A 288,358-nucleotide genomic window follows, 5' to 3' on the forward strand; every position below is an offset into this window, starting at 1 on the left:
TCAGGTTTAACATCTTCTCCATCTGTGCATTAGCAGCATCGAGCCAGTCCACTGAGCATAAACATGCTTTGATTATTTTAAAAATAAAAGAGGGGCTAATTAGTGCAGTAGCTTACTGAATAAGCCTTTCACTTCTGGAAAACCTGCGTTCAGATCTTACCTGTGTAACAAGCCATATGAATTCAAACTTCTCTCTAGCGGATGTATTTATCTGGTGCACAATTTGTAGTCCCTCATCAGAAGACTCCAAAGGACTGCAATAGCAGCAGTCGAGTTTAATCAGCAGAACTATTTATTTACTTTTGCCTGGTTGTGCAACTGATTTCTGTGAACTCCAAACTCAGTTGAAGAAGAACTCAACAAGAAAGCATTAGAAATTTTCATACATCAACAAAAGCTGGATTTACAGTTCTGTTTGGAAATATGAATGACACAGTAATCAGATCCACTTTTATTAGAAAAAGTCGCAATAAAATTTCTTAGTATTCACAATCTTAACTTTTATAGCTGCAATATTTAACTAGTACATAACAGAGTCTCACATATTTACATTCTTACCCTCTCACAAAAATAGCCAGGTGGTACTACTGAATAATGTTTCCAAATATCAGCCTTAACATTTCAGCATTTCCCCCAACTGAGCCACTGTCTATGCTCTTAAGCATTTACAGTATATACTAAAGCAAAATAAAAGTTTGTGCCTCTTGATTTCAGGCAAATCCCTTTAAAGATGATAGTTCTCTGACTCCCGTATTTTTCAAGAGATATAAAGTGCATTAAAGGGGGAGATGTATGCATAATAAAATAACTGCAAAGACTTAACTAACAATTGAAATACATTTGCAATACTGTACAGAAAATAAAGCTTAGACAAATGTCTTGCTTCACAAGCCACTACTGCATTGTATAGGCAGACAATTCACAGCTAGCAAAGAATGCTTAATTAAAAATTGTCTATGCAAATACCACCACGTAATTCCTTCATGGTTTTGCGTTCGATGTTTCACATATCAAAGTGAGGTTGTTTGGATGATAGAAAATTTTCTTAATGCAGAGGTGAAGGGTTAACTTCCATTACAGCAAACATTGTAGGCTCTGCAGAAACAGATTGTAAAGCCAGCTAAGGAGGCTCACTGCAAAATACACCTTAATCATAGCAGGTCTTCAGCAAAACAAAAGATAAGTTTTGCGTGTAGGAACAACAGACCCTGCTTCAGCTTTTAGGAAGGTATGAGAAGCAGGATTATGCTCTAATTTTTAATATTTCACTATTATAATACAGTTTTCTAACTGGAAATCATTTCAGTAAGATATGCAGGTCTTTCTCTGAAACACAAAATAAAATACACCAAGGAGTTAAATATTTTAGTTTTTCCTTTTTATTTTTTTTTATTGGCATTTGCTGGTACTGGTCTGCTGGAATATACATCACAAGAGAAACCTGTGGAGCCATTGCCGGAGACCGGAATATTTTTGCTCTGCTCATGAACCACATGCTAAGTGGATGCCACATTTATTTTTTGTTTTTGTTTAAAAACTATTTTAAATAAAAATAATTATTTTCTGGAAATGGATGGAATGTATATTTTGACAAGTACAAAATCATTTTCAATGTTCACTAAATATAAGGAACATCTTGCTAAAAAAGTAACAACCCCTCCCAACCCCTGTCCCCTCTTTATATTTCTAATTATAAAATGGTACAGCCATTTCAGGTAACTAACATAAAGCAGGAAGTAAGGATGGGAGTATGTAGACATACAGAACACTGATATTTCACAACCGTAATAACCTTTTACATTCATAGCAAAGAAGTATGTTGATTTTGATGCCTTTTTAAAAATCATAAGCAACAACGTTCTTTCTTCCTTTTTTTCTGCATTCACTCCACCGAATCACAAAGAACATATTTGAGAAATACTGAGTTTTTTTCAGGTGAAAAGTTCTTTCATTGGCTTTTCAATGAAACTTCACGGCATCCTTAATGCACCTTCCGCTTTTACGTTGTTTTTTAAAATATGGACCACATTTTCAGTTGCTGAAGAACCAGTATTTTTATTGGCAACAAAAATTCCCAGTTGCTGAAGAATTAGTATTGGTTGTAATGAGTAAGTCCTTTGAAAACTCTAGCTGGCAGATTAGAAACTTGCTGCAGAGGGCGCTCCTCTCCCTAACTATCCACTTCATCAATCAATAAGTACCATCTGGTACATGAACAAATTCCAGACTAAAGTCCATCCGGTGTTCTTTTTTTCAACTGCAAAACTATCAATTAGTTCAGGCAACAATGTGCTAAAATAGAAGAACTAGTTGTGTTGGATCAACTGCTGCTATTAGAAAAAAGTTCACTAAAGTAACAGTTTTCAGAGTAACAGCCATGTTAGTCTGTATTCGCAAAAAGAAAAGGAGTACTTGTGGCACCTTAGAGACTAACCAATTTATTTGAGCATGAGCTTTCGTGAGCTGCAGCTCACTTCAAGTGAGCTGTAGCTCACGAAAGCTCATGCTCAAATAAATTGGTTAGTCTCTAAGGTGCCACAAGTACTCCTTTTCTTTTTGTAAAGTAACAGTGTCACCCTGTCCTTCCTATCTCTTATAAAATATTTCATTATTTAAATTATTACTCTAAGCAAACCAATTAAATTCTTTGACACTAATTGACCAATATATGCTTAAATTCTTTGGCTCTCTAAAATAAATTAGTCAATGCTCAGTTTTCCTTAACAATCACGGTGTTAGACTGTTGGCCTCATTAGTGTTGATATGAGTGGTTACGTTATCCTGAAACCCTCAGACAACAAGGGCACTATCTTTTACTAAGCATTTAAACTGCATTATGTTGTAGACAAAGAAGACTCCCTCATTCTTGTTTACATTGAGGTCTCTTTGCACTGCCAGAGTGGTGTAAAGCAGCCTTAGTGTGAATTAAAAATCAGGCCCTATATGTTGTACAGGCCAGATCTAGGGCTGTGGGTAAACTTCAAATCAGGGGTGCACAAATCAGGGGTGCTATACAAAGTTGGCAAAGAGCTCACATTTCCACTCTCATGAGTTTGTTGCTATTCTGGGAAGATTAGGGCTCTTGTGATGAGTTAGAGCAACCTAATGGCTGCTCTAAGTTAGGTTGGCAACATCTGCCTGGGCAAAAAATGCAGCTGAGGATTGGTGTTATCCTGGCCTTGCCACCGTCCCTCTGCAACACAGAAAGCAGAGAGAGGGGTGGGCTAAGAGCTGCTATATCGTCTGTGTGACTCTGGAAGATCACTCTTACACTGGAGTGATTCACTGTGGGCAGGTTAAGGTACTGTAGGGCCAAAATACACTTGGGGTATGGTGCAAAGTGGATGCATCACACCAGTAAATCTGGTGCTAAAATATCAGTTTGTAAAGTCAGATCAACTTGGATACAACATATATTCATGATGACATGGCATCCTTATTGTATTGCTATCAGATTTGCAACCTTCTCTTTTTTAGACATCTGCAGAAACATCCCTATCAGGGGAACAAACCCATTACTAATAAAAGAGAAATAAAAATCAGTAAGTGATCATTTGCCAGTGCCGACCTTTATATGCCCAGACCACATGGTCATATCCTTATTGCTCATTCTGACCTATTTGCTTAGCCCGAAACTTTCCTAGGGACAGTTACTGGTTAGGAACAAGCCACCTATAAATAAAATCTCAGCAATTCATAGCTGCTCAGCTGAAATGCATTTGCCTGGGCTGTACATAACATGCATTGTCATTGCAACACTGACCAATCGTCAAGACCAGGATTTGCATCCTGTGTTATAGAAAAGCTTGTGCTCTGATCATTGCCTTTTAATCACAAATTTTCCTGGCAGAAGTAATGCAACGTACATTAAACAGAGAAAATTCATAGGGTTGCGTGTCTGAAAAGCTATACGAACAAATTACTGCACTCTAACGTTTCTACACTGAACAGAAACTGCAAATAAAATCCATATTCTGGAAAATCAGTAGTTGAGGTTTGCTAATTAAGGCCACATGCAGGTGTAAAGCAGTCTGCAAATGCTTCTCAGGGCAAGTCAGATCTGTTTGAATAATTGAAGAATTCATAATTAGACAAGATGGTTTTGATTCAGAAGAGGAGGAGGGTGAATAAAACAACAGAAACCCGAGATGGGCCTAAACCAAATCTTGGTTCCTGACACACACAAACTTTGGGATAGTTCAAATTCCAGTCTGGATCTCAAGTCTGTTACTTGGGCCTACCTCTAGCAGAAATGAGAATATATCACTAACTATTCATATAGCAAGTGACAAGTTTCTATTAAAATACTAACCTCTTACAACTGCTTCCTGTGGGCTGGATCCACAGCTCACTGAAGTCCGTGGAAAACCTCCTATGGAGATCCTAGGTCCACTTCCTAATAACACTATCACCTTGGTGATAGGAACCAAGCCCTCCTCCTTGCTTGCCCCACATACGAATTCAGTAGTTTTCAATTAAACTATTAAACAATTTAAAAGCTATTAAATTAGCTTTTTTGTGTCACTATCTCTAACTCAAAAACTGACTAAATGTCTATCTCCCTCTGTTTTCATTACAATTAATTCTTAAAAATCGTATCATTCTGTCTGTGCACATACACATGAGAATTCAATACAGTAGAGACCAGGAAGATGAATATCAATTTATTCTGTCTACAAATTATTGACCTATGATCATCCCAGTCCCTCCCCGCCACGTTCTAAAACTACTGTAAATCAGAAAAAAAGTAATATTTCATGCCAATTTTTCAGCCCCTTGCAGAATGGGTGAGTCAGGAAAAATTGATGCACAGCTGGCACATGCCCCATATTTGTGTTCACAAACTAGCATTAGCATGTGTAAATTGGGTAACCCGTGAGTGCATATTTTTTCCCCAAGTGCAGGGTTTTGTCCATGCACGTTTTATATGGTTCATGCACTCAACTGGTCTTTTGGAATGTAGCTTAATTAAACCCACAAAAACCATGAGAAATTCACAGTGTGGGCTCTGTCTGCCCAAATTCACATCTTCAACGGAAGAGTCTTCAGCTTTCCTAAGTTACACAGCTGCAGCACCTGCTGCTTATCCAAAGGACAAACTACCCCTCAGTAATAATCTCTGCATTACATGGCTGCCCAAGCTTGGCCCTTCCCCAGACGTGAAGTCACAGTCTCTGATCAGCTCGATGGCTTTTGGGAATGGTGCTGCAGAATACTGAACAAGCTCAGCAACTGTAAGACATTTTAAAGGGTTGCGTTGAAGGTATTCTTTGGTATGAAACTCATCCAGGGGGAAGCCGAAGATTTCTCACCATTCACCCACATTGTGAATGGGAAATCAGAGGAACACTCACGTGGATGAAAAGAACAGCAAGAGAGGGGAGAAGCAAGAGGATTCTCTTCCCAAAATAGGGATTTTCTTTACTTTGGCTTGGTCTACACCTAAAATTTGCGTTGACCTAGATATGCTGCTCAGCAGTGTGAACAGTTCATGCTCCTGAGAGATGCAGGTAAGCTGACCTAAGTCTCAGCGTAGACAGCACTAGGTCAGTGGAAGAATTATTTCGTCGACCTAGCTACCGCCTCTCGGGGAGGTGAATTAACTACAGTAATGGAAGAACCCTTTCTATTGCTGTAGTGAGTGTCTACACTACAGCTCAACAGTGATACAGTTGCAACGCTGCAGCTGTAGCATTTCTATTGTAGACACCTTTAAAGCATTGATCTGTCTCCCCAGCCAGTGACACTGTGCAGGAAGTTACTCTAGTCCTAGGAGTAGCTAGTAAATCCCATGGGCTTTGCAGCACCAGCAGGTATGGCAGTGGTGAAGAGAAACAGACAGTAGATTGAGCGTTACAATCTGAGGGAGGAGGATTATTTCCATGAACACTCCACTTCCTTAGGGCAGACTGACTTGTTTTCTGGATAGGAGGTAGGCTGGCTGTACAGTCAGCATCTGAGGCCCAGAAGTCAATGGATATTCAGTGCTGGAGTGAGCCTTTAATACTGAACCCCAATATTAAACATAACAGTATGCAGGAATTACAGGGAGGTCCAAGCAGGGGGTAATCTTGCATAATATTCCCTAATCTTTCAAATTCTTACATACATGCTTAATTTTACTCATGTGCGTAGCCTCATTGAAGTCAATGGGCTATTCCCATGAGTAAAGTTAATTATCCCTATAAATATTTGTAGGATTGCGGCCTATATGTATTACAGTATACCTCCGCACAGAACGATGAGTTATACAGAGTCAATCTTAACACTAACTTCAATGATTTTGTGGGTTTAATAAAGCAATGTAATAATTTTTCAGCCTAAGATTCTCAAGGTGCTTGACAAATTTTAAATACAAAGAACACTTTATCAATCAGGTCCTGATTTAGGAAAGCATCCCCATTCACGACATGGACTTAGCTTTAAACAAACCAAATCAAGGGGATTTGAATACATTCCTAAACTTCAACATGTGCTTAAGTGCTTTCTTGAATAGGGAAGAATTTAAGCATATGCTTAAAGGCCGACCTGAACTGTGGCCCCAATGAAGTGTAACTGCTCTGGCAGGCTTAGAACAGTGCACAGAACAACAGCAGGTGGAATTGGGGAATTAAAAACTGCAATTTGGCCAGGACACTACAATACTTGTGAAAATGACCAGAAGGAGGCCAGGCTTCAGTTTTATATCTGACCAGAAAGACGGCACATCCTTGAGCATAGCTACTTCTAACGCTATTGCTGGGTCAGTGATTTAGCACTGACTAAAAGGTTAATTTCCTGCTCCAGTGTGGGTTTTCTTTCATCTCTCACTGAAGTACTGACCTCACCTGCCTTACTGTTGGGAACATCCCAATATCAGATGGCTAGAGATAACTGGTAATGCTCACCCTTGATATTAGTTTAACAAAAGTTTTGTAATACAATAAATGCTTTGAGACAGCTCCACTGCAATCCACGCTCTGGTGTTAAGGATGATTCTAATTGTTCTGTCTATTTGTAGTCTGCAAATATTTTGATGTTAAAGGGTCACAGTCAACTTAAACATCATGTTTCTTTCTGAACATTTTTTAACTTATTCTTGATCCAAGTAACACCTTAGACGACTATAACTGGGAGAGATTAGTGAATTTTTTCTCTCTCTACTTCATCAGCTTGTTTTCTTTGTGTATTGAGAGCTCTTTGTGTATAATCAGTTTCCTTATTTCCCCTGAATAGCCAATTTAGGTGAATTTCATCCCTGTGCAGAAGGCCTATGCATCAGTTACATTCCATTTCAGCATTATTTCTAGAGCTTAAGTGGGGGTTATGTGCTGCCTTGTGCCCAGGGATAGTACTGCACTCTCAGTCAGTCACATTCCCCTGAGGTTAGTGTTGATCTTTCACAGAGAAACAGCGAACAGAAAAAGTTCAAAAAATCTGATTATAAAACCACAAATATGGTGGCAATGGTGACCCAAAGCAGCTGAAGAGTCCGACGCAATCTTTAGCTTGCTTTTCAAACTGACTAGATTTCCAATTGACTATGTCCCTTTAGTAAAACAAAAAGATATATTTTAAAAACTGTAACGGTGTGTGCACCGGCCACACTTTTGAATTGTTATTAGCTTGAGTTATTTTGCCGAAAGCTCCTAGTTCACTTGTGTGGACTAAGAATACTCAAAATTTCATCTACAAAAGGAATTGTTTGAGTCATAACTGGACAAAAAGAGTCCAGCAAACTCTCTCTCTCCCTCCTCTCAGCCCCATCCTATAATTTAAGAAAGAATCAACCAGCTTTTAAAAAAAATATTGTGAAACAAATTTCTCCTAGTGTAAGACCTCATGTGCCATGTTTCAACAGGGAGTAAACTTTTATAGTTAAAGTATAAATGCCTGAAAAGAGGAGATTAAAATGGCAATGCTGAAAGAACATAGTGGCATTTTGAGATTCTGCTATAATACAAATAAGTGAAAATAATTTTCCTTTCTTTGCAATTTGTATCTGAGCTGTGTGCTGTTGATTCTACTGACCTGCCCAAGAGGGGGTAATGTGATTTAAATCTTTTGACTGTCAAAAGAAAATGTTCCCTCTCTTAGAAACAACAAGCTGAAAGACCTCCTTTGCACTTGACTATTTTGATTGAATCATAAAATTGCCACCTGAATAATTAGCAATAAGTAGCACCTTTCTGTAAGTTATAGTTAAAGACAGGCTAGTAATAGTTAAAGACTTCGGTTTTGGCATTCATATGACGACTTAATTTTTAATGTATCGGCCAGAAAAAAAACCTGAATTCTTCCATTGACATTTTTTTCAGGTTCAAATATACCAGTAATTCATCTCACTCATTGTATTGCCACATTCAGAGGTCTCTAGAAAGCAGTGAACTGAAGATTCACCTAATCCTTGTGTTTGCTAACAATGATGTGCAAAAATTGCACTTAAAAATATGAAGGTAAACAATTTGTCCAGCTGCTCTTGGGTTTAACTATTTATTTTGGAAATTGACATTGTAGTCCTCTTTGCAGTTCAGACCTTTTCTAAAATTATTTCCATCAGCCACAAATACCCACATGAAGATTACCAAGCGCTCTCTTGAAACTGCTCACTCATTGGTCTGCTAATTTTTGTTTTTAAATTTAAGGAAGTACCTGATTTTAAACTAGATCTTGTTTTCCAGCTACTGAATAAGGAAGTCACAAGGAAGGCCATTAATACCAGAGGCTGTTAATGGCAGAAAATATAGCAAGGACAGGAAGAAGTTTAGTGCCATTGATTTTTCTCTCTTACACGTTATTGTCTGTGCATGTAATCGAGCTCTGTAAGTGGAAGCCAACATAATGCAGTTTCAAACAACAAGACATCAATGTCAATTCATTGAGGGCTTCAACTCACATGGGTAAAGGCTTCTTGAAGATATAATCTCCAAGACTCACTTTAAAGGTTTTAAAATCTTAAAGAAAATAGGCTTCATATTAATACAGAGTGCTGAAGCACTGTTTCTTTTCAAAGCCATGCATACTTCATGCAGAAATGTCAAGGCAATAATAAATCCTGGAGACAGATCATGAAATGATCAAAGAAGAGGAATTCAAACTTTCAGACTGAACTCTTGGAAAAGCTGGGGTCAGTCAGTGAAAAAAAAACAGTATCCATCAATATTCAACTATAAATAAACATCATCTTCTTTTAAAAAAAAAACAATGAACAAGAGTAGAAAACACTCAAGCTGTCATTTCAGTTGTACACTTACGAGCCACTGAAGAGGTACAGGATTGCTTTTAAGCATGTGGGAAAACAATAAGCTTTCATCTTCCACGTGAACAAAATAGACACATGTAGATGATAAAACTGCATCCAGGTAGACACAGCTGTTGCTATTGCTTTTTCGTGATCATCTCAGAATGGAGTACACTGGATTGATAGTGTTCTAGAGGGTGTGTGTGTGTGAGAGTGTGTGAGAGTGTGAGTGTGTGTGAGAGTGTGTGTGTGCAACTGGTCCAAATTCTAGAAAGCTTACTCTGTCCCTGCCCCTCATGCCTACCCTTTAGTTTAGTAGGGTTTTCTGCTTGTTCTTCAGGATTTCACCTCTTCGCAGTCTTGGTCAGTAGAAAGCTCCACATCAGACAGTCCCACCTCCATCGCCATAATCAATGATATATCAGAATCACTGCTGATTGCTGGCTCATGTTCACCTGGAAGAAGACAAGAAAAGGGACTAATGTTCAAGTCTTTATTTCAGTTTACACAGATATTTAAATCCAGAGATAAGCCCACAATCTAGATCCAAGCTTTCCCAGTGTTTGGATCCTGGAGTCTCATTCTATTCAATCTCTAAGATATTTTAAAAATCAACAAACTCCGGCCAAGAGTGAAGTACGGCTAAAAAGGGCCTTGATCACAAAAACTTCTGCCGGACTCTTCCACTTCTGAAAAGGTTCCTGTAGAGCTGCTAGTCTCCATGACCTTCTTGCTATTCTACTGACACTTCCTCCCAATATATATCCGCTACCCCCATTTCTCTCCTGCTCAGTCTTCCAGGTGTACTCTGGCAGCTCCAGACCCATCAGTCCCAGGGTTTCTACCTTAACTCACCTTGATCCCAACTAAATTTAGAAGCAGATCAATTAACCTTCACCTGATCACCTTATGCTGTATGTTTAGGAAGTTCACCACTTTTTTGGTATGATCCTGCAGCTCTTACTGTATGTGTATTACAACACTGATGAAGCCAATGGGAGATCTGCACACCAAAAGACTGCAGGATCAAGCTAATATTATTTTGAGGACAAATAAGAAAACCATCATGTCCTGGTCTTGGGGGGAAAAGAGGGAGGGGAGACTTCCAGAGGCAAAAGGTCACTTGGGTGGCCAACGCCAATCAACAGTATGGATCTTTTGCAAGAAGGCTGCTGTTTCATAATTGTCATTGTAAACAAACAGATTTGACAGTGTTTCACTGTTACGATACAGTGTAGTTAAAGTTGTGGTAGTTCTTCCTTTCTAAACTTCATTTCTAGAGCTGATGACTGAACCACAGAATCTGAGCTAGACTGAAATTTAAAACAAAAAGTCTAAAGGTGGATGTGAGATTGTCATGAGGTCATGAAATGATACCTCAATCAAAAGCAAAAAGTACAGTATGATTTACCCTAAAGTAAATGAGTACGATCTTTTTTCATCCTCCTCCCAACAACTGCAAGATTCTAACTGTGATTATTAAAGAAAAGGTATGTCTATTGTTGTTTGTACTACTATCAGACTTGATATTTTGGCAAGAAAAATTAAGAACAGCTGGGTTAGTGCACAGTCAAACAGTTACTGAGTGCCATTTCCTCCCTGCAACTTTTCACTTTCAATTTTTATACACTTTGTAATTGTAAAACAAATAATCCGACACACAAGTATATCTGTCCGTATAAACTCACCTCCATCAATACCGTATCACGGTAGCCAAAAGTTTAAGACCATTGCCTTGGCTATAAATATTACCACTGGAGGGAAAAGGAGTACTTACTGAATGAATAATCTAGGATGCAAACATTAATGGACTTTAATTACATTAGATTGTTGGATTATTTGTTAGATCAGTGAAAAAGTATAAATGTTTATTTCACTGAGACCTCAAACATCATCTTTATTAATAAAAACTGCCTATGCCTGAAAGAAACTTTCCAGACTACCGGTATATTAATGTATGTTTCATAGTTTAGGATTTTTAAAAAATAAAATGATAATCAAAACAAACTGACATAATATGTTACATTTTACATTTCACTGACAATATATTCCATTGTTCATATGGTTGAATCACATTAAAAGTCAGCTGGAGGATTTTCAAGACAAAAGTAATTTTAACCTGAACTAGATGTGAGGTAGAGATGAACTAGTTGATTTACACCACCCTATACACAGGTATTCTGAACAACCATGCTGACCCTTCCATACAGATGTTACATCATCATCTAATAAGTACTTCTAGTGCCGTTTTTTCCAGGGAGAGATGGCAAGACCGTGGCAGTGTCCAGAGCAGGAAGACAGAGCAGTGATGATGATAGCACTATGACTCACCTACAGACTTCCTAACATCCCCATGTTCAGAGGTGCGAGAAATCTTTTCAAACCTGTTCACTTCTATTCGGTAATAAAAGGCTTATTTTCCTTTGGCAAAAAAAAAATCACAGTAGGAATTATGAAATACACTGGGTAAAATTAATCTTTGTTTAAAAAACAATAAGCTGCTGCCCAAGTACAGTCATTTTACAATGACCTTCCTTGCTACAGAAATAGAATCCAATCAGACTCATGACGCAAGGGGTCATAACAATTAACACTTGGACAATGCTTCAAAGATGGAAAGTGCTACGTAAGTGCTGAGTAGCATTAATTTTTCATTTTTCATTTTTTCAGGGGATTAGCTCATCTGCGATCAAAGCAGAAGTTAAAAAACTTAAAGCTGCAGCCACCCATTTCAATACAGTGAGAAGAAGGTGGCAAGAAAGAAATTAAGGTTGTGGACAACCAGGATTTTTGTCCAGTTTCTTGATAGTGACACGGCCACTTAATGGGCTCAGCACTGAACTTCCTTTGACAGGTGAGAACAATGCAAAAGAGCAGATGTATCTCTATGCATTTAGTGCCTGATTCTGGTCCACTAAAGCAAAGAGGGTTTCAACCATTGACTGCAAGAGGCATTGGCTCAAACCCTATAAAATCAGCGTAAGATACATCCTAGCCCTTATGGTAGCAGAGAAAAGCTTGAAAATTTGAATGCTAAAGGCTCAAACACAGAAGGAAAATAAAAAGTACCCCAATTTATTCCTGACCCCCTCGTGTAGTAGCTATTCATGGAGTATGGCTGGAGCATTCCACACAAGTAATCCTGGATCACTGAAATAAGCCTTAAGGGATCCTTCTAACCAGTGAAAGTTAGGACAGCCCACAGGCTGCTCCTACATATACCTGGGGCCAAGCCATCCCCAGCAGCCCCTAACTTCGGTGGGGTAGAAAGGTAGCAGAACCTGAGTGTTGGACCCAGTGGGAGCATGCACATTTTTGCTATTATGACCAGTGGGTCCACACTGGAAAAATGGCCCCAAATATCATATACCAGAAAACTTAACTACTATAGGTTGTTCTCTATGCTAAAGGGTAGATAGACAAATCTTAAGATCTTTGCCATTTTCCCTTCTCCAGGCTTTCAGGTAGCACTCTGTTATTATACCCTCTCTTAAGGAAGCAGGGGAAGTATTGTTTATTACACTTTAAATGAAAGTTGTCACCAAGGGTATAATTCAGCTGCCAAAGAGTAACTCAAGCCAAAATTCTCTTTTTCTTGTGGATTAAAAACTTGGGCCACAGCAGTAAACTATTCAGTGGAAAGTTGATCTCTATTCTCTTATATTTTAGTAATGGTCCATGAACTAATTCAGCTTACTAAGGAGTCCAATCTTTCATGAACACAATTAAGCTGATGGTACAAAACCTACTGGGGGTTAATAATTTTATCTTATGACAGTCACATGAATTAGGAAGTAAGAAAAAACTTGCAGGGGGCAACACTTCTAAAATTATGTGCAGACAATGCTGCCTACCCTAAAATGTAGGCTTTTATTTGTGCTAAATACACTTTTCTTGGGTTGCCCCCTGATGTTTTAATTAACGTTGCAATTCCTGACAGAGGATAATAAATGTTTGACTTTGAAGGCATATATATAAATATAAACACATTGATTTCATCATCCAGTCAGACATTTTACAACTACAGAGTTTGTTACATTATTTAGGCCAGCTGGTATACATTGATCATGGAAGTCAATGGAGCCCTTCATCTAAAAATCTAAATATCCAGTCAAAATACACTGTATTTGACAGGATCTCATAATGCCATTTCATGAAACTCATCCAGTTTCAAAACTGTTTATTTTATATAGGGGTGGAATTAAGCCTGCACTCAGACACACTCAAACTATGGGGAAGTTTGGATCCAGAGCTAGATAGAGATCCCACCTTCGCAGTTTCTGCCCATTTCTAATTTGGGGCTCAAATTTAGCTTTAAGGCATTACCTCAGGTTAGGTGATATATGGAAGCACCCTGCCCCAAAGGGAAATTGGAGATAGAATTGCCTCCTGGAGCCCTGGGGGGCAGAAAATATGGCTGCTACACCAACCTTTGTCCACTGTTCTTCGAGTCTGGCCAGTTTCTCTGGCTGGTGTAGGGAAGAGTGGATGTTGACCTGCCTCCTTTCCAGAGGTTAGTTCCAACAGTATTGCTAACTCTGCAGCGCCCTTGGACTCACTGAGCCACATTCTGCTCAGTATAAATCCACATTAACTCTGCTGATGTCAGTGGTATTATTCTGGTGAAAATCTGAGTAATCTTGATGAGAATCTGATCTATTGTGTCTGGCCACCAAGCAGAGAGGTAGGACTGGGAAAGGAAAAAAATACTCCTCAAGCCCTCTCCCTCCTTTTCATACCCAGAGAGGGGCCAGGCCCAAACTAGTCCTTTATGTATTACTGTCACTGTCACCCCTCTGCTGAGCAGGTGTACATATTAGGGCCTTGCATGTTGGTTTCCTGTTGCAGAAGACTGTCAGTCCCATGGTGTTATGGTATTTTCTTAGTGTACACTATACACTCTTGCACTATATACTTCAGTCCTGCAACAGAGGTGGTCACAAATGGCACACAAGCAAGCCCATCTTTCAGAAATCTTAACCAAGGCAGAAATGCCCAGTTCCTAGGAAGAAATTATGTCTCAAGAACTGATTTTTGTTAGTGAGATTAAAATGAGAGTTTACTGTTCACCACTCTCAATGCAACTGCATCAAAAAACTAACAACTATACCAGACTGTACCCTGCACACATACTAAGAAAAATAAATTGTAAGAGTATGCCATCTGGTGACTCCCTGCACAACAGTAGCAATAATGAATTTCATAAAACTGCAGGCTAATGAGCTGTTGGAAAAGGGCTCAGTTACAAACTTGCCCTGGGGTATGTGTGAGGGGGGAAGGATTATAAAACTTCTATTAACATGTTTCTCTACACTGGAGCTAACAATGTTGATGGAAGCATTTAAATGTCTATAAAAGGAGAGCAAAGGAGTGGGGGAAATGCTTCAGAATCCAAGATACTGAAGAAAATGCTGAAGCCGCTATACAACCTCTGAGATAGGGGATATCAAAAGAACCTTTTTGATGGTAGGGAAAATATCAGGAAAATTAGCAAGAGATATGGAGGTGGAGACTAGAATCTTTCCTGAATGAGACTGAGATCAAATTGAACGTAACTACCCACAACAAGGCTCTGAAGGATAAAATGACCTGTATAAAAAGAAAAGGAGTACTTGTGGCACCTTAGAGACTAACCAATTTATTTGAGCATAAGTTTTCGTGAGCTACAGCTCACTTCATCGGATGCATACTGTGGAAAGTGAGCTGAAAAAGATCTTCTGTACTTTCCACAGTATGCATCTGATGAAGTGAGCTGTAGCTCACGAAAGCTTATGCTCAAATAAATTGGTTAGTCTCTAAGGTGCCACAAGTACTCCTTTTCTTTTTGTGAATACAGACTAACACGGCTGTTACTCTGTGGCCTGTATAGATGACTTTGAAAACAGAGGGTCCAAAAAATAAAATATAAAATTGTGGGCATTCCTGAAAGAATGGAACATAATGACCTGAAATAATTCATACAGCTATGATTCCCGCATAAAGTACATTCTGCACTATCAAAAAAGCAATATATTGATGCCAGACACCACATCTCTTTCCTGTTGTCCAACCAGAATTTGTGACTGAAAATGTACCCATATTGTCTTTTTTTATGTTCAGTTTTACACCTAAGGTGAAATCCTGGTTCAATGAAGTCAATGGTAAAACGCCTACTGATTTCACCCTTAGTTTTTATTTACTAATAACATGATGATGATGCAATAACACTCCTTCCCCTGCAATAAACTATGTTCAACCTGCAGAATTGGAGGTGAGTGAACCCACAGAACTTCACTTCTACTTTTCTCCACAAAGATACATAATCCTGACCAGGAATTCATCCCGTAGCTATTCTATCTGAAAGGGCTGGTGGAGCACAGGCATATTTTCTTCTGGCTGGCCACACGGAGAGATGGCTGTCTTCTTCCCCCTGTCCACACTCCAGCAACGGGCTCCCAGAATGCGGGGTACTGTGATGTGGAGACGATGATGCCTGTGCTGTGACAAAAGTGTCTATCTGAAATTCAATGTTGGGTTCATTTTGAGGGATGTAAATACAGATTATTTGGACAGATTCATGTTTATGCCCTAATCATTCACCCAGTCCTGGTAACACTACGGGACAATCTTATCAAATGATGGTGCTACGTCTAGAAGAATGGTACTGAGGAAGGGTAGGTGGAATAGGGGGAAGCCAGCACTGTTCCCCAACCCATCTTCCCTGTATTCCACCTGCCCTTTCTCAATACCATTCTTCTATGATTCATTAAATCCTGCACACCGTAGCCAAAATTTTCAAATCTAAAGTTAGGTTCCTAAATCCATATTTAGGCTTCTAAACAACAATGGCCTGGTTTTTATCTGTGGCTCCCAAAGGGATATGTGGGTGCTTAGCATTCCTGAAACTAAGGTACTTATATTTAGGACCCTAACTTTAGACTTCAAACTATTAAGCCATGTGTTACATTGACTCTACCCCATTGCCCACCCAGATTGATATATTCTGCACAAATTTAGTGCCCTACCATGAATATTTAAATAAGTGAATGTATTTTCTTCCATAAGAAATGTCTAACAGTACAAAAGGATAATCTTTTACACAGATGCTTAATAACTCAGGCAAACATATTTCTAGGTCAGTTGCCAGAACAGTCCTGATGTACTACTATGTGCTGCCATCTCAAACAATAAATGTCAGCATTACTGGTCCTATTTTAAGACTCTCTCAACAGTGAAATACTTTTTGTTATTATTTTCAGCTATGGCTGAAAGATAGTGTCAAAACTGGATCCCTTACTCAAGGAAATAGTCACATCTGATAACCATGGGACCTCTCAAGTGTGTAAAGGAAGCAGGCTTTAGTTTAAAATCCACCCCTTCCTCAGGAAAAAGAAGTTCTGCAAAAGTCCTATTGAGACAGAAGTCAGGTGTAACACTGGGAAAAGTTACATACATTTGTTCCCCATGTTGTCCACAAAAGACTTCAAGAATAATTGCATGGGAACGCATTCTATTGTGGAGAGAGGATCAGTCTTTATACTACCTCAGTTCGGCCCTTCCTGAGCATACCAAATTATGGAATATCTTTGACATCGACTATCACCTACCAGCAGCTAAAGGGTATGGTACAGATCTCTTTCATGTATGCTTTCTTCTCCCTCAGCCAACTCAATGCCTTCTCCCATGCTGTGTCCTATGCCTGGAATGTCTTCTCTGATCATTTATGCCACATTATTCTCTTCCCTCTTTTCTTGTTCAAGTTGTGCTTCAAACTTGCTTCCTTCCAAAAATTAGTCAGTCACTTTCCCACCTTCCTAAGACATTCCCCTTTCTCATATATATCATGGGAAAACAAACAGCTGAACAGTTTGGGCTGAAATTTTAAAAAAAATTCAGCCTGAGGAGGACACCTGGCATGTAACATTTCATCCCAAATGGCTGAAGTTTGGCAAAGTTGTAAGCAACTGTAAACTGGGTCGTATAATAGGAAGTGTTGGGCAATCTTAAAAATAGGAGGTGCTACCAGCCCCACATTTACAATCAGGAACATACATAATGTGCAACATGTGATACAAGAAAACCTGCTTTCTTTATTTTGTGCATATTTCCCTCCTTCCCTTCCCTTTGACAAATGTAATTTTTCCCTGTGGCATGGTAACATCCCAGATCCTGAAAACACTTTCCATATCTTTGTAACGCTGCTGAGACACATAGTCCTATTGAAGTTAACGGGATTACTCATGTGCATTAAATTATCCATGTGCTTAAGTGTTTGCAGGACTGAGGCCTTAGAGCAGGATTGTGCCTAATCTCTCTATACAGTACACCCAGGTACACCCATTGTATGGCCGTATATAGAAATATCAAATGTTAATGGTTACAGGTGGGCATGAACACCAACCATTCTGTCAAGGAAGACTTGTGCCTTATTTTCCATTTTTTTAAATGAAAGGCAGGATCAGCTAGGTGGCTCTTCTGAACACAGAGTGCATGTCCGGAAATGCCATCTTGGAAACAGAGCACAGCTGATCCACTTCGCAAGCTGACAGGCTGCCGTAATGGTTTATCCCTAAATACTATATAATTCACTTCCAGCTACTGCAATGGTGTAAAAACCTTGGCGGCATGGACCTATTTAGGCTTATCTAAATATTGCTGTGTCATGTCCTGACAGTTCATAGATAGCTTTGTCGAGGGCAATTTCAGTACATTTTATACATATTATATACATGCACGCACACCACCAACCCCATGGAGAGAAGCAAACAGATGCTATTGAAATCAGACCATTTTAATACATAATACTTTGCAGTTACCTAAGAAAGGTGAGGGATGGGGATCCGAAGTCCCAAGAGGGAGGGACTTCTCAGTGAGTGAGTCGTAAGAAGCAGCTGCTGAGTTACACCCATAAGCTGGGGTGTGGGAAGTGAACTCCCATGGGTGAGAGGATCCGGCAGGAGCAACAGCAGGGAAAGAAAGGAGCACCTTGTATCCCCCCCCTCTCTTTTTCTGCTGCCCCTTCCTGGTCCCCTCCCACACTCTTATCAGCTCTACTGTAGCTCAACTCTCTCCTCCTCCTTCATTCAACACAGTGATCAGCTCAAGCAGCTCTTCCAGTGGGTTGGTGCCCAGCTCCACAGCCTTGTGGAGAGGCAGTGCCCCAGAGCTGAGTGTTGGGTCAGCAGAAGGACAGAAAGGAGAAGCTCCAACACCAACATACCTGGCAGCTTGGCCCAGCGCCCCACCCAGAAAGAGCCTCCAGCAACAGCCAAACAAGTCACAGCCATCTAGCTCATTCTCTTAGCCCACCGCTTGGACCACGTCACCCTTCTCCTTGCATCCCTCCACTGGCTCCCCCTTCTCTGTTGCATTGAATATAAGCTGCTTGTCTTCACTTTCACATTGCCTATCTGACCTCACCTATCATCTCTCATTCCCTGTAGAGAGGTCAACTCCTGCCTCCAGTTGGACCAAGATGGCAGCCTCCATTGATGGCTTAAATGTTAAACAAGCACCTTTGTGCTTTCTCCCAGGCTGCAGTAGTAATACTACTACTAATACTTGGGAGGAGCGCCTCAAACATCCACAACACTACCTCATTATCCTCCATAACACTCTCCTTTGCTAGGATAACCATTGTCAAGGTGGTTGTGGGTATGTCACTGGTGTGCCTGCACCACGGCGCTGACCAATACGGTCTCATTGTTTCCTAGTATTCCCTTCTCAGTCTATTTATATATCTGTCGTCTCAGGTCTTGTGCTTAGATGGTAAGCTCTTTTGGGCAGGGACCATCTTTTTGTTCTGTGTTTGGGTGACACCTAGCACAACGGGATCCTGGGCCAACATTAGTGCTTCTAGGGGTTATGGCAATACAAATTAAAATAATAATAAACCTATCTGTAGGGGTTGGTCATAGATTATGAAGCATTTATTACTATATCACAAACAGTGCAAGGATTTCTACAATAACTAAGTTAAGAAATGAGTACATGTGTATGCTCTGTAGAAAGGGAGTAGAAATCTTTAATTGTGATGCATGCCACTTGAAATATATCAGTGATAAGAAGAGTGAAATAAAGGTAGTGACTAATATACATATTCCCATATGTAGTACTAGTATATAATATATGCTACATAATCTACAGTCTACTGCTAGACTATTATAGAAAAGAGGGTTTTTTAAATCCAAAAGTATAAGATTCCAATCACAATTTAATATGTGTATCCCCAGGTCAGAAAGATGAATGAATGCTAATGGCTACTAGAAAAGGAGTACTTGTGGCACCTTAGAGACTAACCAATTTATTTGAGCATGAGCTTTCGTGAGCTACAGCTCACTTCATCGGATGCAAGCTGTAGCTCACGAAAGCTTATGCTCAAATAAATTGGTTAGTCTCTAAGGTGCCACAAGTACTCCTTTTCTTTTTGCGAATACAGACTAACACGGCTGTTACTCTGAAAAATGGCTACTATGTCTATTTTATTTTATTTATCCTTCTGCAAACACAAGGGGAGAAGGTTCCTGATCAAACAAGTTTATGGTCTTGTTCAGACACAGCATACATTGGCTATAGATTGAGTTTGAGGTGGCAAAGGAAACATGTTTTTAAAGGCTTCATGAAAGAAGCGCTTTTAAAGGAGGCGTTGGGAGAACGAGAGAAGTGGCGCTGGGTGCACAGGTAGGTGGACACCAAGCACACAGATGAGACAAAAGGAAGGATACAAACAGGGCTGGAAGGAAGGAAGGAAGCTTGGGTGAGCAACAGTAAAAGGGTGAAAGTAATGTGATACATCTGTGAAAATGTGATGGAAATGTCTCTTGCATTACATTCCGGCTATGGATCACAAATGGTATCTTTTTTCAGAAAGAGGGGCACCACCAGCAATAGTCTATAGCATGTCAATTTTAATTTAAAAATTAAAATTTGACTACGTTATAGTTCATGTACAGTGAGAAGTCATTTTTATCATGTGAACTTTAAGATTGCTGTGGCAAGCAAAAACAGAGCCCTTTTATTTAACCTCTGCAATTTGTCACCCTCCAACCCCCCAGAAGATGAATAGCTTGTTTTGAAGGCAATTCTTGTTAATTCTTAAACTATGAATGACTTTTAGAGCTGTTGTTAAATCTGGTCATGTATGCTTCTCTTGGAAATGTGCCACTGATTTTCAAATCTGCCTCAGTGGGTATATTTTACTGCATAAACTCTCAACAGCTAAGGTCACTAGCAAAGTATTGCCCAGGAAAATAATGTACCAGCTTTCCAAGAGCAAGTACAGAGAAGGTCTCATGCACAAATACATAATGGAAGCATGTGGATCATGGGATTTAGTGTGGTAATATGCACAAGTAGAGAATAATATTACTACTACCCACGGGTGGTGGTGGTGCTGCTGAATTGTTCCTGATTCAAGCAAACAGAATGGAAAGAAAAAAATAATTTATGAGGAAATATATGTATGTTGTCTGAAACATAGCATGAGTCATCTTGTTCCCAGTATTGATCCCACATGCCATCTCCTGTATCACTAACAAGAAAATAAGGTAATTCCAATATATATTAACGTAGGGGCAAATCCTGCCGCTTTCTTTTCAGTGTAAAAGGCCTCACATGCAATGGGACTGACCAGGTCCTGCTGTACAGTGTGTGTATAAAAAATGGAAGGAGCGATGGGGATGTGGAACATCTGCAAGGTGAGCAGTCAAGAGCCATGGGAGCACCCAGGGTAGCTGTGCTTGGGAAGGCGAGGCAGGCTGGATATGTGGTCAGGGGGGATCCGTCTGTACCCAGATTTACCAGCTATTTATTACCCATGCAGTGCATGGTTCAGGCACAACAGAGATTTACTGCAGCCTGAAAGTTGTAGTAACAGCTCTGCCGCTGAGCTGTGGCCTCCTTTTCTCCCCACCTCCACTGTGATAACCATCACACAGCCCTCTGTGGTCTACGGGTTGATTTGCAAGCTTCGGCCCTGGATGTAGAACACATATATGATTCACCACATTTGACCATTTCAACTCTCTGTCTTGTAAAAATGTCACTCATTAAATGCGCTTAACCTATTATACAATGGGCAGGCATAACAAAAAGAAACTGGAGTCGTTTGACTAAAGTTCAGTATTTAGATTAAAGATCAAGAATCACAAGTCCATAGAAAAAGAAAACATACAAGAGAAATCTTAATGGTAGATGAAAAATCTAAAATGAACAATAATCAACATTCAATTTGCCACAAAATTGTTTCAGCCATCAATATGTGAATTAGCAATGAACAAAAATGGTTTAACTCTCAGGTCTTTCATCTCTTATAGAAAAGTAGATTTTAATGGGGATAAAATTAACAGAGTACAGAAATTACTTTGAAAATCTATAGTATTTCATAAAGAAATACTACAGATTTTCAAAGTAATTTCTGTACTCTGTTAATTTCTGTACTCTTCCTATTCTTTTTTTATTTCTATGGAATGTCTATAATTTGCTTTTAAAGGCTTTAGGATGATTCAAAAATTCTATAGAATGGTTATTATATATAAAGGAAACCTCAATTTGAAAATTATCCATGCTGGGTTTCTTGTGTACTATTTTCAAAGCGTATAATTCCTTTGCTGCATGTGCACAGCCCACGCACTCACACCTGGAACTACAGTCTTGGCTCATGATTACAGATAGGAAAGTGAAAGAACTCCAGATTGACACATCTAAAGCTAGGACATTGCCTCTATTGTTCGTTAGCAAACACTGAAAGTGATACACCACCAGGCAGTGCTGAAAGTACAGTAAACACATCCCTGACAGTAAGTAACCTGAAGTTGCTCTGTCATTTTCATTTTCTCCAGGTTCCAAACAATTTTTTTAAACAAAGGAAAACTCAACTATATTTCAAAAGTAGCTTAGAAGTTGAACAAGATTTTTAAGCTATGAAGTATTTTTCCTTTCTTAAGGAGAAAAATATGGATATCTGGCAGCAACTAAAATCATCCTGTTTATACCCAGTTTAGAAAAAAAATTAACTTATGTCGTCCATCCTTCTGCCGGTGCAGACTGACAGCTGGATGAGCTACAAGAGCTGGTTCACAAAAGCTACAAGAGCTGGTTCACAAAAAAGAAAGAAGAAGAAAAGGAGTTTTGGCATTCTAGAGATGACTAATCAACCACATCTCTCTTCTGCCTTGGTGTCATTCACAATCTTTCACACCATGCAATAAGTTCTACATTCCAGCTCATTTATATAGATGTTGAACAGAAATGGTCCTAATTCTGAACACACTAGTAACCCACTTGATTACCTAAAGATTTAGCCACACATATCCTGCCTGCCAACCAACTTTTACCTGCTACCAGTAGTTGTTCTAGCACTGAAACTTATGTTTTTAGTTTGCTTCTCACTAAAGGTGAAGTTTACCCCTTTGCTGATGGCCCATACATCACTTAAGGCCTATATCCTCTTTTGAGGTCATAAGTGGGACATAAATGGAGTATAGGCTTTGTGTTGGCCTTCTGCACAGTGTGAATTTCACAGTAAGGTTCCTGTTTGTTGGTGTCCTTTCAGTTTTGAATACCTCTCCTAACAATACATGTAGATTAGAGTTACTCAAGCTCACTTTAGGGTTTCTATTTTTGTTTTGATGGTGGCAGGGGAATGCAGTACATTAAGCTGTGGCCAACACATAGACTAACAGATTAGACTTTATACTGGCAGCCATGGTCTATCCATGAATCTGGTACAAGCAGGATGGGTAAAGTAGGAGCAGCAGGAAGGGTAAAGTAAATCAGCACAGCTAGCAACACCCTTTCTTAAGTATGAACATTTACTCGAGAATTTTGTAAATACTGTATATGTAACCAAGACCAAAGAGCACATAAATCATCATCATTACATAAAGTCCCAGGTCAAAGGACACTTAGCAATCCTGAGGAGCTATAAAGTTTGCAGGCCACAGGAGTAAAAGATTTAATCCATGTGGCAAAGAGCTGTTTTTATTATGACCAGGCTTCCTTTCTTTAGGCCAGAAAAAGAGACACTATCAAAACCTTTCAGTTTTGGACAAAACAGAATCATGGAATATCAGGGTTGGAAGGGACCTCAGGAGGTCACATAATCCAACCCCCTGCTCAAAGCAGGACCAATCCCCAATTTTTGCCCCAGATCCCTAAATGGCCTCCTCAAAGATTGAACTCACAATCCTGGGTTTAGCAGGCTAATACTCAAACCACTGAGCTATCCCTCCCGCTAAATAAAGCACATTCAATGTCTTCTGGGTCTTCTTTGTGGATCTTTTACTGTCTAGATAAAAGCATGTGGAAATATTTCTTGATTTAAGCAAAACACAGAGTTAACTTTATATAGGAAAACCAGGCAATTTTAAAAGTAATTATGTCCAGATGAAACTGCAAATAGAATAGGAGTTAGACAAGAGTAGAATGATGTCTAATTGGATCAGAATTCTTCAAGATTTTATCATCTCTTGCAGCAGTGCTCATGTTAGTGGACAAAATTCTAACAAATGAGAGTGTGCATACATACATGCATGACTATTAAACAGCAGCCTAGAAAAGTACCTCCTGTAAATCAAGCACTTTCTCCCATGTCTTGTCCAAATAAAACCTTTAAAATCATTTAAAGTACATCTCTTTTTAAATGGGACATTGTGACGCTCTGTACTTCGGGGGAATGCCCTACACTCCCATCTTTACAAAATGATGATGTGGTATCCAATGCAAAGTTTGTCATGTTGGGTGTCTTCGGAAGGCTCATGATGCACTGAGCATGGTTGTTATAGTGATGTTATAGTAATTTTACAGTAATGGTATAGTAAGGTTATAGGTTATAATTTCATGTATATAATTATGAGGCTGAAAATGTATCCTCATGGCTTAAAATAAGAACAGGCAAAAACTCTCCAAGAGCAGAGAGGCAGTTCACACCTCATCAGGGCAGGTATGGGACAAACCCAGCCCAGCCTCACAGGAGCAAAGGATGCTGGCCTAGGCAACAACAAAGGATCTGTTAGACTCTTGAGGGAGTTACCCCCCTTCCTTTGGTCAGTTTGGAACTGCGATGAGGTAATGCTCACCTGACTCTCAAGGGGGTGGGGGACAGCAAAGCCAAGAGGGAAGAAAGGATATGATAAAAGGGAGAAACATTTGCCATGCTCTCTCTCTCACTCTTCCACCTACATCTACAGACACTGCACCAAGTGACTGAAGCGCTGATCAAAGGGGAGAGCCTGGCTGAAGAGCTACCAGCCAGCTTGTGGTGAGAAGCATCTAAGTTTATAAGGGCACTGAAATTGTTAAGGTCAGCTTAGAATGTGTTTTGCTTTTATTTCATTTGACCGTTTTTATTTCATTTGACCAAATCTGACTCCCCTTGGGATAACAAGCCTGGTATATAAGCTTGCAGTGTCTAGCAGACATAACTGGACTCTTCAAGACGGAGGTTCCTAGGGGTATTGGCTAGTGTCATTCAGTTGCACAATCAAAGAAGCAGCTTACATGCCAGAGGCTGTGCGTGAACAGCCCAGGAGTGGGGGCTCTCACAGCAGAGCAGGGTAAGGCTGGCTCCCAGAGTCAAGGATTGGAGTGACCTAGCAGATCACTGGTCTGGATAACACCAGAAGGGAATGTCGCAGACATGTTCCTTAATAATGCTGAAATGGTGAAATCAAACTTACTGAATTATTAAAAAAACAGCCTTTGCCTTCTAGACCATGTCTCTTGGAGTCAAAAGCTTATTTAAAAGAGTGCCTGTAAAGTTTACTTACAGAAAGAAAAATAAAGGCAGCCCTTCTGTTTGATCTGAAATCGAGGTAACAAGAGCATTGCATATAAAACATTTTTCAGATGATTCAACTTGAAGGTAAAGTTAAGTTTTTAAAAGTTGAAAAAAATCTATTAAGTCATTTAACTTGACCTGATCTGACGAAATGTCAGGCCAGGTTCTTTATTTTACCATCTTTAAACAAGTGATTTTTTTTTTTTGCTTCTTTAATGAGCTTCTTTCACTTTCTTTCCCCTCTATTAACAAAAATAATACAATGGAAGAAGAAAAAAATTCCATTTGCCAGATCTAAAGCTGCTAAGGAGATGTGACAATTACAAACCAAAGGGAGGACACAGCCACAAAAAGCAGCAGAGCTAGTGCAGTGGAGGTAGTTTCAGGTCACTGATCCAAACCCATCCCATCCCAGTAGTGATGGAAAGCTGTTACCACTTGACAACTGTTTGGCAGCCTACTTAAAATAAGTGTACCATCTCAGTCCAGTCCCAAGTGGACAAGGTTTCACATAACAAAAAAATCCATTATACTTGACGCTAACTAGTATCCTGGTTGGAGGGCTCCTTAGAAAGGCCAAGGGTTGAGGCACTGATAGACTGCTGTGCCTGTGTGGAACCTCTGTGAAGTCAATGAGGCTCTGTACGGGTGCAGTGCTCTGCTTGCGTGCAAGAGGTTGCAACACCCAGGGGTGGAATTTACCCCTGTGCAGAAGACCAGCAAAAGGCCTATGCATGATCTGAGTCCTCAAAATAGGGGGTTAGTGGGACTGAAGTGATGCATAGGCCTTGTGCATAAAGAAAAAATCACAGCCATAGTGAACAAGGAGATTTTACTGACTCTGTGAGGAGGCCAGCTCAAGATCAGCTTTAAGGCTCATTGGCCAGGCAGAATGCGGAAACCTATGTTACTTCTATTCTATTGAGAGAGGATTTCAGTTTGCAGATTTTTTTTATAAGCAGTATAACAAAACAAACAAAACCACTGGAAAGGTGAACAAATCCTTTAAAAATGTGAGGAAGATATTCCTAGAAAACTAGATCACCTGGTCACCAAAGGTGTGCCATTCACATGGCCACCTTGCTGCTCTGCTGCACACAAACCTTCTAACAGAAGCAGCTGTATTAAGTCTACTGAAGTGTTACTATCCAATTTACACCAAGACAAAAACTCATTTCTGAACACTTTACTTGAATTGAAAAGCTTCTGCCTCTATTCCATTCATTTCAATACATCGTTAGTTATGGAAAAGTTTTTTTTCCCTAGATTTTTAAAGAAACACCTCTGTTCCCAATTTATCTTTCCAGTTTTTAAAACCATTTTTAAGTTCTGAACCTTCACACACATTCTTTGGGAAAAAAGAATGAAGGTGACCTGTTAGCCTACCCACTGAAGGGAAGCTAAGATAGCTTTGTTATTTTATCTTTCAACCAGGAAAGTTACTTGTGAAACCTCTAAATAAATGAAGCTACCTTTGCACCACTAATTTTAAATCTGTGTTAGTATTTCCATCATTAACACTGCTATAAAAATAGTGTAGCCATTTTTCAGATATAAAATTAAAAAATAAACTGTTAAAAATATTTTAGTGGAGCTCCAATGGCCTAAAAAAGGCTCTGTTTTTAAACTGACAGTTTCCTTATGGAAAAAGAATGCCTTTTGGGGATCTGCAAAAAAATTAAAAAGTTAAAATATGGCCCAATTATTTCATTTAGAAATAATATGAACCTTCTGAATCAAAATAAACATCCTTTACATGCACAGAATTCCACCGGGAAGGCAGACTTACGTGTAAGCATTAGTCCTATCCTTACTAATGAGAGATAACCTGAAGTGTTTATTTGCCACATCTATTTAGCATGATAGAGAAAGAAAGAATTCCTTCAAACAAACCCAAATGCATCCAGCTAGTGAGTGGAAAGTAAAGTAATTAGTAGTAGTCCAGGCTGATCAGTCCAAAAGATGATCTCTCCATTCCAGCATTTCCTCGCACCTTTTCCTTTAAAATGTGTTCTCAGAATGGAAAAAGCTATCAACCTCTGAACAGCTGGGAGAGCAGGCATCAGAAATTCCAGAGCAGGATTTGTTTAGGGTTGTGTTTTCTAAGAACTCTAATGATAAGAGTATTGAAGCCCTAATGATTGCTGGCTTTTCACATATTAGAAAGACATTTTTAAAGGTATCACTAATATTTTGCAAGAGACTTCTAGATCGATATTTAGGACCTTGAGTGTCTCTTTAAGCAGAATTGACACGTTTAGCATAGTTCTTAAGTCAATGCCTCAGCCTTGTTAAAAATACCATGCATGTTGGACAAAATGCACCTCAAGTGCCACCTTACATGTTTGATATGTTACTTTGAAAGGGCCATGTTCCAGGGGAATATTCAAAAAATGCTGTCTCATTTTATAACTGTATCAGGAGAAATTTTTATTTTTTAAATTTTTTTAATCAACTTTGCATTTTGTTCTTGAGATAATGCTATTAAAGAAAGAAATCTATTATAAAAGCATGTTCATTGTCATCTGATATTCCAGGGGTGGCCAACCTGAGCCAGAATTTACCCATGTACATTGCCAAACAGCCACAGTAATACGTCAACAGCTCCCCCATCCCGCTCCCAGTGCCTCCCGCCCACCGGCAGCCCCGCCGATCAGCGTCTCCCCCTTCCTTCCTGCACCTCCCAATCGGCTGTTTTCTGGCGTGCAAGAAGCTCTCGGAGGGAGGGGGAGGAATGAGGGCACGGCAGGGGGTGGGAAGGGTGGAGTTGGGGGCAGGGCCCGTGGCAGAGCCAGGGGGTTGAGCAGTGAGCACCCCCCGGCACATTGGAAAGTTGACGCCTGTAGCTCCAGCCACGGAGTCGGTGCCTATACAAGGAGTCGCATATTAACTTCTGAAGAGCCGCACGTTGGCCACCCCTGTGATATGCTGTCCTCTCTTCACTAGTAGACTTCCGGACATTTTGGTACACGAGTGCTGACTTTTGTTTTTGCTGGCGGGTGCTTTTGAAGAGGTGTGTCTGTTTGGGGTGGGGATGGATGGGGGGGCTCTCTGCCAGTTTTGGGGGGAGGCTATTTTTAGCATATTTATCCACTTCTTTCATATTCTAGTTATTGAATATGTGTCTATATTGATATCTTAATTTAATCATTATTAAACTACATAATTACATTATCATGAATTACAGTATATTAAAATCATTGCACTCACCTACAAGCTGTCTTCATGAATGGCCCAGTTTAAAGACATTATGTCTCACTGTAGCTTTCTGGATGAAACTATCACCAACACAGTGGCGCATAGGTGCTCAGTATCGGATTTACAATGGCATCAATGTGTCGGGCACACATGCAGAAAGGGCCCCAGTGTATGGTCTGCCCCCACACTCTGCCCCCACTCGGCCTCTTCCCCCTGAGGCCACACCCGCCGCTCACTCCTCTCTGCCCCTACCCCCTCTCCTCCTGCTCGCTCCCCACCCTGTGCAAGCAGCAGGCAGGGACTCAGGGTGGGGGGAAAGGCTGAGTGGAGGGTAGGACCGGGCCCTGGGGCAGAGCAGCGGGCGGGGTCTTGGGGGAAGAGGCTGATCAGGGGCAGGAAGAAACAGAGGGCGGGGCCACCGTCTGGGTGCCAGGGCCCACAAAAGATTAATCCAGAGCACCCCCTATTTTTTTCGGTGGGCGCTTCAGCTCCAGAGCACCCATGGAGTCGGTGCCTATGTTTTGGTATCTTGTTCTGCATCTTTTCCATACATTTTCTCTGCTTGCAGTCCTTTTCTTTGTTGTCATGCAGCACCATGCTAATCAGAATGTGGCAAACAGAAGAAAAACACTTCCACCACACACATTTCCAAATATGTTTCTGTACTTGGTACAACGTGCCATAACATAGAGTCTAATTACTGTCACAACAGAGCATATGCTCTTGCCCTCTCTCCAAAGAGAAGTGCCTCAGGCACATTATCTAAGTGAAAATGAAGAGAACGTTGAAGAAGCCTGTTGGTGCTATTAAAAACGATAAAGGCCAAAGTTGTGTGTATATTTCACAAATGTCTTTCTGGGCACTTTGGAGGTTGAGTGTGTTTCACGTGCAGGGCTGGAATAAGACAATCCAGAGCCCTGAGCACAACGGACTACAGGTCCCCCCCTGTAGCCCCATCATTGTGCTATGGTGGTGGCAGGGGTGCCCCTTGCCTCCCAAATAGGTAAATAGCACGGGGTTCCCTTTTCCTGCAGGAGATGCCATTCTCCCCTTTACAGAGACTTGGTGGCAGCAAAGTATTTCCGCCCCCCACGCCCTCCAAGTACTTATCCCAGCAGCTGGAGTGTGCCTGGGTGGGTGGTGTGTTGGCCTGCTGCACTCTTCAACCCTTGCCACACACAGAGTCCTCCACTGAGATGCATGGGGCAGTATCCCCTCACAGAGCTGTAGTTTCAGGCTGGCTGCAAATTCAGGCAGATGTCACTGCATCGAACTTCCTCACACTGAGGAAACTAGTTCAGTTAAAATAAGCACTGACAAAAACCCTCAACCAAAACTTGAATTCAACCATTTTGAGATTCTAAAACGTGTTACATTGGGGGGAAAAAAGGTCTCTTTGCATGTCCTGATTTTGGCTGGAACACAAAGTGCCACGATAACTAGGGAAAAGCTGTTTTAACAGTATGCTGCAAAGTACAATATGATCTTGTGATGAGAAGGTATTACCATGAAAAGATAAACATTACCACTTTTTTGCTGACCAGGGTGAAACCAGTAAGTATTGAAAATTTTACAGGAAAACCTGAATTCATGAGCCCAAAGTAATCTGGAAAAAGCTTTTTTTAAGCGCATTGTGACAGGTATGATGAACACAGGCCTATCTGGAGACTGTCTTTAGCATTATGAAATTTTATCTGTATGTTAGAGCCAGACCTTGAAAGCATGAAAACTTCAAAGACCATTATACCAAGATTAGACAGATGATAACGAGCCCATGGAATATTCATAGACCTTTGTATGAATACATGTTATATATGTTTGTGTGTTCCTAGCTCACAAAGCATGCGGGGAGACATCCTGTGGAATCTGAATTCACTAGGGTATGATTAATGAAGAATCTCAAGGCTGGCTATGCAGCTATCCAGTCCTTTTAGCCCCATTGGGGGTGGAGGGGGCAGGAGAAAGAGGACAGTGATTGGCTTTTACCTGTTTTCAGGAGGCTGGGAGACAAAGGCTATTGGGGATACAGGCTGACTTTAAAGAGACTTTCTGGGATCTTGTTTTTGATTCAACAAATGGATATGACCTTTTGTCCAAGGGGGCACCCCACTATGCTGAAAGGTTGAAAGAACTGAAACTTGTCAGGGTCCCCATAAGGCTGATGGATGACTTCTGGTACGTTTAGTAGATGTTTAGACCTTTATATATTTTTTCTGTATGTTTCTGTTCTTAAATAAAGAAATCTGGTTTGAAAGAGCGGGGAAATCACTGTCCTTGTGGAGAGAAACTAAAAGAGCAAAGGTCTAAATGTTTGTCAGACGTGCTTAGGGAGAATCACAAGGAGACTGCAGTGTAAAACCCCTGTTCAGAAAGGAGTGGATGAGAGTCTTTGCCCAGAGAGATGACAGTTAAGGTATATATCTACATTGCAATTAAATGCCCACAGCTGGCCCATGTCAGCTGACATTGGCTCAGACTACTGGGCTGTTTAATTGCGGTGTAGCTAAAGCCATTGAGATTTTGCCCAGATTTGTTGTTCATGAGGAATTATCCACCTTTTTTACAATGGTTACTAACCTGGGAAAGCTGAGGGAAATCTCTCACTTTTGAAAGAATGCAGCTAGCAAAATTTCCTGTAAACGGAATCAAATTTAGTATGTTGTTGTAACATGTATTTGCTATAGGGGGCTGAAGAGTACCTTGCTTTATAATAGCCCTATAACTTGAAGAAAATAGAGAACATTCAGTTCACCTATGCTGGTCCTATATCTTGTCCTCATGAACTTGTTTTGCCTTAGGTTATTCTGTTGTTGCTGTCTGCATTAGACCTCCCTTCCCCATTGCCTGTTAGATTTATTTTTATGTTACATCTCGCCTTGCCTGCAAATTTTTCAGGGAAGGATCCATCTAGTGCTATGTATACATACAGGGCCTAGCACATTGGCATCCAGACCCCGATGGGGCCTGTGATGTTCAGTGATCACTTAATGCTTAAGGAGCTTGTCAGTGGTCTCTTTTATTCTGTGTCCAATTCCAAATGACTGTGCATAACAAGAGCTTCACAGAGCATCACCATGGCACCTAATATATCAATTTAAACCAATTCACAGTCCTCCCTCACCTCCTTCCTTGGTATTCCAGCCCTCTTTTCCCACACGGCTCCTTTGACTGGCTGAGGGGCTGACATGAGATCCAGAAGAGGTGGACAGGTCTCAGAGGTGGCTGAGCCCTTCTGTGCAGGAAAAGAGAGATCCATGCATCAAGGGTCCCCTCCAGGCCTGGAGCTGAAGGGCCTGACCTATGCCATCGCTAAAAGTTTTCCCTAATGTTGCCAGAGATGGCAGATTTGAGACAAATACTTGTCTCAATCTTTCCAATTTGTCTACTTTGTGCATTTGATAGCACTTTCTGTACAATCAGTTTCACTGTCTGCCATAGAGAGACAACTTGTGTTTTGTGGGTTACACACACCAACATGACAAGAAGAAAAAAAATTTAAAATAGGAAAATGTCGTTGTGAAATCACAAACGTTGGCAGAGGGTCAAGGGCAGGTGTAGCAACCAACTATTTTAACTCATTTTATGAAACTGATGATTTCACACTGGTGGTATTCCTGTAAGAAAGTCATCAGCCTTTCAGACCAGCAGTGCTATGTTGGCACTGGTGCAAGTCTTAGGCTTGTCGACACCATACAATTAGTGCTCATCACCTTGAGTGTAAATTTTAGTCTGGACTAGCATATCACGCACAAAGGGACTGCATGGACCCTGCTGCCACACACTAAAAGTTCTTTTGCGTGCATTATCTTAGGACTGTCTGAAACAAGACTACATCAATGACACAAAGGAATGTTTAGCATGTAGCAGAGGGGTCTGCCACACTAGATATTGCGTCGCACATTGCTGTGGACCAGAATTTACACCTCACCTGTTGCACACTAACACACTGTGTAGACAAGCCCTTAAAATAACAAATCCAGGACCTCAGACCACTGTAATTTTCAGTACCCGCTAATTGTCTAGTTTAGCATCACTTTGGAGCTTTAACAGGGCATTAACACACATCGTATCGAAGGCACTTGGGACCCAATCCTCTCACTTTTTGAGTAAGTGGATCCCATGAGTATTCCATCTCCAGGATACAAATTTGGTGTTTCGATGCTTTCACCGTTAGCTTGTGCAGTTGTCACATGCTTTTCTCTCCTCAAATTACTCCTCAGAACAAACTACTAATAACACAGAAGAATGGCAAAGTGACTACCAGCAGATAAGATAAAGAAACTACCCAACTAACGTGAAAGCGTCCTGACAATCTACATCTTTGGAGCTTATCCCCAAAACAACAAAACCCAGGAAAAGAAATTTACTGCCATACCTATCTGAAAGACTTCACAATTGAACTGAGGGTGAAATTGGTCATCTGAAACTCTTTTGGTGAAAAATGCTGATTTGGTGACACCAAAACATTTTGAGAATTTGTGTTGGTTTCACCAAATTGTTGTGTGTAAAAAAAAAAAAAAACTGAAGAAGTTGGAATGTTTCATTTTGACATTTTTGAATAACTTTCCACTGAGAAATTTCCTTTAATTCTATCAAAACCCTTTAAAATGGTTGAATTGAATGAAATGTTTTGTTGCAAAGGAACTGTTTTGTTTGACTTGTAGCAATTTTTTCTTCTACTTTTTTGGAATTGCCAATGAACCAGAAAACACATTCACATAGCTCTGCTTCACAACTTCAGGTCCACATAAAATCTGTGGACCTCCCCGGCTACCCAGCCATCTTCAAACTGAGCACAGTGGTTACTCCAACTCAGGACCCTCTCTCTTTCTGGTGTTGCCTTGGGAGTTTCCAGAGTTGGGGCGAGGGGAAGTTGAATTTAGTGGGCCCTCTGCAGCATGCCAATCATTTTCTTGAACAGGTGGAGTCAGTACATGTGTCCCTTTGGGGCTTGTAGAGCTTGAAAGGCCAGAGGTATTTATACGCCTGACCAAGAAATAAAATATGAACAGTGAATGAAGCCTGAAAATGCATACAAACTAACTCTTACCAAAAATAGCGAACACCATGTGAACTGGGAAATTTCCATATGATCACAGATGAAACAAAAGTACATGAATGCTTTATTTGTCTCCAAATGCCAGATTTCTAACAACTATATATATATATATATAGTGACAAAGCTCTGTCCTTGCCTCTGTGGGTCCCATGTTTCCTGGCGGATTTCGCTAGCCTCAGAGGCTCACTGTGACCCTGCACGTAACCCCTCTCTCTAGAGACAAGGGTCACAGTCTACTGAGCCATTTTCATCATAAGCCAGCGAGGGAGGTGAGGAGAAGTTATCCTTCCTTGCACAGTCTCTGTTGTCTCCCAGTCTCAGTGATTAATCAGGGGGCAAAGGTGTGGGGGGGGGGGCCCGGGCCCACCCTCTACTCCGGGCTCCAGCCCGGGGACCCTAATGGTATCAGCTATGGTAGCTGACCTTTTAGAAACATTACATGTACAATTCCCTGGGCTACTTCCCCCACAGCAGCCCTCACTTCCTCAAGCTCCACTTCACCCTTACCTAAGGGCCTCCTTCCTTGTGCCTGATATGGTGTGTACTACTCAGCCTCTCCCAAAGCTCCTGACATGCACACCCACCTGACTAACTGGGAGGCTTTTAACTAGTTTCAGCCAGCCCTTGATTGGCTTCAGGTGTCCCAATCAACCTAGCCTTCTCCCTGCCTTCTGGAAAGTTCTTAATTGGCCCCAGGTGTCTCAATTGCAACATCAATAGATTCATGCTGTATAGTTATCCTGTGCTGATTTTTTCATTAATAAGGGTTAAGGAACTGACTCCCTAATATGAGAACCACAGAATCTAGATTTGGGAGTTTTGGTGGATAATCAGCTGAACATGAAGTCCCAATGTGATATTATGGCCAAAAGAGCTAATGTGATCCTTGGATGTATAAACAGGGGTACCTTGAGTAGAGTAGAGAGGTTATTTTTACCTCTGTTCTTGGCACAAGTGTGACTGTTGCTGCACAATTCAAGAAGGGTATTGAAAAATTGAAGAGGATTCAGAGAAGAGCCATGAGAATGATTAAAGGATTAGAAAACATGCCGAATAGTGACAGACACATGGAGCACAATCTATTTAGCTAAACAAAGAGAAGGTTAAAGGGCGACTTAATTGCAGTCTACATGCACCTACATGAGAAATAAATATTCAAAAATGGGTTCTCCAATCTAACAGAGAAAAGTATAATAGATTTCAAAGGCTGGAAGTTGAAGCTAGACAAAATCAGAATGGAAATAAGGCGTAGATTTTATAACAATGAGGTAATTAACCATTGGAACAATTTACCAAGGGTTGTGGTGAATTCTCCATCTCTGGCAATTCTAATATCAAGATTGGATGCTTTTCTAAAAAATATGCTCTAGCAATTATTTTGGGGAAGTTCTCTGGACTGTTTTATACAGGAGGTCAGACTAGATGATCACAATAGTCTCTTCTGGCCTTGAAATCTGTGAATCTATTTTATGTTATTGAAGCAAGAGTGAAATTCTGCATGTATAAGAAAAAATAGTACATCGAAGCAAGGCAGACCAGGGGATAAGGAGTAGCCCAACTTGGCAGACAAGGGCATCCAACAAATGAATTTAACAAAGGAGCTGGGTTATAGGTGTAGATTATCAAGGAAGGCCTTTGGTAAAAGGATTCAGTCAAACAACATGTAAAGATGTCTATAACTTTAGTCTACTTTGTGTTAACAGAAAAGGCCTATTTCTACTTAGTCTAGAGTATTCTTCCATACATTTCACTTTGCTATTCTATCAGATTCAATCCATTTATTTGCACATTGGGTTCAGAGTATGTGTGATACAGTAATGCTCCATGATAATTCAAAGGTGCCATTTTAAGCCAAGTTATTTATCCTCTAGATTTCAGTGAAATTTAAGTAGTGAAAACAATATTCCAAGCCCCACGCCTCTATACATTTCTTTGTGATTCAGGTTTCTGCATACTATTGTCAGGGCAAACTCTGCCAGAAGGAGAAACTTACTACTTGTTGTGAAGTTACCCTCCCCAACCTGGGGAAGAGGATCTGCATCCTGGATGACTTGTAGTACTCCCACAGTCCGGACAGGAGGATCCAGAGCTACAGAGCTTTCATTCACAGTTATATCACTAGCTCCTGTAATCTGATTAGTTGGTGGTCCTCCTATGGAAGCTTCAAAATCTGGAGGTATATCATCTATGCAATCCGCATTTGGCTAATGGAAACAAAAAGAAAAGTCTTTGAGCTTTTATTCTACAGAGAAAATACTAAGGACTACAGTTAAGAAAGAAGGCCAGTATTCCATCTTCTGACAGTGGCCAATGCCAGGTGCCCCACAGGGAATGAACAGAACAGGTAATCATCAAGTGATCCACTCCCTGTTGCCCATTCCCAGCTTCTGGCAAACAGAGGTTAGGAACACCATCCCTGTCCATCCTGGCTAATAGCCATAGATGGACCTATCCTCCATGAATTTATCTAGTTCTTTGTTGAAACCTGTTATAGTTTTGGCCTTCACAACATCCTCTCACAAGGAGTTCACAGGTTGACAGTGCATTGTGTGAAAAAAATACTTCCTTTTGTTTGTTTTAAATCTGTGGCCTATTAATTTCATTGGGTGAGCCCTAGTTCTTGTGTTATGAGAAGGAGTAAATAACTCCACGAGTCATGATTTTATAAACCTCTATCTTCTCCCCCCCTTAGTTGTCTGTTTTCCAAGGTGAAAAGTCCCAGTCTTATTAACCTTTCCTCAGATGGCAGCCGTTACGTACCCCTAATAATTTTTGTTGCCCTTTTCTGAACCTTTTCCAATTCCCATATATATTTTTTGAGATGGGGCAACCACATCTGCACCAGTATTCAAGATGTGGGCATACCATGGATTTATATAGAGGCAATATGATATTTTCTGTCTTATTATCTATCCCTTTCTTAATGATTCCCAACATTCTGTTCAGTTTTTTGACTGTCATTGCACACTGAGTGGATGTTTTCATTCTCTGAAAACAATGACTCCAAGATCTCTTTCTTGAGTGGTAACAGCTAATTTAGACCCCATCATTTTATACGTATAGTTGGAATTATGTTTTCCAATGTCCATTACTCTGCATTTATCAACATTGAATTTCATCTGCCGTTTTGTTGTCCAGTCACCCAGTTTTGAGAGATCTTTTGGAGTTCTTCACTGTCTCCCTGGGACTTAACTATCTTGAGTAGTTTTGTATCATCTGCAAATTTGTCACCTCACTATTTGCCCTTTTTTTCAGATCGTTTATGAATATGTTGAATAGGACTGGCCCAGTACCCCTGGGGGACACCACTATTTACTTCTCTCCATTCTGAAAATGGACCATTTATTCCTACCCTTTGTTTCCTATCTTTTAACCAGTCTTAAAGGAAATAACTGCTCTAGATTTTCTTCCTGAATTTATACATAAGTGGTTGTAGTTAAACAAACATTAATTTAGATTTTTTTCCTCTCGCCCATTCCTTTTAGGGCCCTATCCTGCAATCACTTACTATTATGTCTTGTGCTTATTACTGTTGCCTCACTGATTTAAATGGGACTATGATAAATATTGCAATTTTGGGCCCTTAAATGGTAATATCCAATAAACACATAGTTTATTTGCTTTCTACATACCTGGATCCTCTTAATACTATTTGTAGGAAGACTATCTTGCAGTATGCAGAGGAAATGTTTAGTATGAAAAAGTCTTGCCCAGAATATTGATGTTTGCTTCCTCACAGAAAAAAAAAAAAGTTTGGGGGAGTGTGTCATGGAGTAAATGAGCACATATATTGATATAATCTGCCTGAGGTAGGCACACTGCTGAGTCAGATTATTAACATAAACACAGGCACTAACTGCAAGGGATTTTGTACCTTTTAAGTCACTGCTTTCTTGAAATACACATACTATAGAGCTGATATCAGAGACTTAAGTGAAAGCGAGGAACTGATAAGAACTGCATGTGTGCACATTTGTACGAGGGGTGGAAAAGGGGTGTATATAGCTATTGCTAAGAGAAGGAAAAATGTTTTCAATATTAAAAGACTTACATTTTGCCTATACTGTACTTCATTTCTTATAGCTGAAAATAATGAGAAAGAATAAAGAATTCATTGTAATGGGAATTTCAGGAGTCTTTCCTGTATTGTGGTCCCAGAGAAACCAAGTGAATTAAAAAACAAAAAAACTGTTTAGCTCAGAATTAAAACTCATGCCTATAAATGCACATATCCCAGTAAATTCAGGGCTAATGGAAAAGTGATTCAGATGCATTTAAAGCAGATGGTTACAGAGCTTGTGTGTTTTGGTGCCAAGACCTCTGTTAATATCCTCTAGACAGCAACTCACTGGTCAAGCTGAGATGACCAATTGCAGTAGAATTTACTGATCTTTCAAGCATTTCTGTATTGGTTTATTTCCTGACTGTCAGACTGATGATTTCTGGAGAGTTCCCCTCTGAACACTAATGGCAAATTGTGTAAGTCAATTCCCTTTGCCGTACATGAGAATGCAGACTCCCCTAAGCCTTTCAGCAAAGGTGTCAGGTCTGCTCTCTCCATAGCAGGGAGAGGTTGAGCTTGCACACCCACTTCAGATATAATGCCTTAAGGTTATGCCATAAAATAATAAAAACAAGGAAAATTCAAAGATTAGGGTACTGTGTGCAATGTGTTCAATATCACCTGTAAGCATAAAGGGGCATGTTCAGATAGAACTGCAGTTACACAAATATCCTGTTAGGCCTAAAAAAGTTAGCAGACACTACAGGGTAGATTTTCAAATGTATTTAGTGCCTAATCTATTTAGGCACTTTTGAAAATTCCACTTGCTGAGCATCTGCATCTATAGTCGCCTAAATACTTTTGAAAATCTGATTCAGCGGCCCTGATCTAGCAAAGCATTTAAACATTGTTGATCTCAAGCATCTGAGTAGTCCCACTGAAGAAAATGAGACAGCTTATGTTTTTTCAGCTAAACCTGTGCCCAAGTGCTTTACTTGATCAGTCCTTTAGCCTATTTCACCCTTTCCTGTGAATTTCCTGACTGTTGTTTCATGCCAGGATAATGGACTTAAAAAAAAGTGCAGCATGTCTGTTCTCTGAGTTTATTAAGTCCCATGATAAAAAGTCTAAGGGGAAAATATTCATGAAAGCTGGCAGTTTCTCAAAACGACACTATTAAAAGCACAGCAGCAAGCTATCCCGATACAAAAGAAAGTAAGAGTAGCAGTAAGAAGCCAACATGGCTCAATCAGGAGCTCTTTCATGGCCTGAAATAAATCAAAAAAGGAACCTACAAAAAGTGGAAACATGGATAAATTGCTAAGGATGAATAGCAAAGAACAGCACAAGCACATAGGGACAAAATCAGAAAGGCACAAAATGTATTACTCCTAATAAGGGATATAAAATGCAATAAGAAGAACTTCTATAAATACATTAGGAGAAAGAAAAAGATGCAGTGTATAGGTCCACTACTTAGTGGGAAGGAGAGCTAATAACAGATGACATCAAGCAGGCTGTAGTGTTTAATGCCTATTTTGCTTCAGTCTTCACTAAAAAGATTAATTGTGACCAGATGCTTTACACAATTAATATTAACAATGGGAAAAACACAAGCCAGAATAGAGAAAGAGCAGGCTAATGAATATTTAGATAAGTTAGATATATTCAAGCCAGCAGGCCCTGATGAACTTCACTCTTAAGGTACTTAAAAGAACTACCTGCAGCAATCTCAGAACCATTAGCAATTATTTTTGAGTACTCATGGAGGATGGGTGAGGTCCTAGAGCAGGGGAGGGCAAACTTTTTGTCCCGAGGGCCACATCAGGGTGCAAAACTGTACGGAAGGCTGGGTAGGGAAGGCTGTGCCACCTAAGCAGCCTGGCCCCTGCCCCCTATTCACCTCCTCCCACTTCCCGCCCCCTGACTGTCCCCCTCAGAATCCCCAACCCATCCAACCCCCCTTACTCCTTGTCTCCTGACTGCCCCCTCCTGGAACCCCCAGCCCCAAACCGCCCCCCCTGGGATCCCACCCCTTATTCAACTCCCCCTGCTCCCTGTCCCCTGACTGCCCTGCCCCCTATCCACACCCCCGCCCCGCCCCGAGGGACTCCCACACCCTATCCAACCCCCCTTGTTCCCTGCCCCCTGACCGCCCCAGAACCCGCACTCCTAACTGTCCCCTGGGATCCCCTACCCAACCCCCCCGCCGCCCCCTTACCATGCTGCTCAGAGCGGCAGGAACTCACAGGGCAGAGTAACTGCAGGGGAGAGGGAACAGCGGGGGAGGGGCCAGGGACTAGGCTCCTGGGCCAGGAGCTCGGGGGCTGGGTAGGACAGTCCCGTGCGCCAGATGTGGCCCACGAGCCGTAGTTTGCCCACCTCTGTCCTAGAGGATGGGAAAAGGGCAAACCTATCTTTAAAAAGAGGAACAAAAAGGACCCAGGGAATTATAGACCCGTCAGCCGAACTTTGATACCTGCAAAGATACTAGAACAAGTTATTAAACAATCAATTTGTATTGCCCAATTAGTGGATAATAGAGTAATAGATAATAACCAACATGGATTTGTCAAGAACAAGGGGGAAACAGTAGAAGTGATACATCATGATTTTAGTAAGGCTTTTGACAAAGTCCCATGTTACATTCTCATAAGCAAACCAGGGAAACGTGGTCTAGATGAAGTTTTTATAAAGTGGGTGCATATCTGGCTGAAAGATCATACTCAAAGAGTAGTTATCAATAGTTTGCTATCAAACTAGGAAGATGTATCTAGTGTGGTCCCACAGGGTCTGCCCTGGATCCATTTTCATCAATGATTTTGATAATGGAGTGGAGACTAAGCTTATAAAATCTGTAGATGATGCTAAGGTGGGAGGGTTTGCAAGCTCTTTGGAGGGTAGGATTATAATTTAAAATGACTGTGACAAATTAGAGAATTGGTCTGATATCAACAAGATGAAATTCAATAAAGACAAATGTAAAGTTCTGCGCTTAGAAGGAAAAGTCAAATGTACAAATACAAAATGGGGAATAACTGCGAGGCTGTAGTACTGCTGAGTAGGATCTGGAGGCTATAGTGGATCACAAATTGAACATGAACCAACAATGTGAAACCGTTGCCAAATAAATAAATAAAGAGCACTAATATTCTAGGGCATATTAACAGGTTTCATATATAAAACATCGGAGGTAATTGTTCCACTCGGCACTAGTGAGGCCTCAGCTGGAGTATTGTGTCCAGTTTGGGGCACCATGTTTTAGGAAAAAAGTGGACAAACTGGAAACAGTTCAGAGGAGACTACAACAATGGTCACCTAACCTATGAGGAAAGGTTAAAAAACGGGGCATTTTAGTCTTGAGAAGAGACAACTTAGAAGGGTCTGACAGTCTTCAAATATGTTAAAGGCTGTTATAATGAAGATGGTGATCAATTGTTCTCCATATCCCCTGAAGATAGGACAAGAAGGAATCAGCTTAATCTGCAGCAAGAGAGATTTAGGTTGGATATTAGCAAAAGCTTGCTAAATATAAGGATAATTAAGGATTGGATTAAGCTTCGAAGGGAGGTTGTGGAATCCGTGTCACTGGAGGCTTTTAAAAACAGGTTAGACAAACACTGCCAGGCATGGTCTAAGCATACTTGGTCCTGCCTCAGTGGAGGGGGCTGGACTAGATCACTTCTCGAGGTTCTTTCCAGCCTTACATTTTTATGATTCTATGTTACAAACTTAGCATTGTCATATGATTTTCTGTTCACAGACTAAAGTATAGAATGTAGTCAGACAACAAAAAACCTAAACCACAGTTTGGGGGTTTCGCGTTGGGGAAGAGACTAAATAACAGTTGGCGTGAAGACAAAGTGCATCTGCAAGCATACAAAATTCTAAGCAACTTTGAGCAAAGAACAGGCTTTATCCTGCAAAGACATGAGTCCCACTGAACTAGGAGTATTCATGTGTGTAAAGCTATGCATTATGTTTACTTGCAGGACCAGGGACAAAAATTGCTGGGCACAAACATCCACATTTTTTCCCATTAGATTTCTTTTCAAACAGTTGTTGGAAGCCTTTGAAAGTTCATTTTAAAATCAAATTTGGTTTTGAGGATTATACAATTTAAACAAATAGTCTAAATATATATACACACACACACACGTGGATATATATGTGTACATATATATTTTAGCACTATAACTAAGCAAATGCATAAATGTTTTTTCCCCCCAGTTATCCATTTGCTCTTCTCTTCCCTTGTGTTCGCAGTTTTTGCTAGAATGAGCTTTTATGACCAATTTTTAAACCCTTAAAAATAGGAGAGAATGGAAAGCCTGACAAATACTAACTAAAGCGGCACAAATGTCATGGTTCAATTTAATTGATCCCATTTTACATGCAGGTTTAATATAATTTTACTTGGAAAAAAACTAAACAGTAGACTTTAATCCTAACGATAACAAATATTGCTTTTTTAAAATTACTATTTATACCTTTGACTGTCAGAGTGACACAGATATATTTTGATACATTTTGTTAGTTATATTAGTTTCTCTAGTTCTCTGTACATATGTGCTTTTAGGGCCTGACTTTAAAAATGGGAGTCTTTCCACTGACTTGAATGGCCTTTGCATCAGGTTCTCAATAAAAGGCTCCAACTCAACCAATCTGGTAAAAAAAGTGCAGTTGTTTTCCTGTTCAGATCATGTTTCTGGGGAAGGAGTCAGAACTGAAGGGAGATTATTTTACTTGATATGATCATCCCAACAATGATGTAGCTCTTTGAAATTGAAAGAAAAAAAAGTTTCCCCTTTAGACACCAAGACCAGAAGAAGCTCAGCTTTGTGAGCTGAATTCACCATCAGCATGCCAGTGAAAGGACTGAGGCCAGACATTTGCTTCTGTAAATGGTGGCAGAATTCATTAAGGGTGGAATGCCTCCAGGGGACCAGGCTGCCTCAGCAGAAAGGAGATACATCTTAATGGGAGCTTCTGGGCACTCACCAGTTTTGAAAATCAGGCTAGTTATTTACATGTCTAAATAGGCTTTAGTTTTAGGCAGCCATTTAAAAAAATCTTGGCTATGAAGTAAACTCTGTGATGAAATTGGCATGCAGTGACTTAAAAATTTAGATCTAGCTTTTTTAGAACAATATCAGTTAGAAACTATTATACATTCCTCTTAAAATGGAAATGTAATGCCACATTCATACTCACACAAATCAATTTTCAAATGTACATCACTAAGGTAAGCATACAACTGGCATGAAGACATTCTATTATAAATGGAGCCAGTAGCACTGCCTATAAGCCAAGGTTTCCCGACACTTTCCATTATAAGACTGTTTTCAGTCGTTTATAACTTTGCCAAACTGCAACCATTTGGGTTGAAGTTTTCCAAGACAGGTGTTTGCCTCAGATTTTTTTTAAGGGTAGTGGAGGTAGTTTTGGTTACAACAGTTCAGCAAGAATTGAGAATGAGGTTAGGGAGGGAAAATATGTTTTGCCCATGTTAACCAAATTTGTACAACTGTTTAATTGAGAAGCTGTAGGGCTTCATGCTTTGGAACAGGACTTGAAATTGGGAAGGAGGGTGACCTTTTTGTCACAGATGTGCTTTTTCCAGTACCTATGAAATTCCACTCAAATTTGGCCAAGTTTGAGCCTCTGAAAATATCAGTTCACACATGCTCAGTAGAGACCTGTTAAAAGTTAGGCAGCTACATTCTCTGAAGATTCCATCAGTACCAAGCATGATCCAGCTCAGCGGACGCAGGAGCTGAGCAGCACTTTCCTGCAATTGTTCCCCCTGGCAGCCAAGGACTGCTGCGGCATAGGAAGCCATAACTGAGAGGAGGGAGACTGTCTCTCCTGTGCTCTTTTTATGCTCCTCCTGCTGGGGCCCAGGCAGCAAGGAGGAATCAGCCTGACTTGAATGCAGAGGGGTGAAGAGCAGTGGGAGGGGTGATAGGATTATGGGGAACAGGGACAGGAATTTAAGGGGAAAGAGGATAAAGGGGCTGGATCTTGGGGGGGCAGGGAGTTAGGAGTAAGGAAGCAAAGGGGACAGAGACAGGCTAAGGGCAAAAGAGCACACTCCCCTCCAGAACCTGGAACTGAATGCAGGAGTTCTGAGTGGTTTCTTTTCTGTCAGCAATAGCTGTGAAACCCACTGGCAAAGTGTGCGTCTCATCCCCCGCTAATGGCTGGTCTGCATGCTGCATAACAGCCTACTACTGCTGCAAGTTACTTAGAGATCTGTGGTAAGGGTGGATCTTAAGGTCCTAACCCTGCTGATGACCCACGTGGAAGTCAGTGGAAAAAATAGTATGTGATGATGGAATTAAACAGTAATGCATACTAGGGAGCTGAATGAAGGTTGAACATGCAGCCTTAACACTGGCATTTCCTAATTTCTGAGTGTTTGACTTTGCAACTTTAACAATCTTGCATTGTAGTTTTTTCTGTATGTAACACACACACACACACACACAAAATCAAGAAGCCTAATTATAATGTATCATTAGAATTATATTATTTGCCTTCTTTTGGCTTTATAATTGTACTAAGTTAATGGACACACCTGCATGATTATTTTATTATTGCGCTATTTCCTAGAATAATAATTTCAGCACTTGTATCAGACTTTTTTCATTTCAGTAATCTGTTTGGATTATATGTCCCCATGTCATTTCACTGCTGCTCTTGGGGGTAACTACATTAGCTGTCCTCATTTGTTCATCTGTTGGCCTTTGTCTCATTTCTTTTGTGTAGTGCTCAGATATGTAATGCTGGCATGCTGCTACCTCAGCTTGGGGACAGTGTATTTACAGCAGCTGTTGGCATACCAACCACCACTGGTTCAGTGTTCAACTTGACAGTCAGGAGATACTTTTTCACATAGCATAAACCTTGATTAATTTCTTGGTGGAGAAGACACTGAACTGTGAGATACCTGTAAATTTAGGGAAATTAATTGCTGGCAGAACATGTACTAAATATATTTGACAATAGAATCCAAAGAGTTAATTGGCAAGTTTTGGCAGGTTTCTAAACAGATCTGAATTTACCAAGTGACTAACAATCTAACATTTTCTTATACTGTAATTACATGAATCTCATATGTTTAATAACATTTCCTCCAAATGATGTTTCATAACTAGAATTCTGAGCGCAAGGCCTGCTGATATGCAAGGATGCCTTAAGAGAGGAAACGGAACCAGACAGAAAAGGCAATGACTTTTGCAATCAGAATCAGAGGCAAACTGCCTTAGAACGATACATCGGGAGAGTTTTTATTTGTACACCCTTTGCTTTGAGACAACAAGGAGGAATGTAGTTAAAAAAATCCAGCCCTGATGTAAAGGAGTAAATAGAAAAGGTTTGTATGTGAATGTACAACCCTGCCACAATTACTTAAAACAATCCAACCCCTCAACAAACCAACCAAGCAACACAGACACACATGCACACCCTCCCAGCCAAAGGGCATGGGGGGGGGAGAGGGGAGAAGAGAAAAATAGATGTCTGCTTGTGTTCCTGTTAATAAATCAGTGTACCATGGTGATGAATGTGGTATGAGAACCTAAATAACACACAGATGGGCATGTATACAGGATGGAGGTGTTCTCACTCTATTTTGACTAGCCTGTTGCATGACATGCTTACCGGAATCCCTAGAGCTTTTAGAATGTTCATTTTACACATAGGGCAGGTGCGATGATCTAGCAGCCACGGGTCTACGCAAGATTTATGAAAAAGATGCCTGCAATAAAAAGCAAGATATTTTAATTCAAATCCATCCGAGTGTAGCTTAGAGCTGTTCAGTCATTACCAAGAGTTGCTTCTGAATGTAGTATAATAGGGAGTTTTGAAAGTGTAGTTTTTTGGTATACGATAAGGATTATAAAAGTGCATAGACAGGAGTATAAAATCACTGTACTAAATCTTATTCAGATAAGCACACCGATCCCTGCCTGTTAGAGTTCACTGACAAGGTACAGAAAGTTAGATGTACAAAATTAGACACCAACAATCAGAGAGCCAAATGTACGTGTAGCAGCAAAGCCAACTTTCTTAAAATGCTATAGACTGCCAGCTGTAACACAGATAAATGAAACTCAGCTTTTGGTAAAGGTCAGATCATGTATATATCTACTGTTGGTTCCATAACACAAAACTGACCCCACCACAGTGACCCAGAACTTTAAATAGCTGTAACATGAAGCCATTTTGCATCTGTTATTATTTTGCAGGATCATGACAGTGTGTAGGCAGAAACCCCCCCGCCCTTTTTTTTTTTTTTTTTTTGAGAGAGAGAGAGTGTGTGGCCTTTTGGGCGAGGCTCCTCCCCTCCCACCTATTTTCCTGCCCCTCAAAAGCCACCCATGAGAATGAGCATCTCTAGACAAACATTTCTCCCTCTGGAGCCGGTTGATACTATCCCTTCAGCCAATGTGAAGTGATCATTAGCAAGACAGTGAAGCCATTCTGCCTACATATTTATCCAGTTATGGGAAATACAGTTTCTTAGCCACAAGTGTCAGTTGTCTAAAGTTGCTTGAACAAACTGGAGGTTGCATACTCAAACATGTAATTTATGCACCTCATTCATTCTTGAGAAGATGTTCTGTTATGTTGCATTTGACAGGATAAGCACCTCAGCAGACTCAGAGTACAGAGAAAAGTCCTGCAGTTCTGCTGGGTGAAGAATTTAAGAAATGCTGGGAGAAGAAATTAAGAGAATTTCTCATGGGACTCAGATACGAGACAGGGAAGTTGTTTGCTGTCTTTGTGCCTCAGCTGGAGCATCCCTACAGAAAACAGCTCCCAATTTCTTTTAATCACTATAGTATACAGAGAATTATAGCCAGATTTTTTTAGTTATTTGTGAGTACTTCAACTGAGGAGAGGGGATATACCAGGTGCATAGATTGCTGTGAGGAAGAACATTCCGGAACCCTGACTGCAGCTGAATGGAGGAGTATTGTTGGCACAGTGAGTTGGTCTCCAGTGAGACACTGGAGCAGAGATTTCCTCTCCTGTATCCCATAGATTTTTGTGAAAGCTTGTGGTTTTTCATTATTCATCTGTGGATTTTTATTAGAATAATTGTTGGTTTGTTTCCTGTTAACAAACAGTCAATTTTGCAACATCTTGGACTTTTAATTCATTTAGCCAAGTGTAAGAGTCATTGACTTATCTCACACATATGTTTGCTGTCTCCTTGAACATGCCATGTGGCTCTATCTGCTCTGTAACATTTTGTACCTACACCTTTGGTCCAGTTATACTGTTTCTGAAAAACAGGTACAAAGTTTTCTTATGTAACCATAGCCTCAACACCTAAATCTTTGTGTAGCAGTCTGAAAATACACTCACCCACCTAAAAGTCTGATTTACATATAGAAGACTTAAGCAGAAATCAGGAGGACGCTTTTATTCTGAAATAAGAGTGTCCATACTTAGATTTGCATCAAAATAACAAAAGCTGTGAATTAAACATATTTCGGTTATTTCAATGCAAATTTATGTGTAGAGCAGTCCTAAATACCTTTTCTCTAGCAATTAACAGATGTGCAACATTGTGCATGTCGAAAAAAGAAAAGGAGTACTTGTGGCACCTTAGAGACTAACCAATTTATTTGAGCATAAGCTTTCGTGAGCTACAGCTCACTTCATCGGATGCATACTGTGGAAAGTGTAGAAGATCTTTTTATATACACATAAAGCATGAAAAAATACCTCCTCCCACCCCACTCTCCTGCTGCTAATAGCTTATCTAAAGTGATCACTCTCCTTACAATGTGTATGATAATCAAGGTGGGCCATTTCCAGCACAAATCCAGGTTTTCTCACCCTCCCAACCCCCCCCCCCCCACAGGAGGTAATGTTGTCATCATGAATAGGTCGGAATATGAACAAGAGGCTGCTCGGCAGCTCTCCAACACCACTTTCTACAAGCCATTACCCTCTGATCCCACTGAGAGTTACCAAAAGAAACTACAGCATTTGCTCAAGAAACTCCCTGAAAAAGCACAAAATCAAATCCGCACAGACACACCCCTGGAACCCTGACCTGGGATATTCTATCTACTACCCAAGATCCATAAACCTGGAAATCCTGGGCGCCCCATCATCTCAGGCATTGGCACCCTGACAGCAGGATTGTCTGGCTATGTAGACTCCCTCCTCAGACCCTACGCTACAAGCACTCCCAGCTACCTTCGAGACACCACTGACTTCCTGAGGAAACTACAATCCATCGGTGATCTTCCTGATAACACCATCCTGGCCACTATGGATGTAGAAGCCCTCTACACCAACATTCCACACAAAGATGGACTACAAGCCATCAAGAACACTATCCCCGATAATGTCACGGCTAACTAGTGGCTGAACTTTGTGACTTTGTCCTTACCCATAACTATTTTACATTTGGGGACAATGTATACCTTCAGATCAGCGGCACTGCTATGGGTACCCGCATGGCCCCACAGTATGCCAACATTTTTATGGCTGACTTAGAACAACGCTTCCTCAGCTCTCGTCCCCTAACGCCCCTACTCTACTTGCGCTATATTGATGACATCTTCGTCATCTGGACCCATGGAAAAGAAGCCCTTGAGGAATTCCACCATGATTTCAACAATTTCCATCCCACCATCAACCTCAGCCTGGTCCAGTCCACACAAGAGATCCACTTCCTGGACACTACAGTGCTAATAAACAATGGTCACATAAACACCACCCTATACCGGAAACCTACTGACCGCTATTCCTACCTACATGCCTCCAGCTTTCACCCTGACCACACCACACGATCCATCGTCTACAGCCAAGCTCTGCGATACAACCGCATTTGCTCCAACCCCTCAGACAGAGACAAACACCTACAAGAGCTCTATCAAGCATTCTTACAACTACAATACCCACCTGCGGAAGTGAAGAAACAGATTGATAGAGCCAGAAGAGTTCCCAGAAGTCTCCTACTACAGGACAGGCCTAACAAAGAAAATAACAGAACGCCACTAGCCGTCACCTTCAGCCCCCAACTAAAACCCCTCCAACGCATTATTAAGGATCTACAACCTATCCTGAAGGATGACCCAACACTCTCACAAATCTTGGAGACAGGCCAGTCCTTGCCTGCAGACAGACCCCCAACCTGAAGCAAATACTCACCAACAACCACATACCACACAACAGAACCACTAACCCAGGAACCTATCCTTGCAACAAAGCCCGTTGCCAACTGTGCCCACATATCTATTCAGGAGACACCATCACAGGGCCCAATAACATCAGCCACACTATCAGAGGCTCGTTCACCTGCACATCCACCAATGTGATATATGCCATCATGTGCCAGCAAGGCCCCTCTGCCATGTACATTGGTCAAACTGGACAGTCTCTAAGTAAAAGAATAAATGGACACAAATCAGATGTCAAGAATTATAACATTCATAAACCAGTCAGAGAACACTTCAATCTCTCTGGTCACGCTATTACAGACATGAAAGTTGTGATATTACACCAAAAAAAACTTCAAATCCAGACTCCAGCGAGAAACTGTTGAATTGGAATGAATTCATTTGCAAATTTGATACAATTAACTTAGGCTTGAATAGAGACTGGGAGTGGCTAAGTCATTATGCAAGGTAACCTATTTCCCCTTGTTTTTTCCTACCCCCCCCCCCCGACGTTCTTGTTAAACCCTGGATTTGTGCTGGAAATGGCCCACCTTGATTATCATACACATTGTAAGGAGAGTGGTCACTTTAGATAAGCTATTAGCAGCAGGAGAGTGGGGTGGGAGGAGGTATTTTTTCATGCTTTGTGTGTATATAAAAAGATCTTCTACACTTTCCACAGTATGCATCTGATGAAGTGAGCTGTAGCTCACGAAAGCTTATGCTCAAATAAATTGGTTAGTCTCTAAGGTGCCCCAAGTACTCCTTTTCTTTTTGCGAATACAGACTAACACGGCTGTTACTCTGAAACCTGTCATTGTGCATGTCAAATTTCAGCTCAACGTTGACAGCTGAGGTATTATAAAAAAGCCCTGCCAACTGGAGTGTTGATAAGTCTTTTTACTCTATATTTCCCTGTGCATGCACTAGCCCTTCCCCATTTGCAGTTCCTCTATATGAATGCATACAAAGCCACCAACTAACAGCGGTAGGGCAGGTTTACAAACTGTCTTAATGCTAGGTACTAAGCTAGTAGATCAATAGTATAAATTCTCTCTTCACAGCAGGTATTATCTCTGTGAGAAATGCAGAATCACCTTGCATACCCAAATAGTCATGTTTAAATTAAGAACACTGCATGCAAAGTAATAATTTTGCTTTGCTATTCCATCCCAATATTTAAAAAACAGCATCCCACACATAAAGATGTATCCATCCTTCCAGTTAGTTGGAAGAGAGACAGAGGTACATTCTCATCAGTGTTAATTTTTAACATCTGTTCCGTTGAACGGTCTTTGTAAGTGGCATCATCCCATTCTCGAGCTGGATTTAACACTAAACAGTATGAAAAATACAAATCTAAAAATGCATGAAATTTCATCAGACTCTATTACTCACTTCACTTGGCTCCCTTTCCTACTACTTCAACAGGAAATTGATCGCTTGGGAATAAGAGTTACAAGGAAATTACAGTATTCCATTTTAAACTGACACTGACTTCGCACAGCTGTGGCACAGAAAATCTGTTCTTGGAATCTGAAACTAGTCTAATTATATCACTTGGCTGTAATACCGAAGTTTGTCAGACCTCATCCGATACCGTATGTCAACATGATTAATGTAAATGAAGCATCATGATACTTAAAGTTAAAACCACCACTTTACTAACGTTACAAAGGTTCACAACTCCACTTCCAAAACAACATTCACCATGTTGGGTAGAGAACCAAATGCATCAAATTTCCATCTCTGCACTATATTAACCTCCTTCCTTCCCCTTCTCCCAAGAGATATGTATTCAGCATATAATCGCCAGACAAACATTTTGAGTGAGCAGGCGATATAAAAATTACATATAATCCCCAAGTAGCTACTTTGTGAAACAATGAATAAGAAATGTTTTACAATTAAAATGTGTAAATAAAATATCTTGAATGTGTTGATTTATGCAGAATACTGAACTGAAAGTCAATGTCTTACTTTTCAGCTATTTGAAGGAGCAATTTCAAATATTCTTATAGTGTTGATTTTTTTTTAACAGTGTGTCCATGTTCATAGGCTAGTATATGTTTAACTGCCAATCTTGATTTGGGCCAAAATAATCAGTGCAAGCTTTCAAAAAGCTCAGATATTCGCTATGCTCTTGAAAAATGGACAAAAAAAATCTGTTTCTGATCAAGAATATATAACCTGAGTGATGTGTAAAATCAGATCAAGTCATTCAGGCATAGATGAGAAAGGCCCCCTTTGTGTTCAAGTTCAAGCTTTGCAAGCCTTAATCAGGCTGCAGATCACATTGCAACATTTCATAATGTTTGTTAGTCAGATAGTGTGTGGAATTTTCATGCTTTACAGACATTTACCTCAAGTTTGGCTGTTCCTAAAAATTAATTGGTTTGAAAGAAAATTATTCTAAAAGGAATGCTATCAATGTTGAGAGATTTAAATCCATAACCATGACAGGTTAAGTCTCCTTGCACTTTAAAATACTATATTACAAGTGTACTATGGTTCTAATTTTAATTTTTGACTTGGTATGTATTAGTTAGATTGAAGGATCTTTTTTATAAAATAGAAAACCACAGAAGAATGAATGCCAAAATTAGATAATCTAAGGACTAAAATTATCTGTTTGTGGGTATGCACATATTTTGATGGAGCATGTGATAAATCCATTTTTGCCAATTTGGATTTGAAGGTCTGTTTTATTTGCTGTTATTTATATAGCACCATAACATGCATGGTGCTTTATAAGAATTAACCAGGAATCCCCGCTCTGAAGCATTTACAATCTAAGTCAAGACAAGAACAGGAGGACAAGATGACAAAGAGTGTGGCAGGAGAACAACAACAGGATCATGCAGTTACTTGGGAAAAAGATGTAGATGTCTTTAGAATTAAAAAAAAATCATCTACACTTCAGTTTATATACCTCCATGGGGAACTGAGTTTTTAAAAGGGATTCAAAGCAGGAAAAAATGAAGGCGCTGAGGGGGAGTTCAGAAGCATGGGGGCAGTGAGAAGGAAGGCACACAGATGGTCTTAGAAGAAGGATATGAAGACTTAAGTGTGAAGAGAAGTTTGAGCTAAGAGAAGAGGACAGGTGAGGGCAAAGGAGACAAGAGCAGACAGAGAGGTAGATTGTAGATGGCCTCACTATAAGAACACACTGCTTGAATTTGATGATAGAGACAATAAGAAGCTAGTGAGTAGATTTTAAGAGGGGGTCAACAGAGTTACAGCACTTAGCAAGGTGCTTTTTTCTTTTTTGAAGAAGTCTAGATAGGAGGAGAAGGAGGGCAGACTTGCAGGAGGCAGTCAAAGGCAAAGAAGAGTTGTCGAGAGTTGTAGTAATGACACTCAGAGGGGAGGAGTACAGTTGCTTTTCAAGGAAGACTGCTATACTGAATAAAGAGGATGGACCTGTAGTAAATCTGTTAGGATTGTTTTTCCTCCAGAGCCATTCATCAGCCCTGGAGTCAGTACAGAAAAACTGAATGCAGGAAAGAAGCCAAACATCAAAAAGGATGGGCACAGAGAAGTGATGGAGATGATGGTTTCCTCATGGGAGGCTAACACAAGGAAAGGAAGGAGGGGTTGGAGAGCATCAGTGAAGTCAGAGTTGTTAATAGACTGGAGATTATGGAAGGAATGCGATACTGGGAGGGGTAACAGAGCACGTACAGACAAAGTTGAGAGAATGACCCTGATAATGAGTCTGGAAGGTGACACAGAACAGGAGGATGAATGGAGAAGTTAGTAAGAGGAAGACAAAGCTAGCAATATCAGCAGTCTAGGAGGAGAAAACAAGACAGATGAGGGGTTGTAGAGTAAGGATTTGAAGATGGAGATTTGAAGTTGAAAGTGGGAGGAGGACAGGTGAAAACACTCTGGGAACACTGGAACATGGTTACATTCAATCTTGTGTCAATGCCCTAGAAACTAATTGTAATTATATTTGCTATTGTCAACTTTTAAACCTGGATATAAAACTAAGACTTATTTCCGTCAAGAGAAAAATCAGCACAACATGCAGCATCAAAAGGCACATAAGAAAATAAGAATGGCCATACTGGGTCAGACCAAAGGTCCATCCAGCCCAGTATCCTGTCTACCAACAGTGGCCAATGCCAGGTGCCCCAGAGGGAGTGAACCTAACAGGTAATGATCAAGTGATCTCTCTCCTGCCATCCATCTCCACCCTCTGACAAACAGAGGCTAGGGACCATTCCTTAGCCATCCTGGCTAATAGCCATTAATGGACTTAGCCTCCATGAATTTATCCAGTTCTCTTTTAAACCCTGTTATAGTCCTAGCCTTCACAACCTCCTCAGACAAGGAGTTCCACAGGTTGACTGTGCACTGAGTGAAGAACTTCCTTTTATTTGTTTTAAACCTGCTACCCATTAGTTTCATTTGGTGGCCCCTAGTTCTTATATTATGGGAACAAGCAAATAACTTTTCCTTATTCACTTTCTCCACACCACTCAAGATTTTATATACCTATCATATCCCCCCCTTAGTCTCCTATTTTCCAAGTCTCTTTAATCTCTACTTTATACTTCACACACTACTTTATACCTCAACCTGATCATTTAAATTCTGAGCTTTTCAGAATGAAATTTAAAAACATAGGCAGATGTAGGAGGACGGGAAAAAAAAGTATATATGAAATTGATCTCCCCTCCAAAATAGCCAGTGGTATCCCTTCATTGACTCTCTGCCACACTTAAAGAGAATGCTCTGAGGGAATGACACAGTGAAAGGACCCGAAGAGCTAATAAGAAGCTGTTTATGTGGCTTTGAAATTCATCCACTACTGAAATACTGACTAGTGGATTTTCACTACAAATTTTTGTATAGACGAGGACAACAGAAAGCCTCAAGATAGCTACTAGCTGCATCTGGAAACTTCCTGGTTTAGGGCTGGCTGTGGGAGAGCTGCTGATACACTTGCTTATTTAGATTTGCTCAATATATACATTATAATGTCTATCCAGGGCTCTAAGCATCTTTCACATATATTAAAAATGAAATCATATTAGTTCAAACAAAAATAAACTCAACAGCATCCTCTAAACCAGGAAGGAAAACAAAAATGACCCTAATCCCAAATACTAGGCCTTGGCACACAGCCCAGAACTTGATGCAAATTCTCTCCCCAAAAGCCTGGGAAAAGAGATGGACTTTGCAGTGTGCCTAAAAGTCAGATTTGGGTAATTTTGGATCACTGGTGAAGAGTCCCATGAAGAACATCCTGCCAGCAGCTCCTCCTTTTTTCAACTAAGGAGGCTATTGACTGGGTGCCTCCACTGATCAAAGCTGTGGCAATATCATGTGGAGAGGGAGAGGCAGTTTCTCAGATATGCTGACCCTAAGGCATACATGGCTTTACAGGTCAAAAGAAACATCTTAAACTTCACCTGCATACCAAAAGGCAACCAGTTCAGATCACCCAGCACTGGTGTCATGATGATACTGGCTTTTCGACAACTGAGAAATTGGAAGTTTCAATAAGGTTTGGTGGGAAGCCAATGTCTTCCCTGAACTGCAGGCTGCTATGCCAATGCCCTGCATATACAAGGTATATACAGTGAGCATACACTGGGGATGACAAAGAACGAAATATGTATTTGCAGGTCTGTGTCTTCCTTTTGCTAATCACCAGTGCAAAGAGTGCTCTTCCACCTTATACGATTTCCCTATTGACTTGAAACTGATTTATCATCAATATTCTTTATTTCCTCTCAGCTGCCCAGTGCATCCTATCTTGTTGGTGTTTCTTTATAGATTGTAGACTCTCATTGGCGGGAACTATCTTTATTTTTGTTTCTTGTATAGCATTTGGCAAACTGTTGGCATTTCACCAACAATAATAGTAATAATAAACACCAACACCTATGGTGGTGTACAAAAGCTTACAAATCTGTAAAATGTTACCTTTCCTAACTTGTACAGTAGGGAAGATAGTTTCAATAAAGTAGCTACTTGGGAGGGAACTCCTCATCTCTCATAATTCAACAGTGCCAAAGTTCAAAATGACAGGTTTCAGAGTAGCAGCCGTGTTAGTCTGTATTCGCAAAAAGAAAAGGAGTACTTGTGGCACCTTAGAGATCAATAAATTTATTTGAGCATAAGCTTTCGTGAGCTACAGCTCACTTCATCGGATGCATGTGCATTTTACAAGACAGATCTGCTGCTAATCTTTAGCTGGAGCCATTTCCAAGTAACTTTTTAAGTCAACCAAGAGCTAAACATCACCTGCTAACTATGTGTTTCTGATTCAGTAGGCCTTATTTAATACTACGCACTCTCATTTAACCTCGTGAACAACATTAAGGATGACTCTGTGCTGGGTCATTTGTGAGAATGATACAAGTGAAAGATGGGGTTTAGATGTATGTGTTCCATATAATTTCCTCAAAGAAATACCTGTACCTTAAGCACAAAATTTCCAAACTTTATCTAGGGCCCCACAGGAACATACTAGGAATTAAGCCCACTTCGAAACTGTATATATGTCCCATTTTCTAAACTCTTAGCTGAGGAAGCATTGTGCTTGTGTCTGACAAGAGTACATGTGCTGTGTGTCAGAGATGGGGGTTCTAGAGCTGGCCCAATTTATGGCAGTAAGCATACACATCCAATGACTCACAAGAATGATCACAGGTAGTAAGCACTTAACATTTAAAATATCTACCATGGAAGCCTATTATTTATAACATAGCCAAAAAGGAACAAATATTTCAGTTCTTCATGTCAAACAGAAGATGGGCTCCATAGAAAATGACACTTTACATGTACATGCTTTTGGTATTCCTGTTTCCAAGGAAAGCAAGTTGAGAAATGGAGTATCTAGCTGTCTTTGATGGAAGCCATCCCAGATATGATTTGTGTAAGGTTTCCTTCCCACTTTATTTACACAGCAATTAAAAAGAAATTAAAGTGAAGTTAAAGCTCATGAAAGCTGCTGAATTTCAGATAGCTGTTCTGTGGACAACTAACAATATAGGAAATGGCAATGCAAGTGTCCCTACACTATCCTGCCAATGAACTGCAACCTTGACCTAGAATCAATATTTCTATTCCTCATACTGCTTTAAATCAGGAGTAACTCCTCTAAAATCAATGGAGTTAAACTGGTGGAAGAGACAGCAGGATCAGTCCCCCCCACACACTTTTTCCCCCTTTTTACTGAAGACTTTGTAATATTTCCAAATTCCACAGACTTAGCACCTGGGCTCTTACAAAAAATATTACCCTCCAACACTCTGCCTCTCTGCCCAAACCTTCTGAACACTAGGCTACCTTAACACATAGCCTAAATCTCACAACCATTCTCGTTACTAGAAAATATCGTCAGCCGAACTGCTCTTTCCCAGTCAGGCCAATATTAATGGTTAACCAAAAAGCCTGACCAAATAAGATCCCCATATACCATGCCAAGCACGAACATAGTTAGACTCAAGCTCTGATGTTAAATGGCTCGTCACTCACTGCAGTTATTATTTTAACTTCAAACACATCAGAGTAACATGTCAAATCTTTATGGAATACTTTTTGAGTACAGAAAAAAAAATCCAAAAACTTGAAGTTCTCAGATAATCTCATTTTAAGAATTTGACAATTCCAATTTTGCAGTTTTACACTAAAGGACAGAGACTTTAAAACCAAGAACACATTAGTAAATGCCTCCATACACTGTATTAACTTACCTGCATGGTAAGATCCTGACAACATCATTTGGTTTGTAACCTTCAATACAAACTGCACAGTTATCAAAATCTGGCTCAGTTTCCTACAGTAAAGAGAACATTACATTAGATTTTTTTTTTTGGGTTAATCACTTCAAACAAGAACCTAAGCAGCAGAGCAAAGTTCAAATGGTTATTGATGTGTTTAAGCATGACAATGTATCTTAAGGAAAGTCTGAGAGGCATTCATTAGGGATCCAGACCTGCAAGGGTCTGTGCACATGCGGCGTAGATCTACACTTGGAACTGGGGTTGTGAATCCCAGCTCACAGAGACACACTTTAGCACACTAGCTCAAAACAGAATGTAGCAGCAGCAGTACAAGTGGCAGGAAGGGCTAGCTGCCTCATATACATGCCTAGGGTCTCTGATGGGCACGTATTCGGGTCAGCTAGCCTGTCCCACTACTGCAGCTACATTAGTGCTCTAGCTTGACGAGAGCTAGTACAAGTATGTCTCTTTGAACTGGGAATTACTCTATGTACAGTAGTACTCCCACTACGGTCAGTGAGAGTTTTGCCTGAATGAGGGCTGCAGAATTTGGCCACAAAATTTGGTTTGCAAACTGTAACAGCAGCTACTTTAACAGTCAGACTAAAATAACTTTACTGTATCTTTATTTAAAATTTCCCTTCCCTTCCCTCCCTGTTCCATTCCATCCTTAAGTTGCTTACCAGCACCTTGCCCCTGGCTGTGGGATATTTACTAGTATAAAAAGCAACTGCCACTCCTCTCCTATTTCCCTCTCCTTGGCAGTCTGAGAGGATCCTCGCTGCACAGTTCTAGTCTGAAAGGAAAAAATTACCTTGTCACCTTTCCTGATTGTTCTGACCTGCAGCTTGCTGATTGCTTTCTTTGCAGCATCTCCAAGACGGCGCTGAAAATGCAAAGTTGTCCGTTAGTAAAGAATATATCTTTAGGCAGAAGCCATCACCTTATTTTTCTATAGGTGGTTAATAATCTGAAGCAGTTTTACATGAAACAGTAAGGTTCTGTGTAAATGTAAACTGACAGGGCCAGGCAGGTTGCTGTGGGAAATAGCATGACATCCCTTTTAAAAACAAAAATGCTGCATGGATTAAAGGCTCCTCAGTTATCTAAATTTCATTAGGCAAAGCAGCTATAATGCTAATCCAGTGAAGAATTGACACTGGCCTATGACAACACTAAACTATTGCATTATGGGCATTACATGAAAATAGAAACAGATATGTATTAAGTAACGATTCACTATTTTGGGAGCCTATTTTTTTACATTAGTCCCATTGACTTCAGTGAAGTTGCAGGCAGGCACGGCAGTCTGCCCGTATGCTCTCAATTGTAGGATCAGCGTCCAACTTTGCAGTTATATGTCATGAACAGCAGACGAGCCCTACAGTCATGGCTTGGCCATCTACTTTCATTTGCGTTTTTCTTGTTCCTTGTCACCTTTCCCTCCACATTACATACTGAATTTCTTTCCAAGTGAAATTTCATAGTGTTTTTCTATTTTTTCGTAACAAAGCATCATCTTCTGATACCTAGTGCCCATTTCTGATCTCACTTACACTTGTTTTACAATAGTTTATTGATTTCAATTACGTTTATTGATCTCATTCCTGATTTACACCACCGTAAATGAATTCAGCCTCTGTATATGCACACATGACAGCTACTTCCAGAAACAGCGCAGTTTAGGAATGGGGATTTAAGAACGGTGGTGACTGTGAGGACATTGCATTTTTAAGGTCAAATGTTGTGTGTGAGAGAGTTCAGAGACATGCCAGTGTGGAAGCAAATTCCAGCTGGAGTTGGTTAGAAAATGAACCCCAAAATGACGTGAGGTTGTATGTAGCTTGTAAATAGGGACCCACTCATGAAGCAAACTCGATCAATATGTTTCCTCTTTTCCCTTGTTGTTATTCTGATCTATGGCACATTTTTCTCATAGCTTGCCTTGAACAAAAGAATCAAACAAGAGTTGAAAACGTTACTTGCAAACTATTTGTTTCTTTAATATAAATCAAAGGCAGACAGCTAATGTAAAATAAAAAAAAAAGACATTATGTAGTGCTTCTGGAATTTTTTTTTATTTATGTTAATGAAATGTCTTGTTTTTTTCGTATATTCTTCAAGAGAAGAGGACAAGATTAAAGATTGGTTTAAAACTTTGATCTGTTTGTTTTCATGTTTACCTTTTCTTATCTGACATCGTTTATGGCTTTCAATGAAAATGTGATCAGTTTTTTTTTGTTTTTTTAAGGAATACTGTTTCATTAGTATATGCTGGAGAAAAAAAACATACTTTCGAAGAATCTTTGAAGTGAAATGCATGCTATCAGTAACCAAACACTGCCCCCAAAGATAAGAATGGCTAACATTACAGTGTTTAAATGTTTGAAGTGGAGCTTCGGGATTTATGGTTATAAATCTCATAATCTAATTAACACTAGGACATTCAGTCCTGAGCTAGTCAGAGTTACCACTCCTTTGGTGTGGGCAGTGATGAGCTGCCAAAAACTTAACAACGGGTGCCGTCCTCACCCCACGAGGGGGTCGTTGCCCACCCCCGCTCCCCAGGACTCCTGCCCCATCCAACTCCCCCCACGTTCCTTGACGCCCCCCGCAGGACCCCTCCCCTATCCACCCCCCTCCCCTGTCCCCTGACTGCCCCCAGAACCGGGCAGGAGGGTCTCGTGGGCCACTGTAGTGGGTGCCCACCCCACCCCTAAGAGCCAGAGGCACCTGCCGGGGGAGCGAGGTGGGGAGTCCTGGCAGTGCTTAGCTGGGGCAGCTCCCAGGAAGCATCCGGCAGGTCCCTCTGGCTCCTAGGGGTGGGGGAGCGTAGCTGGGGGGGGGAGTAGGGGAAGCTGCTGCTCCCCCCCCAATCACATCAAAAGCGGCGCCTTAGGCGCCGACTTCCTGGGTGCTCTGGTGCTGGAGCACCCACAGGGAAAATTTGGTGGGTGCATAGCCCCCACCAGCAGCTCCCTGCCCCACGCCCGGCCCCAGCTCACCTCACCTCTGCCTCCTCCCCTGAACGGCACCATCCCGCTCTGCTTCTCTGTGCCTCCCCCCGCCCCCCCCCCCCGGCTTCCCGCGAATCAGCTGTTCGGCGGGAAGCCGGGGAGGACTGAGAAGCAGGCCGTGGCCTCCCGCTCAGGCCGAGGATGGCGGAGGTGAGCTGGGGTGAGGAGTGGTTCCTCTGCACCCCCCCCCCCCCGGGTTACCTGCTGCGGTGCAGGCGGACCTCCTTGCACCCTCCCCCCACCCCGGCTCACCTCTGCCTCCCTGAGCTTGCTTCTCAGCACGCGAACAGCTGATTCGCGGGAAGCCTGGGGGGGTGGAGAAGCAGAGCAGGGCGGCGCGTTCAGCGGAGGAGGCGGAGTGGAGGTGAGCTGGGGCCGGGGGTGGGGCGGGGAGCTGCCGGTGGGTGCTCTGTACCCACCAAATTTCCCCCTTGGGTGCTCCAGGGCTGGAGCACCCATGGAGTCGGCGCCTAAGGGGCCACTTTTGGCCAGTTAAATTTAGAAGCCCTTTTAGAACCAGTTGTCCCTCACGGCATAACCGGCTCTAAAAGGGCTTCTAAATTTAACAACCGGTTCTAGCGAACCAGTGCAAACTGGCTCCAGCTCACCAGTGGGTGTGGGGGTCCCGCCAGTAAGGGAGGTCGATGGTGGTTAAACAGAAGGAGGGGCACTGTGGCAAAGAGCCTTCCTTGTGCCAGTCCTGGAGCGGGAGTGCTAGCTGATGGTCAGTGAGAGGGGTAAAGGGACACCTGTTCTCTCTCGAATTTATTTCCTCCCAGATTTCCTGTTTTCTCCATGTTTGTCTTTTAGATTCTCTTTTAGCTTCTCAGGGCAGGGATTGTCTTGATCTCTGTGCCTTGCACAGCACTGAGCATATCATTAGTGCTGAACAAGTTATTTGTGAGTTCAAAGACCAGACTGGGGCGCATACTTTGCCATACTTACCGTTTCCCAGACAAGCGAAGAGAAACGCCATCTGACATGGTGACAAAGTTCACAAAGCTCATTGTCTTGGGAGACTACCACAGCTGCAAAGAGGATACCTTTCATGCGATGACCCAAAGCTTTGTATTCAGGCTCTCTGCTGTAGGTCTCTCACAGGTAACATACAGACACACAGCATACTGGACTGGATCCTCATACTGAATGTGGACACAGGAAATAGAAATTCTCCTCATTTGTGAACAGAGCAGTCCCTACTGCAGGCAGAAGTCAGAACTCGCTCCAGCGTCTCCTTGCCTGATGATATCTCATCATGGTCCAGCCATTCCCCAAAATATCATGGAGCCCACAAAGTTTCAAAACTTACTTACAGCCAACTCCTCCCTAACAAGAAAGCAGGGAGAAGAGGAATGAGTAATGGACAACTCCTGCCATATACTGCTATCAGCCGTCTGGCACTGAAGCACCCTCTCCTATCCCAGGGTTCCCACATGACACAGAGCAAACTCCAGAGGTGCTAGTGGAAAATGTAGTTTGACAGACTGACACAGGAATTTTTATTAACCTATGTCACTGCTGTGAAGGAGGCAAAGAGAGCTGCAGCAGAAGTAACTCTGCAGAATATTTCCAGAACACAGTTTTCTAATCCCAAATTGTTTCTGCTCAGCCCTACAACCTGAGGTCTCTTGATGCAAACAATTCTCACTGCTTTTCATAGAGAAGATCTCTTGCATACAGGATGTCCATTCACGACAACAAGCTGAGCAAAGAACCAAAAGCTACAATGACTTCCTTCTAAGAATTCAGTTCATTTGCACAAGCAGCAGCACGGAAGTACAAACAGGTATCAGAACAGCCACCTGGTTCCTGCCCTGGCTGGCTGATAAAGAGTAGAGCTTGGGCACTTCACCAGAAAGACTATCAAACCTATCTTTTACCCTAAACCATGCCACAGTCCAACCAGTACCAGGGACAACAGTTAAACCTGTTCTTTTCTTCTGGGGTAAGGATGACTTTACATTTTGGAAGCCTGAAATTTAAACTAGAGGCCCAAATTTTCAAACGGATTTATGAAAATGTGATTGCAAATGCGGCTGGCACACATAGTTGTATGCGCGAAAGCCCACACTGGCAGACGTTTACATGCACACATGGATAACTGCCTGGCTAACTGCCAACCTGCATACACAGTTACCCGTTGGTAAATGCACAAAATAGCAATGTGCACATATTTTGTGGGCACATGTAAGAAACTGTAAATTTCAACCAGAAAAGTAATTCACAACATGGAGGCCATGAGGGAAGAGCCCTCCATTTTTCTGACTGCTGATCATGATGTGGACTTGTTGCTCTCCAGATGGATCACAGTCAGTTCCTTCTCGAATCTGAGCTCAATCCCATTAGGGCAGAGCTACTAACTACCCTGCATGTAGGAAAGGAGGTGGGCCTGGGAAAGAAGGTCACAATGAAAGGAAAGGGTAGACTCTTGAGAAGTAGACAGGAGGTGGAGCACATTTGTCAGGGAGTGAAGACCTAGTGCAATGGGAAGAGGACTTAGTCCAGGTGGATCTGTGGGGAAGGTAAGGCACAGGGGGAGGGGACCAACTGGGATAGTGTGTCGGTGCAATCAAGAGAAGCAATTCAGAAACGCTCTCTTCCTACAACAATATCACAACCTTCAGGTTAAATATCACATCCTTCAGCTTATGGTCTGTTGCTTCATCCCATTCCTTCTATGCAGTGCCTGAATTGCCAATTATAAAGTCTCCGTCTACAGAGAGGTGGCGTGAGCTGCTCTGGATAGCCTAGCTAGTGAGTTAGCAGATAACCCTAGAAACAGCAAATATGAATGATCTCAGCATGGATAGTTGGCCTCAGTGGGTCTAGGATCTTCTCTGACACAGAAAACGTTTGTGGATATTAACCCTTCTTTCCCAAGCCCCTGGTTTAAATGCACTGGATTTTAAAGACTTCAAATCTGTTTAATCAAACCCTAGTTAAATGAATCTCAGTCACAGATCTTGGCATTTTCAGAGATAGCCAGCCAGTCTGTAAAGCCAGCCTTTATTGTAACTCTGGAGTGGGGACTGGGAATACTGCCTTTTCTAAACTGGACAACCGGTTGGCTCCCCCTTAATTTGAAACTCTATTTATCCAAAAGGTTATGGCTGTGACCCTAGCTCTTTGGATAAATGGGGCTGTACTTTATTGGACTAAATGAAATACAAACTGAAGACGCATACTTCTCAAACCTGGCTGATGATGCATGTGCTACAGCACGTACAGGACTTTCTACAAGTAAGCACAGTATCTTTGTGCAAAGACAAAAGACACGGACACACACAATGATTATAATGGGAAAAGCCTTTGAGCACCATGACAAAAGGAGTCAGATTTCAACTCTACCCAAGGAAAGAAATACAAGCTGCTGCTCTATCATACACGCAAGAAGACACAGTATCTCAGGACAGGAGTGTTGCTAGCCTATCCCTGTACCATAAACAAAAATGTCAAAGATAAGAAAAATAGAACATTAGGAAAACTCAGATAACCCTCACAGAAAGGACAAGTCTGAGTTGTGCTCTTTTGTCAGCTCCTTACATTAATGATCGCAGGAGGCATGAAAGAGAAAAACAATGAAGCAGGCATGTTGCTATGGTTTCCTCTGTCCAAGTGCCAATGATGTAAAACTTTTCTCTCTCTCCCCATCTGTGCTCTTCTTCCCTATCTTCCTGAGGATTTTCCACATTTTTGAAAATCTGCAGCCTCTATCTATCTCAGCTGACCAACATCTCACTTGCTACAGGCACTGCTTTGGCTGCCTCCTGCATGCATGGACTCCCCTTTTTAGCTACAGAGTGTGACATTATTCCATGTCAAAATCCCCAGCCGCAGGAGGAGAAAGAAATTGGAGGAGGAGAGGCAAAATAGTCAGAGAGTAAAATAGAGATGAGAGAGTAAGAGATCAGTTGCCTGAGGAAACTTTGCTTCTGAACCTCAACCGAACACACTAACATGCCCTGTTTATGTTATACCTTAATGAGATATTGACTTATAAATTAAAAAACACTCACTTTATATGATCTGCCTAGGATTAAATAGCAATCAGACCAATTTGAGGCTTTTGAGGGTGGAGGCATGCTACACTCTTCTGCACCGGCAGACCCTCTACTGTGTTGAATCAATATTCATAGTGGTTGCTGACAAGAAATCAACCTATATGCCACTCTCCAAGTAGCAACATTAGCACTTCTCTTTACTTCAAAACCTTTTTGGTGTACTGCTATCATCATCATAGCATACTGGCTGGTACTGCTTGCCTGAAACATCCATCCCTATTAGCAGTATTTGATTGTTGGGAAAGGGTTAAATGGGTTCTACTGACTTATTACCCCACTTGGATAAAAGGGAGACAGGCCTGTCCCTGTCCAGAGGGAATAGTCCTTCAATTGGAACATTAGAAGCAGTCAAGCCTGGAAAGTAGTTTTGAGCCAAGCTTTGATATCTTATTGTTAATTTCTATGCTAATCAAACAAAAGCTCAGTAAGTGGGTGAGTTTGGACTCTCCATAGTGTGTAGGCTATGGGGAGGGATATTTCACGTACCTCTGACATGAAGCCCCCTGAGATGGAACATGGCAGTTATCTTACAAACAATACACAATGGTTTACAGCAGAAAATGAAGAATACTGTATCCTATTAAAATTGCAGGGAGAATTTATTTAGGCAGAGGGTAATTATTTCAGTTGGCACTAGGCCACAGCTCCAAGGATAATCAGCTCCTTATCGTACAAACAAAATGCCATGGGATCTTTAATTACCACAAATCGACAGACTTGGTTTTACTTCTCTTATGAAAGATGGTAGCAGTAACTAAGAACCAGTAAAGGGATATAGCATATGTCCAGCATAATATGGTAAAGCAAGCTCTTAGAAACAAATTCCCTGACAATAGGAAATAGATGGATCTTGTCTTTGGTTCTCCCATATCCTAGGTGAGGGCCCTAACAACCCAGAGACAGAGTCATGCTCACTCTTTCCTTGGCCCAATGACTATCCATCGTCATCATGAATGACTATGACTTGTCACTATGAATAACGACAAACAGCCAACGGGCCAAGGAAAGAGTGAGCATAACTTTAAGACTTGGTGGTTAGGGCACTCATGGAGGATGTGGGAGACCCAAGGTCGAGTCCCTGCTTCTGTGACTATTTAATTATTTATACACAGTGGAACAGCTTCAAGAGGAGAGACAGAGAGCATTTTGACTTGAAATATGCTGTTTTGATAATGTCAAAATGTTTTGATTTGAAGCTTTTCCAATATTTCCATTCACTGAAAATTTTCAAAAAATGCCATTTTAGGTTTGACCCAAAAATGAAAATTTGTTTTAACTTTTCACAACTTCCAGCAAAGCAAAAAATCCACTATTTGCCCAGCTCTAGACAAGAGCTGTTTGTAATACCTCAAATGGTTGGTTCCCAAGAATGGTGACAGTTTTAGTAGATCAAATTCATAAAATGAATTTTTAGTTTGTGCATAGCAACCTCCCCAAACCGTTGAAAAGTACTTATTGAAATGAAAATCCGCTTTAAAGTATGTTATAGTTCAAAATTGATAGGTTTGTGGGATGGAGAGTAGCTTCTACTTAGAAATGTAAAGAATAAATTCTCCACTGAAAATACAGCATGGAATTTTGTGCAGCAAGAATGTAATCATCTCCGCTGGAATTTAGACAGCGCACCAAAGACGATGGGTTCAATATGGGCGTAACATGTCTAGTTTTCAGAAGTTTGGGGATACTAATGAATATGTTCCTAGTTTCTGCATGTGGGTACCATAACTGTGCATGCAATCAAGTAATTACACCTGGAATCCCATTCATTTCCATACCATACCTGCAGACAATGATTTACTAATAACCAACATTACTTCATATACATGTTCAGCAGTCAGTGTCAACGGCCTGAGAGGAGAATAGATGTTTTTATGCAAAGACCCTTATAGAGAGGTTTTAGTATTTGTGAATAAAATGTTTTAAAATTAAAACACTTTTCCATTCTTTTTCCCCTCTTCAGTTGTGGCACACCCCTTTTTTGTACACCAACTTACGGTTCTGCAGTCACCTTTGACTAGGTCTTAGATTCATTTATATGCATTTCTAGGTCAGTTAGATAAATGTACTTTAGGGAATCTTTCCCCTTAGATATAGTATTATCTTTCTGATTATTTCTTATACTATTGTGTGTGTGTGTAAATGCCAAATGTACACAAATATTTAATTCTCTTTTCATTATTTATCAGTTGTAGTGATGGTGAGAAGAAAGGAAAACTCATGTCCTTTAAACACCTTGCTTCCTATCCTACTGTCTATGCAAAGAACATATTTATATAGGTTTCTCTTCCTTGAGTCCTGTCTACCCTTCTGGAAGTCTTTTGATTTCCCAAAGATGTTAGCACCTCTCTAACACAACTCATTTCCCTTTTCGTCAATTGCTACCTCATATTAGTGCTTCCCCCAAGAGAAAATTTTTATTTAAACTTTAAAATCACATGGTGATGCTCTTGGGAGGATAAATGGTCATTTTAAGCAATGCAGGACATATCCCAAAGCCCATTCACATGTTCCTCACCTGGTTTCTGTCTCTGGCATTTGCATATCGGAATCTCTGGATATAATAGAAGACCAGCCATGCCAGGGAGATGATCATCAACACGATGAAGGAGATGGAGACAAACACCACTGAGGTACGGCTGACGTATTTCTGCAAGTTGCGTGTTCCAATTGTTATATACATCATCACAGTAACATTCCTCTCCAGCAGACTCACTATCTCTTTTCCTTTAGGCTCAGGAATCATTATTGCTACTACATCTTCTACACCTGTCAGATAGGAGAGGGAGGGGGAGAAACAATAAGAAAAAACAGGAACAGCAGCAGCCACAAAAGAAGATGAGTCAGCCGTGGCACATTAAAAAGAGCTCAAAAGTCACAAAATAAAACCTTCCCCTCATTCTGCTGCATGCTGTTTTTTATTGCGAGGTAAGCCAGACAAAATCCAGCAGAAAACTTTGGTTTCAGCTGTAACCAGTTAAACAATCTGGTCCAGCATACTGAGCCTCAAGGGTGGTTGTGTGACTAAGGGAAGTTTCATGAGTTGGCACAAACACAGTTTTCCACTGCTACTGAGGCTTATATAGAAGATATAGCCATGGCATAAATACAAATAGGAGTAGTTGTGTGCTACAAGCACAAATAGATGTATCGTGCTCTACTTGCATGCTGCACACTTCATGGGTCTGTAAAAGGAAACAACTATAATGTTTTCCCTCTACATCCAAGTACTCAAACAGGAATTCTTAAAACATACGATTAGATCCTGGGATCTGATCTTGCTGCATCTGGTGTAGTTCAGGATGGCATGATGTGTGTGAGAAAAAAGTACGCAGAAGAAAACTGTCTAAGTGACCAAGGGAGCAAAATCTGCTCTTACACTAGTTTAAAATTTAGATTAACTCTACTGAATGGAGTTACTCTGGATTTCCACTGAATTAACTGAGACCTAATGTTGTCCAAAGGCATCTAATGCTTTTGGAGAAAGCAAAACAGTATTGTCTGGATGATAGCCAGGTTACGTTAAATGTTCCACATTCATTCGCAGCAACGTTTCCAGCATACAGTCAATATAGAGCTCAAAAATGAGTGAGTGATTAGGAGGATAAAAGACAAAGGAAATAAACATGATAAGATTCATTACAGGTCCCTTTTACCAGGTGACTTAAAGATGGATCCAATTACATCTTTTCTTTCAAAAATATTACAGGTTAGTAAATGTAACCATCAACTTTACTCCCTTTCCATCTGAAATACATTTTTGTTTTATTACTCTACTTTAGTTAAGGGTGTCAGACCGCTGGTCTGCTTGATGTATTAATCCAGTACCCATGATAGATTCTAGCAAATAAATAAATAAATAAATAACCTAAAATAAAAAATATCTAGCCCTTGTGGTTGCAATGATAACCTTCTGAATGTGATCTGTTGTGGCGTAGGCAGCCCGAAACAGCAGCTCAGGGGGTGTGAACTGACTTCATTCATCTTAATGGGAGTTTATCTAATAAGTGGCATAACTGAAAGTGTAATTTGGCCCTTCCCACAGAATGAATTTGACATGTTTGCTCAAAGGGCTCGTTGAAATAAAAGGGACACTGTGTAAAGGTTTGTAAGAAAGGAAAAAAAAAAAAAAGAACCATTATTAACTTTTGCCTTAACTCTCCGAATGGCAGCTTCTGGAAAAAGCCAGCAATCAAATGCATTTGGAGGATGGTATATACATCTCATCAAGGGTTCAACTGTTCATAATATATTGCTGATGACTTTCAACTTTGCTGTTCAAATTCGTCTCTTCAAATGTTTCCTGAGCACTTTGGATTCACCAGAGTCAGAGCACTGACCCCACCACAGGAGACTGGGCTCCAGGACCATGCCTTTGACAGAGAACCGAAGCGGCACATGTGGGCACAGCGCTCCCCACCCCACCTCTTATCTCTCAGGGGCTAATGAATTGTTTAGCTCTCTTTGAGATGTAATTTACCTCAGTAAATTATCCCAAGAACCATGTAAAATTTGACAGATTGCAAAAACAGTAAAGCAGCATATTAGGAAACTGAGATTAAACAACAGGTAAAATAGTTCCAAATACTCCTCAGCATGAACTCAGTTTCACCTAAATAGGTGCAAACCTTGGAATTATATCAGGCAAAGACAGAATGAAACGCTCATATCTTTAAAGATCACTGGTTGTGTTGGTCACTCCAGGCTGTTAAATTCTAGATATTTCTCTCTCACCACGAGCTATGTTTCACCCTTTCAGGTCAGCATGCCCACATTTCTGTCAGCCCTTTTTCCCTCCTCAGGCCTCTACTATGAACCCCTTCCATTACTGTACCAGCCATGAAGCGCATGTTGTATTGGCATAAATATAACGTCTGTGCAGATGTCATACCTTAGGAAAAGCAATATTTTCAGTCCCTTTGCTCTCAAGCCCCCTAACATCTCAAAAAACTCTTTTGATCTTCTCCATATACAGGTTTCAGAGTAACAGCCGTGTTAGTCTGTATTCGCAAAAAGAAAAGGAGTACTTGTGGCACCTTAGAGACTAACCAATTTATTTGAGCATGAGCTTTCGTGAGCTACAGCTCACTTCATCGGATGCATACCGTGGAAACTGCAGCAGACTTTATATATACACACAGAATATGAAATAATACCTCCTCCCACCCCACTGTCCTGCTGGTAATAGCTTATCTAAAGTGATCATCAGGTGGGCCACTTTGTGCTGGAAATGGCCCACCTGATGATCACTTTAGATAAGCTATTACCAGCAGGACAGTGGGGTGGGAGGAGGTATTATTTCATATTCTGTGTGTATATATAAAGTCTGCTGCAGTTTCCACGGTATGCATCCGATGAAGTGAGCTGTAGCTCACGAAAGCTCATGCTCAAATAAATTGGTTAGTCTCTAAGGTGCCACAAGTACTCCTTTTCTTTCTCCATATACAGTTATCTGCCTTCTCTGCACAAGTCTTTTCTCCAACTGACAACAGACCATTGATTTAGAAATATTTCTTTCAGATCACATTAGTATTCCCTTTCCTGCAACAAGACATTGGTTCATCTCCTGCTCATACACAGTAATGAGAACCACAAGCAGTACTTACATATTTTCAAATCACCATAGAAACTTTAATTAATCAATACCCACAGTACCCCTAGGTAAGTACTGTCTCCATTGTACTGAAGGGGAAAGTGAGGCATAGAGAAGTTAAATGACTTGGTGTCACAATGTCAGACCTAGCATTAGGTCTTAGGAAATCCTGGTTCCTATGCCTGGACTAAGACCACTAAGTTAGTGGGAAGAGGTGTGATCTAGGTGCCTTAGTCCAGGCATAAGCTAAGACCACTAGATCAACAGCTTCTCTGATCAAACAAAACAAAGCACTAGAATACATAAACCACAAGTAGCTCATTGTGTAAAATGCACGCAGCTCTTAGAAAGGGACAGAGCTGAGATGTACCACTCCTGCAGAAGTTTAGGGCATGTCAGGACTATAAGTGCAACAGTGGCACAGATGCAGCGCTGCAGCTAGGCTGCTGTAGTGTAGACACTTATTTCAGTGACAGAAGGGGTCCTTCTGTCTCTGTAGTAAATCCAGCCCCTCAAGAGAGGGCAACTAGGTCAACATAGCTGCATCTACAGTGAGGAATAGGTCAACTAACTACATCGACACAGGGCATGAAATTTTTCACAGCCCTGAGCAATGTATGCTAAGTTTTAAGTGTAGACCAGGCCTCAGGAATGAACTCTGCCTTGCTGAGGCAGAATGCCTTGTGGAATTTTCCAGAGTGCAGTTGGAGTGCCAATTCTGCTCTATGGAGCAGCACAGAGATATTAGAGGGGAGTCGGGGCAGGGGGAGGAGACAGGAACTGCATTAGAGGAAGAGGCTCTTTATGCTTTCTCCACCTGCGTAAGGTCCTGTTTCCATCTGACCCTAAATTAGCAAAATAAAGGAAGAGCTTTAAAAAAAGCCAAGAAAAGATGGCCATAGAAGGATCAGCCTGAGAAGAAAGGCAGGAACAGAAACACTGTTGGCCATAATGGACTAGATCCTTAGGACCAGCCATTTGGAGACTATGAAAGCTAGCCGATTCCTGGGCCACTGCACCAGTCCTGAAAAGCAACTTACAGCAGTCTCAAGATATATCTTGAGCTCTTTAGAGCAATTTTCAGGCTCTCTGCACAGGTACTATGGCGGAGAATGGTTTGGAAGAGTCATCCGAGGGAAGGGATCAGAAGGAGACCCCATCGACCGGAAGGCATGGGCTATCCTGTCCTAGGGATGAGGGTTCCACGACCACCACTCCCAAGAGGAGGAGACAGGTGGTGGTATTCGGGGACTCCCTCCTAAGGTTTTTGGAGAATGTTGGGGACAACTTCCTGGTGCAAATGCTGGCGGAACCAACTAGGGGCTGTGCTCCTCTTGACCTGCTGCTCACAAACAAGGAAGAATTGGTAGGGGAAGTAGAAGTGGGTGGCAACCTGGGCAGCAGTGATCACGAGATGCTCGACTTCAGGATCCTGACAAAGAGCAGAAAGGAGAGCAGCAGAATATGGACCCTGGACTTCAGAAAAGCAGACTTTGACTCCCTCAGGGAACTGATGGGCCGGATTCCCTGGGAGGTTAATATGAGGGGGAAAGGAGTCCCGGAGAGCTGGCTGTATTTTAAAGAAGACTTATTGAGGGTGCAGGAACAAACCATCCTGAAGTGCAGAAAGAATAGCAAATATGGCAGGCGACCAGCTTGGCTTAACAGAGAAATCTTTGGTGAGCTTAAACACAAAAAGGAAGTTTACAAGAAGTGGAAACTCGGACAGATGACAAGGGAGGAGTATAAAAATATTGCTCAAGTATGCAGGGGTGTAATCAGGAAGGCCAAAGCACAACTGGAGTTGCATCTATCAAGGGAGGTGAGGGGTAACAAGAAGGGTTTCCTTCAGGTATGTTAGCAACAAGAAGGTGGTCAGAGAAAGTGTGGGGCCCTTACTGAATGGGGGAGACAACCTAGCAACAGATGATGTGAAAAAGCTGAAGTACTCAATGTTTTTTTTGCCTCGGTCTTCACAGACAAGGTCAGCTCTCAGACTGCTGCACTGGGCAGCACAGTATGGAGAGGAGCTGAGCAGCCCTCAGTGGTGTAAGAACAGGTTAAGGACTATTTAGAAAATCTGGACATGCACAAGTCTGTGGGGCAGGATATAATGTATCCGAGGGTGCTCAGGGAGTTGGCTGATGTGATTGCAAAGCCATTGGCCATTATATTTGAAAACTCATGGTGATCGGGGAAGATCCCGAATGATTGGAAAAAGGCAAATATAGTGCCCATCTTTAAAAAAGGGAAAAAGGAGAATCTGAGGAACTACAGACCGGTCAGCCTCATCTCAATCCCCAGAAAAATCATGGAGCAGGTCCTCAAAGAATCCATTTTGAAGCACTTAAGAGGAGAGGAAGGTGATCAGGAAGGTGATCAGGAACAGTCAACATGGATTCACCAAGGGCAAGTCATACCTGACCAACCTGATTGCCTTCTATGATGAGATAACTGACTCTGTGGATATGGGGAAAGCGGTGGACATGATATACCTTGACTTTAGCAAAGCTTTTGATATGGTCTCCCACAGTATTCTTGCCAGCAAGTTAAAAAAGTATGGATTGGCTGAATGAACTATAAGGTGGATAGAAAGCTGTCTAGATCGTTGAGCTCAAAGGGTAGTGATCAACGGCTCGATGTCCAGTTGGCAGCTGGTATCAAACGGAGTGCCCCAGGAGTCGGTCTTAGGGCCGGTTTTGTTTAATATCTTTATTAATGATCTGGATGATGGTATGGATTGCACCCTCAGCAAGTTTGCAGATGACACTAATCTGGGAGGGAGAGGAAGATACATTGGAGGGTAGGGATAGGGTCCAGAGTGACCTAGACAAATTGGAGGATTGAGCTAAAAGAAATATGAGGAGGTTCAACAAGGACAAGTGAGGAGACCTACACTTAGGACAGAAGAATCCCATGCACTGCTACGGGCTGGGGACCGACTGGCTAAGCAGCAGTTCTGCAGAAAAGGACCTGGGGATTACAGTGGATGAGAAGCTGGATATGATTCAACAGTGTGCCCTTGTTGCCAAGAAGGCTAAAGGCATATTGGGCTGCATTAGTTGGAGCATTGCCAGCAGATGAAGGGAAGTGATTATTCTCCTCTATTCAGCACTGGTGAGGACATATCTGGAGTATTGCGTCCAGTTTTAGGCCCTCCTCAACAGAAAGGATGTGGACAAATTGGAGAGTCCAGCGGAGGGAAAATGATTAGGGAGCTGGGACACATGATTTATGAGGATAGGCTGAGGGAACTGGGCTTATTTAGTCTGCAGAAGAGAAGAGTGATGGGGGATTTGATAGCAGCCTTCAACTACCTGAAGGAGGGGTTCCAAAGAGGAAGGAGCTCGGCTGTTCTCAGTGGCAGCAGATGATAGAACAAGGAGCAATGGTTTCAAGTTGCAGTGAGGGAGGTTTAGGTTGGATATTAGGAAAAAAACTTTTTCACTAGGTGGGTGGGGAAGCACTGGAATGGGTTACCCAGGGAGGTGGTGGAATCTCCATGTTTGGAGGTTTTTAAGATCCATCTTGACAAAGCCCTGGCTGGGATGATTTAGTTGGGGCTAGAATCATAGATTATCAGGGTTGGAAGGGACCTTAGGAGGTCATCTAGTCCAACCCCCTGCTCAAAGCAGGACCTAGTCCCCAACCAAATCATCCCAGCCAGGGCTTTGTCAAGCCTGACCTTAAAAACCTCCAAACATGGAGATTCCACCACCTCCCTAGGTAACTCAAGTGTTTGGTTGGTCCTGCTTTGAGCAGGGGGTTGGAATAGATGACCTCCTCAGGTCTCTTCCAACCTTAATCTTCTATGATCGTATGATTCAATTGATTAGGAAGGTTTATGGAACACTTGCATGCCCCAGGGCTAAATTCTGCTCTCAAAGATACACAAAGAACACTTAAAATCCATGGGAGCTTTGCACCTATTCCTACAGGCCCCTTACTCCTGAGGGCATTCTGCACCAAAAAATTAAAAATTCTGTGCACAATATTTTAAAATTCTGCTCCAGAAACACCCTAGGGCCCTGCCCCTCTGCACCAAGCACACCAGGTGTGGGGCAGGCAGGCTCAACCAGGCAGGATCCAAGTGTGGAGGTGAGAAGGTTCTGTGGGGGAGAATCTGGCTGCAGGCAGCTCAGTGGGGGTAGGGTGACTATGTGTGTGGGGGGATCTGGATGCAGAGAGGCTCGTTGTGGGGGTTCCAGGTGCAGGGGCAATGGGACTCTGCAGGGGCTTCCAGGTGAAGGTGGCTGGCGCTCAGCAGAGGGGTCTGGGTGTGGGGGTCTGGGTGCTGGGGGAGTGGGGATTGGTGGGATGGAGGTCTGGCTGTGGGGGCTCAGAGTGGTGCAGGGGGTGGGACATTGAGTGTAGGGAGCTCAGGGGGTGGTCTGGAGGCAGTGGGGCTCCAGATTTAGGGGTTGAGGTTCAGTGGGGTGCAGTTCTGGTATGGAAGACTAGGGTCATCCTTTCTGTTGAGGGGGGTTCTGGATGTACCGAGTGAGGCTTGGCGGGGTGTCTGGATATGGGAGGTCTGATGCACAAGGGTTGGGTGTATCGGGGAACAGCTCCCCATACAGTGACTCTCCCCCCAACCCCTGCAGCTGAGGAGTGATGGGGGCAGGAAGCAGAGGAGCATGACACCCTTCCTGCAGCTGGGGGAAGGTTTTGGGGGTGGCCCCAGCCATTCCTTGCAGGGGAAGAGAAAGCCCCATCCTCTCCTTCCAGCCCAGCCAGGACTAGCAGCTGATCCTGGCTTAGGGTAGGAGCCAATGGCTGGGGTGTCCCCAGCCCCGCAGCAATTTACCTCTCTGCCGGCTGCTCCGGGTGTCTGAAATGATGTACCTGCGCTGTTAGGGAATGGTGCATGACTGCTCTTGCAGCTTCCCAGTCAGAAAGTCATTTTTCAGTGGGGAAAGAAGAAATCTGCGGGGGACAAATTCTGCACACGTGCAGTGGCGCAAAATTCCCCAAGGCGTATACAGGCAGAACGGCACTTACAATTTTGTATTCTTTTAAACCAGGGGTATGGAACCTACAGCCCGTGGGCTGGATCTGGCCCGCTGCTTCATTTCAGCCGGCCGGCAGCAAGTCTCTGCACCACGGGCCAGAAGCTCTGAGCCTCAGCACCCCCGCACAGGACTGGAGCCACAAGCCCCAGTGAGCCCCGCTGTGGGGGGAAGCTAGGGTTGCCAAGCTGTTAAAAGTCCTAACGGCTCCTAACAGCTCCCAGAAGTGACCAGCAAGTCCCTGCGGCCCTTAGGATCGGGGCAATCAGGAAAGCTCTGCGTGCTGCCCATGACCACACTGCCAGCTCTGCAGCTCCCCTTGGCTGGGAACCACTGTCAATGGGAGATGTGGGGGTGGTGCCTGCAGGAAGGGCAGCACACACAGTGGAGAGCCCCCTGGCCCCTCCACCTAGGGGCTGGACGTGCCAGCTACTTCTGGGAGCAGCATGGAACCAGGGCTGGCAGGGAGCCTGCCTTTGCCCCACTGACTGGAAGCTGCCTGAGGGGGGAGCCGCCTGGCCGGAGCCCGCACCCCAAACCCTCTACCTCAGGTCAGAACTCCCTTCTGCACCTTAACACCCTCCCAGACCCCAGAGCCCGAGCCCTCTGCCCCAGATCAGAACCCACTCCTGCACCCCAACCCCCTCCCAGACCCTGCACCCTCACCCCAACCCCCTCCCAGAGTCCACACCCCAATCCCCTGCTCCAGCCCTGCCCTGCCCACTCCCAGACTCCAAACCTCTTGGCCCCAGCCCGGAGCCCCCTCTCCTGTACCCCTCATTTGTGGCCCCAACCCAGAACCTAGAGGAATCCCTGAACCTCTGCACTGGCTCACCCCGCTGCAGGGGGAAGCCCCAAGCCTCCGCGCCCCACTGCGGGGCTGTGTGTGGCCTGCAACTGATTTTTTCTGTGGGTCAATGGACCCCGATAGAAAAAAAGGTTCCCCACCCCTGTTTTAATTGACAGCATACTTGTGCGTGAGCACTTCTGTAGTTAATTTAGTCCCCTGAATTTCATATTCAGGGCATTCATGTGCTTTTTGTCCTTGAAGTGGCTTATTTTATAAATGCAATGGACATTTGTGGTCTGACATTTTGTGTGGAATTACAGCTGTTGGGTAAACTACGTGTCATAGATGACATGATTTCCTTTGTGCATTACCTTGAAACAATCAATCACACCTTGATTATGTATTAGTTTCTCTCTCTACACAGTGTGTATTATTCTGATTTTTTCATTTCCTTTACATAATGCTGATTTGTTCTTCTTGTATTATCTGTAACTTGTGTACACAGGCCTAATAATAGGCTTGTCTAATGTATAGGGGCTTTTTAGATAAACTCCCTTCTAAGCAATTTGACTCTATGGTTAAGCTGTATTGCCATTAGCAATTGCTATTAATGTTTTTTAAAAAAGATTTTCTTTCCTACCATCCCCTTACATAGATAATCTTAAGATTTCAGAATGGCATGTTATGCAATGACATGTATCCTGAATTGTCTGAGGCAGGTAAAAAGTAACAAAGCTCAGGTGAATCTGAAAACAGACTATGTAAAAATATTATGTAAAATTAGCATAAACTGAAGTTTAAATGGGTAAAACAAACTCAATGTGTTTAAACTAAAAAAACTTTGATTAGGAAGTTTCAGAGTTTCCAGTCAGGCCACAAATCATTTTTAGTAATGGACCAACATTGTACTGGAATAAGAGCAAGTATCCACAACTAGGGCAGATATGTGTTTTGATCAATTTATTTTAATATGACAAGTTTGCCACCTGGGTTTGGACACTTTTTCCTGGGGTTACTTGGCAACTTCTGGAGGAGTGAGGAGAAGGAGGACTCAATCAAACTCACCATCAAAGCTGCTGGAGATGCTGTCAGATGCTGGGAATGGATCACTTGATAATTATGCCATTCTGTTAATTCTCTCTGAAGCATCTGGCATTAGCTACAGTCAGAAGAGAGGATACTGGGCTTGATGGACTATTGGTCTGACCCAATATGGCCATTCTTACATTCTTATTTATGGATGGAGTATAGATACACACCTAGTGGAATTTTCAAAAGCACCTACACAGGTTAAGCACTTAACTCCCATTGAAATCAAGTAACCGATTTGGCACTTTTGAAGATCCCACTCAGCAGCTAGATACCTTTCAAAATTTGGCACTAAGGGACTTGCCTTCAGGTCACACAGGAAGGCTGTTGCAAAGCAGGGAATTGAACCCAGGGCTCCCATCCTTCCTCTAAAAGGATCTACCATCACATTGATCTTGAAGTGTCCTAACTAAAGCAGGAAAGGAGAGGGAATCACTTGACATCAGTACCTCTATTAGGTCAGGTTCCGGCTGTTACCCTTCCATAGAGTATTGCTTTCTTTCCCCAGCTTAATTCTTCTACTTCTTTCCTATTTTTCCCATTTTGTCTTCTGACTAATAGGAGCCCATCTTAACCAGATAGGACAGGTCTACTCTTGGAGCATTCCTGTGACCTAAGAAAGGTAAACTGAAAAGAATGACCTATCAGTCTCGTCAGTTTGCCAGGATTCAAGGTGGCTAACAAGGGCATGGATCAGGTGCCACACCTGTAATTTTTCAAGCCAACATGCAAGAAAGAAGCTTCACTTTTGTCTTTTTCTGTTCCTTTCTTGCTGTCCTGTGTGCCTTCATTTGGTTTTTATTTAAAAACAAAACAAAAAACCCACCCGTAAGAATGAAGACACCTCCCCTTCAGAACTGCGCTTCAAAAACTACCCCCCAAGAGTTACCATTATAATTAACTCTCATTTCTCCAATAAGGGCATTTAACATAGTCTTTAATAGCACCTGGAACACTATGAGAAATAACTTTTCCTTTTTAAAGTCTTTATAAAACTAACGGGAAAGGAAACAAGACTTTAAAAAGAAAAGCGTATTTAATTTTCTAAGTGTAAATACCTTAACTGAGTCTTATTTTGCTCTGTTATTTATTAAAAAGTTAAAATGTATTTTATGGTGCTTGTACACAATGGAAGTAGGCCAGATATAATGCTACACCACTCCGGAGCACACTTAGGTGTTTTATTCTGCCTTAGGAAAACAAGAGTTCTCCAAAAAGATTCTCTCCCCATTTATAAGTACAATGGGCATTCTATGCTTTGTGTATTCTTAGAACAATAAAATACTTGAAGACAGCACAGAGAACGTCTCCTAATTCAAAATCTCAGTAATTATTTTTTAAAAGGGCAGTTTCAGAAAAATGTGGCTATTTTATTTCTTTATTCTGGGGTGGGGGAGGAGAAACTATTTTCAGGGTCTTGTCCCAACCTACTCCACCTAACTCTGATCTCAGTTCCATGCACTAGCCCTCAACACTTCCAAATTTTATGCCCACTGCTCATCATAGCTGAGCATCACTTTTTCATGTGTGTTGCCTCCACCTGTCGGAAGATGGCACTTGCATTTCCTCCCAACAAGCCACTCTGCAATTTCCCCCTTTCATGTCTTGCTTCAAAACTTCTTGCATCTGATTGCACCTACACGCTTTGTTTCTTCATCCTTGCTTCCTCCCCTTTTTCTCTCTGTGACAGTACATGCTATCACAAACTCTTGCCCTTACAAAGCACTTTGTGATATTTTGCAGCAAAGATGCTACATAAATACACTGCAGGAAAAATATGCTGAACACACCTACACTGTGTAAAAATGGAAAGTCAGAAGACAGCTGTAGCAAAACATGAGCAGAGAGAAAAGGAGTACTTGTGGCACCTTAGAGACTAACCAATTTATTTGAGCATGAGCTTTCGTGAGCTACAGCTCACTTCATCAGATGTATACCGTGGAAACTGCAGCAGACTTTATATACACACACAGAATATGAAACAATACCTCCTCCCACCCCACTGTCCTGCTGGTAATAGCTTATCTAAATTGATCAACAGGTGGGCCATTTCCAGCACAAATCCAGGTTTTCTCACCCTCCACCCCCCCCCACAAATTCACTCTCCTGCTGGTGCTAGCCCATCCAAAGTGACAACTCTTTACATAATCAAGTTGGGCTATTTCCTGCATAGATCCAGGTTTTCTCACATCCCCCCCACCCCCATACACACACAAACTCACTCTCCTGCTGGTAATAGCTCATCTAAACTGACCACTCTCCAAGTTTAAATCCAAGTTAAACCAGAACATCTGGGGGCGGGGGGGTAGGAAAAAACAAGAGGAAACAGGCTACCTTGCATAATGACTTAGCCACTCCCAGTCTCTATTTAAGCCTAAATTAATAGTATCCAATTTGCAAATGAATTCCAATTCAGCAGTTTCTCGCTGGAGTCTGGATTTGAAGTGTTTTTGTTTTAAGATAGCGACCTTCATGTCTGTGATTGCGTGACCAGAGAGATTGAAGTGTTCTCCGACTGGTTTATGAATGTTATAATTCTTGACATCTGATTTGTGTCCATTTATTCTTTTACGTAGAGACTGTCCAGTTTGACCAATGTACATGGCAGAGGGGCATTGCTGGCACATGATGGCATATATCACATTGGTGGATGTGCAGGTGAACGAGCCTCTGATAGTGTGGCTGATGTTATTAGGCCCTGTGATGGTGTCCCCTGAATAGATATGTGGGCACAATTGGCAACGGGCTTTGTTGCAAGGATAAGTTCCTGGGTTAGTGGTTCTGTTGTGTGGTATGTGGTTGTTGGTGAGTATTTGCTTCAGGTTGGGGGGCTGTCTGTAGGCAAGGACTGGCCTGTCTCCCAAGACTTGTGAGAGTGTTGGGTCATCCTTTAGGATAGGTTGTAGATCCTTAATAATGCGTTGGAGGGGTTTTAGTTGGGGGCTGAAGGTGACCGCTAGTGGCGTTCTGTTATTTTCTTTGTTAGGCCTGTCCTGTAGTAGGTAACTTCTGGGAACTCTTCTGGCTCTATCAATCTGTTTCTTTACTTCTGCAGGTGGGTATTGTAGTTGTAAGAAAGCTTGACAGAGATCTTGTAGGTGTTTGTCTCTGTCTGAGGGGTTGGAGCAAATGCGGTTGTATCGCAGAGCTTGGCTGTAGACGATGGATCGTGTGGTGTGGTCAGGGTGAAAGCTGGAGGCATGAGAGAGTTTTCTGAGACAAATAACCTGATACCCTGGCTTTGCATTCAAGCTTTGTTTAAAATTCCACCGAGTGACTGATCAGAGCTCAAAAGGCACAGTAAGGATTGTTGTTCAATTGATTGGATCACTATACCTGGATTTTTATTCTCAAATATCATATTGCAAAGAAGAGAGAAATAACAAGAGCTTTATGTTCGCATTCCCCCCTTCTCTTCTTAGTAAAATATTTGTTTCTTTTAGTTTCATATGAAATTACACATGGCGTGGCCCAGCCTGTGGGAAACCCATTCAAAGCAGAGGAAAGAGAATAGTCACAGCTAATTAATGTAGGTATTGTATTGATATGTTCCAGTGCAGTTTAACCATTACGTTTAAAAGCATATCAGATAATATACAGAGATGTTTCTTTTGAGCATATGCATGCATATGCAACCAAACGTAAAAAGACATCTCTCATTGCCATATCTTTAACAACAATTGCAATGCCCTAATAGCAGTTTATTACCTACGTATTTTTTTCTATTTCTGTCCAACATTAGTGCAGAGTTTGCTATGAATTTTTAAGCAGTTGTCAGGGTGAATCATAGTGAATCATGAATCAAACGATTGCAGGCTGCAATGAATGGATTTTTTTGAGGCGGGGGGGAGGGCTTAGAAAACATTTAACATGTCAATGCTTCCCTCTGTGTGTATCAATCATAAAACAAGTTAGGTAGAACTTGTAGGGCTTTGAGTTGGGTTAAATCATTTTAATTTGCTGAAACACACTTATCTAACCAAACGTGTTTGGGTTGAGTGAATTGTGTGATGTGTGACTAACCTTTCAGCAACTTTTCTGTTTCAAAGCAAACTTGACTTTAGGATTACACACGAGTGCCAATCACATTGTGTCAGTGGGTAACGATGGAACAGGGCATTGTGATTGGACAGTGGCAATACTGAAAAGATGTGTTCTGGCTTAGCCTCAAAAGAGATTCTTTTCTAGTCCGTGGGCCAAATACATCCCTGGTACATCTTCATTAACGTTAATACAGTTACACCAATTGGTAGTGACTCCATTCATTCAGCAGAGTTAACCAGAGATGAATTTGGCCCAAAATATTGAGTAACTCTTTCTTCTCCATTCCAATCTGTAGGAGAAGGGGTCCTTCTCATGCAGAGCTTCTCTTTGCTACTTGGAAAGTGAGCTCAAAGTGCAGCACGTCCTCCTTATGGAGATGCTCTTCATCCAGTCCTGGGTCTGTGTGGAGGAGAGGACAGAGTTGAGGAGGAGGAAGAAAGCCCGGGATACAGTGAGTGGGGTAGACGCAGGGCTCAGGATGAGGGAAGGGTACTCTCCCTCTGGCCTCATGGAAATTAGCTGGAAAAGTTAATACGGCTTTAAGGGCAGGCGGCATAACTTTATTACTATCCAAACCATTTTTCCAAACTGGCCATGAACATACTCCACAGGTACACACAGTGGCGGATTAATGATTTTGCCGCCCCTAGGCCCTGAAATAATTGCCGCCCCAGCCCCATATGAACTTGTTTTAGAATCATAGAATATCAGGGTTGGAAGGGACCTCAAGAGGTCATCTAGTCCAACCCCCTGCTCAAAAGCAGGGCCCATACCCAATTAAATCATCCCAGCCAGGGCTTTGTCAAGCCTGACCTTAAAAACTTCTAAGGAAGGAGATTCCACCACCTCCCTAGGCAACGCATTCCAGTGTTTCACCACCCTCCTAGTGAAAAAGTTTTTCCTAATATCCAACCTAAACCTCCCCCACTGCAACTTGAGACCATTACTTCTTGTCCTGTCCTCTTCCACCACTGAGAATAGTCTAGAACCATCCTCTCTGGAACTACCTCTCAGGTAGTAGAAAGCAGCTATCAAATCCCCCCTGATTCTTCTCTTCTGCAGACTAAACAATCCCAGTTCCCTCAGCCTCTCCTCATAAGTCATGTGTTCCAGACCCCTAATCATTTTTGTTGCCCTTCGCTGGACTCTCTCCAATTTATCCACATCCTTCTTGTAGTGTGGGGCCCAAAACTGGACACAGTACTCCAGATGAGGCCTCAACCAATGTCGAATAGAGGGAAACGATCACGTCCCTCGATCTGCTCGCTATGCCCCTATTTATACATCCCAAAATGCCATTGGTCTTCTTGGCAACAAGGGCACACTGCTGGCTCATATCCAGCTTCTCGCCTCGTTTTAGTTTTTGTACAAATTCGTTGGAACCCACCAGCAGCTGTTTCCTGTGGCAAGCCTGGGAGGGAGAGAGTAGAAGCGGAGTCGCGGCGTGCTTGGGGGAGGAGGCAGTGGAGGAGAGCTGGAGCGGGCAGCAGTTCCTCTGCCCCCCCTCCCGGGTTACTTGCTGCAGCCCTCTCCGCGCCCCCAGCTCACCTCCGCTCTGCCTCCTCCCCTGAGCGTGCCACTGCTCCCCTTCTCCGGCCTCCCAGCGCTTTCGTGCGGCAAGCCTAGGAGGGAGGGAGAAGGAGGGGAAATGCGGCGCGCCCACAGGAGGCAGAGGAGCACGAGCACCCACCAGCGATGGGTAAAGTCGGCGCTTATGGCTATTATAAATTTGCCGCCCCTGTAAATTTGCCGCCCTAGGCCTAGGCCTTTTTGGCCTAGGCGATAATACGCCACTGGGTACACACCAAATTGCAAGTTTCGAAGTCCACCCATTGTTGGGTAATTTGTGTGCATCTGCAGTGAGGAAAATAATAGCTATGGGGACATATGGTATTAATTATATAGTACTGGAAAAGTGAGGGGTTTAGCCCCTCAAATTCAAAAATGGCTGAATAGATTTTGCACTTTCTTTGAGAAGTGAATAAGCATAGAAAACTTTAGACAAAAGGATTTATGGAAGTTTGCCACCTTGACCACAGTGCTGGCTGTCAAACAAATGGCATTATTTATGGATTTTGTTCTTGGAGCTTTACAGGTGCTATTAAATATACTTTATTCCCCTGGTTACTGGTCTGGTAGGGTAACAAAGGCTGCATCTTTAATGCTCTGTCAATTTTTAGGTGAGCATTAAAAGTGTGATGTTTGACACAGTACAGAAAAGATGTAATCCTTGAGGCTGCCAACTGCCCAAGTTTAGTTAAAGGACAAATGATTAATTGAATTATTTGAACAAAATTCAGCAGATTTATGAAGTCTTCTACAAAATCTTCCTAGTAATATGCCAATGAAGGTTTCTCCTACATGAAACACAGAGACAATATGTGGTAAAATAGTTCCTCTTCAAATTTTAACGTGGCTGGTAACCAAACCTCGAACTGTATTCAGGATTTAGGAGTTGCCCTAATGACTTAATGACTCAGATTAATGGTCTATGAAGACGAGTATCCGGTCTGACAGGGGCCAGCAGCAGATCCTTCAGATAAAGGTGCAAGAAACTGTAAAAAATCTTTTTTTTAAACTCCTGCATTAAATAGTTTTATTTTCCATATATGTAGTACTTGAAACAGTAAAGCAAATGAAGATCTCAGCAGGTTCTTATTGTCATTCCCATTATTACTGCAGCAATGGAGTAGAATCTGCAAGTATCCCCTAGAAGTATCTTATGGACATCACAGGTGGTTTGAGCCAGCTCAATGGTTCTAATTCCCAAGTTTAGTGGAGCCAGTTCTGTACACAGTGACTTACTATCTTGCTGATCCTGGGATCTCTTTCTCTCAAATGTACACCTCAGCAGCAACTGTTGAGAGAGTGGGTTTTTATAGTAGGCTTTATCATTTTTACAGTATTTTAAAAACAAAATTATAGTATTTTAAAAATAAATTACTACATTTTGTTTCATGATAGAATCTTCAACACAAAGTCTCTGACCCAGCAAGAAAGTCAGTAACTAGCAGAATAAAAATTAATTGGCATCTTTCACCTGGTATTCTTTAGTTTACTGTTCATAAAGGATGAATCCATCATCATAATCCTCTGGTAAAAAAAAAGTGCTCTCCTTATAACCATGTTGCTGTTCTGTTTCTTTCCTATTAACATTATACTGGAAATTTCCATCTGATTTGCATATATGCATTTTAATATAAAGTTTAACTACTTATAACCTGCTTCTTCACTATAATTTCCACAAATGCATTGAGAAGTACAAACTCATTATGACAACCCAGTAAAAGTTCAACCATGTTCATATTGCTTAACAAAATATTTGCACTAAACTGGGAAATTATAAAAACACCAGATAACCCCTGACTTCTAACAAACATCCTATAAAAATAAACATGGGTTTAAATCACAGCTGCGTGAACTCAACCAAATTTTGAAAGCCCAAATAGTTCAAGAAGTTTACAAAACATTGAACTCTGAGCTTCTGCCATTCCAGAGAAGAACCAATACAGTATCACGTAAACAACTCCTTAGATTTTACCTATATCAGCCATGAAACATTACATTTCATAGATAAATAGTCTGGGAGGTGCAACAGGGGTGCCTAATTAACCTGAGGCCTTAGACACACAATACCTATCAAAGTGCTCAACTGTGCAACTGAAAGTTGAATTTCCCTATGGGCAGATGAAAGATGAGGTCAGATAATCGGCAGAGAAACTTGCAGGAGTCAGTGCAATACTGCAAAAAGGAGCAGGAACTCCTTTCTACGTAGGAAAAGCAAATCAGAAGCAGCAGGGGCTGGAGCAGACTCAGGCTCCTCACTCTCTGGTCTAGGGGTAAGTGCAGAGGAAGAATGGGAGTGGAGAGCATAACTGACAGAGCCTTATAGCCTGTCCCCCATAAGGTGGCTTTACAATATTATGTTATGGGTTTTTCTTGAAAGATGAAGGAAAGGAGACAGTAAAACGTGACATACCAGATCTGTGCGAGACTTAGGGCCTGGCCCACGCTACCAAGTTAGGTTGATGCAAGTCATCTTGCGTCGACCTATTTATGTATGCAACTACACTCAAGTTTGTCTCCCACCGACACAAGTACGCTGTTACAGACACACAATAAAACCACCTGCCTGAACAGCATTGGGCCATAGACAACCTACTGAGTTTGACGCAGTGCGAGTGTACACGCTATGTGACCTACGTCGATCCTAACAGTCATCCAGTAGCTGTCCCACAATGTTGCATTCCCTGAGACAGTGACCACTCTGGTCACAATTTTAAAAGTCCATTGCGCGGGAATCACACAGACCAGAAGCTATCCCCCCCCCCCCTTAACATTCCCCCCAACCCCCGTGTATTTTTAAATAACTTTTCCTGATTGCAGCTCTCCACTGTTGCATACAACGGCCCATGCCAGCTCCACACATGCTAGACGCACTTCTGCCTGAAGTAGACATGAAGTATTGGATCTCCTGGGCCTGTGGGGAGATGAGGCTGTGCAAGCGCAGCTATGGACCAGCCACAGAAATGCGGACATCTATAAATATATTGGATGGGGATGCAGGCAAACGGGTACAGACTGGGATCAGCAGGACGGCTGTGTGAAAGCAAAGGAACTGCAACAGGCTGCCCTGCAGATCTGCTGCTTTTACAACACGCTCTATGCCATGCTTAGCAGAGACCTCACCAGCACCACAAAAGCCACTGTGAACCACTTGGAGACAAGACAGAGATCCCTGCGATGAACGGGGGGGGAAGGGGGGGGAAGAGGTGTGAGACGGAGACGTGGAGGGTGGTTTCAGCCATGCCACGAGCCAGGACCTGTTCAAGATTCTGCCACAGCATAGCCAGCCCTGCCAGCTGAGCATGAACTCCTCCAATGAAGGGGAAGGGACATCAAGTAAGTGTATGCACGTAGTTTTCCTTACAGTGTTTAAGTTGTAAGGGTGTCTGGCCCATTCCCAATTAACACAACACAGATACCGACTTTTGCTTGTTTTACTCATACAAAACGAGATGGAGATACAACAGAGGTTGACCTGGCGTCTGCTTTTTATTCCCCTGTTGGGTTAGGTAGGAGGGCCATGAGGAGCAGTTTATGTACATAGCATTGTTCCTTTTATCCTCCTGAGAGATGTGGATGAAAAACCTCCATGGAAATACTCTGCAATCCTCTCCCAAAGGTTTCTAGAGATGGCTGCCTTATTTCCTCCTCTGCTGTAGAACACTTTTCCATGGTACTCTGCAGTGAGTTTGGCTGACACCATTGCAGTCAACAAGCTACTGGCATTTGGGCCTGGCAGCTTTGAGATAGTAGTAGCAGCTGTGTGCTCTGTGCCTGTGTTAACCTCAGGAGTGAGATATCAGCTAAAACCACCAACGCTTGTGGAAACAGTGCCAATATTCAGTGCCGCTCCCCTATACTTGTACCCATAAATAAGGATAGAAATTATATTGCAAAAGAAAATTCAGGCCCCCACCCCATACTCATTATGGCTGGGGCTGGAAAGAGGTGCTGTGTAGAGGCACTCCAAAGCTAGAGTGTCAATAAACATCTCATATTAAAAATATTTTTGGGAAGAAGGGAAGGAGTTTTGAAATATCTCTCTCCTTTTCCATTGTGACGTGAATCCAGTGGTACCTCTGTCTCTTTTTATCAGCAGCATTTGACATGGCAGCCTCAACGGGTGCCCTCTCCCCACTAGCGGAATGCCTGACCCTGATGAGGAGGAGAAAGAAGAGGAGCAGGGAAGACATGCTCACTGAGATCTTGCAAGGCAGTGCTGCATCCAACTGTGAACAAAAGGCTTGAAGGGCCAATATGACTGATAGCATGAAGAAGGAAAGAGAGGACAGGAACAATGACCAGGAGTCCCAGCAGAACAAGGAGAGAGAAATGCATCAGGACATAATGGGGCTTCAGGCACTAACTCAAATGCTCCAGACCCTGGTTGACCTAAGTCCAAGAATCCCAGACTCTCCACCCTTTGCAGTCCTTGGAGAACTCCCTAGTCATTGCTTCCTACCAGTGTTCCCTCTAGTTTTTCCCACTCATGTGCGGAATGAATTTTGTTATGTGCACCGATATGGAAGTGATGTGTCACACATCACCTTCATATCGGTGCACATAACAAAATTCATGGGGTGGGGCTAAGGCGTTTGGAGTGTGGGAGGGGGTTCAGGGCTGGGGCAGAGGGTTGGGGTGCAGGGGTGACAGGGCTCCATCTGGGGGTGCAGGCTCTGGGGGTGAGGCTGGGGATGAGGGGCTCAGGGCTGGGGCAGAGGATTGGGGTGCAGGGGTGAGGGCTCTGTGGTGGGGCTGGGAATGAAGGGTGTGAGGAGCCAGAGGGTGCTCAGGAGCTACGGTGGGGAAAGAGTATTCCGCTCAGCTCTCTTTCCCTGCAGCAGAAGTACCTGGGATGGGGGCGTGGAGAAGCACCTCTCCACACCGCGGCAGCTCTGGGGTTGGGGCTGCAGGATAGGCGCCCCTCCCCTGAACCCAGCAGGTCCAGACTGCTCCGGCCGTGCCATCCCGGTCACGCCTGGGGCTGTGCTGCTCCAGCAGGTCTGGTCTCTCCAGCCCAACTGCAGCTGGGCCCAATCTGGCTGCAACGCCCCAGCAGGTCTGGGCGACCCGTCTGTTAGGTCCATTCTGTCCGTGCTTGGGGCCACTGGGCCATGCTGCAGCAGAGCTGGGGATGGGAGAGAGGTGCCCCAACAGGTTGGGGGGCCAGGCTAGGTGGGGGCTGGGGGATGGGCACCCCTCCCTTGGTGGTGGCAGGTCCCTGGGAGGGTTCCTTGAGCGCCTGCATGGCCGCGCAGCTTACAGGGAATTTAGCTCCTTATATCCCCCAACATACCACATGGTATCATGGGCTGTATCCTTACCCCTACCACTCCACATTGGGAGACAGCAAGGAAAACCACAGCTTCACACACACTGACCTGTGAGAACTATGGTTGGTGTATTGTGTAGCCACAACAGGCTGCATTTGTGCACTGAAAGGGACAGAAACGTTTGCTGACTTTCCGATTTTAAAGTTCCACTCTGTTAATTTATATGTTAAAAATTTGTATTACGTTATCTGCAGTTCTCTGCAAAATGTATTTCTGCACTGTTTTCCCCACTCAAATTTCTGTTTTTGGAAAATACAATTATCTTTATTAGTTCACAGTATATTGCAGAATGCATTGTGGTACTCAAAGCACACAGTACTTGAAAACTTACAGCAAGCACCGCATAATACATCAATTCAGGAAAATACCAAGTCGGATTATAATTGTCCTGCAAGCACTACACAATTATTCGCAGCATCCAAAGCTCTGGGTCCAGAGCACAGTCCAGCACAGAACAATACTGTGGCTGACCGCTAGAGTGCTCTTTCAAAGTCTCCCTCAACTACATAGCTCCATGTTGGGTCTTGTAACGGAATTGTGTCTGACTGTTCAAAGTCAGAACACAGTCGCTCACCCTCTGACCTCCACCCTAGTGGCAGGTTTTCCTCCCTTGTCTCACAGATATTATGCCAGACACAACAGGCAGCTATAACCATTGGGATATTTTTCTCACTGGGATCCACGAGCATCCCTTCAATCTATCAAAAGCACAATCAGTTGTCATTCTGCATCTGCTGTTCTGGTAGTTGAATCTTTCCCTGGTGCTGCCAAGGTGGCCAGTGTATGGCTTCATCAGCCAGGGGAGCAAGGAGTAGGTTGGGTTCCCCAGAATCACTATGGTTATTTCAATATGGAATAAGCTGATCGGAAAAGTAAGTCCTGGCTTGCAGCTTTCTGAACAGTCTTGTGTTCTTAAAGATTCGAGCATCATTCAATCTTTCCTGATCAGCCCACACTGATGTCAGTGAAGCATCCCTGATGACTCACTAATGCTTGAATAACCATAGAAAGTTAGCCCTTTCTGTTGATGTACTCTGTAGCAAGGTGGGCTGATGCCAAAACAGGGATACATGTGCCATCTATTGCCTCACTGCACTTTGGGAACCCCATTGCTGCAAATCCATCCAGTATGTCCTGCACTTTGTTGAGAGTCACAGTCCTGCATAGCAGGAGGCAATTAATGGCCCTGCACACTTGCAGGACAATGGCCTCCACTGTTGATCTTCCAGCTCCAAAATGATTTCCCATGGACTGGTAGCCTGTTGCTACCTTCCAGAGTGAGACTGCTATTTGCTTCTCCACTGTCAATGCAGCTCTCGTTCTGGTGTCCCTGTGCTGAAGGACCGGGGCAAGCCTTGCACACAGATCCAGGATGTGGCCCTTTCGCATCCAAATGTTCTCTTGTAATCACTCATTGCTTTACAATGCAATCCCAGCAGCTCATTTCTCAGGCCCAGAAGCGGCCCCCCGTCTGGAGCTGCTCTGTGAATACCACAACCAAGTTTGAATTGTTTTTCACTAAGTCCTTTAGCAAATGGTCCTTGAAGAAGTAGTCATGTCCCTCATTGTTGTAGTACTTCTTGAGAGTCTGCCAATACAGGAGAACAGTATACCCTATCTTGGCAATGTTCATGAGGTTAGTACAGAGCTCTGCAGGCTCCATGATTCTCTTAGAGAAGGTGGACACCAAAAAGTGCCACGTGCGTTTGCGGGATTTAAAAAAAATAATGTGAAAAGTTTGGGATATAGAGGACATTATGGGATGGAGAAAGTTGAATGCTGGGAACTTGACTCCTAGCTCCCCGAGATCCCCTATCCCATAGGAAAAGTTTCCCAAAAGGTATTTTGCTGGACAGTGGTGCTTGGCACACGGGGACACCTGCCTATGGCACACTGTACATTGCATCAACACAAGCACACTGAATGAGTCCACAGAGCATTGACAAGCAGTCAAACATACACGTGCCCGAGTAACGTACAATCTTCGGTGGCTGAATGCAGACTTAACTTGCACTGACCAAAGTCTGTAGTATAGATATGGCCCTAGTGTTATGAGAACAGGAACTTTTTTCTATTTAAATCCACAGCCTTTGCCTTGAAGTGATGGAGGACTTCTCCGTTTAAAATTTTTAGTTTTTTAAAAAACTAAGGAAGAAAAATCCCTTCACTTAATGCTCTCTCCCTCATTCCTCTTTGACCCTCCTTTCAGCTTTTATCTCCTCGGTCCCTTGCCCCTCTTCCAGTGCTTTCTCCTGAAAATGCAGGAGCCACTGCACAGGTGGAGGATACATTCTTAGGAAGTTAGTTCTTTCAGGGGAAAATCTATTGCTTACATTATTAATTTGCTATAGGTTTCGATCCTTTTACCATGAACCACTTTTCACTACAGCAGCATACGTGTTAATTCATATCAATGGAGCTCTGGCTACGATATTAAGCAACTGAAATGACATTTTTCTACTTGGTCATTAAATGAACAATAAAAACCCACAGTGGACCCATTGTTGGCTAATTAGATTTCTTTCAATGTTATGATTAGACAGAGACAAGTTGTGCTGGCAGTGATCTTTCCCATGAGGCACAGTCTCTAAGCCACTGTTTAGAAGGACAAAGACATTTCTGCTTGTGTTGCTTTAATCAATGTCAGTCTTGCCAAAGGCCCGAATAAACTGTGGCAAAACAACAAAACCAAACCAGTGTCCAGTGGAAGAGGTACATTTTCCCTGGACTTTGTTTTCCACAAAGAACTTCAATCCATCAGTTAGTTCAACTAACTGACCATACCAATGAACTGTAATTCTCCTATTTATTTTTATCAGATTACAAATGCCATAAAAGGTGCTGTAAACATCTAAGAGTTAAAGGTTCCATCAGACACCATTAAAGTCTTTCCATAGTTGCTATTATAGCCAGTGAAGTATTTCTATTACATGTGCTAATAGTTTACCCTGATGATCACGCTAGAACTCTCCTTTGTTTTCTAATCTATACACACCTTTAATGGAACAATTTACTGCCACTATAAATTCTTTTTCTATTCTACTCCCAGCTTAAATTCTGAGACTCAAGTTCGACTTTGAGAAAAGTCTTCAGATTGTAATCTATACAGTTTGATTTTGCATTATAGCACCCTTTATAGAGGCTTTAAGACTATGGCATGCTCAACTTAATAGCGAAACACAAAACTGCTAAAAGAATAAGGTATTTACTGTTAAAATATATCTATTTAACATGACGGGTCATAATCAGCTCTAGTCTAAGCAGAAACAACTCCATTTACTTCAGTGTAGCTATGCTGAGGCTGAGGGAAATTTAACTTTACATCTTCGTAGTATAGTAAAAACACACAACATTGCTATACTAGATAAATATTTTTATCCCCATTTCGCAAACAGGGAAACTAGGGCAGAGGGGTTGAGTGACTTGCCCAAGGCCACACAGAGAATAGTGGCACAGCTAGGAATATAATACAGGAATATCCAATTCCAAGGCACGTCTTGGACTCTATGCAGGTCCACGCATGTAGCAAAACATGTGGGGGCAGGAGGTACTGGGTATGGAATGGCTCTGACCAAGAGGCAGAGGTATGCATTCTCATGTGCAGAGAGGAAGCAGAGGGTCATCCCCGAGGAATGGGGGTGCTCAGGACTGAGGCTAGCAGTAGCAGTGCAGCCCAACCCGCCAAAAGGAGATGGTGGAATGCAGGAGAACAGCGCTGATTTTGCTGGTAGGGCAAGAATTGCTAGGAAGAACTGAGTGGAGAAGGAATTGATTAATTCAGTTGATTTTGGTGGGGGGGGGGGATGAGAATGGATTGGGCCAGAGATTATTTATGACAGAGAGTGAACAATTACCAATGTAGTAAATGCGTGGATGTGGGGGTGTGGTTTTGGAAGAGTGACAGTGCAGGCATTTTTCACTTGTGCAAGTGGATGTTGGGGAAGTTATTCAAGTCCTGTTCTTACTCTTACCCAAGACCATATGAGCAATGGACACAACAAGCTGTGCCTCATCAGCAATGGAGAAACCCAACACCTGATCCTGCCAAATCCAATCCAGACAGTTTCGGATTGCTTGCTGGCCCTCATTCCTTGCAGGGACATATGCGGGGGGAGGGGGAGGAGAGAAGTGGTGATATTTGATGTTAAGGTTGTTTCTGGTGACAGTGATAAGGCCTGGATCCTATTCTCTAAGGCCTTATCTACACTGGCAATTTTTGGGGAAATCCCTCATTGCTGCACTACCATGGTGCAGGTCCACCAATGGAAGTAAGATCAAGAGCCCTAACAAAGAGATCTCTGGCATTTTTACATCCAGACCTGCAGATTCCGTGACTTTCTGTGACCTCCATGACTTTTGCAGTGGCCGGTGCTGGCTCACCTGGGCCAGCAGTAGCAATTTGGGTGTGTAGGAGGGGGCTCAGAGCTGGGGCAGGGGGTTGGGGTGCGGTGCTTACCTGGGGTGGGGGAGGCTCCCCAGTTCCCACTGGCATGTCCCTGCAGCTCCTAGGCAGAGGGGCCAGGGGGCTCCGTGCGCTGCTTGTGCCCCCACAGGTGCTGCCCCCGAAGCTCCCACTGGCTGTGGTTCCCAGCCAATGGGAGCTGCGGAGCCGGCGCTTGCGACAGGAGCAGCATGCAGAGCCTCCGGGCCACCCCTTCCGCTAGGAGCTGCAGAGAGACATGGAGCTGGGTAGGGAGCCTGAGAGCCCCGCCAACCCTCCCCCACACCAGCAGGGATCCCATGCCACCCGCTGCCACCCGCCCCCCCCCAGCACCCACTGTTCCCCTGTATTGCCCCCCAGAGCATCCGCAGCCCCCCAGGCCCACATTTTAGTGAGGGGTATATAGTAAAAGACATGGACAGGTCACGGGTCGTGAATTTTTGTGTACTGCCTGTGACCTGTCCATGACTTTTACTAAAAATACCCATGACTAAAACACACCCTTAATCATGAGAGATGGAGTCTGGCCAACAATTCCAGCCCACAGGAGAAAATGGGGGCAGGAGATACCCAAACTACAACTCTGATGGGGCACTGCCGCACCTTAGGCAGATTAAGTTTCATGATGAATTGACTTGGAATTAAATCATTTGTTTTGACTTTTTTTGTAAAATTGAAATTTTCTCACGGAAAATTTTGATTTGTGGAAAGTGTATTTTCCATCAAAAAGTCATTTCAATGGAAAACACCCAACCAGCTCTAACTGACATTCAGTCTTGCTGTAGCACACTTCACTCTTTGGAGTTTTGCTTTCATTGCTATTTTATGGCACTTTTAATACAGATTTTATTTTATTGAAATAAATGCTTGGGAGTACGGAAGATTCCTAAAGATGGAATCCTCACAAAAGGCCTCATGTTAATCAGTTTTCAGAGATAAATGTGTATGGATCTGACAGTAGAATTTTACCATAAAAATAATCCAAACACATTTAATTCTAGAGCTGCATGTCTACTGCATATTCTGATGGTGGTTTGGCCCAAGAGGGCATTTTTAGCCCAGCATCTCACTTGTTCACTTTGTCTTGCCTGACAATCACTTAACTGAAGTCCATGTGATATTTAACATCTAAGGTACGATAAATTGCCCTCCCCATGCTTTTCTAATTAAAGTTATCTGGACACATTTCTCCAGTAAGTGAAAATGTTCAAACGCAAATACCTGCAGCCAGAGTCCTCAAGGAAGTTCTGGAAAATCTTAATCTTAGTCATGCATTTGGCTCTGTATATATGGCTCTATATTCCAGCTCCCATATGCATTGTGCTATGTAATGTGAATCTATACCTGTACGCCTTAGCCAAACACAGAAGCTTCCAAAGATAATAAGTGACTGACCTCATGAATGCAATCAGGTCTTGAGTAAGAATTTTTTTTTTAATATAGATTGTATTGGGAACTGTCAACTAGGATTAGGAAGAAAAAAAAGAGTAAAATTTCCCTTGAAGTATAGATTGCACGTTACTTTGAATACTAGGCTAGCTATTGGTTGAGCACTGACCACGCACCTGCAAATCCCTCCAACCTTCAAATCCACACACTGGAAATATGTATACAATAGGGCTGAATTTGGTAAAAATGCAACCCCGATGAGTGCAACAATCTACTGAAAATTCAGAAGCAAAATCAGTACTGGCAATGTTCAACTTTATTGTTTTTTTGTATTAACAAATCTGCTATACAAAATTATATCTTGTTTATTATGATTAATTTTGTCTTTTTCCATTTGATTTTTATGAAAAAAAATTGACAATAAAAAAACCAAGGAAACAGGAATTAAGAATGAGAAAAATTCAAATATAAAAATGTATCCTTTAGTATGCAAATTAATATAGGCTTTGCAGCTCAATATATAGTCAGAAACAACATATTTTTACTAGGGGGCCACATCCTGTTTACTTTACTCATGTCACTCAGAGGAGATGAAAGACGACACTGAAAGCAGTGGGACCACAAGCATGAGCAAAGCAAATAAGATTTGACCCTTGGGTGCTAAAGTCATTAGGAACTTTCTGAGCAATACAAAGTTGATGCATGTGTAGAAATCTTATTTAAAAATTAAATAATTCAGTTTTAAAACAACATTTTCAATCTGGTTAACACAGGTCAGACTACCACTAAAATCCATGGGGCTGGTTGAATGCGCTCAACTCAGAACACTGATGGGACAATCACCTTTACACGTAGCCTGCCACCAGGATATTGGGGCCAAATTGATTGCTAGCATAAATTAGAGCAACCTCACAGCTACTGTAACTTGTACCAGATGGTAACAACCTCCACGTGGCCATTACGCCAGCTGGAGAGTGCCAGAGAGCAGTAGTGGTCTTGCCCTAATCCCATCCCTATCCCCTCTCCACCACATCAGGCAGAGAGCCCTTGAAAAGCTAAGACAACCTAAACCAGTTCCTGAACAGGTCCTCTGTGGACACACTCAACAAGTGTGCTGCATTGGGTGTAACACTCATGCATTTTCCCCACCATTCACAGAGTCCTACAGCCCTGCTGGAATCTCTTGCATCCAGCAGGGCAGCAGTCAGTCAGCAGGGTTTCCCCCGAAACCTTCTTCCTTCTGGCCACCACGGCTGCAACCTAACTTCTCTCAAGTTCCCCTTTCTTCTTGCTGCTCCACTCCCCCGCTGTATGCCCCTTCCCCTTCCCCTCCCCTTTGTTGCCTACTATGGTGAGAGGAGCCCGTATGGGAGAAGAACACTAATAGCACCAGCAGCTGCCGATGAGGGTTGATTCAAAAAAGTTCTCCCCTGATATTTAGTTTACTTCTGCTGTAAGATCACTCATGTAGACGCTCTATGCCAACGGGAGACAGCTCTCCTGTCAACATAATTAAACCACCTCCAACGAGCGGCGGTAGCTACATTGGTAGGAGAGCATCTCCTGCCAACTTAGTACTGTTGCCACCAGTGTGTCTGTTGGTGTAACTTATGTCACTCAGAGGGGTGTTTTGGTCACATCCCTGAGCAACATAAGTTAGTTAGCTAGCGTAGACATAGCCTAAGGTCTACTAACCAAACTAACACAACAGTACACCCTCTTTTATACAGAGAGCCAGGTCAGAGAGTCTACCCCTCCAGAAAAAAACAGCCACCACCAAAAACAGAATCCTTACATATAAGCCCATGCTGTATGCAATCCAGAAAGTTTAAAAGCTTGAGGTTATGAAAACTGACAAATATCCAAAAATACTAATGAAGATTGCTTGCTAAGGACATGGGAACTTGTGTATGACCTGGACGGTATTTGCTATGTAGAAGAACAAAGGTGATCCAACAGTGAGGAAGCCATTAACAAATTAGAGAACTCATTTAGTCTGGCTGAAAAACACTGCGGTTACTGGTAGATTCTGATCTTCATTTCAAGCCATCCACTACTTAGACAGCCATGCAACAAACTGGTTCACTGCCACAATCCTGGAACATTTATAATTAATTTCTCTAACTCTCTCTGAGAGATGCTTCCTACTTGAGTAGAATTCAAAAGGCTGAGCATCTTAATCACTCAAAATAGGAAGGTTAAACACAAACAGGAACTGTGAATAAATATTGAAAGAAATCTATAGCTAGAGTGAGCTGTTTATAAAGAGATCTTATATAAAAATTGTACTAAAATGGGAAAACAAAAGAAAATGACAAATATGCAAAAGTCAGACATCAGCAGAAGAAAACAGACAATGACATTTCTAACTTCTAAAACAGCAGGGGAAGACAGAGCTCTCTCCTGCAAGTTGCTGAGCATCCTTCACTCCTACTGATTTTGATAAGAATTGAAGGCTCAGAAGCACCACACAAAATTAAGCCCTAATTCAGTAACCTTGGGGTCTAACAATTCCAAATGGGACCTTTGGGAATTCCCAGATGATAAATATTTACCAATGCTATTAGATAACAATTAAAAGTGAGCAAATTTAAGTGAAAGTTATTCCCAAGCTCCCTAACAAGTGGGTTATAATGTTACATACTTTTTCAGTGAGGAGCTGGATTGAGTCAATTCATGGTGGCTTGCCCAGCTGGCCCCTTTTTCCTAGTGGCTGCCATTTTGTGCTCTAAGATGTAAGTGTTCACTTAAAACATGAGTCTAGTTATTGTGGTCACAAAGACATTTTTCAGAATGTGACCAGGATGTAAACTGATGCCATGAGACTGCACTAACTACTTCTGAGGGAATTCTGATTATGGCAGCATGTGGATGGAGCTTTGGTTGTGGACCAATTTCAGAAGAGTACCACTATTCTCCACCTGCTTTTGTGCTTTCCTCAGAAGGAGTATTTATTTTTTATTACAGTTTTAGCATCCATATGCAGAAATATGACTTTATTTGTTGTTAACCAGTTAAAAATTATTCACAAAGCTATCAAGAAATTAAAATGTCCAGATTTCCGATTACTATAACCCATTAAATTCAAATTACTTGTACAAAACTCTAAAAGGTTATATGCACTGATGTGAACATGGAAACAATGAGAAACCGACACACTAGTATTGATAAGCATAGAGGCTGTATTTAGAACTATAACCTAACTGGTGTAACCTCCCCAAACTACCTGGCAGGGATGTTCCAGTGAGGATCTCAGCTGGTAGGGGCACCACTAGCTCCAGTGGACTATAAAACCGAGGGGAGAGTGTGAAGGCTATGCCCCCTCTGCAAAAGTCCCTGACTGGAAGTCAGAGTCCTCAACTGCTCTCTTCTTCCACACTGGAGGGAAGGGACCTGCAACCTCTCATCATGTAATGCTGTGCCCAGGACCAAATGCCCAGACAGCCAACTGGATTATAGGGAAATCAACTGGGTCTTGCCCAATTCACCAGCTGCACCAGAGCCTGCCAAAGCTGCAGGAACAGTAATTTAACACCTCTCCCCCCGCCCCCAAAAACCAAACCCAGACCTCCTGGATGCTGAATGGAAGGTGGAAGTGCCCACACAGCAGTTTGCCAGTTTTACCATGTGGGAAAAATCCCTTCCAGACCTCAGAACTGGTGATCTGCCTAGTTCCAGCATCACTAGAGATCCAGCAACTAGGTTAAGAATGAGAAGGGTAGGACTGAAATAAGTTACTAACAATGCTTACATCACCAGGCAGCAAACTGTATCAACCAGCTTCATGCTCCCCTACCCCCAAACAGGAGCCCCCAGCACCAGGGAAAAGAGAGAAGCAGCAGCCCCCACATGCTGTAGGCAAGGTGAGTGGGAGAGAGGAAAAGAGAAGGGGCACATAGAAACACTGCCTCAGCAGCTCCCAGTTGATTCTCTCCACTGCTTGCTCCCAACAAAGCCACAACCCAGCTAGTCGGGTGAGCAGTTGTGTTATTTGGCTTTTATGCTAGAAAAGCCTGAAAGCTTTGAGTTTATTGGGCATTCTTGAAAAGAACCAACCAACCAGAAAAAGGATTTATTCCGGATTGATTTTATCTTAGAAATATCAGTCTTGCCTTTCCTGTAAGAGTCCTTGGGTTATTCAGATGTGGATAACGGTAACTCTTCTATCCTTATTTGAAAGGGGAGAAGTGCTACATCTTAAACAAAGAGACCTTTTCTCCTAATTAACTAAATAGGTATTAACAAAATAAAGGCTCTGTTCCTCATATGGAAGCTAAAAAAGAGTAAAAGTGTCTTGTACAGTCTGAATAAAATTCATTGTCCCTCTCAGTAGATCAAGTTTTATTTCACTGGTATCACCAACATCATTAGCCTGCTAGTTCTATGGCTGTCCATAGAATCCCCAAGAGCAGACAAAAATTGAATTTCTAATTTAAAAACAGGAAAAGAAAATGGTAGGCCTTGCCTATATTAAAATATGCACAAGTTTAACGAAATTTAGTTTTTAAAATTGATTTAGTTAAACCAATGCAAACTTCCTATTATCAATGCAAACCAGGTTCAAATCAGTTTAAGACAGTCTACATAAGGGTTTGCATAAGGTTACATACACAGATTGAAAGATCAACTTTTGATAGATCAACCTTAGAGGGGGGGCGGGAAAAGCTTTCAGGCCTTTTTAATATAGCATAAAGAAGAAATATCAGGCACAAATCACTCCCACCCCACACTTTTCACATCATCTTTAGTGACATGTTTCTCTGAGGATGAAATTCAGTAACACGTGTTCAGTTTTAATGATTCAGAAACACACCAAGTCACAGAAACTAGAGATACAATTGAGGACAAAGCATTTTAAAGGAGATATGTACAATACCTTGAAGATTTTTTTTTAATGAGGGAGTTAGATTCCTGGATAGTTTTTCCTGGATTTTTTCCAGCTAAGATGCTTTGCTCGTCCTTCTATACATCAGACCAATTGCTTCAGCTGTGGAACTAATTTAATCCTGTCTGCTTCTAGACCAGGGGTGGGCAAACTTTTTGGCCGGGTAGGAAAGGCTGTGCCTCCCCAAATGACCTGGCCCCTGCCTCCTATTCGTCCCCTCCCACTTCCCGCCCCCTGACTGCTCCCCTTAGAACTCCCAACCCATCCAAGCCCCTCCCCCGCTCCTTGTCCCCTGACCACCCCCTCCGAGACCCCCCGGACCCTACCGCCTATCCAACCCCCACCCCGCTGCCTGTTCCCTGACTGTCCCGACCCCATTCACACCCCCGACTGCTCACAGGCCCCCTGGGACTCCCATGCCTATCCAACCCCCCCATTCCCTGTCCCCTGACTGCCCCCAGGAATCCCCTGCCCCTTATCCAAACCTACCCCCGCTGCCCACTCCCTTACCATGCTGCTCAGAGTAGCAGGAACTCGCAGCCCCACTGCCTGGACAGAGCCAGCCACGCCACCCGGCAGGAGCGGCGGGCCAGATCACTGGTGGCGTGCTGAGGCTGCAGGGGAGGGGGGACAGCAGGAGAGGGGCTGGGGGCTAGCCTCCCCAGACAGGAGCTCAGGGGCCTGGCAGGACGGTCCCACGGGCCACCATAGTTTGCCCACCTCTGTTCTAGACAGCATAAGTAATTAACCAACCTGATTCAAAAGTTAAAACAATGCCTGGTAGGAGGAAATATAAGGCAGTTAAAATTATCTATTGATACCACGTCTGCTGAGCCCACTCTGTCCTGGTCTTCTAACAATACACTACTGAGCTGAGCTGGTGGGATTAGCATCGTAGACACAACTTTTCTGTATTGGATTTGTTCTGGAAGTGCTTGGTTCTGATCCCACAGAAAGCTTGTGCTATTCTTTACAATCATAACACTTTGTTCGTCTACAGCAGCTGTAATGAGGTGGGTAAATCTTATTATCCCCTCAGAGAGGCAAAATGACTTGCACGAAGTCACATAGCAAATAAATAGCACAGCCACAAGCAGAACTCTGGTCTCCTGACTCGGTCCCATGCTCTATAATCTCTAGGCCACATTCTCTTAGACTCCGATTCATAGACTAGCACCAGAAGGGACAATCATGATCATCCAGTCTGACCACTTTCACATTGCAGGCCACAGAACCTTGACCACCCATTCCTGTAACAAATTCTTAACCTCTGGCTGAGCTACTGAATTTCACAAATCATGATTTAAAGACTTCAAGTTACAGATTCCACCATTTAGGCTAGTTTAAATCAGCAAGTGACCCATGTCCCATGCTGTAGAGGAAGGCCAAAAGTCCAGGGTTTCTGCTATCTAACTTGGGGGGAAATTCCTTCCCAACCACACATATAGTGATCAGTTAGCTTCTGAGCATGTCAGCATGACTCACCAGACAGACACCTGGGAAAGAGTTCACCATAGTACCTCAGAGCCCTCCCCATCCACTATCCCATCTCTGGGCATTGGGGATATTGCTACTAGCAATCACAGATGGGCTACAATGGCATGTAGCCCATCATACCATCTCATCCATAAACTTATCAAGCTCAGCCTGGAAGTCAGTTAGGTTTTTTACCCCCATTGCTCCCCTTGGGAGGCTGCTCCAGAACTTCAGAACGCCTCTGATGGTTAGAAACCTTCATCTAATTTCAATCCTAAACTTGTTGATGGCCAGTTTATATCCCTTTGTTCTTCTGCCAGCATTGGCCCTTCGTTTTGCTACTACAGCACAGGCCAGAGTAGAGCACACAAGACACTTGTTTTATGTGCACTCCCATTTACTAGTGACTTAAAAGACTGAAAAAGATGTTAGTTCTTACATTCACTTCCTGTAATCTCCCAGAAATATCTAGTTATGTTCCCTGGAAAGATACATACAACAGAAGCTGCATCATATATAAAAATACTAAACTACTGATGATAAAATTTGCAGATGACACACAGATTGGCAAAGCAGTAAATAATGAGGAAGAAAAGGCAGTCATACAGAGTGACCTAGACCTCTTGGGAAACTTGGGAAATTTCAAATAAAATGAAATACAACGAAATGCAAAATTATTAGGGCTTTCAAGCAATTAAAAAAATTAATCTCACGATTAAAAAAATTAATCATGATTAACAGTGTAATTAATCACACTGTTAAACAACAGAATACCATTTATTTAAATATTTTTGGATGTTTTCTACATTTTCAAATATATTGATTTCAATTACACAGAATACAAAGTCTACAGCGCTCACTTTATATTAATTTTTTAAAGTATTTCCACTGTAAAACAAATGAAATATTTTTCAATTCACCTAATACAAGTATTGCAGTGCAATCTCTTTAACATGACAGTTGAATTTACAAATGTAGAATTGTGTAAAACAAAAACAAACACTGCATTCAAAAATGAAACAACGTAAAATTTTAGAGCCTGCAAATCCACTCAGTCTTGCTTCTTGTTCAGCCAATTGCTCAGACAAAATTTGTTTACATTTGCAGGACATAATGCTGCCAGCTTCTAGTTTACAATGTCACCTGAAAGTGAGAACAGGTGTTCTCATGGCACTGTTGTAGCCAGCATCGCAAGATATTTATGTGCCAGATGCACTAAAGATTCATATGTCCCTTCAACCACCATTCCAAGGGACATGTGTCCATGCTGATGACGGGTTCTGCTCGATAACAATCCAAAGCAGTGAGGACTGTCACATGTTCATTTTCATTATTTAAGTCAGATGCCACCAGCAGAAGGTTGATTTTCTTTTTTGGTGGTTCGGATTCTGTAGTGTTGCTCTTTTAAGTCTTCTGAAAGCATGCTCTGCACCTCGTCCCTCTCAGATTTTGGAAGGCACTTCAGATTCTTAAACCTTGGGTTGAGTCTTTAGAAATCTCACATTAGTACCTTCTTTGCGTTTTGTCAAATCTACAGCAAAAGTGTTCTTAAAACGAACAACGTGTGCTCGGTCATCATCCGAGACTGCTATAACACAAAACATATGGCAGAATACGGGTAAAACAGAGCAGGGTAAATACAATTCTCCCCCCCCACAGGAGTTGAGTCACAAATTTAATTAACACTTTTTTTTTTTTAAACGAGTGTCATCAGCATGGAAGCATGTCCTCTGGAATGATGGCCGAAGCATGAAGGGGCATATGAATGTTTAGCACGTCTGGCACGTAAATGCCTTGCAATGCTGGCTACAAAAGTGCCATGCAAGTGCCTGTTCCCACTTTCTGGTGACACTGTAAATAAGAAGAGGGCAGCATTATCTTGTGTAAATGTAAACAAACTTGTTTGTCTTAGTGATTGGCTAAACAAGAAGTAGGACTGAGTGGATTTGTAGGCTCTGAAGTTTTATATTGTTCTGTTTTTGAGTGCAGTTATGTAACAAAAATATCTACATTTGTAAGCTGCACGTTCACGACAAAGACTGCACTACAGTACTTATATGAGGTGAACTGAAAAATACTATTTCTTTTGTTTTTCATTTTTACAGTGTAAATATTTGTAATAAGAAATAATATACACTTTAATTTCAATTACAACCCAGAATACAATATATATGAAAATGTAGAAAAACATCCAAAATATTTAATAAACTTCAATTGGTATTTTATTGTTTAAGTGTGGTTAAAACTGCGATTAATCGCGATTAATTTTTTGAGTTAATCACATGAGTTAATTGTGATTAATTGACAGCCCTAAAAATTATACATATAGGAAGAAAGAATGAAGGCCATATCTACAGAATGGAAGACTATATCCTGAAAAGCAATGACCAAAGTATTTAAGTGGTCATAGTGAACAAAAAACTCAGCATTGCATTGGGAGCTCATGCTGTGCCAAAAAGGGCTAATGCAATCTCTAAATTTTGCCTCTGTATATGACACTGGCGAGACCAATACTGGAATACGGCTCACAGTATGGGCATCCATTTTAGAAAGGATGTTGAGAAACTGGAGATGGTGCAGAAGAAGAGCCACAAAAGTCATCTGAGGGCTGGACACATGCCTTTCAGTGAGGGACAAAGCACTCAGTCTGTTTAGCCTATCCACAAGAAAACTGAGATTACAGTGTACAGTACTTTTATGGGAAGAAAAATGCCAGGTTCTAAAGGGCTCTTTAATCTAGCAGAGAAAAGCATAATAAGAACCAAAGGTTGGATGCTGAAGTGAGACAAATTCAAATTAGAAATAAGGCACTTTTAAAACAAAAGAAAACAAAAAACAGAGTGATAAACCACTGGTACATACTACCAAAGGAAGAGGTGGATTCCCCATCTCTTGGAGCCTTCAAATCAAAACTGGACTCCGTTCTGGAAGATAGGCTTTAGCCTAACACAAGTTACTGGGCCCAGTACAGGGGAAACTCTAAAATGTAATGTCCTGTGATGCACAGGAGGGCAGACTAGATGATCTAATGGTCCCTTCTAGCTTTAAAAATCTTACTTGTCCATGATTCATCAATTTTCACAATGTGCATCCTGACTTTTTAAAAAAAAGAATCTGAAAACTAGAGATGAATTCTTTTTGTCCAATTTCACACCCACTCGCATACAATGGCATTGAAATTTGACTTAAATGTGTAAATTAATCTTTTTTTCCCACCCCTTAGGTGAAAAAAGGAGCAGTGCATATGTAGTGTAGGTAGCAGTACTTTCCACAGCAGCAATAACTTTCAGCTGGGATTCAATTTAACGTAACCCAGATTGGTGATACTTGGAAGATAGCCTGTGAACAACAGCACCAGAGAGAAACAGTTATTATTGTTGGTGTCTAACAGCCTCACCCAAGAACCCCTTTAATATTCATTATCGTACTTTAGCCATAGGGACACGACAAGGAGAGAGAATGACTGTAGTGTAAAACTACAAACCACCTGCAGACAAGCCTCTCACCTCCAGAGCACCTCCAAGTGCTTAGGTGAAATGTTGCAGGATTTTTCTTTTCAGTTTAGCACCCACATTAGCTCTTCTGGTTCCACAGCAATCTGTTTTCTTCTCTGGCCTAGCCCTCCTGCCAGGTCACTACTCAATCCATTCCTCCAGGAAGAACAGAAAAGTTCAAAAATAGGAAACTCTGAATGTAATGGCCTTCAAGCCCATCTCCCAATATCTACCTGGAACCTGGAATTTTTTACTCAACACCCATGCACACCCTCTTGGTCTGGGGAAGAGATAAGGAAACCCAGGCCTGCCCTCTCCTTTGGGTTACAGCCCAGGGACCCTATGGCAGATAAAGAGTGTTCCTTTGATCCCTCTGCCACTTCTGAGCTGCACCTACCTGCATCCTGTCTGTCAATGTCTTCATCAAGGCTCTGGACTCTGCATCTATGGTCCCTCACAGCTTCTCCTTAGAATAGTCAGCTTCAAGACTTCTGCCAGCTCTCTTCATTTGAACATCCTCGCTACTTAACCTTCTAGTGTGGAGGCTTCAGCAGGCCAGCCTTCTCCTGCAAGCAACTGCCCTTGCTCTGAGGGAGAACACAGCCTTTATGCTGGCCTCTTTCTCCCAGTTCATCTCCCAATTGGTTGGGGAAGAAAGGAGCCTTGCACTGAGCACTCTGCCAGGCTCCAGGACCCAGGCCTTTAAAGAAACAGAGTCTACCTTTCTTCCAACCACTATTTCCTCTTGGAACAGCTTCCTCTCTATCCCAATTGCTCCGTAGGTCCTTGTATATCTTTATTTGGCCTTCCAAAATCCTTAAAGGGCCATACCAGGTGGTAGGGTGGGCTGGCCACTAGGCACAACTGCCCTTAAGGGCAGGCCACCCCTTCCCTGACCCTGAAAGGAAAAAAAACTCCACCACAGATTAAAATACAAGGGGAAATGTTGCAGACTTGAACCCAGAAAATAGTTGGCATCGATTACCAAACCTCACACTCCACAATGTACACTCATCCCTAATTACAACTGCCTACCAGGACCAAAATGTTTTTAATACACAATCTTCTCAAGGAAATTAAACATAGGATATGAATAGCTACACCTCTCAGAAAAAACATTTGTACTTCTGTAGAGACAATGTTCATATATTTTAAAAATCACCTTTTTGAATGCTTTTCCGTACTCCACAGAAGAAGAACAAGATTTTGTTCTGGGCTTTCATACTTCTTAAAATTTGTGCAGAGCTTAGATATATCATAGCTATATAAAAACCTACCACGACAGATAAATTGACATGATAGCAAAATAGTAATATTATGCACTACAATGTCCATTTGTAACCATTAAAATTCAAACATACATACAACCCTGGGTTTCTGGGGTTGGAGACCGGTTCTGGGACATGGATTTCTGTTCAGAATTGACAGGATCTCTATGGGTGTGATCCCACTCCCATTGAAATAAACATTAAAACTCCCATTGACTTAAAAGGTGCAGAATCACGCCCAGCTTCTAAGTAAAACTTTCATACCTGGGGGCCTAGAGGTAGGCATCTAAATCCATATTTAAATACATAAAAGCGGCCTAGTTTTCAGAAGTGCTAAGTACCCACATTTTTACATGAAGTCGAAGGGAGGGGAAGACACCTAGCACATAATGAAACCAGGCCACTCTTATTTAGAAGCCTAAGCTTAGATACCAGGTTTTAAAATTTTGGCTTACAGGCCTTCTTCTCTCACCACAGGATATCAGTAATTCCCACTCCTTTGTATGGGAGTTACACACATCCTGTGGCAGAAGAATAGGGCTCCAAATATCCTGGCAGGTGTAAGAGCTAAACATTGTTTTAAAGAATGATTATATGTCCCAGTGTTTTAAGAGATGTAATGGCTAACAAAGCAGAACTATGCACTTCATGGAGCATCTTTTAAAGCTCAGCATCTACATGAACCACTGCTACAAGTATGTGCCGAATGATGCAACTTCACAATCTTAATTCAAAGTTATAATTGTTACCAATGACTTGTTCTGAGGGACCTTTCCCCTCCAGAGAAAGAAAGAAATTCACTCTGCATTTGCAAAGTGCATTTGCCACTGCCAAATATTTATGGGCATGGTATTATGCAGTGGTGGTGTAGCTATGTCAGGCCCAGGATATTAGAGCAACAAGGTGGGTGAGGTAACATCTTTTATTGGTCCAACTTCTGGGCATGGTATTGTAACTCTGGTGTTCCTTTCAAACATAATGTTTCTCTATTTCTTAATAAAGATAGCCTTATTGTTAGATCACTGCCGTAAAAGCCTGTAGAGGTATGAGAGACATTCTGTACCTTGGGGGAGCACCCTGTAACCGCTCATATTCCTCATCTGTATATAATTGTGATATTACATATAAAGCATTCCTTGTAAGGTATCAGGGGAAAGGTTATGATCTGCTGAAAGTCATTTCTCTATCCATTTATGTATATCATTAATGCATGTGAAGTTATGAAAATTGTGTTGAATGGCTGTCACTAAAACATGCTGTAAATTGGAGAATCAGCCAGTTATCTCCCCAGTTATCTTAACAGCAAGGAAAGTAACCAATGCCTGGGCGGGGTGTGAAACAACCCATCAACAGCCATTGTCCAGAAAGGGAGCTACAATGCAATCACTCACCTGCATGAGGCCACACCAGGAGAACTGCTTAACCTTGCTTGGAGAGACTCAACAATGCCCCCCCAGACATGCTTGGACTTGTGTTTTCCAAGCACATGGACTGAGGGTATAAAACAGACAGAGTGGACACATACTGGGCCCTTCTCCTGATCCCAGCTATGCTGCAAGCAATTAAGACACAGAGGAAGACAAGACTCCAACAGAGGAGATTGGCCCAGGTTTAAGGAACAACCCTGTATATTAAGGATTGCAATATCTCGTGGGGTGAGAAAAACTGCTTAATCTAGATGTTGCCCAGTCTAATAGGGTTGAGAGTAACTAATTTCTTTTGGTAACTAACTCTGAGTTTTTGCCTATCACTTAATATCTACCTTTGTTTAATTCAATACATAGTCAATACATTTGTTTAATTGTTTATCTTTACCAATGAGTTGATATGAAGTGTGGGGGCAAATCTGCTCATAGTACAAAGGCTAGGGTACATACACTTTCCATCGTTGAAGTGGTGAACCAATTAATAAATTAGATGGTATATTCCTGAGGTACAGTAGTGGGAGCTGGGGAGGGGGGATTTGCATGGTGCCTTTCTCTGTGTGATTCATGAGTGGTTCTGGGAGCATTCATGCAATATAGCTGGGTGGGGGGCTCCACATGATGATGTGCTGAGTGATCACAGTGCCTGGAAGGGCTTCCTTGCTGCTCACTAGCAAGGCATTGTGAGAGAGCGCCCAGGCTGGAGAGAGTTAAGGGGGCACAGAGATCCCACAGTCCCAGGCTGTACACTGGGGGGGATCCCGTCACAGTATGTTTCATGACTGAGTGGTGCAGAGAATACATTACTTTTCTTTAAGATTATGTACAATGCTTCTAAACCTTTCAGACACTTGGATTGGAAATGCAGATTATAGAAAACACAATCTAACTTGAGTTATTGCTCTTTTTACACTAAGATTTTCAGAATAGCTATACGTGGCTAAGTTTGTGTTAGTATAAAATAATGATAGATTAAGATGTAATGACATCACATAAAAAGAAAGAACAACTATTTATAACCGCATACTACCCAGAATAAACCTCTTTTAGTGCAAATGGCAGGCAAATTAATTTATGTCATTTAAGGCATTTTCAGGCTTCCTTGAAAATGTGTTTTGTATATTTCTCCTAACACTGTCTACATTCAAATGCTCCTGAGGCTATCCTCATTTTTGTTGTTCTTAATGTTCTTAGAGATTTAAATAAAACCAAATTAGAAAAGCCAAACAAACGAAAAAACCACCTTGCTAGACCCTCCCATGAGGAGGTGCCCTAGACTAACAGGCAACTAATACTTGTTACCTATTGATTAGGCCGGTTTCATGAAAACAGTCAGCTGTGTAACTTGGTTCCATTACACGCACTGAAGACATATTCATTATCTGGTATTCGACAGACAGGGGGCTTCTGAAATAAGGTAAATGCTCCCTTCTTTGTCCATTTGGTAAGATAAAATAAAGTCCTGGGGATCACTGTGCAATATCCATGTAACACAGATATATCCCTTAAATACACAAAACACTCTGAGCCTGTCAAACCCTTGAAGTTATTTTTGCTGTTGAAGAGCTAATGCTCAAAAATATGGTGCCAAGATCTTTTATGACATTAATATTATGTTTTTTTCTGTTACCTAAAGCAGAACAAAGAAACTGATCTACTGTCAAAGAGATTGAGGGAGACAAGGACAGGGAAAAACAGAAGAGGTGATGACAGAGAAGAGCACGCCTGCATGTGTTATAGCAGTAATGGATTTCCATTCAAACCCGATCTGCCTGCTCCATATTCTCTCATTGTCCTGGAAGTACATGTGCCAGAGCACTTTATATTTCAGGGTATTCATTGCTCCTGACTAACAAAATGCTATTTGTTTCAAGCCATAGAAGCCTGTTACTGCTTTACTTTGATTCCAAATCGGCAAAGCACAATCATCGAGTATAGGAAGTTTCCAATTAAGTAATAAACTACAACAAAAGTAAATAAATACTTAGTAGTGATTTGTAAACAAGTATTCTGTATAACATCCCTGTGTGGTAAGTATTATTGGGCCAAACCCTCTACTTGTGTAATTCCACTGGCTTCAATGGCCCAAACTCTCTGCTGATGTGACTCAAACTTTAAGGCCAGAAGGAACCATCACAGTCATCAAGTCTGACCTCTCGCACCTTGCAGGCCACAGAACCTCACCCACCCTCTCCGGTAATAGACCCTTAATCTATGGCTGAGTTACTGAAGTCCTCAAATCATGGTTTAAAGACTTCAAGTTACAGAGAATCCACCATTTATACTAGTTTAAACCTGCAAGTGACCCATGCCCCACATTGCAGAGGAAGGAAAAAAAACCCCAAGATCTCTACCAGTCTGACCTGGGGGGAAATTCCTTCCTGACCCCAAAAATGGTAATTAGTTAGACCCTGAGCATGTGGGCAAGACCCACTAGCCACACATGTGGGAAAGAATTCTCTGTAGTAAGGCAGAGCCCTCCTCATATAATGTCCCATCCAGTTCGTTGGAGATATTTGCTGCTAGCAGTCGCAGATGGGCTACATGCCATTGTAGGCAATCTCATCATATCATCCTCTCCATAAAGTTATCAAGCTCAGTCTTGAAGGCAGTTAGGTTTTTTTGCCCCCACTGCTCCCCTTTGACATGAGAGAAAACTGAAATAAAAAGAGGACCAATCCTTCAATTCTGAAGCAAGCAGCAGTTCCTCATCTGAATAGTGCCACTGTCTTTAGTCATTTGTTGTGTGACTAAGGGTTTCCAAGACTGGTCCCAAATAGATGGGTACTGGAATTTTCAAAAGCCTACACAGGTGCAAGAAACCTGCTGCTAACTGCAAACAGGGTTCCATGTACTTTTGGTCATACGGGATTTTCAGAACAGCTTGTTAGTTGTGCTCAAGTCCTTGGAGTAATCTAGGAGTGAGCTTCAATAGGGCAGGTCTGAGAAGTGGCTAAGGGGCCAAAAGGCTGCAATGCTCTCAGCCATCTGCTTCTTTAGTCCTGTGAAGGGCATGACAGTTTGTGCCTGCTGGCTTCAAGTCACCAGCTGTTCATTGGTTAGAGCACTGCACATAGGTGGAAAAACACTACAAGGTGTGAAGAAATGGAATGACTAGGATAGTGAGAGAAGAGCGGAAAGATAACCTTTAGTAGGGGGTTGAGAGTTGGCGCAGGGTTGGAGTGATCTAGGGCAATTACAGGGGACGGGAACCATAGGTGGTCAAAAGGAAGGCTGTTGAGTTTTGGTGTAGAGCAGGGGTGGCCAACCTGAGCCTGAGAAGGAACCAGAATTTACCAATGTACATTGCCAAAGAGCCACAGTAATACATCAGCAGCCCCCCATCAGCTCCCCCCACCCACTCACAGCGCCTCTCACCCACCAATCAGTGCCTCCCCATCCCTTCCTTTACCTCCTGATCAGCTGTTTTGTGGTATGCAGGAGGCTCTGGGGTGGGGGGGAGGAGCGAGGGCACGGCAGATTCAGGGGACGGGGTGGGAACGGGTGGAGTGGGGGCAGGGCCTGTGGCAGGGGCAGGGGTTGAGCAGTGAGCACCCCTTGGCACACTGGAAAATTGACACCTGTAGCTTCAGCCCCAGAGTCAGTGCCTATACAAGGAGCCACATATTAACTTCTGAAGAGCTGCATGTGGCTCCGGAGCCACAGGTTGGCCACTCCTGGTGTAGAGCACGGAGCTGAACCAGTTGTAACTATGTTGCCCTGGAAAAAACGGTTACCTACTTTCTCGTAACTGTTGTTCTTTGAGATGTGTTGTTCACGTCCATTCCACATTAAGTGTGCGCGCGCGCCGCGTGCATGAGCGTTGGAAACTTTTTCCCTTAGCGGCTCCCGTCGGGCCGGCAGGCCCCCCAAGTGGCGCCACTGTGCCGAGCATATATACCCCTGCCGGCCCAACCCCCTCCAGTTCCTTCTTGCCAGTGACTCCAACAGAGGGGTAGGAGGTGGAAGGGATGTGAACACCACATTTCGAAGAACAACAGTTACGAGAAAGTAAGTAACTGTTTTTCCTTCTTCGAGTGCTTGTTCACGTCCATTCCACATTAGGTGAATTACAAGCTTATCTCTGGAGGAGGGTCGGAGTCACAGAACAACTGCTCGGAGGACCGCTCTGCCAACTGCCGCGTCCTCTCTGGCCTGCTGGTTGACCGCATAGTGGTTGTAAAGGTGTGTACCGAGGACCAGGTGACTGCTCTGCAGATCTCTTGGATTGGGACCTGTGACAGGAATGCCGTGGAAGTCACCCGCACCCTGGTCAAGTAGGCCGTGACCGCCGGGGCCGGAATACCTGAGAGCTCATAGCACGCCCGGATGCAGCTTGTAATCAGAGACGAAATCCACTGTGCCGACACTGGGAGGCCTTTAATCCTCTGAGCTACAGCCACAAACAGCTGCGTGGATTTGCGAAAGGCCTTGGTGTGCTCCAAATAGAACGCCAGCACTCGACGCACATCCAGGGTGTGCAAGCTGCGGTGACTCGGGTCCGTATGGGGTTTCGGGAAGAACACCGGCAGATAAATGTCCTGGCCCAGATGGAATTGGGAGACCATGTTATGGAGGAACTTGTGATGTGGCCGGAGCTGCACCTTGTCCTTGTGAAATACTGTGTACGGTGGCTCAGAGGTGAGGGCCCTCAGTTCGGACACCCTTCTGGCCGAGATAACTGCAACCAGAAATGCCACCTTCCAGGAAAGGTGGAGGAGAGAACAGGTAGCGAGGGGCTTGAACGTGGGTCCCATGAGTTTAGAAAGGAGGAGGTTAAGGTTCCATGGAGGGACTGGGGAGCGGGAGTACAGGAACACCCTCTCCAACTCCTTAAGGAACCGAACCACTGGGTGGGAAAACACAGAGCCCCCCAAGAACCCTGGATGGAAAGTGGAGATGGCTGCCAGGTGCACTCTGAGAGAGGACGGGGCTAGCCCTTGCTGCTAGAGGTACAGGAGGTACTCCAGAATGGCCTGGCCCGGCTGCACCTGTTGGGGTTCACACCAACAAGAGAACCTTTTCCACTTGGCCATATAGGCAGCCCTGATAGAGGGCTTTCTACTGCCAAGCAGTAGAGCCCCCCTTGCTGCACAGAAAGGGAGCACTGGCTCTCCAAGGCCTTTAGCCACAGAGCCTCCAGGCCGTCAGGTGCAGCGACTGCAGGTCGGGGTGGACAAGCCGCCCACCATCCTGTGTAATGAGATCCCGATGCAGAGGTAGGACTACTGGGGCCTCCACTGACAGCTCTAGGAGCGATGTGTACCAGTGTTGGTGGGCCCAGGCTGGGGCAATGAGGATCACCACTGTCCTGTCCCTGTGCACCTTGAGCAGGACCTTGTGCACCAAGGGGAGCTGGGGGAAGGCATACATCAAGCCCCCTCTCCACGGGATCGCAAATATGTCCGCGAGGGAGCCTGGGCTGCGGCCCTGGAATGAGCAGAACCACGGGCACTGGGCGTTGGCCCTGGTGGCAAACAGATCTACCCAGGAAAACCCCCACCTGCGGAAGAGCGAAAGCACGATGTCCACCCTGAGCGTCCACTCGTGCATGCGGTACGACCTGCTGAGGGAGTCCGCCAGCTCATTCTACAGCCCTAGGAGATACGACGCCTTGAGGTGAATTGCATGGGCTATGCAAAGGTCCCAGAGGAGGAGAGCCTTGCGAGAGTGGCGAGGAACGAGCCCTGCTCTGCTTGTTCATATAAAACATGGCAGTAGAGTTGTCTGTCAGAACTGACACGCTGTGACCACTCAAAGTGGCGTGAAAGGTCTGGCAGGCGAGACGAACCGTCCTGAGCTCCTTCACGTTGATATGGAGCGACCACTCTGCTTCAGACCACAACCCCTGCATCATGAGGTCCCCCAGACGAGCCCTGCATACGTAGTCAGACGCATCTGTTACCAGCGTCAGGTCCGGAAGTGGGGCAGCAAAGGGGATGCCTTCGCAAACCACAGGCTGGGACTGCCACCACAGCATGGAGTCCAACACATCTCTTGGGGCTGTCACTACCAAGTCCAGGGGGTGCCTGCCTGGGCACTACATCCAAGAGAGCCACGCCTGCAGAGTCCTGAGTCTCAGTCTGGCATGCCTGACCACGTGCGTGCACGCTGCCATGTGGCCTAGCAGCCTGACCACGTGCGTGCACGCTGCCATGTGGCCTAGCAGCCGCAGGCAGCACCTGGTTGTTGTCATTGGAAACTGGCACAGGGAGGCCACTGCTTGTTGGATAGCCCAGAATCGGGATACCGGAAGGCTTACCCTGGCTTGCACCACGTCCAGGACCGCCCCAATGAATTCCACTCTCTGCGTGGGTACGAGCATGGACTTGGGGATGTTGACCAGGAGCCCCACTTCGCGGAACAATCTCAGGGCCACCTCCACACGGCCCCGCACCTCTGCCTCGGATCGGCCCGTCAGGAGCCAGTCGTTGAGGTACGGGTACACCCGGATTCTCTGCCTCCGTAAGAAGGCTGCCACCACCGCCATGCACTTCGTGAACACCCTTGGGACCGCAGCTCGACTGAACGGGAGAACCGCAAACTGGTAATGTTCTCGGCCCACGGTGAAGCATAGGAACCGTCGATGTGCTGGGAAGATGGTGATATGAAAGTACGCGTCCTTCATGTCGAGGGCAGCGTACCAGTCCCCTGGATCCAGGGAAGGGATGATGGTGCCAGAGAGACCATGCGGAACCGGGCCTTGACCTTGTTGAGCCTGCGCAGGTCTAGGATGGGGCGAAGGCCCCCTTTGGCCCTAGGGATGAGGAAGTACCGGGAGTAGAACCCTTTTCCCCTTAGGCCGTGAGGCACCGCCTCTACTGCCCCCGCCTCTAGCAGTGAGTGGACTTCCTCCTCTAGGAGATGCTTGTGAGAGGGGTCCCTGAAGCAGGATGGGGGCGAACTGCAGCGAGTACCCGTTCCGCACCGTGCGTAAGACCCAACAGTTTGACGTAATGGTGGACCACACATGGGAGAAACAGGACAGGTGGTTCAGGAAACAAAGGGACGGATCCAGTGACTGGTCTGGTACGCTATCCTCGAGCGCACCTTCACCTTAGTGCCCGGCTGGGGTTTGTGCTGGCCTTGGTTCTAGCCTGGTGCATTATTGTTATTGCGCCGTTGTTTGTTATCCCTGTCTCGCCTACGGTAAGGCTCATGCCTATGGCGAGGCTGGTACTGGCGTTGAGGGGGAAGCTGCAGCTTAAAGGGCTTCGTCTGGGTCGCCGGGGTGTGGATACCCAGCGACTTGAGCATATCTCACGAGTCCTTGAGGCTATGCAGCCTCGCGTCTGTCTGGTCCAAGAAGAGCCCGGACCCTTCGAAGGGGAGGTCCTGGAGTGTATTCTGGACCTTGGGGGTAGGCCTGACTCCTGGAGCCACACCGAGCGCCTCATGACCACCCGATACAATCGTTCTAGCCACCGCATCTGCCGAATCCAGGGAGGCCTGGAGAGAGGTCTTGGCTACTGGCTTGCCCTTGTCCACCAGAGCCGTGAACTCCTGTTGGGAACCTTGAGGGAGGTTGTCCTTAAACTTCCCCACCGCCACCCAGGAGTTGAATTCTGCTGTTGAGGATGGCTTGCTGGTTAGCAATCCTCAACTGAAGGCTCCCAGATGAGTACACCCTTCTACCAAAAAGGTCCAGGCGTTTCGCCTCCTTGGCCTTAGGGGTTGGGGCCTGCTGACCATGGCGCTCCCTTTCATTGACTGCCGAAACCACTAGGGAGCATGGACTCGGGTGGCAGAACAGGAACTCATAGCCCTTAGATGGGGCAAAGTATTTACGCTCCACTCCTTTAGCCGTTGGAGCGCTGGAAGCCGGGGTCTGTCATATAGTCTTATAGTTAGACTGGATGGTCTTAATGAGTGGGAGCGCTATTCTGGATGGAACTTTGGGGCTCAAAATGTCCACCATGGGGTCCTCCTGCTCAACCATCTCCTCGGCCTGCAACCCCAAATTTTGGGCAACTCTGTGCAGCAGTTCCTGGTGGGCTCTATGGTCTATTGGCGGAGGGCTGGACACCTCTGTACCAGCCGCCGCCTCATCAGGGGAAAACGAGGAGGTTAGCTGCTACTCCACTCCCTCTCGGTGGTCCTCCTGCTCCCCATCTCCCGTGGTAGGGGCCTCCGGTTCAGGCCAGGGCGGAAGTCCATGGGACGGCACCGGGCTCGGTGCCGGACTCTCCGGTCTATGCTGTGGGGGATGCTGGAGGCCTGGATACTGTTGCCTCCAGCACCATCTGGCGCCAGTGCCTGGACCGGGACCGCTGCACTGAGTAACTTGCCCTGGATGGGGCCCCTTGGCGCTCCTGATAGGCCCAGGGGGTCCAAAAGGGTCAATGGCCTGGCGGCCCCCACTGAGATTGCCAGCTCCCTTGAGGGTCCCTGCTTTCCAGACCCCAGTGCGAATAGCTATAGCAGCCGGAGCCAGCACCGGACTGCAGCGACGCCGATCGCGAAGGCCATGGCGGTGCCAACGAGCTGTGCCGGCGGTAGAACGAGCGGCTCCTGGCTGAGTGGGAGCGGGAGCGGTACCTGTATCTTCAGGACCAGGAGTGGTGCCGGCATTCCCTGGACCGGGACCATCTGCAGGAGACCTCTGGCGAGGGCCGTCTCAACTCCTCCCGGTGCCGGTCTCTGGGCGGTGCCGGAAAGCGGTGTGCCCTTTCTGGTGCTTCTTCGCGTCAACCCACTGCCGGTGCCGCAACCTCCTTCTGGGCCGCTAGCAAGTGCAAGTCTGCGGAGTCGGAGCTCGACTGGGACCAACTCCGGGAGCGGTGCCGGGACAGTGTCTTCGAGCAACACACCATTGCCGGCTTACCCCCGATGGCACCTGAGGCATTGGCACCGGAGGGTTCTCCCCATACGGAGAGGGCATGCCGCCAACAGCTCAACGAGGTCCTTTGCAGCCTCAAAGGTACCAGGCGTAGAGGGCTTATCCGTTATGCCCTCCAGCCCATCGTCTGCACTCAGCTCACTTAGGTCTGGGCTCGGTGGGGCTTGTGCTGCCGGGACCGCCTGTATCAGCGCCGGTACCGCGGCCTACCTGCTCTTGTTGGCGCTCGGGGCCTTGGGAGGCGCCTGCCTCCTGTGCGGGGAATGACCAGGCCTTCCTTTAGGCTGTGCCAGGGGCCGCACCGGGGAGGACTATCAGTGCCAGGGCCTAGCCTGGCACTCCGGGGCCAACAGTTTACGGTGCTTCGCCAGTGCCGGGTCTCTCCCGCACCGAGGAAGCCTGAGCCGGCATTGGACGCTCCGGGCCCGGCGGCTGCATCGCAGCCTCCATCAACAGTTGCTTTAGGCAAAAGTCTCTTTCTTTCCTTGTCCTTGGCTTAAATGCCTTGCACATCCTACACCTTTCAGTTTGATGTCCGTCCCCCAGGCAAGGTAGACACGAGTCGTGGGGGTCACTAACTGGCACAGGTTTGCGACACGTGGCGCAAGCCTTGAAGCCGTGGGCCTGTGGCATGGGCCCCGCAGCCGGTGCTGGAGGCCTCCAAGCACCTAATGACTTAAGTGTCCACCATCTGTGTGTAAACTAACTGATAACAGCTACTCTAAATGCTAAGAGACTGCTCTTCTACAAGCGAGGGGGGGGGGGGGGTGTTCCAACGTCGCCACGGACGGACGGTAAGAAGGAACTGGAGGGGGTCGGGCCAGCAGGGGTACATATGCACGAGGCAGTGGCGCCACTCGGGTTTGGAGGAAGGGAGGCAGGGACTGCCATCAATGGCTGTGCTACAAATGCTTTTTTAGGATTTCAAGCCCTCCACATTTTCAAAGGCGTAATGGTTCCTGTGGTGCCCAACAGGCACAGGGAGACGTTATCCCAAGCAGCTGGAGAGAAACACGCAGTTTATGCAACAAAAGTATTCAAATATACAGTGACTGAACAGCATGTCTGTGAGTGGGGTGGGCTGATCAGTTACTGAGGCGGCCCTGGAAAATAGGCCCTTCCTGAAACATGACTACTTATCTGCAGTTCCTGATTCAGGAAAAAAGTCTGCAGCTACCAGCACCCAGGGTTGGGACAGAATTCATGAGGCAATCAACAAGATGCTGTGTTAGTCCCCATGTGACTTACCTGTTATGACTGCATGGAAACACACAGAACCCCAGAGCCTTCCCCCTCCCAACCCTGGCACACTTCTGGACAAAATTTCAAATTGCAGTCATATTTGGGGCACATGGATTCTGTCACCTATGGACTGCCTCTAACTGAAATGGACTGGATTTGTGATGGAACACATTTCCTCAAACAGAGTTCACTGTTTCCAGGCGTCTCAGTAGACCACAGAGTGGTTACAGAGTGGCATACTTACAGGCATGGCAATGTAAGGTTATTATTTTTAAGGAACAGGAATGGCCTTAGCAAAATTTGTGCCTTTCTAGTAAAAAGATACACTTTGAAGGTGTTCTTTATTGTTTGCAGGTCCTGGTCACCTTTTTGAACTCCATGTGGTGGGGCGGGGGGAAGCTATGCTGCTGGAATGCAGTCCACCATTAGCAGATACACACTGCTAACCTGGGCTTCTCATAACTTTTGCATGGGTTCACAGAGTGGAAATCCCTCCCACTACTGTATTATAAACATTCAAATGGTGCCACAAACTTACCGGGCATAGGGGCAGCTTCTGTCCCATCTGGGTCTGCTGAGGCTCCGCAGTGGGGTGTTCCTCAGGGGGTGCATCAGCTCCCCTGCCTATGACCCCAGAATGTGCTGCTGATGCTCCTGCTCCAAAGCCTACTCTGGAACCAGGTTCAGCAACAGAGTTACTTCACTGTTCTCACTCAGGGCCTACTGCTGGCTCCCATCAGTCCCCCTGCTGGATTCTGGGACCAGCAAGGCACCATCCCAGCAATCCCATCATCATGCACCACAGTTGCCACAATGCTGGGCGCAGTGTCCAGCACCCAGTCAAACTCTTCATAAAACAGGCATGATTTGGGCAAGTTGGGCAAGATAAGGTGCCAGTTCTGGTCTCTGTTTTTTCAGTACCCGCTCTTGAGTTGCTTAATCTGCTCCGTGCACTGGTTGCCAGTCTGGTAAATTTGCAAAGCATGTGTGGTCATTCCTGATACTCTTACTAAAGTGCATAGTTTTGCTGCCCTTGCACCAGAGATTAACAAAACCGGCCTGTGCTCCCATGACTATGAAGCAGCATGCTTTGCAAAAGGCTTGTTCTGTTCAGTGTCCATTGCAAACATGGAAGGCTTTCAGATGGTGTGTTTGCAGCTCAGTCATCTGAAAACAATGGAAGGGTTAACGCTAACTTACTGAGCTGCTGCACTACACCAAGGATGGTTACTTCCATTTTCAATAGAAAAGATTGAAAGATTCTTGAGATAAAGAGGACAAAGGAAGTTGGCCCATAAGATTGTGGGATACTTTTTGGAAGACTCCCAGGCCCTGAGTCAAGTGGGGCTGAGGCTGCATCTACACTACAAAGCAATAGGCCTTGAACCCTGGGTCAAGGCTTGACCTGGGCTCAGACCCTGCACCCCCACAGGGTCCTGAGACCCTAGGTTTGAGTCCTGGGAGAGTGCAATTTGTGTGTCAATGGAAGGAGGTTAGGCCTGAGCTTACATTGCAGTGTAGACATACCCTGATAGAAAGCAGAGCACATGCCTTTAGGAAGACTGGCTTGCTGCAGATATCACATTTCAAGGCAAGGACCTGTGCAACCTGAAAATCCAGGTCAGGAGGGAGAGACACAGAGGTCTCCAGCTGGAACAACTCATGGCTGGGAGCCAGAAACCTGAACTGGGTGCCCTGGAGGGACCATGGAGAAGGAATACAGGTGCAGTTACCCTGAAACTGATAGGCCCCCTAGATGCGACTGTAATACAAAATAATAAATACAATGGGGGAGGGGAGACTAACAACATTTAGACCATACAGGTTCACTCAACATCAACTATACCCATCCTTTGAGCCTCCCTTGTCCTCTGTTATTTTGGTAACAAAAGATGGCGACAACAAGCTTGCATTATTCATTCATTGGTATTGACATTCAAACCAACCTGTGCTTTGTGGATGTCATATTGTATCATGATCTACCACTTATTGCAAACAAGTGATAGGAATGGACTTGACTGAAATAAGAGGAAGATAATGCAATGAACAGTGCTAAACGGAAGTTTGGTATTTCCCTTTTATTTGGGATGGATTTGCTTTATGGCCTGAATGTGCACTGTTAGAAGTAATTATTTGTTTTTTTATTTTCTTAAAGCAGGAAGCTAAAAACCACATTTATGAACTCCAGCTCATTTCGGAACTATCTAGTAAGATAAGAGGGAAAACTCATAAAATAGGGATTTTTTTTTTTTTTTTTTTTTTTTTTAAGTCTGACCCTTGTATGTATGACATTACTGAAAAGGTGGTGAGGGGTAATCACGGAACCACAGTTTATCAAAAGCAGCCTACCTAGACTATTTTACAATTCTGTTTTCTTTTCAAAAGGGAATTTGAGGAGAAGAGCTAATGTGATGAATGCATAGCCTATTAATGCCAGGTTCCATAGGCAACCATCTGAAATTTAATCCTACAAATCAGTAAAAGGAAGGCATTTGATTGAAACAGCCTGCTCTCAAAAGTGATTTCCCTCTGTCAGAATCTGTTCCTGAATGAGCTGCTGCAACTCAGCACCCTCCATGAACGCACAACAAACCAGATTAACTGTTAGGTAATCTGATTTAAAAAACAACCTCCCCCACCAGTCATGCTTCACTCTGATAAAAGCACACACCAATAAGAGTCATGAATGGGAAGGCGGAATATTAAGTTCTTCCTGTTGTTTTCAGAACCTGCATACTAAAGCTCTTCTCCAACTCCACCTCCCCACAAAAAATGTAAAAACAGGTTTCATATGCTATCACCATACTTTTCAAAAAGATGCAAAGAGCACACAGAAGAATATGCTGTACCGTAAATTGTGAGATGTTTTTTAAAAAAAATAATAAATCAAAATGGAAGGTACTACTCGAGTTTATTTTAAACAGAACAAAATAGTGTTGGTTGTTTAAGATAATGATACAGACTCCAATATACCTCCAGAATTTTTCATTTGGCTAACTGGAGCAGCTATACATCAGTTAACCTTATTCTCCCCTTTTTTGGTCTTTTAAAGACTTTATTTAATTTCTTGGCATTTAGTCTACATAAATGGCAGCTGTGGACTTAAAAAGATCTTTTCTTTAAAAGCAGCAATTTAAATATAAAGCACCTTCTAGTAAAGAGGCAGGAGACAATGCCTACAGCAGCTGCCCCTTTTCCAGAGCTGCTGGAGAGGGGCATGCTGAAAAAAAACATAGGATTACACTAGCCTTTCAAAAACTAGTTACTAAATTTGCTCCTCCTTAACTTCTCTTCATTAATTTGTAAAGGTATTAAAATCTTTGTTTTATTCAACCTTTAGAAAAAACAGATGGAAAAGATGCTCATGACACTTTCAATATTTTATAACTATATATAAAGTACTCCTAAAGATAATGCTGGCATATCAACTACATTCATGCACGTAAAAAAGGAAGTCAATCCATACAAGAATATTTGGAAGATTTATTATAAAAGTAACATCTTGGACTCCATACTACATTCCAGACCTTATGGAGGACTTAATGATTTAGGCTGGGCATGAGGGGGCACCGCCTCCTCAAATGGCACCAAAGTTCCCTTGTGCATCTAGCCAATTTTTTTTTTTAATTATTTTTGGCAGGAATTATTTGGTGAATTTATGTCAAATTTGCAAACAGTTGCGGTCAACCTGAAAGTGAATTTTTCAGCAAATAAACTATTCATCTGAAAAAAAAATCTGCCCATCTCTTAGTACATCGTGGTATATTGTCAAATAAAAATGTGCAAGCATTTCGGGGACTATGTTAACTAGCACAGAACAGTAAACACAACCAGGCAGTTCCAGATAAGGGTTAGAGAGTTGATTTACAGCATATGTGGGGCCACTAGCCTACTGATTGATACAATGTTGACATCCTGCTGACATCCTGCTCTGTACATCCTGTACACAGCATTGAAAAACAAGGAGTGAAAAATAGACTGCAGGATAAATCATACACTGTACTGGAATCTGTGCAATTGTCCATCAAAACATCACTGATGCAATGTGAAAAATATATATATATAAAAAGACGAACAGGCACACATTTGATATTCATTAGTCAGAATCCTTGATCACTAATTCAGGATATTCATGGCTAAAATGGTGTTCAGTCAGTCATTTAGCCAAATGTTTCTTATAACGCTTTAAGAAAACTGGTGTATGCTTGTCTCATAAAAATATTTGAATGGTTTAGTCAGTCAACCAATGCTACTTGATTTAGCCAACAGATTGTTACTAAAAGACAAAAAGCCAAACAAGCATAACCACCTCACTTATTTGGCAAATTTTGGCCCTTTGCCTCAATTATTAGACAATACTCAGTGAAGTTATACTGTTTCAGAGCTTATACTTAAAGGAGATGTGAATTACACTGTCACAGATACAGCACTGAAAACAGTAATTTTTCTTTATACTGGCAACATACTGCCAAAAGGTATCCCTTTATAAGCAAGCTTTGTCTGGGATTCTGTAAATCATATTCACTGTAAAACCTTTTTGTAGTTTAGAAATGCAGTCTTAGTACTACTAGGATTATTGCAGGCAATAAAATGGTACTTTAAATTTAAACACACTATAACCCCTCTTCCCCCACACCCCATTATCCCAGGTCACCTAACCCCATTTCATATTTTTTTCTAGCCGTGACAACATCTCTCAAGTAAAGAAGGTTGATTTTAAGCAAAGCTCATATACTAATAGAAAACTATCCATTTAATATGCTTTCTTTATCACAAAAATTGTGACATCTTTAACGCAAATATTTATTTCCAAAGTTAGTGGGAAAAGTGGTTCTATATTGCATTGGGCCAGATCTTGCGCCTTTTGGAATAAAATGATGGACTTTGAAGGGAGAAGAATCAGACTCACGGACTACAGTGTTTCTTTCATTACAGAATATTCTTTTGTTGGACAGGTTTGCTCATGGATATAGTCTCTTATACCTGCCTGCTATCCAATGAGTTTGGAACGTGTAACAACTTACGAGTAGATTTAGATATGAACAAAACCTTGTAGCTGAACACTGCTGAACTTTGAAGTTTGATCCATCTCAAATAGAAAGAACAGACTATACTCAATTGGACCAAATGTACAAGAGTGGCCTAAACTAGATTTTACAAGTGAGCTCAAAATAAGGTCATTGTTTTGAAGGTTGGTTTTTTTAAATTTTTTTATTTTGGCTCAAGGTCCTCAAGGTTTACCATGATTGCTCATCTTTAAATATCAGCACGCACACTTCAAAATCTCTCAAATATACTCAAGACAAAGCCTTTTCTTCTTTTTTACCGTGCACAAAAGGTGATTTATAAACCAAGGATACACCAAACATAGGGCAACCCCCCTTGCTCTCCTACTGAATATAACTCTTCACTTCCTACACAGAAATGTGGCTTTTTGTTTACACCGCATTATAAAAATCAGTTAATTGCTAAGGCTCCCAAACTCTTTTTCATTGCAAATAGCCATTAAAATGTCTTTTAATTACTATAAAAGACATGACAAAGAATTGTTATTTTTAACATTGTCTCAAATAAATTTAGAAGTCTGAAAGGTACCAGATTGCCAGCCAAAAAGAATGATGTCCTCTGTTTAGAGACAGAACAGGAACAGCATGGACAGTAGCAGTTTAAGATCAACACTACCCCGACAGTCTGAAGAAATGGCAGTGATAGACAATCTGCAAAATGGAGTACTAAAACTACATATAGTTTAACACACTAAAATATTCAGATTTAAAATATAATTTATGCCCAGCAACAGAGACTCTGTTTTGAGACTCTGACTCATTGCACCAGTTATAAGTGGTACACTGGCACCTAAAAATGTTGAGTGCCACTATCACAGGAAAGGAAAAACAAAATGGTGGGTCTTGCCAGAAAGTGTGTGTGTGCAGGGGGGCGGGGGGAAACCATCCACAAAGTAACAGACTGCTAATCTTAGACAATATTTTCACTGTGAGTGAAGGATTTTATGTTTTACCTTCAGTTGTTACTAGACAAGTTCATAAAAAAAGTAATACAAAAGCCATTTATGATCCAATATTAGATGCAGAGGATACTAAAAACCAGACCACTTGACTTTCCCTCATATTTTACTTCTGGCAACTAGAATGAAGTAGTGTATGGATCATAATCCGGACACCAGTAGCTGGTACAAATTATTTTCCATCTTCTTTCTATGCAACCTGATATGAGTTTTTCATATCCTGTATAATAAATAATGACAGATGGGGTGAGAGAAAACAGTGAGGTGTGCACACAAACTTTGGTTAAGACAATCAATGAAGCTTTGATAATCTCAGATATTAATAGATACCATGGTAATGGAGGCGGGCCATATAAATGGAACACATCTGTTTGGGAAAGAGTTTGAGATACACAAAGTGATGAAAATTCTATCCCATTGTTGTATATTATTTTATATTAAACTTTCTAAAAATGTTACATTTAAAATGATTTTTTTATTTTACTTTTTAAATCCTCTTACAATAAAGTTTGGAGATTTTGATTAAAAGTATGAATCGTTAGATACAAATTCTTTCTAGACTACTAGGAGCCAAAGCACATACCTGGCCAAGAAAGATTACCTTAGATTTATAATAAGATTATGCATTTGATGGATGACCTTGAGGTCATGATAATTTAGTCACTGTCAATATACCTGTTCTTTGAACAGGTTCCTCAACCAGTACCAACATATTTGATGTACCTCTCTACAGTAAGATTGCATTTGAATAGATGGCCTAATTATCTTTTTCAGTAAGAAATGCTATTCGTGTAAAAAACTGATGTAGGATGAAAGATTACCAAATGATTAGTCTCCATTTTAAATTATAAGATTACATCCAGATAGAACATAGATTTCAATTCAAAGCCCAGGCCTGATTCTGCCTCATGTATTCATGCTGAGTAGTCCCTTGCTCTGTGAGCAGGTTTGCAGAGTAAGGTGCTACTCAGCATGAAATGTGGCAGAATCAGGCCTTCCATGACCAGGGTGGATAAAAAAAAATTTTTTTTTTTAAAAAGAATTTTTTTAAAATTTAAATTGGACGTTTTTGATAAAATGCTTTTTGAGGAAAAAACCTAGCTAAAGATAGTTTTAATTCAGATACATTATAGCTCAAAGATATCTCACCATGGAATAGGGATTATAAATTCTAATTCTACAGTGTGAGACAATATATTCATGTAATGTTTAAGAAAAGTTTTGTAAATGAGTTCCAATAGTTCATGGATTAGGGACCCAATCTTATGGGGTTCCAGGGGCTTCTGTATAGATTATTTAGGTTAATCTTTCTATCTACCCAATGAGACTCAGTGCTCAGTCTAGAAGATACCATCAGAGATGCTTAGTTTTGCAGTTCCCAAACTGTGAATTTGTGTCTCCAGAGATAACATGCTTGTTAACAGCAAAAATGTTTTTAAAATAAGAGAGAGAGAGAAAGAGAGAGAAAGAAAGAGGTGAGATATAACATACCTCAATCCTATTGTCCCTCTGAAAATTTATGTACATAGGGTCAATCCCTTACTTCTCCCTAAAAGTGCAAAGTTTCAAAAAGTTAATGAATAGAAGATAGTTGGGGGCAGAATAGATCTGGACAAGGAGAAGTCTGGAGATAAATGTGAGAAGGGAGGGACAGGCAGTAGAAACAAAAGTGAAACTGTTGGAGCAGCATATTCCAGAAGTCTTGAGGTCTTTCTGTGTGTAGCCGTCATTGATTTGAGATCTATCATACCATTCTCTCACTAGAAGGGAAAACCTATAATCACCTATATAAAAAGGCTGTAAAAGAGACCCAGTTTGGGAATATTTTAATGAAGTTCCTCTACCTGTGGGTAAGACAGGCATGCATGCAAAATGCAAACAGTGCAGCAAAGAAATGCAAGGCCTGGTTGCCCCAATGAAACATCATGAGAAGTGATCCTTCTCAGGAGGAAGCTGCGTTGAAGATGAAAGGAACATGTCTGAACATACAGGATCTTCAGGTTGGTAAACTTTTTTTATTTCATATGTCTTTCTTAAGGACTGCCTATCTTCCTTCTGGACTATTACTGAATTCTCATGTTTGAGCAAAAAATATAGTTGTTACTATGGTACTATCATTTTAGATGCAGATATGATAAAAATAATTAGCTAAGACAGGCAGATCTTCCTTTTACAATTTCACCTTTATAGTAGTACTGATTGTCAGTGAATGCAATGAGTAATACTAAATGAGCAGTATGGTAATAATAATTAAAAAACTGCATTGACTTATTTTGTTTAGGAGAATCCATCCTCAACATACAGGATTCTGAAGACTATCCACCTTCAAGATCACCATCATTTTCTATAGTTTCAGAGTTATCTGCCAGTGATAATGTTTCAGTCGTATCATGTATGTCACATAACCACAGTATATCACCTGTAGCAAAAAGAAAAAAACCTCCATCATCCAGGAACAACCATAAATAAATTTGTGATAAGAACCAGCAGATTACAAAAAGAGGTAATTGATGAAAAAATTGCACGGTTTGTTTATGCAACAAACTCTCCTTTCTGTATTTTTGAGAACCCACACTTCATTAACATGATTCAGTCATTAAGACCAGGATACATTCCTCCCAACAGAACAGAGGTCACAGGAAAATTGCTGGATAAAGTGTATGAAAGAGAAATTGAGCAGTGTGCAAATGGTCTAGAGGGTGAAATTGTTAACCTGAGTTTTGGTGGGTGCAGCAATGTCCACAATGATCCTGTTGTATGTGCTTGTGTGACAACAGAAGAAGGGAATGTCTTCCTCACAGAAACAACTGATACATCAGGAAATGCACACACAGCAGAATACTTACAAGAAGTAGCAGTAAAAAGCTATAACAAAGTGTGAAAAAAATTAAAATATCTAATACGCAGCTTGGTCACAGACAATGCTGCAAATATATCCAAGATGAGAAGAAATTATTTAGAAGACAGTTCCAAGCTAACAACATACAGTTGCAGTGCTCATTTGATGCACCTCCTAGGCAAAGACTTCAGTGTTCCAGAAATAAAGGCTAATGTTGTTGAAATTGCAAAATAGTTCCGTAACATCCACTTCGCAGCAGCTGCTCCGAAAAAAGTGGGATGGAACTCAGCAGTGGACTGTGTTGAGCACTAGATCAAGAACTGGCCTATTCTGATGACAGTTTGTGAACAAAATCGTGGAAAAAATAGATGGCACTGTTACAGCCAAAGCTCTCAACACTGGGCTTAAGAGAAATGTTGAACACATGCTGAGTACCCTGAAGCCTATTTCTGTAGCCTTGATCAAAATGCAGGGAAATAGCAGTTTTATTGCTGATGCTGTTGAAATTTGGAAAGAACTGGGTGAGATCTTAAGAGAAATATGCAATGACAGAGTTAAATTATAAGCATTAAAAAAAAACAGGACAAGCACTATTTCCAGCTCATCTTCTTGCAAATATTCTCAATACCTGGTACCAGGTTCCAACTTTAACTGCTGAAGAAGAGGACTTGGCTACGACATGAACATCCAGCAATCATCCCTCCAGAATGCCAACTATAATAAACTTCAGAGCGAAGGGTGATGTTTTACAGAAAGTCACACCAGTGAACTGGTGAAAATCAGTTAAGCACTTGGATTCAGAGACTATTGAAGTGAATCTCACTTTTAACAGCAGTAGCTTCTTCTGCCAGTGTAGAAAAAATATTTTCTTCCATTCGACTAATTCATTCCAAATTGAGAAATCGTTTGGACCTGAAAAAGCAGAAAAGCTTGTTTTTCTTTTCCAGATTATGAACAAACAGGAAAATGAAGGGGAAAATGACTGAGTTAGCTGCAGAAGCCAATATTTTAAGTTTTTCATGTTGACGTGGCTGACGGACAATTTAATTTTTGTTTTTATTTTAAAAAAATATTTCGTTTAACTATTTTAGATAAAAACAATTTTAACAAAAACAAACCTGATTTTAAAAAACTTGAATGTTGAGCATATGAATTTTTGAATTTAGTTTTGTTAAAATATTATATATTTGCTGTTGAAGAAAAAAATCCAGAATACATAATGTTGTTGTTTTAGTTAAATAAAACAATTTAAATGTTTGTCTGGTGATGTTCTCCGCCTAATACAGCATGGCAAGAAAATCCTCCAAATATTAATGATTAACCTGTTGAATTGGAGATAGTTTACCTCCCAATGACTTCATAAATATCTGCTTCAATTGTTTTTGGTAAATGAAATAACCGAACAATCATTCATTTTCTGATATAGCTGTAAAACTAATCTGAAAAGTTTTCATAATAAATCACTTTAAAAACGTATAGTGTGTACCTTCTAAAAATGAAACCTACATCTATCTGAGTTGTGAAGAATATGTATTAAGGTTATTACAAACAAGAATGCACTTTTATGAAGAAATTCATGATTAAATCGAGTCTTCCTGATTTAATTAAATTGATTAAATCGTGGATTTAAATCAAATCCACCCTGTCCGTGACTAATGAGCCAGACATGGTATCACCACTCTGACTGCTCAGTCTATTAGAATATTTTCAGCTGATCAGTTGTTGATAGTACTACACAGATTTATTTTCTTTGGGCTACTATACAGCTGACACAGAACTTGATTCTACTTGAGAGAATTAAAGACAATTAGGACAAGAAAATTTGTGTACATTTGATTTCTTCTGCCTATGCTGCTTTCTTTTTCTAACAAGAGATTCAGTGGGCCAAGTTTCCCACTGGAGCAGGGGACAAACTGAACATTTCTGCCCCTCCTGGCTGACTACATATTGGCCACAGTCCATTAATAAGTCAAGGGTCATTAATAAGTCAAGCGCAGAGTAACAGTATGCTACATCTATAAAGGAAGCTGAGAAAAGTGAAGCACTGGGCAGAGCATCAACAATGTGCTAAAAAAATAAACTAACAAGTGAACCCTTACCTAGCTACTGGTACACATGTAGCTGATTGGGCAAGCATGCAGAATGCACATATGCTTAAGTGTGCACTTGTAGAAATAGGAAATTTTTGTACTGAACATGATTTGCAGTTATCAAAAATTTGTCATGTTGGTAAATTAAAGCCCCCCCCCCCCCCTCGACCAAACAACAGCTTAGTTCTCATTGGTGCCCAGGTACATGACACATTTCAAAGATAAGTAATTTTTCTGTAGCCCTGCTCAGAAGAACGGTTAGAAATTATTATTGTTGGTTTTATGCTGGGAAAAGTACTTTTCAGTTTTCTAAAGAATGGCTAAGAGAGACCTTGTTGAAACTTTCCAAATCAATTAGTTTCTGAACTCAGAGAAAGCCTGGGCAACGTCAGCTCGAAAAGTAACCCCTTTGGAAAGTCATGATCATGTAAACACAGAACTCCAATGGAAACTGTTCTGCAGCCTTTACTAGGATGGCCATTACCTGCAACTGATACAATATGAAATGCATTAAACACACACACGCGCGCGCAAATTGCCAATTTTGGTTGGACATATTCCTGGAGGTCTCATCACATGACAATCCCGGAGGACTGGCAACCCACACACGCACACACACACGCACACACACACACAGAGGGAAGGAGTGAGTGTTACAATGTTTCATTACTTTACGTTCCAGTTGCAGGGAAATAAATATTTGTGTCTGGTGCACTGAGAATATTGAGCAAGCATGAGCCATAAAATCAACGAAAAGAAAGGACAGCTTAGAGTAAGCTCCTCCACCAGTGTATTTGTAAACATCACCGAGCACATAACATGAGTAAGAAATACCCTTCTTCAGCAGGAAAAAACAAAACCCAAAGCAATGTGTATGTAATGGGATACAACCATAACTGGATTGTAGCTTACTTGTATTAGAAATTCCAGCCACTTTTCCTGGAAATTACAATTACTGACCTTAAAAACTGAATGGCTGCATGTGCACTATGAATTTACTTAAGAGAAATAAAAATCCTCAGTGGAATCATCTTCACTTCTGAATTGAGTCACAAAAGCTCAGGATTTGGGGAGATTTGTTCAGGAGAAGACAAGACATCAACACCTTATTTTGGAACCTTGAAGTTAGTTTATACCAGGGTGCACAAAAAGATATCAAAACAAATCTCACATTCTTCTAAAATAATTCTTTAGAGTAATAGAAGCTGGGCTCCTGTCAGGCTTAATACTTGGAAGGGTGTGTGGGCGTGCGTGGGGAGGGGGGGGACGGGACATCTCAATGTTCACTTTTGTCAGGTTTCCAAAATGTTCTTGGTTAAGAAACTAAATTAAAATATCAAAACATCTGCATCAGACAGGCACACAGCCAATACTGTTCCAAAAACTTACCCATCCCACTCCTGTAACTAGGTCCTCTCTTCTGAGAAACTAATACCAGACTGAACAAAACTAGTAGGTCAGTCCCCAAAAGCAGAAAGGAGATTTCAAGTATGCATAATCAGTGGATTTCTCATCAACATTGTTACCTCTCATAATGTGTTCAGATGCAGAAGCCTATTAGTTTCTTTTTTTAAGAAGGGGACAGGCAAAAAAATAAGGCAAATAAAGGAATAGGCGAGGAGAAGAAACAGGTACAGGTTAGTAAAACAAAAGAAAGCAGCTACCCTGCACGGAGCTCAGTCCTTAAATACTACCAAGCACATGTTTCCTGCCATGAGTAGAGCCATTAAAATCAATGGGACTATCATGAAATTATGATTAAGCATGTGTATGAATCTTTCCAGGATCAGGGCCTACATTTGGTAATATCTGTTGCAGGATTGGACATATTTGCAATTTTAGGATCTCTTCTCCAGGGAAAGCAATACAAGAACTAAAGCCATAGACCAGTGGCTCCCAGACTTGTTCCGCCGCTTGCGTAGGGAAAGCCCCTGGCGGGCCGGGCTGGTTTGTTTACCTGCTGTGTCTGCAGGTTCGGCCGATTGCGGCTCCCAGTGGCTGCGGTTCGCTGCTCCAAGCCAATGGGAGCTGCTGGAAGTGACGCGGGCTGAGGGACGTACTGGCCGCAGCTTCCAGCAGCTCCCATTGGCCTGGAGCAGCGAACCGCAGCCACTGGGAGCCGCGATTGGCCGAACCTGTGGATGTGGCAGGTAAACAAACTGGCCCGCCCCGCCAGGGGCTTTCCCTGCACAAGCAGCTGAACAAGTTTGGGAACCACTGCCATAGAACAACCCATGCATCTATTTTTTGTTTGTGTGTTTGATTTCTGAGGCTTTCAGCTGAAAGTTTCTAATCAGTTCTGAAACCATTAAAAAATGCCAAAACTCTTCCTGATGCTGTCTGCTTAGAAAATGGAGTTTCTCTGGTAGATGAGCTCTTAAAGAGGATCACTTCATCTTACAAGGGACCTGTACATTTGTAAAGCCTGCAGGATTTCACTAAATTGTTTGTTGACAAAAAGAGCCCGACCCCCAAGGACAAGAGGCTATTTTCACATTTAATTTGGAAGCTTAGCTTCTTCTTAAATAAAAGATGTGGTTTAGAATAGAAATATTTCAAAGAAACATGAAACAACACAGGGAAAAGGGCAGGTTGAAAACATACTAACATTACATCCCTAGAAATTCAAGTAATGACTTTGAGGATTATGTAACTACCGCAGTTAATCCTCCTGCCTGAGATATTGACAAAGAATAATGAATATAATGAACATAAAAGCATGAAGTATTCTAGGTTTGACTCACTTATAACAGTGGTAAAGATCAAGGAAAACTCTTACAATAAGGAGGTCTCACTACGACTGACCAAACTGATGAAAATCTTTAGCAAAAATTCTTGCAAAATTTTAACTTGGTTTGCAATTTCCCCTTGATTTTGAGAGACTGAACAGTTATTTTTTTTTAAAACAGTGACGTATATGAAAAACACACAAGAAATACCTTTTGCATGAAAAAAAACGTTTACAAAAAAAGCACATTTTCATGAAATTTGAAAGAGGAGAATTAGCTAAGAGTTTGCAAGAACAACAACAAAAATTCAGTAAAAAGGCAATGTCCTTAAAAGGCAGGTGGTCTGGTGAATTATATCAGTGGGCATTCAAAGAATTTACAAGCATTATTACATTTACACACAATTAACATTGACAAGCACTGTAGTAGGGAAATATCACTATCTCCATTTTACAAATGAGAAAATGGAGGTTCAGTGATGTCACTACTTTTTCTGGATGACATTGGGCCTCAGTGTTAGGGCCAGGATTAGACCTCTATATACAGTACTTTAACTTGCACATTGAGCAGCTTGAAAATGTACGGTACACCACTTTTGACTGCAGTAAACATTGGTACAGAGTGGTCTAATTTACACCACTTTATTCAACACCTCTTAATTTGGCCCCCCGTTTGTTTTCTGGGGGTGGCGAGGGTAAACTGGTATTGCCATCTTCACCCCTGGTAGTTTTTTTAAAATTTACACTTGTGAATTTAATCAAAAAACTTTTGCCATGAATGTTTTGCCCCTCTGTAGTCCTTACAATATTAGAAAAACAGGGTGGGTGAAGTAATACCCTTTATTGGGCCAACTTCTGTTGGTCCGAGAGACAAGCTCTCAAGCTTACGCAGAGCTCCTCTTCAGGTCTGGAAAACCTAATAGTTTTCCAGACCCAAAGAAGAGCTCTGTGTAAGCTCGAAAGCTTGTCTCTCTCACCAACAAAAGTTGGTCCACTAAAAAAATATTACTCCACTCTCCTTGTCTCTCTAATATCCGGGGACCAACACAGCTACAAACACCACTCCTCACAATATGGCAGTTTCCCATACCAAGGATATCTCATAAAGGAAAGTGCTTTGGTATACTACTGAAAAGGAAAGCCTGAGAATTAGTGTGAATTGAACAAAAAGGGCTCTTTTTTCAAAAAGTGACCTCAAAGTCTGCACATAAAATCCCCATGTGCAAAGCTCATATTTATCTAAGTGGAAGTTGGGTAGTTAAATGCTCATTTATGTATTCTGCATGCACAAATGCCTATTTACACATTTGCATACAGGTTTTTTGCATCCCCAAATTGCTAGGATGCCTTCCCAAAGATATGTGAATTTAGTTAGTTTTCTCATCACAACTCAGACCAACACTAACAGGATCTCCGTGTATGAATTCTCAAATGCTGGGATGGGAATATGTATCACAAGACATGCTCACCTGACAACAATAATCAGCAGCAAGGAGACAGCTGAACTAACACATTTGCAGTGCTAGACTTCATCCCCAGGCAGCACCTCTTATGGTCTGTAAACAGATCTCAAGGAAGGTACATAAATCTTCAAGTAACATTCATCCATTATTGTAACTTTAGCCAATAAACCAAACTTGAACGTTGCTTCACAGACTATATGGCAGTAGAGCAGCAGCTGCAGCTTGGGAATTCTTCCTGCAGGGCTGGAGCCCCTCTTAAAACCACCTTGGTGAAAACAGGAAGTGAATGTATCAATTTTTTTTTAAATGGACAAAATGAGGACATTCAGATCAGCGAGTACAGATCAGCAATTAGGAAATGCAAACAATTGATTCAGGAAACTAATGGATATCAGTGAAATATCTATGACCAGTAAGGTTAAGGACAATAAGAAGGAATTCTTTAAATATATTAGGAACAAAAAATCCTAACCATATGTCATAAATATAAAGGGAAGGGTAAACCCCTTTAAAATCCCTCCTGGCCAGAGGAAAAATCCTCTCACCTGTAAAGGGTTAAGCTGCTAAAGGTAACCTCGCTGGCACCTGATCAAAATGACCAATGAGTAGACAAGATATTTTCAAAATCTGGGAGGAGGGAGAGAAACAAAGGGTCTGGGTCTGTCGGTATGCTGCTTTTGCTGGGGATGGACCAGGAATGGAGTCTTAGTCTTAGTAAGTAATCTAGGTAGGTATGTTTCAGAGTAACAGCCGTGTTAGTCTGTATTCACAAAAAGAAAAGGAGTACTTGTGGCACCTTAGAGACTAACCAATTTATTTGAGCATAAGCTTTCGTGAGCTACAGCTCACTTCATCGGATGCATACTGTGGAAAGTGTAGAAGATCTTTTTATATACATACAAAGCATGAAAAAATACCTCCTCCCACCCCACTCTCCTGCTGCTAATAGCTTATCTAAAGTGATCACTCTCCTTACAATGTGTATGATAATCAAGTTGGGCCATTTCCAGCACAAATCCAGGGTTTAACAAGAACGTCTTCGGGGGGGGAGGAGGGGAGGACAAAACAAGGGGAAATAGGTTACCTTGCATAATGACTTAGCCACTCCCAGTCTCTATTCAAGCCTAAGTTAATTGTATCCAATTTGCAAATGAATTCCAATTCAACAGTTTCTCGCTGGAGTCTGGATTTGAAGTTTTTTTTGTTGTAATATCACAACTTTCATGTCTGTAATCGCATGACCAGAGAGATTGAAGTGTTCTCCGACTGGTTTATGAACGTTATAATTCTTGACATCTGATTTGTGTCCATTTATTCTTTTACGTAGAGACTGTCCAGTTTGACCAATGTACATGGCAGAGGGGCATTGCTGGCACATGATGGCATATATCACATTGGTGGATGTGCAGGTGAACGAGCCTCTGATAGTGTGGCTGATGTTATTAGGCCCTGTGATGGTGTCCCCTGAATAGATATGTGGGCACAGTTGGCAACGGGCTTTGTTGCAAGGATAGGTTCCTGGGTTAGTGGTTCTGTTGTGTGGTATGTGATTGCTGGTGAGTATTTGCTTCAGGTTGGGGGGCTGTCTGTACGTAAGGACTGGCCTGTCTCCCAAGGTTTGAGAGAGCATCCTTCAGGATAGGTTGTAGATCCTTAATAATGCGTTGGAGGGGTTTTAGTTGGGGGCTGAAGGTGACGGCTAGTGGCGTTCTGTTATTTTCTTTGTTAGGCCTGTCCTGTAGTAGGTGACTTCTGGGAACTCTCCTGGCTCTATCAATCTGTTTCTTCACTTCCGCAGGTGGGTATTGTAGTTGTAAGAATACTTGATAGAGTTCTTGTAGGTGTTTGTCTCTGTCTGAGGGGTTGGAGCAAATGCGGTTGTATCGCAGAGCTTGGCTGTAGACGATGGATCGTGTGGTGTGGTCAAGGTGAAAGCTGGAGGCAGGTAGGTAGGAATAGCGGTCAGTAGGTTTCCAGTATAGGGTGGCGTTTATGTGACCATCGTTTATTAGCACTGTAGTGTCCAGTCCTTACCTACAGACAGCCCCCCAACCTGAAGCAAATACTCACCAGCAACCACATACCACACAACAGAACCACTAACCCAGGAACCTATCCTTGCAACAAAGCCCGTTGCCAACTGTGCCCACATATCTATTCAGGCGACACCATCACAGGGCCTAATAACATCAGCCACACTATCAGAGGCTCGTTCACCTGCACATCCACCAATGTGATATATGCCATCATGTACCAGCAATGCCCCTCTGCCATGTACATTGGTCAAACTGGACAGTCTCTACGTAAAAGAATAAATGGACACAAATCAGATGTCAAGAATTATAACGTTCATAAACCAGTCGGAGAACACTTCAATCTCTCTGGTCACGCGATTACAGACATGAAAGTTGCTATATTACAACAAAAAAACTTCAAATCCAGACTCCAGCGAGAGACTGTTGAATTGGAATTCATTTGCAAATTGGATACAATTAACTTAGGCTTGAATAGAGACTGGGAGTGGCTAAGTCATTATGCAAGGTAACCTATTTCCCCTTGTTTTTTCCTACCCCCCCCCCCGACGTTCTTGTTAAACCCTGGATTTGTGCTGGAAATGGCCCAACCTGATTATCATACACATTGTAAGGAGAGTGGTCACTTTAGATAAGCTATTAGCAGCAGGAGAGTGGGGTGGGAGGAGGTATTTTTTCATGCTTTGTGTGTATATAAAAAGATCTTCTACACTTTCCACAGCATGCATCTGATGAAGTGAGCTGTAGTTCACGAAAGCTTATGTTCAAATAAATTGGTTAGTTGCTAAGGTGCCACAAGTACTCCTTTTCTTTTTAGGTAGGTATGTGTTAGATTATGATTTCTTTAAATGGCTGAGAAAAGAACTGTGCTGAATAGAATGACTATTCCTGTCTGTGTGTCTTTTTTGTAACTTAAGGTTTTGCTTAGAGGGATTCTCTATGTTTTGAATCTAATTACCCTGTAAGGTATCTACCATCCTGATTTTACAGAGGTGATTCCTTTACTTCTATTTCTATTAAAAGTCTTCTTGTAAGAAAACTGAATGCTTTTTCATTGTTCTCAGATCCAAGGGTTTGGGTCTGTGGTCACCTATACAAATTTGTGAGAATTTTTACCAAACCTTTCCCAGGAAGTGGGGTGCAAGGGTTGGGAGGATTTTGGGGGAATCTGCAGACTATGTCTAAGATTTCCAAAGGGTTCAGCACCTCCATTTGAAATTTTTTAGGGGTCCACAAATGAAAAAGGTTGAAAACCACTGCTTTACAGCAGTAAGGAAATACTGTCTATTTCATCAGTAATTAGGGAGGATGTTAAAACTGCAACTATTAAACTTTTTTAAAGCCAGCAGGACTGGATAACTTGAACCGAAGAGTATTAAAAGAACTGATTGAGGACCTCTCTGAACCACTAATGTTTGTTTTCAGCAAATCTTGGAGGGGAAGTTCCAGGGCACGGGGGGAAAAAAGGCAATGTTGTGCCACTATTTAAATAGGGTAAGAGGATGACTTTAGAAACTAGAGATCGGTTGAATGGTAGCATAATTAATACCCATCAGCATGGTTTGATGGAAAATAGGTCTTGTGAAACAAACTGGACATTGGTTTGTTTGTTTTTTGTTCTTTTGTTTTGAATAGCATTACAAGGTTGGTTAATAAAGGTAGCTGTGTGGACATAATATACCGAGCCTTCTGGAAGTCATTTGACTTAGTCCTGCATAACGTTCAGATTTTAAAAAACACTCAAAATTGAAGTAGTTCTCAGCCAGGGCTACATATCCCCCTGGGGGTATGCAGAGGTCTTCCAAGGGGTACATCAACTCATCTCGGTATTTTTCCAGTTTTACAACAGGCTACATCAAAAGCACTAGCAAAGTCAGTATAAACTAAAGTTTCATACAGACAAAATGAGAAAGTAAGCAATTTTTCAGTAACTGTGCTATGTGAAGTGAAACTTGGGGTTCACAAGACAAAATCAGACTCCTGAAAGGGGTTCAGTAGCTTGGAAAGGTTGAGAACCACTGAGTTAAAAACTGGTTAACTGGAGTCAGACTGCCCTCAGAATGCCCAGAAGGCTTGGTTCTTGGTCACATGCTTCCAGTCACAGACTCTTGTATTCATTCCCTCCACCTGGGGAGGTGGGCTAAGGCAGACAGGGCCAGCTAATCTATTCCCTATAGTAAGTAATCTTTCCTTTTAACTTTAAAGTCAGACTCTCCCTTCTTAAATTTTACATAACACTATAATTAGAAGTGTGACGAGATGAGGAAGAAAGAATCTTTTGTCTTGTGCTGAAGGAAGAGGAAACATGACAACACTATAAATCCAGCTGTCTTATCCAGTAAAAAGGGTTCAACACACTGTGACCCAGATGGAGTAGCAGCAGCTATTTCAGCTGTTCATGCCACAGATAAAACAATCTGCAGTTTTGTTCCTGTGATCTATTCAATGTGCTGTAACAAATCAGAAATTGTGCTGACATATACCTCAGTGGATACCAATCGGATCTAAGATTTGATGTGCTAATTAGCTAATCTGCTTAATTGCAAGAGTTTTAATCAACCACACTTCCCTTCCTGGCAAAGGCTTACCAATCACTATACAGACATGACATCTTGCTTATGTAAACACTGGCACTTCACAAAACTCCTTTCAATGTGTTAGTATCCTATGCATCTATCTTATTTAGATATACGAAATGAAAGACTCCATGGCCGGACATCCAAAAGGATTCTGCACAAACAGACAAATGTATTAATATATTAATAAAAGTTGTCAAAGAGGATGGTGACAGAGAGAGTTGAACTACTGAAAGGGAAGAGTATGCATGGAATAAATAAATGACACAGGGAAGAACACCCAATAAGAGAGAAAGGAACTTGCAATTCCATTCACATGCCTCAAGTACACATCTAGGGCATGGCACATACTATTTTTCAGAAAGAACACATGGGCCCAATCCTGCTCTTACTGTAGTCAACGGTAAAACTACCACTGACTTCACTAGTGCAAAATCAGGCCCACTGGAGGATTAAAAGTCACCAATTAGCTGGATCTAGTTGCTAACCAACAAGCTTGCTGAAGCCCCTTCCTCACTTCAGCAGCATCTCTAATAAGTTATTAAGTTTCCTGCTTATAGCCCACAGGCAAGCCACACTGAAATATGGATGTTTCTTATTTCTCCCTCTTCTCTCCCACTCCAACCTTCTGTTTCCATATTTGCATCAATCATGCATCCCTTTGCATTCATATATCCATTGTTCTAGGTTTTCAGTGGCCAATATGGAACCTTCCCTGGCTGCTTCTGCCACTAATTCTGATAGCATTCCTCCTTTCGGGGGGCAAAGCGGAAGGGCGCATCAAAAGTCTCACATTACTAGCCTGGAGAATGAACACATAAAATCACCTCAGAAATATGCTCAGCCTGAGATACTGAGTGCAATCCAGAAATATGTCTACTTTATAAAGGCAGCACAATGTGCTTTTCATTAGCCTTGTCACCTTCAATCTCTCATAGATATATCTGTCTTATCAAAGCTAAAAGTAATGTATTTCCAGAATGAGCTTTAAATGTCATCTTTCAGATAGATGTTAGAAGTGCTGAAGACAGCTGTGAACATATGCTGTTGAGACTATGTTAAAAGCTCCTTAAACTTTCCAGATTTGTATCAGGAGGATTTACTCTGTGCATGTTCCAATAGCTAAATCTAAAGGACAAAAGGACAGGTATGGGTTATTTACTAAACTAGCCATAGAAATAAGAAATACCCATTGTCAAAATTCCACATAAAAGTCCTGTATGACATCACTCAAAATTTCACAAATCCTCTAGAATGCCTACAATATTTTGGGATCAAATCTGGTTCTTTAAGTACAACAGTCAGCCAGTAGAGGTCAGATTTTCAGTTATTTGGGAATCTAGTGGGAGTCACAAGAGTGCCAAGGCACCTAACTCCCATTTAAAAATCAAAGGGAGTTAGGCAGTTAGGTGCCTTTGTAAATCTTAGGAGACGTCTATCTGCATCTTTAGGTGCCTAGAAACCTTTATAAATCTGGCTCTAGGTGTCTCTTAGCTTAAGTTTTAGGTAATAATTTTGGTTCAAATATCTGTCCCCCCAAAACTTGTACATGGTTTTCTGTCCTATCCATTGTTCCCAATTTCATCTAAATGATCCTCTGCAATATATTATAAAACCAATGTTCTCTTTACAGAGTCTTTCAGTGAGGAAAGGGTACTTGGCATATGCTCTAAGCATAATAATTTCAAACATTTCACAGTGTGGTGTGTTTCGCTCTTTAGACAATAATATTAAGAACCAGGGATGGCTGGTTTCCACATAATCATGTTTTATTAAGTCTATATAGACATTCCAGGCTTCACTATGTAGTACAGGTGTGTCTGATTTCTAAAACATGGAACTCAGTGAGTACCACTACAGGACTCACAACAATTTAAAGGAATGATATCCTATTGCTATACGCTACTCATGTCAGAATTAATCACTGAAGAGGAGTTAGAAGATAGCAGTTCTATGTCAGAAGATGGTGCTGTTAAGAGGTTGACTAGGCCTGAAAAATCTGGTTGGTGACTTTACTTTTGTTTGTGGGCCTTTATTGGGCCACACAAATTATGATGGTGTCTTCAAAAGTAAATACTGAGGAAAAACCATCTTTGAGACGATGATCAATATAGTTGTGGATTTTAAGGTGAAGCTGTAGGGACTCAGAAAAGCATGTCGTCTTAGTTCAGTGCCCAAATGCAGTTCCCAATGGTTTCACTTTTATATTTGTGTGCTATATTGCACCAGCTCTCCTCGTACGTGTAAATAGCTATGAGATATATGTCCCAGACCACTTGGAGGTTTTTTTTTCTGTAACTTTAGAACTAATCTTGCATATCCTTCTCTGACATGTGACAACTGCATTATATTTTTGTTACTTCAATGACTTACAATAAAGTAGTGTTCTCAAATCTGAATCCTGTTGACTCCTTACTGTCAGAGTACATAACAGTAAGTTGGAAAACAAATATGCAGTGAGTTGACGGATACAATATGTGGAAATTAGGTCAGATTAGAGTCCTGTTAATTTATTGTAACTGTCTTAAGAACTTCATATAGTTTTTTGATGAGGTTTTTCTTTCTGAAGGACCAGGGACCATTGTGGGGGTGCCACACTTCGCTCAAGTGGGCAACTCTTTGGAGGGCCAACTCCCCCAAACAGTTGTTTTGTGCTGATTGCCCCTGAGGTAACTGTGATTGTGACCACTTATTCTGAGTCAAGAGCTAGGGGTTCTATCATACGGGACACTCAAGGATGGGAATGAGGAAAAAAAGTTTAGGAATGGGGGAAGGGAAAGGAACAGACTCTTTAAAAGGATTCCTTCCTTCCCCACTTCAAAATAAAATGTCTGAATACCGGAATTTTCAAAAAAACATTCTATTTTCTTTTCCTATATGAAGAGTGAACGAGGGTGAAGCAAAAAAAGTCACAATATTTACCAGGGAAATGAAGAAGACATGAAAGTAAAAGTAGGAGGTCAATGATTAATTGGAGGGGGGGGGAGAACAAAGATGTCTGATTTAAACTTTAGATTAAATAAAATAGTAAAAGTGATTTTCTGCCAGTGCCAATGGACAGAGATGACATATTTCAACTTAGGGTGCTTCAAAGCATCAACTCTTTGGCACAGAATAGCAGCTAGAGGGCCTGCACAGACTATGGCCCTGATCCTGCATACTAATCTGAGTAGAAAGATCGCTGAACCTGCACATAACCGGACTGATTTTAGTGGAGCTCTATGCAGGTACGGCAATCTGCCTGTAGGATCAGGGCCCATTTTAGCACACGATGAAGGGTATAATCAATTTACTAAAGCACAGCAGTGACAGATCAGTTAAAGAAATAGGCAGGAAAACATACATCATCATATCTGTTTACATTCACCTGAAATGGGTTAGAGAATCTCCATATTTTCAGCACATTTCACTTTCTCGATTTATATTAGTCACCTTTACCCAGTGCCATCCTTCTATTTTGAGGAGAGACGGATCTGAGGCCCAAAGTCAATAAAAAAAGGGGCCGGATGGAGGTGGGGGGGGGCGGCGGAAAGATTCAGAATTGTTATACTTCATTTCCAGCAGGCTACAGATGTGTTCCTTAAAAAACTGTCTGAAGCATAAGTATGGAACAGAAGCTTCAAATCCATATCATTAGGATCCACACAGGAATCCTCATTAGCAAATCTATTAAAGAGTAGCAAAAGCAGCCCTAATACACATACATGTCAATTATACAATTATCCCACTGTCAGTCTCCTTTATTTTCACATATTTATTTCCAGTTCACTTAAATATTTCCTTTGTATGTATCTGTGCATCTTTTAAGTATAATCATTCCTCGAGCCTCATGCGGTAGCTTTTGCTTTCTCTTGCCCCCAATATTTCTGTGTTTAAAAATAATTATATTTATTTCAAAACTATTTACAGAATACTTAAAGAAAAAACATCTATTTATAGCCAGGAAGAAATTACCATACATGCCAAACACAGTGCAGTAACATAAAAGAGAAAAATTACCAGTATTCCTACTTGCTTTTAACTTTTGTCTATCTAGTGAGAAGGACAACTATAATGTAAGAGATATTCTAATAACGACATCCAGTTACAAACAACGGTAACCACCTTTCCAATGAGTTAAGGGTCTTAAATATAACAAGAATTAAACAGATTTTTCCATATCTGCTGATTTTCCCCTGGTCTAATTGGATCAAGATGGACCATAGATTTCCCCTTCTCAAAGTCCAAACAGATAAGCTACTGGAAGATTTCTCATTTCCTTTGGCCACTCTCCTCCTTTTCATTTCCTCCTCCTCCTTTCACCTCAGGAGGGCTTCCATAGCTTAAAAGAAATATAGCCCATTTTCTCTAGCTTGATTGGATCTTTCTGCCCTCAAAACTGGCCTGATGTCCCCTGCTGGAGATTCCCCCATTGTGTGGGAGATCACAGTGTGCGCAGCCGGCTTCTATCCTATCCTCTTCCTCTATTTGTGTATGGCCTACAGGGGCAGGGAGGCATGTCTGAAAGGCACTGTGCTTAGCAATCCCTGACTGGCAGATAGCCCTTTGGAAGCATTGGCCAGCTTGAATCAATTAGAGCCCCTTCCAAAGTGTTCTAATTTATGCTCGGATAACATAGAACTGGCTCCCCTGTACTCCCCCTTCCCCATTATGCTGCACCCAATGAATTCAGTAGAGAACCTAACCTTAATAGTCTATTTTATTCAGTCTGTAGCAGTGTCTCCATGTTCTCTCTTTGTAACACCACTTCTGGTAGATACTGATGCTGGTTCACCCACTCTACAGCACATTAGCAGATAAGCAAAAAGTGGACTGTATTTGGCTAGGAACTGGATACAGACGAGGGCTACTGCTTGGGGAAGAGGAAAGAAGGTAGTTTGGAAAACTGTAATATAGGTTCTGGTAAGCTATGTTATTGTCATATTTGGGTCAACAATATTTTTTATTTTCAAAACAAGCTAGAATCTCTCTCTCTCTCTCACACACACACACTTTGTTTACACAGTCCACCGTCTCATTACATAGACTGAGACTACAGCTCATCTTACACAAGACTGAGCAAGTCACCTTTTATATTGCGTTCATCCAGTTTGGCTTAAAAAATAAAAAAAGACCCAAAGAAAGTGAATGATATTGTGCTTTTTTATACAAACAATCCACCTTTGTTCTTAAAATTGTGTTAAATGGGCCCTGCTTCCATAGATCACCTAAAACAAAAATATGCATCTTGTAAGGAACACATTTATGACAAAGATTCAGCATAGATCTTCCTTGACCAAATAGTCTTCTTCAGTTAAATTAACTAACCACAACTTGGGAAGATGAAATACTTTGGGTGGAGAATAAAAACCAGATTTTTTTAAAAAGTCTGTTACAGAGACCTTCCAGTAACCATCCTATTTTACTACTGGGGTAGATAATTTATTTAAATGATCCCATGTTGCATTGCTAATAACATTCTACCTTTGTGATTGACAAGGTTAGGTCTAAACTATTATTAAATGCAGACTATTTTAGCTGTAATAGGAACCCTGTGTGTGACAGGTAATTATGTTTGGTTGGTGCCAGAGTTGATATAATCAGTGTGATGTAGCTATTAGCTCCTTTATAGTCAGGCCTGAAACAAAATGGACACACAGATAATAAAAGTATCACATAATCTATTCACACAAGCAAACTCACCTGCATATAAATCACATGACTATGAAGAGAACTGAAATCACAAGTAACACTGTTGTTCTCTTATACCAGCATTAAAGACGTTACATCCAGAGTAGTCCACACTTTTCTAGACATAGAAGCAGCCTTTGAATTACCCCCAGAATATAGAATCAGCTTCTTGCTGCACTTAACAAAATTGCTTCTAGTTCATGTGTAACGCTTTTAAACTTGAAAATTACTGTCATAAAATTTATGTGCTTACTTGATTTATAAACTCTGAAAATGACCGATTCAGAATGGCTACCACCTGATAGCATCGTAGAAATGAATGAGTCCTATCAGATTGATTGCCTCACGTTGCATCATCATCATGACATACCGCGGTTTTAAATTGCTACCTTTTAATAATTTAATGTATTTCTGGGAGGGGTATTTTCATTGGCTTTTATATACTGTATTTATTTCTGTTTGGGGTTTTTTGGGAGGGTGGCAACAGATTTTAAATGGACTCTTTGGAATGAATCCCCACCCCACCCGGTGGCACTAGTAGGCTTTGGGGGTCGGGGTCAGGATGACCGAAATGTAGACTGGAGACAGAATCCTCCCCTAAGCTGAAGCCAAGGGACAGAGAAGTCACAGAGCCATTCCATGGACAGTATTACCTCTGGATCTGCTAGTGCAAGACCCTGCCTTCATGAGGAGTTCCACTGAGATCTGACTCTCCACACAGGAGCAGGAATCCATACTAGCAGATGCCAATGTGGGAATGGGTCCTAAACTGGATTTTTGAGCAGTGAATCAGTGAGACCCACGTGCCATAGGCCTTTCCCCAATAACTTTGCTGCCATGAAATAAGCAGGAAGCAGAGTCCCTCTGTAGCTCCTAAATGTAGCCTGTTTCCCCACAACACATGTAATGAAATGACTTCTTTAGCTCAAGTGGTAGAGACCTTTTGCTGCTTATGGTCCCACACTCAGTTACCACTGATGATCCATGGAGGAGTTTGTTACATTGTCACTGCAGATGGGAAAGTGTAGAGCATAGTAAAACAAGACAAAACACAAATGAACAGAAAACAGTGTCTAAACTATTTTGTAATAACCCATTTAAAAGCCAGGAATTCTAACTCCCTTGAACGCAATATTAGTTCTTGTTCCCTGGGTAAGTGTTTGTGACATGTAGGCTATTACTCACAGTTTACTATTGATGCAATACTACCCCTTGTCTTGTGGTCAAAACATCAATGTGTAAAATGGCTGCTCGAAGTGCCATCACCACCACAACGTAGGGACAAACTATCCACCAGCAAAGCCTCCTGATGGGTTTCTGTCCTATGGACTTTTTGGACAAGAGGTAAATGGCAAGATGGATGGAACCACACTTCTGAAGGACAATGAAGCCATCAATTCTCACTGGAAAGAGCAATTTGAAGATCTCCTTAACCGTAATTCTGTGGTTGCAGATGAAGTCCTTGAGCAAATCCCTCAAAGACCATTTAGGGATGAGCTCGGAGACCCTCCTAATTTGTCTGAGGTACACAATGCCACCAAGCAGAGGTGGAACAGCAAGGCAGCAGGTCTAGATGGGATCCCCGCTGAAATCTTTAAAGACGGTGAACCAGAGCTAATTTGGCAGCTTTACCTGCTTATCCTTAAAATCTGAATAAAGGAGGAGATACCCAGTGAAATGAGGGATGCCCTGATTGTCACCCTCTTCAAGAAAGGGGGTGAAGCAGATTGTGGAAATTATCGTGGTATCTCCCTCCTAGCCATTGCAGGCAAAGTTCTGGCACAGATCCTTGCAACTCGCCTTCTGCCCCTGTCAGAATAAGTTTTACTGGAGTCACAGAGTGGTTTCCAACCATGTTGTGGAACTGTGGATACAATCTTCATGGCATGGTAGCTGCAAAAATAGTGTCGGGGGCAAAACCAACCACTGTACATGGCTTTTATTGATTTAACTAAAGCCTTTGATTCAGTGAATCACCATTCCCTCTGGATCGTACTCTCTAAGACTGGATGTCCTGATAAATACATCAATGTCCTAAAATGACAACATGAAAGCGACTGTTTGAGCAGCACTGGCTCCCAGAGCGAACCTTTCAATGTACAAACAGGAGTAAAACAAAAGCTGTATCATCGCTCCAACCATGTTTGTGGTTTTTATCACGGTCAATCTTTACCTAGTTGCTGGGAAGTTTACAGCCGACGTTGAAATCACTTACACAATGGACAGAAAGCTGTTCAGGCTTAGCAGGCTGAAAGTCAAGAGTAAGATCTCCACAACATCTATTGTGGAACTTCAGTATGTTGACGACAACGCAATCTTTGCCCACTCTGAGAAAGATCTTCAAACTATCTTGCATGTTTGCGCCGATGCTTACGCATGTCTTGGTCTCACTCTTAATATCAGACTAAAGTGCTCTATCAGCCCTCTCCAAATGAGGTATTACATGCCGCATCTATCAAAATCAATGGAGTGGCACTGGAGAATGTCGATCATTTCCTCTACCTTGGAAGTCATCTTTCATCCAAGGCAGATATTGATGCAGAAATTCAACATCGCCTGAGCTGTGCCAGTGTAGCTTTCTCTCATTTACAGCACAGGGTTTTTGAAGATCACGACATTCGGACAGACACCAAGCTTCTTGTTTATCAAGCCGTTATTCTCCCAACACTATTGTATGGGTCCGAAACTTGGACAACCTATAGACACCACTTGAAAGTCCTTGAGAGGCACCACCAACGCTGCCTTCGTAGGATTCTGAGGATCAAATGGGAAGACAGGCGCACTAATATTAGTGTCCTGGAAGAGGCAAAGACCACCAGTATCGAGGCAATGGTTATCTGTCAACAATTCCGCTGGACTGGTCACATTGTCCAGATGCCAGACCATTGCCTCGCAAAACAGGTCCTGTTCTCTCAGCTGAAAGAAGGGTACCGTAACATGGGTGGACAACGGAAGCGATATAAGGACTTACTGAAGGACAACCTAAAAAACTAATATTGACATTGACAATTGGGAGACACTTGCCCAGGATCGCTTAAAATGTAGTGAAGTCCTATGTGATGGTCCCCTGTATTTTGAACTTATTCACCAACAAGCTGAAGAGGACAAGAGGCGCAGAAGGAAGGAGAGACTGACTTCCAGTCACAGTCAACAGCCTCCTGCTGAGCCTGAAAACATCTGCCCTCATTGCAATAGAACTTGTGGTTCAAGGATTGGCCTTATTAGCCACCTGAGGATCCATAACTCCCATGGAAGTTGGTAACGAGTGATCGCCCATCAGCATCAACATCATCAAATGGCAAGATACTTTTTTCCTCTCTTCTACCTATTTCTCTGTTCACTAAGTCCCTTTAAAAGGTCACTTAAGTATTTATCAATGAAACCCAGGATAGTATTCCTGGATTCTCATAAGCTTTTGTACATCTTGGGCTATTTCTGGTCTCTTGCTTTAAATATTAAATGGCATCACATCCTAAGGATCATCCTGATATCCTTCACTTGATATTAGCTTCCCAAATTATGGGTTTTTTGTTTTTTAAAGAAATGAGGTCAAATCTGTGGAGTTTTAATTTTATTTTAGTTCCACAGTCTTGCAGTTAAGCACTTCCTTTATATTTTCCATATGCTAGTCAAATCCTTGCTATGCAACAGGATGTTGCTTAAACATGGGATACACACGTAACCCAGGAGACTCCTCAGACCCTAGTCTAGAGGTGGGCAAACTATGCCCATGGGCCACATCCGGCCTGGCCCCTGAACGCCTGGCCTGGGAGGCTCGCCCCTGGCCCCTCCCCCGCTGTTCCCCCTCCCCCGCAGCCTCAGCTCACTGCGCTACCAGCACAATGCTCTGGGCAGCGCAGCTGCACAGCCCGGCCTGACCCGGTGCTCTCAGCTGCGCGGTGGCATGGCTGGCTCCAGCTGGGTAGCTCAGTTGTAGCGCCGCCAGCCACTGGTGTTCCAGGCAGCGCGGTAAGGGGGCAGGGAGTGGGGGGTGCAGTTGGATAGAGGGCAGGGGAGTTCAGGGGGAGTGGTTAGGGGGCGGGGGTGTGGATAAGGGTTGGGGAACAAGGGGGTTGAATGGAGGCAGGAGTCCCGGGAGGGGAGGGGGGCAGTCAGGAATGAGAGGAGGGGTTGGATGGGGCGGCAGGTCTGGGGGCGGTCAGGGGACAGGAAGCGGTGGATGGGGCAGGAGTCCCGGGGGGTGGGGAGGCATCAGGGGACAGGGGGTTGGATAGGGATCAGGCCATACCTGGCTGTTTGGGGAGGCACAGCCTCCCCTAACCGGCCCGCCATACAATTTTGGAAACCCAATGCGGCCCTCAGGCCAAAAAATTTGCCCGCCCCTGCCCTAGTCAACATAACACTGGAAAGCTGTTGGCGCATGCTGCATCCTGAGAGGAATGCAGATCAATGCACACAATCATCATGTTATAAATCTGGTCTGTTTCTGAACATCCACACTTATGAACCCATCTCATCCATAAATCTCACCTCTGCAAAGCACACAGAGGGAAAAAGAACAGGTTGGTAGTGGCAACACTGCCCAGGGAAGTTCCATCTGTATTAAACAACAACAGCGCGACAGTCCAGAAAATATGGTATAGTTAGGGCCATATATGAACAAGTGTAATTGCGGACATTCTTCCAACAAGAATATAAAAACATTTATTTTCTACTTTTCTTTCATAGTAAATCTGTCTCCTTTTAATTGCACGCCTTTTATTTTCTGTGGAGCAGACTCTGAGTAATTTAAAGAAAAACTGTTCCTACCACAATCCTTTGTCTGCATATCCTCCAGTCCACTTGGACCTTTTGGTTTTAAACTCCTCTGCACTGTTCGATGAAAAGAGTTAATTTGCTTATTCACAGTAATGGTGGCCTTTTCTGAGTAGCTCAGGTGAAAATTATTCTATCGTGGTAATACACCATTATTTCACCAATGTCACCAAGCACATTCATAATTAATTAATAGCATTAAGGAAAATGTGCTTTGGGAGAGCAGGGAGGCCGGAGAGAGTTCATTCCAACTGGTGTTGAGAGCTTCCTAGAAAGAATTCCATTTTAAAAGTTTTTATTGTTTAATATGATACTATTAAACTTCAAATTGGAGCGAGAGAAATTCGTTGGGTAGAAAGGCCAGCCTGGTGGAGCTTCCACTCTTTGCAGAAAAATCATGTACATTTAAAAACAAACTGTAAGCTCTCCATTGTAAACTGGAGTGCTTACGCTTACATACTCAAGCTTTTATTTTTTGTTAATTTGAAATGCTGTCAAGAAATGGACTTTTAAAAATCATGTAGCTAATTTACAGTACATTGGCGGTCTCATTTTCTGAGGTGCTGGGCATGCACTTTCCATTAATGTCAATGGAAATTGCGAAAATAGGCCATTAATGTACAGACAATTCAACTATTAAAGGATTTTACTGTCAAATATCTGCAACATTTCATGCCAAATTAAACAGATTACACATAAGACTGTAAATTCTTCAAATGAAAACCATCTGAAGTAATTATGTTTAAAAGGACATGTAACAACTTACAAATGACTCAGAGTAGCTAAAGAAAAATAAATGAAGACTTATACCCACTCTAAAGCCATAATTATGATATAACAAATTTCTTGCAATTACACTAAATACATCTAAAAAATTCAATATATAAATGTTATTAATACTTTGTGTGTTCTAAAAAGGAAATTCAAAAAAACAAACTAAATTAAAATAAATTTACGCGTATGCAGAACTAAAGAAGTGAAGAAATGTGCAGTTAAGCATTAAAGACCTGACATCATTTTAGGCAGAAAAAAAAAACACTTAATGGTATCTTACTAGGACTATGCACTATTGGGGCTTGCCTCAACCACTTTAAGAACAAAAGCCACACTCCATCAAAAATTTTTAAAAGCACTGATGGCATCTGAATTTGCAGTAAAATTATACACTAATTTAATAGGATTTGTGTGAAGGACCTGGTATTTTTAAAGGCTGCATGAGTGTTTCAGGGATCCCTTAAAGATACAGTAATTCAGCTGAATTTAGTCTAATTTTGTGGCACATTCATTTTTCTTTAGGTCATCACGGAGAGCAAGTCTCTAGCCCTATAGTTTTGGCTCTTAGACGAGACTAGATCAAAACTAAATAAAAACAAAAATCAAAAAAAGATTCTTGTTACTACATCTTTCTGATGTTGTTTCAGAGAACAAAGCTATTGAAGAAAAAAAGATAAGCACTCCTGTTTACTCAATTCAAACTAACAGATAAACACTGAATAGAAATGGTACCCATAACCAGCATAAACTGGTTAAACCCTAGAAATGTTGCAATTTGACTTCAGTACATACAGGCTGTGCCACATGCATGCTACAGTGATTTTGCCTTTCCCCATCTTCAGTTATCCCTGAAGAAGACTGTAGCAACCACTGCAGAAAGCATGCTTCATCTGGCCTTCCCCAGTTGGAGCCAGATCAGCTTCAACAGCGTTTCCTGCCTCAGTGGAGAAGATGAGGAACAGCATGCATAACACACAAAGGAGGATAATTAGAAAGAAACCCCCCCCACCAAAACTACATTATATAAACAAAAATACTACTGCATGTGAACCTTTTAACCAAAGATCTGTGAATCTAGCACAGCTTTTATTTCCTGAAGCTACCCAGGCTGAAAGTTCCCTATGATTAGCTGTTCCACATAGGGAGCTTCAGCTCCCCCAACTTACTGTTCTTGGCACATTCAATTTCATTCAGCTTTTTTCTCAGTATTGTTTTTTATACCACCCAAGTGCATCAATCCCTTAACTCAAGAGACCCCGCTGTGGAGGAACAAATCACCATGAGCGTCCTCTTGGAGCTAACCTTCCATTCTTCATGACAACTTCAGCATGGACTTGAAACAAAGTTGAGTGAAACATTCAATTACTGGAGGACAAACTAAGTATTCATCTACTGAATCACCCCGCTTTCAAGCATATTCCTCTATTAAAATAAAGAATGATCTTGTTACACAATTAAAAGAATGCCCTGTGCACCCATTTTTAATGTATTAAAATTGGAATTAAATTTATCACAAGCTCATATCTGCATATACTATAAACTCAGATTGCTTTATCTCTCTCTCTCTTCTGGCAATCAACTAAAGTGAAGAGATAGGCAGGATCTTTTTATGGCGAGGAAGTGAGTGCATTGGCATTCAGACAGCACATGCTTAATCTGGAATTAAAGCCTGCGTGTGTCCCTTAAATGCCACTTCCTCTTAGGTTAGGATATTTTTTCTAAAGCTTTTTTCTCTGAAGCAAATATAACAGGCTTTGACAATCTATCAGTAACAAGAAATTACAGTGCTCAGAGCTGAACTACTTTGTTTCAGGCCATTTTTTTGTTCTTCAAATATGCTCTAAACACTGAAGCTAAATAGATAAACTACCTAAAATAGCAGCGGTCATAGCAACTGGAATATCTTACAAGCGCAGAATGCGGTCTTTGCAATAAGTTCCTGTTGTAAAACATTTCTGATTGAAACAGACTCCAAAGAATTTATGGCTTGATTTGGCGCTACAGGTGCTCAGCACACCTGAAAAATAAGACTATTTAAACATAAAACAAAGAATGAAAAGATGATCCCACTCATTTAATTTCTAGGATTAAAATAATTTTTTTAAAATTTACTGAGGCTATTCATAGAGCCTTAAGTTCTTTATCAGCATCTCTCTCTCTCAGTATTTTCAAAAGGTATAGATGCGGATTATTTGTTCAGGTCAAAATTTGAGAAAAACCTCTGATTAAAGTATGTAAGATCAAAACAGCCGCAATATTATAGTTACTATACGCACATATCTCATAAGTGCTGTATCTCAGTATATCTCATATCTGCTGTATCTCATATCTCATAAGTGCTGCATCTCAGAAGATGACCAGGACTGTAGTACACAATATTTAAGTGTTTTTAACTCTGACATTTTTGTGTTTAAAAAAAAAAGTTTACAAAGAGAGTTGTCTTCATCAAGGGGGTTGGACTAGATGACCTCCTGAGGTCCCTTCCAACCCTGATATTCTATGATCTCCCCTCAGTGGTCTGGCAAGGTCACTGACACAGGCTTCTGGATCTCCAGCCATTGCTTCTTTTGGGTGGAAACCCATGTCTCTCTCCCTTCTGACTGGAGTATTTCCAGGCAGAACTGTCTCCTGCGATATACCCCCAGCAAAAGATAGTCTGCCTAAGCAGCCCTGCATCACTTCTCTCCTCAGAGATGGTATAGGATGCAATTGTAATTGTGGTTATAAGCTACCACACAGCTCTTTCTAAGCAAGTATTTTTTTTTATTCTGAAGGTAAAAGCACTAAAGAGAAAACATATTAAAAATAATTGAAGAATCTACACATGTGCTCACAAGTTTACCGGAGCTCAACCCCTCCAATATGGACTTTGGCAGGAGCAGGGCTTCAAAACCTCACCAAGGGGTTTCCCTATGGTTTCAAGTTCATCACACATGCTGCTCAGAACGTTAACCCCCAACCCATGACTGAGCCCTGGTTTACACTATGGGTTTAGGTCGAATTTAGCTGTGTTAGGTCCATTTTAAAATGAATGCATCTACACAACCAACCCCGTTCCATCGTCCTAAAGGGCTCTTGAAATTGACTTCTGTACTCCTCCCCGGCGAGGGGAGTAGTGCTAAAATCAACCTTGCTGGGTCGAATTTGGGGTAGTGTAGACGCAATTCGATGGTATTGGCCTCCGGGAGCTATCCCAGAGTGCTCCAATGTGACCGCTCTAGAAAGCGCTTTGAACTCCGATGCGCTAGCTAGGTACACAGGAAAAGCCCCAGGAAATTTTGAATTTCATTTCCTGTTTGGTCAGCATGGCGAGCTCAGCAGCACAGGTGACCATGCAGTCCCCCCAGAATCGCAAACGAGCTCCAGCATGGACCAAAAGGGAGACTCAGGATCTGATTGCTGTATGGGGAGAAGAATCTGTGCAGGCCGAACTCCGATCAAAAAGAAATAATGCGGATATATATGCCAAAATAGCACAGGGCATGGTGGAGAGAGGCTACAAAACGGACACACATCAGTGTCTCGTGAAAGTTAACGAGCTCAGGTAAGCCTACCAAAAGACAAAGGAGGCAAACGGTCGCTCCAGGTCAGAGCCCCATACATGCCGCTTCTATGATCAGCTGCCTGGCATTCTGGGGGGGGGGGCTACCACTACCCCACCACTGTACATGGACACCTGCAAGGGGGGAGTCTCACGCAACAGGGAGGAGAATTTTGTGGATGAGGAAGAGGAGAATGCGCAGCAGGAAAGCAGTGAATCTGTTCTTCCTGGCAGCCAGAACCTTTTCTTCATCACCCTGGAGCCAATCAATACCCTCCCAAGGCAGGATCCCTGACCCTGAAGCCGGAGAAGGCACCTCCGGTGAGTGCATATTTGTAACTACAGTACAGGGTTTAAAAGCAATAGTGTTTAATGTTTGATTTGCCCTGAAGAATTGGGATGAATTTACAGCCAGTACAGCTACTGGAAAAGTCTGTTAACATGTCTGGGGATGGAGCGGGAATCCTCCAGGGACATCTCCATGAAGCTCTCCTGGAGGTACTCTGAAAGTCTTTGCAGAAGGTTTCTGGGGAGGACTGCCTTATTTCGTCCTCCATGGTAGGACACTTTATCACGCCAAGCCAGTAGCAAGTAGTCTGGAATCATTGCAGCACAAAGCATGGCAGCGAATGGTCCTGGGTTTTGGTCGCATTCAAGCAACATTCGGTCTTTATCTTTCTGTGTTAGCCTCAGGAGAGAGATATCATTCATGGTCACCTGGCTGAAATAGGGGAATTTTTGTAAGGGAACAGTAAAAGGTCCCCATTCATTCTGGGTTGTTTGCGCTTGGCTAAAAGGGACCACCCTAGAGAAAAGCCACGCAGCGGGGGATGGGAGGTGTGTGCTGCACATCCACCCGAAAACCACAACCCCTCCTTTTAAATGTGAAACCCAGCCAGCATTGCTTGCTATGGGAAAGGATGGCGCTGCAGTTTGAAACCATTCCCACATGTTATGAAGGCTTAAGAAGCTAACCCCGCGTACCCTTTGGGTTACCGTGGCTGTCTGGAAACCGAATTCTGTTGCCTAGCAGTTTGTGATGTGTTACCATCCCGGCAGGCACTCAATATAAAAGGCAAAATGCAACCGGGTACCTAAAGCACATGTGCTGTCTACTGTGAATTGCTTGATTCACTGTGAAAGAGTTTCCCTTTTGTCCTCAGAAATGTATCATCTTAAATTTTACTCTCCCTTTTTATCTTCCCCCCAGGTGCAAATGTTTTTATGCTCTCCCTATCATCTCCGTCCCTGAGGTTATCGAAGATTAGAAGGCAAAAAGACCCCGCACTCGTGATTACGTTTCCAAGCTCATGCAGTCCTCCCACACTGTTAGGGCACAGCTTAATGCACGGAGGCATTCAGTGGCAGAAGTGCCAGGAACACATTAAGTGAGCACGAAGAGCAGAGACAGGAGGCGATGCTGAGGCTAATGGGGGGAGCAAACGGAAATGATGAAGAATCTGTTGGAGCTGCAGGAAAGCCAACAAGAGCACAGACCCCCGCTGCATCCATTGTATAACCGCCTGCCCTCTTCCCCAAGTTCCATATCCTCTTCACCCAGACGCCCAAGAACGCCCGGGGGGAGAGGGGGGCGGGAAGGCTCCAGGCACCCAGCCACTCCACTCCAGAGGATGGCCTAAGCAACAGAAGGCTGTCATTCAAACAAGCAGTTTTGATTTGTAGTGTAGCTACAATAAGTAATGTGGCCTCGTCCTTCCCTCCTCCCACACCCCACCCCACCCAGGCTACCTTGTCAGTTATCTCACTTTTTTTTTTTTTTTTTAATTAAGAAAGAAAGAATGCATGGTTTCAAAACAATAGTTACTTTATTTCCTTTGCCAGCTGTGATCGAAGGGGGGAGGGTGGTTGGTTTACAGGGAATTAAAATCAACAAAGGGGGCGGGTTTGCATCAAGGAGAAACACACACAACTGTCACACAGTAGCCTGGCCAGTCATGAAACTGGTTTTCAAAGCCTCTCTGATGTGCAGCACGTCTAGCTGTGCTCTTCTAATCGCCCTGGTGTCTGGCTGCTCAAAAATTGGCCGCCAGGCAATTTGCCTCAACCTCCCAACCTGCCATAAACATCTCCCCCTTACTCTCACAGATATTATAAAGCACATTGCAAGCAGCAATAACAATGGGAATGTTGGTTGCACTGAGGTCTTACCTAGTCAGCAAACAGCACCAGCGAGCTTTTTAATGTCCAAAGGCACATTCTACCACCATTCTGCACTTGCTCAGCCTATAGTTGAGCAGCTCCTTACTACTGTCCAGGCTGCCTGTGTACAGCTTCATGAGCCATGGGAGCAATGGGTAGGCTGAGTCCCCAAGGATAACTATTGGCATTTCAACATCCCCAACGGTAATTTTCTGGTCTGGGAAGTAAGTCCCTTCTTGCAACTGCTCGAACAGCCCTGAGTTCCTAAAGATGAGAGCGTCATACACCTTTCCCGGCCATCCCACGTTGTCGTCAGTGAAATGTCCCTCGTGATCCACCAGTGCTTGCCGCACCATTGAGAAGTACCCCTCAAGTACCTATTGAGAAGTACTGGCAAGGTGATCCAGTGCCAAGATAGGGATATGTGTTCCATCTATCACCCCACCACAGTTGGGGAACCCCATTGCAGCAAAGCCATCCAGTATGACCTGCACATTTCCCAGAGTCACTACCCTTGACAGCAGAATGTCAGTGATTGCATTGGCTAATTGGATCACGACAGTCCCCACGGTAGATTTGCCCACTCCAAATTGATTCCCGACTGACCGGCAGCAGTCAGGCGTTGCAAGCTTCCACAGAGCTATCGCCACTTGCTTCTCAACTATCAGGACAGTCCTCATCTTGATATTCAGACGCTTCAGGGCAGGGGAAAGCAACACAAAGTTCAAGAAAAGTGGCCTTATGCATGTGAAAGTTTTGCAGCCACTGTGAATCATCCCATACCTACAACACTATGCAGTCCCACCAGTCTGTGCTTGTTTGCCTGGCCCAGAATCAGCGTTCCACTGTATCAACCAGCCGCACTGCCGCCATGATGTCCCAATTGCCACAACCCGCGCTTTCAGGAACGTCTGTGTCCATATCCTCATCACAATCGTCCTCGTGCTGGTGTCTTTTAGCCCGGTTCTGCACATACTGCAGTATAATGTGCGAGGTGTTTACAATGCTCACAACAGCAGCGGTGAGCTGAGCAGGCTCCATGCTTGCTGTGGTATGGCGTCTGCACGGGTAACCCAGGAGAAAAGGTGCAAAACGATTGTCTGCCATTGCTTTCATGGAGGGATGGGTGACTGACGACATGTACCCAAAACCACCCGCAACAATGCTTTTGCCCCATCAGGCATTGGGAGCTTAACCCAGTATTCCAATGGGCAGCAGAGACTATGGGAACTGTGAGATAGCTACCCACAGTGCACCACTCCGTAAGTTGATGCTAGCCACGGTAGTGAGGACGCACTCTGCCGACTTAATGCGCTTAGTGGGGACATACACAATCGACTGTGTAAAATAGATTTCTAAAAATAGACTTCTATAAAATCGACCTAATTTCACAGTGTAGACATACCCTGAGAGTCACTCATTTATCCAATTTGGTTCTTTGAAGAAACTGTGAATAGGTAATCAGTCAGACAGTGGGTCTCTGCTCAAAGTGCAGCTTCAAAAAGATGGATCTGAGGCAGGTTATTTGCATTTCCTTCACCCCCCATCCCCCAAAAATGTATTTTCCAATAAATCTACTCCCCATGTATTGTCCCCAAAAGTCCTTTGAAGTTTCTAACATCTCCTAGAGATTGCATTAGCCATGCCCTCCTCCCAAAGAAGTTCCACACAATCCCACAAATATCTACATTTTCAATAAAACGGACTCCCAAAATACCAAAACTCAGCTCAGTAAGATTTAGCCTAATTCCATAAGGTTTGTCCAGGCTGTTGCAAGATATTGTCATATCCATCACAGTAATAATAGCCTGTGAGTATTTTTAAGGTGCAGTTCTGTTCTGAAAACAGATGTTAGAAAAATGGTGTGGTGGGGTTCCAATGTTTTGTGTTTCTCAATACTTTCCATATTAAATTTACAACTTGCAAGTAAAAAAATTGTTTTTCCAACTAGTACTGATGCAAATGTAGCCTCAGAGTCAGTCTTGGTTCGTGTGTTCTCTCTCTCATTATTACCAGAGGTCAAATTATGTACTCAGTTATATCTGCACAACCCGATTGTCTTCACATTAGGCTCTTAATGACCTATAAAACCCCATGGGTTTGTATAGGTTACACTGATTAGATTAACAAATTTGTTAATGATGCATAATGTGAAAAAAATCTGTCTCTCAATACTATTTTGGGTATTCAAGGCCAACAGGAGTAAAAATTCAGTAGAAAGCTTATTTCTCTCACTCAGGTGAGCAGATGTGACTTTGAATACACACGAGTAACTGATTTGTGGAGTGAAAAAGTGCCATGTTTACAGTCACTTTTCAGAGTAGACAGTAACGCAGTGCATAGGGAAAAATGGCACTCTTTTTCTTCAGCCTAACAGTATAGGCTCCAGTCCTGCAAACAATTTTATGCAAGTGTATAAATGTTTCCAGGACTGGGTCTGCTTTCACAAGATAAGGAGAACTGGTCACCAAGAATAAATGGAGAAATATAGCTTTTTAAAAATTAACTAGAGTTGGCATTTCTGAGACCATTACTGAAGATATCCATCTTCCTAAAAAAATATGGTTTGTGGGGTTTTGTTTGTTTGTTTTATTTTTCACAGTTAGCATGGGAGTACCAGAGAAGTGACTGGAAACTAAAGTTTCCAATCAGCTTTAATCATGGTTCAAAACAAGCTTAAAAAATTCTAAATTTTAAAAGTTTAATTTTAAAAGCTGTAATAATTTATAATATGTAAATCATGATTATATATGTGAGGTGAGCCATGTAGCCAGACCCCTCTGCCTAGACAGAGCCTATTAATTTCAATGGAAATATGTACAGGCCTGAGCATTCACCTCCACTGGGATCAATCTGAAGAACAAAAGGCAAGGTAGAAGGTTGTTTATAGCATCTTGCAGCGGACTCTGTGTCACAAATGACATCACTTTTCAGCAAAACAATTACCTCCAGAACTAGGATCAAAAATGCCAACTGAAATTGAAAACTTATGTATTTCACAGTTAATTCATGGTGATGAGGGCTTTATGTCTTGCAAACTCCAAGACTGTTGGGTTGAGAAAAATAGCTGTATTCTTCCTGGTGAAAAAAATTCCATTTTAAAAAAAAGTTCTGATAGTTCAAAAATAGCCAGATAGAATTTTTTATCAAACTTTCACAACAAATTCACCTCTGGGCTAAAAATAATTGTGATAAATTTAACCCTAAAAGGTAAATTTTTGTTAGAAAGTTATAAGAACCATAAAACGGGAAGTACCTTCTCTACCATAACTATACGCATAGCATGATGTTATAATTAGCACTGAAATTCCAGTCAACATGTAAGAAGCTAATTTTTTTCCCTTGTACACTGAATTGCCATCCAACACATTTACCCACAGTACAGTCATTGGAATTGAAATAGATTATAATTGAAGCTCTTGTTCATCTAGAATGAAAACCGATTCCACACTATTAAAATCTGACAGTGTGGTATTGGCATGTACAGGGAGGCACAGCTGTAGCATTCGAGTGCATTTCAGATCACTGCATTACTGAGCTGTTGTGTATTTTGTTCATAGTTCAGCGAAATTCAAACTCATTTTCTAGTATTAACAAATGTACACTATGTACTGTATTTACAAGTACGCCGTCTTCAAAAGCACCATGTTTTCTTCGCCTTCTCTTGTGGATGGTACAGAGTCTAGTATGGCATGTGTTAAAACACTGTGAAAGGTGCATACATTGCCTTACACCCAGAGAAGAAACAGAAAAGAAAAAGAAAAAGATGTCTGCCTAAGCGGTTCTCAAATTGCACGGACTGAGAAAACGGAAAGTGTTTTCTTACTGAAACCTCAGCCTCAAATGAAGGACTCAAAAGGTGTGCCTTTATGGGACTGAGATGAATTCAGGGTAACAACTGACATGGAGCCAAGATGGCTGGCAGTACTTATTCACTACTGTATTTTTGTAAAATGTATTTTATTTCTTCCTTCTGGGGAAAACATGCTTTGATGAAGCATCTCTTCTTACAGAGTCCTCCCAAGGGGAATGCAAGCAATATTGCACTACGTGATTGAAGCCACAATAATAAATATAAAGCCCTGATATTACAGACCCCATTAATATCAAATAAAACAAATCAATCATATTACAACAGCCAGCAATCACGTTTTAAGACAACCACGAGTTTAAACAAAACACACTGTGACATGCTTTAATTTAAGGAGACAAGGTATCCCAGAAAGCCATGCCCTTATCGAAAAAAGTGTCTCCTACCTATTCAAGCACAAATGTCAACAAGGTAAGAACTAGTTCTCTTGAAAATGTACCATAGACATGTTACTTACTATTTTTGAAAAACCTTCACTTTACCTGTGTCTTTCTTTAGGCTGCCTATTGTTGATATCTCCAAACAAAAGCAGCATCATACAACTCTCTTCTGGAGACGGAGGTGTTTTTAAATGGTCTACAGTACAATTGTGTGTGTATTCAAAAGTATAACAGACAAAAGTAAGCTGGAAACTATAATGGATATTTTTAAAATTAAAGAATGTACATATCTGGAAATGGCATCTCCTGATTCAATGCTAGCATTATTGCACGGCATAATTGTTGAATATTCTTGTAGTTCAAATAAATAAACAAACAAACTTAATGCCATATGAAGATAGCTCAATGGTTTGCTAAATTTAGGACATAATCCATTACCCACTGAAGTCAACATGTTTATTCACAAGAAGTAAGCACTGTGGCTCAAATCCATAAAAAGGACTTAGCTGTTGCCGAGTGTTACAATGCCTAACTTAGGCGCAGAAAGCTGCCTAAACTAGCCAATGGGAGATGCTGATATGAGAGAGGTGTGTCCTAAACCTCACACATTTCTCAGAGATAGGTGCCTATCTCCGCTAGTGATCCATAAACAGGGGAAGATAGATGCATTATTTACGTCATGTGCAGAGCCTGATCCAGTTGGTTTGCTCAGAAGTTAACTGCACACAAATGGGGGCAGGGAGGAGAGGAAAAGGAGGCCAAAGATCTCCCTTAATCACCTTTAGCCCATTTGTTAGAGCACTCACCCAGAACGTGGGAGAGCAGCAGTTCAAGTGCTCCCTCCCCCTGAGGAGATGAATGGATTTGAACAGCAGCCAGCCACCAACCGCCAGAGTGCCCTAACCACTAGATTATGGAATATTCTGATGTGGGTCTTCCTCTATCTCTCCTATTGACGATGTTCCGCTTTGATTAAACAATTGAATAATTAAATATCATCTGGGCCAGTGAAAGAGTTAAAATGACACTGTAGTCCAGTGGTTGGGGCTCTCACTTGAGAGGTGGCAGATCCCTGTTCAAATCTCTTCTCCACATGAGACAGGGCGTGTCTCTTCTAACCACTGGTCTAAAGTTTTTCAGGGAGGTCCTCTTCTCTTAGCCCCACTCATTCTGCATGAATTTAGGTTGCCTCTAAGCATGCCTGCCAGATTGGGTACCAGATGAACACCTGTCTCCCCCAAGTTCGTGGATCACTCTGTGACAAGGGGAGAGATAGGTGCTCAGATACTTCGAAGGAGGCAGCAGTGCACATGCCCAGAGACAGAAACTCGGGTGCCTAGGGAATTTGTACTGCAAAAACGTAGGTGGCAGCTGAGTGAGGTTTTGTGGATTGCAATGGTGCCTAAAGATGGGATTTAGGCACCCAAGTCTGAGTGTGTTAGGCACACAAGTAATTCTGTGGATCTGGGGCTACAAGCCTGAGCCAAATATCCATTACCATCAATTAACATTGGACAAGGTCCCAAAACTGGTACTAAATGCAGGAGTAGTCCATAGTGATGAAAATAATGAGGGTAATATCCTCAGCCCCATTACTTTTGCTTTGCCCTGGTCTGGTTTAAATGAGAATTGATTGACAAAACTTAACTAAATTATACACAATAAGAAAGCGAAACACTTGCAGTAGCAAGACAGAACGTTCCAACAGCTATCATGGACAGTAAGAAGGAACTAAGGGTATGTCTATATTGCAATCACAAACTTGCAGCTGGCTCACGCCAACAGACTTGGGCTCGTAGGGCTCAGATTAAGGGGCTGTTGAATTGTGGTAGAGACATTCAATGTCTACACTGCAATTAAACAGCCCCTTTGCCGAAGCCTTATGAGGTAGAGTCAGCTGGCTTGGGCCAGCCACAGGTGTCTAAATTCCAGTGTAGATATACACTAGGAGGAATCAGGGTGGCTCTGCCCTTTACTATATAGCATCACGCAGCAGCACAAAGCAGCAAAGGGCACACACACTGTCTCAATGGGTAGCACTAAGGGAAAAATCGCCAACGCTAGTGCACTGAACCCGCACGCACGTGAAATTGAATGGACATGTACAATCACTCAAATATTTCTATTGCCCTTCAGTTTTAGACAAGCTTGTTTTTACAATATCTATATTTGGAGCTAACTGTGACCTGATCCTTTTAAAAAAAAAAACACACAAACTGCCCAGCGTTACCATAGTGGTGCCTGACAACACTGCTGTCTTGTGTTATTTCAATTTTTGTAGGTTTACTATTTGACCATTTTTATTTGCATTGGGCTTCAATTTGGCAGGCTGGTTCTCAGCCTTTATGTAATAATGTCACATTAAGAGAGGTTTAAATCATTTTTAGCAATTGTTGGTCTACACTATAAAAACATTTAGTTCTGATTAAGCTATTTTTAAAGGTCTGATTTAAAAAAAAAAAGCAATTTCACAGGCAGCTCAGGTAAATTATGCTCTGACTAGGTTTAGAGAAACTAAACTGACTTCAGCAGATTTCAGAATAGCAGCCATGTTAGTCTGTATTCGCAAAAAGAAAAGGAGTACTAGTGGCACCTTAGAGACTAACCAATTTGAGCATAAGCTTTCGTGAGCTACAGCTCACTGATTTCAAAATTATATGTGGTGAGAGCACCTTTGTATTTACTATGGACTACTGACTATTTCAAAACAAAATCTATTTCAAAATAACAATTCCTATAGCCACAATTAAGGGAGATGCATATGAAAACAGAAGGGACCTTTTCAAGTATTTTATGTTTATTTAACAAGAGAAAAAAAGAAAATTGTTTTGTTTTTGCACAGCATAGTCACATGGCAAATTATGACCTCCCTTTCATCCATGCAACTCCTATTAATGTCAATGAATTTGAAATCATCGTCACTGATGTTAATGGCTTTTTAAGCAGTGTGTTTAAGAGGATGATTTAGGCCAGTGTGTATGAGAGAAATTGACTTTTAAATATCGATGTATATGTTGGATCATATTAAAGAAGTTCTGTATTAAAATCACAAATGAGTGATTCCCCATAGTTTAAATTCAGGCTATTACTAATTAAGAGGTCTCTTGGTTTTTGATACTGTCTCTCTCCCTCTATGTGTGAAACTTGCAAGCTGCTAATTGTGTTAGTACATTCTAAGACAGAGTCTGTTCTCAAAGCAATTCACACAGAGAGACTCAAAGCAATACTCTGTAACAACAGAAACAGCACAGAGACTCCCTGCCCTTTTGTTGTATTAACAATTGTGATTAAAATAGAGGTAGAGGATGTATGTGGATGGATGCTTGGTGTGGATAATAACTGAATGATCAGGGAGGTGCCAGCCTAAGAATCCAGTGTCCATCGGCTGAAGAAGGCGTCAAGTGGAAATAACCAAAGGACCCCCAGAGGGCAGACTGATATCCACCCAACAGCCTCAAGGATGGGAGAACCAAAGAACAACACAGAGCAGTCAGGAATGTGCCATCTGCTGATTGATTCTGCAACAGCATGATGAAGCAATTCCCATAGACTGGCATAGGAAGAAATTCCTATAAAAATGGACTCTAGAAAGTGAGAACTTGAAGGGGGGGGGGGGGGTCTGATTCTGAAAACCAACTTCCAGGAGCATCAGACAAGGCCCTGCTCCCTCCTCATGTCCAGGCCATCTGGCCAGTGGTTTGGCATGAGCAACTCTAAGGCTGGTAACTATAATAACAACCCTGCAGAACCTGTGTGTGTGTTTGTATGAATGAATGTGTGAATAAATAGGAGATTGAATGGAATGTTATAGCTATAACTAACTGCTTACTATGATTCTTTCTGTATCCACAATAAATGTGGTATTTTGCCTTTTCCCCTTTAATAAGATCCTGCTGGTTTTTATTTTATTGGTATAACAAATAGATATTTAAAAAGTTTTTAAAATTACACTATAGATATCCCTTCTTTGTTTGTACAGAACCTTGCACGTTGTGGGTACCGCCAAAAAACAAAATCAATTATGTGGCAGAAAAGATAAACAAGGCCATATTAATTGATATAGCTATCAGCAGACAGACATAAAAAAAGAAACAATACGGAAAGATAGCAAAGTGGAATGATTATTGAAAACAAGAGCAAAGACGGTCCCAGTGATTATTGGACCACCTGAAGAGATCCCTAAGGGTACAAATGAGCAGCTCAGGAAGACATCAGGAATCACAGAATTATAGGACTGGAAGGGAACTCGAAAGGTCATCTAGTCCTGTCCTCTGCACTTATGGCAAGACTATTATCCAGACCAGGGGTCAGCAACCTTTCAGATTTGGTGTGCTGAGTCTCCATTTATTTACTCTAATTTAAAGGTTTCGCATGCCAGTAATACATTTTAACGTTTTTAGAAGGTTTCTTTCTATAAGTCTATAATATATAACTATTGTTTTATATAAAGTAAATAAAGGTTTTTAAAATGTTTAAGAAGCTTCATTTAAAACTAAATTAAAATGCAGAGCCTCCCGGACCGGTGGCCAGGACCGGGCAGTTGGTGCCACCGAAAATCAGCTCAAGTGCCGCCTTTGGCGAGCATGCCATGGGTTGCCTACCCCTGATCTAGACCATTCCTGACAGGTGTTTGTCTAACCTGCTCTTAAAAATCTCCAAGGATGGAGATTCCACAAATTCCCTAGGCTATTTATTCCAGTGCTTAACCACCCAGACAGTTTGGAATTTTTTCTTAATGTCCAATCTAAACCCCCCTTGCTGCTATTTAAGCCCAATGCTTCTTGTCCTATCCTCCGAGGTTAAGAACAACAATTTTTCTCCCTTTTCCTTGTAACAATCCTTTTATGTACTTGAAAACTGTTATGTCCCCTCTCAGTCTTCTCTTTTCCAGACTAAACAAACCCAATTTTTTCAATCTTCCCTAACAGGTCATGTTTTCTAGACCTTCAATCATTTTTGTTGCTCTTCTCTGGACTTCCTCTAATTAGTCCAGATCTTTCCTGAAATGTGGCGCCCAAAACTGGACACAATACTCCAGTTGAGGCTTGATCAGCGTAGAGTAGAGCAGAAGTATTACTTCTTATGTCTTGCTTACAACACTCCTGCTAATACATCCCAAATGATGTTCACTTTTTCTGCAACAGTGTTACATTGTTGATTCATAGTGGATCACAAGCTAAATATAACCCCCAGATCCCTTTCCGCAGTACTCCTTCCTAGGCAGTCATTTGCCATTTTGTATGTGTGCAACTGACTGTTCCTTCCTAAATGGAGTACTTTGCATTTGTCCTTGTTGAATTTTATCCTATTTACTTCAGACCATTTCTCCAGTTTGTCCAGATCATTTTGAGAATTTTAATCCTATCCTTCAAAGCACTTGCAATCCCTCCCAGCTTGGTATCATCTGGGAGGGGTTGCAAGTGCTTTGGAGGATAAAATGCAAGACGTCAGGATCAGTGACCTCCAGAAGATAGCACTATTAGGCACTGCAAGAATTTTAGGGAAAGTCAAAGGAACACGAGTGCATTTGAGCACCTAAAATGCAGGAATTCTGTAGACTGTTTGGGTTAAACTTACAGAGTTGTTTTGTAGTCAGGATTTATCATGGGGATAAACTTTAGACAGCAACTTTCCCCCTTTTATATTTAAAGAACTTGCATATTATGAAGACTGCTTGTTAAAAAAAAAAATCACCGTGATGTAATACTGACAAATAATAAAATAAACCCCTTAAAAAGATCAGCATTTTGCTAGTCCATAAGAACCAAAATATAAAAATGACTACGAACAGGAAGTGACCGGATCTCTGTAGTTTGTCAAATCTGACTGAAGCACCAAAAAAATTAATGAAATTCATACAAAATTGGTCAAATCTGAATTAGATTTTAAAAAATTACTTTTAGTTTTAATAAGGTAATACTTATAACATGGGTAATCAGATTTCTTCAGAATATGAGGCATAACTGACAGGGCAAAGGTGTTACCTTTATGCCTCCCACATTCTGGTGCAAACTGGGGTCTGGATTTACCCCAGAACACAAATCAGAGCACCTTCAGGGCTTTTCAAACTTTCACTGCCAAAGGGCTATTAGACCACCTGGGACTCACCAAAGCGCTGAACTGCTCCAGCCATGTTCCCCCATAGGGATAGGAAGGGAGACTATCGTAGAGCTGGCTCTATGTCACTTGGGCACGTCTCCACAGAGGGAGAGTGCTAGACCCTTTACATGGCTGAGTGGCACAAAAAGATAGCAGGGGGTCAGGATGTGACCCACGATTTTTATCTTGACAGCATCCCTTTATTTTTACACCCATTTTCCTTTTGTGACAGCTATTAGTTTATTACTTTTTCTTTCATATTTTAGTCTTCTGGCTCTCTGAAGATCTTCCTCTGTAGGTTGTCATTTCTCTAACAGTTCTTCTAGGTTTGCCAACTTCCTAATTGCAAAAAAACCGAACACCCTAGTCCCACCCCTTCCGAGGCCCTGCCCCCTCCCGCCCCTTTCTTGAGGCCCCACCTCCTGCTCACTACATTCCCCCTCCCTCAGTGGCTCACTCTCCCGCACCCTCACTCACTTTCACTGGGCTGAGGCAGGGGCTTGGGGTGCGGAGCGGGAGGGCTCTGGCTGAGGGTGTGGGCTCTGGGGATGAGGGGTTTGGGGTGTGAAGGGGGCTCTGGGCTGGGACAGGAGTTCGGGTGCAGGGGATGTGATCTGAGCTGGGGCCGGGGATGAGGTGTTTGGGGTGCAGGAGGGGGCTCGGGCCGAGGGATTGGGAGTGTGGGGGTGGGGGAGGCAGGCTGAGGCAGGGGGTTGGGTGCAGGAGGGGGTGAGGGCTCTGGGGTGGGGCTGGGGATGAGGGGTTTGGGGTGCAGAAGGGGTCTTGATTGGGGGGCTCAGGGCTAGGGGGTGGGCTCTGCAGTGAGGCCAGAGATGAGGGCTTTGGGGTATAGGAGGGGGCTCCAGTTTTGGGGGGGCTGTGGCAGGAGATTGGGATGTGGGCTTACCTCGGGTGGCTCCTGGTCAGCAGTGCAGTGGGGGCGGGCTGAGGCAGACTGCCCGTCTCTCCTGACACCACATGGCGTGCACGCCAGAGGAGGCCAGCAGATTCGGCGCTAGTAGGTGGGGGGGGGGGTGTCCAGGAGGCTCCGTGCCCTCTGCTCTCACTGGTGCTCAGGGTGGGGGCAGCACATGGAGCTCGGTGGCCCCTCGCCTAGGAGCCAGACCTGCCGGCCGCTTCCGGGCTGCACTACAGTGCCCCAGGACAGGTAGGGACTAGCCTGCCTTAGGCCTGCAGCACCGCCGACCGGACTTTTAATGGCCTGGTCAGTGGTGCTGCTCAGAGCCGTAAGGGTCCAGTTTCAACTGAGTGTTCCAGTCCAAAAGACACCTGGTCACCCTAAGTTCTTCAGTTCCCTCTTCATCTCTGTTCACCCTATTTGGAGCTCAGAATTGCTTGGCAACATGTGCATGTGCTTTATCATTAGATTACTCTCCTGGCAGTAACAGATGAAGCACAATGTTGGCAAAAAGCCTCCAATGACTCAATGAAACTGTGTGAAATGATGGCACAGCACAGGCAAGTTTGTTCTACACAACAAGGAAAGCCAGCAACTTGCTATTATGCTTTTTATAGGGCTTCCTAGCACAGACCCGAATTTAACAAGGTACTTAAGCATATACCTAACTTTAAGCAAATGAGTAGTCTTAGTGACTTCAAATGGAATGACTAACATTAAGCATACGAGACATATGCTTAAGGAACTTGCTGAATTGGGTCTTTAACATGGGATTCCTGATTCCCATTCTCTAAGCTGAAGAGCTCACTAACATCAGCCCTAACCCTGTTGCCTGCAGTAACCTACTTCTCCTCTAACTCAATACTTTGCCATTGTTATCTTCTTTATATTTATTATTCTCCCCTTGTTAGTATTCTTTCCATGAGACTGTACTCCTATCAAAGCTAGATTAGATTCATTTGCCAAGTGAGATTTCACAAGACTTTCCTGAATGCTTAATTAAAATGCATCAATATTACCTTTATTCACTAGTCTCGTAATTCTGTGAAAAAGCACTTTTCCTCACGTTATGTGTAATTTTACGAGGGCTTTAAGTTGGATTTACTAGAGTTTTAAGTTGGTTTAATAGGTGGTAATTGCTGGGATCACACTCTCTTCTTTTGAGAATCTTGCTCCAAAACCAGTCGGAGGTCAGGGGTACACCAATTTAGCATCTTCTGGTGATACCCTTGACATTCAGTACCTAAGAAAGAAACACATACTCCAGGTGTCAGTGTTTCCAGTAAACTATTGTTCCATTACGGCTTCCCCCTCTCAAAAAATAGAAGCTGACTTTTGAAATTCTCCTTAGGGGAGGGGGGATTGGTTGGTCTGTTGCCCCCTCCCCACCACAGATGCATTCATCTGCTGAGCTGCATTTCATGGGCCTGCCTGCATTTCAGCCCTTGATCTCTGCTTGGATAAACGAAAAATTGCACACGCACCTGCTAATTCTAACACTTGCATTTGAATAATTTTAACATCTACATGTGCCTTTTGGGGTGATTGCACCTTAAAAATATAGGCATGTGCACAAAAGGAAGCTAGATTAAAGCCTGGGTGAAAATGTGTCTCAGCCTACATCATCAGACTGTTAGGATGTTAATTATTTTTTTTTTTTAAAAAATAGCTAGCTAATTATGTTTAGAACAATTAAAAAAATTAATAGTTTACGCTTCTTTGTAATTAGAAATAGAGATTTAATATTAAATTATATTGCAGCTCTTTAACAGTGAAAAGGTCTGGATTAAGTTTATACTGAAAGAACTACATTAATTAACAAACATTCCAATATTTTCAGTTGATTCCTTGAGAGGAGCAAGGGTCTTTCACATAGAATTAAAATTTATTTCTGAAAAAGAGACTAGCTGGTCACGAAAGAAGCCCATTCTCAGGTTCTGTTGGAGGCCCTTCATATGCTGTGCATGACTTAACTTGTGGACTACCATGTATTATTGGATGTTGCATCCCAGTTATAAACAAATGGTGAGTCCATTAGCCACAGCATTTGAGAAATGAGAAATTACAGTTAACTGATGGAAAAAAAAAAAACTCTTTCGTCACAGCAGTATCTCACCATTCTCCACTTGTAAATAGTAGCATCCAACTTTCCCATTGTTTCTATGTATTTGTCAATATAAAAGAACTTGGGTGGAAGGCGTTACTTTATTTATAGAAAACAATCGTTTGAGATCATTTTAAAAGGGCAAAGTTCAAATGGGAAAACAAGTTTGAAATTTACAGTTTTTGGAAGAGAATTTTAATGGACTTTTGAGTCACCTAAAAGACCTTTTTCCTTGGTTAACCAGAGTGTTCGAAGTTTTATATCTGTCTATTCAGGCTTCCTTATTGTTCTGTTTCAATAGCTTTAATGCTTTTTGTCTTGCTGACGGCACGCTACTGTTTTCCATAGTTTATACATTTAGTCGCTTACCTTACTGTACAGCACATGACACTGGTGTGTAATGCAAATTTCTGGAAATGTCTAATTGCATGGATACCAGAATTCAGCACCAGGGTATCTTTGCATGTGCCACATCATCTGGGATGCCAACCGCTGGTGTTGTGGTGCTTGGACATGGTCTGCTTTCCATATATGCTGCCATGTATGTCCAAGGGTCACCGATATAAGGCAGCTTGAAGCTATGTAGGATGCTCAGAGCTGCACTTCAGGAGTCGCGCTGGCAAAGTGCAGGACTTGTGCAATGTCTGGTTCTGTTATGTCTGTTCCTGTTTTGTGAGCAGTGTATCAGCGCAGGCACCATCCAGAACCCTTGGGTCTGGCTTCCTATTCTAGGGGCACTTACGAAGGAGATTCCCCAGTTTCTGGCTGAAACAGATTCTGATGCCCACTTCCATCTTAAAGACAGACTGGTGGAAATAGTTTCCCTTATGATTAGAACAGCAGCCACCCACTGCTGGGCACCTGCTACCCTATTGGCACACTTCCTCTCCCATGCTATCCTCTCGCTGTGCATAGGCCTGCTATTGATTTGTTTGTCACTTAACCTAGTGGGTTGAACTACAGAAATGGCTGATCTATCTGTTAGTCAGCTTCTCACATTGTCAGATCCTTGTCACTGAGGAAATGACTTCGTATTTGCATGTGGGAGTAACAATTATCTCCTGCCCACTTACCTCTCCAGGGTCAGGTTGCTGACATCTCTTTGCACTGCCATTTCTTTTCACACTTCACATCCCGCTCTTTCAGACACATTCCCTCTCACGCCAGCTGTAGCTTCCTCGATACAGATCTTGGATTGCCCTGCTGTTTGGCTGCCGCAGGGACATCTGCTGTCCTGGCCTTTTCATCTCTTCCTCTAGAGCATCCACCTGACCCATCTCATTACCCTCAATCACCTCCTGTCCATCCAGCACTTCATCCTCTCTTTCAGCCTCTTTCCTCCACCTCAAACAATGGTTGATTTTTACATTACAGTGCACCACTGCTACTGAGCATGTTTTACCCTCTCCTAGTCATTTTAAAGATCACTTTCGGAAAAAGTATTAAATCTCATTACAGAGATTCGATAGCTGTGGCTTGTTGAAATACCTAACAGGACTCTTAACATACAATAGTGCCACTCTGAGCTTATGCCTCTCTCTATTCTAAAAACAATTATTAGTATAATAATCATAGACTATCAGGGTTGGAAGGGACCTCAGGAGGTCATCTAGCCCAACCCTCTGCTCAAAGCAGGACCAATCCCCAATTTTTGCCCCATCCCAAATGGCCCCCTCAAGGATTGAACTCACAACCCTAGGTTTAGCAGGCCACTGCTCACACCTCTGAGGTATCCCTCCCCCTTTGTTTTTTTAAAACTCCACGGTTTCTTCTACTTGTTTTGGAAAATCAGCACAAATGGTGGCAGGTGAAGCCACAAATAAACTAGACAGGTCTTCCTAATCAGACTAAAATGAATATCCAGATCATCATCTATAAATGAGCATAGCTTCCTTGAAGTCAGTGGAGCTATGATCACTTATACCAGCTGAGGATGTGGCTCAATCTTTTATACTGCACCATAACATTTTATTTATGCCACATTTTTTTGTCTTGCCTGGTTAGGTTTTAGTAGCACTATTTAGAGTGTAGTTTCTACTTTTCTATTCCGCCCACCCCACTTTGAAAAGCCCCATTTCCATTGCAAATCTGAGTATGCACAGCTAAACCAGAAGAAGAGTTATGACAGCTTAGTGGTATTAAGACCACAAACTTCAAAACCCCTTTCCCAGTGTAAATCCTCAATTGTGTGTATGTTTTTAATATCAAAATATGAGTCATAAGAGGCTCCTGGATTTCTTTTTGTACCATGAGACTTCAATAGAGAATCGGAAAAAATATTTTGAGGATACATGCCCCAGGACCTCTTTTTTACCTACCATATCAATTCTACCTACTTCTCCTAGATTTAGGAAACAATTCCATTTTGCTCTCTCCAGCCTCCCATTTTCATCAGTCTCCTTTGTATGGATACAATTTAGACCAATGAGGTCCCACTTCTGTAACTGATCTTTGCACACTGTAAACCATGCCTGCACCCTGATCTTTGCACACTGTAAACCATGCCTGCACCCTGAAAAGTGATCCCAAACTCACTATTAGGTGTATTTATCCTAATAGGAACTAATAGAGTTCTGTTAGTCCGACTATATCTAAATTAATACAACTCTAACTCGATATAACACTAAAATCACGATAGACCTTTTTATATAGGGTCACAGAGTGGGGTACTCTTTCACTTTAGGAAAAAGTATTAAATATTGCTACGTGGGTATCCAGCTACACAATTTCAACAAACATTAATGAGATGTATGGCTAAATTTCCCCTATGCACCAAAATGAAAATTAATGTTATCTAACCTTTCTCCTTATCTCTTTTCACATTCAATTAGGCATCTCTATAAGTAAATCTTGTTATAACTTGACATAAGTGATTTTTAAAAAGTTATAAACTGTATAATTATACAGCAATATCCAATGCATAATCATCAGTGTGAGCATTTGAGTGGATTCTGGCTATTTTTTCAATGCATTTGAAGTGATAAAATCCATTTATAGACTACATCTTTAATCCTATGCTGTTTCTTTATCACAGATTTGTTAACATAATATTTCCTCTAAAATTCTGCCAGGCCTGCTAGCAAAGTTAAAAACATTTTAGTGAGAGATTCAGCTCTCATAAAAAGAGGGAAATCTTGAAAATATTTACCACAATAAAATTAGAACAAACCTTTCTTATCTGAATGAAAGGTTAGTTTTTTATTTTTAGTTCAATGAATTTAGAAGGGTGAGAAATGCTGCTGTATTTTCTTCCACATTTCACTTTGGGTAGGCAACAGCAAAGCAAGGTAACTGTGCAGCATCAATATGTTTGGCTTCTGTGCTACATAAGCACACACATTCTGTTTCTGTGGCTCTCTTCATCTTCCATGGTACAGAATGCTGGACATATTTTATATTGAATTGGGCTCAGAGTTTTTATCAAGTGGATGTTTTTCGAGAAAAAGCAGCCTGGGTTAATTTTCTGGTTTTGGTTGGTTGGTTGATTTTGTTTTCTGTCTAAAGGTTTCTGATATTACAAAGAATGTCAGCTGCCTTTATTAAACATTGCTATTCATAATATCAAATGTTACATCATGTAGACTAGAAAAATATTTAACCTCATAGGTTAAAGAGGATGGGTGAAGGGGTAAACAAAAAAAAAACAAACCATAGAGTGGCACTGAACTCCAGCGTCAGTTGAGGTTTACTGTTAATTTGTTATAGAAAAAGATCTATCACAGAATCTCAATATGGTCAGAACCACATCGTTTCTTCCAATTAGATCTTAATGCAAGAAAAATGCATTAATTTGCATTGGGTCAAGAAAAGAAAAAGAATCATGCTAAAATTAAGTCGGCAAGCAGTGAGCATTACTAAATCTTGTCATATGACCTTATTCCCCTTCTGCTTTCAGTAATGCTACTGTAGTTCTTGTTGCCATTTCCACAGAAGACGTTATGTATAATGCTCCACAATGCTATTAGCTATTTGTATGATGGCATTCTAACGCTCTTTTTCTTGATCCAGTAATTTTACACATCTGTGTGCAAATTAGTTGGTAAAGCTGACTACCGTGTGTGACGGTACTTGGGTTCTACTTCTGACTTATGCTGGCTCATTGTGAGAATTTGGGTAAGTCAGTTACTCTCTCTGAGCTTCAATTTCTCCACTCAAAACCAGCATATTTATTTACCTACCTTTGTAAAGTGCTTTGAGAGTCTAAAAATATTGCTGAACTGGGCTTCCTATGTCTCAAGTTACATCAGACAGCACCATTGTTCTTACAGAGAGACATCAGTGCCATTTGCTGGTAATTTAATAATGGATTATGAAAATTTAAATAAAGATATTCACTATATTTCTTGGTGGGTTTTAGGCCCCATTCCTGCATTGTGATCTGCATGTGTGGACTGCAACGCCTTCAAAGACCCCATTAAAATCTAAGGAGATCCAAGGGATGCAAACACTTACATATTTGAGTAACTGCAGATGTGAATAGTTCCAATAAGTTCAATTCATGCATGGGTAAAGTTACTCACATGCATAAGTATTTGTACCACCAGGGCCTAAAATAATAGAACCAATCAGTATATTTTTTCTGGCAAAAGAGCCTTTCTTTGGCATAGAAGATATATACTTCATCAGAAATTTTTAATTCCATATTTGATCATGCTATGGCACACAAACTTTCAGATGGGAAGGAACACAGACCATTTGTCTGACTCATTTCTAAACTAGCAGAGTAACATGGGAAGAATAGTAATTTCACTTTTGCACCAAGAATCTAAGAAACTCATATCCAGATGGAATTTCTTTCTTGTAATGTTCTGAAATTCTAATATTGAGTAAAATCCTAGCCCCAGTGTAATCAATGGCAAAACTCCCATTCACTCCAATGAGGCTACGATTTCACCCATTAATTCTAAAATCATGGCTGCTCATTTAGCAGATAATTTCATGTCAAACGGTATTGTCATTTTTACAAATCCAGTTTTAATATCCTCTCTCTCTTTATTCTAAGAAGTAACCAGTGTGTCCTAGCTTGCTGCTGTAAGTAACAGATTATTCAGGACATTATTTTACCTCGGAAACATTCAATTTAATGCAGATGCATATGCTTTTAAAGTGGAATCCTACAGACTCTACTTAAACCTGAATGACAAATGCATTGGGAATCAGATGCAATGAATATTCATTGTGGATATAAATTGTTAACAAGCAGTAAGGACCCGGAGAACACCTCTGCTGCATGGTGCAATAAGGAAACAGACAGCCAGCTAATCATGTTGAGGTGGGTCAAGAGAGGAAGGATGGCATAGTAGTTAAGGCACTGGCCTGGAACTATTCCCAGCTTTGCCAAAAACTTCGTGTGATCTTGAGTAAGTCACTTCATCTTTGTTCCTCAGCTGTAAAACAGGGATAATAATACTTCCCTACCACAAAAGGGTGTTAAGATAAGTTCCCTGATGCTTGTGAGATCCTCAGATACTATGGCGAAGAGTGCCATACAAAAGCCTATACATAGAACAAATATTGGAATCACAGAGAGGGAAAATATGGTTACATGGTACAATCCCCATCACTGCAAATCCTTCTCTGGATATGTCCAGACTGCAGTCACAGGGCATATCGCTGCTCAAGTAGACAAACCTGAGCTAGTTTTAATTTAATTAGTTTAAATCCCAGAACACCAAACTGCAAAAGTCTGAGCTTCAACGTAGCTGTACAAACCCGCCTTGAACCCTCAGTAATTACTCCCAGGGCTAGCCTGCGCCGAAGCTCATGCTGGGAGGCTTCAGTGCTCTGGGACCCAAACTAGCTAGATTAAAGCTAGCTCCGGTTGGTATGTCAACCTGAGCAGCTGTCACTCCCAACCACTGCATCCGAGACATACCCTGTGAGAACTATATGCGAAAGTGCAAATGTGCAAACAAGAGCATCACAGAGTACTGCAGCGAGTGGGACTTGCAGAAGAGTTGTTCTTTGTGGCATGTTTTTCTCTCAGTTTAGCATAACAGAGTCCTAAACCCCCTCAAAACCTTTTGTCATTCTTACACTATTACCATTGTGACTAGTCTTAAATTATACCACCATTGAAAGGGTCACATGAGCACAAATGGCAGGGAGGGCCAGAGCCAGCCATATTAACAGGTTTTTGTTCTTCTTGGGTGGTTTGAGTGAATAGAGAACAGATACTCTAAGGCCCAGAGAAGCAGTGGCAATTTCCACACTTGGATGGAGTACTTGAGGTAATTTCCTCAACCTCGGGTCTATTTTTTCCTCTCTTTCAGCTTGCTTATTCTGTCATGCCACCAGTCCCAGGATTCTAAGGGGATGACACGGTGCTGTGTTGAGGCCATAAAAGCCATATTTTGCCAAGTCATTTTTTCCCTTTCCATAAGCATTTATGTGGAAGGGCAGCCCCAAACTCATTAGCCAGGATACTTTAAGTTACTGTTATCCTAGAAAAAGTTAGTGGCTGCCATCAAATAGGCCTTTGATCTATAGATACTTCCACTGGCTCAAGATGCTAGCTATGCTAAGCTTCCTTCAGGTCAGGCTGAATGTACTTAATTTCGAAGTACTTAAATTCCCCTTTGTGTAGTGATAAAAACAGTAGAAGTCACTACTCAAGGCACTAGGCCACATGGCAAGACCTGATCAACAACTAACTCAGGGAGAATATGAGGGGTTTCCGTGAGTCTTATTCGAAACACGGGAGCTAGGGTATTGAATGGTTCAAGCTATGCATGTCTATGTGTACTAGAGGCAGAAAGCAAGAGGAGCAGTGGTAAGTGTGGCCATTGAAATAGCAAGAGACAAAGCTTCTTGTGGGCACAGTATTCAGTGGAGAGGCAAAATTGGATTTCCGAACAAGAAAGCTGCCAGTTGAGGTTTGATTCTATCATATAAAAGGAAACAGGACTTTGTGCACATTCTCTGTAAATAAACAGGACTGCACCAAAGAAATACCTGAACTCAGTGTTAATTTCTCCTCCTAACTGAAACAATCCAACAAGAGCCTAATACTGGCTAACCGCTCAGGCCAAAAAAGACATACACCCACCCACTCCTACCTTTCAATGATCATAGCAGACTGTGTATTGAAGATGTATCAGTCAACTAATGAAACACAAAATATCAAAACAGAAAAGACTATCATCTATCTATCTGTAATCTGCAAGTATGGGCCCCATAATAAGTGGGCTGTACAATCCGTCTCAGTGCAAACACGGTTTTGCATCCATAAGACAGACATGGACTTTATGCAGAAGGTGGCAAGACCTATGCACAGAAGAACATCTGGTTTGCCTATGACTGTTTGAACTCTACCTCAGAGGCTAGGTACATGAACTTGTCAATGCTCCCCATGGTATTCGATCCCACCTGCCCCAAGGATTTTGGGCAAAGTTCAGGATCTATCAACCCTGTTTGCTACCTACATTGCTATGCAAGTCAGAAACCTGGACCCTCTGACAAACAGACAAGGAGTGGCTAGAGGCATTCCACATGCAATGTCAGCGCCAACTACTGACTATCAAATTCGGTCTGACTTCGTTCAAAATGTCACAATCTTGCAAAGATCTGGCCTCCCTTCAGTTACTCATTAGATCTACAAGTGGCACAGCATGCTCTTCAACCACATCACTAGGATGGACAAACACACCTCACTTTCAAAACTTTCCATTGACATGCGAAGGGGTGCATGTCCTGACCCTAGCTCCCCAGATATTCAAGATTTGTTGGATTCAGCCAGATCTGGGAATGCCACCAGGCGTGATGCTTTCACCCGGGGTCATGCTAGCTAGCGCAATAGTACTTAGTAGACTATGTATGTGTACAACGACAATGTATGTGATATTTAAATTCTAAGTGCCAAGAGATTAAGCACTACAGCTAGTTGGGAAATTAATTTTCATTAAAACATTTTCTTTGAATTTTCTTAACAAAAATGGAATTTACTTTTCACACACACGTGTCCCTTTTCTCAAAAAAATGCAAGGTTAAAAGAACATTACTTAGGCTGCAAGTCAAATGTTATATCTATATATTTATTTGAATCAATTATCGGAGTCCATCTGTGCAATTGTACTATATACTCATGTAGTCAGAGTCTTTATCAGCCAGTCAGATTCCTCCTTTATGATGTCAGGTTTCTAAAAAGGGTGTCATTCCTCCAACAACTGCAACAGAATATGAAAGCACGACTTCACCTGAGAAGCACAGTCCCACTCAAGTTGGCTCCTTCAAGTACACTAAAGATTCCTAGGAGTTTCCAAACACAGAAATGTGTCACAGCGCGCTCTCATCACATATGGCTTCATTCAAAATTACAAACAACATTTTTTGGCCTTATCGGATTTTGTGTTACTATGATTTTGATATATAATAAATGCTGTGATTTTCCACGGATTTCTGTGATAGCTTATGCAAATCTCTAGGATGATGAAAATAATGATTAAATTGAAGATAAGCTACCCTACTCATAGCTAGGGCCCTACCAAATTCATTTGGTCCATTTTGGTCAATTTCACAGTCATAGGATTTAAAAATCGTAAATTTCTCGATTTCAGAGATTTAAATCTGAAATTTCAGTGTTGTAATTGTAGGTGTCCTGACCCAAAAAGGAGGTGTGTGTGGGTGTGGGTGTGTGGGGGTGTGTGGGTGGTGGCTGGGGGTGTGTTCTGTAAGCTCACTGTAGGGGGAGTTGTGGTACTGCTACCCTTAACACTGCCACTGGCAGCGGCGCTGCCTTCAGAGCTGGGCAGCACAGGCTGCTGGCCGGGAGCCCAACTCTGAAGGCAGAGCCGCCGCCAGCAGCAGCGCAGAAGTAAGGAGGGCACGGTATGGTATTGCCACCCTTACTTCTGCGCTGCTGCTGGGGGGGCGCCGCTTCGGAGCTGGGTGCCCAGCCAACATCTGCCGCTCTCCAGCTGCCCAGCTCTGAAAGCAGTGCAGAAGAAAGGGTGGCAATACTGTGACCCCCTACAGCTCCCTTTTCGGTCAGGACCCCCAATTTCAGATACGCTGGTCTCCTCCGTGAAATCTATATAGTATAGGCTAAATACACACAAAAAGACCAGATTTCACCAGGGGGAGACCAGATTTCATGGTCCAGACACATTTTTCATGGCCATGAATTTGGTAGGGCTCTGCTCATAATTAGTTCCAAGTTACCTTGTTTTTCTATTCAGATGAGTACAGTTTTCAGATCTTTTGATAGTATCCACCGACAAGTGAGATTTTTCCTCAATGAAAATCCCCTATGAACAGCCCATGTATGTAGCCTAGCTTGTATTTCCCACTGAAACCTGATAATCTGAAGTAGACATATACCTGAACCAAAAGGCCGAGATCTGATGTGAATTTCATAGTTCTATAATTGAAAATCCAAAGTCTTGTTTTGGACCATCTAAAATATAGATGTTCAGAATCCTGATCTTAATGCAAAGTTTCCCAAATGTCAGTGTTAAGTTTAAGATATTACAGAGATAAAATTCAAACTGCAAACCTGAATCTGAAACAGGATTTGAGGGATTTGGTTTGAACCCATCTCTAATTTTAAATATCATTTACTCCCTGAACGTGTCCTCCTGACACTATTTATGCCATACTGTCTTATTCCTTAAGGAAGGACTAACGTTATTTAAAGGTTTTGAAGTCTTTCCTTAACACCCTCAAATAGGAATACTGAAGTTAAAATTTCATCTGTAGCTCAGTATGTAGAACTACCACTCTGGAACGTAAATATTCCTAGTGTTATCCCTTGTAACTGACCTGCCTTCTCCAAGGCATCCCCTCAGGGCAGCCCCTTGCCTCAGTTTCCCTTCTGAGTCTCCAGTAACTCCATGGACGCATGTACTCAAGTCCAGCAACATAATTTATTAAACAAACATTGCAAAAGTCCCAAAGCATAGTCGATATCACCCCAGTGCAAATAGTTCTTAGAAATCACATAGCTTCTTGGCTATTTACATAACATATACCACTTTCCGGTGCCTTCCACTGCACCCAGTCTCTGTCAGTCCTCCTCTGTTCCTTTTCCAGGACAGCCAACTCAGCCCTTCCTTCTGGGGTGCAACCTTGGTCTTCCCTGTGGGAACTCCTCCAGCCTCTCCGCTGGGAGCCTTTCATGGTTCTTCTGGGGCCCAGATCTTTGGCAAGGAGATGTCAGGGGATAAGCCCCTCCACTGCTCCCTACCCTACCCTTCAGCCCTTGGCTCTGACTCTCTGGCTTAAAGCCAAAAGGCATCTCCCTCTGCTGCTGCTCCTCCTGCCTTCAGCCCTCTCCAGCCCCGGCTTGGGGATGTCAGCCAGCAAATCCCTTTCTGCTCTCCTCCCTTGAGCGCACTCTCAGAAACCCCACACTCTCTCTGGCAGCTCTCACCTCCTTACTGACTCAGTCTGCTTGGATATATTGGATCTCACCAGGCTCCAAACAGCCCCTAGGTGCTGCCCTGCCCTCTCAATTGGCCCAACTGGGAGCACCAGGACTGGAACAGAAGCACTGAGCCCAGTTGCATTTAATGGGCTAGCTACCACATTACATGAAGAAACATCAAAAGGAATGTAATTCTATCTTGCTTCTTATATGGGCATCTACCAGCATGCTGTCTTCATTTGGCCTTTAGCCACATAAACTACTCATATGCATAAGTGTTCGCAGGCTCAGAGCCTTCATTACCTTCCTAAATACTGAACTCCAGCAACTATACCCGATTCTGTTCTGACTAATCTATTCTTGGCAGGATGTAAACTTCAACATCTCTTATTTTTATATAATTATAACAGGTCCAATATGTGTTATATCTATGTCTATCCTTCGGGGATTAATTGGACCACAGGAGATATATTTTTAATGAACTTAAGCTCAAAAGATAAAATGTTTATGGGTTTTAGCAAAACACGTATTGACAGCAAGGCAAGGGTTCTCTCAATGCATCTCTCTTTGCCATGCAAAGATATACCATCACAACAGGTGCCAAGGACTTACGAAGGAGTTATTTGGTCGTATCTATCATATCAGAATCCAACATTTATACAGCAGGAAATCTAATAAAGATGGCAGTGTGGATGAATCAATCCTTTTTATTTTGTAGTCAGGAGACTAAGCAAGAGATTATTTCTCAGTACTCCAAAGTAGTACATACATTTTCAATATGTCCTGCTGAAATATGGCATTAAGGGTTTAAAGATGTCTGTACTGCTGCATTACTGCCTGAACTAATCATTACTGAGGTGACAGAATTATTATTATTTAAAAAAAAAAATCTTCAAAACACAAAAACACACACCTCAATAATGGCAGCTTAACATTTAAAATGTAAGCTCAGAGATTCCAGGGTCAGAAGGGACCACTGCATCTTTTTGAAATCTGTTCATTATGAGCTTAGGCGGCTCTGTTGGCAACAAGAAGCACTGCATGTTTTGCCATGAAGCATTCACAGTGCCCAGTCAGTAGGCTGCTTGTATGGTTTCTCAGTTTTAATTTATTCATACCACCTCACATGATGCTACTGAAAACATTTAAAAATTGATTTTCCAGCACTGCTGGAGCTACCAGTTGTAACTGACTTGTCTGCTATACAATAATGATGTGTTTCCATTGCCACTGACTTTCAAAGGCCAGCAGGAGAGGAAAGAAGAGTTTACAGGATCATAAAGAGATGGAAAAGGTCTGTTACATCATCCAGTCCATTTCCCTGCCAACGCAGGGTTTTTCCCCCACAGCACGTTTAGTGCATTGTCAAGTCTAATTTTAAACTTACACAGAGATGGGGCAGTCACTACATCCCATGGGAAATTTTTAACAGCTTATCATCTCAGACAGGAGATTTTCCAGATATTCAGCCTACAAAGGAAATATGGAGGCTATTGTGTTTCCCATAGTTATTATTTAGCCAAGCTCTGCAACCAAGATATTTAAAAAGCATGCCAGACATGCTCCTCAATCCATATTTCGGTACCTAAATATATGTCTTGAATTTCAAAAGACACTGAGCACTCGGTAGTTCCATTAATCTTAGGTCTCTAAATGTGAATTTAGGAGCTTAAATTGAGGCCTCTATTTTTATTTTTGGCCCATACAGTTAGATCTTTTAGTCTTTCCCTATAAGACAGTCCTTCCATTTCAGCCTCTTTAATCACTTTATCTGGTCTTCTTCTCAATTCCTTCTAGTTGAATACACTTTCTGGTGATAATAAACACAGGACATTTATAAATATGTCTAGCAATGAACAGGAGACTGCAAACAGGAATGTTACTGAAGCAGCAACATACCTCTATTTATCAGTACCTCTGATTACCACTCAAACCATTTTTCCATCTCAGGGCATATTTACACTATAATCTTAAGTCGACCTATGTTAGGTCAATTTACAGCCACCGCAGTCCACCAACTGAAGAGGGGCAGTATAGGGGGCTAAGTCAGGGCACTCAGCTCCACATAGCTCCCTGCCTGGAGCAGTGAAATTGACAAGACAGTCAACAGCTGACATAAGCATCACCCTAACTACACCAACATAAGTTCTACCCCTCTCATGGAGGTGGAGTTATGTCGTCGGCGTAGTGGGGCACTTACAGCAGTGAGACAAGGCTGTAGTTTGTCCATGGACATAATTACATCAGCGTAAGCTGTCTTACATCTACCTTACTGTGTAGTGTAGACCAGATGTCAGCTCTGAAAAGACACCTGTACAGACAGACTGGGAAACTTTGTTTTTATTTAAGAGGTACAACCATGTTTGATGGGCCATTGTTCTCAACTCTCTCAAAAAGCAGCCATTTCACAGAAGAATAAGTAAGAGATTATTTGGTCTACCTCTGTATATTTTCTAGTGTTTTCAAATGTCTCAAATGACCAGACTTTCAATTTCCTCATGAGAATTTCTGGGTACTCAAAGTAAAATAGCTTTAAACTATTTATTTTCTAAACTCTAACCTGGTTACAATCTTACAATAAGTGCACGATGTTTCTCCACAGATGAATGCTTATGATACTACTCCCTGCTGAACTTCTCTCCATTCTTCCACATAAGAAATGGAATGAAATGCTTTCCGACTACTTCAGGGGGAGTAAGAGGGTAATGTTAGGCAATCCATCAATTCACTCTGTTGTTTAGAAGTGCCCTTGAACTCCTCTCTGACACTAAATTCTGACATAGCAGGCTCCATGAGTAACACCTTCTACCATCTCTGGTTGGCTAGGAAACTTTGTCCCATCCTGATGTGGTTGATGATCAGGCCCCAGTTACACACACTTGTCACCTCTCAGCTGGACTACAGGAATGCAATATACTTGGTCATGAAGCCTTCAGCATGTTGGAAATTCTAACCAGTACAGAACATGAAACCTCTCTTCCAATGCTAGAAGCCCGGGTGACAAACAAGAGAAATTAGAAATGCTCATTTATTAAAAGAAATCTGATGGAACTGATATTACTGAAACCTGATGGGATGGATCACATGATTGGAATATTAAAATCACCGGATAACCCTATTTGGGAAAGATGGAATGGGCAGAAAGCTATGGAGAGCTGGGGGGTAACAGCCCTCTGTGTCAAAGGTACTGTTATGGGTTGGGCATAACCATCACCTTCACTTAAGACACTTGTATGACACAGTTAAGCTCCTGAATGAAACCAGATAGCTGAAACAATAGCAGACTCCATCCCAAACACATAAGCATGTCACCGCCTAAATTAAAGGCGCATGTGGGCAGAGGGGTTTCACTGGCAATTGTTTTGTGAAGGTTTGTGTGTCTGTGAAGGAGAGACTAAAAGGTACAGAGAAGGGGAGAGGAAAGGCAGTACGGAAGCACCAGAGACAGCGTGAACAAGTACTGGGATGCAGACCTTGGAAAAGCCTAGAGAGAGCGCTTTTGGGGCTAAGTGATGGCTGGGAAAGGAGTTTAGAACTGGAAGCAAAGACACTGGCTTGTTATTTGATTTCCGCTGTGTTCAGGCAACAAGACTTGGTCCATTCTTTGTAAATAAATAGGATTGCATGAAAGATTCCATCATCGATTTCTCCTCCTCACTAGAACAATCTATGAGACCCCAACATTTTGGCTAACCCCTCTGATGAAAAGGAGTAACAATACTATTATTATCTTCTTTACAGTTGACAATTCAGAAGGAAGCATCTTAGAATGGCATGGATGAATGTGCTAACTGATAAACCACAAGACAGGTACTGGTAGAACTCTGTTACAGACCACCAAATCACACAAGGGAACAGGATGAGCAGCTCCTTAAATATCTGTCCAATGTGTAGAAAGAAAACTAATCATTAAGGCTATTATCTTGGCACCAAGGTCACGGTGTTCATGGTAACTGTAAATCTGAATAAAATCTGTGATAAGCCCACCCCACACACACCCTACAGTGGTTGCTCCTGACCTGCGGGCTGGGCCAGGCCTAGCTTCAGGTGCTGTGACCTGGCGCACAGGGTTACAGAGTCACTCAGGTTTGGCATATCTGCCCCTCTGTAGTTGAAGACATGGAATAGGAGTGTCAAGTACTGGAGAATTCTTCTGTCGCTTAGTAGGTAGAGCCACCACTAAAGAATGCAAACATGCCAGGTTGAAGCTGGGATGGATTCCTCATAAGCAAATGAGCAGTAGGCTCGCTCTCCACCCCCACTCCTCTTTTCTGGGCCTTATTTTTTCCCCCAGCATCACAGCCATGAAATTTACTACGTTTCTGTGCCAAAATCGTAGCTTTTGCTATCATTGCCTCCATAATGGCAACCTATGCTGGATGCCTTGTGCTGCCGCTAGTAAACCATTCTTGCAGTTTCTAGAAATTATAGAGGATAGCTTTCTAATGCAAAAACGCTGCAACCAATTTTGGGTAATTCTATATTAAACCTCTTTCTGAAGGATAAATATGAATTGATCACTGAGCTAAAAATTGATGGCTGCTTAAGTGCAAGTGATCATAATCAAATTTCATTTGCTGTGAGCAAACAAATTATAGCCCTACACAGTAATATGCATACTTGGTGCTTGAAAAGGGCCAATTCCCCAAAACTGAAAATAGTTATGAAAAATGAGATCTGTTCTTGGCCTAATGCTACACCATATATTTATTAATTACCTGGAATATAAAGTCATTGACAGTAAAATTTGCAGCTGACACAAAAATTGGTGTTGTGCTAAAAAAATGAGAGAAACATGTCATTTATACAGACTGACCAAGATCGCTTGGTAAGGTGGGATCATTTGAACAGCATACATTTTAACACAGCCAAATGCAATGACACATATAGGAATAAAAAACGTAGGTCACACTTGTGACAGAGTGGGATATGTCTGCCAAATTATGAACTCCATTTTGTGTTGAGTGCTGAACACGTCTAAACCGGTCTGACAGCAGGCTAGTGTAATGCCTTGCAAACAGTTGCCCTGTCCAGGAAAGGTGCTTAACACTTCATTGAAGGACTATCCTGAGAAGCCATCAAGACTGCACTCTGGAGGCTTCGATTTTAGTGGTCTCTCAACTAACTGCCCACCCCCATGAAACAATGTTTTTTGTACACAGGGGCCTCTGGGAAGAATGATGGGGAGGGGTGTGTGGGGTGTGTGTCATACTTAACAGATGGGTGCTGGTCTGAGCAGAGGGGCCTGAGGAGGGAGCAGTCATAGCCACATATAAGCAGGACTGGCAGGAAGGGCTCTGCCCAGCCTGAAACACTGATAAACCTCAGACTCACAGCAAGGGTGAAATCAGACCAGGGGAATCTCAGTCCTTCTGTTGTTTTCAAACACCTGTGACTCTTGAATGCTTGAATCTCAGAAAGGATGTTGAAAAACGGGGAAGAGCTACATGAATGCTTCAAAGTTTGGAAAACATGCCCTATAGTGAGAGGCTAAAGAAGCTCAATCTACTAGTTTATTGCAGGGAAGGTTAAAAAGTGACTTGATCATGGCCTACAAGCACCTAATGGGGCAGAGATTTCTGATAGTTGATAGCTCTTGAATCTAGCAGAAAAAGGCATAACAAGACCCAATGGCAGCAAGCTGAAGCTAGACAAATTCAGACTAGAAACACGGCACGCATTTTTAACAGAGAGGACAATTAAACATTGGAACAACTTAGGGAAGTGGTAGCTTCTCCATCAACTTTCAGTCTTTAAATCAAAACTGGATGCTTTTAGAAGGGACATTCTAGTTTAAACCAAAATTATGGATGTGTGTCAAATTACGGGGTGAGGTTCTTTGGCCTGTGTTATGCAGGAGGTCACACTGGATGATCATAATGGCCTCTTCTGGCCTTTAAAAACAAAACAAAATCTATGAAATGTAGCCCTGGATAAGGTGACTGAAAACTGATACAAATAGACTAACCAGATATGGCACTACTAGAGATTACAGACTGGGACAATAATGATATCCTTTGCCAAAGAAGTCCATAATCCCTTATAATGCATTCTTTGGGGGTCTTACTGCTACTGTAAGTCAAGATGAATGAAAGCTTTATATTTAGTGGTGTATAAAATAATCAGTGCTTAAATGTAATTTGTTTATGGCTTATCTCTCCCATTCTGGATCTCTGTTTTTCCTCTGACTGCCAGCTTCTAAATGAAAAATGTTAACATACTCTATTTTTTTCTTTAAGAGACATTGTAGCATCCAGCCAAATGGGCCTATGCAAGAAGAGGAGAAAGCCCTGATGGCTAGTTTGCAGTTTGGAGGATGGGAATCCATTAATTGACTAAAACAGCCATTCCCACACCTTGTTTCTTTCACGCCATGAGGGAAAAGGACAAAAGGATCTGTGCTGAAACAGATCATCTGTCCTTGTTACATCGCCATGCCGGAGGAGCCTATCCCCACTGCTGCACTGATTCTGCTCTTAGATTACCTTCCATGGTCACGAAGCAGGATTTACCCCAAAGAAGTGATGTTTACTAAATGTGAAGATGTTTTAAGTGTTGGGAAATTCCTTTATTTGTATTTTAAATAAATGTTTCACTGTCCATTTTGGCTTGAAGTACAGTTCTCAGTGATGAGGTCAGGGCTTTACAATCTAATACAGACCATCCTTTGATAAGTAATATGCTAAGATTCTAGTCTACTGAAATAGATTGGCTAAAATAATGGCAAATAATTGTGATCACATGGCATCAAAGGGCCATCCTAATGACAGTCACTCACTCAAATTATTTTTAAAAATTTCAAATGAATAGAGGCAATTTCCCATTCCATTCATTCAGAACTCTCAGTACATTCTGTTGGTTCTATTGTCTCTGGGGGAAATATTGCTTCCTTTCATAGTCCATAGAACCATATTTACTTCAGATAGAACAGACTTCTTAAAGTAAATCCTCTGCAAGTATCCAGTTATAGGATGTATCAGTTATTAAACTGATTTAAAAATGTATTAAAGCTTATTTTAAAATGATCTAAAAACACAGATTAATTAAAAAGTTCCTATTCATCCGGGTATAATGCTTAAGTATTACTTGCAAAAGTAGCAAGTTTGGTTTAAAAAGTCATAAAATGTACATAATCTGCAATATCCCAAATTAGGGTTAATAAATTAAACAGTACAATTTAAATCTTAATGTTACATTTAATCTTAGTCAAAATACCAAGAACTTTGAAATTACAGTATATTCACTTTCTTGGGGCCCATACACACACACAAAATTAATAACGACTTGAGTGTTACTTAGATCTGGGATTCCAGAGGTTGGCAAGAACTACAGCACTTAATAGAAAATATGTAAAACATTCTTATCAATAATAAAAGATACAGTTCTGTAAACACTACCAAATGAAATGGTTGCTGGTATGAGTAGCCCCATGAAAATCAAGAAGTTGCAGTATGGCTGGAAAGAGTTTTGTTAATTAACTTTTTTAATTCGGTGGAACTACTTAAAGTAGAAACCAAAATAGCTGAGAGTGTTTGCATAATCAAGCCCCAAGATGACAAATTATGTATTTCTCACTAAGTCTGGTAGCCAAAATTAGTAAACATATAGGGCAAAATTATCTCTAGTTCACAAGATCTCCTGCCCATATTGTGGATCTCTGTTACAAACTCTACACCCATTTTGGTACAGTATTTTGAATATGCAAAGCATTACCTATATGCTAAGTAGTAGTAATAGTATTCTGTACAGAATTTCCATTGCCACCAGTAGTAGTTCCATGGGAAGAACAGCTATAGGATATCCAATAGGTATCCACAATGTGCATAAGGGATCTTGTGGACTACAGTACAATATTTTGCCCACAGTATTTGAGATAGTAGAAACATAAAATGTGTTATTGTACATTACACTATTTAAAAACTTGTGAAAATTCAAAATATTTTTCCACTATAAAATATATATATATACATACACACACACACACACACACACACCCAGCAGCAATTTGGTAGAAACAAGTTACTAACTTACACCACCAGAAGAAACATGAAGCATTTCAGTTCTCTAAAAGCTAATTAAAAAACTGAGGCTTCATGTTTAATTTTTAACATTCAGATCTCGATCCATTCACAATGATGGACTGTTGGGTATATCAGGCATATATAAATGACACTGCTCTATCCTCCCTTTAGCCCTCAGCAAATTTGTTGTAACAACTGAACAGTACTGCTTCTCTCTCTTACTTAGTGACCAGCTAAACAAAATTTCAAACTCTACTTCTGCAACCAAATTCATTCTGCAGTCATTAATAGTAGATGTTTGGCTTTCCGACAAACTGTAAAATTCTGCCCACCTCCATCCAAAGGCAGAATTTGGCCCATTGTATAAAGCATGAAACAACAGATTCAAACAAACAATCCAAAGCACCATTTGTAGTGGGAAATGAAAATACGTGCACTTTTAATTGATCAGGACAGTCAATGTTTGTCATAGAACACCAACAAATGAGTGACACAAAGTCTATGATAGGGACCCAAATGACAACAACAGGGAATGGATTTTGAGAAGTTGTAGACTTCTCAAAAGGTTCAACATCACCCACCAGAGTGGTCAGCATATTCACATTAAAACTAAGGCTTTTAAATTGCTGTGTAGCACAGCTACAGTACGGCTTTCCTTCTACTTGAACAGTGCTTAAAGGAAACTTGAGTAAAGCAAACAAAACATGTATGTTTCAAAGTCTACCAGCTTCTGTAACCACCTGTTTGAAATATGTTTAGACTGTACTAAGGGCCATTTTAATTTGCTCAGATTGGAAGTAGGTAGTTGTTCACCTCCAGTCTAATTATTTTAGTTATACCCCTTTTCTTCTGTTCTAGGACTCTTTTCAAATTGAAGGCATTGAAACAATGGTTCATATTAATTCAGACAATATAGAATTTAGATTCCAAATTTTCATTGCGTTCCACTACTCTTAATTTGTAGCCATTCCTCTGACCGATACCTCAGAAACATTTCTCCTTTGACAAGGAGGTCCTTGCAATTTCTTCTTAGTAGATCAGTCAGTGAGGAATGGTGTGAAAGCTATACTGCTCGCTTGCTTCAAATATAGCATACATCTTCTCTGTAGTTTACTCAGCTAGCGCCTGCTTGAAATTTGAAAACTTTTTTCTGAACTATGACTTTTGGCTGACAGCAGTGTTCCTTACAGCTGTTGCGTGGTTATCTGCTCACTGTTCATAATGGTCACCTGGCAGACTTGTACATCTTCCAAACAAGGCTTTTTCAGATTCTCCCTGCAGTAATGCTTGAATTCAATCTATTTGATGCAATAGCCATGGATCTCTTGCAAACAAGATGTTAGCTATACGGAAATTCCAAAAACCAGAAAACTTTTTTTCACAAACCAGTGGCAGCAACATACTTATGTCACCTACAAAACTCAAGCACTTACATGGGAAGAAAATGAAGTGACATAATTGTGACGCTGGCAAACTAGGTGCCAGGTCATGCCAAGGCCTCACTGAACACTTACAAATACATAGCTGGAAGCCAGTCTTGCTTACCTGTGTGTTGGCATTACCAAAATATTAGCTGTTAAGTTCATAAGAATGTGTTCAGTGTTTTATAACATGCTTGTAGGATGCTGCATGTATTGTTCTCACTCAACTATGCCCCTGTTATAATGCAACAAACATTTGCATAGTATATACTCCTGTAACTAAGCAATCCATCAAACAGAAAGAAGCCTTGTGTAATGCAAATGAAGGACTATAGCAGGAAGGTGCTAATTCCTGCACATTGAAAAGCAATGGTCATTCTGTATGATGATCAGAGATCAAAGACTCCAATCCATTCCTCTCTCTCCATCACCAAAGAATGCACATAGGTAGCCAAGGTGTCAACTTGTTTTTCTGTGAGAAGAAGCTATAAGTATGGACACAAGTTAAAAATTCTTCACCTCTGGATTCTAACAGGGCAGAATAACTGAAGACGACGGAGACCCCCAGGGTTACTCCGGGTAGTCCAAAAATAATTTTGGGAAACTGGCAGATTACTAGATCACTGCTACCTTTTGAAATTAGAGACTGAGATTCACCTGTACATATATTTTACCTGCTCTTACCTCTCAATAACTCTTATTCCTTTTTCTTTGCTAATAAACCTTTAGTTAGTTTACTATAGAATTGGCTACCAGTGTGGTCTTTGGTGTGAGATTTAGGATGCAAGTTGACCTGGGTGAGTGATTGGCCTCTTAGGACTGGAAGTAATCTGAATATTGTTGTGATTTTTGGTGTAAGTGACCATTTACCACATAGCCCATCTTTTGCCTGGGCTGCAAGATGGGCACCTCACGTACTGCAGTTTATCTGTGACTCTGTTATAAGACTATTGTAAAATTTTAGGAGTTCATATTTGGCACTAGGTTGGTAAAATCTAATTATAGAACATACCATCAGTTGAGGTGTCTGCCCTGAGGCTGGCACTAACACGTGTGAGCCACTCCAGACAGTGCGACCATCAAACTTTATACTGGCCACATAATGATCATCATCACTTTGGGCCAGATTGGGAACCCTTCTTCCAACCGGTGAATAGCTACAAGTAGTCCCACTCAAGACATTCATGGAACTTCCTATAATGCTCTGTAGCAGTTTGCTTGTGCTCCTCTTCAAAGCAGTTGTGACAATGGGGCACCAAAGCTATCTCCTCAGTTAAAACTTCATGACATCCTGAACATTCCAAAAAGACAAGTCTGTATAATGAAACTTTATCACAAGTACAAGGCATGATCCATTTGTTGTTTATCCAGGGTACTTAAGCACTGCCTATTTTATCTTCTTTTCTGATACAGACATTACAATACTAATGACTGAAAACAAATAAGTTACAATTATTTTGTTGACTGCAAAAAGTATTATTCATTTGAAGACAGACAGACTTACTAAGCAATCATAAATAGTGGAATCTATTAAAAACAAGTTTGTATTGCTTTAGGGTAACAGCATGAACACCAGGTTAATCTTCCAATTAATCAAAACTGCAGTAATTCTCTGAAGGGTGGGTTCTAATGATGTATCTCCTTTAATAAAACCTGAGGACACACACTGGGGTCTAATCTGCAAGGTGCTGAGCATCCCCAAAAAGGTGCTGAGTACCCCCATCTCCTACTGAAGTTAATTTGCATTGAGGAGGCTGAGCATTTCTTAGAATTGGGCTCTTGCTGATGCATACGTGTCTCCAGGGCACTGGAGGTACAAGACTTAAGCCACCGAAGGTGTTCATTAATCAGCACTATTGGCTAGACTGGCATGTCTTCCTGTGACTATAAAACTCTTATGTGGACAAATTTAAAATACCAGAATAGCAAATATAAGCTTGTGCCCTGTAACTTAGCTCCAGATTAATTTCTGTAAGTAAATATGGTAATTAAACAAGGAATATGAATATTTAATGTATGGCATATTTGTCAGTTTTCCTTCCTCTGATCATACGCCAATCAGCATCCTCTGTTCCATGCCTCAACTAAATCATCCACTGCCAAATCAGAGAGTTAGTGCCATTTAGAATTGATGTATACAATCAGGCACATTAAGCAGCCTCCACTTGAATTTCTCAATACAAAGTGAAGCTGACATACTGATGGGGTCACAAGGGAAGGGGAAGGGTTGTAACCAGCAAAGCAAAATCAGCAAACATTTTAAATTATACTGAAAATGGAACTGGCTCAACCAATCAAGATGTAGGGATACTGTACAGTTGATAAGCCTTAAATACATGTATATTTCTCATGTATGCAATTCTCCTATTAGTAAGAGAATATGACCACTGTATGGTTTTTTTTCCCCAATTATGCAAACTTCTCCATTCTGACTGACTACTATGAATTACTCTGATTTGGTTGGGCACTGCTCTCAAATCCATTTGCACACAACACCTGGTTTACCTCTTCTTTCCTCATCTAGCATTGACACTCAGTGCACCTCTGGCCCCAGATATTAAATACAACTTAACTTTAAAAATGTATGAGCGTGCATGTGAGCAGAGGTCTGTTAAGTTAATCGTCCCGCAAGGGAAAGGAAGAGGAGTGACAGGTATTGAGAAGACTGCAGAGGATGGCCAGGAAGAAGTTGAGGCAGACATTTATTTATCGTTGGAATGTGGAACGGGAGGGAGTTCTGAAAGCATCAGCCAGTTCAGATCAGTGACACGGTCCCACACGACATTCTCAGAAGCAAGCTGGAAAAAATGCAGGCTTGGTAGAACGATCATTAAATAGATACACAATTGGTCAAAGAGTAACTATTAAGGAATGATATCAGATTGGAAGGAGATGTCAAGTGGGGTTCCACGGGGATCTGTTCTGGATGTAGGGATAGAGAGCATACTCATCAAATCTGCAGAAGACACAAAGCTGGGGTGGAGGGTAGGGTTGCAAAACACTTAGGACGACAGAGCTAAAGTTCAAAAGGGATCTTGATCAACTGAAGAACTGGCTATAGACAACAAAATGAAATTCAACAAAGACACATGTAAAGTGTCACACTTAGGAAAGAAAAACCAAATGCACAAATACAAAAATGGGGGACAACTGGGTTGGCAGCAGCATTGCTGAGAAAGATGTGGGAGTTGTGGTGAATTACAACCTCAACATGAGTCAGTGAGATGCTGTTGCACAAAATGAATAAATAAAAAATAAAAAAAAAAGCCACACAAATGCAATTTCAGGTTGCATTAATAGAGGCATAGCATGCAAGCCACAGTAGTTATCACCTGGCTTTTTTTTTTTTTAATTTTTAATTTTTTTTTGTGCAACAGCATCTCACTGACTGGTACCACTCTGCTCGGCTTTGGTCAGCCCTCAGCTGATGTCCAATTTTGGTTACTGCTGCGCAGAAAGGATGTAGAGAAACCTGGAAAGGATCCAGAGGTGAGTGACAAAGATGATCAAAAGGATGGAATGCAAGCCATTCAAGCAAAGACTGAAGGAACTGGGTAGGTTTAGTTTGAAAAAGAGGCGATTAAGGGAGAAGGTGATAGCAGTCTTTAATACTTAAAAGGGCTGCCATAAAAAATATGGAGAAAAATTGTTCTCTCGTGCCATAGAGGACAGGACAGGACAAGAGGCAATGGGTTCAAACTACAGCATAGCAGATTTAGATTAAATCTCAGGGAAAACTATAAGAACAGTAGGACAATGGAACAAACTGCCTAGGGAAGTCATGGAAGCTCCTTTACTGGAGGTTTTCAGAAAGAGACTGAATAGTCATCTGACTTGGATGATTTATACACAACAAAACGTGCATCTTGGCAGGGGGTAGACTAGATGACCCTTGCAGTCCCTTCTAGCCCTATGATTTAAAATAGTCAAGGAGATCACATTACAACAACATAAGGATGCTCCCATGTTTACAATGGTAATAACAATGCTCTAGGTTAATAGACACTTTTGCTTCTTGCCTTAGAGTAAATTTTTTCCATGAAAACCATTTTTAACCACTTAGGTTCCAATTCAGGAAAATAGCACATACTTAACTTTAAGTATGTGCTTACTTAACGGGAACTAAGCATGTGCTTGAAGTTAAGCATGTGTGCAAGAGCTTTCCTGAACATGAACACGTTCCTGAATTGGGGCTTTCAGCAAGAATCACCACCAAATTTCCTAATCAACATTAAATAGATATTTAAAAATTTAATGTGAATATTCTAAAATGCACAAAGTACCACAGAAACTCACTAACATGGCACCAAAAGAGTGAGTCAATTTTAATATTCATTTTTAAATTTATTTTAAGACACCTGTTTCATAATGACAGTAAAAGACTTTGGACTCTGTCTTAGTGAAATACCATGTATGTTGTACCTCATTGCACAAATCAGCACTACTGGACAGCCCAGTGTGTTTATTGATGTACATGCGTCTAGTAACTTCTGCTTTGCAGGCTAGTTCATGTATGGGTCTAATTAGTGTATATAACCTTACTGGGTCACAGACAACTTTGCAATAAAAAAGTTAAAACTTAGCACTGTTACCTTTAAATATACCTTAATAGGCACAAAATGTACTTGGACTATGACCCAGGATAATCACCTTGAATTGGCTAACAGCACAATCCACTATACTGATTAAGCAACACATTGGCCAAAACCTAAATAATAAATTTCACAAACCTTCATGTCAGGTATGTAAAAGAATCACTAAGTGATTGACATTAGATGCTAAAATTCAGCACTAACAGTATTATTTTTATGACTCTACTCACATAAAGTCTAAAAGAACAGAATATATAGTTACACAGAGAGGATAATAGAAATAAAAGCCCTTTGACTATCAAAAAAAGACAAGAAAGGAGAGGTCATGCCCATTTAGAAGCCAGGTAATACCTATTCCATCTTACAGAAAAATGGCCTTCACCAGTTCACCCTCCTCCATTCAACATAGTGAAAATAATCCAACTCTTCTTAAAAACTGGCTATTAGCCATGTTATGTACTGCATCTGAAATCATTTCTGATTGTAAGAACAAAGGTGGCAAAAGACGACTTTTGGGGAGCATGCTTGGATAGCAGTAAAGAATGAATAATAATCAGCAGTAATGAATAGTAGCAGATTGGTATTCTTGTAATAAAAGAAGAGAATCACTGGATATTAAGAGATTTGTTGATAGCACACACGTTAGTTTTAGTCTAAGAAGCAAGGCTGCTAGGTCATGGTGGTGGGAGAAGAAAATAAGTATAATTGCTGGACAAGGGTCTATATACTTTCAAGGTCCTTGACTGCCACATGAGAAAATAGATTGTTTTCCCTTCTAGTTACATCGTGTAGAAACATCCCTTACCACAATGGTGGAAGCTTTCCATGCCACCATTGGATCTACTCATGCCATATTCTCATCAATGCAACTTTCCCCACTGCACAGGCCGACCAAAGAGACAGAGTTTCAGCAGCAGACTGAATACTGCCAAAGAAAACTTACAACTCGAGGCGGAAAATCAGACAGGCACCCTATACCAATAGCAATATCGACCCTCAGTTTGTAAAATTATTTGATAAGTGGCAAGAAGAGACATGGAGCAAGGGATAAGAGCAGGAGAAAGGTATATGGGGATAGGAACAGAGCAATGGCGTTGAGACAAGGAACAAGAGCCAGGAGGAAAGTGAAAAGAGGGGGGGATGACACATGGATTAGCTGAGAGGTTTTATATTTCCCCAACTCAAATATTATGTATTCAATTCTACTGTAGGTATGTTAGAGATTACAAGATATTTTAACAGCTTCCCTCTCCCTACAAATATAGTCTCATCTCTACAAGATTCAGCTTTATGCAGTTGCTCCTCATCTATTAATTATCTTAGCCAGACCTTTGAACAACTTGGAGACGGTGCTATTTGCATTTGATAGAAGGGTGATTCAGAACTGAATGTGATATCTTTGGTATTTTATGCTGAACTGTATAACAATTTTCTCTATTGGCTTTATATAGATTTTGAACAAGATAGAGGCCGATATGGATCCTTGCAGGCCTAGATAGGTAAGAGTTCTGGCAATGGAGGAGCAGGGAGCTGTGATAGACATCCGAGCATAGTCTGAAAGGAATGACTGAAGTAATCTTAGCGTGAACCCACTAACCACTATCACATTTCTGAGAGGAGGCATCAGGATTCCAGGGCTGACCAGATCAGATGCTGAGGAAAAATTCAGTAACTACTCCTGGGGGGAATTCAGCACCAAAAAATTAAAAATTCTGCAAAATTCTGCATATTTTATTTGTCAAAATAACAATATAATCAGTTCAGTTTCAATTATTTAAAAAAAATTCAAAATACCTGTCATCAAGTATGTCAACAATACAGACAACAGCAAAAAAAATTCCCCCATGAGTAGAGAGTTAAAGAAACTCCTACAACAACCCAGGGAGGTGATGGAGGGAGCTGTGCGGTGCCCTCCAAGCCCAGACACCTACACTCCCTTCCCCCGCAAGGCAAGCCACAGGGCACCCCCAGTCCCAGACACCAGCATTCTCCTCTGCCCCCCTCCCCCAGAGCCCAGCCATGGGGCAGCCCCAGTCACCAGCCCCCCAAAGCCTTTACTCCACACAGCTTCTTTATGGTCCTGCCAAGGGTCATAATGTGGTGCAGTACTGCCCTTCCTCACCCTATGCCAGAGCTGGCTGGGTCTCCCAGGTCCTCGCCCATCCCCGGGAGAACAAGGATCAAAGAACAGGCAGCCCCCAACCCCATCGGGTTGGGTACTCTGCTCACTGTGAGCTGGGCTCTGCAGAGTCCAGCGGGCCCTAGTGGAGGCCAGAAAATCTGCAGGGAAATAGGTAATTCTACAAAATTCTGCACACCACAGTGGCGCAAAACTCCCCCAGGAGTAACGAACATGAATATGGATGTATGGCTCGTGTCCTGGCCAAGAGAAAATCATCAATTAGTATCACCACCAGCACCAAACAGAAGCTTTTTAAACTTAGAATCAGCTGCAAAGGGAAACTGACAAAGATTAGGCTCACACAATCTTACAGACCGCTCCATGTATAAAGTATTAGCCTTTGCTTGTTGATGTTAACCTGGCTGTAGAGACAGGGAAGGGTGAGAAGGAGAGGGAGAGAGAGAGAGAGAATGAACAAGTAGAGAGGAAATGGAAGTACAGAGCACACAGATAAATGAATGAGAAAAAAAGGGGAGAGAAAAAGAAAGATATATGACAGATCAATGAAGAAATGACAAGCAAAAAAGGGAGAAAGAAAAACTGCAGAGCACAGAGTGACGACAGAAGAAGGAAGAAAAAATGAGACAGAGAAAAATAAAGACCAAAAAGGGGAGGGAGAGAGAGAGAAATGACAAGGTAGACAGACAAAGAATATATGGACATGTCAAGATTCACTTAAAGGGAGACGAGAGATTACTTATAGATGTGGGGAGGCAAGGATTAGTGGGAAAGGAGACTGCCTAGCTTATGAAGTCAGGTATAACTGAGTAAAACTTAAAAATGGATCAAACTTTTTAAAAAGGCATGAGAGGGGAAAGCTAACCATTCTATACAAACCCAAAAAGTGTACACAATGAGACAGCTGTATCCAATCTTCATGTTTTAAAGATATTGTTGTAACAAAGACACATAGGTGCAATAGAAAAATGGTCAGAGATTTAAAGTGCCATCGTCCACAGACTACTCAAGGTATTATTAAAAAAAAAAACCCACACAGAAGGATAGTATATTGCTAACATGTAGTACTGCAAGAGCAAGAGACTGCAAGAGAAAAAAAAACAAATATTTTGTCTGCACAGCAGACAGTTGGGATAGACAATGGCAATAAAAGCATTGAACTCTTTCCTGGATGTTCCTATAGACCACCTGCACAGTCAGATAAATCAGGAAATTTTGGGAGCATTTGTTTGATTTTTTTAAAGCACTAGATTATATACTGTAAGGAACAATCCTGCATTCGCAAGGGGACAGATTACATGAACTAATAGGTCTTTTCTATGATTCCATGATTTTATTGTATACTCCTTCTGTACCAAATAAGCAGCCAAGTACCCAGCACTTGGATACAGCTGACAGGGCAGAAATAGGCCTGGTCTGAAACGAATATGGTTTCTGTGCAGGTAGGTGGAAGGTATTGGAATGTGGAAAAGCATTAAACAGGGCTATCCCTCATAATGAGTCTTCACAAGGCTGGCTCAGGGTATAAGGAGCTAGAGGTCATTTGAAACTCAGGCTTCTTGCATGACAATGCACTACATTGTCTGACAAACCAACTGGGCAAAATAATGGACTCATTCAGTCCTTTTGTGACATTTGAAAATGGCGTCCCTTTTCTATTATAAGGAAAGCAAGCCCCCTCCCCCAGTGCCAACTTTTACGCAGCTTCTTTTTTGCTTCTTCTGTTAAAACATTCCAGTGGTAACGCATGCAGATGTACTGCAAATGGGGGTGAAGTCACTGCAGACATATCTACATGAGTTAATGAGCTGCATCTGTGTTAACACAATAGTGACAGACTGCATTCCTATAATATCATAACAACTCTAATTAGCAAATATCATTTTAATGCCAAAATACCAATGGGACTAGAACAAACAAACAATAATGAACTACTGCTGTAACTGTAAGCCATCCTCTCAAGGCGAGTATACCAAAATGGAATACAAGATTAATGACAAGAGGTTAGAACAAATGCTAATGTAGTTTCATTGCAAAGGAAGTGATTTCTCTTGGATAAACTACATATAACATACAGAACCTAGTAACTGTGCAAGTACGATTCTGCGCAACAGCTAACACAGGGCCTCAGATAACGGGAGGGCGAAAAGGAGGAAAGAAGTCAATAGGTTAGGAAAGTTTGGGTCAATAAAAGTTACAAGCTATCCCTCAGTGAGCCTACTTTAATGAACTGACCAGACGCTCTCTCAGGCCCTAATCCATCCCATTGAATTCAGTGGGAATCTTCTCATAGAGTTCAATGGGTTTTGGATCAGGTGCTCACACCATTAGTGTAAGATAAAAGATTCAAATTAAAATGAGAGGCAAGTTCTCAGTAAGTCAGGAAAAAAAAAATCAATTTTCTTGGGAAATTCATGGAGGATGGGTCCATCAATGGCTATTAGCCAGGACGGGCAGGGATGGTGTCCCTAGCCTCTGTTTGCCAGAAGTTGGGAATGGGCAACAAGGAATGGATCACTTGATGATTACCTGTTCTGTTCATTCCCTCTGGGGCACCTGACACTGGCCACTATTGGAAGACAGGATACTGGGCTAGACGGATCTTTGGTCTGATCCAGTACGGCTGTTCTTATGGAAAAATTGGGGAAAACGTTGGAGCAACTGGGAGCAATGAATTTTATCCATAGGGCTCTGGGTTGCAATAGATTAAAGGAGTAGTTTTTTTCACCTCTGGGAACATAGAGTAGTGATTAAAGTTACTTTGGTGTTCTCTTTAGAAGAGGCTGTCAGTTATGTCTGATTGTGAGGTGTCTTTGTGATGTAGACAGCTAGTGCCAAATTCATCCCTGTGTAACTCAAAGGGATATAACAGGGATGAGTTTGGCACTAGCTGTCTACATCACAAAGACACCTCACAATCAGACATAACTGACAGCCTCTTCTAAAGAGAAGCACAAAACTGGAATACTAGGAGAGTTGTGAGTCAGGAGTGAGGTTCACTGGCAGAACTGAGTAGGGAAGTTTGTACAGTACCTATTTGCACTATGCTTAGCTCCAGGGCCATCTCTAGCTATTTTGGTGCCCTATGCAGCCCCCACACGGGGGTGGAGGGGTTGTGTGGGGCCCCACCCCAGGCCTCCACTGTGATGCGGGAGGGCTGTGCCCAGGCCACCGTGGGCAATGGGGAGGGGCCTGGCCACTTCCTGCAGGAAGTGGAGTGACCCAGCCCCAGCCTGCTCTGCTCCCCTGGCTCCCAGGCTTGGGAGGAAACCAGCACTCGCTGGTGGCACGGCTGGGAACCAGGGGAGCAGAGCAGGCTGGGGCCGGGTGGCTGTCTTACCGGTGAGTGCAGGTCTGACCATGTCTGGAGTCCGCAGGGGAGTGGGGGCGGGGCTGGGGCAGAGCAGGGGCAGGAAGAGGCGGGACTAGGGCACAGGGGGGGGGGTCCTGGGGAAGAGCCAGAGCAGGGGCTGGAGCAGCACACAGGTGCCCCAAATTTCCTGGTGCCCTACACAGGTACATACTTTGCATATGCGTAAGGACGGCCCTGCTTAGCTCAAGCCAGACATTATGGACCCCACTTTTAGTACTCATTAAAGTAAGTATTTTCTAACGTCCCTAAGTGACTTAGGAGCACAAGTCCCACAGAAAGACAGTGGGACTTATCCCCCTAACTCAGGCACTTTTGAAAATCCAACCGTAAATCCACTCAACATTTTATTATATATATTTAATGTGAATATTCTCAGAAATATTTGTACTGAGTTCAATAGACTATCTAAAATCCAGACCCAAAAACACACAAAGCATAAATAATTAACTATCTTACTAAAAAAGAAAAGGAGTACTTGCAGCACCTATCAAATTTATTTGAGCATAAGCTTTCGTGAGCTACAGCTTACTGCAATGTTAAAGGTCAGTTGTAAAACAACAAATAAAAATAAATACAATTCAATCTCAACCTCAGTAAAAGTGATACATTTTCAACTGCAGCCTCTCTGTTTGCGTCCCCTGAAATAGGTCCCTAAATGTTTGCACTCACAAAAAAAATGTGCATGCCATTATCTGAATGTGAAAATGGGCATTTGTGCATACAAATCAGGTAGTTGGGACATCACTTGACTGGCATGCAGAAACAGATATTTGTACCAAAGATACACAGGATTTTTAAAAAATTTTTAAACAGGCATAAGATCAGAGACTGTGGCTGAAAATTTGGCCCTACACACAGTATACATTATTATATGTGCTGCAAATGCTAAATATCACAGGAAGAATGAGGCTGGAATGAAAGCCCCGACTCCAAATATATTTTACTTTGCTGGTTTAGGCACAGCCTTCATATGAGTTAAACAGTTTGTGTTTTTGATTATTTTTTTTAAATAATAAATACGAATAACCTTCTCTTCAGCATTCACTGCATCTAAAGACAAGAAAATTCTGTTTATATTAAGAAGACTGAGAATTTCAAATACTTATTCCAGGCTTTTAACTACAGTATTCAGAAAAATATTTACAAAAATTCTTTCAAGTATGGTATACCCAGCCATGGTTTTCCTTGTAATCCAAATACTACTTTTGTTCTACAGATCATGTATGTGAATTCTAATTTGCATATCTGTGCAAGCCCTAAAATTTAGTTTTAATACAATACAGGATTATAGGTGGAAGCAGGAGAAAGTGCATTACTAGTCCAAAGTACCTCTACCTGTATGTTCTAAAACACATTAAAAGAAATAGCTGGGCAGAGACCTTGATAGCATGTGGGACAGAAGCACTGTTACTTCCAAAGAGTGATCTAGTAAAAGGGACTCCAGCACAGGAGACCAGAGATTACATTTTGCCTCCACTGAAGTCACTGCCAGTTTTGCTATTGACTTCAACGGAACAAGGATTTCACCCCAGGTTCTTAATGAAAAGGATCATAATACTTGGCTTTTATTATAAAAAAGACAGAATATTTTGACAATCATCACTAACCCGTGACAGCCATTTCAAAAATCCAAAAAGTACCTCCCTCTTGTTGAGAGCTGGATGTCACTTTCCACATACAAAGGACACTAAAAATTAGTGATGACATGTACCGTAAATGCAGAATACAGTGGAATTCAGACTACTTGACTCATGTATACATGCTGTTCAGAACAATTATGACATTCTAAATACATGTGGTGATTGGATCAAAATTTGTGAGGCATTCATATGCAGCATCACAATGTTGATGGCACCAGAGAACCCATTGTGACATTTGTTCAATATTGTAAATTATGCTGATTTCAACTGGATTTACTTTATTCACACTAGGTATAGACTGCCATAGATAATATTTTATGAAAATTATGTACAGCAGCTAGCTGCTTTTCAAACCTAAACAACTGCTATTTTGTTTTAAATGAGGGGCGGCGGACACTCAAAGGCCTACTTGACAGGATGGATTACTATCCTGGAAAAATCTCTTTTAATGAACACATTTTTTCATACAAGTTCATTATTGAGAAGTGATAAAAGCTTCTGAACCTAGCAGAAATTCTAGATGCTTTGCTCTTCCATAATTTAAAAACAAACTATTTAAATGAAAAGTAAGCACATTCCAGCTAATCGCTTCTATACTGTACTTCAGACCAAGACAAATTAAAACAGACAATTAATAAAATCTTCATAATTTACAATGCAAATACGGAGAGTCTCGCTAGTACCAGTACTGACATTTTCTTCAAGAAAGTTTTTATTTCTGCAAGTAAACATGAAAAAACTACCTTGTTTCACTGAGGTTTGGTTTATGGACATGTAGCCAATGACCCAAGAACAAATTACATTTTAATACCGGTTAAAAATCTTCAGATTTACACATCAAAAGGTACTAAAAGCTGTTCACCACTTGTGACTTTCAGATACTAGAGATGGGCGCAAACACAAAACCCAAAAGCTAAGTTCAGATCAGAATTCGCAGCTCAACCTAGTCGTTAATGGGGCAAACCTAAACGCTCCTTAGGTCTGAGAAAGTTCAGATTTGGATCCAAATTTTGAACACACAAGTTCAAGATGGTTTGCATTTAGGGTTTTGGTTTGGCCCTTTATAAACGCTATGAAGTTTGGATCTGGGATTTTGAATCCCTCTTTTTTAAAAAACAAATATCAAATATTAAGTGTAAATTAAAAAGGGGTCAAGTAGGTTTGCATGAGTATTACCAATTTTGTGAATAAACAGAAGACTTCACTCTCCAGGCCTGTCAACCTGGCACTTTTCACTAACTCTACATTTATTTGAAAAATAAGAAATAGAAGAACAAACATTAACTTGACACCTTTTGCTAAAATATATAGCAGACTTTCACTAACCGGCCTTTTAAGTTTTGTCCCTCGTTTCTAAATATCAGACACATCAGGAAATAAAAAATCCTCAGCATGTCCTTCTGCACATTTCATTGGAATTAAAGTTGCCAGGCCTGTGGTGTTCACTTGGGGCCTGATCCAAAGCCTACTGAAATCAGTGGGAAGACTTCCAATGAGCTTTGGATCAGGCCTGTGACAGTGAGGATTTCAATACAGAGTTTGAATTCAGTGCAAATCTAAACTTTTGTCTGGAGCAATGGGGCACTAGACAAAAAAAAACAAAACAAAACTTTCAGATACAAGTCTCAGGGTTTGTGGAATAGCTCCATGATAGGCTCTGGTTTCATATTCAACACCTGTTTTGTTTCAAAGCACCTCTCTTACATACCAAAATGATATCCTTTTGCAGTTTCTAACACATTTTGACTAACAGTTGTTAAGATCAGAGGGAACTATTATCTTGAATTACAGAGGAGAATGCAGGCACAGTAGACACATTTTAGTGATTCAATGGAAGAGTACATCAGTATGCATAGGCAGCACACGCTTGTCATGTCAATAATTTAGAGGGAGAGAAGATAAGAATTTCGGGTGGGGGGAAAGAGTTGAGAGATAATAGTGTAAAATAGTTGGGAAAAGAGGAAGTGATGTGGGATTGGGAGAAGGTGAAATAAGGGACAGTGGAATGGAGAATAGAGATGAAGAAATGATGGGGCATGTAAGGCAGGAGAGAAGCAGCAAGTAAGAAAAACTGATGATAGCAGAGGAACTGAGACAGAAAACAATGGGGTAAAAAGAAGCCAAAACATTCTGAAGAGAATGTGTTAAAAAACCAAAGCTTGCTCTTAGAAGCATTTTCTTGTTCGTGAGGGACAGGAACCCACTACAATATACAGCAGGAAATGGTAACAGCTATAAGGAAAGACAGAATTCACTTGCCCTTCAAAACCATCTTTGTTTCCACATTTTTCTATGGGGAAACCTTTTCATTTTCCCACTATGGGAGTTTAGTGTTTGCAGCACACACAGCAGACATGGCTGGCCTGAAAGCCCAATTCAACTTGCCCTGCACCTTGTGTCATCATTGACACCAAAGTAAAGTGAGTGTAAAATGCTAACAAGTCAAATTGGTAGCAGTTATGATTTTATACCCTTCTTACACTCAAGCCTTGGTGTTAATGATTACACCATATGCAGGGTATGGATAAATCAGTCCTTGGGTTTCCACTAGTTCCTCAGATATCAACTAGGCAGGTATCTAGGAGATAGCAAAACATCCCTACAATTATGTTTAATTAATAATTATTTTTCTTCTGTTTTAATAGGCCTGGCCCTAAAATACCTCTGTTTCAATTGTGCAGAGGACAGGGTTTTCCTAAGATAAGAGAGTGAACTGTTTTTCAGCATCACATAACTAAAATGTTCATTGATTTTTGAGAAAGTGTGAAAGAACGGAGTTTTGAATTTAATTTGAAAAATAAATTATCTTCAAGGCCTCAATGGTCTGACTGATCATAGTTTACAAGAATGTTTTTTAAAAGTTTCATTTCATTTAAGCCTATGGGATGGCAGAATCACACAGCTGAGTGTTCCTGATTAAGAAAGTAGCATTTCTAAGGGAAACCAAAGCAGTCCTTGAAAAGGAGTTTCTGAATAAGCTGCAAAGGTGCCAGGTAATATTAAAGAAGCTGTCCCAAGGTTAACTGATATAGTATTAGTATTTTTCTGAAAGCAGAGGGCACAAACAGTAATAAATAATCTTTCTTTCATTCCTTTTGGACTTTAACCTTTAAATTTCAGAGTACCAGCCGTGTTAGTCTGTATTCGCAAAAAGAAAAGGAGTACTTGTGGCACCTTAGAGACTAACCAATTTATTTGAGCATAAGCTTTCGTGAGTTACAGCTCACTTCACTCCTTTTCTTTTTGCGAACCTTTAAATTGTTAGTAGATTTTTTTTTTCTACCACTGTTTCCAAATAAACCACTATTTGCATGGGAAAACAGCTTAGTGCATTCTTTAAAAACAGGCAAGCCACTAATTGATTCAACATGTTGGCAGTTTTAAAGAAACTTATCAGACAGGAACAAATGGTGTATCCTATTTTGTGTTGCAATACCCTGAGCTTGACTTTAAGAGTGCTTATATTTCTATATGTCAAGCTCTTATTATGTTGCCTGCTAAATAATCTTCAATACTTAAATAGGGAGTACAACCTAAACAGAAACTAAACCATATGCAGTTTATTGAGAAGTTTTAAGACTATTAGGAGCTCCTAATTTTAAAGGCACAAAAAGTCCTAAGCAATATCAAGATTAAAAAACATAAAAACCTTCTTCTGATCCAATCCACCGTCTCAAAAGCATATCATTTTGCTCCACCAAACAGTTAATCTCTTCATAGAGGACTGAGTGCAAGATGTTCAAAATGTTCTGTCCAATAGCTGCACTATTATAATGTTAGTAATGAAGGAATTCTTTTACCTCTCATCCATCCTGGCTAGGTGATTGCAAAACATAAAAATTTGATTAAAATATTCATGCTTTGTAACCTAATTATGTTCCAATTTACCCCCAACACCACTAAGATTCAACTGCCATGAAAGAGCTGGGTATGATTAGTTACTGGCTGCAAACCAGAGATTCCACTAATAAGTGGCATGTTAGTCAGGCTCTTGGCATAAGAGACTAGTGGCCCCTGGCAGAAGACTTTGTCCCTAAAAATAAATCTGATTAGCTGATCTTTAAAACAACAATTTCAAAACAAACATTTTTATAAAAACAATGTTTTCATTATATAGCAATCCAGTGTTTGTTCTGGCTTTGCTGTTATTTCTGATGGCTATGTTTACCTTCCCTCTCTGATAGCACAAGTTGATTAATTCTTTGAACACCCATCTCCAGGCATGGAAGGCACACATGGGAAGGATGAGAAACCATAATTTGAGACAAATGTCTGCACCTGTATTTCATAAAATCAGATACTCCACAAGGTTTGGTCCCACAGATGAAAATAATTGCAAAAATGATGGTAGACACTGCATTCCCTACTTTGCAGAACCTCTTAGTAATTAAGAAATAATGTTATCCTTCATATCTTGAAGAGCTCAGTCTCACCCACAACCCCTGCCTGACATGGGCCACCGGATTTTAATGATCCAACAAAATGCTTACAGCTGCCTAACTGCCTTATAAAGGGACCACAGGTCCCATAAAATCCACAAAAGTGGCCAAAACTTCACAGCTTTCGAGCTTTTCCACCAGATTGAATGTTATTGTTTATAGGTCTTGGCAACCCGTCAATTTCTCTCCATGGCAGCAGTCAGAAGAGTATTTACGACCTGTACAGGTGCCCAGAAAAACACTTATCTTCTATGCACAAATGAAACATGAACCAAAAAGAAGAAGGGGTCAGAGGGACCCAGTTGCAGCTAACTCTTGGCCAGGATAACGGATACACAAACTGACCAAGAGGGTCCGTCCAGCCCACCCCAGCTCTCAGCTCAGCCCCAGATATTTGGGGAGAGCATGTCCCCCACCTCCCCAAAGCACCAAACTCCTGCCCTGGCGAGCGAAGCCTGCTGTAACACCACACTAGGTATCAGCAGGCATGGTCCCTGGTAACGAGCGGGGTGGACGAAGGGGTCAAACTGGCCTTAAAAGCGTCGCACTGGAGGGCCGCGTACCCCCCAGCAGGGATCTCTGCAGGCAGACCTTAGGGGCTCCGCCCGCTCCCACGCACCTGCATGCGGCATGGTGATGGTCTCGTTGGCGTTGCTGGAGCCCACGTTGAAGATCACCACGGCAGAGGCGTTCTGGGCGGCGGCGTGCCGGATCTTATCCTTGTACGTGCAGTTGCCCCTGGGGATCAGCGCGACCCAGCTCTTGCCCGGGCCCGGGGCGGCGAAGCGGGTGTGGGGGTCGCAGGCCAGCCGGTCGTGGGCGGAGGCGGTCATCACCACCTGGCCCCGGGCATCCTGCTTGGGCGAGTGCTCCCCGTAGCGCCCGCACTCGCTCTTCTCGCTGCGCAGCTCCAGGCTGCCGGCCGCCGGCTCGGCGTAGGTGATGTTCACGAAGGCCGTGTACCACTCCTCTTTCTCGGCCACCGTGAAGTCCAGGCAGAGCAGATGCACGAAGCAGAAGGAGAGCAGCCATGTTGAGAGGGCCAGGCTGCGGCACGCCTGGATCAGAGACACGGCCATCCTTCCTCGGCCTCCCCCCTCGCCTCCGGCCCGGCTGCGTGCGCGAGCGAGCACCGGAGCCTGCTCGGGGGGAGGCGGCGGCTGCTCCCGCTGCTGGGATCCGGGCGCGCGAGGCAGGGGCGGGGGGGAAGCTGGCTGGGTAACCTCAGCTGCAATGCATTTCACGGGGGGCTTTCCCCTGCCTCTCAGCGCCTCGCTCCCCCTCTTCTCCCTTTCCACCCCGCCCCCCTCGGGCTCCTGCCCGGCTTCGCGGCCGCTTCCCTCTCCCTTTGGGGGCAGGGGGTGGTTGCAACTGTACGGGAGCTTGTGGGAGCCCCTTCAAAAGGGAGCGCTCTTGCTATATGGAGGGGGGGCTGCTTCTCGCCCTCCCCCGCTCCACCCCCGCGCCGGGTAGCTGTGCAGGCGGCTCGCCAGAGGAGATGCTGGCTCTGGGGGGGAGCGGGGGGTAGGGGAGGCGCGTGCAGGAGGGGCTTTGGCGTGATGTCAAGAGCCCTTGCGGCTGGGCTTTAATGGCGCTGAGCCTTCGAGGGGCAGCAGCGCCACCTGCTGGGAGATTGGCGGGACAGCGGCAGAACCAGTCTGTGAGCCGGTGGAGGGGAAGATACCAGACTCTAGGGCAGTAGCTTTCAACCCGTGGTCTGCGGACCCCTGCGGGGAGGGGGCAAAGGACTATGTCTAAGCCAGGGCCTGTGAAAGGTTGTCACCCTGGAGCAGTGGTTTTCAACCTGATGCCTGTAGACCAGGGGTGCTGCACACAGACTGTCTAAGATTTCCCAGGGGTCTGCACCTCCATTTGAAATTTTTAGGGGTCCACCAATGGCAAAGGTTGAAAACCACTCTAGCAGAAAGTCTGGGAGAAAATTGAAGTTTAGGATTAGAGACTTTAAAAATCACTTTTTGGACCCTGTTATTTTAATTAATTTACTTGTTTTCCTGCCTGCGATCAATGAGAATTTTTCTTGATTGGTAAATTATCCATAACTACCCACAGTGGGGTCACTGTCCTCTTCCTCTGAAGCATCTGCTACTAGCCCCTGTCAGAGACAGCACACTGGATTGGATGGCCCACCGCTCTGACCTGTTATAACAGTTCCGCTGTTCCTAAGAAAAGAAAGCAATAAAGGACAGTTCGCCACTGAATTTCTGATTTATTATATGGATCTCTAACAATAAACAAGTGTGTGCTATGCTGTTACATGAGAGAAGCATTTATGTATGTATATGCATGTATATTTATGGTGAGGTGTGTGTATGCATACATTTGGAAACAAACATTCTGTTTCAAAACAGAACAGACTTGCACAATAAACAGATTTAAACACAAAAACAAGTAGGTCAACTATTGACACAAATATAAAGAATGTTTAGTGTGAAACTTAAAAAAAAAAAAAAAGCAACCCAGAACTTCTGAGGCAACAGCAATTAAAATTGGTGAGTCAAGCACAAACAGCGGGGCAAAAAAGGAATGGGTAAAATCCTGGACCTGCTGTAGTCAATGTTTTGGAACTCTGATTCTTTATTATGTATAATAATTGGAATTAAAATACAGGGAGTAAGTATGTAGTCAATATTCTGATCTCTTTCACACCAGTATGAAAAGAGTGTTAAACCACAACTGAGTCATTCTGTATCTACTCCAATGCAAATGAGATCAGAATCTGTTGCATATAAGGAGAAAAAGTTACATTTTGCAATGCCCATTTATTCTTTATTGTAAACAGATAGCTGACATGATGAACATATATGGTCTGTTTTAATCTTCTTGTAGCTAAACTCTGCTGTTGCCCTTTGACTTACATGGGACTTGTACATGTAAACTGATGGCAGTATTTGACTTTTAAGTTATGTTGCTACATGGTTACGTTGAATGTGGGCAGAGTATATACCCGACCAGTAACATATCTGTGGTGCTTCAGAAGGGATGATTTCCCAAAATGGGGAAAAGTATGATCAAAATTGGTTGGGAGGGGAAAAAAAATCACAAAAGGGTGAATAAAAATTGGGAGTTGTTTAAGAAGAATCATAGAACCGGAAGGGACCTTGAGAGGTCATCTAGTCCAGTCCCCTGCACTCAGGGCAGGGCTAAGTATTATCTAGACCAGAGGTGGGCAAACTATGGCCCGGGGGCCACATCTGGCCCTCCAGACATTTTAATCCAGCCTTCGAGCTCCTGTCAGGAAGCAAGGTCAAAGTCTTGCCCCACTCCGCATGGCTCCCGAAGCAGCGGCACGTCTCCAGTCTGGCTCCTATGCATGGGGCAGCCAGGGGGCTCTGCATGCTTCCCCCATCCCAAGCACCACCCCTGCAGCTCCCATTGGCTGGGAACCGCAGCTTGTGCACAGGGTAGCGTGTATCTGCATAGGAGTCGGAGCGGGGACATGCCACTGTTTCTGGAAGCTGCTTGAGATAAGCGCTGCCCGGAGCCTGCTCCCCTGACCCTCTCCTGTGCTCCAGCCCCGATCCCCTTCCTGCCCTCTGAACCCCTCGGTCCCAGCCCGGAGCACCCTCCTGCACCCCCAACTCCTCATCACCAGCCCCACCCCAGAGCTCACTTCCCCAGCTGGAGCCCTCACGCCTTCCTGCACCCCAACCCCCAATTTCCTGAGCATGCATGGCCCACCATACAATTTCCATACCCAGATGTGGCCCTCAGGCCAAAAAGTTTGCTCACCCCTGATCTAGACCATCCCTGACAGGTGTTTGTCCAATCTGCTCTTACAAATCCCCAATAATGGAGATTCCACAAGCTCCCTAGGCTTAACCACTCGGACAGTTAGGAAGGTTTTCCTAATGTCCAACCTAAATCACCCTTTATTAGAGTTTATTAGGTGACCAAAAATCCACAATCAAGTAACAGAACAATTTTGGGTAGAAGCCCATCATTGTTCAGTATGGAAGTGAAGGCAGTAACTGGGGGAAGGATATAACTTAGGGTATGTCTACACTACGGAATAAGGTCGAATTTATAGAAGTCAGTTTTTTAGAAATCGGTTTTATATATTCGAGTGTGTGTGTCCCCACAGAAAATGCTCTAAGTGCATTAAGTGCATTAACTCGGCGGAGCGCTTCCACAGTACCGAGGCTAGAGTCGACTTCCGGAGTGTTGCACTGTGGGTAGCTATCCCACAGTTCCCGCAATCTCCGCTGCCCATTGGAATTCTGGGTTGAGATCCCAATGCCTGATGGGGCTAAAACATTGTCACGGGTGGTTCTGGGTACATATCGTCAGGCCCCCGTTCCCTCCCTCCCTCCGTGAAAGCAAGGGCAGACAATCGTTTCGCGCCTTTTTTCCTGAGTTACCTGTGCAGACGCCATACCACGGCAAGCATGGAGCCCGCTCAGGTAACCGTCACCCTATGTCTCCTGGGTGCTGGCTGACGTGGTACGGCATTGCTACACAGTAGCAGCAACCCCTTGCCTTGTGGCAGCAGACGGTACAGTACGACTGGTAGCCGTCATCGTCATGTCCGAGGTGCTCCTGGCCACGTCGGCTGGGAGCGCCTGGGCAGACATGGGCGCAGGGACTAAATTTGGAGTGACTTGACCAGGTCATTCTCTTTAGTCCTGCAGTCAGTCCTATTGAACCGTCTTATGGTGAGCGGGCAGGCGATACGGACTGCTAGCAGTCGTACTGTACCATCTTCTGCCGAGCAGCCATGAGATGTGGATGGCTTGCAGTCCTTCTGCACCGTCTGCTGCCAGCCAAAGATGTAAAAGATAGATGGAGTGGGTCAAAACAAGAAATAGACCAATTTGTTTTGTACTCATTTGCCTCCTCCCCTGTCTAGGGGACTCATTCCTCTAGGTCACACTGCAGTCACTCACAGAGAAGGTGCAGCGAGGTAAATCTAGCCATGTATCAATCAGAGGCCAGGCTAACCTCCTTGTTCCAATAAGAACGATAACTTAGGTGCACCATTTCTTATTGGAACCCTCCGTGAAGTCCTGCCTGAAATACTCCTTGATGTAAAGACACCCCCTTTGTTGATTTTAGCTCCCTGAAGCCAACCCTGTAAGCCGTGTCGTCAGTCGCCCCTCCCTCCGTCAGAGCAACGGCAGACAATCGTTCCGCGCCTTTTTTCTGTGCGGACGCCATACCAAGGCAAGCATGGAGGCCGCTCAGCTCACTTTGGCAATTAGGAGCACATTAAACACCACACGCATTATCCAGCAGTATATGCAGCACCAGAACCTGGCAAAGCGATACCGGGCAAGGAGGCGACGTCAGCGCGGTCACGTGAGTGATCAGGACATGGACACAGATTTCTCTGAAAGCATGGGCCCTGACAATGCATGCATCATGGTGCTAATGGGGCAGGTTCATGCTGTGGAACGCCGATTCTGGGCTCGGGAAACAAGCACAGACTGGTGGGACCCCATAGTGTTGCAGGTCTGGGACGATTCCCAGTGGCTGTGAAACTTTCGCATGCGTAAGGGCACTTTCATGGAACTTTGTGACTTGCTTTCCCCTGCCCTGAGGCGCATGAATACCAAGATGAGAGCAGCCCTCACAGTTGAGAAGCGAGTGGCGATAGCCCTGTGGAAGCTTGCAACGCCAGACAGCTACCGGTCAGTTGGGAATCAATTTGGAGTGGGCAAATCTACTGTGGGGGCTGCTGTGATGCAAGTAGCCCACGCAATCAAAGATCTGCTGATATCAAGGGTAGTGACCCTGGGAAATGTGCAGGTCATAGTGGATGGCTTTGCTGCAATGGGATTCCCTAACTGTGGTGGGGCTATAGACGGAACCCATATCCCTATCTTGGCACCGGAGCACCAAGCCGCCGAGTACATAAACCGCAAGGGGTACTTTTCGATAGTGCTGCAAGCTCTGGTGAATCACAAGGGACGTTTCACCAACATCAACGTGGGATGGCCGGGAAAGGTGCATGATGCTCGCATTTTCAGGAACTCTGGTCTGTTTCAAAAGCTGCAGGAAGGGACTTTATTCCCAGACCAGAAAATAACTGTTGGGGATGTTGAAATGCCTATATGTATCCTTGGGGACCCAGCCAATGCCATGGCTCATGAAGCCGTACACAGGCAGCCTGGACAGTAGTCAGGAGCTGTTCAACTACAGGCTGAGCAAGTGCAGAATGGTGGTAGAATGTGCATTTGGACGTTTAAAGGCACGCTGGCGCAGTTTACTGACTCGCTTAGACCTCAGCGAAACCAATATTCCCACTGTTATTACTGCTTGCTGTGTGCTCCACAATATCTGTGAGAGTAAGGGGGAGACGTTTATGGCGGGGTGGGAGGTTGAGGCAAATCGCCTGGCTGCGCGCAGCCAGACACCAGGGCGGTTAGAAGAGCACAGGAGGGCGCGGTACGCATCAGAGAAGCTTTGAAAACCAGTTTCATGACTGGCCAGGCTACGGTGTGAAAGTTCTGTTTGTTTCTCCTTGATGAAACCCCCCGCCCCTTGGTTCACTCTACTTCCCTGTAAGCTAACCACCCGCCCCTCCTCCCTTCAATCACCGCTTGCAGAGGCAATAAAGTCATTGTTGCTTCACATTCATGCATTCTTTATTCATTCATCACACAAATAGGGGGATGACTACCAAGGTAGCCCAGGAGGGGTGGTGGAGGAGGGAAGGAAAATGCCACACAGCACTTTAAGCACAGCACTTTAAAGGTTTACAACTTTAAAATTTATTGAATGACAGCCTTCTTTTTTTTGGGCAATCCTCTGTGGTGGAGTGGCTGGTTGGCCGGAGGCCCCCCCACCGCGTTCTTGGGCGTCTGGGTGTGGAGGCTATGGAACTTGGGGAGGAGGGCGGTTGGTTACAGAGGGGCTGCAGTGGCAGTCTGTGCTCCAGCTGCCTTTGCTGCAGCTCAACCATACACTGGAGCATACTGGTTTGGTCCTGCAGCAGCCTCAGCATTGAATCCTGCCTCCTCTCATCACGCTGCCGCCACATTTGAGCTTCAGCCCTGTCTTCAGCCCGCCACTTACTCTCTTCAGCCCGCCACCTCTCCTCCCGGTCATTTTGTGCTTTCCTGCACTCTGACATTATTTGCCTCCACACATTCGTCTGTGCTCTGTCAGTGTGGGAGGACAGCATGAGCTCGGAGAACATTTCATCGCGAGTGCGTTTTTTTTTCTTTCTAAGCTTCACTAGCCTCTGGGAAGGAGAAGATCCTGTGATCATTGAAACACATGCAGCTGGTGGAGAAAAAAAAAGGGACAGCGGTATTTAAAAAGACACATTTTATAAAACAGTGGCTACACTCTTTCAGGGTAAACCTTGCTGTTAACATTACATACATAGCACATGTGCTTTCGTTACAAGGTCGCATTTTGCCTCCTCCCACCGCGTGACTACCCCCTCAACCTTCCCCCCTCCCTGTGGCTAACAGTGGGGAACATTTCTGTTTAGCCACAGGCAAACAGCCCAGCAGGAATGGGCTCCTCTGAGTGTCCCCTGAAGAAAAGCACTCTATTTCAACCAGGTGACCATGAATGATATCTCACTCTCCTGAGGATAACACAGAGAGATAAAGAACGGATGTTGTTTGAATGCCAGCAAACATACACTGCAATGCTTTGTTCTACAATGATTCCCGAGTACATGTTACTGGCCTGGAGTGGTAAAGTGTCCTACCATGAAGGACGCAATAAGGCTGCCCTCCCCAGAAACCTTTTGCAAAGGCTTTAGGACTACATCTAGGAGAACCGCAAATGCCAGGGCAAAGTAATCCTTTCACATGCTTGCTTTTAAACCATGTATAGTATTTTAAAAGGTACACTCACCAGAGGTCCCTTCTCCGCCTGCTGGGTCCAGGAGGCAGCCTTGGGTGGGTTCGGGGGGTACTGGCTCCAGGTCTAGGGTGAGAAACAGTTCCTGGCTGTCGGGAAAACCGGTTTCTCCGCTTGCTTGCTGTGAGCTATCTACAACCTCCTCCTCCTCCTCCTCCTCCTCCTCATCTTCTTCGTCCCCAAAACCTGCTTCCGTATTGCCTCCATCTCCATTGAAGGAGTCAAACAACACGGCTGGGGTAGTGGTGGCTGAACCCCCTAAAATGGCATGCAGCTCATCATAGAAGCGGCATGTTTGGGGCTCTGACCCAGAGCAGCTGTTCGCCTCTCTGGTTTTCTGGTAGGCTTGCCTCAGCTCCTTCAGTTTCACGCGGCACTGCTTTGGGTCCCTGTTATGGCCTCTGTCCTTCATGCCCTGGGAGATTTTGACAAAGGTTTTGGCATTTCGAAAACTGGAACGGAGTTCTGATAGCACGGATTCCTCTCCCCAAACAGCGATCAGATCCCGTACCTCCCGTTCGGTCCATGCTGGAGCTCTTTTGCGATTCTGGGACTCCATCATGGTCACCTGTGCTGATGAGCTCTGCATGGTCACCTGCAGCTTGCCACGCTGGCCAAACAGGAAATGAGATTCAAAAGTTCACAGTTCTTTTCCTGTCTACCTGGCCAGTGCATCTGAGTTGAGAGTGCTGTCCAGAGCGGTCACAATGGAGCACTCTGGGATAGCTCCCGGAGGCCAATACCGTCGAATTGTGTCCACAGTACCCCAAATTCGAGCCGGCAACGTCGATTTAAGCGCTAATCCACTTGTCAGGGGTGTAGTAAGGAAATCGATTTTAAGAGCCCTTTAAGTCGAAATAAAGGGCTTCATTGTGTGGACCGGTGCAGGTTTACATCGATTTAACGCTGCTAAATTCGACCTAAAGTCCTAGTGTAGACCAGGGCATAGAAAAAGAGGAAGTACATACCAACCACTATATTAGAAGTTATGAAGTACAGAAAATTGATTCAGGGAAGCTAAATACATCAGTGGAAAAATCCAGACCTGGCAGGGCTAAGCACAATAAGACTGAGATTTTAAAAGTATATTTGTAAGCATTTCTTTTGTTCCTATGGTATAGGCCCCCTTACTAGATCTAGATGGTAAGAATGTTGATAATGATGCAGAAAAGGCAAAAGTGTTCAAATATATATTTATGTTCTGTATTTGGAAAGAATCAGGACAATGAACTTGTATCACATTGGGTAATGAAGTACTTTCCTGCTCATTAATAATTAAAGATGATGATAAACATTTTTAAACCAAAAGGTCCAGACACCTTAACACCCAAAAATCCTAAAAGACTTGGCTGAGGAGATCTCTTATCCTCTGATTTTAATTTTTTAATAAATCTTGGATTACCAGGGAAATTTCAGAAGACTGAGAGTATGCTAGAGTTACGCCAATATTCAGGAAAGGGTAAGTGGGATGACCCACGTAATTATAGGCTGGCTAGTCCTAAGAAAAATCATGGAAAAGAATAAGCGGATGGGAATATACTTAGTGCCAGTCAACATGATTTTATAGAAAATAGGTCTTGTCAGACAAAATTTAATTTTTTGGTGAGATTACAATTTTGCTTGATAAAGACAACTGCATAGCTGTAATTTCCTTAAACTTCTATAAGGCAGTTGCCTATGTACCACATGACAGTCTTATTACAAATTTCTCATTATACAATAAATAAAGCAGACAGATTAATAACGGACTAAGATTAATAAACACTTTATACAGCAGTGGTGTTCAGTTATATTTTCTGAGGGGCCAGGTAAAGCAATGTTCAGATCTTGGAGACGTAAAGAGCTGTTCAGGTGTTTGCTCCCTAGAGACAGCACATAAATTCTTCACCCATCAGACAGGGATTGGCAACTAATGGCATGCATGCCAGAGATTGTACATTGGCTGGTTTTTGAATGGCACACAGACTGAGAGTCCCATCAGGGCAGGTTTTGAGCTGCACTTCAGTATATTTTCCCCTCTGATTACCATCATGCCAAGTTAAAGTCTGTTTATCTGAATTTCAAATAACCCAAAATCCTGATTATTCAGATGAGCGGTATGTCCCCCATGCTCATTTTCTGTCCCAAGGGAAGAGAGAGGGAGGGGAGTAGCTGCAGAAGACAGGAGCCTCCTTAGTACTGCTTGAGTGCGGGGAGCTGGGAGGAAGACCGGACGGCGGGGGATTTGGAGGAGATCCAGGGGACTACTCCACCCAGATCCTGTCCCATTCTTGCCGCCCCTGACTCCTGCTCCCAGCTGGATAGTCTCTTTTAAGGACAGCCCTGTTACCTGGCTCCATCTCCAACCATGGACAGCTCAAGCTCCCAGCTCAAGCTCCGCCCTCAGCTCTTGGTAGCTCAGACCAGGGATGGTCCCACTACTCAGCTCTGGCTGGCCCATGGCTCCCAGCAGCTCCAGCTCCTGCACTCCCCTTGTAGTCCTGGCTGCAGTGGTTCCACCCTGACACACATGTGAGCATTCCTACCCCACCCAGGCCAGCAACTGCCAGCTCAGAGGATGCTCTGCAGTCAGGGAAGGAAAGAGGCCACCTGGCAGAAGAGCTCAGTGACTGGAGCCACTTGCTGGGTCTTTCGTTATGCCTACCAGGAATCAGCTGTTCCCCTTCCTGCTGGGGGCCCTGAGCCCTTCCTGCTGGGGGCCCTGCTATCCGGCTCTAGCTTGCCTCAGGTCCCGGTAGCCAGTGGGGATGCTGCAGTCAGGACCATCAGGAGAGTGGGGGGGTGGGGGCAGAGCCACTGGGAGCCCAGGAAGGAGCCTGGAGTGAGGTAGGGTGGCTGCCCTTATGGCAGAGCTCCCAGCTAAAACCCAGTGGGCCAAATGGAAGGCCCTACCAGGCTGGATCTGGCTAATTGAAGAATAATGTTATACAGCATTGGTGAAAATGATACTGGAATACTGTGTCCATTTCTACTGTTCACATTTTTAAAAGGATGTTGAAAAATGTGGAAGGGGAGGGTGCAGAGAACAGCCATACAAAAAATTCCAAGATGAGAGAAAAAACCCTACAGTGAAAGACTTCAGGAGCTCAATCAGGAATTTTTTAAATCAGAAATAAGTTTGAGACGTGAGTTGATTATAGGGTATACTTGAAATAACTTCACAGAAGAAAAAAAAAGCCAAACAGGTACTAAAAGGCTCTTTAATCTAGCAGAGAAAGGAATAACAAGAACCATTGGTTGGAAGCTAGAACCAGACGCCTCAAGTTAGGAAAAAGGCACTTTTTTTTTTTTAAACATTCAGGGTTATTAACCATTGGAACAAACTATCAAATGAAGTGGTGGATTCTCCATCTTTTGGAGTCTTTTAAATCAAGTGTATATGCTTTTCTGGAAGACTTGCTTTAGTCAAACAAGACTCAATACAGAAGTAACTGGGTCAAGTTCTTTGGTCTATATTATATAGCAGGTCAGACTACATTAAATGGCCCGTTCTTGCCTCAAAAATCTGTCAGTCTAGGAGTAAAGACAGCAAGACTTGATTATTCCCAGTACCTTACTTTAAAATAAATAATTATTAATTTGACCTACTGTAATTCAATGTTGAATAATAGAGAAGTGAAAATGTACAGCAATTCTACTTAACATTTTATTTTTTGTGTTGCCAAGATCATTCTGAACTCTCCTTCTGTCTAGCTCCTTAAAATTCCATTCTTGCTCTGGGATAGGAATATAATACCATTCACTAGATATCAAGCCATCCTTACCATTCCTCCCAAGCCTGCAAATTATTTTGCCACTAACCTTACCCTACCCTATACTCTCTCCTCCAAAAAAAAAAAGACTGACCTTTGTTCCACTCACCTCCTCGCAGAAATGTAAAGCAAGTGACTCTTGTCCTGCATGATGAAATACCACTTTGCATTAATGTGAATGAACAGCACAGGCTCAGGACTTATCTATGCAGGGAGAAAGCCTACAGTAGTTAGTGCAAAGTACTAGCCTACTACTCCACACCAACTCAGTATATGGATACTAAAAGGGCTTTTGTGCAGAGTAGCTTAATATACTTTGGAAGTTCATTAAGCTACTGTGTACAAAGGCACTTTTAGTAAACAGTAAGAGTGTTCACCTAGCTAAGCCAGCCAAGGGTACTCTTAATGTTCAGTAAGAGAGTATCCATACTGGGAGTTAGGGTGTAGTAAGCAGTGTGCTTTAAATTCACACAGTCACTTATTGAACACTAACTTCCCTGTGTAGATAAGCCCTCCATTTTTATAATGGGGTCCTGAAAACCAGGAATGTCCCTGTTCGCATGGTCTGTACCAGTCATTTTTACAGTGTCTGGTACTTTTCTTTTTTATACTCCGGTAGACTTATGGACACCTTAAGGAGTCATTGGCCAGCTGAATTGCTGAAATTGCAGCAGAGCTTTTCATTTAGCCGTTCTCAATTCAGCCCTTGAGCAGACACGGTTAATTTGGAACCCTGTAATGTGAATTGTTAGTTCAAATTATTCCTTCTAACATGTATTACTTTGCATTTGTCATCCATGAATTTCATTTTCCACTGTGCTGCCAATCCACCTACCTTGTCCAGTTCCTCTGAAATTCTTCAGTCTTCTCTAGTCTTGACTAAATTAAATAATTTTGTTTCATCTGCAAATTTTGCCACATCACTTATCACTTTTTTATCTGTACATTGGTATCAATATGTACCATTACTGGGGCTCCTCCCTAACACTATCCAGAATTATTATCTACATAAAGAATTATTCGTAGTACTTCATATTAAGTGTGTGTTTGGACATCTAGAGATCCTCCCACACTGGACTTCTGCTGCAACAGAAGTGGAGCACTGCTGATTGTGCTGTGTTCTTTGCATAGGTACCAACATTTAGAAAAGTTTTGCAAGAAAAAGACAATTGTCTGAATAAGGTGTGGTTCTGGGGACCAGTAGGTCCCCAGCCATTGTAAGGTGCTCTGCTTATTCTGGTGAGTTATAGGACTAAGGGTTTATCTCCACTACCAGTGGGATTGACGCTGCGGTGATCGATCCACCGGGGGTTGATTTAGCGGATCTAGTGAAGACCCACTAAATTGACCACCGATCGCTCTCCCGTCCACTCCGGTACCCCACTAGAACAAGAAGAGTAAGGGTATGTCTACACTACCCGCCGGATCGGCGGGCAGCGATCGATCCAGCGGGGATCAATTTATTGCGCTAGTCTAGATGCGATAAATCGACCCCCGAGCGCTCTGCCGTCGAGTCCTGTACTCCACCGCCACGAGAGGCGCAGGCAGAGTCTATGGGGAAGTGGCAGCAGTCGACTCACCGTAGTGAAGACACTACGGTGAGTAAGTCTAAGTACATTGACTTCAGCTATGTTATTCATGTAGCTGTGTGGACCCCGTGGTAAGTAAATTAAGCTACATCGACTTGAGTTACGCTACTAATGTAACTCAAATTGTGTAGCTTAGATCAACTTTTGCTCGTAGTGTAGACCTGCCCTAAGATAGCACTTTACTAACAATAACTATTCAATTGTCACAGCTTCTCTGTGGCTCATATTTGTGAAATGAGAATAGTCATACTTATCGACAGTACCACATAGAGAAGCTAAGGCCAGCATATCCAAAATTTGGGTGTATAAAATAAGGCACTTAAATCCATATACAGAGTGGACTGATTTTCAGGAGATGCTGAACACCTGCAGTTTCAAATTAAACCCACAAGAGCTGCAGTAGCTCAGCCCCACTGGATTTAGTTGCCTTAATTTAAGCACTCAACATTGATAGTTATAAACTATTTGATTTGAATTAGTCTTGACAAGAATCTTCATAAGGGGCTACAAACTTTCTTTTAAAAAAAGAAAGAAAAGGAAATGTAGACTCTCCTTTAGATTTCCAAGTCCCCTGTATCGTGGCGTGATGTTGGCAGACCAGATGCCAGTGGTGCTGGAACAGTTTTTGGAGTGGGGGTGCTGAGCTGCACCCCTCTTACCCCGTCCATGTCCCTCACCACCCCCAGAGCTGGGGCCAGGAGCAGGGTTGTGGCTCCGGGAGGGGAAGAGGGACATGGACCGGGGTAAGACAGCAGAGGCTGGGGCCACAGCTAGAGATGGGTGCAGAGCTTCGGGCATGGGGCCAGCAGCCGTGACCCTGCATGCGAGGATGGCAGCCTGGAGCGGAGCCCCCAGGGCTGATGGACCCTGGGCTGGCAGCGGAGCTCCCGGGTGTGGGGCAGATAGCGGAGTGGGACACAGGGCCGAGCGGGACCTGGGGCCAGCAGCGGAGCCCCTGGGCAGCAGTGAGGCCAGTGGCCAGGACCACAGACAGCAGGGGCATGGGGCTGGTGGCCAGCGCATGGGGCTGGTGGCCAGGACACTGGGCACAAAACATGGGGGTGCTGCAGCAACCCCACATCTCTATTTCCCATGCCTGTGCCAGGTGCCAGCTCTTGCCAAAGCTTTAGGCCTCAGCTGAGAACTGACAAATTCATTGCTGGAAATCAGTCTGTTTCACCTGTGTGTTAGTATGGTTAAGATGGGTATTGAATCTGTAACAACAAGTTTAAATTTTATGAAATGCTTGTAAATTGCTGCATACATTAGTCTTACTTTTACTTTCTTTACCATGTTATAAGGTAATATTTAAGTTTTTGCTTTGTAACCGTAAAAAATATTTGTGCTGAATCACTGAACCCAGACTGGAGGGATCGTCTCCTGCCCATCAAGAAGGCCTATCAAAACGAAATGGGAAGAAGCGATGTGCAAAAGTGCTCATCTCATCAGCTTGAATTCTAGAAGAAGGCAATAAAAATAGCTGACAAGAAAATTTTTCATCTTTTTTGCAGTTTAGACTCTCACAGGACCGGAGCTATGAAACAGAAGCAGAGATGTCAGGGTGAGCTTGGGTTAGCCTAAAAGACATTGAAAGCTGACAAACTGAGAGCTGAAGATTACTTCAATTGGCACAGTCAAGGAACTATGATGTTATTGCAATAACAGACACTTGTGGGGGATGAGGGGTAACTCACATGACTAGAGCTCTATCATGGATGGGTATAAACTGTTCAGGAAGGACAGGCAAGGGAGAAAAGGTGGAGGAGTTGCACTGTATGTAAGAGAGCGGTATGATTGCTCACAGCTCCAGAATGAAACTGGAGAAAAGCCTGTTGAGAGTCTTTGGTTAAAGTTTACAGGCAAGAGCAATAAGGGTGATGTCATGGTGGGCATCTGCTATAGCTCTCCAGACCAGGAGGATGAGGTAGACTAGACTTTCTTCAGAAAACTAACAGAAGTTTCCAGATCACAGGCCCTGGTTCTCACAGGGGACTTCAATCACCCTGACATCTGCTGGAAGAGCAATACAGCAGTGCACAGACAACAAGTTTTTGGAGAATGTTGGGGACAACTTCCTGGTGCAAGTGCTGGAGGAACCAACTAGGGGCAGTGCTCCTCTTGACCTGCTGCTCACAAACAGGGAAGAATTGGTAGGAGAAGTGGAAGTGGGTGGCAACCTGGGCAGCAGTGATCATGAGATGGTCGACTTCAGGATCCTGACAAGAAGAAGAAAAGGAGAGCAACAGAATTTGGACCCTGTACTTCAGAAAAGCAGACTTTGACTCCCTCAGGGAACTGATGGGTAGGATCCCTTGGGAGGCTAATATGAGGGGGAAAGGAGTCCAGGAAAGCTGGCTGTATTTTAAAGAAGCCTTATTGAAGGCACAGGAACAAACCATCCCAACGTGCAGAAAAAATAGCAAATATAGCAGGCGACCAGCTTGGCTTAACAGAGAAATCTTCGGTGAGCTTAAACTCAAAAAGGAAGCTTACAAGAAGTGGAAACTTGGACAGATGACTAGGGAGGAGTATAAAGATATTGCTCAAGTATGCAGGGGTGTAATCAGGAAGGCCAAAGCACAATTGGAGTTGCAGCTAGCAAGGGATGTGAAGGGTAACAAGAAAGGTTTCTACAGGTATGTTAGCAACAAGAAGGTGGTCAGGGAAAGTGTGGGACCCTTACTAAATTGGGGAGGCAACCTAGTGACAGATGATGTGCATAAAGCTGAAGTACTCAGTGCTTTTTTTGCCTTGGTCTTCACAGACAAGGTCAGCTCCCAGACTGCTGCACTGGGCTGCACAGCATGGGGAAGAGCTGAGCAGCCCTCAGTGGTGAAGGAACAGGTTAAGGACTATTTAGAAAATCTGGACATGCACAAGTCCATGGGTCTGGAGCTAATACATCCAAGGGTGCTGAGAGAGTTGGCAGATGTGATTGCAGAGCCATTACGCCATTATCTTTGAAACTTGTGTTGCTCGGGGGAGGTCCTGGACTATTGGAAAAAGGCAAACATAGTGCCCATCTTTTAAAAAGGGAAGAAGGAGAATCTGGGGAGCTACAGACCTGTCAGCCTCACCTCAGTCCCTGGAAAAATTATGGAGCAGGTCCTCAAGGAATCCATTTTGAAGCACTTGGAGAAGAGAAAGGTGATCAAGAACAGTCAGCATGGATTCACCAAAGGCAAGTCACGCCTGACCAACCTGATTGCCTTCTATGATGAGATAATTGGCTCTGTGGATATTGGGAAAGTGGTGGATGTGATATATCTTGACTTCAGCAAAGCTTTTGATATGGTCTCCCACAGAATTCTTGCCAGCAAGTTACAAAAGTATGGATTGGATGAATGAACTATAAGGTGGATAGAAAGCTGGCTAGATTGTTGGACTTAATGGGTAGTGATCAACGACTCAAAGTCTACTTGGCAGCCGGTATCAAGCGGAGTGCCCCAGGGGTTGGTCCTGGGGCCGGTTTTGTTCAATATTTTCATTAATGATCTGGATGAGGGGATGGATTGCATCCTCAGCAAGTTCACAGATGACACTAAGCTGTGGGGAGAGGTAGATAAGCTTGAGGATAGGGATAGTGTCCAGAGCGACCTAGACAAATTGAAGGATTGAGCCGAAAGAAATCTGATGAGGTTCAACAAGGACAAGTGCAGAGGCCAGCACTTAGGATGGAAGAATCCCTTGCATTACTACAGGTTGGGGACCGACTGGTTAAGTGGCAGTTCTGCAGAAAAGGACCTGGGGATTACAGCAGGTCTACATTACAAATTTAGTGTCGTGCTTCTGGTAAAGACATTCTAAGCCGATAAGAGAGAACTCTCTTATTGGCTTAATAACTCCACTTTTGGGAGAGGTGGAAGCTATGCCATAGGGAGAAGCTCTCCTGCCAACATAATGCTGTCTACACCAGCACTCAGGTCGGTGTAACTTCATCGTTTGGTGTGTGAATTATTCACTCCCCTAAGTGATGTAGTTATACCGAAATAATTTTGTAGTGTAGACCAGGTTACTAAATCCTCAGATAGTTTACTATAGGCTTGGCTACAAGTGTTGTCTTTGGTGTTAAGTCTAAGGTGAAAATTGACCTGGGGTAAGTGACTGGTCCTTTGGGACTGGGAGTAACCTGAATACTGTTGTAATTTTTAGTGTAAACTGACCCTCTATCACCAAGTCCAGCTTGCTTGGGTGGCAAGATAAAGTGGAATACCATAGAGTGACTCTATGGTAAGACAGTTCTAGTGCTTCAGGAGTTCACATTTGTTATTGGGTTGATGAAATCGAATTATAGAACATAGGGAAGAGACCCCAAACTGACTGTGAGGTTGGCACTCATGGTTGTGAGCCACTCCAGACAGCATGACACCCAGGATCACATGGCCATGTTCTTTGCAGGTCTGAAAACTCCATCTCTGCTAGTCACCTTCTGCACCTTCTTGCAAAGATTACAAAGGTTTAAGCATTTTTCTGTGCATATGGACAGTGATTAAAGTTAATTGAAACAGGAGCAGGAGATCTCATCACACCAACTGAGGAAGATGGGGAGCTGTGAGAAGAACTGTGTCCCAAGCCAGGGAGAGAATGGGGAGCACTCTCTCTAACGCTATCTTAGTACTCTAATCTCTGCCAATGGATATGTGGCAGAAATTGATTCCTGTTTGTAACTGGGGAAGAATAGAGGCAGATGTTAAAAGACTGCAAAAACTCCTGTCTTCATTCAATAGCAATACTATTTCAGGGATATATATATATATAAACTCCTTTTTCCATTAACAGAGTTAACTGTGCAGTAAATCTTTTCTAAATACAAGTGACTTTAATTCTCCATTCACCTTTATATTAAATATTAATATCTATATTACTTTCCATAGACTTTAATACAGCATCCTGCCCTAGACTTAAATAGTGTGTTGATTCCTTGATAACATCTTATGAATTACTTACAGTTAACCTTTAGTTCACAGTCTCTATTAAGTTCTGGTTTCATTTACTTAGTTCAATTTAATATTCTCAATAATGTTCTGATATTAAAAAGAAATCTTCAGCCAGAATAAAGTTTCAGAAAAGTCACAGCCCTGGCCAAGAGAAACTCCTAACTGCGGCTATGTGAAAGGTTCAAATACAATCCTAAACTTATGCGTCAGGTGACATTTTAATATAAAAATTGCAAAAGGAGATTCAAGCAATATATTGAACTTTATTTTGATTTTATTAACCTTTCTTAGCAAGACAGTGCTCTTGTTTCCTCAAAGACAGAATTGCCGTGATTTAATATTTACATGGCATCTGCCATTGGTATATAGTGAAGAAGAGCTTTTGTAAACTACCAGTACCCGCGGGATATGCAGACTGCTGGTGAACTTCCAGTCTGTTCCTTCCTCAATTTTACATACATATTTTTTATATATATATACACACACACACACACACAAAAGTGGAAATGAGATCATATTACAAAGGATCAATATACAAACAAACACCATACAAGCATGCAGAGACAAAATTAGAAGGCCAAGGCACAAAACGAGATTAAACTAGCTAGGGAAATACAGGGTGACAAGAAAATATTTTCCCAATACATTACAAGCAAGAGGAAGACCAAGGACTGGGTAGGCCCATTACTCAATGAGGAGGGAAAGACAACAATGCAGCAATGACTTACAGTTTTCACCGAACAGGTTAGCAGTGATCAGATAACTAACATAATAAACATCAGTATTAACGGGGTAGGATCTGAGGCTAAAATAGGGAAAGAACAAGTTAAGAATTACTTAGGACTTGTCTACACTTGAAATGGTACAGCAGCACAACTATAGCTGCACCATTGTATAACAAGTGGTAACTGGCCTAAATTGCACAAAGGGAGATTTAGGTTAGACATTAGGTAAACTCCTAACTGTCAGTGTAGTTAAGCACTGGAACAAATTACCTAGGAAGGTTGTGGAATTTCCATCACTGGAGATTTTTAAGAACAGGTGGGGTAATCAATAGGTGGACCATAGGCCAAATCCAGACGCTTTTGAATGGATCCTGAAATCTTTTTATTTACCCTTTATTATCATTATTGTAATTTGTTTTTTTCCTTTGGAATCTGAACCTTAACTGTACCTTGACCAAGAAATTTGGGCCTTGACAAAAAAATAATTAGTTACCTCCGGGATAGATAAACACCTGTGAGGGATAGTCTAGACAATACTTAGTCCTACCTCAATGCAGGGGACTGGACTGGACTAGAGGACCTTTCCAATCCTACAGTTTTATGATTCTGAGGTATAGCAAAGTCTTTCCTTCAGCAGTCCTAGGCAGCCTTCCCAAGTGTCACTCCTTCAGCGGCTGGTAGGGGAACCTGGGCCCAACCTCTACTCCAGTGCCCTAATGTCTAACCTAAATCTCCCTTGGTCCAGAACCCCTCAATCAAGCAGTTCCAGACTTTACTCTCCCAGCCTTCACTACTCCTTTCCTGGACTGTTTTCTACCAGTCCTAATTCTCCCCCTTTCCCTGAGAGTACTAGCTCCAAAAGTGACTGCTGTACTTGTCTGTTGCCAGATTCCAGGCTTTATAGGCCTCACCTGTTCCTGCCCAGCTGCACCGGCTTGCAATCAATTCCCTGCTCCCTGGCTCTCCCTCCAGGTGCAGTCTGTGGAGCTAATCGGCTTACCTGGCCACCTTACCTCTTCCAGTCCTGTGTGGTGTGGACACCCCACTGCAGACTTGTGCATGTATAATGGATGGCAGCATTTGGCCTTTAAGTTTCAGTTCATGTTGCTACATGGTGCATAAAAATAACTCGTGATCCAGCTAAGCTTTTTCTGGTTTCCAGTAGACCACATTTCTTTGGTTTTGCTGTACATTTGCTTCAACCCCACCAATCTCAGCTTGAGTGAGATTTTCCTGAGCGGGAACGTCACACACATTGTAAGGGTTGTGAGATGGCTGATTTAAAGGTCTGACTTGCATAAATTACAACACATTTCTTAGGTCATGGGGTTTTTAAACTAATCAGGGAACCAGAAATGAATATTAAGAGAATTTCAGTAAGAGGTGATAGGGAATTCAGCTTCCTGAGGAGAGATACAGATCTAATTTCCATGGTCTTCCCCAAAATAGGTCTTCTATACTGTAATTTCCCAGACATTACATTACACTGAGGATCTGACAGGAAAGCGAGAGAGACATTTTCATTGTTGTGATTTGCAGCTCAGTAAGTGTAACAGCAGTAATACGGTAAATTATTCTGTAGGGTGTGTACAAATCCCTCAGTCCAGTCAGTTCATGTGCCTCACTCATGGCAATGATTCCCACAGGGCCATGACTGCTCATCTAAGGGGATGGGGTGATCAAGCCCCACTAGATGATAAGTTTGAGATCCTGGGCTAGAGTCTATCGTCTGCTAATGGTCACTAAAGTGGGCAGAGAAGGTCAGTGGAGAATTGTCCCTGCTCAGGGGAATTTCTGCCAGCATAAAGGTTGTGGAGGTGGCTCTACTATCACCTGCATCTTTGTCCCCTCTCCCCCCCATCCTGCAATATCCACATCAGGGGAAGGGCGGGGTGTGTTCCTCGGGCAGGATGAGGGCAAGAGGAGGAAGGGACAGACATGCTAGAGCAGTACTCTGCTATCCCTGTTCTTTCTCTAGTGTAAGACCAGCGAATCGAGCCCTTAAGATTTATTTGGGGGGTAGGGTAGCTTTTACCTATTTAGTATATTCCTGAGTTTTCTACCATTTTATTCTAAAGTTCCTGCTTGTATTTTTCTCTTTCAGGTGGCCAGGGCTTGGCAGATTTTGCTGCAGCATCTTCCACATGAGGGTGCCAGTCCTTGGACAGAGTCATGTAACCCTCTTTAACACTTTATCAAACTTTCGCTCTCAATTTTATAGCAGATGCAAAAAAACCCAACCTCTTCTCCTCTTTTGTAAATATATTAAAGTTCTCTGATACATGGTATCCAATGACTGAAGGACTGCCTCAGCATAAGGGAGTCTTTGGATGGCATCAAATCACTGGAGCAGCTGCTACTCCAAGAGTTGATCCCTGGCTCTGGAACAGCCCCTTGGGACTATTGGTGTAAATTAGAGCAGCCTTTGGGCTGCTCGCATATGTAGTGGTGCTCCAATTTATGTTTAAGACTCAACCACTATCAGGCCTGTTGTGGAATTGGGGAGAAAAATAGTGCCTTACGTTCAATGCCCATAGTGTTCCACCAATGTGAACACGAATCAGGGGCATACTATATCAGGGCAACTGCAGAAGCAGCAGAGAGTTGCTTTAAACTGATGCAATCCCACCAATGGTAGCAATGTTTCTACAACACCAGGGTGATTATGCACTGATGATACATTTCGGAGGTGGTTTGGGTAGAAATAGGAATGCTTTGATGTGGTGAATTTTTCTGCAGTACTTGCTCAACCTTTTCACACAGTCACAGGAATTAGCATATTTGATCAGACCTGAGGTCCATCTAAGCCAGCATTTTGTCTCTGACCGTAGTGAACATAAGATGCTTCAGAGGAAAGTGCAGGAAATATGGGACAGATGTAGGGAGGTCTCCTCACAATCCCTTCTAATTAGGGATTGCCTTAAACCTTGAAGCATGAGGTTTCATATCCCTTCCAATACTCTGTTAGCATTAACTGTTATAAGTATGCGTATTCATGTTATTCATATAAAACATCCAATCCCTCTTTGAATCTTGTTAATTTCTTTGCCTCAATGACATCCTGTGGCAATGAATTTTGTACATTTCTAACCATGCGTTTTTTCAAAGTAAGTAGGAAGTGGAGATCTGCTATGTTTAAACTAGAAATTTGTATACGCACTTTCCAGCACCAATGTAGCTCATTTTACAGTACTGTTTACACTGTGGCTACCACCATGCAGAAAAATGAGTACAAGCATTTTCAAGTGCACACACACCTACTCAGGACTATTAATGTGTCAAGTTTCGAAGTGTTGCCATTACTGAGTTATCCAGTAGAGGCAAAGGCAATGATTTTCCTGCTATACAAAAGTGCCATTTTCCCCAACCCAAACACATATATAAATATCAAAACTAGTTGAAAAGATTTTTTTTTAACATTTGGATGATGATCAAACATCCAGAAATATGAATATTTTAGAAAGTTAGAAGCATCAAAATCAGGAGGGTTATGACTAAAACTGTTTTGAACCTTAAAGGAATGTTATCAGGTTAAAATATCATTTTTAAAATCCTTACCAGTGTTAACACAACCTAAGATTATTTATAATGAAATATTTTTAGAAATCTCATTTACTTTTCACCATCCATGTTGATTGTTTACTGTTTGTATTTCCGTCACCGGGGACAGTGAAAAAAGAGGAGTCAAATTCTCTGTTTGGTTCTCCTATACTACCACAATGCTACAGTGTTTGGGATGCAAACGTTTAGTTTGATGTGAACATTCTTCCGAAGTGTTGTAAATGTTTGTTTGCTTTCAGTTTCATTGAAAATCTTCCATTGATCTTAGGTTACAGAAATAAGCTGTAATTAAATTTGTATTGGGCAAGAGGAATCAGTAGGCCAAATGCTAGCAAATTTTAAATTGTAATCAAATGGCTTCTCCCCAAGATGGTTAGGCCACTCTAATTAGCACTGAAAATAGATTTTAATCTAACCAAAATTCAGACTAACTCCTTTAAATATGGAGCAGGTCTCTTAAAACAAAGCCCAGCATTTAACCTAGCTGGCCACAGGAGGTCACTATCCTTCCACAGTAACAAAACTCTCATACTATTATTTGTTAATAGAAATTTAGGGCTAGAGTCTGCTCTTGTTCACACTAGTATAACTGTTGACTAGCTGAGAACAGGATCTTACCCTCAGTGTTTATTAAAAGCTTGTGAAATAAATGAAATCAAGGTGACTTTTAAAAACCTGTATCCCAGTCTTCAATATATTTATAATTCCCCCCCCCCACCCCATTTTAATATCGTAGGTTTTTCTGAACCTTTCAAGTCATTTTGTTCCCTCATCTGCTCTTAGATTCCTAAGAATGAGGTTTTGGGAAGGATGAGGGAGGGAAGACTGGAACATGTAGTCACACTGAGAAAAACAGATCATTAGTTCAAAGAGAAGGAAAGATGACAGTTCCTGCCCTCCTCTAGAAAAATCCTCTGGCTGCTACAACGGAAAGTGTCCCTCCGTCTCATTCTCACCTTTGCTACAAAAATAAAATATCATATGAAAATACTTCTGTCCCTCCCCCACTATTGATATCACATGAGGCTGTTCCACCAGGATAAAGGCAAACAAGCTTTGAAAATGTTTTCATGACTCATACTTTTTCTAGGTCCTCACATCAAGGCTATGTCTAAATCTTGCTGATTCTTTCCGAATAATATCTCTAAGGTAATGCCTATCCTATCTATCTGCACAGCTAACACTCTTGTTCCAAGCTCTCATCATCTCAGATCTTGATTGCTGCAACAGACTTTTCTCTGGCTTTGGCAAATGCAAACTTGCCCTGCTCCTATCCATTCAGAATGCTGCTGCAAAGATCATCTTCTGAGCCACCTCTCTTTGCACACCCTCCATTGGCTACTTCTTTTCTATTGTATCTTCATTTTCTAGATCCCTTCATGACCTATTATCTCTCCTTCACCCATGATGCCCACCTCCATGACCCACTAGTTAAATTTTCAAACAAGCGCTTTCATGCTTGGGAAGTAGTTCATATAAATGTCTGCAAAGGTACTTCATTGCTCTTCTTCAGATTCCTCCTTAAAACTCTGCTTTGCCATGATGCCAAAAAAAAACCCCTTGAAAACAGTTAGGGCACTGGTGTGCTGACACCATAGCCTATCATTGACTTGAACAGGTTTTGGATCATGCCCTCAGATAGTTTACAAACTCTGCAGTTTTCAGAGTAGCAGCCGTGTTAGTCTGTATTTGCAAAAAGAAAAGGAGTACTTGTGGCACTTTAGAGACTAACAAATTTATTTGAGCATGAGCTTTCGTGAGCTATAGCTCACTTCACTGGATGCAGTTCTACAACAGTGGATTTTATAAACTCAACCAGACTCTTAGCATTTGTTTGGATTTAACAAAATCTCTCCTGTACTAGCCAGTACTAGTGCTATAGTGAAAATACCTGACTGAAGAAATGCCCTCTTGCAGAAGGTCTTGCTTTATAGTATACAAAATTAGATTCATATAATAAATAAAAATAATGTAATTCCATTATAATGATTCCCCTCATGATTTCTGTCTTCTAGGATCTCCTGGGGCATGGAGAGAGATCTGTGGGTTCTGTCAGTTTTTACCCAACTTTATCTCATCACCTACTTTTCATGCCCTGTATTGTGATTACCAGTTTTTTGTTTGAAAACTCTGCAAGACTTTCTTTAATCATGTGAAAAGTCCACTATTCCATGACATACAAGATGCTTTGGGGATGAGGTTAAACAAGACACTTTGGAGAGGAGCCTGCTTTGTACAAGAGCATTCCTTCAGTGTTGCAAACTATCTACAGTACATACTTGAACTAAAGATCTAAGATGTAGTTAATATATGCATGCAAGGATCAGATATTCACACACTGGCTTTGAGTTTTGTGCCTGTTCTTAACTTGATTATTATAAGGTCCAAGTGTCTTAATTCTTTGTATTCTAAAGATTCAGTACCTGCATTTCTTTATATTAATGTACGCCAGGGATGTAACTTAGAGTATAGATGTTAACATTTACTCAAGAACTGAACTTTCAAACTTCGTCTCACATATTTACTAAGTTCCTTCATGAAATATTTGCAGTCTGTTACTCACATGCTCCATCACCAATTGCTTCCAACTCTCAGTCCATCTAAGGATAAGTCAGACCAAAGTGATTCACTGCAAATGACGCAAGATGCACCACTCTCACCATTCAAGATGCACAATCACCGCCAGCTGACCCCTTGATTTTACATACTTAAGCATGAATATGTTAACATGTATTTCTCTTTGCTCTTCATTAAATGTTCAGAAAAGACCCAGGGAGGGACCTGGAATGCTGAATTTCCTTTTGTTTCTGCAACTTCATTAATAAATTCAGCAAGCTAAATAATCTTTTTGACAATCCATTTATTTGATAGCCTTGAGTAGACTATTTTGGAATGACTGGAGGCTCTGGATTTTGTTTGTTCATACTTAAGCACAGAAACAGTTATTTCATGCATAGAAATCACCAGTGACTCACAAAATGACGTGCTTACTGATGCATAGAAATCCACACTAACTCACACATTGACACGCTCCTGCCTAGAAATCCATACTAACATACACAATGGCACACTGCCTCATCAGTGCATACTTTAGAAGTCCTCACTGACTTCCAGAAGGGCCCAGCCTCCGTTGAAGCCAATGGCAAAACTTCCCAATGTCTTCAAATGGAGCAGGATCCATCCCATCATGACAAACATATTCATTCCCCTTATTCTCTCTGTTGACACCTTTCAAACCATTTTTTTACAGCCTTTAAAAGTTAAAGGGCCCCTGAGGTCACAAATGAACTCCAAGAAAATGAGATTTCCTTTCATATCTTCATATTTGAAAGCCATAGTGTGCTGAATCGCTACCACCCGGGGTTTTTACATGGAAATTTTATGTTAAACAAATGTAAATGACAGTCAAGGGAAGAAATGTCTCAGGGGATTGGTAATGGGATGTGAAGCCTTTCTTCTCCAGGTCACTGCTTTAAAAGCATTCCAGGATATTTATTTACATATAACACTGGAAAAAAAAGAACAGCCATATGAAGGTCTGAGTACCGGGACAATAACTAGACTTTTACAATAGAAATAAACCCAGTAACAAAAATACTAACCACACACAAAGTAATTTCACCAGGTAGCACCTTTAAATAATCAAGTGGAAATAAAATTTTACCTTAGCTAGCAACAATAAAAATGGACAAGTTTTCAGAAAAGCCTCCCCTTGACACCAAAAAAAGAATCACAGCCAGGAACACACCCTAATCCTTCCCTCAAAAGACCTGTTCAACAAATGGCTTTTGCTACATTCCCAGGTGGTCAAATTCAAGCTATTTTAGACCAAAGGGAGCAAGTAGTGACCAAAAGTCATTACCATCTAACTGCTCCTCAGAGACTTGTGTGATATATGCTGAAGTCTCATTATTTTTAGACAGGTATCTACATTACAAAAAGTCAGATCCAGACCCAGGTAAAAACAAAACAACCAAAACCACTGTTACAATTGGAGTCAACACTAGTAATCTCTTCCAAGAAGCCAAAAATTGAATGCATGTGTGGAACAAGTTACTCTGATTCTTAGAGGTGATCCCTCCAAGCCAGGGGTGGGTAAACGTTTTGGCCCGAGGGCCACATTTGGATATGGAAATTGTATAGTGGGCTATGAGTGCTCACAGAATTGAGGGCTGGGTGTGGGAAGGCTCCGGCTGGGGGTGTGGGCTCTGGGGTGGGGCTAGGGATGAGGGTTTGGGGGTGCAGGAGGGTGCTTCGGGCTGGGACTGAGGGGTTTGGAAGGCGAGAGGGGGATCAGGGCTAGGCAGGGGTTTGGGACATGGGAGGGAGTCAGAGTGGCAGGCTCCGGGTGATGCTTACCTCAAGCGGCTCCCAGAAACAGCGGCATGTCCCTCCGCCAGCTCCTACATGGAGGCCCAACCAGGAGGCTCTGCTTGCTACCCTGTCCGCAGGTGCCTCCCCTGCAGCTCCCATTGGCTGCGGTTCCTGGCCAATTGGAGCTGCGGGGATGGCGCTTGCGGTGGGGGCAGCAGGCGGAGCTCCTTGGCTGTCCCTATGTGTAGGAGCTGGAGGGGGGACATGCCGCTGCTTCCAGGAACCGTGCGGAGTGAAGCAAGACCTCCTGAGGTCCCTTCCAACCCTGATATTCTATGATTCTATGAAGACGCCAACCCCGCTCCCTGGCTGGAGTGAGGCAAGCCCCAGACCCCACTTCCCGGGGTGAGCTCAAGGGCCAGATTAAAACATCTGGAGGACCGGATGTGGCCCCAGCCGTAGTTTGGCCACTTCTGCTCCAAGCACATGTTGAGACAAGTTAGAAGGGTAAAACCTGGTACTGCCCTGCCTGTGTTATAGTAATTCTATGATTATAGGACTTCTTCAGACTCCCCTTCTGGCATATTACACCTAGCAGTAAATTCAACCCACCTGTAATGCAATACATTCAACATGTACATACAGTAATATAGAAAATTTCCTTCTTATCAAAAAAGAAAACACAGTTGTTCAAGAAATGTATTGTAAATTGATTAGGATTATGTTGAGGGTGAAATGGGATACATGTTCAAAATATGGTTTTTGTGAAGTGTTTGCTTTTTGGTTGTTCCTATTTTCTACTACAGTCTACAGTTCTGTATCATTGTTTATATAAATATTATAAATAATTCAACAAACCCTTGGACCCATGATTATTCTACATCCATATGTATTTTGTTCAGCTTCTTAAAAACAAAACTTAGAACATTTACAAAAATATATATATGTAACAACACAAGACTTATTAGGATACATTACTTATTCACACATCTCTGGTTAAAAAAGCAATACAGATTCATTACTTTGCAATAAATCTACATAAGGAGTGTAGTGCATATTGTCAGCATAAAGCACTATTTACAGTGACATTTCAATAACATTGAGTGCACGGGGTACTTGAGAAGTGATGGAACTGTTACTATGACCACACAGTCCAAATGAAATTTAACAAAGAAAACAGAAATGAGAATGGATAAGAACTGCTGTGGGAATACCAATGAAACAGCAGTGGAATATAACCAAATAGTTTCTCAAAATGAACCAGAATTATTGAGGATTGATATCCATGATTGGGATTGCTGAAAAACTCATGAAGTGGTTCTTAGCTCTGTCAGTCACACTTCCATAAGCATATGATTTTACACTCAATTACTCACATTCAGACATATTATTTGTAATATAGGTATTACTTAATACAAAATATAAAAAACTCTGTGATAAATTGATGTGCGATTTCATTATAATCTCTGCGTGTAATTCTGTTTCTTAGCTATAGCCAATATTGGAGTTTAACTGCAGAGTTGTATTTTACTGTTCCCTGCAAGTTAGAAATACCAGTGAGGGAGGGGGGATTCTGAAAAGTTTTTATGTGTTTGAAGATAATTGGAAAAATCTCCAAGGCTGTGCCTTCTACTGTCAAGTAGATCCAACATCCATTGAAGCCAGTGAAAAGAATCCCATTGACATTGGGAGAGATAAGAAAGAATATTAATTTTCCATCTATTTTCTTAAACAATTGCAGTAGCATATTCAGTACTTTAGCTGGTTCATATATTTCTGAACACAAAACTGCATGACAGTACCTTTTTCACATTGCTTTTTAACTAGACGGTAATTTCCCCCCTCTAATTATGGCTTTACCTTGCTCAAAAGCATTCTGTTTTAGAAGACTTATGCAAATGCATACTGAACAGTTTTCAATTTTAGTGCAAATTAGATGAGTGTGATACTGGTGGTATTAAAATTAGAGTTTCGTTTGGCTAAAATTGATCCACATTATCACAATTGCATTATATATACGTTAACCAATCAAATTGCACAAGTATTTATTGTATCAGAAAAGTATAAATCACATATTAAATAAACTTCCCACTCAAACTGATTGCCTTGCCTCTACTAAAGGAAATATATATTTCATATATGAAAGTATAGCTCATATATATTTCAAATGGGTAACCACTTTAATACATAACTTTATAATAGTGCTTTTCCTCAGTAGATCTCAAAGCACTTCACAGTCTTTAACATATTTATCCCCACAACATCTCTATGAGGTAGGGAAGTATTATTATTCCCATTTTACATGGTGAACAGAGGCACAGAGAGTTTAAATGACTTGCTCAAGGTCACACAGGAAGTCTGTGGCAGATCTGGGAAATTAGCCTTGATCTCCTAAATTCTTGGCTAGTGCCCTAATCTCAGGAGCATCCTTAAAAATAGTTTATATAGAAGTCATGGAAGCCTGTTGTATAACATATGTACTGCTTATATTGCATTCATGTATGGTGTATTTTTTCCACATGGACAAGTAGTCAGAAAGAAAAGTTCTTCCACTATTACACTGCATGTTTTGAAGTCAAGGGGTAAAACATTGAATCATGCTGTTAACATCTTAAGCCCTGACCCTACAATGACTTACACATGTTCTTAACATGCAGTGTGAGTAGTCCCATTGAACCCCATGACAGCGTGTAAAGTTAAGCACATATGTGCGTCACGGCAGGATCAAGGACTTATTTTGCAGACTGCATTGCTACTATGCTTTGGTAAGCTCCTCAGGCAAAGATGGGAGCCTTGAGAAAGACAGATGACCTGGAAGAATATACATTGCTAGATTAGAACATAACAGAGCCATCACTGGAAAGCCCTGACATGCAAGACACTGAGGATGGAGTGGAGATCAAGGATAATCTAGGCATGGCCCAATATCTAAACAAATACTTTGCCTCAGTCTTTAATAAGGCTTAAGAGGATCTAAGGGATAATGGTAGCATGACAAATGGGAATGAGGATATGGAGGTAGATATTACCATATCTGAGGCAGAAGCGAAACTCAAACAGCTTAATGGGACTAAATGGGGGGGCCCAAATAATCTTCATCCAAGAATATTAAAGGAATTGGCACATGAAATTGCAAGCCCATTAGCAAGAATTTTTAATGAATCTGTAAACTCAGGGGTTGTACCGTATGATTGGAGAATTGCTAACATAGTTCCTATTTTTAAGAAAGGAAAAAAAATGATCTGGGTAACTACAGACTTTAGTAGTTAGTTTGTTAGTTTGACATCTGTAGTATGCAAGGTCTTGGAAAAATTTTTGAAGGAGAAAGTAGTTAAGGACATTGAGGTCAATGGTAAATGGGACAAAATACAACATGGTTTTACAAAAGGTAGACTATGCCAAACCAACCTGATCTCCTTCTTTGAGAAAGTAACAGATTTTTTAGACAAAGGAAATGCAGTGGATCTAATTTACCCAGATTTCAGTAAGGCGTTTGATACCGTGCCACATGGGGAATTATTAGTTACATTGGAAAAGATGGGGATCAATATGAACATTGAAAGGTGAATAAGGAATTGGTTAACAGGGAGACTACAGTGGGTCCTACTGAAAGGTGAACTGTCAGGCTGGAGGGAGGTTACCAGTGGAGTTCCTCAGGGATCAGTTTTGGGACCAATCTTATTTAATCTTTTTATTACTGACCTGGGCACAAAAAGTGGGAGTGCGCTAATAAAGTTTGCGGATGATACAAAGCTGGGAAGTATTGCCAATTTAGAGAGAGACCAGGATATCATACAGGAAGATTTGGATGACCTTGTAAACTGGAGTAATAGTAATAGGATGAAATTTAATAGTGAGAAGTGTAAGGTTATGCATTTAGGGATTAATAACAAGAATTTTAGTTAGAAGCTGGGGACGCATCAATTAGAAGTAACGGAGGAGGAGAAGGCCCTTGGAGTATTGGTTGATCATAGGATGACTATGAGCTGCCAATGTGATATGGCCGTGAAAAAAGGTAATGCGGTCTTGGGATGCATCAGGCGAGGTATTTCCAGTAGAGATAAGGAGGTTTTAGTACCGTTATACAAGGCACTGGTGAGACCTCACCTAGAATACTCTGTGCAGTTCTGGTCTCCCATGTTTAAGAAGGATGAATTCAAACTGGAACAGGTACAGAGAAGGGCTACTAGGATGATCCGAGGAATGGAAAACCTGTCTTATGAAAGGAGACTCAAGGAGCGTGGCTTGTTTAGCCTAACTAAAAGAAGGTTGAGAGGAGATATGATTGCTCTCTATAAATATATCAGAGGGATAAATACCGGAGAGGGAGAGGAATTATTTAAGCTCAGTACCAATGTGGACATAAGAACAAATGGATATAAACTGGTCATTGGGAAGTTTAGACTTGAAATTAGACAAAGGTTTCTAACCATCAGAGGAGTGAAGTTTTGGAATAGCCTTCCAAGGGAAGCAGTGGGGGCAAAAGACCTATCTGGCTTTAGGATTAAACTCGATAAAGTTTATGGAGGAGATGGTATGATGGGATAACATGATTTTGGCAATTAATTGATCTTTAACTATTCATGGTAAATAGGCCCAATGGCCTGTGATGGGATGTTAGATGGGTGGGATCTGAGTTACTACAGAGAATTCTTTCCTGGGTATCTGGCTGGTGAATCTTGCCCATATGCTCAGGGTTTAACTGATCGTCATATTTGTGGTTGGGAAGGAATTTTTCTCCAGGGCAGATTGGAAGAGGCCCTGGAGGATTTTCGCCTTCCTCTGTAGCATGGGGCACAGGTCACTTGCTGGAGGATTCTCTGCTCCTTGAAGTCTTTAAACCATGATTTGAGGACTTCAATACCTCAGACATAGGTGAGAGGTTTTTCGCAGGAGTGGGTGGGTGAGATTCTGTGGCCTGCGTTGTGCAGGAAGTCAGACTAGATGATCATAATGGTCCCTTCTGACCTTAATATCTATGAATCTAAGACCACCAAGATATCCATTTCCACATTTTAAGTCTTCAAAAGCATGAGTTGTTCTTTAAACCCTGGCTGAATCAGATATCCAAGATGAGACTCAGTAATAAAGCTCAGATAACAGCTACACTGTTTGGCTTACATTACACAGAATGGATGGTTTCACTGTTCTTCATGGAAATAATGGAAGAAATGAGAAATTCTGCAATTTAAGATTCACAAACAAGATTAAGAGACTAAGGTCACAAGGGACCACAAAACATGTGCTTACGTGCTTTGCTGAATCCTACTCTCTTAGCAACAATTTTTTCTCCTGGTGTATCTTCACAAACACATGATCCTTTGAAATGACCAGTTAGAGATTTCCTGTTGAGTGGCAGTGCATGTTTTGAATAATAATTCGAAGCATCAGTTATAAAGGGAAAAAAAAGCATACAATCTTTCCCTCCCCTAATGTAACAGGGTACATTTCAGAATATGCCATCTGAACATGATGCTTTACTATACACCAGTAAATGTTTGCCTTAGGTTCCTTTCTTTAGTCCCTTTTTCTTTGTATCGTTAAATCAGCAGGGATAAGTGTCTTTGGACAAAATGATTTTACATCAAACAAATATTGACATAGCTTTTAAGGTCACTTGCTGCAAGGCTATGACTTAAAAGGAAATTAAGTTTGATACATGCACTTTCAAAAGTCAGTTAGAAACATATACACTGCACCCATTTTATAATACAATGCCCCAGGAGCCAGACATATTGAATGCTGTACAGAGGCATTGCAATAATGAAGGTAATTATAGGAATAGGTAGGAAGGTAACAGGGGCTTAATTAGATAGAAACAGCCAGGATATTTTAGAGAAAAAGGCAAGTGCTATGTACTTAATTAAAAATAAATTACAACAATTTAGGTCCATAGTTATTTGAATGTCATAGTTAACAAGCTTTATTATATTTTCAAAATGACTGCGAGAACTTACAGTGAGATGCACTGATAATGTCTCATTATCCAATCTTGACACCATCAACCTGTGTTTCATCGCAACCTATCTCCTCTTAGGAGCCGCTTCTTTCTCTGACCGACTTCCTACATTTGACAGAATGGAAAGACACTTTATTGCTAGTGTATCTTAGCAAATCTCTGGAAGGCTTGAGGGAGACATAAAAACAACTAGGCGTACCTCTCAACCGGCTAATACTCAAGTGTTTATCAAAGACACAAAAGGAGAGACTCAAATTATTCATGCAGAGAACTCCTTCTCTTAGTGTAAATAACTATTTCTGTAACTTCAGCTTCATGATTTTAATTTCTGATGTCAATAATTTACAACACTAAGAGTGAAGAGACTACAGATTTGTGTAGACTGTAGGTAACTTTGGGATGAGCAACAGCGTCTGAGCTAGCAGGCAGAGAAGCCAGGGGGTACACGGACACTGCAAACAAACAAGCAAACAAAATAAACCATGGCAGAGTCATAGAACCCAGGTCTACAGACTCAGGCTTGTGAGGTCTGTGCTACAATGCTAAACGTAGTCGTGTAGATGCTCCCACTCAGGCTATGAAATCTGGTGAGGAGGGTGGGTCTCAGAGCCTGAGCTCCAACCTGAGTGGGAGGGAATGTCTACATTGCTATTTTGAGTGCCATAGCACAAACCTGAGACAATGGATCAGAGACTGAGACTTGCTGCTGTGGGGGGTTTTGTTTTGGTTTTGCAGTGTAGACATAACCAGGGAGGCAGATGAGGCAGTAAGGAGGATAGCTGATGAACGGGGTTATGGAGTCAAGGAGGCAGGATGTGAAGAGAAGGCTTGATCAGCAGGCTTTTTGCTGCCTCACTGCACCAATACCCAGCATATCACTCTCACTCCCCAGTGCTCCTGCTCAGTCCAGTTATCCAGCCACAGAAACCTGAATTAAAAAGAAAGAAAGATTGCTTAAGTCTCTGTTGTTCTGCACCTTACAAAACAATTTATACCTGTTGAGACTGGGTATAAAAACACCAACATTCTTTTTTGGTAGCCATTTTCTACCTACTTTTCCACATGACTACAAAAGATGCAGGGCAACATAGTATTTGAGCAGAGAAGAAAGGAACAACCCATGTATATCGCAGGGTTTACAATTAATCTAACAATATGACAAAAATACTAGACACAATATTATATGTATCCCTTAGCTTATCCAAGGTGACCCCCATTGTCATTCATTTCTGGTCTCGGTCTCTTGGTCCCCAGACAGCATGGCTTAGGGTTGCAGCAGAGTCAATGCTGCTAGGCTGACACAGGAGGGCATTACTCAACAGAAACCCATCTAATCAGTTAAAGAGCAGTATTGATCGCTCCAGTGGGAGTCTTGTCCAGTTTTCCTTAGCTGGAAGGATGATGGCTGTGATACAAAGCTATTGAGGTTTCAGAGGGGTAGCGGTGATAGTCTGTATCAGTAAAAACAACAAGGACTCCTTATGGCACCTTAGAGACAAACAAATTTATTTGGGCATAAGCTTTCGTGGCTAAAACCCACTTCATCAGATGCGTGGAGCGAAAAATACAGTAAGCAAGAGGGAGGAGGGATGATGATTGAGCTTTGACAGGGAAATGGAGATTTCACCCCCAACTGCTTACAAATAAAATGTACAATGTAAAATGTTCTGATGAGTCACATTATATCACATCTCTCATGCTTTATTTGTACCTGTCCGATGAAGTGAGCTGTAGCTCACAAAAGCTTATGCTCAAATAAATTGGTTAGTCTCTAAGGTGCCACAAGTACTCCCTTTCTTTCTGGTTAGATTGTACACGCTTTCCAGTAGAGATCTTACCTATCTTTAAATTGCCAAAGAGGTGCTCACTCTCTCTATAATAATATATATAATAAATCAAGTTCTTACTTCTGATTTTAACATGCACATATGCACAATAGGAGCCCAAACAGCTACTGGCTTTGCTTATATTTAAAGCTTATCCTAACACTAAAAGCAAACATTACACAAACCCTGCAGTCTAGTTTTATTTCTAGGGGCAACACTGACCAGAGGCGATTGCTCAGATGGGGTCTTTGGGCTTCCAATGTGTCTATTTACATGCATTATTTTTGTACCTTGTACATGATTTATTATTTATCCAGGACTGCTTGTCACTTCGCAGACATATAGGAAACAAGGTCTCCGCTTCAGAGTTGGGTGCAAGGTAAAGGGTCACGGTGGCCGTCAGCACCTGCCAAGTCTGAGCACGCCCGGCTTTGTGCTGCCACCCACCAGAAGGGGTATTTTTAGACAGCGCTTTGGCCCTGGCCGCGTGTCCGCTCAAAGTTCAGCCTCCAAGGTGCCCGTGCGCCCCGCACAGCGAGACTGCTCTCCGGCGGGCTGCAAGGAGCGGGCGGGCGGCCACAGTCGCCCTGGAGCCCCTGGCACCGGAGAAAGGATCCGGGATCCAGCCGCCGCTGCCCGGAACCTCCGAGGCTGCACAGCGAGCTGCTGTGTGTGAAGCCGAGAGCGGCTAAGGAGGGACCGGTTCCGGCTTCCGCACAGTCATTCACCGCAGCGGAGAAGCCGGGCGGCCGCCGGAGGAGCGGGGCCAGGTGAGGGGCAGCGTGGCGCTGGGGGCGGTTTGTCGGCCCAGGCTGCCAGCTGCGCCTGGTTCCAGATCAGCAGGGGCGGAAAGAATGCTGGGCTCTTTGGCGTTCCACTTGTGTCCCAACGTTCGGGGGGGTGGGAGAGACCCTAGAGCTCCCCCGTGGGCGGTGGCAACGCCTGCGAACTTTTCGGGAGCGGGTCCCTGGCGTAGTGCCGGGGCTTATCAGCAGCCACCTCCATTCTCATTGGTTTGGCCAGGGCTTAGGTTGACTATGTCTGGGACATTGTACGCCCCTGGCCCTGGAAGGGGGGCAATGAAGCTGGAGGCGGACGGTGTTCTGTAATATTTGCTTTTAGTATTTTAAACCACGGGCTCGACTCTAAGGGATCGTCACTGGTTGAGGACTTTGCTTCTGGGAATGCCTCGCAGGCTGGATCCAAAGAATCCCGCTTTGATCTGTGTTAGGGCCATTGGCAGGAGGTCCTACTTGATCTCACCTTCTGGAGACGGGGTCACCTGAGGGGCGTGACAACTCATGATTTAGGCACCACTCTTACTTAGAGTCCAGTAAATCATAAAATCTGCTCTGGTTCTCAGTGGTTTCCAAAAACATAAAAAGTTAGTTATTTTAGCGCCTACAATGTAGGCTGGACATTAAACAATATACTGGTAAGCTCTGCTACCTAGAGTTTACAGTTTAAAGACTTACAATACTAGATATATTGTATGAGTGGTGACAGGTTTCTAGCACTTCTAGAAAACATGGCTATTTCTAAATCCTGCTAGTAGTGGCTACTGCTTTAGTAACCCTGTTGAAGTTTAACCAGCAAGATTTTCCAGGATGATTGACACCAGCTTTCAAAGAGGTCGCTAATATTCTGTCACAGATGAAATGTCAAGCCTAAAATAATCAGGAACAAAAATACGCTGAATTTTTGTTAGATGGAATATTAGTAACATAAATCAAGACATAAAACTACTTGAATGTGTGCCTCAAATAGTTCCCTGCAATTTTGATTTAATAACCAAACAGAAAAGGTGGGCACAGTAGAGAATTTTCTTTATTGATAGCTAATTGCTGTGTAGGGTGGTGAAATAGGCAGCCAGTGCCAGTACAAGAGTTGTGCCATTCATTTTAAAGGGAAGGCAGCCGGTAATTTGGCTGGTATTTAAAGGGCTCCTGGGAGTCTTGCCTGAGTAAAACCTAAAGGATTCAGCCTATAAAGAGCAAGACATTCAGGAAATAAAATTGGCAGGACATTACATATTTTGTGACTAGAGAGGATAGCTGGTGTGGTAGTTAAGTGATATATGCACAGTCATTGTACTGAATAATATAAATACCAAATGATGTTAATACAGTGGAAACGTTTAAAATATAATTTCATACAGATTCTGCTCAAAGTGATTAATAGACACCTTGATCAAATACTCCTTATAATAAAGGTTCTGGTGTGCTTTTCAGCTGCCTTCCCTGTATGGGGCATCCTACTGATGTGCATGTATAAATTGTCATGCATATGAATCTGGGTGATAAGGACAGCCTACTCCAAGTGTAAACATTTGAACTCATTAACTATGAAAACATTGATTTCTCTTGTGGGGGAAGCAGACTTTTATCTCAGATGTGCAATTTGTTACAACTACCCATTATAGCCATAACAACATCATGGGTTACCATTACTGTCAAGGTTTCAGAGTAGCAGCATACACTCAGGCCAGTGTGGAATTAACAGTGAGGGGAAGTAGCGATTAGAGAATGGCACCAGGGGCTAGGTTTCCGGCATTCTGCTTGCAAATCTGTTATGTTTCCTGTATATTTTTGGCAATACATTTAACCTCTCTGAGTCTCATCTTACCCTTCTGTAAAATGAGGTTGATACCTACCTCATAGAAATGTTGAGGATTAATTAATAGTTGTAAAGTATTTTGAGATTTGAAAAGAACGATACATGGGCAAAGTGTTGTTGTTTATTGCGTAGTGTTGAATGGGTTGTTTGAGATGGTGTCTTTATTAAAAGAAACCTGCACCATTTTTTTTTTTTTTAGTGCAGCTTTCTTTACATTCACATCTTACGCATTTGTTGCCATCTGTGTATCCAGTTGGTTTTGAACTGTGAAGGTTTTCATTAAAATTGCCATTTTGGTTCCTCCGAATCTGAAATCAACAATGACAAGGTTGTGTATAAATACTAAACATTAAAGTGCTTATTGTTAAATCAGTATTAAAGTAGCATGTAAATTAGTTTACAATCTGATACTGGGCTCTAAGCATCATAAATGTCACACTCCAGAATAATGACAGTTGCCAGCAGGAAGCTCAGCAGTGCAATTTTGAATACAAAATATGACACTCTTATACTATTTAAACCTGGTGCGAAATGCGAAGAGGTGAACAAACTGACTTATATGGGTTATCAAAAAGCAAATTTTAATATCTGGACTAGACAATATATTGCTTTCTCTATTAGAGGGGAAGATAGGTATTTTTTTCCCCCCTTAGGAAACAACATTTTTCTTTAGAAGTTACTAAATTCTTTAGCCCTCTACACAGAAATTTGTGGTAACGCTCTCCTAAAGCCTTTTCTTCAGCATCTAACCCATCTGTTCTGTCAAATAAGCTTTTTTGGTTTGTTTTTTGCTTTTTTGGAGTGAAATTTGAGACACCTTGAGATATCAGAGGCCATTGGTGATGGGTTTGTTTCTGTTTCAGGGTTGTGATCTTGCAGTTCATTGTATGCCCGTGTAGCAGTGTGGCCACGCTAAACGCTAATGATAGACATAGAGAAAGGGAAAGTATTTAGGGGTTCACATAGCATAAGAATTAGGGGTCACCCTATGAAATTAATAGGCAGCAGGTTTAAAACAAAAGGAAATACTTCTTCACACAATGCACAGTCAACCTGTGCAACTAATTTCCAGGGGATGTTGTGAAGGCCAAATGTATTACTGGGTTCAGAAAAGAATTACATAATTTCACGGAGAATAAGTCCACCAATGGCTATTAGCCAAGATGGTCAGGGATGCAGCCCCATGCGCTGGATGTCCCTCAGGCCTGGTATGCGCTAGAAAATTAGGTCAGTTTAACTAGATCAGTTGGGTGTGAAAATCCACACCCCTGAGTGGCATTCTTAAGCCAATCTAAGTTTGTGTGTAGACAGCGCTAGGTTGGTGGAAGAATTCTTCTGTCAACCTAGCTACCACCTCTTGGGGAGACAGATCACCTGTGCCGATGGGAGAACGCTTTCTGTCGGCGCAGGCAGTATCTACAGTGAAACGCTACAGCTGAACTGGTGCAGCTGCGCCACTGTGGTATTTTAAGATTAGGCCGTGTCTACACTGCCACTTTCTGCGCTAAAACTTTTGTCATTCAGGGGCGTAAAAAAACACTCCCCTGACCGATGAAAGTTTTAGCGCTGAAAAGCGGCAGTAGAGACAGCGCGGCTCCCAGTGATAAAGCTACGACCTGCTTGTTTGGGGGTTCTTGGGGTTTTTTAAATCGTTGGGAGAGCTCTCCCCGGGGGATAAAGCATGTCTACACTGCCCACGTCACAGCGCTGCCGCAGCCGCACCGTAACGTGGGCAGTGTAGACATACCCTTAGGCAAGCTCTTGACTGCCAGAAGCTGGGACTGGACGACAGGGGATGAATCACTCGATAATTGCCTGTTCTGTTCATTCCCTCTGAAGTATCTAGCACCAGCCTCTGTTGAAAGACAGGATACTAGGCCAGATGGAACATTGGTCTGACTCAGTATGGTCATTATTATAATCAAGTCACATCTCTCTAATTGTTTGTGAAGTGTTAAGTTTGCATTGCTGCAATACTCTGACTTTTGCCGTTGAAGAACAGTGCTCTTTGACTGAAATAACCAGATTGTGTCTAGATTTGAGGGAAGAGAGAGAGGTGAAAGAGCGAAATAAACTTCATATGTGATCCATTAGTAAGACAAGTGGCGAAATTAAAGCAACAACAAAAAACCATCACCACTACCTTACAGATGGATTATATGGCACATACTGCCAAGCACAGAGCTCAGTACAGAGTAGCTCCATTCAAGTCATTGGGACTACAGCTAATTCAGTGTTTGTGGGATTGGACCCTTAAATTACATTCAAAGATGAAGAGGTGGAGCTTTCAGAGAAAGGAATGAGTGGAAGTAGATAATGCTGAAATAAGAATACTTCCCTTTATAGGGCATGACTAATTAAAGGACTAATTAATGCTTCCATATGTGTAAAATATTTGTGTGTCTGTATTGTTTTTTGTTGTTTCTGACAGAAAAAGAAAAAATGCCTAAAAAGAAGACAGGTGCACGCAAGAAGGCTGAGAATCGTCGAGAACGTGAAAAGCAGATAAGAGCTTCAAGGGGCAACATAGATTTAGCTAAACATCCTTGTAATGCTTCAATGGTAAAATAACCAAAACTACTTCTGATTCCAATTTTTAAATTTCTGTGAAACCAATGATATAGTTACACTGGCTGCATTAAATTAGAAAGTCATTCTTTATACTTATCTAGTAATTTAGTTATATCCTGAGCTTTGGATTTAAAGAGGAGTTTGAGTGTTTCAATATAAATATATATCTATTGGTTACCGAACTATAAATTATATCAGAATCATTACAAAAACTGTACACTGTTTTACATGGGGAAAAATAACTATTTATAATTTACATTTCACAGGAATGTGATAAATGCCAAAGGTAAATGTGCTTTTTTTCCGCATCATTATTTTAACCTATTTTTACTTTTAAAGATTTTGTTTAACGCTTTGTTTTGATTTTTTCATATGACAAGACGACAGAAGAATAGAGCCTTCTGCTACTTTTGTAGTTCTGTTCAAAAATTGCCTATTTGTGCACATTGTGGTAAGTATAACTGGCAAAAGAAAATACACTCTCCGCCCCCCCACCCCACACACACACACACTGCATTCCTTTTGTGTTGTTATATGAAGTCTCAGTATTTTAACTAGGTCTGTCTAGAAACTGATCGTCAGCTGGTATAAATTCATGGAGCTATGCCAATTTGCCCAGCTGAGAATTTGCCCGTTGAGGGCTGATTGTGCAAACTCTTGTGTGCATGAATAGTCTCACTGACCCCAAAAGGGTTTTGGCCCTTGATTTGTGTCTCATATTTATTGTTTAAAAAAACATGTTTAGCTCTTTGTTATAACTGAGAATGTTCTACATTCTGGCTCTCTCTTTGAATAATTGACTGTGGGATTGCTTGATGCTGCGAGCGAAGTTAAAAAGGCTGCCAAAACGCTGCTCTTTTAATCAGGAAATATTGCAGCTTTTAGGACAACGTTATCACCACTGCTTATTTCTTAGTATAAATTAAATCAGTGATAAATTGTTTGCCTTGTATGTGTATATTGTATAACTTGTTAGCACAGTACTTACGTGCATTAAAGGACTGCTCCAAAGCCCTTTCAACTGAGTGGAAAGACTCCCACTGAAGGCAGGGGACTTTAGATCAGGTACTAAATCTTATTTGCACTGGTGCTTGCTTAAAAGGGGAGGTGATGGGGGGCTAAATATGACTTATACTTTGAAACGAACTGTGTTGCTTTCCTGGTTTAACAAGCTTTGACGTATTTTTTTACATATTTTTCTACTTGCCATAAAGCATGTTGGTGATTTGTGGTTTGATTTTCAGAGGTGTTGACCACCTGCAATTCCTGTTGACTTCACAGGGAGCTGCAGATGCTAAGCATTTCTGAAAAACCAGGCCATTAGTGTGTAATACTATTCCACTATATATCATCATTCACAACCCTTCTCTCTTTCATTAGCGACTACACTAAAATGGTAAACGTTCATTTTCTGCTCTTCTAGTACATTACACATCTTTTAAATGAATTGAGTCTTGCTGAACTTGTCTATCTTGATGTGAAAAATGTTTACAGAGAGAAGAAAATGTTCCTAAAAGTATCCTACAAAAAAGATGTTAGCTTCCAAGATTTCCCAATAAAGACCATCAGAATTGTTTGGTACTTGTATCATAGGGTGAGCTGGTGGTGATTCTTATATTTAGGCTGCCTAAAATTTTCCATAAAAACATTCCAACCCTCTATTTTTAAAGAAGTTCTAACACCTTCATTGTTTGTAATGGGCCTTCGAAATTAGGTAGGGACAAAGCCTGAGGGCTAGAAGCATGCCTTTTGCTTTCTTGTCCCATGAAATTCTCCTGAGTTATAAAGTTGTTAAAAATGTTCCCCCCTCTAGGTGTACCGTATAGGGCACCAGCTCCCCCAAAGTCCTGAAAGGGGACCGAGAGCCATGCTGATGAGACCCCAGCCACCCTTCCATACCCAGCACATAACTCCAGCAGTCCTTCCCCACCCTTCCTGCCGTTAGCTAATGTAGGTTGTCATGCAGCTAAAGTACTATAAGCACCTGCTGATGCTGCATAATGGAGGGTTTAATTTACAGTTCCACATGGTAGAATTTTTAATACTTTTTTTTTAAGGAAAAATTATAAAATTGCATACCATGAAAGCTGTGTTAAAAGAACATTACTAAGGTTGCAAAGTCAAGCACTCAAAAGATAGGAAATGCAAGATTTGCAGTTGCCTGTGCACTAGCCATTCAGCCCTTTTGTGCGTATGTATTATGATAGTCTTTAGATACATGACCACACATTACTTTTTCCAGACCCTGGCCTCATCCAGTACACAAGGTGGACACACTAGGGGGCAGAATTAAGGTTGCAGAGGTAACTCTTAAGTGTGGCATTTCTTAACGTGTAGAACATAGGAGCTGCAATACTGGTTCAGGATATAGTCCATCTTGCCTGCTATCCTGTCTCTGAGTGGCCAGACCAGAGCTTCAGGGGAGAGTACAGAAAACGGCAATTATGGAATGATACACCACTGTCTTCCATTCCCAGCTTCTGGTAGTCAGAGGTTTAGGGTCGCCCTGGGGGTGAGATTGTGTCCCTAGCCATCTTGGCTAATAGCCATTAATGGACCTATCCTCCATGAACTTACCCAGTTCCTTTTTGAACCCAGTTATACTTTTGGCCATCACAATATCTCATGGCCATGAGTTCCACAGATTAGTTGTGCACTGTGCGAAATAGTACTTCCCCTTGTTTGTATTAAATTTGCCTGTTCATCGGGTGACCCCTGGTTTTTGTATTGTGGGAAAGGGTATATAACACTTTTGTATTCACTTTTCCCACGCTATTCATAATTTTATAGATTTCTATCATAACTCCCCTTAGTCATCTCTTTTCTAAGCTGAACAACCGTTATCTTTTTAGTCTCTCCTTGTACGGAAGCCATTCCGTATCCTGCATCATCTTTGTTGCTCTTCTCTGAACCTTTTTCAGTTCCACTCTATCCTTTTTGAGATGGGATGACCAGAACTGAACATGGATGCAGCGCGGATTTACATGGTGGCATTATGATATTTTCTGTTTTATTTTTTATCCCCTTTCCAAATAGTTCCTAACATACTGCTAAGCCTTTTTGAGTGCTGCTGCCCATTGAGTGGAGGTTTTCAGAGAACTCTCCACAACATTTCCACAATATTGTTCTTGGGTGCCAACAGCAAATTTAGAATCTATCGGTGTATATGTACAGTTTTATTTTTTCATGAAATGAAATGAACCCTGCTGTTCATTTCTCTCCATTGTGAAAACTGACCATTTATTCCTATCCTCTCTTTCTTGTCTTTCAGCTAGTTACTGATCCATGAAAAGACCATTCCTCTTATGCCATGACTATATAGTTTCCTTAGAGAGCTTTTTGGTGAGGGACCTTGTTATAGACTTTCTGAAAATGCAAGTACACTCTATCAACTGGATTACCCTTATCCACATGCTTGTTGACTCCTTCAAAGAATTGTAATAGATTAGTGAGGCACACCTTCCCTTTACAAAAGCTCTGTTGACTCTTCCCCAACAAATCATGTTTATCTCTGTGTCTGATCATTTTGTTCTTCACTGTAGTTTCTACCAATACACCCAGTACAGAAATTAGGCTTACTAGTCTGTAATTGCCAGCATCGCCTCTGAAGCCCTTTTAACAATTGGCATTCATTAGTTAATTTCCAATTACCTGGACCAGAGACTGACTTTAGTGATAGGTTACATAGTACAATTAGTAGCTCTGAAATTTCCTATTTGAATTCCTTCAGAACTCTTAGATGAGCAGCATCTTGTCGTGGTGACTTATTACTGTTTAGGGCAGGGGTGGGCAAACATTTTGGCCCGAGGGCTACATCGGGGTTGTGAAACTGTACGGAGGGCTTGGTAGGGAAGGCTGTGCCTCCCCAAACAGCTTGGCCCCCGCATCCTATCTGCCCCTTCCCACTTACTGCCCCCTGACTGCCCCCCTCAGAACTTCCGGCCCATCCAACCCCCCCCGCTCCTTGTCCCCTGACCACCCCCTCCAAGGACCCCCCCGCCCCAACCGCCCCCCCGGGACCGTACCCCATATCCAAACCCCCCGCTCCCCGCATCTTTACCTCTGGCAGCCACGCCGCCTGGCCGGAGCCAGCCCCGCTGCCCAGAGTGCTCGCGGCGCAGCAAGCTGAGACTGCGGGGGGACAGCAGGGGAGGGGCCGGGGGCTAGTCTCCCCAGCTGGGAGCTCAGGGGCCGGGCAGGACGGGCCCACCAGCTGTAGTTTGCCCACCTCTAGTTTAGGGTATCAATTTGTTCTAATCGGGGACAGTACTTCAGAGTATGCCCAAAAAGAATAGCTCTGATGCGGGTATCTTCCCCAAATCTTCTCCAGTGAAGACTGCTGCAGCGAATTCATTTAGCTTCTCTACCATGGCCTTAATGTCCATGAATGCTCCTTTTACACTTTTGTTATCTGTGGCTCCGCTGCCTGTTTGGCGGGTTGCCTGTTTCTGATGTACTTAAAAAAAATCTTATTGTTAGTTTTTGTGTCTTTAGCAAGTTGCTTCTCAAATTTTTTCTAGGTCTGCCTAATTATACTTTTATGTTTTACTTGCCCGAGTTTGTGCTCCTTCCTGTTTTAGGATTTGACTTCCAGATTCCGTCCACTGCCACCCCGCCATGGCCTCCATTAGTCTGAAGTTTAGCCATGGTGGTATTCTTTTGTGGTCCTCCTGTCTTTTTTGATTAGGGGTATACATTTAGTCTGAGCCTCTGTTAACGGTGTTTTTAAGTGGTCTTCATGCTGCTTGAAGGTATTTTACCCTTGTGAGGGCTCTTTTTAATTTTCAGCTAATTAGCATCCTCATTCTTTTGTAATTCCTTTTTTAAAAGTTAAATGTTACTGTGCTGGGATGTTTTGATATTTTCCCACTACAAGGGTGCTAAATTTAATTACATTATGGTCACTATTACTGAGTGGTAAAAATGTTGATTGTTTGACTCTGCAATCTAAAAAATGTTTTTTAATTTTTATGTGATTTTTGATAATTTGTGAAGTGCTGACAGAGTGCTCAGCAGGCTACAAAACACATAGGAAGACATGGGCCCAGCCCTACAGAATTTACAGTCTCAGAAGTAAGGTGAGAAAGATTTGGGCCTAAATGGATAAGAAAAACAAATAATCAGTTTGTTCTGGAGGATCAGAGAAAGAGGTGTGATAGCGTGTTGCATGTTGTTTTGTTGCCCCCCGCCCTTTTTTTTTGCCTTTTATGTACTTAAGTAACTGCTAAAATTCCCTATTTTTCACTGCTTTTACGTTGTCATTCACTCTAAATTGTTTTGACTCTAAATAATTTTTTGTTGTTTTTGGATTAATAGGGAAAACAAAATGTATGATGAAGTCTTCAGACTGTGTTATAAAACACGCTGGTGTGTACAGTACTGGCTTTGCAATGGTGGTATGTATACAAAAGCATGTTGTCTTTTGGAAGACGAGAGCAATGTGCAGAATTCTTCAAAAATTCTGTGGTCTGTGTTATACAGAAGGTCAGACTAGAACAGTGGTTCTCTACCAGGGGTCCGGGGCTCCCTAGGGGGCCTCGAGCAGGTTTCAGGGGGGCTTCCAAGCAGGGCCAGCATTAGACTCACTGGGGTCCAGGGCAGAAAGCCAAAGCTCCACCGCATGGGGCTGAAGCCCAGGTCCCTGAGCCCCACCATCTGGGGCTGAAGCTGAAGCCTGAGCAATGTATCTTCACGGGGGCCCCTGTGGCTTGGGGCCCCAGGCAGTTGTCCTGCTTGCTACCCCCTAATGCCGACTCTGGCTTCTATATGCTGAAAACCAATTATTGCGGCACAGGTGGGCTGTGGAGTTTGTATAGCATGTTTGGGAGTCCCTTAATAATAGTCCCTTCTGTGAATAGGGCTTTTATTTTTTATAGACTAATATCAGACTCAATACACTGTAACAAAATACTTCTCCATAGGACTACAAACCTAAATTAACACTTTAAGTGCAGATCCTGCAAACTCTTATGCACTTAAGTATCTTTACATACATACCTGAGTAGCTCCAATGAGCTTAGTGGGATTATTCACATAAGTAAAGTTAAGCATGTACAGGTTTGGGACCAAACCAGTAAAGGCCACGTTCCACTCTCCATTAAAATGGTATAAATCTAGATTAATGCCATTGAAGCTAATGGAGTTATGCAGATTTTTAGAATGCAGTCACTGAGAACAGTGTTTAACCATAAATAATTTTATTGATAGTGATTGTTCTGTAAATCAGTAACTTATTTTTCCTCCCTTATATAGTTAAGTGATAAGTCCCTGTGAAATACCAAAAGTATTCTTTGTAAATGTGAATATTGCCAAAGAAATTCTTAAAAAATTAAAATTTAGGGGGATGGGGCTCCTGTGTGAAAAATTAATGTAAATATATCTCTGCAGCTGCCTCCTCTAGGTAGTGGACTGTTTGCAACAACATAATCATTCTGTGCCTTAAATGCAACAGTTTTTTCATTGAATTTTAACTCTGTGGGCCTGATTCTTCACTCCAGTATGTCAGTTTTATGTTGATGTAACTCCATTAAATCCCTATGCGTACAGTATATTGTGAAGTTGCTGTCATATGTGAGATAGGAAATCTTCTGTCTGTTAAATATTAAAATGGAAGTTTATTGAGGTTTGTAGTTTTTGTAGTCTTGTAACTTGAAGAAGGCCAATGGCATTTTGGGATGTGTAAGTAGGGGCATTGCCAGCAGATCGAGGGACGTGATCGTTCCCCTCTCTTCAACCTTGGTGAGGCCTCATCTGGAGTACTGTGTCCAGTTTTGGGCCCCACACTAGAAGAAGGATGTGGAAAAATTGGAAAGAGTCCAGCGGAGGGCAACAAAAATGATTAGGGGTCTGGAACGCATGACTTATGATGAGAGGCTGAGGGAACTGGGGATGTTCAGTCTTCAGAAGAGAAGAATGAGGGGGGATTTGATAGCTGCTTTCAACTACCTGAAAGGGGGTTCCAAAGAGGATGGCTCTAGACTGTTCTCAATGGTAGCAGATGACAGAACAAGGAGTAATGGTCTCAAGTTGCAGTGGGGAAGGTTTAGTTTGGATATTAGGAAAAACTTTTTCACTAGGAGGGTGGTGAAACACTGGAATGCGTTACCTAGGGAGGTGGTAGAATCTCCTTCCTTAGAAGTTTTTAAGGTCAGGCTTGACAAAGCCCTGGCTGGGATGATTTAGTCGGGGATCAGTCCTGCTTTGAGCAGGGGGTTGGACTAGATGGACCTCCTGAGGTCCCTTCCAACCCTGATATTCTATGATTCTATGAACTTTAACTGTAACATGAAATTGTTTATAAACTGATTACTTAATTATTGCTTTATTTTTCGTATGTTATATGACCTTTACTGTCTTAAGAGGTCAGAGTTCGAGTGTAGAGTTTGTTATTAAATCTAAATAGTTGATTTAAGCTGTAAGAATAACTTGAGTGATCTTTGATTTGATAAACTGTATTTTTACCAGAGCGTTATCTCATATATGTCAACAAGGCTGCAAGATCATATCCATAAATTATAGGGGAGAAAGCTATTTTTCATGCCTAAGATTCAAGACATTAATGGAAAAAATAAAACAGCAAAACCAAAGTGCAGTTGATTATATTATGTCCTGCAGAAGTGAATGCCGAGAACATGAGCTGAATATTGAAAGGACTTGATTAGAATCTGGATACATTTCTAGCTACTGGGTGTAAAGGTGAAAGAGGTATTATGCCTTACCTTCACCTCCCCTCAAACCACATGCCCTTAAAGTGGAATGAGCCCACTGATAGCGTGAGCGGATATGTGGGCACATTCTGGAGTACAGAAGCAGAATTTCTCTTTTGGTATGATAGATGTTCCAAGATGATGTCTTTCTGTGCTTGCAGGGTGCAATATGTGATTTCTGTGAAGCTTGGGTCTGCCATGGTAGGAAGTGTCTCAGCACACATGCCTGTATCTGCCCTCTTGCAGATGCAGAATGCATTGAGTGTGAAAGAGGTGTCTGGGATCATGGTAAGTTGTTTAAGATTGAAGGATAAGAAAACTAATTTTTTGCCTATAGCATCTAGATCAGTGGTTCTCAACCAGCGGTCTGGGGCCCCCTGGGGGGCGATGAACAGGTTTCAGGGGGGCCGCCAAGCAGGGCCAGCATTAGACTTGCTGGGGTCCGGGGTAGAAAGCTGAAGCCCCCTGCATGGGCCTGAAGCCCAGGGCCAGAAGCCCAGGGCCCTGAGTCCTGCCACCTGAAGTCAAAGCCTGAACAATGTAGCTTTGTGAGGGCCCCCATGGCGTGGGGCCCCAGGCAGTTTCCCGGTTTGCTACCCCCTAATGCCGGCCCTGGCTTTTATATGCAGAAAACCAGTTATTGTGGCACAGGTGGGCCACAGAGTTTTTATAGCATGTTTTGGGGAAGGGGGGCCCGAGAGAAAGAAGTTGAGAATCCCTCATCTAGATTATTGTAACACTCAACACTTAATGTCGCATTTTACATCTTCAAAGCACTCCAAAAATATTAGCTAATCTTTAAAACACACCTGGAAGCTCACTAAGAATTATCCCCATTTTACAATGGGTAAACTGAGACAGAATTTAAATTACGTGCCCAAGAGCATATAGGTAATCTGTCTAAAATGGGATTACAACTCGGGAGTATTTATGTCATCTACTTAGACATTTATACTGCATTCATCACCTTAGTGTCTGAGAGCCTTATGTAATTATATCACTCCAACAGGTGTGTAAACACTGGCTGTCTCTCTGGTATTCTTGCTCCTTTCCTTGCACTAGAAGAGGTGTTTTGTTTCCTTTGATACCAGCTCCTTGATCAAACCACACCAGTCTCCAATTGTGGAGTTCCAGTTGTGTATTTGAACCAAATTTATATTTTGGAGAGGGGATGGTGAGCATGGAAAAGGGATATTTTGGCCCAAAAATGTCTTAACATGATCTCTTTCAGCCATAATCAAACCAAAACATGCTGAGAATAAAATGACCAGTAGTGTTCCTTGCTTTACTTTTATGCTAGCCTGTGTCATTATAATATGTAGTATATGTCAGCATAATGCCAGATGGACAATGTTTAATATGGGATTTTCTTCTTAAGTGTTTTGTGACAGAAGGGAAAATTTATTCTTAGTCAAACCCATGTAAAGCTGCCTAAGTGGCATGAGTAAAAGAGAGGAGTTGTTTTTTTAACCCATGCTTGCTATTTTTTCTATTTGTCTTGATAAATCTTGTAGGAGGCAGAATATTCAGTTGCTCTTTTTGTCATAATTTCCTCTGTGAAGATGATCAGTTTGAGCATCAAGCCAGCTGCCAAGTTTTGGAGGCAGAGACATTTAAATGTAAGTTATCCACTTAAAACCCCTTTCACCAATGTTAAACAGATTCACCTTTTCCTACTGTGTAATAATACCTGCTGAGGTGGTGAAAAATGGCCTGGTATTTCACTTGTCCAGTGTGATTATCCCAGCTGGTTAGGCAATAGGAGTTTTTCTTGTTGGTCCCTTAAAAATAATGTTAGCTCTGTCTAGCATGGCTGCACTTCCCCAGATTCCTTGTGGTTCAGCTTGAACTCCTTGAATAGAAGACAAGATTTTTTGGTCAGTGTGGGTTAGTATCTGAAGAAGTGAGTTTTGAGGACGGACTTGAATCAGGCACCTGGCCTATCGTGTAGAATACAGCACAGATGAAGGCATGAAGAGGAGTGAGAAGGATGCAGAAGGAGTAGGGAAGTTTTTTTTTTATCCAAAGCCCGAAGTCAACGGGCTTTGTATGTCTGTCTGTCTCTCTCTCTCTAATATCTATATAAATCAAAGGGTCAACATTCATATTTTAACAACACATACCTTAATACATAGACTAAAGAACAGGAAACTGCAAACTATCAAATTTTGATTACCATAGGGGGTCTGGTACAGTCATAAAATCATGTGGGCAAAATTTAAAAACCTCAGATGGACTTGAAACCTTACAGGAACAGAGGAATTGTAATATCAGATCAGACTAGTGGTCTAGCTAGTCCAGTATCCAGCCATAGCCAATTCCTGAGGAAGATGAAAAAAAAGTGGTAGTAGGCATGAATGAAACATACTGTCCATTGGATAATTTTCTTCTTGTTAATTAGGGGATGGCTTATGCCCGACCCATGAGGCTTTATATTGCTTTCAAAACTTGGTTGTGTTTGGTTTTGCCTTTTTTTTTTTTTTAAATCCTTGCTATCCTGTCTACATGTTCTTGTTGTCCATATAAATGCACAATCCTTTATTGAATCTACTAAGCTCTTGGCCCCAATGGAAGCTCATGATTCAAAATATTCCTGTTTTAAATGTTATAATCTATTTTTTTAAGTCTTCCCTCTCCTTTTCTTCCCTCATCCCTTTTTTCCCCTGCCAACTGTTGCCTGAGCCTTGATTAGCTCCCCTTTATGTAGTGCCAGAGTGCCTTCCTGTGAAGCACCCTTGGAGCAGCAACTGCTGCTCAAAAGGGATAATTTTCTCTTGATGGGTTGACTCTTAATTCACAGCTGTGATGTTACAATGAGTGAAGAAGTTACTTTACAAGGGTTCCACATTCTGCAGTGCAGGGTAGTCCTACTAGAGAGATGGACTGAGTGTGTTTACATTTAATATAAAACTAGTATTGTCAAACAGATATGGCCAATCCCACTCTAGCTTCGAAAAATGTTCTATTTCATAAGTTTGAAATATAAAACGTAGCTGTAAAAAGCAAAACAAAACATTTAAAAGTGCAGACTACTCGTGGGAATACTTCAATGTACTAATTACAGTTCACGGTGCCTTTGAATATGACAGATCCCACACCCTTGCTCAGCATTCACAAAAGGAAGAATCCCTCCTGTCCATTTCTGAAGCTTTAAAAGCTTGTTCTCACAATTGGATGAGAGAGAGATGACGGTTTCGTTATAAACCGCGCACATGATAAAATGTTTTAAAGATTCAAAACAAGCTGTGCATGCTCATGCATTCTTTATCCAACAAGCCTCATTTAGGCATAAAATCCTATTTTGTTTCATTTACAGTACTCCCTGTTGTGGAGATAAAAGTAACAACATGAAAATATTAAGGCAGCCTCGATTTTAAAAAGACACCATCAACCCAGTTCTGCTCCTTGCTACTTGTGTATTTGCTATCAATAACATTACACTAGATTGTATATGTAAATATATGTAATGAGGTATGATTTAAATAAGGACGTGACAGACAATTCTTTATAAAACTACTCACAGACAGCTCAATTTTGCAAGTTGCTAAGCATCAAATCCTTTTCAAATTAGGAAAATAAGGGTAATCAGCATTCTGCCCTTACATTCCATTTAAAATTACTTTTCAGCTCTGGTGGGGGTTTGGCTTTGTTTTGTTTTCTTTGTTTTGATACCACAAGGAAAAAAGAAGCAGTGAAACCACCTTGTGAACAAACTGTGGTTTTAGTCAACTCCAACACGTTTGTAAAGATGTGAGAACACAAAAATATTTGAATCTTTTTAAAAAAAACTGATTTTGAGTGGGTAATGGACCATTTGCTCCCGAACTTATACCAAATTATTAATGAAATAGTAGACTCAGTATATAAAACTCTTAAAAACAGCGATAAAGTAGCCCAGTACAACTGTAACTACAGTGAATAGGAGTATGATTGTAGCAAGATACACTTATTGTAAGGACTTCAAAAAATACATTGAACTTAGAGTATAAAAGTAAATGATTTTGTATGTTCAAAACTTCAGTGGCAGACAACTCTGCAATTGGATAGCTTTCGGAACTGTTGATCAGGAAAAGTTGCTGAGAAATGAAGGGCCCTTTCAAATAATATAATATTTGGATAAATATGTATTTCTCTGTATTATCTTTTCATTTTGTTTGGTGACACTGGTGATTTTAGGCTACCCAGGGAACTGGAGAGCTGATCTGGATGTAAAAAGTAGAAGAAAAGAGCCAAGTTACCTCTCATTTTCAAAGTTTGATGTTATCCATTTTTTCATCAGGTGTTTCCTGTAATCGGCTTGGGCAGCATTCATGCCTGCGTTGTAAGGTAAAAATACAGATACTTAAAGTAGCTATAATTGTAACTCCTTCTCCTTACGTGTCCTTCTGGTACCAAGTCTTGTCACATCGCCCTCCACAATATATAGAAAACTCATACCTTCTGTATGAGGTAAGGGCCGTATGGCCCAAATACTTGTCTGTGCCCCATTATGTCTTGCTTTGATTCTCTCACCTCCTCTTTGGGTTCCCAGATCCCACACTGATTCCTCCCAGTCCATCTAGCTGCTAAAACAACTGCTAAAATGATCTTCTCCCATTGTTCAAACCTCATCACGCTCTTCCTCATATGCCTTCACTGGCACCCTGTGGTCCAGCACTTTTAAGTTCTCAATTTCTCATTCTTGCTTTCGAGGCCCTGTGATGACTCCATCTTGGCCTGGGTCTCTCATCTCATTTGGTATAATTTCTCCCTTCCCCCACAAGCACGCCCTCTTGCCCCCCTGCAGCCTTCAGTTCTGTTAGTGTAGCCAGGCTCTTCTCAGTTGTTTCCTGCTCCCATTTTCATACAGTCTTCAGTGCTGCTTCCTCTGCACTGAGCATGTGATTCTCCCATTCCAGTATCCCAGGCCTCCACCTTTTCCTCCTTTGGATCATTCCTAAAGTCTTACATCAAATGAAATGCACTGTCCACCCCAACATTTTTCATTGGAGGGCAATTTAAATAAATAAAATGAATCAATCTAATTAACTCCATTCTCTCAGTCTCCTATTCTTACTGTGTGCGCCTCAGAGTTCAGAGCAGGAACTGTCTTTATTGAGGTGTCTTGGACAGTGCTGAGCACACTGTCGGTGCTTAATTAGTACTAATTCACTAATTCTTTTAATTACAAACTGACTGACTGTGGCAGGGAGAGGTTCCATTTAGCAGGACAATGAACACACTGTCCTGCAAGACAGACATTTGAAGTTTAGTTTTGTTTTCTTTTAACTTGTTGGACTAACCCATTATCCGTATGGCTGAGGTCTATCAGACAGTGCTCCCACTGACTGAGGCCAGCTCTCCCCTGGAGCCAGCCTCCCGGCTGACAACTTCCAAGACGAGGCACTCCTTGAGGACCCTGCTTCCCCTGCCACCATCCTCTTTTCCCGGTTCCAGCATCCTCGTGGCTTCCCTTCCCTAGAAGGCAGTGGAACCTTGTACAACACAGAAGTAGTTAGTGGGTAGATTGTACATGAATTCCAGTCCCACTACAGAAAGAACTTGTTAAATTTTAATCTCAGTCAGATTACCCTGGTGCTGTTAGAAATTTAACTTTTTTTTGCCTGCTGAAGAGTATTATGTTATGACTATAACTTTTATCCTTTTTGTTATCCTCTTTCCACCCTTCAGGCTTGTTTCTGTGATGATCACACCCGAAGCAAGGTTTTTAAGCAAGAAAAGGGAAAAGAGCCTCCTTGCCCTAAATGTGGGCATGAAACTCAGGAGACAAAGGATCTGAGCATGTCAAGTAAGGGCTGTCCTTTAAAGGCTAATGGAACAAATGCTGTGTCTCTGATTTAGCAAGTCAGTTTACTAAGAGTCTTATTTTCTGTGTTTGAAAACTTAATATGTTCATCTTTTTAAACTGGCAACATGTGATGCCATTGGTTGCCGTGTAGGGATGTTTATGTGTATGGGAATGTTGAAGTTCTTGGATGCTTTGGAATATTTTGGGGAGTTTGTCATATTTACATTGAGAGAACTTGGTTTGAGTTGTTGCTGACTCTGAGCTGCAACTTCTCTTCATTAGGACTGATATTCGTGCCCTGGATGTTGACAACATTATGAATTTGAGTGCTACTTTCAAGTTTTGGTGTAAGGAAGAAGCACCCATGATCACTGTTTACTTCTGCTCTGTCACTTCTTATTTCACCATCAAGAAATAGCATGCTGAAATTCATTAGAAGATACCCATATGAGTCTGCTTACTCAACACTGCTTATCCATAAAAACACACATTATCTTTGGTGCTATGTATCTATATATAAAATACATATTACAGTACCAAAAGTGTGCTCTACAGGCAAAGTTCTGGTCCTGAAGAGTTTATGATCTAAATAAAATATCTGATACATTATTGTATATATGAATATCTCTGGAGATAGGATATTTTGGATGGGGAACAGCAGAAAAAGGGTCTGTCTTAGTTAGGTGCTCTGACTTTAAGGATTCAACCTGAAAATAACCAGTTAGTCTCTCAAGAGACTGATCATTGTAGTCCTGGGCTGTTTGCTGACAGTGTGCTCTTGAGTAGGTGGTGAAGATGGATGGTAGATGGAGAAATGTCAAATGCTCCACTGATGAGTGGGTGACTTATGACTGAGGCTGAAAAATAAGAATTTAATTATTGTCTATTCACAGCACGCTCTCTGAAATTTGGCCGGCAGACAGGAGGTGAAGAGGCAGATGGAGCTTCTGGCTATGATGCCTACTGGAAGAACCTCTCATCGGGCAAGAATGGAGATGCAGGTGATCATGACGACGAATATGAAGAGGATGAAGCAGAGGATGACGATGAGGAAGACAATGAGGAGGGAGGGAAGGATTCTGAAACAGAGACTACAGATTTATTCAGTAACTTGAATTTAGGAAGGACCTATGCTAGTGGCTATGCCCACTATGAAGAAGCTGAAGACTAAGATTACATAGTGAGGAGCTATAAAGCATTTGGAAGACATAAGTATAGGAGTGCTTTATGCGTGCCACTAGAATAGCTCTGCCAGGCACTTAAGCTTCAACGCTTATTAGGGAAAAAGGGCATGGAACTTCTGTAGAAACTCAAGGTGAGGTTTGTGTGTGTGTGTAAGGTGAGGGTGTGCAGAGGAAATCTGGTTACTTGCATGAATATAAACGTTCATCTACGTGGTTTTGATCTCACGATTACTGAGTGTAATAGCTTAATGTCTCCTCCCCCCCAAAGTTGGGAGTGTAGGAGGGTAAAGAGATTTGCTTCCATCTGTTCATCAGAAATTAAGTTATTTTTCTTGAGTAATTTTGACTGTAATTCTGGAATCAGATTTCCTAAATTATATGTAGTGGTGTAAATGGGTGGCTGTATCCATTTTTGGCCTACAAAGTAAGAGTCAGCAGCATTCTGCAGTGAGTTTTCATAAATATTGATCTGGACTGAGTACCTGGAAAGCACTTACTGTAGGCCTCTCATGAGCTAAATATAAACTGAAATTAAAATAACTTTACTATTTCATGTAGGCGAGGCAGATCAATACATTTCCCCATAACATATTTCTTGAAGATTATCATTCCATGCCTTTTTGAACATTATACATTAATCATAGCCATTATGCACAGTCACCTATTGTGTCACTTACATACATAAGATCAAAAGGTTTATTTATCACAATAAAAATGTTAATATATCCTTCCTACCCAATAAAAGCCATCACTCTCTTTTAGTATAGTATTGTCATTGTTTGCAAAGAGGGGTCAAGAGGGCGGTAACTAGTCTATTCTGCCCCTTCACCAGCATTGCAGCAGGAAGAAATCAAAGATTCAATAAGAATCACACCTAGGGTTTTTGTTAAAATAAGATAACACTAGGGTGTTTGTGTTTTGTTGGAATAGCATCCCGTTCCTTGTTGGGTATAAGACTGTCATAACCACACAAGAAGTGATGCACGCTCTGGAGTGTCTTGCTGACACTAATGACTTTATAAATCAAAATATTAGGAATTATTTGCTGCTTTTTTGAAAGTCATGTGATTCTTCCAAGAAACAGTTCCAACTTAAATTGTTTAAAGTAAAAAAATGGACCTGGAACTTGGTGTAACTCCAAATAAATATATTTTTTCCTTCCAGTTTCTTCCAGTGATACTTTCCATACAGCAGCAACATGTGTGCCCGCACACAGACACATACTTTCTGCTTTGCTTGCTAGGTACTTCTTCCCCAGCTTTTAATAAATTGCCTTCTTCCTCTCATCACTATTCGGGTTGACCATAGCATGCCATCTTGCAGCAGAGCCAGGTGCTTTGATCCACTCAGGTAAAGCGTCATGACACTTCAAATGGAGCTAATGGATTAAAAAAAGAGAAGCACTGGCAATTTTCTGTCTGATGCATTTGCAATTCAGCTGAATAATTCCTGCCTGAAAGACCAGAGAACCAGGAGTTGGGAATGTGGCCCTATGCAAGTCACTTACTTTCTCTGGTAGTGCCTAAATACCTTTTGAGGGGCTAGGGCTCAGTTCCCCCCATCTGGTAGTGCTTCCTCACTTCCAAAAGAGTGGTGTAAGGATAATTGTGAGGCATTCACATTCTACAGCAATGGTGGGCCATATAAATGGATGAATAGACCTTCGATATCATTATTGACCCAGCAGAATACAGAATTTCCAAATGCCATTTTATAATTTTTAATAACACTTCATAAAATGTATTTTACATTCTCTTTATGGAAGAGGATTTCTCATTAGGTTGTGGTGCAAATGCCATAGAGGACCATATATAGTGACAGTATAATTGCCTAATTTGGAGTTCCTAACAAAACACGACTGAGACACACAATCACTGCCTTTGCCGTTTTAGTTTGGGCATGAGATCCCTCTTTCAGCGAGCTGTCTAGGAGGTGGCTTGCTTATTTCATCAATAAAAAGGGGTTCCAGCCATTGTTTTGAAGAACACCAGAAGAAGCATGACTGTCGAGATGGAAGAGGAGAATTCACAGCAGTGGCTTTTTCTTTCTGAGTACTATGCATTATCTTAGATCAACTACTATAGAACCTCTCCTATATGCTTTGCATCCCAAATCTTTGAGAGATATTGAAACTTAAATATCGCTAAGATAAAAATAAACAGGCGCACAATGCAACTTGCTTATGACTGAATAAGATGATGTGCTAGTGTACGTGACAAACTGGGCCAATCACATCAAATACTCCATGATCAAACCTCAGAAGGGAGACCAGGTGAAGCAGTGTTTCCCAGACTTTTGAAAGCTGAAACCAACTGGGGTCCTATTCAGTTGTTCGTTAAAGTCTTAACCATTTGAATATATCCATTTTCCATATCCCCATGGCTAATCTTTCACACCCCCCTTGGGAAGTACATCCCATACTTTGGGAAATACAGAGGGAAGGAAAATGGGACAGTGGCCGTGCCTTCCTATTACTAATTATTAAATTGTGAAATCAGCACTAGGAGTGTTGTCTCCAGTTCAGCCCATGCTTAACTCTGTTAGGCGCAGGTATTTCCACTGGTGATTCGGTCTTCCCCTGGTGATTCTACAGACAAAAGCTGACTAGTTGCAGATCTTGACTGATACCTCATATGAAAAATAATTAAGTGCTAGGACAGAGTCTTAGGAGTGCCGAAAGGATGTGTGTTCTTTCAGTTATGTTTAATACTGAAATTGTGTGTCATCTGCAAATGTTACTTTTTTATTATTATTTACTGGAATTAAATTCTATTAATGTTCTTGGCTTGGGGAGCCAGATTTTCCTGTTGTGAAATCTATTGCTGTCAATGGCCATGCCAGGGGTTGCTGATGTCAAAGCATTAATCATCATCACCAAAGTAAAGAATTATTCATGTTCTCATTGAAATGTCCTTGCAATGGTAATCTCTTTGCAAGATAAATCCTTCTTAGCTAATTCATGTTCCTGTCTTTGCCATCACACTCTAGAGTAAGATAATGCCACAACGCAAGGATGTACTGCACACAGCAGCTATTCAGGACACCAAAACAAATTTACCAAGGCTTCTGATAAAGGGGTGTAGCAGAGCACATGCATTCATGTTTCTATCACTGACTTCTGGTATGTTCAGGGGGAGGTTACTGCCTGCCTCTGGGGTTGGTTCCCCCAAAGATAAAACAGACACTACTTACTTACCTACCTCCCAAAGATGTTGTGAGGTTCAGTTCAGTGAGGTTTTTAAGAGGCTAGACAAGTTCAAAGTGCAGCTCAACCTAATCAGTTTCCAGTCAGAGAGCAGGGGATGCTTCATTTCTCTCCTGAATGCCAAGTGACAATGGAATGGGTCGAGGAGTGCCTCTAGGATAATGAGGGAAGCCTGTAAGTTTTAGAAAGAGTAACAACAGTTAGAAAACAGATGGATTCTCTTTATAAATGCCTCAGTGTGTGCTGCTGTTTGTTCGGTTTAAAAATCCCTGCCCTTGATGAAGGACAATGCCAGGCCGAAGCGAGACCAGGATAATTTCTGATGTGAAACTGGGGACCCTTGACAGTTGTGAGTAACACTTCATAAACTTAGAACACTTTATGCTTTAACTGCTTTCATTCTCGACCATTTAGTGAAAGGTCTACTTGGGGTTTGAAACAATTGCAGTAAAGACCCTTGAGTCTTCAGGTCCTCAAATTACACCTTGGTGGTGTAATGATTACACCTGCTCATGATGAATTCACTGAGTGCTCCTGTGGACGCAATACACTGGAATACAAATGAAAGTGGAATTTAGCACCAGTGACCAAGTCAGTTGATCAATCCCAGGGCAGAGCTGCTGTTTTTACTTCAGGCAAATTAATGTGACGATCATTCTAATGTACTAACCAGTTTCAATTGCCCTTTGATTGGCAACAACATTAGTGACATAGAGAGAGAGCACGGCTCAGCCCACCTGCCCCCCCCCCTTGCCCCAATCCACTTTATGATAAAGAGGCATAGGCCTCCACCCAAAGCTGAAGCTAGGGGGCAGGATTTCCCATTTCCTAGAAGATGAGTTTTTACTGATCACAGACAAATCTGTCAGGGAAACAGTGAGCCACAGATACTCCCTGAGCTGCGGGCTCTACCCCATCCATTTTTTAATCCAGTCACCCGGTCCAACAACCCAGTAAAACAATGTGATCCAGAACAAAATATCTTCTGAATATGAGAATGATAGAGAGCTTTTCCTTAGAAGAAAGGTTCTCTGGGTTCTACTCCATCTTCATCATTGTACTGAAGCGCACTAGGCCATTCTCAATGTCACAAGGCTTAACAAGTGGATGAAGAAAAAGTTTTGGATGAAGACCCTGGCCTCTAAAGTGTCATCCCTGTTCTGGGGGAGATTTCATTAGATGTAGGGGATGCATTTCTCCATATTCCCACTGCAGACGTCAGTACTGATGTTTCCACCCATAGGTGAACTTCAGAACACTCCTGTTCAGTCTGGCCTTGACCCCCTAGGGTTTTATAAAGATGGTGGTGGTGATAATTGCCTTACTCAAGTCACAGGACTCTCACCACAAGGAGAAGTGAGAGAGACAGAATGAGATTTTCGTTTAGACAGAAGATGACAGGTCAGGAGTGGAGAGGTAAATTTTTGAGTTGTCAGAGTCCTAGAGGATTCCCAAAGAAAGTGTTGGGGGAGGAAAGGGAGGGCACTGGGGTAGGGGGAAGAAGCGGATTTTCTGAATAGCATGTTGGAGGAATGATTAGAGAGGAAAGAAGAAAAAAGTTGTCATGAAAGTTGAGGAAGAAGAATTTCAGAAGAAGAGCAGGGTAGACAGCAGTGATAGCAGTTAACAGGTTAAGGAGAATAAGTATGGAAAAACAGTTCTGAGCTTTGGTCAGGAAGAGATGATTAGAGACTTTGGTGAGAACAGTTTCTTTGCAATGCAAGCAGTAAATGCTGGATTGGAGACGGTCTCGTATGGAACTGGAGGAGAGGAACTGCAGAAAGTGATTGCAAATAGCACATTCAATGAACTTAGAGATGAAGTGGAGAAGGACGCTGGCACAAAGGGCGGTTTTTTTTTTTAAAAGACGGGGCAGCTAAATTATGTTTGTGTTGTGAGGGAAGGAGCCTGAAGAGAGAGAGATGTTGAAGAGAGGAATGAGGGAGGGGATGATAATGGGGCCAAGGGAGATCAGGAGAAAAATGGGAAGGGGTCATGGGAGCAAGTGGTCTTGTTGGAGGAAGGCAAAAGAGAAACTTTTGCGTCAGTGATGGAAGAGTAGGAGAGAGTGAACGGCAGGTGGGGAGGAGGAGGTCATGCTGGATCTTGTCAACATTTTCTTTGAAAAATATCAGTAAGATCCTGTGTTGAGAAGGCAGTGGGGTCAGAATGGGGGGAGGGCATTTGGGCTTGCAGGCATGGCAGTCAATCAAGATGAAGAAGTAAAGCTGTTTAGCTCAGAAAATGGCAGAGTTCAAACAGAAGAGAACAAATTTGTAGTGGATGAAGTCCATCAGGTTGCAGAACATCAGCTGGGCTTGCTCCATTGCAGAGAAGAGGATATTGGGGCTGAGCTAAGGCTGGGGGCTAGCAGGGTAGATCTTGTGGAGGCAAGATCAGAGGGAGAAAGTGGTACTCAGTCAAGACCAAGGGTGCAAATCAAATGAGGGAGATGAAGGCAAGGGGAGGGACAGCTAAAATCTCCAGAACTGCTCAACACAGAGAATGCTAAGGTACAGCAGGTCAATGGGTGTTGCTGAGAAAGATGTTGGTTGCTTAACATGGCTATGTAACTCAGTATTAAAGATATAATTGAATAAGTGTAAGCCAGTGGTCCGAATGAGCTCTGTCCTGCCATCTATTGTTGAACGGGGAGAAAGACCTCAGGATCAGACTGTGTTTGCATAGACCCATCTACTTTGCCAGGGTGATTAGTGCTGGCTGTTTTGGGTTTAAAATTCACTTTAGTCTTGGATGTAGGGATTATGAAGTGTTGTCCTTCTTGTGTGACTAAAGGGCAGCAGAACTAAACTTAAGATGCCTGAAATTGATGGGTCTCGCTAACTTAACATCACTGCCCCATGCTTAGTGAGGGAAGTAAATCAAGTGAAACTCAGGAGGTGGTGGGAACAGGTGTTTCTACCTGGTGGAGAGGACTCTGTTTGAGGGTCCTACATGCCATTTGACCCTTCCCCTCCAGTGTTTAAAGCTAGAGCTGGTTAGACTCAGTTGAATCCATCTCTCTTCTCAGTGACCTCGAGAGCTGAAAGCACTGATAAGCTGGTCTAGGGGGGGCTAAGCCTTAGACCTGGTGTGGAGATGGTGAAGCATAACACAGAGGAGACAGTGGCAGTGAGGTTCTGTGCTATCTGCTGGCATCACTGTATCTGACGTCACTAAGAACTGGCCTAGGTGATGGAACTTCAGTTAAAGGCCATGTGGTGAGAGAGACAGCAGCAGTAAAGGCACCCCGTCTGTACCCAGCAAATCTTAGAGCTGTGACTACCAATGGACACAGCAAAACAGTAGCTGAGGCAGTAGTGAGTAGCAGCAGCAGCAAAATGGCAGCGGAGGCATCACTTGCTCAACTCCTGCTCCCCAGGGGCTGGAGGTCAACTCACCTGAATGCACTTGACCTCAGATAACAAACCATGAGTGGGGTACAGCAGAAGAAATGGGGGAGTCATGTGTTAAAGGGACTTTCATACTGCATGGCAAAGGATGCAGCCCAAGATACCGTGGGCCAGATGTTTTACTTATTGTTTGCTTACTTTTGAGTCATTGTTGCGGTGTTTTCCCAAATTAATGCTGTGGTCCCTTCTCCCCATAATCAAGTTTTCCTTTTGGTTCTCTCGCACACGTACACACACAGAGCATTTGTCTGGGGAAGAAGTGCCCAGGGCTGGTATTTAGTTTTTCCAGATTTCTGGGTGGAGGGTTGAGCTGCTGCTGACACCATCTGGCAGAACAGTTACATAAGATTGTTTGAGAGACCTTGAAACGTGGGACAGATTATAGATCTTGGAGATATGAAATAAATTGTATTTTTCCTTTGCTCATCACATCAAGGATCACAGCCACCAGAGAGGAAGCTGCACTAACCCTCTAGTAGGAACATCCCATATTCAGTATTAAAGACAGGGTAGATTCCTCCTGGCAAAGATAAGCATTTCCCCATGGAAACTCTGCCCTGTGGGAGAGATGCAGATACTCCCTCCCCAGACTGAGGGTAATTTCTGTAATGCTTATGCTCCCATCTCCTGCCAGTTTGCGGAATATAAAAAAGAAGTTAGAAATGAAATGTGACCCCTTCACTAGGCTAGTTCGGAACAGGCAGAAACCCAAATACTTCAGATTATTCCATGCAATTCATAGTTAGAGGCAGGTAGAGTGGGGTGTCTAATCTAAAGCAGAACCCTACAATATTTATTCTGTTTATATCCCCCAAGGATGGCATAATGAATCCCAAAAGTTAATCAGGCAAAGTATTTTCCAATTAGTTCTCATCAGACCTGCAGTCAATAGATTAAAAAGTAAAGCAATGACAGAATGAAAATAAATAGAATATAAATTAAAAGTGCAATATCTTACCAATCAGTGAAAATGAAAGTGCTACTTGATGTAGCTGCATAGCAAACAACGTATCTTTTTAAAAACAAAGGATTACTCAATTCATGCTATTTTAGGGTATCTGGGATGAATTTACAGTTTATATATATTTTGTTGCCAACCCTATTCTATCATTAAAATAACACTCTTATTATAATGCCTTTATAATATATTAATATGACTAGCTCTAGGTTTCTGAAAACAAAATTGTAATCTCATGATCTTTTTGTATATACTGTAATTTTCTATTAGTGAAAAAATATCAGATCACATTATTAACCACTAGTAAAAAATGACACACAAATGCCCCACAGTGGCATTTAAACGTTGCTTAAGACTTTGCTCTGCTAGTTGAACGTTGATAATGCTCATTTCCTCTAGAATCAAAGATTACAGATCTCTCCACTGGCCATTTGTTTTTTAAATAAGCTGTGTCCTACCACTAGAGGATGCTCTTGCTGAATGTTGTTAAAACATGTTTGCTGGGAATGACCTGTGTGATGATTAGATCTGTGTGAAATTTTCCTTATGAATTCCAACATGGATGTGATTATATCCAAATTAGAAGTAGATCCAAATTAATGAAAAGATGCACTATGTTTCAAAAGCCTTTTCAAGAAAAGCTGAGATGTTTTGTGGCTTTGATTTGAAATCAAGTAAAAGTTGGACTGAATTTTGCATGGATATGTCTGAATAAGTGCAAATCAGAACTGAAAGAAAGGTTGGTATTTATACTATCCTTACATGAAATAGTACAAAATGTTCCATCTTGATCCTAGCAACCAGGTGAGGTTGGCTACAGATGAAAAATAAAGCAAGGGAAATTCATGTTGTTGTTTTTTTACCAGAATAATCCTTTTGCCCACATATTATTTTGTTGTTGCTTTAATACATGAAATGTTTGTCATGTTACAGCATTAATTAAAAAAAACCAAACAGAATGAAACCTCTGATTCTGTTGAATTATGTAAGCCTCTATCAAATATCCAAGAAGCAGTAATTGTATTAACGGGCACCTGAGTGCAAACCAAATGTGGACTAGTAGAGTTCTATGATGGGGTCTTTTGTCAACCTCATCATTAATATGAATCCAACTGCTTGGATCAAGATGGAACATTGTTCACTATGACTTGTAGGGACAGATCATTGGCTGGTATACATTGGCATAGCTCAATTGATTTGAAGCTATACTGATTTACACCAGCTATCTGGCTTGTGGTCTCCCTGGCCATAACTATGGCCGTTTTCTGACTCTGGTATCTCGTTCTGACATTGATGTTGGCTCTTTGCTGAGTGGGAGTAGATGTCTGGGGTCCTGCAGGTCAGCTTTCCAGAGAGAGAGAAGTAAGTAATGTGGAGCCTGGTATTTTCTAAATGTAACTTTTCTATTTACACATATTTAAGATTTAGAGCAGGTTGCACAGCGGAGCCAAGAGGCCAGTGAAGAAGCTTGGCAACATGTGACCTCCAGAAGAAGAAGGGGGAATGTCCGGGTTCCAGCAACGCGGACACAGGTAACTAACCATTTTCATGTTCTCTCCACAGGTACCTTTGCGGAGAGTGGACCAGATGATATGTCTGGGGGGAGAAAGCAGAAGGAGACTCTGCTGGTTGGAAGGCATGAGATGCACTGTCCTGAGATGGGGGGTTCCACGACCACAAAGAGAAGGAGGCGGGTGGTGGTGGTCGGGGACTCTCTCCTCCGGGGGACTGAGTCATCTATCTGCCGCCCTGACTGGGAAAACCGAGAAGTCTGCTGCTTGCCAGGGGCTAAGATTCGCGATGTGATGGAGAGACTGCCAAGACTCATCAAGCCCTCGGATCGCTACCCCTGCTTCCTGCTTCTCCACGTGGGCACCAATGACACTGCCAAAAATGACCTTGAGCGGATCACTGCGGACTACGTGGCTCTGGGAAGAAGGATAAAAGAGTTTGAGGCGCAAGTGGTGTTCTCGTCCATCCTCCCTGTGGAAGGAAAAGGACAGGGCAGGGACCGTCGAATCATGGAAGTCAACGAATGGCTACGCAGGTGGTGTCAGAGAGAAGGCTTTGGATTCTTTGACCATCGGATGGTGTTCCATGAAGGAGGAGTGCTGGGCAGAGATGGGCTCCATCTTACAAAGAGAGGGAAGAGCATCTTTGCGAGCAGGCTGGCTAACCTAGTAAGGAGGGCTTTAAACTATGTTCACCGGGGGAAAGAGACCAAAGCCCTGAGGTATGTGGGAAAGTGGGATACCGGGAGGAAGCACAGGCAGGAAAGTCTGTGAGGGGAGGGCTCCTGCCTCATACTGAGAATGAGGGGCGATCAGCAGGTTATCTCAAGTGCTTATATATGAATGCACAAAGCCTTGGAAACAAGCAGGGAGAACTGGAGGTCCTGGTGATGTCAAGGAATTATGACGTGATTGGAATAACAGAGACTTGGTGGGATAACTCACATGACTGGAGTACTGTCATGGATGGTTATAAACTGTTCAGGAAGGACAGGCAGGGCAGAAAAGGTGGGGGAGTAGCACTGTATGTAAGGGAGCAGTATGACTGCTCAGAGCTCCAGTACGAAACTGCAGAAAAACCTGAGTGTCTCTGGATTAAGTTTAGAAGTGTGAGCAACAAGAGTGATGTAGTGGTGGGAGTCTGCTATAGACCACTGGACCAGGGGGATGAGGTGGATGAGGCTTTCTTCCGGCAACTCGCAGAAGCTACTAGATCACACGCCCTGGTTCTCATGGGTGACTTTAATTTTCCTGATATCTGCTGGGAGAGCAATACAGCAGTGCATAGACAATCCAGGAAGTTTTTGGAAAGCGTAGGGGACAATTTCCTGGTGCAAGTGCTAGACGAGCCAACTGGGGGGGAGCTTTTCTTGATCTGCTGCTCACAAACAGGGAAGAATTAGTGGGGGAAGCAAAAGTGGATGGGAATCTGGGAGGCAGTGACCATGAGTTGGTTGAGTTCAGGATCCTGACACAGGGAAGAAAGGTAAGCAGCAGGATACGGACCCTGGACTTCAGGAAAGCAGACTTCGACTCGCTCAGGGAACGGATGGGTAGGATCCCCTGGGGGACTAACATGAAGGGGAAAGGAGTCCAGGAGAGCTGGCTATATTTCAAGGAATCCCTGTTGAGGTTACAGGGACAAACCATCCCGATGAGTCGAAAGAATAGTAAATATGGCAGGCGACCAGCTTGGCTTAACGGTGAAATCCTAGCGGATCTTAAACATAAAAAAGAAGCTTACAAGAAGTGGAAGGTTGGACATATGACCAGGGAAGAGTATAAAAATATTGCTTGGGCATGTAGGAATGAAATCAGGAGGGCCAACCTGGAGCTGCAGCTAGCAAGAGATGTCAAGAGTAACAAGAAGGGTTTCTTCAGGTATGTTGGCAACAAGAAGAAAGCCAAGGAAAGTGTGGGCCCCTTACTGAATGAGGGAGGCAACCTAGTGACAGAGGATGTGGAAAAAGCTAATGTGCTCAATGCTATTTTTGCCTCTGTCTTCACTAACAAGGACAGCTCCCAGACTGCTGCGCTGGGCATCACAACATGGGGAGTAGATGGCCAGCCCTCTGTGGAGAAAGAGGTGGTTAGGGACTATTGAGAAAAGCTGGACGTGCACAAGTCCATGGGGCCGGACGAGTTGCATCCGAGAGTGCTAAAGGAATTGGCGGCTGTGATTGCAGAGCCATTGGCCATTATCTTTGAAAACTCGTGGCGAACGGGGGAAGTCCCAGATGACTGGAATAAGGCTAATGTAGTGCCAATCTTTAAAAAAGGGAAGAAGGAGGATCCTGGGAACTACAGGCCAGTCAGCCTCACTTCAGTCCCCGGAAAAATCATGGAGCAGGTCCTCAAAGAATCAATCCTGAAGCACTTAGAGGAGAGGAAAGTGATCAGGAACAGTCAGCATGGATTCACCAAGGGAAGGTCATGCCTGACTAATCTAATCGCCTTGTATGATGAGATTACTGGTTCTGTGGATGAAGGGAAAGCAGTGGATGTATTGTTTCTTGACTTTAGCAAAGCTTTTGACACGGTCTCCCACAGTATTCTTGTCAGCAAGTTAAAGAAGTATGGGCTGGATGAATGCACTATAAGGTGGGTAGAAAGTTGGCTAGATTGTCGGGCTCAACAGGTAGTGATCAATGGCTCCATGTCTAGTTGGCAGCCGGTGTCAAGTGGAGTGCCCCAGGGGTCGGTCCTGGGGCCAGTTTTGTTCAATATCTTCATAAATGATCTGGAGGATGGTGTGGATTGCATTCTCAGCAAATTTGCAGATGATACTAAACTAGGAGGAGTGGTAGATACGCTGGAGGGCAGGGATAGGATACAGAGGGACCTAGACAAATTGGAGGATTGGGCCAAAAGAAATCTGATGAGGTTCAATAAGGATAAGTGCAGCGTCCTGCACTTAGGACGGAAGAACCCAATGCACAGCTACAGACTAGGGACCGAATGGCTAGGCAGCAGTTCTGCGGAAAAGGACCTAGGGGCGACAGTGGACAAGAAGCTGGATATGAATCAGCAGTGTGCTCTTGTTGCCAAGAAGGCCAATGGCATTTTGGGATGTATAAGTAGGGGCATAGTGAGCAGATCAAGGGATGGATCGTTCCCCTCTATTCGACATCAGTGAGGCCTCCTCTGGAGTACTGTGTCCAGTTTTGGGCCCCACACTATAAGAAGGATGTCGATAAATTGGAGAGAGTCCAGCGAAGGGCAACAAAAATGATTAGGGCTCTGGAACACATGACTTATGAGGAGAGGCTGAGGGAACTGGGATTGTTTAGTCTGCAGAAGAGAAGAATGAGGGGGGATTTGATAGCTGCTTTCAACTACCTGAGAGGTGGTTCCAGAGAGGATGGTTCTAGACTATTCTCAATGGTAGAAGAGGACAGGACAAGGAGTAATGGTCTCAAGTTGCAGTGGGGGAAGTTTAGGTTGGATATTAGGAAAAACATTTTCACTAGGAGGGTGGTGAAACACTGGAATGCGTTACCTAGAGAGGTGGTAGAATCTCCTTCCTTAGAAGTTTTTAAGGTCAGGCTTGACAAAGCCCTGGCTGGGATGATTTAATTGGGGATTGGTCCTGCTTTGAGCAGGGGGTTGGACTAGATGACCTCCTGAGGTCCCTTCCAACCCTGATATTCTATGATTCTATGATTCTACATACACCAGTCCAGCAACAGAGGTGTTGGAACAGCAGCAGGTCTGACAGATTAACAAATATCCTGTAATATTCTGAAAGAACATTGCTGAATTAAGTTAAATCATATTAAATTAGAATTAATACCTTTGGGGTATTAGTGTTTATGTACTGTTGAGAGAATGTTGGGAATGTCTGCAAAAGAAGACCAGATTAAAGCAATTTCTGGAAGGTGTGAGGTAATTCAAAAGTCTTTTTGGAACAGTAAGTATGAAGTGGATTTCCTAGGAAGTACCTTGAGGTGAGGTTTCAGAGTAACAGCCGTGTTAGTCTGTCTTTGCAAAAAGAAAAGGAGTACTTGTGGCACCTTAGAGACGAACCAATTTATTTGAGCATGAGCTTTCGTGAGCTACAGCTCACTTCATCATGAGGGGAATGCAAATTCTCCCTTCTGAAGCCAACGACAATATGCCCTTTGGAGAGAGACCCATTTTACAGGAATTACCTGCTTCTGGAAACTCCAGGTCAAAGACCCCTCATCTGTATAACAAGGTGGACTAAACTTGTCATGGGGCTGCTTATTCTAAACTGAAGTTGCAATGTTAAAAGTCTGCTCGTGCCAGAGCCTACTGGGTTGCATGTAGAGTTGGGGTGAACTCTGGTAAGCCTATTAGCATGCATGTAGGGTTTTTTGTTTTAGTATTTTTTTCTGTAATGCTTTCACCCTAAGAAAGCTTTAGAAAGGGCTGTGTGGTAACATATCTGTATCAATCACTCTTATCAGTCTCTGAAGGGAAAGCAAGCAGGTTGGTTTAGGCAGGCTGTCTTTGCTAGGAGCAACACAGTGAAAGCAGGGAACTGTTCGGCCTGGACATACCCTGATCAGAAGGGAGTGAGACATGGGTCTTCAACCAAGGAACAGCTGGGGAGCTGGAAGCCGGAGATTGAGTGCCCTTGCTAGACCACTGAGGGGAAATACATGTGCAGTTACCCTAAACTATGAGAACAGGCAATCCCTCTTTTCAAGAATCTCAGCCCAGCAATGAGTGGTTCCCAGAAAGCAAGTCTGCCCCAAGAATTAGCTCTAATCAGAGACCAAGACAGAACAAACTCTCTTGCTTCTTATATAGCTTGCTCTTTCAAGACCACTGCCTCTACACAGAACCTTGCATAACCAAATCTAACACCACCACAATGTGTCTTTCCAAAACTGAACATTTCTGCACACTCTACGAAAAAGAAAAATCAGCATAAAAGAACTGTTCATCATTTTCTTCTCTTCTAGACAGGGAGATTTTTCACTTTGTGACCCAAAATAAATAAAAAAGCAAACAACTAAAAAGTGCTTAAAACTACTTGCCAGCAGTGATCACAACGTGAAATTTCTTCAGTATTTAGTACAAGAAATAAGGAAATGATAACCTACTCGCATGTAAGTCAAAGGGAATTTTGTGATTAATTTCAAGGGGAGCAGGTTCTATATCTCGGCTACCACGGTATGTTACTTTTTGGCAATCCCTGTTTACAGATCCTCTGAATTCTTGTACCAAACATGAACTTTATAAATAAAGCTTTGGTACAAAACGACACACATTCGGTCTTACTAAATTCAAAATACACAACTACTGAACTACTTTGTTATAAATTTCTCTTTCCTTTCCTGAATGAACAACTGTAAAAGGCTTGATTAAAGTTCTTTGTTTTGATGATGTTGAGAACAATAACTAGAAGTGGTGAGTGGCGGAGTCTCACATCTTGAATATTCTTATACATTTGTGCTAGTAATTTAATAGAACTCACCATAGAATTCTACGAGTAAACCTGAGACCCCCAATGCACCAAAACTCCACTCTGGGTGGTGCTGTCTGAAGAGTCCTGTCCTCAGTTCTCATTTTGACCATCGATGGTCAGTCTTTGGTTTCAGCCTCCCATCCTGCTGTGGCAGACAGCATGAGATACTTCAGCATGTACAGAATGCTAAGACCCATTCTTTCCCTCCATGCCTGCAAACCATGGAGGAGATGCTCTTGGCCATGATAGGCTAGAATCCTCATATTCTCTGAAGAGTTCCCAGTAGATCCAGGCCTCTACTGCTTTTATTAGCCATGCTAGCTCCAAATCCTCCCTCCTTTCCTGCCCTTACTCTACTCCCAAGGGTATGATATGGCTTTAACTCTTGCAGTTTAGGACTCATGTTTTATCATCCTTCAGTTATAACAGCGGAACTATAGCATATAACCTATAGACCATGTATGGGGCTCCCAAACACCACAAAACTTGCTTTGTACAATATTCATTTTTCTGTTAGGCTAATTTATATGGAAAAATCAATTACTTGGTAAACAAACTATATCATTGGCTAGTTAAAAGAGATAGCATAGTGTTAATTCAGGTTTCAGAAGCGGCTAGGTGATTGAACCATAATTCAGGTATTAAGCTACTTTTGCAGTTTCAATTACTTTTTATATGACTGAAAAGTAACTTTGAAGTCTCATCATAAAATTAATAAAGCATAAAGTTATGCAGGAGTGCCAAGTGAGTAATTTCAGCTGCCCCAGGCAATGTGACCTGCTTCTGAATAAATTCTCTGGTTGTCTGAGGAAACAAAAACATAGAAAATTAGAAATCAAAGGATCTAGTATAGTATTTGTTAACTTACTTTTGTGACAAAACTGATGAAGCTGATAGAAAAGTTTATTAAATGAAATGAAGCTGCAGCGTGTGAGATAATGGTACCATTCTAGTGGTCTAGTGAATTTCAGTGGACCAAAATATGATCAGTTTTGAAGTGTATTTTTATAGTTGTGTTAACCAGACAAGTGTGCTCCTTTACAGATAAGGCAAGAGATATCTTCATAAAAATGCATGTTTCTTTGTCAAGTTGTGGTCTGGGAAAATGTTGTGTCACTCATGGTGCTGTTCGGACAAATATTTGCTTTCTAGAAAAGATTCCCCACCTCAAAAGCTTTCTGTGATGTAACTCCAACGGCAGGGAGCTGCTAGCCATATTAAATCTGAGGTACTGGAAATGGCATAAAGCCTGACTCTGCCCCTTACAAAATGTGAGCATCACTTACACAAGCAGTAGAGTGTCCCGATTTTATTGGGACAGTTCTGATTTTGAGGGCTTTTTCTTATATAGACACCTATTATCCCCCACCCCCATCCCCGATTTTTTACGCTTGCTATCTGGTCACCCTGACCAGCAGTCTTATTAACTTCAGTTCAGTGTGACTATTCTTGTGTGTGACTGATGCTCAAGGTGAGTAACACGTACAGACTCAGGCTCACAGTACTACAGTAATAAAATAGCAGGTGTGTGTGTGTACACACGTTTAGTTAGTTAATATGAAGTGCTAGTAGATGGCAGTCAAGAATAGGTAGTATTGTTTCTGGGTTTTGTAGGACCAATAAAACATTTTGCTGTGACTTGCAAATGGCTTGCTTGGGCAGAATTCCTTACTTAGGTATAGTTCCTGCTGAAGTCATGGAAGTTTTACTTGAATTGAGTGTACAGTATGGGGCCCTTGATTTGCACTTGAAATTCAGCTGCATTCCAGGTACAAATACATCAAATCTTGAGGGAGGGAACGAGATGTACAGGACTTGCTTAACTGCCTCTGGCTTCCCCTTGTTTGGTGAACCCATTCTCCCATTGCAGTGAAACCTGAGGGCACAATGAGAACCACTGATGGGGAGAGGATATTTGAGGATTAAATGTCCTTGTTACAGATCCAGTTGGTTGCTCCCTCTGGACTTCTGTGAGGGGAATCCAGCTGCTGGTCACTGAGTGTTTTAAGCTTCCAGGGCCTTAAAGGAGCCAAGACACTGCCCCGGTATTTGGGGTCCCAAAATATACCTTTAGAGTGCAGCCCTGTGTCCAATACTCCCTTCTGAAAGCTGGAGCCTGCTGTCTAGCCCCTGTGCACAGGGCTGACCCTTCATGCTCGCTCATACTTAAACATACCTTCTCCCAGAATGCCACTCTAAAAGGTATGAGCCTCTGGTTTACAGTTTAACTCTTTCAGGAGGCATGTATCAGTTGTGAAACATCTAACACATTTTTCTTTATATTTAACCTACAGAGCACAGGAGAGTACCTATCATTTAGAAAACAACATCCTAACCGCAATGCTGCTTACTACCTCACTCTTCCCCGGGATGTCCTTGGGGGACCATCTGGGCTCAGGAAAGCAGACAGTCCCCACCTTGTGCAGCCCTTGTGTATTGGGTTGCTTTTCTTTCCTGTTGAACTGGGGGGAAATGTCCAGAGACCCAGCCAAAGTCACTCCTTTTTTATAACTTTGAGCTTCCCTTTGTCAGGAGACCCCCTTGCTAGCTTCAACAGGCGTTCACAAACCCCTGCCAAATGACTTCATTGCCAAGGACACCTCTCCCCGCCAAACCAGTTCTCTTGCTTGGGAGCCAGTTTATGGTTTAGAGCGATCCTGTTTTGATGCGAGAGCACTTAACATCAATGACTTTCTTTTGCCAACAGCCTTTGAATTTCAGCCCACGAGTCCAACATGAAATTAAACAGACAATAAAGAAGACTGCACCTTCAAAATGGCATTTGCAGCTTGGTAAAGATATGTGCAGAGAGTCATTCATGATACACCAAGCTTTCATACTGACATTGTATAACTACTTCATAATACCAGATGAGAATGGACAAGTTTATACAGACGGATTCCCAAATCATCAGAGTCTTTTTCCTTTAATGTGCTTTTACAAGGGTCTATTTGCAATAACTCTTGCTGCAGCCCCTGACTGGGAGGTTCCTCTTGGCCCTTGCCCACTATAGCTGGGGACTTCCTTCAGGTTCCCTTGGTCCTTCTTCCCAAGTACTCTAAGACTATTGCTACTGTCCCTGACTGGGGGCCAAGAGAATGCTGCTGCAATGAAACCTTCTGGTTTAACAGAAAACAAGCACAATGCTTTGGAACTAACTGAATACGTGATGTTTTCTTAATGCCTGGTTTTTTCTTCTTCTGTTCAGTTTCATGATATGTGACAGAGTATTGTAGAATTTGAAGTAAATATTTGATGATATCATCTCTCGAGCTAGGTCTGAATCAAAAACCTGGAGCGGAACACCTCCAGTTCAAATCCACTTCTAGCCAGGCCTGTATGATGTTTTCTTGCCTCGAAGTTTATAAACTAAACAGAAGAAGGTATACAGAAATGCCACTTAAATGGCAAAGCACTAAACGGAGAAAGTAGAAACTGCTAAACAGTGCAATTGCAATGTTCAGGGCAATCACAAGGTCAGGGAGAAAAAACAGAAATGCACCATGATGGCTATATATGATTGCATTGGCTAAATACACTTAGGATATGCAACCTCTCCTTGTTTGGCCTCTGACAGTCATGAGAGACATCTCCAGGAGTCTAGTTGGGAGGTAGGAATATATAATTAAGAAATCTACAAATAAAAAAGACATGGGTCTCTAGGAATGGAAAGAGATGCAATGTATACTACAAATGCAAAATGGCCATTGCTAGACCTTTTCCTCCTCCTCTCCTCTGTTTACCCCCTCATCCCTCCCTTTGATCTAGTTGCTTGAAGTTGGAATTGGCCATCTTGGCAGAGACTGATGATGTAAATGCAACTATACAGCTTCATCTATGTGCCTCCAACCTGTTTGGGTGAGTTCAGAAGGTATTTTGATGTCCATTCTCATTCAGTTCAGGGCCTGTCTGTTGGGACTGCCAGCAGCCAGATATATAGAATTTTGGGCCAGATCTTCAGCTGTTGTAAATGAACTTAGCTCCACTGGATCTGACTCTCTATATATTACAAACTTGTCTGAAACACTTTGCTTACTTCACATAAATCAAACAGCCAATAGATGGTTTAAAGTTTTGGTCACTGTTAACCTGGGTTGCAACCAAACTAGTGACCTATGTTGAAATTCTGCTGTCAGCTTTATCAGTGTGAATCCAGAGCAACTCCATCCACTTAGTTGGAGTTACTCTGGGTTCATAGTAATGTAAATGTGACAGAATTTGAGCCCTAGAGGTGGAATGCTCTAATCTCATTATTAAAGTCAATACACTATGGGGATGATGAGAGACTCCTCCATACTGCATTTGAACAAACACTTAAGGGTCCATTTTCGTTAATTTCTAGATTACAATCTCACTCTATTTTACAAAACCAAACTGTCACTGACTTTATCCTTTTCAGTCACATTCTCCAAAAGCATTACATAAAAAGAACACCAAGAAAATTTCACTTAGCTTAGCACATACACCCATCTCCTTAGCAGAACAAAGAAAAGGTGCACAAACATCCCTTTCGCTTCCCTATTCAAGCACCTAACCACTAAGAGCATTTCAGTGAACAAAGAAAAAAAAAAGTTCTTTGTCTATTCAGGTTCATTCATTTTATACAGGCCAGATTCTCTTCTCACATATATCTATGTAGTTCAGGAGTAGCTATGCTGAAATGAATGGAGTTTTATTAGTGTAAAACCAATTCTGTATAAGTGACAGTAGAATCAGGCTTAGCAAGAGCTATATTCCTTTCCGTGTTACACACACACACAGAGACAGAAATTAAACTTCCCTATCTTTCCTTGAAGCAGTGTAAAACCCCATGCAAACACACATCCACTTAGAGAATTACAGTACAGAAAAACCAGGAAAAATGATTATTTGCATTTCAATCACATTCTTTCAGTATTACAAAACCTAATCACTCTTGCTCTCACTTTGCTTAGTCCTGTAATCTTTTTAGAGCATATTAGTGAAGGAAATATATTATCAAACATATAAAACAACCTTTAAAAACTAAAAGCAAGTTTGCTGGCATATTCACACAGACATCACCAAGAAAATGTTTCCACAGAGTGTATTGTAGTCAAGAGAGGATATGGGAGATTTGATCATTTGAGAGTTTTCCGACCTATGGTCTCTTCCAACCCTGATATTCTATTCTATTCTACTGGATGCAAGAGAAATCTGGAGGGGGATGGGTCAGGGCGCTGAAGAAGACAATACTGATAGAGAAAGTTGCACGACTCCAGACCCAGCCTATCACTATTGCAACTGTGCTTCTGTTCTTTCTGATAGTGAATAGGCAATTGAAGGCCACCAGCTTTCCCTTGCTGCTCCTGTAGCTACACTAATGCATCTGGCCATGTGCCATAGTATAGGGATGCAGATTTAGAAAGCAGTCTGGTGACCCTAGTTTCTCTTCTCCACTCTAACGGGATTCAGGTCAGCTGTAGGTTGCACTAACATATGTCCTTACCTCAAATAGCATGGTGGGCTGAGGAGTGGGGAATATTAGTTCGATTATTGACCTATACAAAAGTCTGTTATTCTGGTGCGGAGATCCTGTAAAATGTGGATTGGATTGTGGAGGCCACCTGAGTCAACTGCAAGGTAAATTTGGTTTATAAACAGTGGGATAAGCCAAAGGATTGTAGCAAAGGAGTTTATCTTCCTTTTGAAAACTTTGGTCAAAAGAAAAACATCCCTTTCAGCTCTACCAATAAAACATTGATAGGAGCTTTTGGCTGAATATCAAGGATTGGTTTCCTCATCTCATGGCAAAATTTACCGAGGGGCTAAGAGGGAAGAAAGCACCACAAGGATCCCCACACTGAGATTCCCTCGCATCATCTTAGCTGCCTCCCTATCCTGCCCACTCCTCCTCAGCCTCACTTCCAGACCCTCTCAAGCCATTGGAGGAGCCTCCAGGGCAGGAGGAATGGGAATGGGGCTGTGGAGAGGGGCCTCCATGTAGGAGGGAGAGACCTGCTCACCTCTTATTATTTTATTTGGATTATGGTTCTGCCTAGAGATTCCAATCAAGTTCTGGGCCCCATGGTACAAGATGCTGTAAGAGACACATAAAAGACAGCCCTTACCCCCAAAGAGCTTAACATCTAAAGAGCCAAGACAGCAAAAATGTGCAATGTGATTAGTCCAAGGTGTCACAGCAGACCAGTAGCAGAACCAGAATAAGAACACAGATCTCCTAACTCCGTACTCTACCCACTACCTCCCAAACTGCCATCCCCGATTTATTTATTTTTGAATGAATGTAGCACTTGTTTCAGATGCTGGACAGGTGGAAGGTTCTCAGCAGAGGCACTTTCCCAATCAATTTTGGAACACAGTGTGTGATCATTTTTACCTGTTGCTTTTAATTAGCTCTTAACTTACTTTAATATATTAGTTTGCCTACCCGCTTGTGCATTTTACCAGCTGGCCAGCAGCCTCGAAGGCTGAAATTCTCTCTAGAGAACAGGAATGTTAAGGGCAGTGAGAGGCAGGTGTGCCTGTGCCATGGTCTGGAGGAAATCACTGTTATCTGTGAAAGGGTAATTCACTTTGTAAACCTATTACAATCTTTGATCCCTGCTCACAGTGGTACTAATTAGGACGGTGTTTGTAATATAGACTTCTATCCAGCAGGGAGTGGTCTAACATCAAACATATTTCATACAAGCCCCTGAACAGCTTTCAGAAGTTAAAGACTGATCTGAATTGGAGCTGTGTTTTAATAACCTTGTTTACAAAATGGGTAGAACTCGAGCTGGAGTACAAAATGCCTTTATCCTCCCTATAATTGCAGAGGCTTAAATTGCACTTAAAGTTGCAATATCAACTTTATAACTTGATATTGACCCTAGACTCTCCATATTTGCTACTATAGATTGCTTTAGTCTCTGTCTTTCTACATAAAAGATTAGTTGTTGGTCAACATCCTTTGAAAAAAAAATCAATTCATATATAATGTAGAAACATGAGTGATTAAACAAACGTTCCTTTGTTTTGTCTTTGCATTTTAAGGGTTTTTTTTCCAGTTCATTTGAAATGAAATTATCCATTGCAGTTCACGATGCAGTTCCTTTGCAGGCAGTATAACAGCAACGTTTTAAGACTACCACACCTTTTGAGAGAAGCCAGAATTTGCCAGGAGGGTTGTTAATTCTAAAGGAAGTGCCTCCCCATCAGAGCAATTTGTAAACAAAGGCTACGGCTACACTGGTGCAGCTGTGCTTCTGTGAGCTCTGCTAATGTAGCCACTCTAAGCCAACAGGAGAAGCTCTCCTGCCAACATAACGCTGTTCACAGGGTGAACGGGGGAGTGGCTTATTCACAGCCCTGAGCGACATAAGTTATACCAACATAATGGTAGTGTAGATGTAGCCAAAGACCTTCCCACTCATGCTCATCTTAAAAAGTGACTTTTTTTTTCTTGCGCAATACCGTCTTTGGAGCACGATAGAAAAGCGGACTTCTAACCTTGAACTGCAACACCTTCAAAGAGTCTGCTTGATGAGTCACTGCACTTTGGACTGAAGCAATTCAGATTAGATCAATGAAGCTGCTAAACAGTTTAGGATCCTGGAATTTCTATTGACATCAGCAAATAGGGAAAAGAATAGAAATCCTGCTCACAGATCCGTGGCAGAATATAGGCCTCACATTATAATTCAAGAAAAGTATCTGTTACAATGAGGGAACCTTTTGTATTCTGACAGCACTTGAAACTGAAGCAATGACTGTCTTTACATGGATGCCTGATAACAGCATGGAAAATAGTTCTGCAGTCACTGTAGAAGTTTTACTTTGAAACCAATTGCTTTTATGGTGCTGTATTAGTGCCTTCCCTTCCCTAGCACACAGGAAGCATAGTACAGCTACATATTAACTCACTGCTGTACCTTTCCTTGGGCAGAGATCATTAGTGGGGACATGCAGTAGTACTGCGGTACAGTGTCAGGAAGAACTCAGCTCAGATCACACTCACTTAAGGGGTCTAGGATATTAAATTGGATTTTACAGCAGTCTGCAGCTGTCAGAGATTTACACAAACTGTTCTTGTTGTCTTTTTGCAAGCTGCTATGCACAACGTTTTTCCAAAATGCTATTTTGTTATTTTCTTAGTTTTATTTTGTGAAGTCTGCCTTGCTTATAAATCTGAAGGCGATGGCTGTCAAAGCACTGTGTATTAGTGTTTCACTTCCTTGAGTTGCCTTTAGATGTCTCTCTTCCTTATCAGCTCACTAATAGCGCAGCAGGTGGCTTTGAAAGAAGCTGAGAGGATTTGCCTAAAGCAGGATTGCATGTAAAGTTAGTCACTCTCTGCGGACAAATGAGGATCTTTGAAAATAGTGTATGACAAAAGTTAATGAAAGAGAACGGCTCACTGCTTGCAGATATATCATTACTGCTTTAGAGTGTTTATGAGCAAATAAAATACACCGGCTATTGGGGACAGATTCCCCCCGCCCCCCTGCTTTCAAGCAATTATCTTACTTTAGAATTTCAGCACGGCTTTGCTTTGAAGTACAACCTGTATTTGAGTTATATTATTTCCACTCACATTGCTGACAGAGTTGACAGGGTTGATTTCTTAGATCTATATTCATTCTTTGAAATTTGAAATTATTCTAATCACCTAGCCTCATTGTATATATTTACACAAGCACCTTTGATGTTGCAACAGACCAGACTGTAATAAGATACGCAAAGGGGGAATATATACCCCTGCTAAGGTGTTGGGGTTTTGTTTTGTTTTTGAACTAGAAATTCCGAGATAAAACAGTGACCACTTTCTTTATGATTTGGGGAAAGCACCTCTGAAATGATGGAAACTTGAAAGGGTCAGTTAGACCTATAGCCATTGCAAGTGTTGGGGGGGGAGGGGGGAAAGGTGTCTCTAGACCACTGGTTCCCAAACTTTAACAGCCTGTGAAACCCTTTCAATATAATGTCAAGTCTCGCGAACCCCCTCCTAAAAATGAATATTTCCAGGGATTTTCTCCTTTACCTGAGTGTAAATTATAAAAGCAGTGATCTTGGAAATATAAAATTTGTTTTTATGACATGCTGATTACACACTACTTATTATTTATCATTACAGTATTTTATTACATTATGAAAATGGCAACACTCTTTCAAGATCTCACTTTCATAGCTTGTATCACTTTGAATAAGCTGTTATAAGACAAGGCTCCTATGTTTCATCAAGGAGTATCAGATGTGAAACAGCACGAAGGTATTTAAGAAGCCAACTCAAAGAGTTCTTCCTACACAAGCATTCAGGTCTTGAGTAGTCCAGGCAAACAACGCACGTAACAACAAAGCTTAAACTTGTTCGTCATAATAATTTTTAAAAAAATACTAACTGCCTATTTAATCTTAAAAACAGCAAAAAATATCCACCTCCCTTTCCATTTCTTACAAGGAGTGTTGAAGTTTAAATTTCCTCAGTGTGATAGATATGTTTGCTTTGATCTGCTTAGATCTTGGAAGTCCAGGGGCTCCGGACTGCTGGCCCCGTGCTGCCCAGGGTCCCTAGGAACAGCTCTGTCCGCCATTAGAGAATTTTTTCCCGAAACCCCCCATAACATTTCACGAACCCCAGTTTGGGAACCACTGATCTAGACAAATAGCAGTCACCATCAGTCCCTCCAGCACAGCCATCCTGGTGCACAGTGGGAAAGCAGGACTGCAGCCTCACCAATGCTTTGCCCAGACACATCTACAGGGCTGCTGCTGCTGCTGCTGCTGCTGCTGCTGGAGCACTTTGTTCTCCAGATCACGCTTCCACTGTAGGGGAGGGAAAAGAGCTTCCTGCATCCTCTTCCCCTCTAGAACACTCGCCAGGGTTAAGCATAATTAGACAGAGAATGGGACTACAAACATTTTAGACTGAGAGACAGTTGAGTGAGTTGAGTGCAGAAATGGGATCCAGAAACTCTTGGGTTTTAGTTCTGGCTCTGAAACTTTGGTCTATGGGCAAGTTGTAGTCAAGATACAACCATGTTGGGTCATTCTTACGTAGCCGCCTTTCGAGTTTGCTAGCTCCTGGAACACCAAACAGAGCCTCTACGGTCCTACCCTCTGGTCTACAGCAACAATGGCTCCAGAGCCTCTGGGCACCATTTCCCAGCCTGCTTAGGATCCAGGATGGGGACAAAATGCCAATGGGGAGCTTTAGATGGAGTGATTTACATGATCAGTTTGCTGGGCCAATTAGGAGTCAGGAGTGCTCAGTACCTCAGTGAAAGGGGACAGGCTGACACCCCCACCACACACACACACACACGGAGATTTAGAGCACTTGTGGGGTTAAGTATGTGACTGGAGAGTGCCAGCCCCACAGAGACCAGTGATCAGGGAGGCAGAAATCCAACCCACTGTAGCCCACCTAGAGCCAGCCAAGATCTCCACAGGACTCCAGACCCAGAAGTCAGGAGAGGACTCTGCCCCACTCAAGGGTGAAGACACCGTAAGGGAACCCCCTTCTTTTTGTTTAAGCTGGTCAACATTCATTTACCATCCACCTGGAATGGTGCAAGGGAGGGCGCAGGGAGTCTGTGTGCAGCGGGGAAATACAGGGGAAGGTGGGGGATTTGTTTTTTTTGTTGATGTGTTAGTATTTTAGTTAATCTTAATTCTTTTCTTCCCTAGACCCTTTGTTTTCTGTTCCCAGTAAAATCCCTTGTGTTCTAGTCTTCTTTATGAATATGGCATTTTATTAGTTGGGACTTGCATTAATGTATTGTATTGTCTGTGTACTGGGTTATAGTCCTTGTGACTAGAGTAGGCGTATTAGTTATTTTCCCAAGGGCCAAAACCCCTGGATGGAAATATTGTTCTTTGGTTTGTGGGTGTTTTGTGAAGTCAACATTTAAAAATCTCATCTTTCCAAGCCTAAATATAGATTACTTGGCTCTAACGCACTCTCAGAATAATACCTTAGAGATGTTATCTATTTTATGTAGAGTATTCATCGGATCTCTGCTTTGGGAGCTGAATGTGAGGATCTAAGACTGGGAACCCCAAATAAAATGAGTATGATACTGAAGCACCATTTAAGATAAAAAAAGGAACAGCTTTTTCTAGCGTTAGATGCTTACACAAAGAAAACCAGATAAATCAGCTGTCCAAGCCATAGGTCAGCTCCTTGCCTCCCCTTCTGACAGATATGGCAATTTCTTGCACTATCCTGGACAAAGTGTCAGTATTTTAGGAGTTCGCTGTACTAAAATGGCAAATGTGTGTGTATTATTGTGGAATTGTATGTAGTGTCTATAGGGAGGAGACATGGCTAATGTAAACCCTGGGGAGTGTTATGAGCTTCAAAGGAATCTTTAAAACAATGTGTCAGACAAACAAAGTTAAGTGGAATTCCTAGGAAATACTTGGGAAGAGGGGAAGGCAACTTCTCATCTCCGGACCCAACCTTCCAAAGCTGTGCCCTGAGGAGAAACCAATTATCTGCTGATCACGCTTTACATGAGGACAAGATCAGAGGCTCAGACTAGATTTTTTTTAAAATGACTCATTCACAGTGGTGCTTGTTTTCAACTTGTGACCACATAAAAACTCTTTGGTGGGGTTTGAAGGACTTTTCACTGGCCAGAGTCTGCATTGGAGGCGTGGGAGGGTGATCTCTGGTAAGTGTATAAGGGTGTGTTTTGTTTGTAATGTGTTTTTTTTTAAATGCTTTCACCTTAAGAATAAATGTAATTGCTTAGTAACTTAACTGTGGGTAATTACACTCTTTATAGCCTCTGAGAAAGGAAGGCAAAGCAGACCTGCTGAGGCAGTCTGTCTTGCTGGGAAATTCATAGTGTAAGCAGAGAGCTATGCAGCCTGGAAATACCCCACCCAGAAAGGAGAAAGATGCACCTCTACCCAAAAGAAGTGATGGCTGGAGAGCTGGAAGCCTAAGAGTAGGTGCCTTGCTGGACCATGGAGGGGGGAAATATGGGTGCAGTTGCCCTGAACTGTGACAGAGGTCTGTCATGGATTCTAGCGAGCACCTCTTCCTGGCTATCCGCTGGGATTTGGATTCCCAGGGGTGTTTTAAGCTCCTGGAGCCTGAATGGAATTCATGTGAAGCAAACCCACAGTCAGACCAGGGCTGTTCACTCAGCTGCCATAAAGCTTCTGATTTACAGTTTAACTCCTGGAGGGGCACGCAGCAGTTGTGAAGCACTCAACACACACTGTTCAGTCTAACCCTTTTATGTTCTTACTATATACCCCTGACTAAATCTTGGGGGAGCGGCAGCTTGGAGGGCACCGCGGGTGCTTGGGGTGTGTCTGGCCTGGGAACAATGCTGGTGCTGGGGGTAGGGAGCAAGTGGTGGCCGGGTCTCCCGCTGGTGCTGGGGGCGGTGGAAGGGGAAAACGGGGTGGTGCTGGCAGGCTCCCTAGATGACTCCATGCCTCCCTGGAAGCTGCAATATCTCCCTCCCTCAGCTTCTAGGCAGAGGAAACTCTGCATGCTGCCTCCGCCCCACGTGCTAGCTCCGCAGTTCCCATTTGCCGGGAACTGCCGCCAATGGGAGCTGCGGCCAATGGGAGCTGTAGGGGCAGTGCCTGCAAGTAGAGGCAGTGCACAGAGCCGCCTGGGCTTGGCTCCACCTATGAGCCGAGGAATGTCACTGCTTCCAGGGAGCCCCCCCAAAGTAAGCACCACCCAGAGCCCTCATCCCGTCTCGCACCACAATCCCCAGCCCCCGCCCACACCCAAACCACTGCTGCTGGCGGGGGCCCAGGGGCTGCACAAGATGCTCAGGTGGCCCCTGGGCCAGCTGCGCAGGACGCTGCAGAAGTCCTAGAAAGTCAGAGAATCTGTGACTTCCATGACAAACTTGCAGCCTTCATGATGATCATTCACCATTTGCCTCTGGCCTGGCAGAGGCACGACACAGCCCTGATAACTCACGGGGGAATCCACCTACAAGTAGTCTTTCCATGAAACAGTAATTTCATATCATTTAATACAATCATCTAAAATTCACAAGTGGTACTGTTGCCTGATTTGATGATGATTGTAATGTTCCTCACTCAGGCTCTGGTTGGGGAGCGTGGCCTAGCAGTCACGGTCGCAACCCCTAACTGCCAAGATGGTCGTGGGGAGGGGAGCCTGGGCCCTCTCACTCCACAGGGTTCCAACTCAGGGCCCTTTGGGCTACCAGTGGTCTGGCAACCAAGGCTGCTTAAGGCTGTTCTCCATGAGCCTCTTCCTCTTGTCCCCTCCTCTCCCACCCCAGGCCAGCTTAGACCAAGGCTTTCCCCTGTTGAGGAAGTCCAAAACAAAATAAGTAAGATGGGGTTATCAATCTCCAAGGTCCACAGGCAGGGGAGAGGGGGATACTTCCCTTGCTGATTGTCACTGGGGTGGGTTCTCCCTTCTCTCAGGGAGAACCCCTTTGGGCAATTATGTCAGAGCCTTTAGGCTTCCTTCTGCTCTGCTGGAGCTATGGGATGCAAGTGTGCTCATCTCCAACTCTGTCACCCCAATGAGCTAATTCCCTGTCTTTTAATTCCTCCAGCAGATGGAGCATTTGCTGTAGGTGTGGTGGGGTGGGGCTAGCTGAGCCCAGAATAATCCTTTAACCCCTTCTTCTCCAGTGTGGGGTTTGTACAGCCCATTGCAATGATATATTGATTATTTTGTGTAAATTGATTGTTTAAAAATTCCCAGTTAACAAAAGGTTCTTAGGTCCTAGGCCCAGAATCAGGCACAGAGGTATCAGAATTACTGTTTGGTTAGGAATCCCGACATGAATGGTTGGAACACTCACACTTAATAAAAATATTGAAAACTCAACTTTTCCCTAACACTGTTAGTAAAAACACAAATGTTCCAATCCAAACAAGAATGTAGCAGTCGTACAGTGTTATTCTGACATCCTGCATCATCTTGTACGCGTACTCACACCAGCTCCTGGGGAGCCCTAGAAATGGACCACCACTTGCCTTCCCATGGGGATCCTATTCTGTCTCACCATGAGAGTCCAATGGTCGAGGTCTAATTGGCACAGCTTGCAGTCAGGCCTATTATAGAGTCTGATGGCTGCCATGAATATTCATAAGAATCATCTTCCTCCTTTGTCCATAACTAACTTCCTTACCATAATAATATTGGAGCGTCCTTATCTTATAGGTTATGTGACAGGGTCAGCCCAGACGGCTAAAAAAGAGTGGTCGAAGGTAGATACATTAGTTCCAGATTAAGCAGCTCCCTTTCCCTTAGGTAAAACAACAGGGACTATTCCAGAACACTCAGGAACTTTCCAGAACTAATTAAGGCAGGCAGGCTAATTAGGACACCTGTAGCCAATTGGGAAGCTGCTAGAATGAATTAAGGCTAATCAGGACATCTGGTTTAAAAAGGCTCTCACGCCAGTTAGTGAGGGATGTGCAAGGAGCTGAGTGAGAGAGGGTGTGCTACTGGAGAACTGAAGAGTACAAATGCTATCTAGCATCAGGAGGAAGGTCCTGTGGTGAGGATACAGAAGGTGTTGGGAGGTGGCCATGGGGAAGTAACCCAGGGAGTTGGAGCTGTCACACAGGTGTTACAAAAAAACACTGTAGACAGCTGTGATCCACAGGGCCCTGGGCTGGAACCTGGAGTAGAGGGTGGGCCAGGGTTTCTCCCTATTGGATATAAAAGGAGTTGACTTGGACTGTGGGCCCTACCAGAGGGGAAGGTCTCTGGCCTGTCCCCTGACCCACTAGGTGGTCCAGCAGAGACTGTGGGGATTGTTCTCCTTCCTTTTCCCCAGGCTGGTCAGTAGTGAAGTTATTTGAGGGAATAGCAAATTTGAGCCATGAAAGTGGCCAAACTGAGGGCTACTGGGAATCTCTGAGGTGAGCAAAATCTGCCAATAAGCTCAGGACCCATCAAGGTAGAGTAAGATCTTTGTCACAGTTAGTATAGAAATCATCCCACATTTATTAGCCTATACATAGCCCTACCAAATTCATAGTCTAGTTTGGTCAATTTCATGGTCATGGGATTTAAAAAATTGTAAGTGTCATGATTTCAGCTATTTAAATCTGAAATTTTATGGTGTTGTAATTGTAGGGGTCCTGACCCAAAAAGGAGTTGTGGAAGGGTCGGAAGGTTATTTTAGGGGGGGTTGTGGTATTGCCACCCTTACTTCTGTGCTGCTGCTGGCAGTGGTGCTGCCTTCAGAGCTGGGCAGCTGGGGAGTGGCGGCTGCTGGCCGGGAACCCAGCTCTGAAGGCAGAGCCGCCACCAGCAGCAGTTCGGAAGTAAGGAGGACATGGTATGGTATTGCCACCCTTACTTCTGTGCTGCTGCTGGCAGGGCACCCCTCTATGGCTGCTCAGCTCTGAAGGCAGTGCAGAAGTAAGGGTGGCAATACTGCAACCCCCCCCCCCCAAAATAACCCTATGACCCCCCCACAGCTCCTTTTTGGGTCAGGATCCCCAATTTGAGAAACGCTGGTCTGCCCTGTGAAATCTGTATAGTATAGGGTAAAAGCACACAAGACCATATTTCACAGGAGGAGACCAGATTTAACAGTCTGTGACATGTTTTTCATGGCTGTGAATTTAGTAGGGCCCTACATGTACATCAGTTGGTTACTATAGGTATCTTGTGGTATACATCTACTGATATTCCAATCCCAAAATACCCCAAAACTATTAATGGACTTCTTGCAGTTACCTGGCAATATTTTATGCAAGACCTCAGCAAAATTGCATGTTGCAAAATAAGCAACAAAACGTCTTATGCCATCTTGTGACTTAAGGTCACTGCTGGTTAACTTACTAAGGCCTATGAGCCTTAGCACAACTGTCTTATTCTAACTGCTTCAGCTAATGTTTTACAGGTTTGGGCCTGTAGGTTCCTTGCATTGCTGCTGAAGAGGACACCTTTTCTTAAGCTAACTTGAAAACTGTAATGCATCCCATAGGCTGCAGTATAAATAGAACCCCCAGTTCATCCCATGCCTCCAACTACCTCCTCTAACTATGAGTTCAACCCTGCAAGGTGCTCTAGGCATCTGAGAAGTGTGCTTTTGTTGGGCAAGCACAAATATACCCTTATGCTTGATACAGTCTCAAGCTTAAGGAGCAGCAAATGGACTCCCCCCTTCATTTGGTTCCAAGCCCCCCCCCCCCCCCCCCAAAAAGCAGTAAGGCGCAATAAGCTCACGAAAGCTTATGCTCAAATAAATTTGTTAGTCTCTTAGGTGCCACAAGTCCTCCTGTTCTTCTTACTTTATTGGTAAATTTTGTAGCCTTACACTGCTGTTTTTGCTGTTTATTTGTACTATTATGACAGAAGGTTATCTTCATCACAGGAAAGAAAAAGAGGTCTCCGGAAAGCAGTGTAGTGTTGTGAAATCGGCTCAGTCTCTACTTTGAGATTGGACCTAGACTAAACGATTCCGTTTCTGCATGGTCTGTCAAATGTGGGATGGTAGCTCCTTGGAGCAGGCACCGTTTCTGCTTGGGTTCTGTACAGGGTTTCGTACACTGGCACCACTTCAGTAATGGGCCATATAAAATGGACCAGTTCTTCCAGTTGCATGCCCTTCCCCTCATTTTGACCATATTTTTCAATTGGCTCCCATGTCACTTTGGAGTTCTGAAGAGGTTTTCAAGGGAAGCAATAGATTTGCCATCTCTTGGTCTCAAAATCAAGCCTGGATGCCTATGCTTTAGTCAAACACTAGTTCTGGACAAAATTCTGTGACCTGTGATGTACATAAGGTCAGGCTAAAATGATCCAATAGTCCTTTCTGGTGTTAAAAATCTATGAATCAAATGGAAACGAAAGGTCCACATGTTTTCAACAGCAAATGTATTGTACCACAGGTTACAAGTAGTATATACAGTACACTGATTTATGCCAGCTGAGGATCTGGTTCATGTCTGCAGAGGGATAGGAGAGGATCAAGTGCATGCCCTGGGTCTCATGGGTGACTTTAATTTTCCTGATATCTGCTGGGAGAGCAATACAGAGGTGCATAGACAATCCAGGAAGTTTTTGGAAAGCGTACTGGACAATTTCCTGGTGCAAGTGCTAGACGAGCCAACTGGGGGGGAGCTTTTCTCGATCTGCTGCTCACAAACAGGGAAGAATTAGTGGGGGAAGCAAAAGTGGATGGGAATCTGGGAGGCAGTGACCATGAGTTGGTTGAGTTCAGGATCCTGACACAGGGAAGAAACGTAAGCAGCAGGATATGGACCCTGGACTTCAGGAAAGCAGACTTCGACTCCCTCAGAGAACAGATGGGTAGGATCCCCTGGGGGACTAACATGAAGGGGAAAGGAGTCCAAGAGAGCAGGCTGTATTTCAAGGAATCCCTGTTGAGGTTACAGGGACAAACCATCCCGATGAGTCGAAAGAATAGTAAATATGGCAGGCGACCAGCTTGGCTTAACGGTGAAATCCTAGCGGATCTTAAACATAAAAAAGAAGCTTACAAGAAGTGGAAGGTTGGACATATGACCAGGGAAGAGTATAAAAAATATTACTCGAGCATGTAGGAATGAAATCAGGAGGGCCAAATCACACCTGGAGCTGCAGCTAGCAAGAGATATCAAGAGTAACAAGAAGGGTTTCTTCAGGTATGTTGGCAACAAGAAGAAAGCCTTACTGAATGAGGGAGGCAACCTAGTGACAGAGGATGTGGAAAAAGCTAATGTGCTCAATGCTTTTTTTTGCCTCTGTCTTCACTAACAAGGTCAGCTCCCAGACTGCTGCGCTGGGCATCACAACATGGGGAATAGATGGCCAGCCCTCTGTGGAGAAAGAGGTGGTTAGGGACTATTGAGAAAAGCTGGACGTGCACAAGTCCGTGGGGCCGGACGAGTTGCATCCGAGAGTGCTAAAGGAATTGGTGGCTGTGATTGCAGAGCCATTGGCCATTATCTTTGAAAACTCGTGGCGAACGGGGGAAGTCCCAGATGACCGGAAAAAGGCTAATGTAGTGCCAATCTTTAAAAAAGGGAAGAAGGAGGATCCTGGGAACTACAGGCCAGTCAGCCTCACTTCAGTCCCCGGAAAAATCATGGAGCAGGTCCTCAAAGAATCAATCCTGAAGCACTTACATGAGAGGAAAGTGATTAGGAACAGTCAGCATGGATTCACCAAGGGAAGGTCATGCCTGACTAATCTAATCGCCTTGTATGATGAGATTACTGGTTCTGTGGATGAAGGGAAAGCAGTGGATGTATTGTTTCTTGACTTTAGCAAAGCTTTTGACACTGTCTCCCACATTATTCTTGTCAGCAAGTTAAAGAAGTATGGGCTGGATGAATGCACTATAAGGTGGGTAGAA

At 42.4% G+C, this 288,358-nt stretch overlaps 2 protein-coding genes and 1 long non-coding RNA gene across 6 annotated transcripts; 1 reads left to right on the top strand and 2 right to left on the bottom strand.

Moving 5' to 3' along the window:
• Positions 1 to 439: 439 nt before the first annotated feature.
• On the bottom strand, positions 440 to 202,721 carry RNF150 (ring finger protein 150). Of its 2 annotated transcripts, XM_048847065.2 has the most exons (8): positions 201,785 to 202,721; positions 65,765 to 66,015; positions 56,986 to 57,057; positions 56,142 to 56,224; positions 44,903 to 44,999; positions 35,228 to 35,438; positions 9,525 to 9,675; positions 440 to 1,326 (listed from the first exon to the last, which is right to left on the bottom strand). In XM_048847065.2, the coding sequence occupies exons 1-7, from the start codon at positions 202,242 to 202,244 to the stop codon at positions 9,557 to 9,559; spliced, it is 1,293 nt and encodes a 430-aa protein (XP_048703022.1). In that variant the 5' UTR covers positions 202,245 to 202,721; the 3' UTR covers positions 440 to 1,326; positions 9,525 to 9,556. The 2 variants fall into 2 exon arrangements, with proteins under 2 accessions (XP_048703022.1, XP_074983803.1); XM_075127702.1 differs by lacking the exon at positions 440 to 1,326 and having other exon boundaries at positions 8,687 to 9,675; positions 201,785 to 202,720.
• Positions 202,722 to 228,751: 26,030 nt separating this feature from the next.
• LOC125635396 (uncharacterized) lies at positions 228,752 to 236,301 on the bottom strand. Of its 3 annotated transcripts, none has more exons than XR_007356253.2 (3): positions 235,958 to 236,301; positions 234,515 to 234,769; positions 228,752 to 233,946 (listed from the first exon to the last, which is right to left on the bottom strand). It is a non-coding gene; the product is annotated as an uncharacterized LOC125635396 (long non-coding RNA). The 3 variants fall into 3 exon arrangements; XR_007356254.2 differs by having other exon boundaries at positions 228,752 to 233,227; positions 233,840 to 234,769; positions 235,958 to 236,085; XR_007356252.2 differs by having other exon boundaries at positions 228,752 to 234,769; positions 235,958 to 236,085.
• A 3-nt stretch (positions 236,302 to 236,304) lies between these two features.
• On the top strand, positions 236,305 to 256,695 carry ZNF330 (zinc finger protein 330). The gene is made up of 10 exons (XM_048847063.2): positions 236,305 to 236,437; positions 240,715 to 240,845; positions 241,121 to 241,140; positions 241,235 to 241,305; positions 246,171 to 246,250; positions 248,722 to 248,848; positions 250,075 to 250,179; positions 252,840 to 252,886; positions 254,231 to 254,348; positions 255,242 to 256,695. The coding sequence occupies exons 2-10, from the start codon at positions 240,726 to 240,728 to the stop codon at positions 255,517 to 255,519; spliced, it is 966 nt and encodes a 321-aa protein (XP_048703020.1). The 5' UTR covers positions 236,305 to 236,437; positions 240,715 to 240,725; the 3' UTR covers positions 255,520 to 256,695.
• Positions 256,696 to 288,358: the final 31,663 nt, after the last annotated feature.

The sequence above is a fragment of the Caretta caretta genome, chromosome 4 (assembly GCF_965140235.1).
Source record: "Caretta caretta isolate rCarCar2 chromosome 4, rCarCar1.hap1, whole genome shotgun sequence".
In the NCBI taxonomy this organism is placed as follows: domain Eukaryota; kingdom Metazoa; phylum Chordata; order Testudines; family Cheloniidae; genus Caretta; species Caretta caretta.

Coding starts and splice junctions, on each gene's coding strand:
- ZNF330 (XM_048847063.2), top strand. CDS start 240,726: ATGCCTAAAAAGAAGACAGGTGCACGCAAGAAGGCTGAGAATCGTCGA. Junction 241,306..246,170: donor GCCTATTTGTGCACATTGTG/GTAAGTATAACT, acceptor TTGGATTAATAG/GGAAAACAAAATGTATGATG. Junction 252,887..254,230: donor ATTCATGCCTGCGTTGTAAG/GTAAAAATACAG, acceptor TCCACCCTTCAG/GCTTGTTTCTGTGATGATCA.
- RNF150 (XM_048847065.2), bottom strand. CDS start 202,244: ATGGCCGTGTCTCTGATCCAGGCGTGCCGCAGCCTGGCCCTCTCAACA. Junction 66,016..201,784: donor CATCACCATGCCGCATGCAG/GTGCGTGGGAGC, acceptor CCTATCTGACAG/GTGTAGAAGATGTAGTAGCA. Junction 57,058..65,764: donor ATGCCAGAGACAGAAACCAG/GTGAGGAACATG, acceptor TTGCATTTTCAG/CGCCGTCTTGGAGATGCTGC.